The sequence below is a fragment of the Manacus candei genome, unplaced genomic scaffold, assembly GCF_025592945.1.
Source record: "Manacus candei isolate 608988 ecotype Guabito, Panama unplaced genomic scaffold, ASM2559294v1 h1tg000067l, whole genome shotgun sequence".
Taxonomy (NCBI): Eukaryota; Metazoa; Chordata; class Aves; order Passeriformes; family Pipridae; genus Manacus; species Manacus candei.
The window spans coordinates 10440546-10725594 of record NW_026138115.1 but is presented as its reverse complement, the minus strand read 5'-3'; the positions used below and the strand labels follow the sequence as shown (position 1 = coordinate 10725594).

The 285049-nt window shown below is 44.6% G+C and overlaps 6 protein-coding genes across 22 annotated transcripts; 5 read left to right on the top strand and 1 right to left on the bottom strand.

Annotated features, from left to right (window-relative positions):
* Positions 1–7114: 7114 nt before the first annotated feature.
* Positions 7115–9826, top strand: FOS (Fos proto-oncogene, AP-1 transcription factor subunit). Its single transcript, XM_051806410.1, has 4 exons — positions 7115–7422; positions 7846–8085; positions 8197–8304; positions 8434–9826. Exons 1-4 carry the CDS (start codon positions 7282–7284, stop codon positions 9040–9042), a joined length of 1098 nt encoding a protein of 365 aa, XP_051662370.1. The 5' UTR covers positions 7115–7281; the 3' UTR covers positions 9043–9826.
* Positions 9827–50640: 40814 nt separating this feature from the next.
* JDP2 (Jun dimerization protein 2) lies at positions 50641–70086 on the top strand. Its single transcript, XM_051806415.1, has 4 exons — positions 50641–50866; positions 61612–61835; positions 66446–66550; positions 67335–70086. Exons 2-4 carry the CDS (start codon positions 61635–61637, stop codon positions 67518–67520), a joined length of 492 nt encoding a protein of 163 aa, XP_051662375.1. The 5' UTR covers positions 50641–50866; positions 61612–61634; the 3' UTR covers positions 67521–70086.
* A 9182-nt stretch (positions 70087–79268) lies between these two features.
* On the top strand, positions 79269–89401 carry BATF (basic leucine zipper ATF-like transcription factor). Its single transcript, XM_051806418.1, has 4 exons — positions 79269–79365; positions 84040–84390; positions 86150–86254; positions 88715–89401. The coding sequence occupies exons 2-4, from the start codon at positions 84325–84327 to the stop codon at positions 88919–88921; spliced, it is 378 nt and encodes a 125-aa protein (XP_051662378.1). The 5' UTR covers positions 79269–79365; positions 84040–84324; the 3' UTR covers positions 88922–89401.
* Positions 89402–99773: 10372 nt separating this feature from the next.
* Positions 99774–138612, top strand: FLVCR2 (FLVCR heme transporter 2). Of its 5 annotated transcripts, none has more exons than XR_007907612.1 (11): positions 99774–100354; positions 111901–112042; positions 113248–113388; positions 119067–119134; positions 119917–120020; positions 126722–126832; positions 127263–127368; positions 127830–127941; positions 128361–128416; positions 129051–131434; positions 136930–136981. XR_007907612.1 is itself a non-coding variant. In XM_051806743.1 (11 exons), exons 1-10 carry the CDS (start codon positions 99839–99841, stop codon positions 131419–131421), a joined length of 1440 nt encoding a protein of 479 aa, XP_051662703.1. In that variant the 5' UTR covers positions 99774–99838; the 3' UTR covers positions 131422–131434; positions 136930–138612. The 5 variants fall into 5 exon arrangements, 3 of the variants coding, with proteins under 3 accessions (XP_051662703.1, XP_051662704.1, XP_051662705.1); XR_007907611.1 differs by having other exon boundaries at positions 129045–131434; XM_051806743.1 differs by having other exon boundaries at positions 131338–131434; positions 136930–138612.
* Positions 138613–138971: 359 nt separating this feature from the next.
* ERG28 (ergosterol biosynthesis 28 homolog) lies at positions 138972–141525 on the bottom strand. Of its 2 annotated transcripts, XM_051806746.1 has the most exons (4): positions 141298–141520; positions 141028–141118; positions 139665–139783; positions 138972–139495 (listed from the first exon to the last, which is right to left on the bottom strand). In XM_051806746.1, exons 1-4 carry the CDS (start codon positions 141428–141430, stop codon positions 139416–139418), a joined length of 423 nt encoding a protein of 140 aa, XP_051662706.1. In that variant the 5' UTR covers positions 141431–141520; the 3' UTR covers positions 138972–139415. The 2 variants fall into 2 exon arrangements, with proteins under 2 accessions (XP_051662706.1, XP_051662707.1); XM_051806747.1 differs by lacking the exon at positions 139665–139783 and having other exon boundaries at positions 141298–141525.
* A 19-nt stretch (positions 141526–141544) lies between these two features.
* TTLL5 (tubulin tyrosine ligase like 5) lies at positions 141545–278863 on the top strand. 12 transcript variants are annotated; one of them, XM_051806741.1, is made up of 36 exons: positions 141964–142095; positions 142311–142480; positions 146135–146244; positions 148075–148157; positions 148963–149069; positions 149612–149742; positions 150160–150242; positions 152231–152300; positions 152594–152678; positions 166727–166828; positions 166950–167041; positions 169071–169178; positions 178792–178873; positions 179720–179781; positions 180247–180338; positions 183235–183276; positions 186194–186307; positions 186651–186742; positions 187346–187408; positions 188341–188379; positions 189334–189479; positions 190442–190754; positions 194715–194835; positions 196462–196608; positions 198811–198911; positions 202743–202876; positions 203481–203594; positions 203992–204143; positions 204348–204402; positions 206213–206403; positions 224519–224673; positions 253652–253829; positions 261134–261354; positions 268378–268463; positions 278303–278336; positions 278419–278863. In XM_051806741.1, exons 2-36 carry the CDS (start codon positions 142398–142400, stop codon positions 278447–278449), a joined length of 3819 nt encoding a protein of 1272 aa, XP_051662701.1. In that variant the 5' UTR covers positions 141964–142095; positions 142311–142397; the 3' UTR covers positions 278450–278863. The 12 variants fall into 12 exon arrangements, 8 of the variants coding, with proteins under 8 accessions (XP_051662697.1, XP_051662695.1, XP_051662701.1 ...); XM_051806737.1 differs by lacking the exon at positions 141964–142095 and adding an exon at positions 141545–141650 and having other exon boundaries at positions 203992–204402; XM_051806735.1 differs by lacking the exon at positions 141964–142095 and adding an exon at positions 141674–141790 and having other exon boundaries at positions 203992–204402.
* Positions 278864–285049: the final 6186 nt, after the last annotated feature.

Genomic DNA, 285049 nt, shown 5'->3' with positions numbered 1-285049 from the left:
CCGTTACCACGGGAACCACGCGCCGACGTCACGGGTCTGTGTGTTGTCAACGTCCCGCCGTCTCCCGGGCAACGTCAGGCGCCCGGCGCGGCCCCGGCAACAGCGGCGCCATTGGCCGGGGCTGCGGGGGGCGGGGCCCGTGTCGGGACTGGCACCGCCCCCCCCCGCGGCCGCGCCGGGAGCGTGGGGCGCGGGACTGTGTCCCCGGTGGTCCCTTCTGCCTCCCGCCCCGGGCCTGAGAGGCCGAGCACGGCCAAGCACGGCCAAGCACGGCCAAGCACGACTGTCGGGGCTCAAGCCCAGCTGGAAATTCAACACCACGCACCCCTTTGCTCAACTCCCCTCTCTCCCCCTCTATCCGGTGGAATGGGTGGAGGTAAAACTTGGGGGGGGGTAAAATGGGAAGGTAGAACTTTTAGGTTGACATAAGAACAGTGTAATAATTGAAACCAAAGGAAAATACAATAATAATGGTAAGTAGTAATAATTATGATAATAAAAAGGGAAAGGAAAACCAAACAAGTGATGCACAGTACAATTGCTCACCACCCACTGGCCAATGCCAGACCCTAACACATTGCAGTGTTTTGTGTCTCTCTGGGGTTGCCAGGTCGACAGCACAGCTTTTTAAAATATTTTACTAGTTTTTCTGAATTCTGCACTTTTTTAGGGGTAAGGTATGTTGGAGCTGTCCACTGTCTTGGGTACTAGCCCATACAGTCCCGCACACCCTGCCACTCTGAACATGCAGGCCATCAGGGCAGGGAGAATGGAGGCCTGGCTGGGATGTTGGCATCAGCAAGTACCCCAAAACTCCAGCGGCCAGTGCAGGTGTGCCAGAGGGGCTTCCAGCAGCCTGGAGGGGTCCTGCACAGTCCTTCTGTGGGGCAGGAGGGAGGTGGTGGGCCCCGAGAGGGTGGTGTGTGTTGCAGTGACCAACACTTCTTTTCAGCTGCATGAGCCAAAACTCACAGCTCCATGCTCCACTTCCTCACCAGTGTTGTGCCATTCTTGCCAGGCTGCCTCCAGCTCTCTGGGAGATGCCAGGTTTGCCTGGGGAAGGCAGGAGGGAACCCCTGTTCCTGAGAGGAACCAGAGTCAGGCAGCCCTCCAGGTCACCCTACTGGGCTGTGTGTGCCTTTCTCTCCAGGCTGGTGCCTACCCACACCTGCACTGGCACAGGGAGGCCAGCACCGTCAAGTGCTATCTCACACGGATGAGAGGTGCCAGTTTTGCAGCAAACTGACCTCTGCTGAGATCCTAAAGCAAAAAGGGACAAAGCAAGTTAACCTGCCCCCACTGGCTTGGCAGTTCTGCCCCTGGCAGCCAGGCTCCCAGGAGGAGAGTACAGAGGACAAATCCTCCCTTTGCAATCACCAAGTCAAACAGTCCCAAAGTGGATTGCTGAATCTCTTCTGTGGGAGGTCTTTGAGTTTCCAGGCCTATATTCTCTGGCATGTCTATTGTCTTCATGTTTTCCATATGACCTCAATGAGGAATGAAGTGGGTGATGTACTGAGGTGCTGGTATGGGTCCGGATGATGGCAAGTGCTTTTCTCAACTTAGAACAACCTGTGAGCTGGTAGCAGTGAACAACAGAGACTCTCCTCTAGATGCTGTTCATTTTACAGAGACGGAGCAGAGCATCCAGATGATCTGTAAATGTCCTACTCCTCCCAGGTCTCTCTGCAGAAGCATATGCTTAGCACTGGTTGTGCAGATACTTAGGAACAGGTTAACACAAAAGATGTTTCCCCTCCCAGCAGCTACTCGTAGCCAAACCAAATTGCTTGACAGATCTGGACCCATGGGAAGGATCAAAGCCTCGAGGCTGGGCTGGCAGTGCTCTGCACTGTTTACATGTATGTATATTCATGGCACTGTTAACCCCAGATAATTTAATAATATTGAATTTCTTATTCGCTACATTTCTTAAATACCATTTAAGGAACCTCAGCTTCCTGGGGTATTCCCAATGTTTTTTTCTAGGGCAGAGAAGGCCAACTCACTGCGTAGCCATGCCTTATTATTTATTCTATTGCTTCGTTACTGGGGTCTCTATTCCTGCAGTGGCAGCATCTTTCCACAGAGCTGACAGCTTCCTTTGGCTCTGCCTCTGCCTCAAGTGCAGCCTGACTGTCCAGCCAGAGGTGCAGCTCAGGGAGTAAACATCTTGCTTTCAAATCTTGACATTTACTTTCAGCAGCACCAAATGAATGTGAGTCCCCTGGGGCCAGGGCAGGCTGAGTCTGTGAGTCCCTGCAACAGCCCCATCACTTCAAGAGTTGAAGACTCAAAAAGAGAGACCTCGCTTGTGTCCATGGCTGTCCTCTGGGGCAGTCTGCCCAGTGTGCTGGTCTCTGACACCAAATAGCACAGGAGGAAGGTGATCTGGGGACTACCTCCAGAGCTGTTTCTCCAGGCAGTGGCAAAGGCTCAGATTGTCCTTCTCCCTCCTAGGCTATCTTCAGCTTTGTGATCCTTTGTTTTTCCTAAGTCCACTTGAGCCTTGTCCCAGAGCACTCCCCAGTCAACAATTAGAAGGTTTCTGAGCTAAACAATCTTCAACATCCTGTCCCTTCTCTTCACTTCAGCTGCTTTGTTCTCCATCTGCAACAAAATCTCCTTAGCTAAGCACAGTGGCCTTTTCCTCCTTCTTCTCAGCACTTCCTTCTTTGCTACCCTTGGCCCATTTTCTTCAAGAGCCACTGCACCAATGGAGGAATAGGACCCTTTACCCAGACCCCAGTCAGTCCATGGAATAAGGATTGGTGCTGCTGCCCAGTCCCACAGGACTGGGCATGCTGCCCATGTAGCTTGTGCAACATGGCTGTCCAGCTGCCACCTTCAGAAAGCTCTTGGACATAACAGAAAGCCCAAGATTTCTCTCGATTGTGTGGGGTTTTATTGCAGGCATCTTGTGGGGTTCCATCAAGGAAATCACAGCTGTGCTTGCCTTGTTTGGATCTTGTTTGATTATCAGAAAAGTCCTGCATCAGCCTGTATGTCACTGGGTTTGAACGTGCTGCCTCTAACTCAGTACAAGCTTATTGCTTTTCATTTCAGGGATTTCACTTCTAAATATTGAGTGGTTCCAAAGTGTGTGGATCATTTTGTTACAGGTATTTCCTCTCCTCCTAGTTGGTCAGTGCCCTGGGATTATAACCGTGAGCATGCACAATGCCCTGGGATGGGCCTATGGCACTGGAGCTGGCGGGGAGATAAGAGATCACCTTGGCCACGGTGTTCCGGCTTTGTCGCACGAGCTGGCGGCAATGGCAGGAGTTTTGGAGTTTTGTCTGGAGAACTTTGTGCTTGAATTACTCTGAGTTATGAACTCTTGCTCGTGGGGCGATGGCTGCCAGCCTGGCCCTGGGGCAAAGGGGTGCGGAGGAAGTGCTGTGATGGGCAAAGCCATCTTTCAGACCTACTGGCTGTGAATGGTGCATGGGTCCATCGGTGTGCGGAACAAGGTCCAGCCGTGCCTGGTGAGCTAGCATCCACCATGGTGCAGGCAAAGCATAGTAAGAATGGGTGGAATGGCTCAGCTGCATCATCTGCAGTAATTGGTGGCCGGTGGCATGTGGCTGTGTGACCACGAGATGCCGGGATGTCTCTGCTCGCAGTGTTTATTCTTTAGGATGTCCCTGTCACACACCGAGCTGCTGTGAATATTAATTACTGTTTATACTTTGTGTTGGATATGTGCTGCATTTTTCAGACCTGCAGAGGTGGGAGCCCTGCCCTCCTAGAGGCTCCCAGGCTAGGTGGGAGGATGACAGCTTCAGTGTGTCTTGGGAGGAACTCAGGCCCCATGGATAACATACTAAGGGCCCTTCCTCCACCCTCTATCCCCCAGCCACATCAACAGAGGGGGCAGGCCCCCACTGCTGGTTTATCAGCCCCCTTTCCTGCTTTTCCATCTTGTTTTCTCCTGACACCTGCAGACCCTGCCTGGCTCCACAAGCTTCCCTGGAGCTGGGTGGATGGAGGGGGTCCCTGAGAGTGAATGCAGTGGGGGAAAGTGGGAACAGTGGGAGTGCAGGTGTGCCAGGGGAATTTCAATAATGTCCCTGGAGCCTGCCCTTAAAGTCTGTACCGCAACAGGTGCTCAGGTTGTTGCGCAGATACTCTAATAGTAAGGGCAGGTTGCTTGGCCAGGCAGCGATGGCTTTTCAGTGCAGAGGAGCTACTTCTTGGTGTCCACAGCAGTGTCCCTCTTGTGCCAGCCCTGCTGCTGGACTCTGATTCCCAGGTCTCCTTCCCATTCACCCCAGCAGCCTCTGGTCAGCTGGAGGCAGTGTCCATGACATTGTGTGCTTGGAGAGGGAACATAGAACCATGCTGCAATCAGCACTCCTGACAGAGAGTGGGTTGGGACTGTCATGTGGCTACCAAAGGGCCATGCCACTGGCATGAACTTCCCCTAGCGGGTGGCCAAATTTAGGCACAGCCATCTCCTGTGCCTAAAGTGGGTTTTGGCTGTGTGGGTTGCACTGGTCCACACACCTCAGGTGCTTTTCTGCCATGGTTTTCCTAGGCCAGGTTCAGTCATGAGCTCAGACGGAGGAGGGGTGTGAAAGCAGGGCCAGGTTCCAGTGCTGCACTCAGGGGCTGAGGAGCTCATTGTTCTGTTGTAAGACTCAGAGATGCAAGCTTTCCCATCTCCCTGTTTGGTGGGAGGAAAAGTGGAGGCCAGGCAGGTGGAGGGGTCCCACTGGTATGTAGGATAAGATCTTCATTGGATGGGTGCTGTCCTTCTGCCCTGACAGAACCATCATGGTCCATTCCTCAGATCACGCTAATTTGTGAGGGCCTAATGCCTCTGCTCATTCCTGGCTGGCAAGGGGGTCGAGGAGTCTGCTCTGCTGGCATGTTAGTGAGGGCAGCCCTGTCACCCAGACAGGAGGATTCACACTCTGTTTTGTCCCTGTGGTACCACCTGCTTCCTTTTTTTGTTCTCACACACACTGCGGTAAAATGTGCACACCCCGTGTTTGGAGCAAACGACAAACCCACGTCATGTGTTTTCGCTTTCTCTGTTTCGTTGCTTTCACGTGTTAGAAATGTGCGGCGTCCGTGCACTTTCCGTTTGGTACAAACAGATCACGCTTGGTCGCCAGCAGAGATGGCAACAGATGGTTTGCTTGGGCACCACAAAAATATTTTGGGCTTTGCTGAAGTGGGTTCCCCTCCCTGATTTCCAGGCACTTCTTCTGGGGAGGGCAGTTTGGCTAGAGAGGCCCTGGGGCAGTTTGCAGACAGCAGCAGGGCTAAAGAGGGATTTTCTGAAATGTGCCTGGCAAATATCTGGGACTTCGGACTGTGTTGGAGGTTCTTGCCCCTGCTGGGAACCAGTGCATCTACCTAGGCCCTGCTGGGGACGTAGCTGCAGACGTTTGGCCTGTTGCTCACTGCTGGCAGGGGTGGCAGGGTCCTGGCTTTGCTAATTTGCTGGCACATCCCTTCTCTGGGCCATACTGAGGGGGGACCTCCTCACTGCAGCCTAGGTCTACTGAAGAGACCATGCTCACCTCGCTACTTTGTCAGCCAGCATGGGGGGAATGCTGGTCAGGGTGAAGAACCCTTGGCAGCACAGGAACCTGGGTGGCTGATGCCTGCCCAGAGAGGGACTAGCCCACAGGCCAGTGCTGAGCTGGTGAGAGCAGCACTGGCCCCGGCGGGTCCTTTCCCAGGGAGCGGTGTGGGCCGTGAGCTGCGGCAGTCCTTGGCTGTCCCCTCTGCTCTGACGGGCAGCTCAGAAATAGCAGCTGGCCCAGTTCTCCCGCCCCCGTGGCCCAGATCTCTAAGAACGGAGGTTGCTCGCGCAGCAACAGCAACAGCAACAGCAGCAGCATCAGGCGCTGCATTTAGCCCATGAGCTCAAACAGAGGGAGAGGCTGCCAGCAGGATCCCAGCCTGGCTGGGTGACGCTCCTGCCTAGAGACTGCGCTGCAGGCTCTGTTTGTTGCTGTAAACACGCTCGCTGCTGCAGCTTCCCTGTTACTATCTATAGCCGCGATCTCTTGGCTCCCGTGCAAGGCGAGTCTGCGGTCTGGCTCCCACCTTAGCCTGACCTGAGCCAGGGCTGCCTGACATCCCCATCGTGGGTGGGTGTCTCCGGGCTTCGCTACAACGAGGATCAAAACAAAGCCCAAACTGGAGGAAAGGACGAGCCTCACCCCTCTCTCCTCGTCGGTGTTTTCCCGGTGGCCCCTTGCCCATGCCCTTGGCGGCTATCCCAGCGCCTAGGAGCGCTGCTCCCAAGCTCTCCCAACCTCCCCGGGGGGCTGCAGCCCCCCAGGCTTCCCTGGCAGGGCTTCCCGCCGCCCTGTGCCATTACCTTCACTCTCGACCATTACTCGCGTACATAATAAACAAGTCAAAAGTGACACATGAGCGTAACGCATTCCTCGCTGCAGCTAAAGGGGGTAGGTTGGGCTTTCCGTGCGTAGGGTCCGCCGAGTACCCGTGCCCAGCTACGGGCAGACCCTGCTCAGTGCTGGCGATAGGGCTTGCCTTGCAGCGCAAAGCGTACCCCTGCCCGGCCGGGCCCCTTCTTCGCCGCCTTCCTGGGGGCACCTTGCTCCGCGGCGGGGCTGTGCGGGGACTCGCCGAGGGGAAGGGGCCACCTGCGCGGGGACGGCGCCCCCGGGGGCAGTGTCAATGCCCCGTAACCCCCGCAGGGCCTCGCCAGGCGAGGGGGGGAGGGGCCGCCGCGTCCCGAACCCTCCCATCCCGTCCCGTCCCGCGCGCCGCCCGCCCGCCGCACTTGGCTGCAGCCTGGAGCGCTTCCCGTCAGTCACGCCCCCTCGCACAGGATGTATCCCATATAAGGATATCTGCGTCAGTGGGTTCCCGAGCCCGGCCCTACCACTCCGCGCGGGGGGGAAGCCCCGCCACCGCCCCCCCCCCGCGCTGTCCTGCGGCCTCCATGCCCCCGCGGCCGCCCCCCGTCCCCCGCTGCGGGTTTCTCCCGCGGGGGGCGGTGGCAGACGGCGCGCGGCGCGGCCCCGGGGAGGCGCGGGGCGGGCGCGGGGCAGGCGACCACCCCCGCGGCCGCGGGTGGCGTGGCCCTGGTGACGTCGGCGGGAGGGTATAAAAGGGAGGCGCGGCGCGGTACTCCAGCAGCCCAGGCAGCCCCGGCGGTGAAGCGGAGAGACGCGCGGCGCGGACCGGGCACAGGGACGCACGCAGCCGACTCCTCCTCGCTTCACCCCCAAGGACGCTTCACTACCGTCGCGTCACCTCTCGCCACCGGCTTGCACGCACCGTGCCGACATGATGTACCAGGGATTCGCCGGAGAGTACGAGGCAGCGTCCTCCCGCTGCAGTAGCGCTTCCCCGGCCGGGGACAGTCTCACCTATTACCCCTCCCCGGCAGACTCCTTCTCGAGCATGGGATCGCCCGTCAATCCACAGGTGAGGCTCCGAACGCGCCGGCTGCACCCTCGCCGCGGGGCAGGAGCACTCGGGAGGGGAGGGGATGGGACGGGACGGGACGGGACGGGAACGGGCGGCGCGGGGCTCGCGGTGTCCGCGGAGGAGGTCAGGCCGGGGACTGTGCGCGGGGAGCGGCCCCAGTGCCCAGGCGGGGCGGGCGGGGGGTGCCGTGGCTCGGGCCGCGCTCTGCGGCGGGTGTGTAAAGCGGCTTCATTGATGAAACGCGAGTTCATTGAGGAGACTCCGGAGCAGCGTCTGCGTCAGCGCAGACGTCAGAGATATTTATAACAGGCCGCTCTCGTGTGGAGCCGGCGCTGGCAGCGCGGCGCCGCGGCCCCGGGGACGGCGGGGAGCGGCCCGGGCGCCCCGCTGACGGCACCCCCCCTTTCCTCTGACCTACAGGACTTCTGCACCGACCTGGCCGCCTCCAGCGCCAGCTTCGTGCCCACGGTGACGGCCATCTCCACCAGCCCCGACCTGCAGTGGCTGGTGCAGCCCACTCTCATCTCTTCGGTGGCCCCCTCCCAGAGCCGCGGACACCCCTACGGCGTCTCGGCGCCCGCCACCTACTCCCGCCCCGCAGTGCTGAAGGCGCCGGGCGGCCGCGGGCAGAGCATCGGCCGCCGGGGCAAAGTCGAACAGGTGAGTGGGGACTGGAGTTCTTGGGGGAATGGGAGGTGCGCGGCTCATGGACTGTCCCGGCCGGGGACACTGGGCTAACAGCGGGACTGAGCGGCCTCTCTCTACCCGCAGCTGTCCCCGGAGGAGGAGGAGAAGAGAAGGATCCGCCGGGAAAGGAACAAGATGGCAGCGGCCAAGTGCCGCAACCGGCGGCGGGAGCTCACCGACACGCTGCAGGCGGTAAGTGCTGCCCGGGAGGCGGCGGGGGGGTGGGGAGAGGGGGTACCCGGGGGGCGGGGGTGGCAAAGACGAGGGGGACTCCAGCCGGGAGCGATGCCGGCCTTGGCTGACAGCCTGCTCTCTCTGCAGGAGACCGACCAGCTGGAGGAGGAGAAGTCTGCGCTGCAGGCAGAGATCGCTAACCTGCTGAAGGAGAAGGAGAAGCTGGAGTTTATCCTGGCGGCCCACCGGCCCGCCTGCAAGATGCCCGAGGAGTTGTGCTTCCACGAGGAGCTGGGGGCTGCCACCGCACTAGACCTGGGCACCCCCAGCCCCCCCATGACAGAGGAGGCTGCCTTTGCTCTGCCGCTGATGCCTGAAGCGCCACCGGCCGTGCCGCCCAAGGAGACCGGCAGCAGCGGGCTGGAGCTCAAGGCCGAGCCTTTCGACGAGCTGCTCTTCTCCACGGGGCCGCGGGAGGCCTCCCGCTCCGTGCCTGACATGGACCTGCCTGGAGCCTCCTCCTTCTACCCGTCGGACTGGGAGTCGCTGACTGCTGGGACCAGCGGTGAGCTGGAGCCCCTCTGCACCCCCGTGGTGACCTGCACCCCGTGTCCCAGCACCTACACCTCCACCTTCGTCTTCACCTACCCCGAGGCAGACGCCTTCCCCAGCTGTGCTGCCGCGCACCGGAAGGGCAGCAGCAGCAATGAGCCCTCGTCTGACTCCCTCAGCTCCCCCACCCTCCTTGCCTTGTGAGGGGCTCCAGCACTGACTGACCTGCTGGGCCCCATCCGCTGCCCATGTACCCCCACGGACTTGCAGCTGTGCCCCAAGGGGCTCCCCAGGCCTGGGGAGGGCCCTGCCACCACCACCCCCTGTCTGGCCTGGTGCCCCGGGGCCTGGCAGAGCGTCATGCACCGAGGTCTCGCACCTCTTCCAGAGATGTAGCAAATCGCATGGAGTTTGTCTTGTCCCCAGTGGCCCATCCATGAGAGCTGGTAGTCTGTAGCATGTCCCACATGGCTGGGTAGGTGACTCCCTCCCCTCCTTAGTATCACTAGCATTAACTAATTAATCTCTTGGTTTTAAATGATTGGAATTTAACCTGGTGCTGGGTATCTCCAACTCGTATCTAGTGCAGCTGATTAACAATAACTACTGTGTTCCTGGCAATATCGTGTTCTGATGACTTAGCAATGACCCATCTTACGTGGGGGGAAAGAGACTCTATTTTATTTTCTAGTAGGTAGATAAATAGCTATATCCATGTACTGTAGTTCTACATTGATGTTCATTGTAACTTTACTGATCATGCATTGTTGAGGTGGTCTGAATGTTCTGACATAAGTTTTCCATGAAAACGTTTTTATTGTGTTTTTAATTTATTTATTAAGACGGATTCTCAGATATTTATATTTTTATTTTATTTTTTTCTACCTTGAGGTCTTTTTTGACATGTGGAAAGTGAATTTGGATGAAACTTAAGCATTGTTTGCTTATTATTGTTCAGAAACATTGTCAATAAAAGCATTTAAGTTGACTGCTGGACCTGTCCTTGTGTTACCTTTTGCATTGCTTGCCTGTGACCTCAAAGGAGTTCCCCAGCCTCTAATTTGGGCTGGGCTTTGTAAACTGCAGACTGCTGCTAGCTGCCTGAGGCTTAGGATGCATCAGGGTGGGAATACCACTTAGGCCAGCCCTGCCCTTGTCCTAGTGTTAGTCAGGGCTGGCTGCGGTTACACCCTTCCCACCCATCCTGGTGGGCAGTAGGGTCACTCCTTATGGCCTTTCCCATCTGATCTGTCTGGCTCTGGTCCCCTCCTGTGCCTCTGTGTGTCACCTGCTGTGGCCTTTCAGCAACTAGCTGGAGGTCTTGCTGGAAAGGAGGTGAAAGTTCATGTCTCTGAATCAGGAAGGCCATGTCCAGGCTGGGGCCCCTATGATCATTTGCATGTGCCTACAAGCCTAACTTCCTCCTCCTCCCTTGGGAAGAGTGGGCATGCACCTTGGCTCTGGGTGCCCCTGGATGTGGTCTGGTTCTTTGGGACAGGAGAGGAGGAGAAATGCTTGTGCACTTGCTTCTCACTTTAGGCTAAATGGTATAAGGCAAACCACTGCCCTTGCCCTTCAGTTTCCATTAAAGCCAACCCAGTCCTTGAATGAAAGTTACAGCAAATGGCACAAACACACACTAGGAACATAATTCCTCCCTGGGATTTCTGCAATGCTGCCTCTCCTGTCTAAGTTAGTTTAGGGGGGATTGCTATTCTCCCTCATTCCTGCTGCTTGTGCAGTGAAACCTGTGCCCCTCTGGCAGACAGCAGCTGGGCCAGGTCCACCCTGCATGCAGAGCATGAGTCTGCTCCCTCCCTAATAGCTGCATGTGAAGAATCCCATGAGAGCAGCAAGGCTTTGCTGACACTCCCCAGCCCTGTCACTCCAGCTTCAGAACTCCTTTCTCAAGATGAAAGATGCCACCTGCACTGATATGTGTGTCCAGCTGAAGGCCACCTTGACACCATGCTCTCAGGAAATTTTGGCAGGCTGGTATTCAGGGCTGGGTTTCTATAACTCTGCATTTCCTGGTCACTGCAGCAGGCTCTGCTTTTTTCACCCCTTCCCTAATCAGAACACACACAGGATGTACCTCATCTCAATAGCGCATACTGCAGCTCCATGGCTTGCTCAACAAGGCCTGCCCTGTTCAAAAGCAAATATTACACTGCAGCTTCCTGTCTTTCAACAATAATCTGGAGGCAGAGCTGACAAGTGATGAAGAATAACCCCAGTCACTATTGAGGAGCTACTTTCACATTGCCACTTGACTTGATGTGGGCAACACCCAGGTGCAACAAATGCACAGTAGCACTGAGCCATGAAGCAATCATGTAGGTGTAGCTGCAAGATAGTCAGACTTATGTGACAAGTAACCTCGTGAAGTCAGTAAATCTGGAATCACAACGTGCTATCTTGCTGAAAGACCATCAGGTTCAGAGCTGGAGAATTCAGAGGTCTTCAAGAGCCCATGCATGCTGTTGAAATCATGACATCCAGCAGAGGCAGAAAGGAGCAGGGGTCCACACAGTCCCAAAATACCACACACTCCCCTCAAAGTGATCCTGGTCCCATCATCTCTCACAATCACCGGAAAGGTTAAAGCAAAATCTAGAGTTGAATTCGGAGAGACCGCAGTCCTGCCTCCTAACCAAGGCTTTTCTTTAACAGCAGTGACAGCAAGTGCCAAGTGTGTCAGCTTTTGCATTTGTTACGCAATGATGTCAAACTCGGGGTGGCACTACATGAGACATGTCTAACCCCAGGCTCCAGCCCTACTCCTTGCCTTCAGACATGAATGACCCAGAATTCAGGATGCGCTACATAAAATTTATGGTGTGTCAGGAATGTGATTTATCTGCTTCCTAGAATTTGAGAATTATGTAGTGAAATTGCAGTTAAACCAGTGGGAATCTTGCCACTAACTTCAACAGAGCAACAATCTCTGCCTGCAGTGGATTGCACGCATGTGCTTCAATTACTATCTGTATCTGATACATCACACAGATACTGACACAGAGCTTTGTGAAACAAAACAGTGAAACGAGATAAGGCAAGTAAGAAACGCTCGTGTTATTTCTGACAGCTCCTGTGCTCCTGATGCCTCTGAGGGTAGTAGGGTAATTAATTCTTAGAAATGTAATTGCAACATGAATAACAAAAGAACAGGATAACTGTTACCAGGAGTTACAAAAAGTAGAGCTGTAAACCAACATGAAGATCCTTAAACGCGTTTATGGCAGAATAAAGACGGGCTGCCCAGCTAAGCCACCCCGGGTACCGCAGGGTGCTGCAGATCCAGGGCTGCCTCGGTGCTGGCAGCAGCCGCAGCCCCGACACGGTCCTGCGAACCCCCACCTCCCGCCTGCGGCGCTCCTGCCCCCGGGCCGCGGCGGGGTGGCCGTTGCCGGTACCTGAGATCAGCGTGGCGGTTCCCGGCGTCGGGAAGGCCCCCTCGCAGCCCGCGGGACTCTCCCGGCGGGAGCTGCGGACACAGGGCGGGCACAGAGCGGGCCATGCCCACACCCCCGGCCCGCCCCGGGCCCTCTGCGCATGCGCGCCGCCGTGTTTACTGTTTGGTTGCCGAGGCGGCGCGCGCGGGCGCGCCAGGGACGTGACGTGACGTCCCGCGCCCCGCGGGGACGCCGCGAGCCAGCGCCATGACGCGCGCGCTTCCGGCCGTGCCCATATATGGCAAAGCGGCAGCGCGGCGCTTCCCGGGGCGGCGCGGGGCGCGTGAGGCGGGAACGGCGCGGGAGGGAGCGCGGGGGGACGGGGGGGCACCGGGACGGGCGGCCCCGCCCCAGGATGCCCACGGTGGGCTAACAAGGGAGCCTGGTCCCCGCTCCCCCCCGCCGGCACTCTCGTTCCCTTTGTGGGCTGAGGTGTCCGGAGAAGGAACGGGGGTTTTCCCACAGCTGGGGGCTGAGACCCAGGCGGGCTTACGCGTAACGGCTTGTAGCTCCTGCTGTCCCTAAGTTTCCCTGGCAGCACCCCTCCACCTGGAAATCTCCGTAGTCAGCTCTGAGCTGGAAGAATTGACCTGTGATGGTGGAAAATCAAAGGTGATGGAATTTGACTTAACATTAAAAATAAAAAGGCATAATGAACAATTGGCTTTTATCTCCATTAGGTGAGAGAAAATAATTACCTTTTTTTTTTTTTTACATACACATAGCACAAGAGCTATGACTGCAGTGTACCAGATGACCAGGCACCTGTATCCTTGAACACTTGCTCTGCCGGTTCTCATGTCATTTGTTTTGTTGTTGCTTTGCCAGTAAATCTGACTCTGCTGCTTTCGGTCAAAATGGAACGGGAAGCCTGACAAAAAAGTCGTGAGAGCCAGTCAAAAATAAATGGATTATTCAGAGGAAATAAAGTTCTGGAAAAAAATTAAATTAGTATTTTGATCTGTGCTCACTGTAGAGGTACTTAAGAAGATTCCTGTGCTTATACTTGATTTTGTGAAAGATTTATCAGAGGATACGTTTCAAGGTGAAGGGCTCGTAGAAAAGGTTATGTAACCAATGGCTAAAATAAAAAGCAACAAACAGTTGGACTTCATGATGTTCATCAAAGAGTTCTAAGAGAAGTCAAGACTTAAATAGCTGAACTGCTTACTAATAGCTTTGTATAACACTGTATTTAGAAGCACTTTTATAACAGAGAATGGGAAAATAGTTAATATGCCAATTAAAAAAAAAAAAGCATCCTGAAAAGTTCTGGAGAGCTGCTGAGCAATGAGCCTGTTATCTGTACCAGGCAAATTAATAAGAACTGTTTAAAAACGTGAGCTAGTGGGTGCAGGGAGAAAACAGTGTACTAGGAGAGCTGGCAGAGCTTTTCTAATGAGAAGTCCTGGCCTCGCACATTGGAGTCCTGTGAGGAGTCAGCAAAGCATGTGGACAAGAGAGATTCAGCTGATATTGTCTACTTGGGTTTCTAAAAAGCATTTAAAAAAATCTATCAGCAAAAGCTTCTGAAGAAACTGTCGAATAAGACGAGAAGTTTTCACACAGGTAGATGACTGCATTAAAGCCAGGTGTCAGCAAGACAGAGCAAAAATGTTTCTCAGTAGAAGGAGTCAATATGCAAAGTTCCAAAAGGATCTGAATTGGAGCTTGTGAACTGAAAGGAAAGGTAGTAAAATGTCACAATAAAAAATGAGTGGGTAATACAATTTGATGTACATACATGTAAAGTGTTTTAAATGGGAGATAAACAATCCTAACTTCAAACATACAGAAACAGCCTAGCAGCTGATTTGTCATTTGGGAACAAGATGTTGGCATAATAACAGTTCTGTGAAAACCTCAGCTCAAGGCTTGGTAAATGAGCAAATCAAGTGTTAAGAGATAAGGAATAAGAGGAAAGGAATAAAGCAGAGAGTGTCATTATGGCACAGGACAAATCCACAGTGTGCCAGTGCTTTGAATCCTGTGTACAGTTCTGATCTTCAGAAGGATGTAGAGCACTGTAAGAGGTGCAGAGAAGTAAATGAGTGCTATGAGGTGTGGGACAACTTCTGGGTCAGAAACAGGTAAATTAACTAGGACTCTTCAGCTTTACAGAGTTACAAATGAGGGGAGGTTTCTTTCAATGCAAGAATGATGTATAACAAATGAAGCTTAGGGAAGACTTGGGATAAAACCGAACTTGACAAGTTTGCTCATTCCACATTGTGGATACTCGTAGTAAACTTTATGGCATGATTTTGTGGATACTATGAGGGTTTTTTTGGGAATGAAAAGTCCAGAAAATGAACACAAGGAAAAGCTAGTGAGGACTATTAAATACAGAAATATCCCTTTGGCCGTGGAAGTCCTGATTTTGAAATTTTTGGGGCTTTAGGGAATACTGTGGGGAGGCAGCACTACACCCTGACTTTATCCTTACTACTTTCTTCAGGTGGTTGCTGCCAAGTAGTGTCAGAAGACTGTGGCTGGTAACAGAGAGGGGTAAAAGCTGTGCTTGATCTCATCAAAAATGACTATTTCTATGTAGGTGTTTAAGGATTTAGCCGAACTGTTGCTCTTTCCTGTGCTTCCTTATTGTAATGGTGTTTGAAATTTGTTTAAATTACCACAAGATGTGATGTCATATGTCCATGTGCCTTATCTGTTCAGATCTTTTGCAGATAAGGTTGTTCTCTGAGGGTGCTTCCGGCAGGCCTTCCAGGCATAGGTAGACTGGTGACCCAGTGAGGTGCTGAAGTGAAACCAACAACACTCATTCTTCTCATTTGGAAACAGCGGATGTCCACAAGGGACCTGGATATTATATCAACAGGATATCATGGGAAAACAAAAGAAGGTCGTAACTAGCATGTGGACAATATATCTTTGTTATTTCCAGTTAAGGAGCTCGTGTTTTGTCATGTGTCGTCCCATCCCCCCCTGCACCCCCAGAATCTTTAGTCTGCAGAACAACAGATTTACAGCTCCTCTACACTGATTATATTTGAACTCTGTTTCTATATAAATGTTTTTTAACTTGTTCTGTTGGCTAAAGATAACCAGCTGCAACATTAAGGGAGTAATTTTAATTCTGATTGCATTGCCTCTTTCACTTGGTGAGGATTTAGTGCTTTTTAAATAGCCCATCTTGAATCTTCTCATGCTAGGGAATAAGGGAAGTGAAACCAACTTATAGTATTTATCTGGTTTTGTTTGTGAAATTAAATATTTCTCCTGAATAGGTAAGGGTATTTTAAAGCCCATAAAATACAGTATCAGTGTTAGAGCATGTAATCTGAAAGGTACGTGGGATTCAGATATTGCAAGGTTATTTGGGTTTTTAAGTAAAACATTATTTTGACACTGCTCTGAAGTATTCAGCATGAGAATGATGCAATTCCTGCTATGAAGTGTTTGAACTCTAATTGTAGGAAAAATGACAGTTGCCAGGAGTGCACTCTAGAGAGAAGGACAAGATCTGTTACAGCACTTAGGCATGTGGTATGGCAGTTGGATTAAAATAGTAATGTAACCTAATGATGATGTGTCACTAACCTCGAGGACACCAGGGAAGATAAACCTAAGTAATTTGCTGTCATTACATAAGAACTGAGTGCAAAGCCAAGAATGGGTTTTCAGCACAGATAAGGATTTCACTCTAAGACTTGCAAAGAATTCAGCTCTTCAAAACTTTAACTATTCGTGGGAGTCTCAGATCCTCCCATCCTTCCCCTCCTTGTTTGTTTGTTTTCCTGCTATTTGTCAGCAAGTTCCAGGGTCCACGAGCTTGGGTTCCTCGGCTATGCCTGTACTGCTAAATCAAAGGGGATAGGAAGCAAACATGGGCATTTGACTGCTGATTTTCCACTCTGCTTTATTACACAGTAATAACTCTGGTCCTTGAAACAGTCTTGGCCTGTGTCAACTGGCAGTTTCCAAGATGAAACTTGGGTGTAGTTCAGAAGGTAGCATGTGGCCGACGAGCAGTGGGCAAGACTGTGTGAAAATGGGCCTCCTTCAGACTACTGGGTCATGCAGCAATATCCTAGCAGGTTTCACACTGTCTGCACTTTGGTATATAATATATGACAGGTCCTTTAGCTTCACGCTGTAAATCACCCCTCTGGGCTGCAGCACAGCCATCATTTATTCAGTTCTGAGTGTTTGAAGTAACACCCCTCAAATAATACTTATTTGACACCACATGTAGTTCAGAGGTGACACAGATCAAGTGCTGTGTAGTGTGGATGTGGTGAGTGCACTGCCTGTCCCTTCCGCCACAGAACAGTTCCTGGCACAGCTTCACTTGGCATTGTAGATGGTGCCTGTGTCAGGCTATAGACGAGCTCTGGCAGCTTAGAGGATTTAAGCTGGAAGGGTTGTGTAACACCTTCAGTGCTCCAAAAGGAGTCCTGATGATTTGGTAAACTATCTCCACATCATCCTAAATGTGGGGTGGGACTTAAGGAAAAGATGAACTGATGGTTTTCACTGAATGGTAGATATGTAGCTGTAATTGAAGACAAACACGGTGAAATAACACACAAGGAAACATATTACTCTACCTGGTTGTTTATCTTCAAGATCTTTGTTTTATCTGAGCTAAGCTAAGGGGCATGGCAAGCTGATGGGGTGGTTTCTACAGCTTTAAGAACCACTAAATGATAGTCACACAAACTACCTACCCCAGAAGGGATGATCCCAATTAGGAACATTTATTTGAGAAAAGTTTTATGCATACTCTAAACACCTTTAGGTTCCAAGGGACCCTATTGGGGGCAAATGCTTCATTGGGTCGTAGTCCCAACACATTTAGTCAAACTTTTAATTGCCTTCCTAATGAAACTCCTTTTGTTGTCACTTTAGTCTTTTTTGCAGAAAGGCACCTCAGGAGTGCAAGACTCTTGCTCATTACACCAGAGCAGTGTTAACACGGCTTCTCGATAAACCTGTCATATAGTGTAAACATAAGTCATCTTTGCCAAGAAAACTTTAGCACTTCAGAATTAAATATTTTTTTGTAATTTTTAGAACCTATAATTTGAGAAGGATTTTACTGTGCAAGTATTTTCAGGCCAAAAATAAACACAGCTTATTTGCTGATTCCTTATAGAGTAACTATAAATAAGATGGTTCTGGAATGGTGATACTTCTATGTTTGTAATAAAAGTGCCAACCAATTTCATTTGTTGGATGTATGGAATAGAGTATAACTCCATGCAGTCAAACCCCAGCAAAATCTCCTTTTTCCAAACCACTTTATCACCAAAGTCTGCAATATTTTTCTGCTCCGTGCCACTTTGTCACTTGCTGTTGTAACATCAGACATTGGCTGTGGCTGAAGGCCTGACCTGTTGCGCGCATGTGAGAATGATTATCATAGCTAATTTAAGGCACGTGTAATAGCACGGGGAATGACTTCACAGCCTCCAATCTTGTCATAAATATAGCTTAATTACTGGATATTGCATGACAGATTGTGCCCTGCAGGTGATCAGGCACAGAACGTGGTAAAGACCAGCTCTGACTCTTAACCAAAGGTTTGTATTTCCTTTTAAGATACATTATGCACTGAAATAATCATCTGTATTTATGAGAACAAAGTATTTATTATATAATGATTTCCACCTGAGGATCTTGGAGCTCCTTATGGGCGCTAATGATTGAAGTGTTCTGTTCTAGTTTGCAGCTTACCATGAACCATTCAAAGCAGCATCTGAGCACTTTCCTATTAACCTCAGAAGTGACTAATATGCAAATGTGTGGTTTGTTCTCCTTCCCCCCCCTCCCCCCCCCGTGGATTTTGTGTTGCAGTGTGTTTGCGTTACAGGTGAAAGCAGCATACTTTGCAGTGTGAACAGGCAGGTACTGAAGGATCCTTGATCCCTAGGGAGCTCATTCTCCAAATTTGGACAGAACACTGGAAAATGGTGTCTCTTGCCAAGGCCAATATTATGTTATTGCAGGGTCCTCTTGTGCCAGAGGGGCAGAGTTGTTGCATACTATCTATCTCGGTGTTTCAGGAGACTTCTTTTCTTTGCTGGTCCCAGGCCACTGGTGCCTGAAGGTGAGAACCCCTACTTTTTACTGACTCAATTATCTGTACCTCCGAACCATATGAAGCAGGTGAAGAATAGGCAGGTATATTGAGGCACTGAAACTACAGTTTCATGATAGCTTAATCAATCTACATGTGTGGTCCTGCTATCTTCTCTGTTCCCATATATGTGATTCTGTTTTATTCCTGCGTTCTACACAGTTACTTGTCTGACCTCTCAATGAAATGGTTCAGGAAGTTACACTGGCACAATGAATGTATTTATGTAGGAGGGTTAAGTTCCAGCTGGTTTGAGTTCCCGCCCAAAGTTACTGCAGTACCAGTCAAGTGCTAATACCAGAGCACTTGAAGAAGCAGATGCTGTAGCTAACAGAACTGTATAAACTCCCATGGAACAGCATATCGAGGGTATAAGTGGTTTGCCTAAATTCAATTTGGAGTGCTCACTCTTCAGAGCATGCATTAAAATCCTTATGTTTTACCTTGAAAGTAGTCAGACACTGGAGCAGGTTGCCTGGAGAGGTTGTAGAAACCTCCAGCTTAGGAGATCATCAAAACTTGACTGGCTGAGGCCCTGAGCTGCCTGCTCTAACTGGCCCTGCTTTGAGCAGGGGTGAGTTGGGTGGCATCCAGAGACCCCTTCCAATCTGTGTTGATGCACTGAGGGTGTGATCAGCAGGATCAGTTGGGTCAGGGAGAGCAGAGTAATGTGCTGGTGGTGTGTGTGAAAGCAGCTGAGTAGTAACAGGGTTTGTGGCAAGGACCTACTCCAGATGTATGAAATGGCTCTATGTATATGTATAAGCATCTCCAAGATCTGGATGACACGCTCTGACAGATTTAACTAGCAGTTTAAAATACCATCTTTGCCGTCTGTAGTGGGTTGCTAGCTCTCCTGGGTGATAGCCTGTGCTGTACCCTTGCCCATTCCCTGTGCTGTTAGCTAACCAACTGCCTGAGGAAAGGGTTTGTGCAGAGCTCCCTGATGCCTAGTAACAAAGGCTGACTTTCCAGTTCTTTTTGTCTCCCCTGGAACAGGTGTGTTAACCCAGGCCAGGAGACCAGGATAGAGAGACTTGCATGGGAATGCCTCAAACCACCCCATCAGAGTCACCCACTTCAGAGTCAGACCCCAGAGGCAGCATTTTTAGACCTGTAAACCCAAATCTTTGGAGTCCCAAGACATCCATTTGCTGGAGTTTCTTTCCCCCCGTGTCTGATTTTCCATGCTTGTCATTTGTGGATAAAATGCTACAACTTACACCAACATGCTATAGTTTATACTGGCACTGACAACAGTGTGCAAATGTCTTTGTGGCATTCCACGATGGATATGAGGATGATCCTGAGCTGTAGCAAAGCCATCCGGTAAAATGGCACGGGGCTGTCCGTGTCTCCTGAGCTTTGGCAGCCCTCTCCAGGTCCAGTGTCAGTCGAAGAGTCTTGTTGCTAATTGGGATTTCATCATCCCGGTGCCTGGAGTCTTGTGGTTATGTAAGAGTTTAAATTTTGTGTTTTGTTAAGCAGTGTTTAGATCTCTAGATCAAGGAGGAGACTTAGGCAATACGAACCCTGTAGCTCCAGATACTTGAAGCAACAAGCAACGTCCAACGCTGACAGCAGCAATATTGGGCGGATCTCAGGAGTTCTGGGGATCTGGCTCGTGGGATGGCACCCGTGGGTGGAGCCGGCTGGGCAGCCCCCTCCGCCCGACCTCCCAGCTGTAAAAAACGCCCCTGGCCTCTCCGTCCCTTGGCCAGGTCCCCGCTAGAGTCGCCACCCGCGCTCCCACTCGGCTGCTCGGTCCCTCGCGTCCCCGCGGCCGCTCCCCGCCGTGCCCCGTGCCCGGTGAGCGCATCCCGCAGTGCCCTCTCTTGGCCGATGGCTGGTCGGGGCCCTGCCCCGCTTCCCCGGGCTGGGCACTCAGAACTTCAGCCCTGGGCGGTCCCGCATGTGTCTGCAGCCTTGCAGGAATGCTGCTGGTCTGGTGGGTAAATCGTCATTTCTCGCCTTTCGCTGCTCCCTGCTGGTCTCCGGGAAGCTGAGCACTGGGGGAGAAAAGCAGAAGCGACTAGTCCTAGTTAAGGAGTATTGGATTAGAATGCTCTGACCCCAGAGGTCATTACTCCAGCCGCCCCGGGCTCAGTGCAGGTCCAACAAGAGTGTGTTGCTCACTGTGTTGTCCAGCTGGATTTTGAATGTCCCTGGGAATTAAGGTTCTACAATATTTCTGGGCAACTTGATCCAGTGTTTGATCTGCCTTAAAATAAACAATGAGGGTCCTGGGGACATAACTTCTGAGGAATTAGTATTTCCCTGCTGCGCTCCCAAATATTTCACAAATGCCAAACAATTTTTCAGCAAAGTGGCTCCTCAGCCAGGTGGCACTGAGTACTGTTGTGTGGAGCTGTTCCCTCCTACGTGGGGGACTTTGCATTTGATTATTTTTGAACTTCATGAAGTTCCTATCAGCCATTCATCCAGCCTATTTGGATTCCTCCAAGTGGTAGCACTGCTCTCTAAGCATGTCAGACACTACCACCGATTTGGTGTTGTGCATTAATTTGCTGTCTGTAAGCTTTGTCACATCATTCAGGATGTTAATAAAGGCATCAGAGAGTACCGGTCCCAGTATTGACCCTTAAGAGATGCTACTCAAGTCCACTGTTTGTCACTTGGACTTAGTAGTGCTGACTGGCTTTAAACATGATGATCTGTACAGTTTCCAACCCACCACATTATTCATTAGGTGATTATGTGACTATCTCACTAATTTGGCTCTAAGGTTATTAGGGTAGGTGGCATTGAGAGCTTCACTAAAGTCAACTACTGGCTCAATCAGAACCAAAGAGCTGATGCTCCATCCCCAGTGCAGCAGCCTGCTTTGCCAGCTGCCCCAGACAGACCCTCTAGTCCTCTCCACAAAACCTCTACCCCAGTCACTCACCTCATCCCATCTCCCATTTGCACTCACACCGCTCTAAGGCTGCCTCTTTCCTCTCACCAATCTGCTTTCCCACGATTGCCAAACCTCACAAGGGTGCTTCCTGGGGTGGGACCAAGTAGGCAGGTAAACTTTTCATGGAACAGACAGGTTGTTGATACATGGCCAGACTTGCTCTCAGGGTCCTTTGCTTTGCTGTGTATCTTCTGTGCAGTCTGATAATTTAAATACCTTTTGATGAAATCTTGTTCTTAATCCTCTCAAATATGTACATGTGCTGATATTGAGTCTAGTTTATCTAACGAAGCTTTGGACAGAGTGGTCTGTTCCTGTAAACCCCATACAGACCAGGGGCCTGGCAACCTCTTATCAGATTTTGCCCTAAGAAATAGTAAAAAGTCTGAGAGAGACTGTAGAATGGGATCTGGCAGAGACTGTGGGGCTGGGATCTGGCACTTGTAAGAAGTGCTGAAGACTAAAGCACAGCACAAAGGAACTTGGACTCCCACAGTCTATGCTAGTCAGGGGAAGAGCCTTGCTTTTCTTTATTTTACTGGATTTTGACTCTTTGAGCTGTGTTCTACAGAAAGGACTTAGGGAGATCATGGGTTAAGCCTGTCTTGGGCCAGTGAGAGAGCCCATTACTGAACAGTGGACAGAGGCTAGATCCTGGAAGGAGTGTCTTGCTGTAATTACTGTGCTGGATGTTCAGGTGGCACTGAGGCTGAAGGGCTCAGAGGAGGCTGTAGAGCTTCTTGGATTGAAACACTGTGAGTAATTTCTAAAGGAAGTAAAAATGTAGGAAAATACATCCCAGCTGGAAGGTACCTCAAAACTTCTGCACTGCTATTAAATTACTTATGTCCTTGTAAAATGGATAACAGGAAAGAAAGCCCGGCAACATACGGCTCATGACATTTATTTCTATCTTTTGAACCCAGGACAGAAATCCTTGTGTGGTGAGAAGGGAAACTGGGATTAAGACTTGAATAAGAGTTTGGGTAAAGTGTACAGTAGAGCAGCAGCACTGCAACCAGTTCTTAAAAGTTAGCTTGTCTTTCCTCCTTGACAGTGGAGGAGGAGAGGCAAGTTAGAAGACTTCTGAACTAGGCACCAACCTGTTGCTGTCTCTGATGGCCAGAACTTTTACATAATTGAAGAGTGGGCAGGGGACAGATCCTGAGGGCAATTTGGAAATGGCTGTGGACATCTGAGGAGGTGAGGCACCCTGAAGCATCAGTGTTACAGCCATGCCAGGTGCAGCACTGGAAGAGTAGCTTCCTGAGCCTGTAAAAGTCTGTCCAAACACAACTGACAACTGTGTGATAGCTACTACGGTGCTTTGTTGGGACTGCAATGTCTAAGACATTTCCAGAAACAGTCATTCTTCTAGTTGTATTTTTTTCCTTGCTCTCATCAAAGAAGCATCTATACGTTTAAGCTAATCTGATCTCTTGACTTCCCTTGTACCTGACAGCCTGCTATGTCCAGCTGCTCGCCATGCCAGGTCAGAGTGTAGTTTGAGATACAATCCCTTCATTGCACTTGCTTGGGTTAATTGGCTGTTTGTGTCCTGTTGCCAGAGAGGCACGTGGAGATCTCTCTTCAAAAACATGAGCAACTTCACTATTTTATCTTCTCACTGAGGACCACCTTTCTGCACCCCTATCCTCTGACATTCAGCATGTTGATGGCAGAGCAGTGGGAGCTCTGGTCATTGCAGTCCTGCAATAGAAATGGCCACTGTTGTGCTTGTAATGGTTGCTAATTACCTGGGTTTGAAAGGAAACAGTTTGTTAGCAGTTATGCAGCTACAGAGTCCTGCCTGTCTTATAAACTCTGCTCTGTTCTCAAGACCTTCAGAATAAAAATGGAGACAGTGAAATGTTCAGGCAGTAAAAAATGCTGCCTCTTATTTTGTTGATGCTGGGAGCAGGGGCGTTTTGCTGTACTGAGTTTCCTTGTGAGTGAGGGCATAAGTCCCAGGGAAATTGTCTTCCTCTCCTGAGGACTGTCAAGCACATTCCTACTCTTCCCTTTTGGAGCCCTGTCATTGGAGTTGCAGAGCTGTCCGTGCAGAATTACCTCAGCGACCCTGAAGGAGGGGGCTTTGCTGAGGAGATTTAATAGCTGCAGTACCTGAGGAGCCTCTGCTGTTTGCTGAGCCTGACAGCAAGGTCCTTCTGCTCCTGCTAATGGGCTCTGCCCACATCCCTCAGTACATGAGCCACCTTTTGTCAAAGCTGGAGAGGCTGGGTGAGTCCAGCTAGGTGTTTGGCTAATGCTTCACAAGGAGCAAGCTTTTCCTTTGCTTCCCTCTACCCTGCAAACCTTCTGCTGACAGGCAAGATGTTAAAATAAAGGCTGTGTGGCCCCTATTGATTCTAACCAAGGTTTTTCTTCCTTTTTTTTTTTTTCTTCTTGTGGAAGCCTGACACGCAAAGTCTTGCACTGTGCCTTTCAAATCAGGCTCTGGATCAAGTCTTGCAAAGATTGGGTGCAGCTGCAAGATTGCTGGAGGGGTTTTTATCCTCACATCAGATGGAGCTGGGGCAAAAAAAAAAAACAAAACAAAACAAGGGTAAATCACAGAGCCAGCAACTTTCTTGGCGTCTCTGGGATTGTGGCTCCTCCTGCCCCTCCGGCCTTCAGAAATGTATTCGGCAGAGCTGCCCGCATAGAAAAACAAATGCTTCCCAAACCAAAACAGAGTTGGGTGTTGGTAGTGAATGGGCCAACACTGCGTGCTGGCGTCATCTCTGCCCACTGCCAGCACGTTGTCATAGGAACAGCTGGATTATTTTACAATCCAGCTGTGGATCCAATTCTCCAAAGGAGTGGCCTGGAGGGAGGGGAGAGGGGCAGGCAGAAGGAAGCACTGCTGTATTTTCTGGTAACTGGAGGAAGAAGGAGTATTAATGGAGAGAGGGAGGGAAGGGTTACCAGTGAGTGCCATCTATCATAGCCTGAAATCGCAGCTAGTCATTTCCAGATAACTGGCTGCTGTTAACTGCATCTTGGAATTACAAGCTGCCCTGTGGGAGAAGGGTGGTGAGGAAAAAGGCAAATCTGTTTGTGTTGAGGCTGATAACGTGTGTCCCACAGCAGACTGTCCTGCAGAGACCATGGCTTGCCAGCTGTGGGGACTGCTGTGCACCTGTATAGGGTCTCACCACCACAGAAAGTTGGAGCTGATCAATTAATGGGTGTTAGCTCACCAGGAAAATGATTCATCACTGTTTCCCTTGCCCTCTTTTCAATGTTTGTTGCCTTATTTCCTTTATGGAAGCTCCTTGGATCCTGTTTTGAGGCTGCAGAAAACTGAGGGCAATGTAAGTGCCTAAGCAGAGGTTTAGTCTTTGTGCTGGTGAAGGCTGTCACACCAAAATGAACACACTTGGTCCGGTGGCAGGATGTTTGCTCTTCAAGTGAGCTCCAGGCATTGTGGTTTAGGAAGTGACACTATTTTGGGGCTTGATGAGTACCCGCAATGAAGATTTGGTGACAGAAGCCAGGAGCCTGCAGTGGCTGTAACCACAAAAGCAAAGCCTTTGCCCTGGTAGAGCTGGGGCTGCTGCTCTCCTGCAAGGGGAATCCAGGCACGTGGAATTCACCTGTGGAGCGCTCCCGGCCCAGGGAGAAGTGAGAGGAGGCAGAGAGGCTTGGCTGGAGGCGGTGGCGTTAGCAGCTCCCCGCTGTGCCCCGTCCAGAGCGTGGGTACGCTCGTGGCGCCTGAAATGAGGCGCCCCACATCCCGTTTTATCCCGTTCCAGCGCTGGAAGTGTCGTGGCGGGGTCCCAGGACGCGGTGGTGGCTGCGGGCGGTGACCGGCAGAGGGCGCAGGCGGCGGTCCCGGCCCCGCTCTCCCCGCGCCTCCCGCTCCCGGTGCCCATCCCGGTGCCCATCCCGGCCCACTCAGCCGGGCCGCGGCTCGGGAACGCCAGGGGTGACGGCGTGGCCTGGGCTTGTGTGAGCGGCCCAGCTGGAGCTGTTGGGCATGGCCGGGGCACGGGCTGTGGGCGCCGGGAGGGAAGGAGACAGTCGCCCCCGCCGCCGCACTGCCCCCACCGGGGGAGCACGGGGGGCAGCTGCCTCGCAACTCCGTCGGCGTGCTCTGCTGCCTGGCTTAGTCGACAGGAATTGTCCTTCCGTCAGTCACAGGCAGGGATGTCCACGCAACAGCTGAGTGTGGGTTGATTGCCAGGACAAGTGAATTAACCTTGCCTTCCCCTTGCCAAGTTATCTGCCTGCTCTGGTGAGCCTGGCTGGCTCTGAAGACCCTTTCCCTCAGTCAGTTCACAGCTGGGTGGGAATGTTGGTCTGCTGGAGGGTACTGAGGCTCTGCAGGGGCGTTGGGACAGGCTGGATTGATAGGCTAAGGCCAATTGTACAAGGTTCAACAAAGTCAAGTGTTGGGTCCTGCACTTGGATCACAACAGCCCCAGGCAGTGCTACAGGCTTGGGGAAGAGGGACCGGAAAGCTGCTTGGCAGAAAAGGACCTGGGGGTGCTGGTTGACAGCCACTGAATGTGAGCCAGCAGTGTGCCCAGGTGGCCAAGAAGGCCAATTGCATCCTGGCTCCTGTCAGAAATAATGTGACCAGCAGAACTTGGGCAGTGATCGTCCCTCTGTATTCAGCACTGTTAAGGCCACACCTCGAGTACTGTGTTCAGTTTTGGGCCTCTCACTACAAGAAAGACATTGAGGTGCTGGAGAATGTCCAGAGAAGGGCAACAGAGCTGGTGAAGGGTCTGGAGCACAAGTCTTAAGAGGAGCAGCTGAGGGAGCTGGGGCTTTTTAGCCCGGACAAAAGGAGGCTTGAGGGAGACCATTTTTGCTCTCTACAACTACCTGAAAGGAGGTTGTAGGGAGGTGGGAGTTGGTCTCTTCTCCCAAGTAACAAGTGATGGGATAAGAGGAAATGGATTCAAGTTGTGACAGAGGAGGTTTAGACTGGATATCAGGAAAAATTTCTTCACTGAAATGGTTGTCAGCACTGGAACGGGCTGCCCAGAGAAATGGTCACCATCCCTGAGCGCATTTATAAGACATGTAGATATGACACATAGGGACATGGTTTAGTGGTGGACTTGGCTGTACTAGGTTAATGGTTGGACTTGATGATCTTAAAGGTCTTTTCCAACCTAAACACTTCTATGATTCTCACATACAGTCTTTGCCAGAGCTGGAAGGACAGGTCCAGTTTTATTCCTCGATTTTGAAGTGATGAGTGTATGACAGATAAAAACCATAGAATGTCAGGGAGCTTAAAAGACTCTGACATAGTGATTTTGCCCTTTGTCAGAGTTCAGAAAAGATACTGAGCCATTTTCTTGGCATTTTAGGTACTGCAGTACCTTCTTCCACCCCTCCTGCTTTCTCCATTCTTCTGGCTCCTCCCAGTGGTCTCTGTTGACCCTGCCAGTGAAGACTTGCATCCCCCTTTAGCAGCACAGTTGGCAGGACTTTTAATACTTACATCCAGCCTAGCTTTCAGCATGTGGGCTTCTTTACCAGCACATCTCCAAACTTGTGAGAGAAGCTCCAGTGAGAACTGGCAGATTTAAATTATTTTCAGGATTTGGACTTACTGGTAAAGACACCTGTTTGAAGAAAATTACTTCTGGACTTTTTTAGCAGTGTAGTTCTGGATCTGGCCCCTGTTCTAGAGGAGATATTTGCAGATGAAAATAGCACAGGAGAAGAGGTCAAGGTTTGGCCCATAAAACATACAAAGAAAATGCTTTGCCCGGCATCTAAACTGCCACTCCAGTTAATTCCACATTTTCAAGGAGATAGAGAGATTCCTCTTTTCTCATTTTATTTTTGGTCTCTACTGTTTTGGGGATGTGTTTGAAGAGGCAAACTGCAGGCAGTGACTAATGAAGTGCCTCAGATGTCTTTCCATGATGAGACAGCCACCGGTGTGGAAAATACTGCACTTTTTCTAGGGGGAATTTTGTCTCTTGCTTTATGCTATAAGGAACCCACTTTCTTGTTCTTCTTTATTTTAGGCTTCAGCAGAGGAGGAATATTTTGGGGGTTTTAGGCAAGGACCTTTTTCTAGAGGTTCATCAGATTCTGTGATGTTCAGGTTAGACTTTGTTTCCAAGTTATCCCCAGTGTCAGCTGGTACATATTTACCTGGACTCATCTCCCCCTGCAGCTGGTCACCCCGATGCTGTACCATGAGTTGGTAAGACTTGCCAGCTGTACTGCTGCTGTGGGTAATCTGTTGAGCCCAGTGATTTGGCCAGAGCTGTGGCACAGGTCAATACAGTGAAGCAACAGCAGTGGCAGCCTCTAGCCTCTTGATATGCGGACAGGTGGCTGTTGCCAGCGCATGGATCAGCTCTCGTGTGTAATGACAGCTGCAGTTGCTGGGTCCCTGGATTTTGCATAGATGCAATGTAGGATCTCTTGTTGCTTGTGCTATAGCTGTATGGAGCTTTTACTCTCCAAAAGGTTGGTGTTGATGGGTAACAGGACTGTCCATCAGTAGAAATTACTGAAGACAAGACACGGAAGCTGTGGTAGAATGTGGGAAGGAAGCAGAGAGAAGAAAATAAAATTGGTACGGAGTAATTGCAGGACGTCAAGGGAGGTGTGGGTTTTATGGGGAGTTATTGGTGTGGGTCCAGGGAGAAGCATGCAGCTGAGAATTATCCTGTGGAATTAGATGATCCATGTTGGCAGTTTGAGGATGCCATGTGGTGCCAGCTCTGCTACAGGAGTTCCACTGCTATGACAGGTCCCTGGTAAGGTGAACTGAGACCCTGTAAAGTGATGCAGTGTTCAGCACCCAGGCTGCTGTGCCACTGCTCCTGACAGTAGTGCTTGTGATGTCAGTGTGGGAAACACATGCAGCAGTTAGAGCTTGCTGCTGCCCAGCTCCTTCTGCCTTTCAGGTTCTTTCTTTTCTTAAGTGGTCCTGTGTGACACACTCATGGCCAGTGATGGATCTGGACCTCCTGTGTTTGATGCTGCATAACCAGAAAATAAGCAATTCAACACTGAACTAGTGCTTAGCTGCACTCTCAGACAGAACTGCTTGTGAAAAAAGGAGCTTCAGAAACTCCAGTGCATTGTTTGTTTAGGGGTTCCCCAAACTCCTGTATTTGAGACTCTAGTAAGGAGTCCAAGTGCTTTTTTGAAAAGGATAATTAACAGGCAGGCCTGTAGAGCCCCTGAATGTGTTTTTTGTCTTGAACTGCAAATGTGGATAGGTGTGATGTTGCTGGGTCTTGGCATTTGGTGCCCTTCCAAGCTTCAAGTATACCACTGACCTTCGAGTAGTAAGGCATTGAAAATAATAATGTATCATGTCAGAGTTAATTCCTCTTCCTCTGACTGCAAGAGTTTTTCTGCTTGCAAGTTTTTCAGTCTCCCAGAAAAAATCAGGTGGTTTTTTTTGGTTGATTGGTTGTTGTTTTTTTGGGTTTTTTTGGTTTTTTTCTTAATTAAGGAAACATGATCAGATCGGCTTCAACCCTCTAGTGTAGTCTTTAGCTAGTAGCAAACTTATTGGAATCACTTGATAAAAAATAACTGATGAAAATCACTTGATCAAGCAAAGACTTTCTCAAAAAAACCCCAAATATGCCTTTGCTTATCATGCTTACAATCTTGGTATTGCAGTCATGAAATCCTGTAAAGGAGAAAAGCGTAAAAGTATGGACACATGTGAAACTAATTAGCTTGGTGTCATTGTCCAAGCTGAAGTGCTGAAAGAAAATAAACGTTCATACTGAAACACAGCATGGATCTAAACAAATTCTTTCAGCTTTAGTAATAATCTGTAGGGCTTCCTTACTAAATGAATGACTGGAGAATTTTTTATTCTAAAGCTGTGACTGTACTCTGACACCATCACCACTGAAGCTGCGTGGTTCAGCATGGATCTGGTTTTGCCACAGGTTAGGTCAGACTCTCTCTCTCCTGTCAAAGTGTTTCTCTTTGTGCAGGCAATCATGGTAGCTGCATGTGTCTACTAAGCATGCAGCTGCATGCATAGTTTTTGATTTGGACTCGTGCCTTTTAAAGATTAGGCCATGAGTGATTATGGGTTTTAAATTTGCTTTGGAACTAATACAATCCCTGAGAGTGCCTTCATTTCCAGAAGTAGCTGGTCAATGGATTTGTCTTTAGAAAAAAAAAAAAATTCTATACTCTGACCTGGGCGGAGTTTGTCAGCTGCAGGAAGGATTGCAGCTGCCATTATGTGTGCTGTGAAATTCCCAAGATTCCCATCACCACCCTCCTTTAAACATCCCCCAGTCCTGCAATAAACAAGTGAGAGACACTCCCCCCGCACCCCGGCTGGGAGCCAAGGATGCCCAGTGTGCTGGCTGGAGACAGAGGGAGAGCACAGAAAATAGTGTCAAGTCATGACTCATCTCAGTGAAGATCAGACAAAACCAGACAAACCTGGGGTCGCTGCCTAATAAGCAGTTTATTTCTCATTGAGGTTACAATGCACAGGTAAGATGGAAAGGCAGCAAAGCACCACTGGCAGGCAGCTGCCTGTGCTCTGTGCTCAAAGCGCACCTTCTTGCCATGTCCTCTTGCAGCAAGATACCTGTGGGGCTGTGGATGTAGTGTATGAGCCTCTTGGCTGTTTCTGGACAGTTTCCTAAGGTGACAAAGCCTATGTAATCATGCTGTTTACCATGGAGCCCTTCTAGCCACTTTGAACATGAGGGACAGCTTCAACCAAATCTGAGAGAAGAGTAGAAATTTCCAAGATTGTTACATTTCTACAGGTTTTGTGAGGCTTTACAGGTGCACAGAAGGATCAGTCCCAGTTCAGTGCTATGCCATGGGACAGGCATGGAGAGTGCAGATGGTTTGGACCCTGGTCTGGCAACTGTGACCTGTATACGCAGGGCGTGTGTGTTGGTATCACAGCCAGCACACACATACATCAGGACTAGCCAGAACAGGGAATGGGAGAGGTGCGAAGAGGAAGCCAGGATCAATGCAGTGTAGGAGAGGCATATGGAAAGGCAAAGGACATCAATATGGAAATAGGCTCACCAGCTGTTTTCTTCTGTACTAAGATTCTTATCTAGATCAGCTTGTGCTTTTTAATTCCAGAAAGAAATCCAGACAGTCTGTGCTCATGAGTGAAAGTTTAGATACACCTCTATAGCTTCATGCACTGAGTGTTAGACTCACTTGGTTGGCTGCATACTAAGATCCTCTTTAATTTGGCTTGAAGCTTGAAAGCAGGGCCTGCATCCTGAGAGACTTTGCAGGGATTTAGGTGCAACCCATCAATTCTTAGCAAGTTTCCAAGGCTTCTTTGCTTGGGAAGTCCTCACTGCCTTGTCTGTATATGCTGCCCCCTTGCACCAGATCTATGCGGCAACAAAAACTAAGAGCTGAAGTTTCCTGCAGGTGCTACCTATGCATAAACTTCGTGGATGCACAGCCTTATGTATGTTTGCCTTTTTTTTTATTATTTTTTTTTGCATAAACAACCTCATACCTAAGCAGGAACCACAGTTTTTGCCTTGTGGAGCACCTTTCCACAGTACCCTGGAAGGGCCGTAGCTCAGTTTTGCAAGGTGATATCCTGCTGTACAACTTCTGCCAGTGGATCCTTGTGATTATTTGCATGCTGTGGGAGTGCCTCCTTCATCTGTGCTACACTGCAGTGTATCTCATCTGAGTTTATTTGCTGGGTTGTCCGTGTGCTCTGTGACTCTAGGGTTACCTTCACTAGCCACCCTCCTCTCCAGCTAGATCAGGTTTCTTGTCTGTGACTCAAGTGTGCAGCCAGCCCCCTTTGGTCACCATGCCCCCTGCTTCTGCAAGGTTATACAAGGAAAGCTGAAATTTTCTTGCCAGAGGCATGGGAGCAAATTAAATCTCCGGCAGACTTGGAACAATGAACAGCTCGGAGAAAGTGTGCTTCCAGGACATGTGCCAGCACTGAACCAGCACCAGTGGCAGGTTTACAGAAATGCCACAGGCAAAACGAGAGCTCTGGCAATTCACAGACTCCCCAAGTTTGACAGGCAATCATCCAGCCTCACCTCTTGTATAAGACTGGCCCCTTCATTTCAAGTAGTTACCACACCCAATAATATGTGCTTGCCAGCAGTGCTTTTGGGAGGTTAACCAGCCTCAGTGCAGAATCAAATGGAGACAGGGAATCTACCATGTACACAGGCTGATCAGCCACACTCTACAAAACAGTGTTTTATTTCTAATCAGAGGTTGCCTGGCTATGGTATCTGGCTGTGGTTCCCGTTTTTCCTTTTTTCAGGAGATTAAAGACTTTTTGAGTGCCCCATGTTTACTCCCAGGGATTACAGTGGAATAAAGGCACTTTCTTCTGTTTGAGAGGCTAAACAGGCTGAGCTTAGTGTGGGGCAAATAGTGCAGCTCTCAGCCATTGGAATCTGTCTTCCTCCTCCATTCCCCAGCGGTCAACATCCCTTTTAAAGCAGGGAAGTAATGCTTTTGCCAGTGCTGTGCACTGGCATCAGTGTTTACCCGTACTCCCCATGTCCTTCTCTGAGTGTCTACTCCGAGGACTCAGGACGTATTTTAACCCATATTCCCAAGGGGAAGTGCTTGGAGCTATTTAATATGATGCAAGGTGCATGTTGAATCAGAGAGGGACAAAACCGGCAGTCAGAAAATCTTTTTTGAGTTGTAAGGGCCAAGAGGAATTAATCACAGCATGGAAATGGGCCCTCTCATCTACACAGAGGGTGGGAGAGAGAAAAAAGGAAGTGCTTTAGAATGGAGAAAGGAAAGAAAGGTCCTTGCAGTGTCCCTGTCAGTACTAAAATAAATCTCTAAAGAGAGAGAGGGGAAACAATAGCGGCAGAAAGCTGCCAGAGCAATGGAAGAGCAGAGCCTTAGGAGCAGATCTCTTCTTGATGAAAGGCTGCCAGCTCTAGACCTTTGTGGTTAGTTTGCTTTGGTGAACCCAGTAACTGTTGGCATGCACTTGTCTTTCTCATCTGTGGACTGCTTGCTAAATAGGCAGAGTGGTAATACCAAGGGCAATATCCTAGCAGGAATGCAGCTGAGCCATTGGATCAAATACTGGATTTGAAGCAAACCAGTCTTGTTTTGGAGCAACTAAACTGTCCTGTGGGCTGGAAAAAGCTCTAGGGAACCTTGACCAAGGTTGCTAGAGAGCAAAGTAGCAGAGTTTCCATCCAAAAAGGATCCAGGCAACATGTCCTTACAGTAAACAGAAGAAAGCCTTGCAATTCTGTGATCCTTAAGCATAAGGGGGAGTGGAAGAGGCTGCTGGAAGCAGGCTGACAGCCCTGGGAGGTTTTATACTGACAGAGTACATCTGTAGAGCAGAGCTGCCAGGCTGTCATACAAACCCACTAGGGGACCATCTCACACTTCAAGCACATGCTCTCTGCATCTCTGGGGCTCCTCACACCTTCCTGGACATGACTGCAGGCAGGGAAGCAGGTCAAATCATCGGCATTATTAACAGCAAATCTGACATCTGCACTGGCCAGTGGAACAGCCTAGGCATTTTATTTGTTTATTTTTCTTCTGCCTTTGGCACTTTTGCTCGCTACAGAAGGCGCCCTGAGTGTGTTGCTAACACACTGCTTGGGGTAAGCACTAAACGAAACTCCCACTATTTTGAGGAACCCAGCTCAGGCATTTTTTAAATGACTGCTGCTTTTTTGTGATTCTTGGACAAATTGAAACTAAAACATCTTCGCTGACACACTGTTTTTGTCTGTTGTGCTGGTAGGCTGCTATGTGGTTGCAAATCTCCAGCACACCCAGATTCTGCTCTCACTTGGCCTAACTTGACACTGGACTAATATCATTAATGTCAGTGGAGACATTTCCTCTTTATGCTGGCACAGAACTAGTTTGGACATGAGCTCCACCATACATAGAGAGCTGCAACTCTCCCCTGCTGCAGCTAGCAAGATCTGCGCAACAGAGATGAACTTGCTGAAGTGCAGAACATAAGCACATAACTGTTGGGGACTAGGGAGAGCTGCTCTCCTTCCTCCAGCTTGCAAGTGCCTTCACCAAGAGCAGGTTTTCAACTGTGAGCTGTTAATTTCCCCAGTACTTGCTCTATAGCACAAGAGAAATGGACCTTTGCATTGACCATGGCCTGTTTGGAGATACTCTTCGGAGGCACCTGCTCTCCTCCTTCCTCCTTTTACCTCCAAACCCACCTGTCAGCATCCTGATGCCTGGCACCGTGAGCCACTTGCCTTCTTGGGCTTAAAAATAATGGGACTCAGAATGTTAGACTCTTTGGAGCAATTAGAATCTATTTTTAGCTGAGCTGCTTTTGAAAGCTGTTGTGTAGGTGTAGGTACAATGCCTGGGGATGAGGTCTTGGAGGCTTGTGACTGCTGAAGTGCTGAGCAGAGGTTTGGTGAGTCTGGCAGCAGAGGGTTCACTGGTCCCTCTGAGGGTGTTGCAGGGAGGGGGCTGGAGTGGGTGTAGCTGGTGATATGGATAGGCAGCCAAAACCTGGTGGTGTAATGTCTGAGACGCTCTGAGTTTGGAAAAGGCCCCGATGATATCACCCTGCAGAACTGTTAATGGTAGAATGCAGGAAACATTCACAAGTCCTTTCCAGATCTCTACAAGAGAGGAATTAATACTCCTTCTTCCCATGCTCATCACTCTGCTTGGAAATGGCTTTCTCTCACCACCAGGCATCAAAAGGGATGGTTCTTTCTCTTTTTAATTCTCCTTGCTGCTGCAATTGCTCTACCACACGTAGCAGAGAATGCTGAGGGCAGAGAGTGTGAGAGCAGTGGGCTCTTCTGCATGAGCTCTCTGCGAGGACACTGAACTCTGCATACCATTCTTCAGTTTTGTTAATCCACTTCCAGAAGAGATAAACAAGCAATGGTGCTTTTAGTGCTGCCACAGAGCACGCAAAAAAGAGGTTTAGTTCTGCAGGAGCTCTCCCATGCTACTTCTCCTTTGTGGCTGCTCTGTTCCTGCAGCTCTCCATACCCCACAGCTGCCCTACATGACCACTAGCCCTTTTCAGAGCCCCTTCCAAGTCGTGCAATGAGGATCTGCTTGACTGTAAGACATTCCTTGTTCATCGTAGCTGTGGCCAGCGCAGTGCATCTTCCTGCTGCTTAAGAAAGCATCTCTTTTCTGGAGATGGGGAGTGATACCATGCAGAGATTGCTTAGGTGCTCTCAGCTCTGCTTTTTTATCGTGATCCACCCACTGTCACAGGATCCTTGGGAGAGCGGGAAGGAGAAGCCCAAAGGCGGAGCCAGTTGATGTGAATTAAGTAAGCAATACTCCACATGGCACAAGGAGCATGAAGAATGTTGTCAACCAGGGACTGCTTGAACTAGGCAACTATCTTTGTGATTTTTCTCAAACCAGAATGTAGAGAATGTGTGTGAAATATTTCCCTCTGGAGCTTCATGCAACAAGACCTACAACAAACTGACTGGGCTGCTGTGTCATGCTGAGAACAAGGGAAAATAGGGCCTGTTAATCTGCTTTGATGGGAGAGCTTTCTCCTGTAGCCAGCTGCTCATTGCCAATGCATAGTCTTGCTTCCCCCCTTCCCTAGTGCATGGGCAGGTCTTCCTCCTGCAATCTGTGATGGATGAGATCAGCTCCCACCCTCCTACTTGCAAAAGACATGAAGTTGTAGGCAATTCAAGGAAGGGGCGAAACAGGTAATAACTGTTCCCTGTGGCTTTCACAAAACTTCATGTCTTGGACTCACTGATTCCAGCATGGACACTTGCCTGCAGACTGGCTGAAAAAGGGCTGTGATAATTTGTTTATGCTTGTGAGCAGCAACTTGTAGCAAGCATGGTCCTATCTACATGGAAACAGAAAGATGAGAGATGGAATCGATTTTCTAATAACTTTCACTAATTTTTGGAGTGCAGCCTCAAAAGGCTCCCCAGTGGGGAGCAAGTCAGGCAGAGGAGCTGTGTTGCATTATGGTTGCGGGAAAGGCCAGTGTGATTTTCCTCTTGTGTAAGGGAGTGAGAATCTCTCTCGAACAGTTCACCAAATACTGTGATCTGAATTGGGGGTAATTGGAGGTGTTGACAGACAGGGGAGATAGATTGAGCATAATGCTAACCAGTTTAGCCAAAAGATGACATAGGTCGAGGAAGCATTGCTGTCTCCAAACATCTGTGAAGAGATGGGGATTACATTAGCAAAGGAGAAAAATTAGACTGAGCATCAGGAAAGAACTTCCTAGAAGTGAACTGTGTCTCCCCAGGGAGGGGGTGGGAGTCCCATATCTAGCAAGATGGAAACAGCAATAATGGATCTGATTACTTGCTATGTAACAATAACAAATAATGTAAAATGAGTTTTGATAAAGAGCTAGAGTTCTCTGATAGCAACCAAATACACAAGCCAGGGGATGAGCAGGGTGGGACTTGAGGGGTTTGTGACAGGGTGCACCTGGGAGTTCTGCTGACTTCCTTGAGCCACAAAGCCTGTATTCAGGCTTTTGTTTATTCAGTACTTCAGAGCAGAGGTAAGTTCAATTCCTAGCCCCTTCTCTGAGCTTTTTTATTTGAAGGAGAAGTCTGATACAGCAGTGATCAGTTTGTGCTTTGTTTGCTGGCAGTGGGATCCCAGAGACCTGCCCCCAACAGCTTGATTCACTCACATGCTGTTCGGAGTAGAAGGATGTCCCAGCAAAGACTGCAGAAAAGCAAATGTATGCTTTGGTTGGGGGCTGTTCTGTGATATGAGCCAAGGGCTGGAATGGGGTCTTAAATGGACAAGTCACATCCAAGACTATGTGAAAATCATCTCCTCTGAGATGTGGCCAAGACTATAAACACCCTGGCAAAGGGAGCCCTGCCTACAGAGCAAGCAGAGCTGTAAATGAGAAGAGCAACTAGGTCTATGGACCTGAGTGAGCCCCAGACACGCAGATTACAGGGCCAAGCCCACAGGTTTCTCTGCAGCTAGTTTCTTGGAAAGACACTAGCAACCATCTCCAATTTATACACCACTCAAAAAGATGGGGTTAAGGCCAATGTTTTGAGAGTTTTGGTTTTGGTGACTGATGAGCCCTTGATTTGGTTTGGTAACCCAGGAGCAAGATGGCAGCATTTTGTCTTCTTTCCAAACTTGAAGCCTTGGTTTTATTTAGCATGAATTGTAGTGCCAGCCCTGGGGCATTAAAATGTGAAAGGGAAACACCCTTCACTTGTGCTCTTACCTGCTTGGTCTGCTGATGATTATGCCCTAAACGGCAATCATAAGATAAGAGGAAGATTATGACAGAGGCTCTGGGAGAACTGTGCCAGTCCTGCGCATCACCTGCCCCACCAGTGGAAGAGGAAATGGGTGATTCGGGGCCTGGAAGCACAGCAGTGGCAGTTGCCTTACGGGGTCCTGGCTGAGAGTGGCTGAATGCCATCCATGTGGTGAGTCTCTGTCCCCAACAAGCTCTGTGAGGGCTGAAGGAGAGCACTTTCCAGCCCTGCCTTACAGCAGCCTTACCACACAAAAATGTCAGACCAGAGGCACCTGACTGTGCACATGTGAGACACGGGCAAACATGGGGAAGAAAGACAGGAAAAGGGGCTGGTGGTTGAAGACACTTTTTATCCTGAAGCACATTTGTCAGAGTACATCCACAGCTGTACAAGGAGTCCACTCACAATCTATAGGAAAGTAAGCACAAAGGAAAAATAAAGTATAAGAATCAGGCACTTCAACACCCAGATAAGCAAGGCTATTGTTCACAGTTATCCCAAAATAGGCTGCATCATTTCAGAGACACTTCCTCTTCTCTTAGTCCTGCTGTCTGCACCCATGAAACACCCCCTGTGTCCTCCTGCCAGGTACTTGTTAAACTCCCATGTGGAGCTTGTGGGAGCTGAATGCAGAGGGGAAAAGGCAAAGAGTGTGTGCTGACTTGGATATGGTGGCCAGTCTGGGCAGGAGAAGAATAGCATGCTTGCTTGGAGATCCACCTGGAAGCTCATGGAGGCTCTTTGCTTTCCTGGACTTGTAAGGGGTGGCTACAAACTGTGTATTGCTTCTAAGGGCTTCCAAGGATGCTTCCAACTTGCCCTGATATGTAAACTATATCCCCTCTTCCTCCATGGCCCTTCCTCAACTAAAGGCTCTTTTGCTCTTTTCTGTGGTGTGAAGGGTTCAGCTCCCTGTGCCCTTGAGGCTGAAATGATGGAAGTAGTACCCAATGCTCTCAGGTCTGTTTTCCATCATAAGAACCCATAGGGCTTACCCAGCACCAGCTCAGTGTGTGGAAATGGATCAAGAAGAGTGGCCCATCCTGGGACAGAGCCAGCTACAATGGCAGCATACCTCTGGTCAAAACTGGTCAGCTTTTCTCCCAGGTGCAACAGATAGGTGAATGGAGCCCCAGCTGGCAGCATGCACACCATATGCAGTATGAAAGGAACCTCAGAGTTGCATGAAATTCATTAGCAATGTCACCTGTCACTTTTGTCTGGCTTGTGGATGGCCTGGCTGAGAGCTGACCAGTTGTTCCACCAGCTCAGCTCTATTTTGTGACAGGGGTACCTAAACGAAGCAAGCCCTGAGCTCATCTGTACTGAAATGGCTCCCATATCTGGCTGCTGAGCTGGTGTGACACTGCTCAGGAATGTCTTGCAGTGGGAGGAGAAATTGATCTTGTCACAAGAAGAGGAACCACCACAGTCAGCCCAGCCCTATATGCCTTGACCCTTCCCACAGCACAAGCCAGCCTGACTTTGCAGACCACTGTTGGGGGCAAGCACTGAGGGGAATGGTTGTCTCTCCATCATCCCCCAACTCTGCTGCTAGAGCCTGACCTGATTTGAAGGCTGGATACTAAAATGTCTAGGGAATGAATGGGGAGTCCCATGAGGCCAATACTGGGAATGATCTGGAGTGCAAATTTCCCTCATTCCCTCCCTAAAGCAGACCTGCCCTGGGCGCCATGGGGGCCATGGAGAAGTTAACTCTGCAGCTGGGGAGACATCTGCGATTTGGCAAGGATGGGTTCTTTCCACAGAGGCTGCTAATTCTGCATGACCTAATCTGGGTTTGCTGCTCCTCTGTGCTGTGAGTCACAGTGCGCACGGTTCTTTGGTCACTGTGGCAGGCTGCAGGGCCTCACAGTGGCCTTTTGCTCTTCTTACAGAGAGGATGACTATCTTTGACTTGGCTGCCATGTGCTGTTCGATACTTTCCATTTATAAATAGTAAGATCACTGGGATCTGCAGCAACAGTAGGTTGTCATCCTAAGATCTTCTCAGCAGCAAGCAATACATTAGCTAGCCAGGAGTCAAACTGATTCAGAACAAAGCCTGTATGAAAATTCCCCCAAAGGAGCCATTGATAGCTCTTAGGAATAGAAGACCTTGGAGAGATACAGCCATTAGTGTGGGGCAGCCTGTCTTGTGAAGGTAAAGCTTTACAGAGCTGGGGGGAGGGGAAAAAACCCTTGGTATAAAAATAAAGCAGAAGCTGGTTATTCACTGCAAGGTGAGCACTGCCTTCCTCACCAGCCTGCCTAGCACCCATGGAAAAGCTGATGCCATTAATAAACCCAGTCCTTTGATCAGAGGACTCTCTACCCTACTCTGCACCTACTGGGACAGCTGAGCCCTGAGACTGTGCAGATTCCCAATCTGCAAGCACTGGGCCGTGGGTACCAGATTAGCTCTTTTTATTTCCTTTCATTTAGCAGGATCCTGCAGAGCTGGGTAGCTGCCAGTCAGTCTGTCAAGACGTGAACTATTTTGGGAATTTTTATGATGGAACAATATTTTTTTGGTAAACAAACGGAAAGCTGTTAAACAGGGACCTTCACCTCACAGCTCCCGGTTCAGCTCCCTCACTGCTGCGATGCCACAGTGACTGTACTGTCCACTCTGCAGAGCTCCCTTCATGGCTCCAGCAGGGGCAAAACAAATAGCATCTCTTTTTCTTTGCCTTTTCATGAACTCCTTAACAAAAAAAAAAAAAAAAAAAAAAGAAAAAAAAAAAAAGAAAAAGAGTAATTTTTGTTTAAGCAGCAGAAGCATTTTCTTGGTGGACTTAACCCCTCACACACCTGAGGGCAAGCTGTATATTATCTCTGTGTGCCATGTAATCTGTAGCATCTAGCCACATCCCAGGCTGGATTTCCTCAGGCCTGTTGGCACATGAATCCAACAAGCAGTGACACAGGGCTGACTGTGCACAAAAGGAAGACTTCCTTTTTCACAGTGTCTCTTAATAGGAAGCTGTGATGGAGTCACAGAGTGCACACAGGAAGGTGTTTGTATGGAAGAATTGAACAGGGAAAGGAAGGGCAGAAACGTTTCCCACTCTAAAATGGAGATAGTGTGTTGCTCAGGGGAAAAACCCATAAGGGGCCAGTGAATCCTTCTTGCTGCCATAGGCTAAAATTGGTTTCGTTATTCCTACGTATTGGTGGCAGTGCAGAATCCAGTCTCACATGGGATATATCTGTTCCAGCCTTTGGGGAAACTGATTGATGGCTATCAATTGTAATGAGCCAAGCCATTTTTCTACTCCACATGTTTTGACCATGTCATGAAGACGGTTTGTGGTTTTCCTTGGTTCCTGGAAAGTCCAGTCCAGCTTGTACAGTAGTGCTGGCTCACGCAGTCCCTACTGGCAGCCTGTTAACTCCAGAGCATGCAGATTGCTGAAGTGTCTCGAGGGACAGCATTCTTCTTCTCTCCTCTGCCCCTTGTTCCACTCTCAGACTCATCAAGGGGTTGTAGTTCACCACACTGAGAACTCGCACAATGGGATCTTTTGGTTGTGCCGTCCCAGTTCTGCCTTGGGATCTTTCCTGTAACCCATTAACTGTTCTTACTCTGAGACTCTGCTACTAATGATTTTTTCGAGGAGTCTTCAGTAAAGTTGCCTGTGAGCAAGTATGCCTTCTCGCTGGCTGTCTTCCCTTCTCTGTGGGTAGTTGCAACCCCTGCACTTCCCTCTCTCGTCTTCCAGTTTCTAGGGTTTCTTGTTGGCTTGTGGAACCTCAGCAGGTCAGCTGTGGCACCTCTGTCCCTTACCCTTCTCCATTTCATTCTGTCACTTCCTGGGATTCTTCCCATGTACATTCATACACATGAACCTCTTCTTACCTATAGCTTTTCAGCGCCCTAGCAGGGCAGCTTCTCCAACCCTCTGTTTCTGCTCCTCCTGCCCTCTGTTCAGAGTGACTTTCCTCAGCTCTGTGGTTTGCTCTCTGCTATGTAGGAGCAGAACTCACCTGGTCCCATCATGAGAGTGCCTGTGCTGTATGTGAGGATTGAGAATCCCAGGACTGCTGGGAGGACATGGGGTGAGCATCTCAGGAACTGCAGCAGTGATACAGTGGGAGAGATGCACACCAGCCATCAAGCTCCCTGCCATTTAAGGCACCCCCATTCTGCAGCTGCATGTACAGAGACCAACAGAGACTAGTCTTTTGGATCCTAAGTCTGCATTTTAAACAGACACCTAAGCTGTCAGAATCCCTGCAGCTCATATCTCCTGTGATTACAGCTTCTGCCATCTATTGTTGCAGTCTCACTGCTATTTCCTCCTCGTGGTTTGGCTTCTCTCTCTTCACCCACTAGCTTCCTCTCTCTTCATTGCACCCCACATTTAGCCCCGTGATTTGAACTTAAATGTGCTTACCTGGTCCATCTGCCCCACAGAGAACATACTTCATCCTCAGTAAATAGCTCAGCTCTCCTTTTGATCTCTTTTCTCCTGAACTGATTGTACTCTTCTGCAGGGCATTATCTCTCTAGCACTGAGTGCCTTACCTAAATCAGTGTCGCTTTTGCCTATCACTCCTGTTCCTCCTGCTCAGCCTCATTCCTCCCCTAAGGAAGGCTTCTCTTTCTGCTGCAGTTTTATTCCTCCAGCTTTTATCCATCTCAGTCTCCCCCAGGTCCAGACTGTTTACCAAATGGCAGAGAGGACAATCCTACAGCAAGTCATGCTAATATAATGTGTTCTGCTTATGTTTACCTTGTGCCTCTCTCTGGGCCTTAACCTAGAGTTGCCTCTTTGTGTCAGGCCATCAGAGCCAGCTTTATGATCCCCCTGCTTAGGTCTGAGCACTTGTCACATGAAGGTGCAGCAGAATACATGGGTTTTATCCCAGCAATGCCTCTGCTGTGCTTGGCCACAACTGCTTGTAGCTCTAGATGCTGGGCACCAAAAGGACCCTCTGCACCTATGGTTTTTATGGCTGTTCCTTCAGTCACGTTGTAGATAAATACACCCACAAGACTGGAAGGCAAGTTAGCCCCTCTGTGGCTGTGACAACATCCAGCTGTACTATGTGGTCAAGGTGGTGAGACCCTACCACAAGGGTGCCTTGTCCTTGGGAGGAGCAGGGAAGAGGTCTCAAATGGTGACATTGGCAAAACCAGCACCCTGTGCAAGAGCTGAGAGTCCTGCCTCATCTGTGCTTGGTCCACCTGTGCCTCCACAAATGATGTTCTTTCTCTCAGTTCCAACCTGCAGGATTCGCGCGGTCCTCTGTTGTTTATGATACTGCAATTTGTTGCCTTGGAAATAAGTGCTGGTTTATCCCAAACAGAGCCAACAGTTTCACAGCGCAATCAAGCGAGAGGAGCAGATGGTTACCCCATCTCTTCTGTTGTATTTCCCATTATCCTCATCCACAGTTGGATGACAGGAATCTATGATTCAGTGCAAGTATCTGTGGCCTGGGTGCATCTACCCATGTAAGTTGGAGAGCCATGTTTCTGCTGGGATGCGACATGCCTTTGGGTCTAACATCACTATTTTGGCTTCTTGAAAATGGAACTTGACCAAAAGCCCAAAATAAACAACTTCTTGCTGACTGCAGTGGTGTCTAGCAGTGGTGGACAAAAGGAAGGTTCAATACCTGCAGTTTCTGTTTCCCAGGGCTTTATAGTATATATCCTTAAGCTTTCAACCCTCTGTAACATAACTTTGCTGTTTTATATGTTGAACTTTGCAGAGTATATACCTTCTACTCTCAGTAGACACTGGAATTCTCCTTTCCTGCAGCTCTCTTGGGCTGAAGCTCAGCTGCAGTTTGGCAGCAGCTGTGCTAGGTAGGACTAGGGGAACTGGATGGGGGGTAGGTCTTCATGCAAATACCTTTGCTTGGAAGTAGTTTTCAAAAGAGCTGTTGGTCAGAGACACACTGGTGTCATGGCTCTAATCCACACTTGGGGAATGGAAGGCATGTGGGGACTATTTAGGGCTGAAGAGCCTTCAGGACCTGAAATGGCTGGGGGAATCAGCACTTCCAAGACTGAGATTAATTGCTTTGCAAACAGTTCTGCTTTCATTCCTCAGTGTTATTCTTTGTGATTCAATCGGATTTGTTTGAATTCTCTTCTGAGGCTTCTGTCCTACCCAGCACTTTGTTGCATGAATGCTGTCTTTCCTTGCCTGAGCAAATTTAGGGTGGAGATTAACAGAGTATTTCTTCTTTCAAAGCAGTAGGATCCTTGAACAGCTTTCTAGTGGGAACAGGGAGAGCAAAATTCCAATTGGTTTCAAGATCTAGCCTGGTTAGTTTATGAAGGGGACTGTATAAGTAATGCTGTTAGAGCTTGTGTCTGAATTTAGTGATCCAGTGTCTCTTCTACCTTTCTGGGAGCCAGCTATGTTTAAAATTCACTTGAAGAAGAGAAAATTATCCTCAAGGTTCAAATGGTCTGCATTACAAATGAAAAATGGAGCAAAGGAGACTGAAAACTGATTCTTGCCTAGTAGCAGGCAGCAAGAGAGAGGGGTGGGTTGTGGAAAGAAACAAAATTGCTCTAGTTTAGTGTGGAGATGTGGCATGGTGAGGGCAGTTGTGAGTGATGAGGCAAGGAAGGAGGACCAAATGCAGTCATGGGGTGGGGGGTGCAGGCTCATGAGGTATGGGAGGAGGAGAAAGGAAGAGAGTTGCTGTTCCTGCATGTGCTGTATCTGGCTCTTTTGCTTATCACTGAATTATCCTTTCTGCAATGAGTAACTCACTAAGGCTTCTTGTGCTGCTCCATTAATCTGTGGCTTTCCATTAACAGGCAGGTGCTTGTACCCAGGGGACCACCATGCTGACTGCCAGAGATTCCTGGCACTGGGTACTACGGAGTTAAGCAGCCAGGCTGGAGTGTGCAAACAAACAGTGAGACCTGTACTAACAGCCCTGCTTTGTGCTAGTGGGAAGCACAGGCTCCAACTTCTTCCGATTTCTCACCTGTCCAGACTGGTACAGAAAGAAAATACCTCTTGGAGTTTCAGAGAAAACCACACCTATTTACAGTGGATTCCCCGGGGCCCTCCTGTGGGGTATTAACCCTTCAGCCCCAGGTGCACAGTCTCCCTTTGGTAGGAAGAATTCCCCACTATTCCTGGGGAAGTCAGCCCTTCTTCCTCCACTACAGGGATTTCTCCTGCTTGTGGCTCAGGGCATTGGCCCATTCACTCCCTAGAGCAAGTCACTGCTTTCTCTTTCCTCCCATCTGTCCAGTTATCTCTGTCCTCTGGGCACTGGGGCTCTTTCTGTGTGAACTGGGATTCTTGACCCAGCTCCTTCTCCCAGAAAGCAGAACTTGCTCTGTTGTGTTTGGGTTGGACCTGTGATCATGCCTCTGTGTTTGTCTAAAACCCCACCAAGTTTCCCTGAGATACCAGCTCATCCCTCCCCCTTGAAATATCCATGCTTTCTTCAGCATTCGTCCTGGTCTCACTGTTTGCTTTCCCTCCTTTCCCTGGTTTCTGAGTTTTCTCGGAAGGAATCCCGTGTTCTGGCCTCCTCAGGCTGGAGTGTTGTGTTGTTGTTTTTCCTTTCGTCGCTATGGGCAGGGATTTTGAACACTGAGCCAAGGAGAGGGAGGGAAGAAGGGAGGCAGTGAAAGAAGGAGGGAGTACAAGGGGAGGGATGAAGAAAGCCAGAAAAGCGAGAAAGAAAAGTGTGCAGGGGAGCAGGGTAAGGAAGAGATGGTGGAGAAATGAAATGGGAAAGGAGGATAGAGGGCATTGTGGAGAGAAAGAGTTTTGGATAAATATCAAGGAGAGGTTTTTCAATGGTTCTTTTTTTAATAATACTATTGCAGCAAACGGCAATATCCAGAGTAAGACAAGGAATCCCCACCTCTCCCCGCCCCCAACCTGTCTAAGACACAAGGCATAAGAGGTTATTCCAGGCAAAGAGATCCTTCAGAAAATGAACATCCTTTAGCCTGGAGAAGAGGAGGCTCAGAGGAGACCTCATCGCTCCCTACAACTACCTGAAAGGAGGTTGTAGCCAGATGGGCGTCTGTCTCTTCTCCCAGGCAACCAGCAGTAGGACAAGAGGGCATGGTCTTAGTCTCTGCCAGGGGAGGTTTAGTTTGGATATGAGGAAGAAATTTTTTACAGAGAGAGTAATCAGACATTGGAATGGGCTGCTCAGGGAGGTGGTGGATTCACCGTCCCTGGAGGTTTTTAAGATGAGACTGGATGTGGCACTAAGTGCCATGGTCTAGTAACCATGGTGGTGTTGGATCAAGGGTTGGACCTGATGATCTTGGAGGTCTTTTCCAACCTGGTTTATTCTATGATTCTGTGATTCTAAGCCTAAAGCAGCTGGTAGGTGCACAGGCTACACCAGGGAAAATGTTAGATGGAAGTCTGGCAGGTAAGAAGAAAATGTGAAGCATAAAGACCCAGCAAAAATTATAAGACCTTCATTCAGCCTGTTGAATGTAGGAAGTTTGGGAGAGGGCTGGTGTGTTTTGGGAGCAGGGAAGAAAGTAGAGCAGCTAAGGCACTGCAGAGAAGCTGAGTAATTCGTATACCAGAAAGAAAAAAAAGGCAAATGCCCCTAATAGTGCAGCTCAGTTGCTACAGAGAAGGCACCCTCAGGCAGTGAGAACTTCTAAAAGCAAAGGCTGGTGTCTTAGAAAACAACAGTCCCCAGGACTGGGCACCAGCACCTGAGGAATAGAGTGCTAGAGAGCAACAGCTGTGTGCAGCAATAGGGGAGGGCAGAGAGAGGCAAGGAATTGCAGACATAGGAGTGCTCATTAAGGATCTGCAGGTCCCCTCCACACTCACCTGATTTGCTACATTGCAGCAATAAATTTGCAACTCACTTTCATCTGCAAAGGAAAATCATACTCCTGGAGCTGCTAGAAGTTATGGAGTGTTTCCTGCTGTAGGAAATAACAGCAGGACGTGGATGTTCAAAAAGCTGGGAGCAGTGTCTTTCACAGGAACTTCTTGATGAGGCTAAGTGGCCACAAGGTGACTCGTGCTGGCACTGGTGAAATACTGCAAAGATGTAGAAACCATAGTCCTTGAAGATTCAGAGCAGCCTGTCCCTGGGAACCATGCAAGGGTGGCCTTATAGCAGAATGGAAACTAATCCAGACAATAGTGAGTTTGGGATAGACCTTCTGCTGGAACACTCTTGTGTGCTTCTCATCATCCTTGCTGGGGAAAATAGGGAGATACAGGCAGATAGTTACTAAAAAGATGAAACTCCTTCCACATGAGCAGGGATTGCAAGGAACGCAACATGTCGGTTTACAGAGAAGATACATGGGGAAGGGATATGAATTAGACAGAACTATAACATTTTTAGGAAATACTACATATTCCAAAGTCTAATCCAATGCCTAACTGACAAAGATAAGAAGGAAATTCCTTTCCGGAGAGGTTATTCCACAACTGTCCAACATAAAGATTATTTAACTTAAGGATCTAGCACTGTCAGAGACAAGCTCTTGCACAGCATTTGTTAGCCCCAGTATCAAATCAGTCCCATTTCTTTAAACAGGAAGCCTGGGGATCAATTGGCCCATCAGCATACGTCCACTAGGGTGCTGTCTGACCGCTGTGGTGTTGACTGCTCAGGCCTCAGCACTGCCACCAGCTCAGACAGCTGCTTTATCCCAGTGACGTGGGGCAGTTTACCATCCTCTCACTTCTACTGCCTGTGTGATTTTTCTCTTCACTTTCCAGACCAATGACTGAAAGTAATGTTTTTTAAAGAGAAATCAGACTAGAAACCCTACCAGAAGTAGGGTTGCATGAAGAGAACAGTTAAGTCAGAACTAAACTGTGGCCACTGGGGACTGTGTGACATGGAGCCACAGGTGGCCGAAGGGCAGCTACATCTTTACTTGCATCACCACCATCCTCTCCTGCAGGGTGAAGCTCTTTCTTGCTGCAGATAGATATTGTACTTTGAGTTACGTGAGTTTGAATGTGCAAGTCCTAGGTCATGTCCTTAAGTGAATATTTCCAGAACAGGCCATCAGGATTGCATACTAATACTGAAGACAAATATGAGGAAGAAAAGAAGCAGATTCATGAAGATTTGTGTGATTTAAGTGGATGGGCAACAGATGAAAAGCACTATTTCCTGCAGCAAACGTTAGATGGCAAGTGTGGGAGCAAGGAACAGGTCTGAGGAATCCCACTTAAGCAGAGCCACAGCACAGCTTCCTGAGCCTCAGTGGGTGGGATGTGATCATTAACCTTGTCAGCCTGCACAGAGGGGAACTGCCAGAGAGAATTTTACATGTAGAACACCAGGTTGCTTTATGTTTCCCAGGCATCTCCCATGTGCACGTTGTTGTGCTAGTCAGCCCTCAAGAGGTTACGGAAAGAAGGTGAACTGGGGTGGCTAGCATCATGATTAGACTTAGAATATTACTTAATTTAAAGCATGTAAAACTGTGCTTGGACATGCAACAGAGATGTTTAGGTCTAGTGTATTATTGGCTTTGTTAGCTAAGAATGTCCCAGACAGGTTACCAGGAGCTCATCTCCACTACTGGTGGCATTAGGAAGGTGCAGAGAGCAAGCAAAGGACTACCATTTCTGGGGTCTTAAATGTGCTCTCAGTGCATTTGAACATGGCACATTAAATGTTGAGGACCCTCAGGAGCCTTGTCAGTGCTCTGGCTCTCATTGCCGTGCCATGGACAGTGCTTAACAGGAAGAGTGATGCTGAGAAACCTGGCAAGAGGGACCAGTACTGACTCTGCCTTCCCTGCCCACGTTCAGAAGACACAGGCCTGCTCCAGGCAGTATCCACTCCTGCTGTGAGAGGGCCACCAGCCAATCCAGAAGAGAGGGATGAGAAGAACAAGGATGGCTGTGGTGCCATCCTTTGGTGTCCTGGCTTATGCCTGAATCCAGCCGATGAGCTGCACAGTTCATCCACGTAGAGAAGGCAGAGGTGAAAAGCAATGACTGTTCCCAAGGACTGAGAGCAACTCCCTTACAGTCAAACTCCTGTGCTGGTGCAGCTGTGTTTTGCTCTATAGTTCGCTCTGTTCCTGATAACTTTCTGTCCCCATGTTGTATTGCAGGGGTTGTGTTTCCACATCCATGAGCCTTCACCTTCCACACACTTTATTTTAGACAAAAATATGCAAATCATCCCTTTCATCTGAAGAGAAAGCCATCTGCCAAGCAGCAAGGTATTGGCAGCCTTTTTATGTTCTGTGCAGTGGCACTTTTGCTTTCTTTCTCAACAGCTTCTGTCTCCATTGCAGATGCTGCCATTCTCATTTGGTTAATTTGTCTCTGTCAGCAAGCAGCAAAACTGACTGGCTCTGGTAGGACCAGACGTGTTTATCTGACCACTCTGCATCTTTCAGCAAGCAGCCTGTTGTTGGTGACTTTTCTGTTCACTTTTATCCACTGAAGCCAAAAATTCCTAATGAATTGTTATGCCTTTTGTAGCCAAAATGAAACTATCTGAAAAGTAAACATATTTGGTGTTTACATGAGGCAAAACCAGCTCGGGAAAAGAACAGTTCAAGCACAGGCGGCTGCAAGAACGAGGAAAATTCCCCTGTGAGATAAGAGTTCCCAAGTCAAGAAAAAATGATGCAAGCTTGTCCCTTTAAACATGTGCGTAAGTACTGTCGAAACAAGGATTGCTTCCCTGGAACTAGCTCTTCAACAGTTAAGTTAAACAAGTCCCAGTTAGGACTAACTTGGATTATTATAATAAGGGAAGCTCAGCTGCCCCCAGGACCTGCAGTGGCGAAGCAGGAAAGGAAAAATTGTAGGCTGAGGGGCTCTCCTCCTCAGTCCGCAACCTTCTTCGGCACAGTGTTGAAATCCGTGCACTGCAAACATGCTGTTGAGTGCTGGTCATATACAGACTGGTAGGTGTGGGGTCCCTGCTTCCGTCCTGTGAGGGCTGGCTGGGAGGGAAGGGACCAGTACTCAAGGCTGGGGCAATAGATGTCTATGTTGCAATGAGATCTCTCAGCTTCACCCACTAGAGAAAGGGAAATGAAAAAGAGAAAAACAGTGGAAGACAGAGCTCTCTTTCTTCCAGCCCCTGGCGGAGAAGGGGAAATAGCACTTTCCCACCTTCCCCAGGGCAGGGAAGGGCTGCAGGAGGAACTATATGCTGGACTGGACCTTGCTCGGCCAGGTCATCCACCTCTTATGAAATCCCCCCCAGTTTGCCCTCTCCCTTCCCTCAGGATGCAGCAGTTGTGAGGGAGCTGCCATGCCCTGAAGGCAACTTTTCTTATTTGCTAGAGAGAGATATTATTTGTCAACCACATTGGGATACCTGCAGCTTAAGGCACTAGAAAAATCTGTCCTATCTGATGTAGGAAGGTGAAGGAATGCATATGGAAAAAATATATCTCAGCTCATATTTCTCCCTTCCCCCCAAGATGAGGTGCCAAGATTAAATAAATACTGGGGTTGTATGCAAAGGTGTATAAAAAGTATTCTGTCTCTCTAAAAACAAAAATAATAAAAGAACAACAGCATGAGAAGAGTAAGAATGAGGATATGTGTGCCGTGTTCTGCCAAGCCAGGCTGTTACCTATTTCTGTAGGACAACTTGGGCAGATTATATCCTATATTGAATGCAGCATTTCTGGTCCCCTGTTCCTGCTCAGTCCCAGCTCTCCACAACTGAATTCTCTTTCTTTTGCTGAGATACAGATGAAGAGGACAAGGCTGGAAATAGTGATGCCGAGACCCTGTGGACGATGAATAGTGTGAATTTTCAGTTGTGAAAAAAAATGAAATTGGCAAATGCTGAAAAGAAACAATGACTGAAAAGCCAGGGGAAGGAAAACAGGCAAGGTAGATGGTGCCTCTCTGTGCAGCTGGGTGGGTCAGAGAGGTGGCACTATTGCTTAACTGGGTAGTGCTGCTCAGCCTGACTGGTTTGCTAACTTCTCTTAGGATTTTTTCATTCTAAAGAAAAATGAGCATTTTTATGCTGAAAGGGTTTAGAACAGCCCTGGAGCATCTAGTACCTATGGCAGGTCTAGCATGGTCCTGTGGCTGTGAAGAGCTTTGCGTCCCAGAACAGTCTTGTCAGATGCAGGTGGGAAGAGGCCGATGTCAGAAGGAGGAGGGAGAAATCAAATCCACACAAATCAGTTATCAGGAAGGCCCAGTATATCACTTGCTCCACCATCTCCATCTGACATCAAGGTGCTAGAGCACTGGGCACCATGAATGTGCCTGTGCCTCAGGCAATTTCCCTCCCAAATGTCCCAGTGATGATATGGGAAGAAAACAAAGCAGCTGGGCAGAGGAGCCTTAAACCCCTCTGCTTCCTCCTGGCGACTCTCCATGCCAGTCTGGTGGAGCTGGCGTTCAGTCGTTGACCCTTGTATGAGGGAGATGGCATTGGGTGGGGTGTGAGCAGGCCAGACTGGGCTAGGATGGCATGAGAAGTATCTTGCCTCCCACACAACAGGGTGATCCTGCAGCCCTCCCTGCCCCTGTGCCTTTGCTGCCCTGGGCGAGGTGGGCTTGCTGCTGGGGATGCTTGTTGCCCTGGATACTCTCTCTGGTCTTTGCCTCTTTTTTCCCAGGCGCAGGACTGAGAAGCGGGGGCTCCGCACAGAGCGGGCTGGCTCGGGCACGGCTGTGGCGGCACCGGGTCCTGGCGTGCGCAGGGGGCGGGTGAGGCGCGGGGCGGAAAGTGTGGAGGGGCGCGAATAGGAGCGGGGGCAAGGCGCGCACCCTGTCGGGAGGTGCGAGGTGCCGAGGCGCCGTGGTGCGGAGGGGTCCAGGGGTGCCGGAGCATGCTGGAGATACCGCCTGCAGGGGCACTGGGGTGCCAAGGAGTGGCGGGTGCAGAGTCCCAGGGTGCAGGATGCGGAGATGCCGGGCCGCGAGGTGCGGGACGCCGCGCCACGGGGTGCAGGGTGCGGGATGCCGAGGTACGGGATGTCGAGGTGTCCCGGCTGGTCCCACCCCTGCGCGGCGCTCCCCGCCCCGCGGCCCCGCTCCCCCGCCCTCCCTGACGTGTGGCGCTGGCAACCCGGCCGGTTCCGCATTCCCGACCCCTCCCCGCAGCCCAGGGGCCGCTATATAACCGGGGCTGATGCAACCCACCCCGCCGCCTGCCACAGCCTGCGGGAGGCGCGCACCGGGGCGGTGGGGGGCGGTGGCGGCGGGCCAAGGCGCCCCGGCGGCTGCCGGCACCGACATCGGCACCGGCACCCGGGGGTCGGGGCAGCGCCGCGCAGCCGGGCGGCGGAGGCGGCGGGGCTGAGACCGCAGCCCGCGCCCGGCCCCTGCGGCCGGGCCCCGCGGGCACCCCGGCAGCCCGGTCCCCCTGCACGGTGGGTGTGAGCGCGGGCGGGGGGCTCGCCGGGCGGGCCGGGATTGCGGCAGGGGGCGGGCGGCGACGCGGGGCTCCGCGGGGGTGGCGGACAGCGGCGACGGGGGCTGGGGCGGAGGGCACCCGCAGGAGCATCCCGGCATCTCGCGGCGGCGGGCAGGGTTCTGCCCTCCGGGCAGTCGGGTGCACCGCGGAGGTGCGCGGAGACCCTCCGCGGGGGTGCGCAGAGCCGCATGGGCGGCTCAGAGCAGCGCTGCTGCCCCCGCACTGATCAGCTGCGGGGCGGCCTCTCCCCGCTTTCGGGCGCCCGCCTCGCCTCCGCTTCACCTGCCGGCCGGGCGCGCAGGTGAGGGGCGCGGACTCCCCGCGGCCGGCGGTCCGTGCCGGGGAGGCGGGCTGTCGCTGAGCCGTGCCCCCAGCCCGCGGGGCCCCGGGAAGGAAAGGGGCCCTGGAGATGCCCCCACCGCGCGGTCCCAAGTCCGCTTTAGCAGTCAGGCATGGAGTTGAATGGAAGTTGCATTCTTTTGCACGGTCTGCTCCAGGAGGCGCTTTTCTTTTTCCATGGAAGGGAAATAGGTTTGAGAGCAAATTGGGGGAAAGGGAGAAATACCAAGGGAGCAAGAGCTACATTATGTTTCCATTTTCCTTTAATGAAGGCCCTGTGGAGGTGTATTTGAAAACACAGGGTCTCCTATGCCTTCAAGGAGGGTGAGAACACTCTGCTGGCTGGTTCCAGGGCCATATGCAGTGTATGGTGGCCAATGAAACGGGGCCTGGCTCGTTCTCTTGCTTGTCTTGGCAGCCTGCTCCATGGCTTGCATTACCAGCCCTGGAACACAACCACTGCCAAACTGTGAGTGTGTGTGTGTGTTTGGACTCCAAGAGCTCAGCAGAAACAAATGCTTCTGCAGCTCAGACCAGGATTTTTTAGCTAGTTTTGAGGAAAATTTGCATGAAAAACTCTATCTGGAGGCTCTTGCCAGAGTCTGTACTGGGAATTTGTTGGTGAATGCTTGTGTGGGGGCATCTGGGAATGCCAGTCTTGATTCTTAGTATGACTCCTAGTGATTTAAAAAAGCAAAAACCTACCCATCTGGGGGCTGAGTGTGTGGGTGCAGGAGCTGCTATCCATACTATCCCTGTGTCATGCAGCAATTGGTTGTTCCTGGGGTCTGGGGGATGAACAAAATCTGCCAAGTTAGTGTGCAGGTTGCTGCTTCTGTCTCCTCGGAGAGACACCTATGGATGCTTTTCCTGCATCTTCACAGTTTAGCATTTCCTTCCTTACAGAATGCAAAGGTCTTTGTGCTCTATTCCTTGCCAAGGAAGAGTAAATACTCCCTCACACCTCGTCTCCTCCTGCCCTCTCCTCCAACTAGGCTGCTCAAGCACAGGCAGCGCTGAGCGTCTGCTCTGTGGTCACCTTCCCTGTGCTAGTGTTTGCTACTTCAGCTGCATTGCCTGGGCCAGGTACTTGGCAGCATGCAGTGTCTTGAGTGTGAAGCTGTTAAGAGGCTCTTTTCACTGCAGTGGGCTTTTTGTGGTGGGCCTGGCCCCAACAGCAAAGGGGGCAGAGCCACGGTGAGCGGCATGGACTCCTTGCCAGCACACATGTGTCCTGCAGTACCAGTGCAGCATGGAGGGGGCACAGCAAACCTGATGCCATCTGTTTTTAGTTGCATTTCTCAGTTGCTTGGACTGTCCAAAGTATCACTCCAAACATCACAGGCTATTTTAACATGCAGCCAGGGAGCTGAAGGTCCATACTGGCCTCTCAGCTGAGCAGGGCTGTTGCAAACTAGCCAGAGCTGGTCTTTATATGGATTAGAGGTCTTTGTGAATGACCTTAGCATTCAGGGCATAATTCTGAAGAGTTTTTAGGGGGTGGCCTTTCATCTCTGATGCCATCCTTGTCCCCTGGGGCAGAGCTTTGTGCTAGAGTGGGGTTGTCTTCTTGAAGCAGATTCTAGCCCTGACCACATGTGGTTATGGGAGATCCTGAGGAATTTCAACAAGTCAATTGTTAACCTCAATGTCTGAGCTGCAGCCTTTCTCAGACCAGGATATTCCTTCCTCCTCGAAGCCCTTTGACCTGTTTCAAGTAGAAATAGGATAGCTTTTACCTTTCTGCTCCATACTGCCATCATATGGTGGTGCAACCCCAAAATAATTAATTGCAATCTCAATTGATTAAGATAATGTGATAATCAATGGCAATTTTTTTTCAGTTATTGCAATAGAGGAGCCTTGCTATGGTAGGTGCTGTACACAACCCTGCTGTCACAGGTTGCTTGCAAGTCAATTGCTGCATTGCAGTGGTTGGAGCAGCAAAACTAGAGCTTTTTACTACCCTGTGAAGATATGGAGGAAAATGCTCAGGGAGAAAGAAGGACTGTGAGTTGACTGCTTTGCTAGTGGCAAAAGAGGGTTATTCTAAAGTTGAGGACTGGAGAACCACCACCCCCCTTCCTCATAAAAAGAGTAAGAAGGTAAAGCATTAGACAGGCGGGTGTGGGGGCCTAATGGTGGTACTCAGTTGAATGGGGGACTGCAAAACAGCATTTCTGCCAAAGAGAGGCTGTCTGCTCTGGGCTGCCCCATGTGCACAGTGTAGGGAGCTGTGAGCTTTCCTAATGGAGGAGAGGAGGAAGGGCAGCAAGGCTCTCTGCATTCCTGTTTTTAGAAAGCTTTTCATAGCTTTCTGTCTGTGAATGACTTGGATGTTCCTCCTGCCAGCTAGATGTGCAGGACCGAGCCAGAATGTTCCCACTCATGAAATGGGTTTAGAATTCCAACTCCTAAGGTACAGTTCTTCACAGCTCCTTCCTCTCTTTAGCATTGTGGCCCCCCACTCCACTCTGTGAACTGGGAGGTGGGATGTTGCATAAGCAGGTGTTCACAAACACTGCAACTCTTCTCCCACCACATGAGGTTGCCTGTGGGAGGAAGGGAACAGCAAGGGTGGCAGCCAGAGGTGTCTATGGGAAGGGCAGAGATGCATCTTTGGTCCTGCAAATCCAGAACCTGGGTTGTAGGAGCTATCTCTCCCTCTTGGAATGGAAGTGGAGTGTGGAGATAGTGAGGTACCTACGGTGTCTGGCCTACTGAGGCGGTGTGCTCCACCTTGGTCCGCTTGGTAGGCTGTGCAATGATCGTGCCTTTAACTGGCCTTTAAATAAAGGGCAATTTCCCCGATGGCATTAAACAGTAATGTCAGATCCTTGGTAAAGAGAGAGCATGCACATTTTTATCCCAGCAGGTGTCACTACAGCTCTTCAGTATGCTACAGGTGGTGGGTTCCTTTGCATCAACTGGTTCAGCAAATGAATGAATGAATACACAGTGGCTGTTGGTAAAGTTCATGTTTACCAGCACTACTGCATGGGTATCTAAAAAGACTGGCTACCCCAAAGGGCTTGTCTGCTGCTGTGTTCTGATAGTTGGCAAATAACTGACATTGAGCAATATGCCCCTTGGCACTGGCCCTTCAGGTTACTGCTTTTAACAGTGCAGTCCAGAAGAAGCTAGACAGGAGAGAGATGACCTGTTGTAAAGTGCTGCTCAAAACTAGATGCATCTAAAGCAGATAGCAGTTGTGTGGGAATGGGAGAGTATCACATTTTAGACAACAGAGGAAAGCCATAATTGCATAGCAAGGTACTTGTGGCACTGTGAGTACGGAGTCTTTCTTCCTTCAACATGGTCATGCTTAACTTGGTGCTCACTGGGACCTAAACCTTGAGATGGAAGAAGGTCTGTAGGCTACAGTGATGCTCAACACCTTGCAGTCTCCTCAGACAGAAGAGTCCAGATGGAAAAAAGCAAGTGGCTCAGTGATTCAGAGAAGGAGTTGTAGCCAACTGCCCTGTCTTTGTTTAGGAAGTTACATTGTTGGGGCATGAGAAGTTGGGTATGTCAGGAAAGGGCTTTTGTATAAATCATCCTTCTGCTAACAGGAGGAACTAGAAAGATCAATGTATCACACACAGGTTGAGTTAATTTGATAGCCAAGAGCTAAAAAAAAGTTTAAAAATGGCAATAAAGCTGTAGTAGAATCTAAGGAACCAGAAGTTGCTTCTCGTGGATGGTAGCACTGCGTCTGATCTCCACTGCAGAATTGTTGTTGCCTATTGGTCAGGAGCATATGAAAGGCCAGTTGCTGTGGCTTAAATGCTCCAAGAAGGTACATACAAAAGGTGATAGTATGTTAGGTGCTAACACACTGATGAAGAGATCAAAGATTCCTTGTATGGTGACTTGCAGACTTTGGCAGTGCTCTGATGTGTGGCAGCTGAAAAGTAATAGTAGGCACCCAGGTCGAGCCTGGAGTGAGAGAATAGCAGGCAAGCATGGCCTTCGTTCTGCAGGCAGCACAGAGGAGGGCTAGTAGGACAGACTGTGCCTTAGAGCAGTGCTGAAGATGGGGAAAAGAGAAACATGCTGGTATATACAGAATGTCAGAATCTACTGGCTGGCAATATTAGGTGCTAGAATGGCTCTCTGAGCATCAGAAGGGTACTTGGATCAACCACTGCAGATGTCAGCTTATGTTGTAAGAAACTGCGATTATATTATAGACAGCAAAATTGAAAATAAATTTGCAAATAGCCCTCACTCTTGCCAAGGAAACTGACACCAGAGATAACTCAGTAATGGCAGTTTAAATTGAAATGTGGCTGTCAGAGCCTGCTATTGGATGTCATAGTCCTCCTTACAGGATGATGATGTTGATGCAACAGTAGCACCTGCATTGGATTTGTACAGAAACAAACAGCACCTCTGGATAAGTGAGGATGCATAGGATAGTCGTGGGAGAACAGTGGATACAAACTGAGGCAGTCTCTGCACAAGGAAATGAACGTAGGATTTCAACACAGGTAGGCACTCCTGTGCCAGTTTTAGTCTGTGGGTAAGAATAGCAGTGAGGAGGTGGCAGGAGGGGTGTGAATACAGACTAGCAACCAGAGTACAAGCCCCCAGGGATACTGGGTTACGTGAATTATGCCTACGCATGTTAGATTTATGCTGTAACTGCTGTGCAAACATCAGCTTCTTTAAAAAAAGAAAAACAAACCAAAAACCAAACGAAGAGTCCCCTGAAAAAGCAGCAACAAAATCAGTATGGGAAGAAAAAAAAAAAACAACACAAAAAAGCACCCAAGCATATGAAGATTAGAACTGCAGGAGAAAGAATAGGAGGGCATATGGGGACAGTGTCACTGAGGAAGCTGAGCAACTGTATGGGACAGTACCAACTTCATAAAGCTTCTTCCCTGTAAGTCGTGGGCTCCAGAAGATAAGACTCCAGCAATAGGAGAAAAACTAAGTAATGTGTGCTGCTTTTAAGAAATATTAAATCAGTCAGTGTCACAGACTGCTGACCATAAGGACAAAATTGGGGGACAAAGCACAGAAACAGTTGTCACTGGTAGGAAAGATGCAGCAAAACCAAGGTGAACAAAGGAAGCTGTATTGTTGTCAGCTCTTTGGGGATGAGACTGCTGATAAAATGACTGAGTTGACTGAGAACACAAGAAGAACAGTGCCAAAGCAAGGATGCAAAAGTTACTGCATTAGTTAGGAGGGTTTACAGACATTTCGGCAAGAGGTCAAGTCTTGCGTTACAGCATTTTAACCAGAACAAAGAGAGTGTGGAGTCCAAGCTGAGGATATACAAACTGAATTTTGACCCATGAACTCAAGTGTTGACCAGATTTTTGCTGCAAAGATAGTTGCTGAAGAGAGCATTGAATAAGATAAGATGCTCATCATTAAACTGAAGTTTTAAGAAAGGCTTCTCTGTCTCTTAATTCACTCTGGAGCATCTTGATGAATAGTATTGGAACAGAAGGCATAGCTACGGTGAATGTAAACTTAAGCAGCTGGTGTCATGCAGATCCCAGGGTCGTATGTAAGACTGCACATTCTCTTTCCCCTTGCTGTTTTGCTGTTGGCTTCATTATGTGAAAAAGCATAGCTGATACAATGCAAGAATTGTGTGGTTCAGCTGTAGGACAGCAGAAAACTAGGTTTTGCTGGAGACATGACACTTCCAAGCTCATGTAAGGAGACATTGAAAGACTGCCTGGCACTGAGGAAAAAAGGCTGTATTATGAGTCAGTTCTGAACAGAAAAAATCTAATAAGAATCCTATCTAAAGCACTGTGTTAGAAAGTGAAGGAATACAGAGGTGAGTTGGTTCATGTGCCTTAGAAATAACAAACACTGCAAGGGAATATCTAGAAAGGAATTATGAATTGGCAAGGCACCAGCCGTATTCACCCCATCCAGCAAGATGTGTTATTGAAAAACTGCAATTTAAAGGTTAAACTCAGATCTCGAACTTCAAAGTTTTTTCTGCCCTACCAGGTGAATGTGGTAGAAATATGCTAGAGCTATAGGTAGACATGTCTGCCAGGGTAACGGCCTCAGGAAGAAGACCGAAGTATTAAAGAGAATTCCATGCCCTGGGGTTCTTCTTACCTCTAGTACTAACCAGAAAAAAATGTGAAAGTATCTGGGACTTAGGATGGAAAAAAAAAGCTGTGCTTACATGAGAAAGAGGAGTGGAACAAGAGAGTCCCTCCAATCAGCAGGAAGTGACAATGCCTGGGGCTGAGGGCCATCAAGAACTGGGCAGGATGATGTTACTGCACCCCTGCTCTGCAGAGAGGGATGACATCTCTTTTCCTTGTCCGTGGTTATAGCCCTGCTGGGAATGGTGTTACATTTCTCTCCAAGCACTTGTCTCTTGGGAGTTCTCAATGTGCTTCTGAGCTTCTTGACCCCTGAGCAAGGTCTTGTTTGTAGAAGTCACTTTTTCCCCTTTCCACCTAGTTCTCAGCTCATCTTAATATGTTCTTCCAGGTGACTTCTGGCACTTTTGTTTGATCAGCTTTAGATTTAGTTTACACTGATGCAGGTATAATGTGGGCTTTAGCAGTGCAGTCCCTGGATCCAGGATACATTTTTAGAGCATACTGGATATTGGGCCAGCTCCTTCACTCTGACCTGTGCCATATGTTACACTGGTACAGAGGCTCTTTCAAGGCATATTAAGCTACCAGATCAAAGATGTAAAAGGAAAAGATGTGCCAGAGAAAACTGTTTCCTCAAATAGCCAGTTGTCCCCAGGGAGCTGCCCCAGGCTCAGGAGTGCAGGGGGGAGGATACTCAGTGGCCAGATTGTGCCACAGTCTGGAAAACAGATTTCTCCTTGCTCTTTTTTTCATAAATTGCAGTGACTCTGCATTCAGTCTGGCTGAGGACCTGTACTGTCCAGCCTGGGTGCTGTCAGCTGCATGTTGTGATGACAGTGAAGCACAGCATTGCCAGCCCATCAAAGGAGGTGATTGTCTTGCTCTACTCTGCACTGGTGCAGCTTCACCTTGAGTCCTGTGTGCAGTTTTGAGCCCTACAATATCAAAAAGACATAAAGCTATTAGAGAGCATCCAAAGGAGGGCCAAAAGGATGGTAAAGGGCCTTGAGGGTAAGCCTTATGAGGAGCAGCTGAGGTCAGTTGGTTTGTTCAGCCTGGAGAAGAGGAGACAGGGGAGATCCCATTGCAGTCTACAACTTCCTCACAAGGGGAAGCAGAGGGGCAGACGCTGATCTCTTTACTCTTGTGACCAGTGACAGGACTCTAGGAAATGGCATGAAGCTGAGGTTTAAGTTAGATATTAGGAAAAGGTTCTTCACTCAGAGGGTGGGTTGGTACTGGAACAGGCTTCCCAGGAAAGTGGTCACAGCACCAAGCCTGCCAGAGTTCAAGAAGTGTTTGGACAATGCTCTTGGGCACATGGTCTGACTCTTGGATTGTCCTGTGCAGGGCCAGGAGTTGGACTCTATGATCCTGATGGGTACCTTCCAACTCAGCGTATTCTGTGAATAAATTAAAACTAGATCCCCCAAGTCCAGAGTGGATTTCATTATCCAGTGCTGGGCTCAAGTCAATTCCAGCCTGAAGCCTGTGAAAGGGTGGGTCAAGGCCCCAAATCAGTTTGTTCCATGGCAGCTCACATGGTATTTGCAGGATAGAGACTTCAGATGGTTTTTTTAATTTAATTTTATTTTTTAAATTTTTGCTTAAACTCAAGGTGTTCAAACTGTGATGGACATCTGTGGGATTGCTGGTGAGGGTCGTGCAGCAGCTGGCCCAGGGTGTGTTGCTATTGGCAGGTGTCTTCCTCAGTGCCACAGCATATTGCCTTGGTGGCAGCATCTGAGAAATGGCTAGATCTGCAGTGTGTGCAGCTATCCCAAAATGGTAGACTTAATTTAATGCCACAACAGCTGTGTCCTGTGGCAATGTGTCCTGGGAAGAGCCTCTGGGGTCACTTCCCCTTTGCCATGCCACCTCAGTGACCTAGTGCTTTTCTGCTGGAGAGGGGCAGTCTCTGAGGAACACGGTAGGGATTCAGGTACAATAACTTGCATTTTTCCGTCTGGAGGGCAGCCTAAGGGTATGATGGTGCTGGTGTCTGGACAGATGAAGCATCTTAGTCATGTGTAGGCCTGAAAGGAAGGGGGAGGGAGGTAGCGTGCAGCTTCAGAGCCCTGCTGCATCGGCATCTCCAGACAGCGTACAAGGCAACTACTGCTGATGTGGAATTACAACTGGTTTAGAAATCACTATGGAAGGCAAATACTTTGGATCAGTTTAGGTCCTTACAATCTCAAGGAATTGACCTATAGTCTTTTCTGAGGTCAAGTATCATTACCAAATATTTTTCTCTTTCTTTTCTGTCACCAAATGGGCAGAGTCCATTTCATCAAGTAGAATCATTTCACTTCAGAAGTTACTTGTCTCTCTTTCCTGTCTTCTCCCTTTCATGCTTTAATGATCTTGTGCAGATCACAGTCCCTGGGCCCAGCTTCCTCTCCCCACAGCAGGGCTCCTGGCACTGCTGAATGCTGGCTTGCTCTCCCCTTTCTGGTCTCCTAAAGGGTGACTGGAGCAGAGGGCTTGATTCCTGCTTACCACTTCATAATCTCTATCTTGCTGCATTTGCTTTTCCATGCTCTTTCTCAAGTCCTGTTGGTCACAGCTGAGCAAATTCTGCCAGGGGATGTCTCGTGCTGACACCTGGACCTCTCTGGTGGCAGGTTAGACTGTATGACAGCTCACAGCTCGTTGAGGCTTGTGCACACTCTGCTGCAAATCCTCCTGTCTGTACAGGAGCTTGCATTAGCCTCTCTGCCCTTGACTAACATGTATGCTTCTTTCCCTTCTGCTGCTTATCTCCTGTTCCTTCACACTAACAAATATGTTATATAATCTCCGAGGTAAAGAGATGTGTCAGTGCCAAGAAATCCTTAACTTCTCTGTTTGTTATGATTAACCCTCTTCAGCCTGCTCCCACTGACCCCACTTGAGCAGGGGGGCTGGACCAGGTGATCTCCAGAAGTTGCACCCAACCTCAACTGTTCTGTGACTCTGTGACCCAGCAGTCCTGTGTCACACGCAGCTTTATTCAAGTTTTCATTCTGGTACTGACATAGATTTGTCACCCCAGGATGGCAAGTGCTGAGCAACTGTGGCAGCTGGCTTGGCAAAGTGTGTGTGTGTCTCTGCTTAGCACAACTATACTGCCTGGACCAAAAGTCTGTATCACCTCTAACCTAGTCTCTCAGCAGCTGAGAGTGGATGCTTCGGAAAGAGCAGGGCAAGTACATGCACCTCCTCATTCTGGCAGTTGGTGCTATGAGAGCTTCCATGAGTTTCCCCAGCTATTCCTTGAATCCTGCCTTGTGACTAGCTCTTGTGATTTCAGGAAGCTGCACAGTGGTTGGGTTTGCTCCTTTAGCCTGCTTATCTCTCCTGACATTGCTAGTCCTCATCCCAGCTGTGTCAGTGCCTCCTGCACTGGGGCAGGATGGGGTGGATGTCTGGAGGCTCCTGTAGTGTGCTGGGACTGGTCTGACTGGGCAGAGCAAGGAGAGCAGTGCACACACACTGGGACATGTTGAGTTGAGGAAGGGTGGGAAATGGTTGCTGTGCAGACAGAAGTTGACTCCTTGCGTTGTAAATAGGTGACTTGTAGGTATCCCAGGCCAGTTACACAGCAGGGATGTACTTGTGCTGCAGCCAATAACCATCTGCTCCCTTTGCTTTTGGACTGATGTAACAGCTCCAGCTCTGGGAGCTTCCCATTTTAGGTATAGTTTTATTTCTTTTTCTCTTTGCTACTTGTTCTTCATATTTCTTGATAACTTCCTTTCTTCTGCCCATAAGTGACTTGCCAAAGTTTGTCCTGATCCTATTCTCACTTACACTGCAACTTTTTGTTTTTCTTTTGTGACAGAAGAAGTCTTTTCACCTTGCTCCATTTCCCCTCCAGCCTTTGCTTCCTCACATCTGTGCTGGGAGATGTTTGTACAGTGGCAGATTTTTATCTTGCAGTTTTATCTGTGGTCTTTCTGTGCTGTGTCCCAGCCCTGACCAGATGTGCCAAAACCAGTAGTCCGTGGGATCATTACTGTCACTGCAGCCAGCTCCTGTTCTTCTGGTGCTTTGTCTCTTCCCTTCCTGATCTATATCCTAGTAGCCTATTCTTCCAAGCAGGATTAATATATTTTGGTTTCTGTCATGCAGGTTTTGCTTAGTCTCTGCCTTTGCCATCCCTGGGGAAGGATGTCTCCCTTCCCTGGTTCTCACTCCATTAGGTGATGGGACTGTAGAATGAATTTGTCTTGTGCTGTGTCATGAGGCTGGGTTGTAATGAGATGTCTCACTCTCCCTCCAGCCTACGAAGCTGTTTCCCCTGCTATGATGCCAGGGCAGATCCCCGACCCGTCCCTGACGGCTGGCGCGCTGCCTGGGCTCGGCCCTTTGACAGGACTGCCTGGCACAGCCCTGACTGCCGAGGAGCTGAAGTGCGCCGACATCCGCAACATCGGGGCCATGATCTCGCCGCTCCACTTCCTGGAGGTGAAGCTTGGGAAGAGACCCCAACCTGTGAAAAGTGAGGTGAGTCTTGGGGGGGGCTGCTGGCTGCCGGTCACCTTGCAGGGTCGTTGTCTGCACCTGACTGGGTTTCCCTCCTGCCTGTGCTTTTCTGTCCTGCCAGGTTGGCCAGCAGTGTGTTTTATAAGCATGTCACGCTGCCTGTTTGATGTGCATGCATGTTGGTAGCTGCTCTCATAGCTGCCTCTTCCAGCTGCCTGAATTTTTGTCCCTGCAGCACTGGCTGGCAGTGGTGGCCTCATTGTCCCAGACCTGACTAGTCCCCTGCAGCCATTGGCAGCTGGCTGAACTCAAACCCTGCCTGTGGAGTGGGGTCTGGTGCAGCCATCATGTCCCTAGGTTGGGGCATGCACCCAAAGGAGGAGTCTCACAAACTGTCACCTGTGCCAACCAAGGCCTTGGTGCTTCTGGCATTGCTGTTGCCTCTCCAGTGGGGATGACATGCACGGGCAAGTGGTGCAAAGTGGCAGCAGTGACTCAGCCTGTGCTGTGGGGGCTGTCCCTGCCCCCCCTGCTTGGGGTGGGCCCTTGCTTCACCTTGAGTCTCCTAGCATGGGGAAGGTGGGTGATGTCTGCTTGGTACCGCAGGCTGGCACATCAGAACTAGGCTGAAGGGACTAGGGAGACACTTGCACAGCGTTTTCCTTGCATGGTTGTCCTATGTATTGGTTCTCCAGTCTTTGACTCTGGCTGTACAGGTGGTGAGTGTTTGCACCTCCCACTGCCTGCAGATGGAGCTGGAAACCCACCAGTTCAGAGGTCCCACGTTGGTGAGGATGGTGGGTGTTCTCAGAAGGTCCGATAAACAGCCCTTCTGAACAGTGCATTTTGCTTGTATGTGAGGTTACTTTGGATGATGCCGTGTGAGGATGGGGTGATGTGTGTTCTCTGGAGACAGGAGCAAGGAAGTGCTAGATGATGTGAAAAGCTGCCTATGATGAGCTGTGAGCTGAAGGGGGTAAAACAGCAGTTCCAGGGAGCAACCCACTCTTCAGATGGTGCTGACACTTAATTTAGCCCAACTCTTTTGGCAGAAGAGCAGTAGCCAGGCCAACCTGTGGGGAGGGTCCCTGTTCTTCCCCCTTAGCCCCTTGATGTGGACTCCTGCAGGGAGGGCGGGTACGATGAAGTCCATCTGATCACCTTGCATAGGAGCTGTGTGCCCAAGGGAGTGTCCAGTCAGCTTGTGCAGCCTGGAGATCACCTGAGGAAGGACTGGGCAGCTCTGCAATGGAAGGAGCTGGGCTAGGGTGCCATGAGAGGACGTTGTAAGGGCTTGGGGGATGGTAGTGGCTTTGGTCCCTCCATGGACAAAGCAGTCATGGATTTGCAGCTGAAGCCAAATTCTCTTGCAAGCTCTTGGCCTGGGTATCCTACAGCAAATGGGCCTGTAATGCCCATCTTGCTTCATGGGTTGGGGAAGAAAGAAGCAGTCTGTGGCTATGCTGTTTTCCTGGGCCCAGCTCCTTTCCTGGGGCATCTCAGGCACCTCTGAGCTGGCCCTGCAACAGCTGCTTTTGCTTTTTGTGGGCATGGGTATGTGATCTCACTGGTATCTGCTTAACAGGGACAGGGCAGTTCTGCCCCACAGTAGGTACTGAAAGTGCTGAGTGTCCTCTGAGCCAGTTTCTTGAGACACCATGTGGAGGAAAGATAAGAGGAAATCCACTGACAGCCCCTGCATGACAGCCTTCCCTGCAGCTGGTTCCTCCCCTGCATGACCTGTGAATCTGAGGAGTTGAAGACAGCAAATGGAGCTGCCCTTGGCAAGGCTTTGCAGCAAAAGCCTGAGGGAGATGAAGCAGTAGCTGCTTATCCCATGAGTAGCCAAGAAGCTGCCCACACATAATTTTGCAATGCAGCAAAAAGTAGCCTGCAGCTACTTTCCTAATGCAGGGAGCCGGAGCCCATGAGCACTGGGTACAGGCATGCCATGCTTTGTGTGGTGCCTGGGAGGGTAGACTGCTCCCTGTGAGCTTGGGCACAGGCAGCTCTCTCTGCTCTGCTGGGGGCACCAGCATCTCCTGGCATTGGGGTGTTTGTGCCTCGGAGTGCACACAAAACCCACCTGGTGGGTATTGGGTGCTGGCTTCCCCACAGGGTGATGGACAGCCTCACTGGACAAGCTGCTCTCTTCTTGGGGTAGCTGTAGACAGCTGCTGCTGGGCTCTTCCACTACTGCAACCTGCCTAGGGTGCTCCCTCTGGGGCAGAGCCCTGCCTCTCAGGCGGATGATCACCTCGGTCTCTGAGGCTGCTGACTGAAGCAATTCAGGAGGCATCCCCACACCTCCCACAGGGATCCCCTGGAGATCAACTGCTGAGACATAACATTTGGTGATATACCATCACTGGCCCTTGTGCCTCTGAGTAAAGTCCTAACCCCCAGCACCAGGGCCATGTCACCTTTCTGAACTGAAATCAAGCAGAAGCAGACAGGAGGAAACCTGTTTTCTTGAAGAAGAGAGTTTCTCTGCCCTGAGAAGTTGTGAATTCCCCATCCCTGGAAGTGTTCAAGACCAGGCTGGGTGGGGCTTTCAGCAACCTGCTCTACTGGAAGGTGTCCCTGCCCATGGCAGGGGGGTTGGAATGAGGTGATATTTATGGTCCCTCCCAACCCAAACCTTCATGGTTCTATGAAGTTACAGGAGCTGTGGTCAAAAAGCAGAGCCAAGAGTTCAAGCAGCCGCTATCTGTGCTGAGCCAACTTCCTTGAGCATCTGCACTCCATCTTAAGGACACACCACTCACAGCTGGGCCCTCTGCAGGGTGGAGGGAAGCTGAAGGGGACAGGGACAGTCACTTATTCTGTGATTCTTGTTGAATGGAGCAATGAGGCATGGAAATATGTCAGGCAGTTCCCAGGGCTTGTGCAGTTGCTGTTTGGTCTTCCAGTTGCTGTTACAACCCAAGATGTACTTTTCAGCAAAGTCTGGGGGTGCTTCTTGAGCTTTGCAGCTGTGAGCACGTGTTCCTTCTCTGCACCCTCCCAATAATCCTTGAACTAAAAGGCCAAGAAGCTGTCTTAGGGGGAGATGAGTGGTTGTTAAATGTGCAGAGGGGGATCATGGCTACCCTGATATCCACCTCCTCTTAAACTCTGTGAGGAAGTTTTTTAAGAGCTGGCAGCAGAGCATGGAGTTAGAGCCCTTCTGATAATTTCTGCTGTCACCTGTCACATCTGTTATGTGGTTATAGTGTGAGCTATCCATTTCTGACTAGACTTGGGGTATCAGTGCAGTTCCCATCCTAGTTCTCCTAAGTGTGGTACATGGTGCCCTATGACACTGCCTTGGCAAAGGAATGGTGGCAGCCTGGCATTATGGAAGTCTGTGTATAGCTTGTGCTGACTTTGCTTAATATTTTAGCCCCAGCTAAAATAGCAACTTTGGTATAATGCTTGGGAAGTAAGGTAGAGAAGATACAAATCTATTTGTGCTATAAAACTTGGACATTGCCTTCTAAAGCATGCCACATGCTGTGTATCAGATATGCAGCTTACTTGAGGTACCCCTTCACCTTAACTTTGCTGAGTCCATGTTTCATTCAGTCCTTACACATCACACTGAGATGTTTTGCTTAGTGGGTTTTGGACTTGGTGAATGTTAGCACTGTGCGCAGTTTACTGTGGATGATGGAACCTGCAGTTTCATTACCAGCAGGAACTATTGGTGCACCTACATGTGGGTAGATCTGGCCATCAGGTATCAGTCAATAGGAGTGAGGTAGTTCAGTCTGACATCTCAAATTTGAGAGTCCCAGGCCAAATGTGGATGAAGGCACTGAGGACCTTTTGATCTCTATCCATGCTACGAAGTGTAACCTGGATGCTGACTTCACACAGCTTTCCAGCACTCAGATTTTTCTTGAAGAAGCTGGCTTGGGTTCTTGGATGTAAGCATGCCATAGGCTGCTTACACAGGCTTTGTAGCAAATATCCCTAAATACTTTGATTACAGGTTTCCAACCCATAGGGCTTATTGACCTGGTCTGTGTGGTTTGTGTCAGAGAGCACATAGCAAACAGTGCAGGCACTGCTGTGTCCTGCTTCTTTACAGGGGATGCAGGACCTGTTCCCACTTTACCATGGTTGCCCTGTGACTCAGCCAGCACCGAAGCTGCAGCAGACCAGTCCCAGGCATTGGAATGGGGGAAACAGTCAGGCCCAGCTGGCAGATCTTTCAGGTTTTTCTACCTCTTACCCTTGGCTGCTTGTGTGATGCTTTGAATGACTGTGCTCACAGAGCTGTGCCTATAGATGTCTGTGTGACAAACAGTGTTCATCTTTGTGGGAAGGGGCTCTGTTCTCCTTGTCTCTGCCCTTTCTCAGGCAGGGAGAAGCCCTGTGAAGGGTTATCTGTCCCCTGCCAGCCAGGCCCTCAGCTGTGGATGCCACACGGGTCTCCCTCTCTGTGTCCCCACAAAGTGGAGTTAGAGGCTGTAGCAGCAGCACACTTGGTTCCTGGTGAGGATTAGATCACGTCACTGGAGGCCAATGACATGGGTGGCTGCCATTTTGCCCTGCCACTGGTGGGGCTGCCAGATGCTTACCCCTACCTCCTGACCTAACCCACATCTGCTGGCTCTGACCTGGGCTTCTCTGTCTTGTTGCAGCTGGATGAGGAAGAGGAGAGGAGGAAAAGGCGCCGGGAGAAAAACAAAGTAGCAGCAGCACGATGTCGTAACAAGAAGAAGGAGAGGACGGAGTTCCTGCAGCGGGTGGGTGCCCCAGTCTGTCCCAGGGCACAGCAGGGACCTCCATAGGAAGGTGCTGCAGCTGTAGGCAACATTGCCTCCTGAACTGCCCCTCAGCCTCCCCTTGCTCCTGTGCCTCTTTCTGGGAAAATACAGGCCCCCACTTCTCATGAGGCTCTGAAGGTGGTGGCCATGTATATGCCAAGGCAGAGCTTACCTGTGGTGCCAGGGCTGGAGTAGGGCTCTGGGCTTGTGGTGGGGGAGGGATGATAGTGTTCCTGCCTCAGTGCTGGAGCAGGAGCACCTACATGAGCATGGCACAGGACGGGCTGGCACCGTGCTGGCCCCTTGCCTGAATTCCTGAAGATCTTCCTGTTCAGAGCCAGATGCCCACTCACCCCTGACTCCAAAGCAGAAAAATCGTCACAGCACCTTGCTGTTTTTCTGCAAAGAGTGGTGAAACATGGGCAAATGACACAGTGGGGGACAAGGAGTCATTTCACAAGGGCAGGTCCTTGCAGATGCGGGGGGTGAAAATTTAAACATAGGTTTGTTCCCAAGCACCCTTCCAGACCACAGAAAGCAGCCAGGCAGAGGTTTTGCTGTGGTGCAGCAGAGACCTGTTCCAGGCAGTGGCACTAGGTAGCACAAGGCAGCAGGGCTGGGGATGAACTGCCTGGAGCGACCTGGTGCCTTGGCAGGTCTTCAGTCCACTCCCATGCTGCAAGGGCTATTGGCCAAATTGTTTCTCCTCGTATCTCTTCCTGCTGGAGTAAAGTCACATGTGGTTGTGTTCCTGTCCTGCTAGGAGTCTGAGCGTCTAGAGCTCATGAATGCTGAACTGAAGGCCCAGATAGAAGAGCTGAAACAGGAGAGGCAGCAGCTGATCCTGATGCTAAACCGGCACCGTCCCACCTGCATCGTGCGGACAGACAGCATCAAGACTCCCGAGAGCGAAGCTAACCCGCTGCTGGAGCAGCTAGAGAAGAAGTGAAGGTGGCACTGGGCCAGGAGGAGGAGACAGTGGCACAGGGTGTTCCAGGGTCTCTAATGTATGTACTGTATGAAGAACTGTGCACCCAGACCTGGTGCGGACCCAGTGAGGACCCAGTGGGCTTCCTTGGGAACTATGGACCAAATATGGGGACAGAGAAGATCAGGAACCTGCCAACCATGTACTCTGAGGCTGAACCTGGGAGCAGGGCTAGTGGCACCAGTGAGGGCAACCTCCCTGTGATACCTCATCACAGCCCTCCAGCCTGCTCGCAGCCCTGGGGACCCACGATGCCACATGTCCTGCAAGGACCACACACCCCGTGGGTAGCAGGGGCGGCAGGCAGAGGAGTGGCAGCTGCACGGTGCCCACTAGCACCCTGCCCAGAGGCTGCTGCTGCTCCTGGAGCATGCTCCAGCAGGAAACCCAAACCCAAGAACCACAAACACTTGATGCAGCCCCGTCTGGTGGGCAGGCCTGTCGGGGCTTGGTGGCGCAGGCGCCCCTCACAAGCACACTCAGTATAATGTTTACAGCCCAGCTGTCCGTGTCGGCCGTGCTTTTGAATGCACATTTTTACACTTTTTTAAAGTATTTTTTACAAAGTTTTTATACAGCAATCTCTATAAGGATTTATATAATCACTAGACGTGATCCCATAGAAATGTATGTTATGATGGTCTGTTTGATACAAACACATATGCCGCAGTTATCTCCATTCTGTCACTTGTCTGGTAGCATCCAGCTCCTTTCCTGGCATGCTGGGAAGGGGGTCCAAGATGCCCTCTGCAGTGGTGTCGCTACCCTATCCATCCATGTATGTCCTTCATAATATTCAGTTCTGTATCTCTCAGTAAATGTTATGTTTGTGTATGCCGTCCTCCCGTACCTCTGTTTGGGTCAGGCCGCAGTGGGCTCTGGGAAGATCTCGGCACTGTGGCAGCATGTGCCAGGGCTGAACATACTGGGTGCATTCCTGGCTGAGTGGCATGGTAGAGCAGGTCCCAGAGGTGTTTCTTGTGATTGTTTTAGTACTTGTGGGCTGGGAGAATTCACCCTAGAGAAGCTGGGAGCCTTGGAGGCAGCTCTGACTGCTGTCAAGCAAGAAGTAGCTCAGTGCTGCACCAAAGAGGACAGGCAGGCATGGCTTGCCAGCTGGAAAGGCAGAGGGAGACCATCTCATCCTTACCTGGTCCTTCTTGTTTCAGTCCCAGTTACAGCAATTTGAACTCATTTCAGGGATGAGAAAGAGATGGGGGAGCTATCATGATGTCTTTGTGGTCGTGATCCCTTTGTGGATGGAGGTGTAGAATAGTTCCTTTGGGTCTCTGCCAGGTCCTAGCCTTGCCCCTAACTGACATGCTGGGAAAGCTCCTAAAATCTTGCCTTGGGCTTTGGCTGGTGCTGAACACAGGAGTGTGGAGGTTGAGAAGATAATCAGTCAGGTATGCTTCAGGTGCTAGAACTGAAAAATCAGCATCCCCATATGAATAACCAAGCCCTGACAGTATGGCTGTGTTCCTGACTCAAAGGTATGAAGGCAGTGGTCCGGACTGGGGCAGACCCCATCTTCACATATGTGCACCACTGAGGGCTCTCAGAGGAGCAATGGTGCACCCAGTCTTCTCCTAGTGTCCAACCCCTTTCCACTGTGGATGAGGCTACTTTGATGCAAACTGCAAGTGAAAAGAAACTTTCAGCATCTGATATAGATGCACACTCCAGCCAGGAGCACTGAAGCAGTTTGAGATGAGCTTGACCTAAAGGTGACAACAGCATGGGAGGAGGTCTTCCTTGAGCATGACTACTTCTCTAGTGAATGTTTCTCTCTCTGTAGCCTCCTCTTCTAATCCTTAACCTCTGGGGATATCTGACATTAGTCAGATTTTCTCTTCTTCATACTTCCTTCCTGGATTTCTCCTCCCATTCCATAACTTCTTCCTTTGAGACCTCACAAAATGCTGCCAGGTGCCTTATTTAGTGTGAAGCATGTTAGATCTGTTAGAGACAAGGTTTTTGCCCTAGGAGAACTTGTTGGCTGAGGTTCTCTAGAGGGATAAGCAAGGGCAGGACCTGAAACAAAGCTGGTGGAGAAAAACAGTGTCTGGCCTGGCTGCCACTGCCTACTGTGCAGCCCTTGAAGCTGGGCAGCTGTACATCTGCTGTTCCTTCTGCCCAGACCCTGGAGTAGGTGGCTCAGATGTGACCCATTCCTCAGCTGCTGTCAGGAGCCAATCTTCATACTTTGAAAAAATATGATACCTCTGTCTCTCATCAAGCTCTGCTGAAAGGACACAGAGCCCTTGCTGGGCCTGCATATCTCTTCAGGACTTTATTTCCCTCTGCAAAGTGTACATGGTAATGAATTTCCAGACTCCTGCAAGTATCACTTTCCTCTTTTGTGGTCAGCAGGTGCTCCCTGTGGAATATCAGATCCAGCTACAGGCATCTTGTACTTTTTGCTCACCTGGAGAGCTTGTCAGCTGTCACACACCTTCCAGAAGCAGTGGTAGTGCTGTGGAGACAGACAATGGCCCTTCTCTGGCAAATAGCCACACTGCAGTAAAAATTTCTGCTATGAAAACAGCTGGCTTGGATGAGAAATATAAGGTGCCCTTTGAAACCAAGCATGCTAGAAGCAGTGGCAAAGGCAGTAGCTGAAGAGGGATGGATCAGTTTAATGCTTAGCCAAGGCTTGGGCAGGAGCTATTTGAGTCCTGGCAATGCCCAGGGGTTAGAATGAGATGATCCTTAAGGTCCCTTCTAACCCAAACCACTCCATGATTCTGTCCTCCAAACAACCTTCTGCTGCATTCCATTCTACTGCAAACCAAGGGGTTTGCCACTCAAAGTTTAGGGCATTTCTTTTCAGGAGGTTTGGTTAGGATATAACTCATTCGAGTTAATGCAGAGAGTTTGGGCCTTTCCCTCTTTAAGCCACAGCCTGTGAGTATTGAATGGAAAAGGCTCCATCTCTTGTGTAGTCCTGAGGGCTGCAAATCCCTCCTGGTTGCTGTCGGAGACAGGCTACTTGATGTTCCTGAGTCTAGTAGCATGTGTCCTTTTGAAACCCAGCCCCCACCTTAGCAGTGTTACAAGTTTTGCCATGGGAGAGGTGGTCCCACTGAACACCTTTCAGGCTGGTGCATTTACCATGGCATCTTCTGGGCCTGGGGAGGAGCAGCAGGCACATGCCAGGCACATCCTGTGTTGCTGCATGCCAGAACGTGCTTCCAAACCAAAATAGCAATTATTGTACCTGTGGCAGTGTCCTCCCGCCTGGAAGGTACGGCGAGGACTGGTAATGTGGATTGGCTTGGAAAAGTCAACGGACACTTCTCAAAGGGCCGGAAGCACCTCCTGGCCATTCCATACCACCACATCCTGTGTTAGGTGCGCTGTGGGCCACTGCCGGGCGTAGCTGATGGGATCTCGTACGCCGACGGTGGTGCTGGAGCCGATAGCCTGATAGATGTGGGGCTGCTGCCAGCCCCACGTTCCCAGTCCAGCCTGTCGTCGGGCTGCACCCCTCATGCTGATGAGCGCACAGACACACGCGTGGATCCCTTCCGTGGGTGGCTGTAGTTGGCTGTAGGCAGAGCCGCAGTTGCTGGCCCTGGGTGCAGGAGCCCTGAGGACGGCAGCCGCTGCTGGCACACAGCTCTTGTCTCGCTCGCTGGCTGCTCCAGCCAGAGGTTCGCTCGTGCTCACGTAAATCCGCACACGAAGTGGCTGGAGACAGGCACGCAGGAGCCCGTCGGCGGGCGGGGTACTCCAGTGCCTGGGCACCGGGCAGCGGCTGCGCGGCCGGTTCTTCTCCCTCTCCCTGTGCCCCGTGCCGGCCGCTCTCGTGGCCTCGCCGTGTCCCGCTCGCGTGTGCTCCTTAGGCTGCCCCGGGCGCGGGCAGGGCTGTCCCTGCGCTCCGGCGGGGAGGGAGGAGGCGGCGGGAGCCGGGACCGCCGGCAGGAGGCGCCGCGCGGCCGCAGGAGCGGCGGGGCGGGCGGGGCCGGGCCGGGCCGGGCCGGGCCGGGCGGGCGGCCCCGGCACCGCTCCCGCTGGGACACGGCCGGGCGCGGGGGTCGGAGCGCCCGCCCTGCGTGCTGCGCGGCCTGGGAGAGCGCTGCGAGTGCTGACCGCTCTCGGCCCGGGGGGCAGCTGTCAGAACGGGTCCAGAGCAGCTCCGCGGGAATGGGCAGAGGGCTGGAGCACCTCTCCTTTGAGGAAAAACCGCGGAAGCTGGGGCTGTTCAGCCTGGAGGAGAGGAGGCTCTGGGGAGACCGTAGAGACCTTCCAGTACCTAAAAGGCCTATGAGAAAGCTGGAGGGGGACTTTTTACCACGGCCTCTTGTGATAGGACAAGGGGCAACAGTTTTACGTTGGAAAAGGGTTTGGATTGGATATGAGATCTTTTTAAAATGAGGGTGGTGAGGCACTGGAACAAGTTGCCCAGAGTTGTGGATGCCTCAGCCTGGAAGTGTTCATGGCCAGGCTGGATGGAGCTCTGAGCAACCTGGTCTAGAGGAAGGTGTCCCTGGCCATGGTGGGGGTTGGAACTAAATGACCTTTAAAGATCTCATCCAACCCGGACCTTTCTGTCATTCTGTGGTTCATGGTGCCACCCCATGGTGTCAGATGGTTCTTGTCAGACATAACCCCACTCAGCAACACTGGTGCTTCCCGGCCATTTCACCTGCAGGTCCCTCTGCTTCTGAGATACTTGAGGTGCCTCAACAACCAGGACCACCAGCAGGAACTCCTGATGTGCCAACAGCCTCATCTAGCACATGCCTATCTCCTGTTTTGTGAGATTTACGTTCAGGTCATAACCCTTGTGCTCCTTCCCATACTCCCTAGTTCAGAACAGAGCTCTCCCCAGGGTGATGTGGTACAATATTTTTCCTGAATCCCAAGCAGGTGAGCCCCATCACTTTTCTATTGCTTAGATGCTTGTCGCAGCTCCCTGGTGTCCTTCACATACTACCCCAGTTTCCTCTGCAAAGCCACTCTTACCTCTTCTCTCCCAAGGAAAGGTAGGTGCCACTTTACCTCAAAGCACCAGGCCTGAGGCACTGCAGGTATGTTGGGCTGAGGATCCAGCTACAGTAGGTTGGTGTGGGTGCTCCACACTGCACACCTGACTCCCTTCTTCTTGCTGGACCCCTGAGAAGTGGCAGGGCCCATGGGCAGCAGGAACTCAGTTTCCCTAGAAGGGTCCCTGGTCTTGCCAGCTCTTCACTCTCTCTCCTGCAATCATAAGCAGCGCATCATGCTCCCAAAGCTTTGTGTTAGCTCCCTTCCATTCCTCCTCCTCTCAGCCTCTCCCCACCTGCTGCCCCCATCCCCTTGTAGGTGAGAGTCCCTGTGTGCTGTCCTGGGAGCAAAGGCATCCAACATCTCCCTTGGCCTGCAGCTGGTCACAGGCAAGGGATGCTTGGAGGCCATTACTTTGCAGTTTTTCACAGTATTGTTCTCACTTTGTATTTGAAAAACTGCCTCCTCTGCCTTTCTCGTCAGGGGCCAAGGGCGACTCCGTGACACTGTGGTAAGTGATATTAACTAACCTTTGCCAGTGACCTGCCTCTCTTGTTTCATTTTGAGCCAAGGGCAACAGGTATTCATTTATCTTTGTCCTTATTGGTTCGTCTACTCAACTTGCTGTAAAATAAGCCCCAAAAATCCCCAGCTTTGATATTTACCAAGAGTCGTGAAAACTGCTTTGGTTACCGTGCATGCCAGACTACGGTGAGCAGTACTGGCACCAGCATGGCCCATGACTGAGTGCAGGACTGGAGCCAGGGAAAACTATGTTGCCAAGATATTTGCAGAGAAATGAGAAAAACTAACTAGTGCTTCCCTGAGCCTGGAAGTACCACTTGGTTCCCCATGCCTTTGTACACTTTTTGCTTATTTGTGATCACTGGTTGCTGGTGACTGAAGCATGGGCGTGAGACAGTGGGACACAGGTACAAGCCCTGGGCCTGCATGGAGGCACCATGCTCCTGCTGGGCTCCGGAAACTGCCCTGAGGGCAAAGCAGGCTGGGTTACCTGTCTCTGATTAAGGGCATGATTCTCCACACACCGTGCAGTTGGTGGGGTGGCCAGGGTCATCTCCTGTCTGAGTGATGGAGGCAGGCAGGGCAGGTGCTGTCAGAGGTATAGCTGGACCCACTGGCAGTGGACTTGCTGTCAGCATCTCTGCCACCAACACTTTCCATCTGAGGAAAAAATCCTTTCCTACAGCCAGGAGGTCTCCCTGGCTCTCACTGGGCAGGACCACCGGGAAGGGCTGGCACCTCGGACAGCATGGCTGGGATTTGCCTTTTCTCTGCATCTGGTGCTCAAGAAGTTATTCCCAATTAGCTAAAGTGATGGGCTGGTGGGGTGATGAAAAACCCTCCTCCAGATGCCCTGCTGCTGCGTTAAAATGGGTTTACTTTGGTTTGGTGTTTTGGAGTGACCAACTCAAGTGGACTCCAGGCCAGGGATGCATTTAGCAGAGTGGGCAGTGGGTATGATGGCCTGTGGTGATAAGCTCTTTGTGAGCAAAGCCTGCTCAGAGAGGAGGGAGTGAGCTGTCTTGTGTCAGGACTGCTCTAATTCTGATTAAGACCATCTGCCAAGGGGTTTACTGAACTTCAATCACTTCCAAATTTAATACAGCTTAGCTGTTCTGAATGTTTCTATGCAACTGACTCTTGGTTCTCCAGCCCTGTATCTTGCTGTCTATGCAGGGTGCCATGGGTTTTGGTGAAAGGTTAGCCCCCGTGGAGGAGAAAAAACTCCTGTCATTCAAGGCAGGATGTGGGTAGGACTGATAGCTCCACATCCCTGTCCAACCCAAGGGACTCTGCTGGACAAAAAGGCCCCGTTCCAACCCTGGCTCCCAGAATTGCAAACCTAGAGCTCCTAAGAAATACCAGCAAGAAGCTACTTCCAGAAGCTTGCACAGGTTTCAGCAAAAGCAGAGGTTGGGACTGTTTGACAACGAGGTTTCACTGCTGCCTGTCACGTCTCAGATGAAGCTTCAGGAACAGGATTGTTTGCCAGTAACCACCACCTTGTGCTGATGTTATCTAGTTTCTGCAGAATGAATTTGCTGAGTTGTCATCTGTAGCACTGTCAGGGGAAGTCCTGACTCCTGACACTGCAGTTCCTGCCTCTGCTTTGCCACAGCCCCAATTCCAGCAGCATTATCTGGGCTGGTTGGATTTGCTGGACAACTGCTTGTCCTGAAATCGCATGGAGTTGTCAGGAGGAAGTGGGCAGCAAGGCTGTGCTGCAGGCCTGTAGGCTCCCAAATCCAGTCAAGTCACTAGGCAGGCTAACAAATAGTTTCTGATTGAGGATAAAATGGCTACTGACAGCTCATTGCAAGGTGATGCTTAACACCTGGTGACCAGTTAGCAAGAGGGGGTTTGTGCTAGAGCTACCGTGTGGGTATCTGCAAGTGCCTCTCAGTACCCGGGCTACTGGCTTCTGTGACAGAGGCAAGCTCTCTGGGTGCCAGACAGAGGCACTGCTGCATTGCGGAGACATTTGCTGAGTGAGGCATCCCTGTTCTTCTGTGTAGACTTTCCCTACAAGCAAAGTGACCTGATTCACTCACCAGCTTCAGCCAGCAGATAATAGATGAGTAGCTGATAGGTGCTGGTGCATGCTGGCACTGCTGTGTGACCAGGCAGGATGGTGGCACCCCATGCTGCCAGTGTAACAGACTGGCAGAACCAAACTCACTGGTTCAAACAAAATCCCTTGGCTGCAGGTGCAAGGTGTTCTCTGTGTCTGTGCTGCAGAAGCAGACATCTGTTCTGCTGCCTATTGGACACCTCAGGTCACTCGATCACATGCACAAGTTTTAAAAGCAATGCAAACTGCCAGTGTACCCTACCTGGCCACTTGCACGTGAGATGGAACCTCATTCAGGCAGGACTTTGGGGCACATTTCTACATCTGATAGCAACCATCCACTGCAGCCACCAAGTCTGGCATTGCTCAGCAGCTGGATTCATATGCTGGGGTAGCAGCAGCTCAGCATTTCTCCCAGCCATGCTCTGGAGCATGCCTAAGTGCCAGCTGGCACATAGGTGGTTTAGATGAGAGTGCCAATGGGTACAAAGTTGTGCTCCAAATTCAGGATAGAACTACCTGATGGGTCCCTCTCACTGTGCAGCAGCAGGGAAAGGAGGAAGGCTGCACGATGAATGGGATGAAAATCCATCCTTTATAACTGTAATGCCACGGTACAAGGCAGGAAGCTTCCCTGGCATGCTGTGGTTGCTTTTGTCTGCCCCACTGTGGCAGACAGTTGGGAGACATCCAAAGATAGGTGCTGACCTGAATTAGGGCTGCAGGAAAATTTCCCCATGTGGGGACTAAAAGTCCCACTAGTTTAGAGTGGAAACTAGTGAAATGCCATGCGATAGAGATGTGCAGAGCAATGCCTGGCTCAGAGATAAGTCTGTTCCTTTGCTCACCCCCTCACAAGATGTTCAAAGAAATGGAAAGACAACTCATTTCAGACTGGTAAACTGACATACTTCTCACAGAGCCAGCAAAGTGGTTTGTGCAGGTGGACAAGATGCCCTTTTGGCCAACAGTTTCAGAGGGCTCACAAAGAACCAGGTATTAACATGAAAAACAAGGATACCCAAAACTGAAGTTTAAAAAGTTTGGCTTAAGACAGAAGATGGCATGATTCTTGGACATCAAGTTTGGAGTTTGGTAAAGAATGGCGGGAAGGAGTTTCCATCTTTTTTCTGTCCCCTCTTTGAAGCCGATGTTGGCAGTATTATTTATGTCAGGACTGACTCTTCAAGTCAGGGCCTTGCAGCAGCACCACTGGCATGGCTTAGAGTACAGCACTTCTCCCTCATCCCACCTCCAAAGCACTGTCAGGGATGAGGTGCAGGTCACCTGTGTCTGGGCACTGGTGTTAGCAGCCGCTGCCAAAGCTGTGGGCAAAGTAGCCATGCCCCAGGAGGCTGGTTATGGAGCTTGTCTCTCCTGCCAGGGTACTGAAGTGTGAGGATGGAAAGCACAGGATTGATGGTCATGTGAAACTATCCATCTCCCTCCGTCCCTCCCTCTGCTGCTCTAAGTCCCCTGAGGAAACCTGTGGGACTTTGTAAGCCCTCTGAAATAGCCAGCACTAAATGGATCCTCCCTTGTGTTTGGGTGTTGGACCATGAGCCTCCCTCCCTCCTTGTGTTTCTCTCAAAAAGGCATTGAAGAGCCCTGAGTTGGGCAGGGGCTCCAGGGGATGGACCAGGTGTGGGACAGGGGCTCAGCCCTGCTGCTGCCTCTCCTGGCAGCCTGCTGTGGGATGGCTTGTCTCCCAGAGAGCTGGCAGCATGAGAGAGCTGTGGGTACGCCAGTGTGCGCCAATGCAGAGCATCCGGGCTGATGGGGCTTGGACACATATTTGTGTTTTGATAACTCTGCCAGTGTGGTACTGCCAATCAGCACTACTTGCACATTGTACCTTTTGCACAGCTCCCTTGTCCTCTCCTTCACAGCTTGTCTACTCCATGCTCCCCCGTGCTGCCTCTGACATCCTGTGCTCCAGGACTGCTTGTACAAGCCTCACACATGCCCGGGCACAAGCTCACTGCATGTGCACCCATCAGTGCAGCTACTTGTGCTGAATACCTCCTCCAGCTACACTGCGTGAGCTGAATATTTCGGAAGCTCATTCCCACCAAATGGGGTGGGCAGAAGGGAGAACTAGTGTATACATCCATGTAATCCAAAATTGAAGCAGATCCCATTGGGGTAGGAACACAGTACTGGTATGAGTGTTGTTCACAGCCATCTTCTGCTGAGGTGGGTGTCTTGAGTCTAGCTGTAAGAACATGCCCTAAATAAGCTGTACTCAATCCTTGGGAGTCTTGGACATGTTTTATGGTGATGGGTGGTGTTGAAGAACATTTTCCTCTGAATAGCATCATGAAGCAGCAACGTAATACGCTCAAGAATCATGTATTAATTTAAGAGACAAGTAACACATTCACCATCCGCCCCCATGCCATGCATCATGGGTGCAACCAATACCCAGTAAACATCAAATCCTCCATCAGGCTGTGGTCATCCCCTGGGAGCACAATTTTTGCTGCTTGGTCACTTCAGTTGGATTCACTGCAGCACTAGCAGAGGCCCAGGGTTGGGTCCTGCTGCCACTGTGGAAGGGCTGGACAGCCACATGCGCCTCTCCTGCTCTTGTGGTAGCCTGGAAATGCACATGCTGGACAGCATGAAGGATGCTGGGGCTATAGCCACTTACCAACACCAGTAAGTCTACCCCTGGGTGGATCAGCACTTCTGGTTAAACGGGTCACTGCCCTTCCTCTTTGGGCCTTCCCCGTCATCACCGAACGAGACTGCCACCGAGATGAGTCAAACTGTCAGACAACATCTGCACCCTCCGCACGCCCCGTCCATGCGCTTGGATAGTTCAACTGCTGGGCTCGGCCCAGGCAGCGGAAGCAAAGGAACCCTGGTTGACTGGGGGGCGTCTGGCAGCTGAGCCTTTTCAGTGTCCCAAGTGTGGCTGGGTGATCTGGTCCGTTTCTGACAAGATCCCAGAAGCTAGACAGGGCCTGTGGAGGCAGTGAGAGAAAGTTTTGCCTTAAATAGACGTACTCTATTTGGGAGTGTGGGATCTGCTAACCTGGAGACTCCTGTTAAGTGCACATCTGAGTACTTGCTCATGAGCTGCAAAGTCCTTGCCAGGAGAAGATTAGAGGTTGCTCAACTAATTACCCAACCAGTTTATTTGTATAGGACAGGAGAATGTGGTTCACCTCTTCAAAATAGCCTGGGGTGAACTCTAGTAAGTCTGTGTCTTGACATAGAAACTCCAGTACATACTGGAAGTCTGACCCTGACAACCTCTTGCCAATCCTTCAGCTGAGAGCTCTAGCCAGGCTTGCTTTCCCCCTCCGGTGAGGTCAGATGTACCCCAGCTACCTGGAGCTTGTTGTCCATATCTGGAAAGCTAACATATTTGGCATTTCCTTTCTATAGCTTCCTTCTTTTAAAATATGAACCAAAGACAGCATTACTAACTACATTCAACCCCCTCCCCCCCTTAAAACTGGCAAAGCCAAGTACCACAGAGCTAGAAATTGCCAGAAATGGTTTGCCTGGGCAACCTAACTTCACCTGTCTTGTGTATATAATTACTTCCTGCATTTTGCCCTGGATTGCCACCTCTTCAGCACCCAGACTGGACCTTGGCTGGAGAAAGCAAAAAGCTGGTCAGCTAGGCTGCATCCTTTCTTAGCAGGTCTGGGAAACTCCTATGCAATCGGTGAAGCAAGGGATTGCAGAAAGAAAGGAGGGTCTCCTGGTAGACAGTTGATGCCTCCCTGGAGAGCTGGGTCTGTGTCTACCCCTGCCTCGAAGTTACTCTGTAAGTTGGTAAGCCACATAAGCAAGAGCTTTCACAGGAGCAGTCGCGTCTTCCTCATTTGCCAAAGCTGCTTTACAGAAGTGCTTCAAGTTTGCAGCTGCAGTCACAGACATGAGAATCTGGGGTTTGATTAAATTAAGTGTTATATAGGGCCAAAACCACTGAAAAATTTAGATCCTGGTTGTTTCAAAACATGTTCAAAACAAAATGAAGTACTTACAACCTGAATCTCTCTTTGTCTCTTCTTTTGCACCTGTTGAATAGGGATAACTCCACCCCCAACCCTGAACCTGAAAAGGTGGCTGAGAAGACAGATTAATTAATAACCCTGAAGAACTCACTCAGCACTGAAGCAATGAGCACTAGAAAGAATCCACGAAGAAATGGAAAAGCAGGATGTTGGAGCAGTCTCTGACTGCAAGACAGCAATGAAGGTAACACAGCCTTCCCAGGGAAGAAACCTTAGCGGGTCATGAAGTTACAGAGCACAGCATGTTGCTTGGCATGAGGGTGTAATTACAGTGTGTTTAAGGGAGTTAATTCTGGGATTTCCATACTTTTGAGTGCTTAATTTACAGTACTTGTAATTTATCAGACACTCAGATTGTAAAGTGCCTGTTTCCTGTACATTGGCAGGTTGCATCCAGTAAGGACTAAAAGCGTTGGTGTGATGGGTGTTTGCTCTCTGTTGGGTGGGATGAATTTGCTGGGACTATGCTTGAGCTCTCCTGACATGACCTCCCTCTCACACTCATTCAGCTCAGCCAGGATGAAATAGCTCTGGTGACTGTGGGGAAGCTGCCCATATCACAGACAGGACCAATACATGCTGACAGAGCAGGACATGGCAGAAGTATCTGGTAGAGAACAGGGACTTTGTTCAACACAGACGTTTGCTTGACATCTCTTATCAGCACTGATTTCTACACAAAGGTCTTCAAACTCATGTGGGGAATTATAAGGAAATTGCTGCAATTGTCCAAATATTGTAAGAAATTATTTGCATAAAATGCTACATGCGAAGCAGAAACAACCTCAGTGGTTTATAGGAGGCTGAAGTTGGTAGCTGCTCTAGCCTTGATTTTTAAATAGCACTATGCACTGAATGATTGTGCAAACAAGATGAGTGAGATGGATGGGGTGAGATGCAGTTTTGAATGTTACTGTCATAAGCCTGTAGCAAGCGAGAGGGCTTGAAAGGAAACTCCTGCACCCACCCGTGCTGAGGAAGCTAGTTACACAGGGGGACATGGACTTTGGAGGCAAAGGTGCTGGCTGCAGCTAAGGCTGAGAAATGGCCCACGTGCTCTCTGGGCTCTGAGGAGCCCTTTTTTTTTTTAAATTTCATTTTTTCCTTATTTAAACCCTGGAAACATAACATCCTACAGAGGCAGGATTTAACCTCTACCCTTTCCAATAGAGGTTTTTTCCCAGCCACTTCATATGGAAGGCTTGAATAACTTTCCTGAACTGCCCATCCCAAGGTCTTCCTATGCTCATCTTGCTTTGAACCTCAGATCTGCACCTTTCCTGCTGCAGTTGGAGCCTGTTGCTTCTTACCCTGCTCTGGCTGCACAGAAACCAGTTGACCACCCTTTCCATTACAACATATGAAAGACTGCTCCTTCCTCCCCACCCACTTCCCACCCCCAAGACTTCTCTTTTCTAGGCTAAATGGACCCAATTTCTTCACTCCTTTCTCTTAGTGCAATATTTCTATGTATTTATCCTTTGTATTGTTCTCTTCTGGACTATTCCAATTCTGGACCTGGGACTCTTAATGGGTACTGGCCCTGCACAGGCAGTACAGGGCAGTGATCTCCTCTGCCTTGTCCCAGTACCCTAGACCTGTACCCAGCTCCTTTGCGACACCTCTGTGCTGCTGGCAAAGCTTTGGCTTTCAATGCTCTGCAGCCCCTGGATTTTTCCCTGCTATTCTGCTGCCCTGGTCGGTTATACCCCAGATCTTATATCTACATCTTGCTTTGCTTTATATTTGCATTTGTTCTTGCTGAACTGCATCTTGCTGCTTTCAAACCATTTCTTCAGCAGTTGAGATCACATTAAGCCCAACCTCCAGAGTCCCTGCAGCCACTCTGTCCCAGAAGAACAGGACTCCCTTAAGCGTGCTGTTATTCAGAAGGGACAAATGCAGGACTGGATGGCCCCATACTTCCTTTAAAACTCTCTGGAACTAGCCCTTCTCCATCAAGCTGCTGGTCCAGCAGTAACCTAACACTTGCAAGTTCATCCAATGCCACTAACAGTGATTTCACTGCTACTGTGATCAAGATCAAGAAACCTAAATGATCCCAGAGAGAAACTCAGGGGATGTTATTCACTGTAAATTTAGTCACCTATGTCAAGCACCAAGATTAGGAGAGTGCCTCCTGAGGCTCCCCCTCATAGCAGGGGAGAGCCTGGGGAGGGGCAGCAGGAAACCAGCTCCCCAGCCTGCAGCAGGTGCCAAGGGCAGCTCCCACAGAGCTGTGAGCAGGTGCTGGTGGAGCCATGCTGGTCGTTTCCGCTGCTCTGGGTTGAGGGATTGCATCTCTGACCAGAGGAATGGCACAGGCCACTGCCTGTGAGGAGACAACATGGGTCCTGCCCAGCCCAGAGGAGCACTGTGAAGGCTCTGCCATCTTCCCACCAGGAGATACTGTCTCACAGCACACTTATTCACTCATAAGTGACAGGAATTCATTAGCACTGTAGCCAGCTTGAGGGCAAGGAGTGTGTTTGGGCAAGGCAGAAAAAGGGATGTTCTCTTAGTCCCACTCAGCAAGACCAAGCGTCCAAGCCCTCTCCCCTGCTGTCGCTCTCTCCTGAGGTGTCTCCATCAGTTGTTAATAAAAGCCCAGCTCTGGGCAAACCAAGGTGCAGCTCAAAACTTTCCTCCTGTGGATCAAAGAATAGCCTTTGCCATAGACACGTTCTGGACACTTTTGCACAGACTATCCTGCCAGGACACCCAGCTTCCCTGCACCACCTCCTGCCAACACACCCGCCACCTTCCCGATTGCCTCCCTTCAGATACTGGCTTTGCTAGATATAAAAGGAAGGAATTCAGTTTATTTGCCCAATAATGGAACAAGGATATTTTTCTCTGAGGAAGAAGCTCCCTCCATCCTGCCCTGAGTAACAGCAGCATGCAGAACAGGATGGGCTAGGCAGTCTCTGAGACCCACTCACCAGCAGAGGAGTGTGGTTTCCTCAGGAGAGTGGGAATCCAGCACTGTGCTACCTGGAAAGGAAGTGCCGCTCAGGGTTGCAGAGTTCAGAAGTGTAGCAATGGAGCAAGTGAATGGATCCTTCAACAGTTGTGCTGCTATCTGGTGCCTTGGGAAACCTGAACTCAATGCCCCTCATCTCACCAATGCCTTCGGCTACTTCATGCCTGGAGCCAGCCACACCAGAGGAGCCCTGCCTACTACAGGGGGGCTGTACTGCCAGGAGATCAGGTCCCTCAGGGTGGTTCATGCCAAGCAAGCAAACCCATGTTAGAAAGTGTGGTGGATCCTAACATTTCTCTACAGCACACCAGGAGAAAAAATACACTCCAGGCTGTGAAATGTTCGGATAGTAGAGCCAAGGGTAGGGCACCAGTGCCACAGGATGTTTCTAAAGAGGGAAATGGGTCAAAATGGAGCAGTTTTGCTACTGTAGCTAAGCCAGACAATTTCACCAAGCTGCTCAGCCTGCAGCCAGCCCCATGTGGTCCTTTTTCAGCCCCACATTTGCCCATGTGTTGGCTCTATGAGTAGTGGCAAGGATGGGAAGAAATGCCAGCAATGCCCATGCAAGTCCGCACTGCGTTCCAAGCACGTGCACTTTCTGTGCTGCAATATGGCTGCAAACCCAAAGCTGCCAATAATCTTGCTGTAGTGACCACTGCATCTTAAGTGCCCTTGCTGATGCCCTGCTGCTGAGACTTGCTAGCTGCTCCTTCTTTAGGCAGGAGAAACTCAAACAGAATACCAATATGCAACAAAAACCAGTAAGGAGGAACTGTGAATTGCTGCTTTCCACAGGAGAGGGTTACTGTGGATGGGTTCATGCCTGTTTCTATATCTGCTCCTTACAGAGCATGCAAGAACATAGTCACTCCAAAGATATGTGCTCCTGTCTGAGAGTAGAGAGTCTGCGTTGGTGTGTGCTCCTGGTTCATCCTGGTGGATCTGATAACATGAGCAGATGAGAAAATAAATGGTCCCTGCTTTGGCACTCCCTTCTCCTGCATTGTCACCTCCAGAGCCACTAGCACTGAAGCACTGCTGTCCCAAGGGCTGCTTGCATGTCTTCAGTCTTCCGAGGTTCATGCTAAGGATGGAAGTAGTCCCACAGAGCACAGCCCAGGGCACAAACAAGGGGATGTAAAGCAGCTTCTCCTTGCTGCTGTCTGCATGGGCTGATCCATAGATCGTTACATTTACAGCACTTTAATTTGTCTGACAGGGTTAATATTCCCCTCATGGGCCAGTGGTGACATACTGATGAATGTTCTAAAGTGCTAAATATCTTTACTTTATAGAAAATACTAGTCCTACCAAATCCAGTCCAAATATTCTATGATCCTGAGCCGCCTTCTTAGATAGGACTGGTGCTTCATCGTACCCATGCAAGCCATCTGCACAAACAGCATTTACATGGCACCTGCTGAGGGACCCGTCCCCTCCTCAGGACCCACGGCAATGGTGTCAGGGATGGCAGGAGGTGGTGGGTTGTGGGGAGATGTGTGGCTACCTGGGAATTTCCCCAGCTGGCTTGGGGTGACTGAGGCTGCCTGGGCCTGGACTGACCCCCTGCCTGCATGGGGCTGGGATGGCATGCAGTGCCCCTGGAATTTCTGGGGCTCCCAGCAGCACCTCCTCCGCACTGCCCTCCTTTGAGGGTCCAAGTTTCACAGCCAGAGCTGGGGCTTTTCTTCCTTTCCATCTCTGCTGTTTGTCTCAGAGAAAACCCATCTTATTGTTTTTCAACTGCCTGAAGGTGTTTTTCGGGGGTTTTTCAGGCTATTTTGAAGCTCATTTTTCCCAGATGTGCTTTTTTTTCTTCTTCTTTTTTATTAATTTTTTTTTCTTCTGCAACTTTTCTTCTTTGCCTTAAAGTTTCCGGCCACGTGACTTTCAGCTTACATCCCCGAGGTTCTGAGAAACCACAGGAGGCTGAGACCTAAAGGGAAGGTGCAGAGCCTCCGAGAGGAGAGGCAGCGAAAGTGTTGGAGTGTTGGGCAGGAGGACAGTGTGCTTCTGGGACGGGTGAGAGCAGGGAAGCCAAGGGCTGTCTCGGGGTGACAGAGGAGGGTGGGGAGAGGCAGAGAAGCAAGACAGAAGGCAGGCACACCAAGAGGACAAAGGAAGCTGAAGAGACCCTGGGAGCCAGAGCCAGGAGCCATGCCCCACAGCTCCGACAGCAGTGATTCCAGCAGCTTCAGCCAGTCTCCCCCTCCCAGCAAGCAGGTAAAGCAGGGACCTTCCCCAGCTCTCCCCAGATGGAGAGTCCTTTGGGGTGGGCCATGGATGGGTGGGAGGTAGGGTGGCACCCACTGTTGGTGTTTTCACAGCACAATATGGCAGAGCTTTCTAAGAACAGCTGTGGGGAGAGGGATCCAGGGCTCAGCCGAGGGCCCTGGCAGGAGCCCTAGCCACTGAGGTGGGTAAAGGAGGAGAGAGAAGACCTGGTTACCTGTGGCTATGCCGGGGCAACTGAGGGGCCAGGACTCCAGGCATGGTGGATCCTGCAACACATGCCAGGCAGGCAGGAAGCTTCATCATGAGAGTTGGTGCTCTGGCAAGGAGCCTGTGCAGGCACCTCCTGTCCATGAACTGGGGCAGCTCAGGGCCCTGACACTTTGGGTCTGCTTTCTCTTCTGTTCAGCCTCAGAGATTTTTCATCTCAGCAATGCTTGACAGAGGGATTTTGGTTTGTTGCATGGTGTACTTTAATGCAGGTCTTTTGCTGGCAGATACTGACACAAATCCAAGGTGTTCCCACTGCCTTTTCTGGCTAAGCTTTATTATATCTGTCATTTGCCATTTCTCTAAGGCTGGCAACAATGGCAAGTACCTGAGACTTTGCTCAGAAATCTTGGGGATGATCAGGGCAGATGACTTCTGGTTTGCAACCAAGGCTGAGGAGGCATCTTTGTAGAGAAAGGGATAAAGCACAGAGTTTGCCAAAGGATAGGGACTGGACTTCATGAAGAACCTGCAAGATGCTGTATCTGAGATATTTTCAGGGTCTTGAAAGGAAGGACAAAACGGTTAGGTTCAAAGAAAAAAAAATCTTGGGTGGGGGGAGGGGGGAGAGGATGTGGACAGATTGATGGGCTGGGAAGATAACTTTTGTGGCTGACTTTTGTAGTCTTGTGGAGAAGTGGTGGTGTGAATGTTAAAGAGTCCACAAAAGGGGCAGTGCAATATGAAAATAGAAGATGAAAGAGACTGTTTGACAGTTTCAACTGTCAGAAGGCAGCAGAAGGACCAGATCTCAGCAGAGAATGGCTGGTCTGTGAAGCTCATGACCTGGAGCCTGGAGATCTGTTCTTCCCTGCCAAAGGAAGTGTTGCAGTCAGCATTGCAGGCATTGCTACCAAGGGAATCCAGGAAAGAGCAAGCACAGAGATCAGAGAGCTGAAGCAAATGAGATCTGAGTTAAAAACAAAAGCTCAGAGTCTGTCTAGTCAAACAAAGCAAGGGCCACATTGCATTGGTAGGGTCCACAAGAAATAAAGCCTGAGGGAGAAGGGTGATGGAGAGAGGAGGGACCTACAGGGGTGAAAGGAGGAAAACACAGACTGTATCTTTGGAAAAAACAGTTTATCCAAGGATTTGAAATGTCCACATTGCCATTACCCTGCAGACAAACAGGGAAGGGAAAGGTTTTCTGTACGAGAATTCAAATTGTCTCTCTTCCAGAAGGAGGTCCTTACTCTGGTCCATCAATCCATATCCCAGGCCTGGGTGTTGGTGAAGGGAGAGTAGTCATTTCCCAGCAGTACTGGGATGCCTAAGGGTATCAGATGTGCCCCTCCTGGACAACGAGGGTGCCAAAACCATCACGTCCCTGGGCTATGGCTTTATCCTGGCATGGAGGGTGTGTATCCCATGTCCTGTGCTTCAATCATGTTATCTGCTGTGTTCCCTTCCCACTTACTGCTCTGCAGGAGAAGGGCGAGGGAGGGAATGCCCCAGTTATTTCTATGGCTTGTTTCCCTAGGACTCTTCTGATGACGTGAGAAAAGTCCAAAGGAGGGAGAAGAATCGTATCGCTGCCCAGAAGAGCCGCCTGAGGCAGACTCAGAAAGCAGACACACTGCACTTGGTGAGCACTCCCACTCTCCTTTGTCCTCAGTACTGAGGGCTCACATAGGACACAATGTGCTTTTCCCCTGGGACTTGGTGTGGAGATGCTCAGTGGAAGCAGGACAGGAGAACTGAGGCCAGGGCAGGATGTAGGAATTAGCACTCACAGCAAGAGCGCACAGCCCAGGATGACTGCCACTGAAGCATTTAGTTTTGCACCTAGTTTTGAATCCATCTTTATCTCTCAGTCTTTCATTACTGATTTCCTTTTCCAGTCTCTTCTGACTGAGTCACTCAGAACCTCTTTGAAAGCACAGTCTCACCCGGGCTGAATTTCCCTGGGTTTGTGATTCATGCCATCATTTATGCAGAGATGTAACAGCATACAGGGATGCTTTTCTGTGGCACTGTTGGCACCCTTGCAGCTCTTCTTGGTGTGAAGAATTAGATGTCTGCTTTTCAGAAGGGATTGTCACTTCTGGCTGTGTGTGTTTGGGCAGGAGTGTATGGTCAGTGTCAGAGCACAGGGGTTGAGATCCTTTGAATTTTGCACAGTGATAAGTGTAGTCCCATATGTTTTGGGCTACTGGCGGGCAGGATGAAGAACACACAACCTGCAGTGGTCAGAGACCATCTTTATCCCTGCACTGGCTTGGCTGTCATTTGAAAAGTGGTAGTTGAGCTCATGTTCAAAAAACCGTCCTTTGACTTAGCGATCTTCATATACCCCCATATCCCAATTTTGGGGAATAATTCTTGAGAATTCAGTCCTGAACCTTCCTCCTGACATAGTGGCCTCATCGCATGGTTGGAGTTGGGTTTAAGGCAGAGATTTCACTCTTTTCTCAGTAAGTGATGATCGTTCTAGAGCTGACATGGCTCTAGGCTGGTTGCATAATATCTGCCAGCAGCAGTGGCTCTGGGTGACTGTGCCTGAGAGGGGTAAAGAAATACCCTTTCTGTGGGGTCAGTACTCTCTCCAAGGTAATCCTAGAGGTAGATATGGGCTCTGTTCCTTCCCCGGGAAAATTCCACCTAGCTGTGCACCGAGAATTGGACTGTTTTTCTTAGAGCAGATAGCAAATCATATGAGATTACTACTGCTCAGCTGGCATTGATAGCACACAGTCCTTGCCTTGCCATGGGGATGGGAGCAGCAGAGCTAAGTCCTGGATCCTGACAGACAGATGTAAAAATGCAGAGAAGCAAGTAGAGGATGGATGGTGAGTTTCTGCTAGTTTTTTTTTCCATTTCCTGGTGGATAGTGAACGCCTGCTGCTCCTGGGTTTATTCCCTGAGTGTTCTTTGCCTTTGGTCGATTCTGAATCAGGGACTTTGGTTCCTTGAAGTGGTTCTGCCCGGAAGAGCATGGCTCAGCTTAAGCTATGGTGGTATGAAAGGAGCCAGCAGCTCCATCTGCCCCAGGGTTTTGTAGTTTGTGTTTTGAGAGGAATGAGTCATGGGGAGGTTGGAGCTCCCAGCCCCTGGGTGATTCCCATCAGTTCCTGAGTTCCATAGCAGTCATGATTTCCAAAGAATTTGGTCATGTCCTTGAGATGCTGTGTGACTCCTGCAGTGACAGCAGCTGTAACTGGTAGGTGTGTTTCACCTGTGCGCAGAGAGCAGGTGCCATCAGGAGTCAGCATGGCAGCGGAGGGGTGAGCAGGGGGATGACATGTTCACTTTGCCAAGGTGGTGGTGCAGCTTTCCAGGGCCTCAAAGTGCTGAGTCCTGCTTTAGCTGTCTCGGCTGAGATTGCAAAGCCTGCTGCTGCATCCTCCCTCCCTCCTCTGGTCCTGCCCAGGCTGCTGGCTCCATGGTCAGTTGGTGCCTGCGATGCTCCAACCTGGAGCTGGCTGAACTTCACAAGGTGAGGTAGCAAAGGCTTCGATGCTCTCAGTGTCGTTGAGATGAGGCCGAGCATCTTTATTAACTCCTTTGTTGTTATTCTCATTAATAACAGTATTGATTCAGTTCTTCTGAGGCCTCAGTTTCTCTTTTCTTCTGACTCAAGTGTCTTCCCCTCCTCCCCACCGTGCCACTGCTTTCCCCGGCTGCTAGCAGGAAGCAGTGAGTCTCTTCTTTCCAGGGCAATGACAGGTTTCCTGTGACAGGTGGTTTTCTGGTTAAAGACGGCGGTTATTCAGCTCGCTCTCCCCCGGGGGCTGGGCTGCCCGGGAAGCACCCGGAGATGTGCGTGTGCATGAGAGGGAGCGAGAAAGCCTGGGCGGGAGCAAGCCACAGTCACTTCTCGTAAGCCGGCACTGGGGAGCGTGTCTGGGGCCGCCAGCATCGCACTTGCACCCGGTCTGGCCAGCTGGGGGAGGAGGGTTTGCCCAGGCAGGGCTCTGTGACGAATTTACCAGAAATATGTCATTCTGGAAATTCTGTGGGGCAGAGAGGCGCAGGACCACAACCCCCCTGTCCCTAGCTCATCGGCTCCCACACTGAGGAAGTCCCTGTGGTTTTCTGTCCTCAGGAGAGCGAAGACTTGGAAAGGCAGAATGCTGCCCTGCGCCGGGAGATCAAGCAGCTGACAGAGGAGATGAAGCACTTCACCTCGATGCTGAGCTCCCATGAACCACTCTGCTCCATCCTGACATCCCCTCCACCGCCTCCAGAAGTGCTTTACGCCACACACTCCTTTCACCAGCCCCACATTAGCTCCCCACGCTTCCAGCACTGAGCTGGAAGTAGGACGACAGCCTGCCAGCTCCACTGATGTCAAGAAGTAACTTCATGGGGCTCACTTTTCCATCCAAGGGAAGGAATTGGACAAGTGGACGTTCCTTCTTAAAGTGTGTACTCTGAGTGACTTGCCTAAGACTTACTTCCTGTGCAGAAATGGCAGAGCCACCACAAAGCATCTTGGGACAGTTTCCAGCTTGGATCCTGAGAAGAGGAGGCAGTCACAAAAGGGCACCAACCCCCTTCTGTGGTGCTTGTTTGGGCACACTCACAAGAGCGTGCAGCACCGACAGCCTCCATAAGAGTGCCTGGATGTGACATGCAACAACCGGAGCTACAGGAAGAGGAATGGGAGCAGGGGTGGAGGAGGTTGGGGGCCACAGAGTATCAGGGAAAAACTGGTTTATTTTTGTAAAATAAAGATTGAAAATTCTTAACTCTTTGTTTCCAAAATAAGGTCTGAGTGAATCCTGGCATGATACAGTGAAGACACAGGTGGCAGGACAGGGAGAGCTAGGAGTCCAAGAAACAGCCCTGCATATGCAGAGGTCTAATCCAGGGCCAGCAACTGCAGCCTCACATTTAGAATGGGGGCCCATGTGCATAGGCTAGGCAGGCTGAGGAGCAATGGTTTGTGAAGTGATGGGGTCTCTGGGGAGGATGGGTCCCTCCTTGCTGCAGGGCTGGACTTGGCTAATGAATCTGATGTGCCATGTAACATCACAGGTCTCTTCCCTGCTGACCCTCTTGGCTCCCTGCTACTGATGGCTATACCTCCACATGTTCCCCTTGCACGTGTGGAGGTGCACTGCCATATCATGGTAGCTCACATGCAGCCCTTGGTGGGCTGGTGGAGCCTTCAGGCATGGAGGGAAGTGGTGATGCTGTGCTGGAGTGCATAGGAGAAGCAGGACTCTTGCTTCAAGGCGCCCTGCTAAGGTATGTAGCTGTAGCCTATGCTGTTTCCCCTTGCCCACCAGTCACAGCTCTACAAAAGACTACTGCACTACCTCATGCATTGAAACAGATGAAACCTGAAAGGTCAGAGAAGATTAGGTTGGTACTGCTGGGTGTGATCTACTGGAAACACAAACTGGTCCATACAGATGGTCTCTACACCTTATACCCCACCAGCCAGCAGTCACCTACCACCTCCACTCTATACACAAAGCTGAAGCCCACCTGTTGGTGCAGGTCCTGTTGCTAATGGTGGCTCAGGACTGCTGCCATCTTAAAGGAACATCAGCTGCAATTTTTTCAGCACAAGCAGTGCTGTTGACACAGGCTTTTAAATGAGAGAAATTCAATTCATAGATATCCTTCTTTCAGGCGCAGGGAAGCAGCATATTTCATGGGATTTGGCCCATCATCGTAGCCCACAAGAGAGGTTGGATAAGTCTGTAATGTGCTGTGCTGCACACATTTTCTCTCTGGTTTGCACTAGCAGGAGGATAACCAAATACTGCCATGCCTCAGCAAGCTGCCCTCAGGAGATGCACAGGTAGCACTGTGATTTCTCATTCCATGATCTATTCAGGTGCTTCTGCCTCCAGTTTCTGGGCCAGCATGGGAAGCACTGTAGTCAGAGACACTTCGTGTCAGCACGTGGGCATGGGTGTGGGCATCACCACCCTACAAAAGCAGTGCTGAGGCAATGGGCAATTGCACTGGCCCTCCCTGTCTGTGCAGGTCTGCCCCTTGCCCCAAGGGGGATGTGCACACATAGGGAAGGATGGTGGTTGTTCCAGCCAGGCAGCTGGGTTTCTGCACACAGGACATGCAGAATACATCTACAAGAACAATTTCATTGTGTCTTACACCAGCCCTCTGTGCTGGATCTCACACCAGTAGGCTTCACTCCATCCACTGATTCAACAAATAGAGCTGCTGATCCTTGCACAGGCCATGCTTTGAGTCACCCAGGCTACACAGGCTCTTCCCAAAGTGCTTTTCTCTGGGATTTGTCCTTTCAGGCCTGAGAGAGACAACTGTCCTCCAGCTCTAGAGGACTTTGTCTTTACAGGCTCTGCTTCTGCTCCTTCAGCTTCTGGCAGATTTTCTCCTGGATTCTTCACTTGGTGTTCCTCAGGGCTCTGATGGTTCCATGTTTTCTGGGTTACAGTCACAGAAAAAAGCTTTGGCTACCTTGCTTGGGGTTTGCTGTGCAGGGAACTGCAGGTTCATGCTCCTCACTGAAGGATGCAACAGAGCCCTAGCACAGCTTGCACTGACAACACAGTGTCACCTAGAACAAGAGATCTCCATCCTTGCTGTGCCCTTTGTGTTTTCTCATGCCTATAAAATGCTAAGCTTGGTTTTAACTGCAGGTGGAGGAGGTCCTACACTGATGTATATGTCAACTATGCCCACGCAGACATGAAGCCAATATTTTTGCTGCAGAGCTGTCGAGGTCTGAGATCCTTCATACTGGGTGGGGTTCACATAATGCCCACAGAATTGCTAGACTACTCACTGGTAACATCTCAGACCTATTACTGCGACTCAGAACGAAAATAAGCGGTAAGTGGTGAGACTGGAAGACAGGTTTGCAACAACATCCTCTCCAAAACTTAAACAATGTTCTTGGCACATTCAGTTAAGCTGTCTCTCCTCTGCATGGCTGGCTGTGAGCTGGAAGGCCTCCTAGCAGCAGCACTATGCTCAGCCGTTTTGGCCAAACACTGGGTGTTCCGCTGGTGCTAGGAGACATATCTTCCAATCTGACTCGTCTTTGCCCCAGTCTTGCCCTCAAAAACCTGATCACAGAAGATGATCTGCACAGTTCAACCCTGTTTTGACTTCTATTTGCTTATAGTGATTGTGAGGTGTCTCGGAGGCAGTCTCTCTTTGTTATGAAGAATGATTCTCCTGGGGGAATGTCCTTATCACCCAAGCAGCATTGGACAACAGATCCTTTCAGAGCCATTAGCCCTTTCAAACAGTGGTTGAGAAAAAGATCTTTTCCTGAGGCTATTTGCAGAGCTGTACAAGCTGTTTATTTAGGCTGTGTGAGGAGATTCTTTCACTTCTGTACCGGCGCTGTCTCTTGCTTCTTTTTCCTGGGCTCCGGGCCTCTACTCTCCAGTCTTCAAGCAACTTCTTTTAGATTTCGAAGTAGCCAAGTGCCTGTTTTTCGGTGTGGCCCTCGCTGTCCTGAAATGAACTGTAAATGAGCCTAAAAGAGGAGCAAAGGGCAGGGAGGTGGCCAGGGCAATTAACCCCGATTGCTTTCGATTGTCTGCTCCTACCAGCAGTGCAATTCCTTTCGACATTCATTTCCACGACGTCTGGCATTTCGCAAGTGCTCTGGTACCTGGCCATGCCCAGCCTGCAGGACCACTGTCGAGCTGGCTATTCCAAGGGAAGGGGATGCTTCTGGGAACACAACTGGATAAACCGGGTGATGGCTGGTCCTGTGGCAGCCTGTCCTTACCCAGCAGGACGTCAGTGCCTGTCTATTGCGCTACCCGTCCCTCACTGAAAACCTCTCTCCAAGCAGTACATAGATGGGGAGTCACAGGAGGCTGAGAGACTCTTTCCCAGCCGGGGAAGGCCAGTCGGGGAGAGAGACAGCTCTTCTGCGAGCACAGCCTGCCGAAACACTGCTTGCGTGCTGGCCTCTGCTGGGCGAAAGCTGAGCGCTCCCAGCCTGCACCTGCACTCTTCTTGGCAGAGCCGGTTTGAAGGTTGTTAGCCTGGCTATTGCCAGGCTAGAGGGAGGACTGAGCGGCTCAAGGCTAATGTGTGTGATGGCAAGTGTTGGGTAAGGCTGCCTGAAGGGGATGTCCATGTCCAAGTGGAAGAGCAAGTCTGTAGTCTCCCTTAGCCAAGGATCTTGTTCTTGGTCCAGGGACCTGTTCTGCTTTGTGGTCTCAGCATGTTTCCATTGTTGCATGAGGGTACAGGGAGCTTGGCTTGGTGTTCCCCACCTTCCCCAGCTCCCGAGGGGCTTGCAGAGGTGTTTGCAGGCATCGCTGGGCTGGATGTGGGGGCTGAACCTGAAAAGCATCACAGGTGGAGGGAGCTACTTGCTAAAATAAACAGATCTGACTGCAGCCCTGATTAACTATAATCACCTTCACCAGGACCTGAGATAAGAATGGTAGATTTCAGTGTTTTGATATCCAGAAAGGCTTTTGTAGAAGCACTTGGGCTGTATTTGTGCCCAGCAGCCATGTCCCTGGGGCTCTGCTGCATACTGGGCAAAGCCAGCCGGAACTGAGAGCAGGTGTAATGTGGCACTGTGAGGCAGCTACCGTGGGTGCTTTTCCAGCCTTAGTGACCATTGCCTCCACATTCACTTGCTGACTGGTGTCTTCTTTGCAGAGAAAACAGAGATGTGTGGCAAACATCTGTTGATACAAGCAGAGGATGGAGAAGGCAACTGGGGAACAAGAGAGTTACATTTTCCTTTATGGCCTTTACCGAAATTCAATACCTCCCATGGATCGAGGCATCCTGGCAACTGTGCAGAAGGATAGCAAGTCACAAAGCACAGGGGGTGTTGTAACTTTCTCTCTTTCCGTCCCCCTAAAATCACAGGCTCAGCACTTTACAAGCCATCCGTATCAGCGTTTCAGGCATGCTTTTATGGTAAGATAAATAAAGACAGGACATTCAGTGCTGACATAATCTTAACGTATCTCTCCCGATGCGAAGCCCAGGGCAATCTTTTATGTCTGGTATTCCCTTTCTGCTTCATACTCCTCAGCTCAGCTGCAGGCTCTCCGTGTGGCAGGTGCCAATGTGGGGAGACACAGAGCTAGCCAGTCCAGGGGAAGGTGCATTCATCCCACTGTATGGGGCTGTTTTATGAATTCAGGTGTCATCACTGTGATGCCCTTTCTCTAAATTGATTCACATGTGAATTTTAATTCTTGAGGGGTACAAAAAGGGTAATACCCAAGCACTGTTTGCATGGAGTCAGAAGAAAAGTAGAGGCACATCTTCCATTTGGCAAAGGACAGAATAAGCAGCTCTGTTGCCCATTTTGCTGTGGCTCCAAAGTATTTATGCACTTGTTTTACAAATCCCATCTCAGAATTCACTTCTGTTAGAGCTGCCAGCCTGCATCAGCAAGAGGATAATCTGCTGCATACTGGACCAAAGCAGCAGCCCACAAAAGAGACCCTCTCTCTGCTTCTTACAATGATCATAGTGTCCAAAGCAGCACTTGTCATACAAGAATTGCTGCCTGGATGCTAATATTTCAGCACACACAGATCAAAGAAGATCGGGAATCACTGCTAAGAGACAAAGCATTTTTATAAATCACAAGCTGTCAAGAAGAGAAAAAGCAAAGCATGGCATGAAATGGTGAGACTTTTCCTAGCAAACATCACTGTGCTCACTTTGTCTGGGTTCTGCCGTGGTTTTGCCACCTTATTGATTAGCGATCCGGAGGGGATTTGAGCAACATGGGTATAGATAAAGTTTTTTTAGGTTAATCAAAAAATCTACCCAACTAAATGGTAGGGAATGTATATTCATTGCTTGCCAGGGCAGAGTTACAAAATTACATGAGACTGTAATTTTTCTTGCAGCTGAGGTTGCAGACAGCAGCTCCTGGAAGTCCTACTGCTTCAGAGACATCCATGCAGAGAGAGCACACATTCCTCCCAACTTCTGCACCAACCAGCTCTGTGCTCTTTTCCTAAGATGCAATCAACTTTTCTGCCCTTACAACAGCGATGGTTTGGTGTCATGATCCTCAGGACTTTTCCCAAGTTTGTCTCTTTTGCTGCAGTGTGAGTGGGAGAAAGAAGAGGCACATGCCTGAGTTCAGCAGTGAGACTATGCACATTTCCACCACTCTTTTATTATCAATTGATGTCAACTGCAAGAAACAGAAGATGAAAACCTTTTTTTATGTCATTGGCATGAACTAATATGACTCACTGAAATGGAGGCTGGAGAATGCTGAGTAAGAAGGGCTTATAAACTTAGAGCTTTGGTATTTGGGGTTAATCTGTGACCCTGATCTGGACTGGGGATGAAAATCTAGACTGTGGCTAAGTTTTGAGTCTAACTAGATCTTTTTCACTTCTTTTATTCTGATTTTCATGTCTCATGTGTGTGCCTGGTACACAGCAGAGGAGTGAGGTGGGTTTGCTCCAATGACAGAGCTTATGCACAGCTTTCCACACAGCTGTCTATATCTCCACAGCTTTTCAAAAGCAAGAGTTGAGAGCTGGGCTGAGATGCTCAAGAAGCACAGCAGACTAACCACAGTTACACAGCTTTTGGATTAGAGCCGGTTCCCATCCGGCCAGACCAGAGATAGGGCAGAGCAAGTTGATATCTCTTTGCAGAAAGCCATGCAGAGGTAGCGTAACTGCCCTGAGTCTGGAGAGGTGTGCACTGACCAAAAACTGGCACTTCTGAGGTACCATGCATGCAGGTGCTCTTCCATGCTGCACACTCCTTTTTACACCTTTTTCTTGCTGCAAAAAGGCAGCAGTGAATTAGCACTTCAGTCATGCCTTCCCATGTACTCTTTGCAGTTCAGACCTGTATGATTTAGCCACACAAACATCACACCTGAACTAGACAGAGTTAAATTAAGGCCATTGCTGTGTTAAAGCCAGGCTTTGAACAGGGAGATTGGATTTGCAAAGAGGTGGTATTTCAGGCTGCTGTTGGGAAAGCCCTTGCAGCCCAGACTGGAAGGTATCAAACTGGAAAAACAGTCACGCCCCTGGCAGGACCACAGGCAAATCACCCAGGCAAATTACTGTAACTCCTTGTGCCCCTGTAAAATAGACATAGGTGACGCATCCCCAGTAAAGCTCTTAGAGAGCAAGAGCTACACATGAAATATGCTGAAGGGGAGCAAAACATTATTTCCCTTCCTTGAGTTATACTTTTGAAAGGCCTTAAACTTTGAACAGGATAGGTTTGGTGCTCAAAGTTAGCCCCTGCACAACTTTGGTGGTTCTGAGGTCCGCAGTCTTCTCTAGATGAGATTTTAGAGTGTGCAACCAAGCCATTGTGTTTTGTGTAGAGGAAGGTAATTTTTGCAAAATTTTGAGTGCTGAAGAGGTTGCATGCTGCATTGTAATGAGTGGAGTTGTTAATCACTGCCTATGTACCCAGATCTTTACACTAGAAACGTAACAGGAAAGATTCTTAAGGGTTTAGGGTGTATCTAATCTACAGTAATAAACTAACCCACGGCATTTATAATCTGTATACTGGGTCCTGCTTTCTGGTGGCACTTGGGATGCAGAAAGCTATAGGTGCCAGCAGAGGGCTCGCAGCCTTCCCTGCTCTGTAGGGGAACACTGCTGGCTTTGTCCAGCGCCGCAGCCCTGCCACGGACTGCACCGTGTGTCTCCAGCTGAGGACTGCATCCAAGTGTGACCCAGAAGTAAGTGGCTCTGACAGCTATTCGAGTCTTGCCATTTGGTCTTATGGTACAGCTACCTAATCTCTGAAGAATTCCACTAAAGCTGTTTGGGTGTTGAACCCAATATGAAACCTTCTCCCTCCACTAACCCTGTGATGTCTGTTGTGAAAGGTTGTATGGGATATCTGCTGACAGCTCCTCTAGACCTAAACGCTATCAGTCAAAATGCAATAGAGCTGCCCAAGAGCTGCACTAGTTAGGCTTTGTAAGTGCAATGATGAAATTTAGAGACAGAAATCACAAGGCTGCAAGTTTGAAAGCAAGGGACATCCTGTGATCCTTTGAGCTTAGATACTTCACATTTAAATGGAGCCTAAAGAACTGCATAAGTGGAAGATTCAGTAGATCCTCAAATACCTGCTTTTCCCTAGCAACTTTCATTTTTTGTCCACTTACTCCTTGGACCTCTGATCCAGTATGGGGTAGAAAAGACATCAAGGAATTATTCTTTTCACAATAATTTTCTACGATGCTTTCTGCACAACTTCCAAGCCAATTTCCACCACCCATTCATATTGTCTTGCTTGTCATTGAGCCCTGTTGCCATGCAGAAATCAGGAAGCTGGATTATCATTGCCATCATCATCCCCAGCATTTATATTTATTGGGTGGGCTTTGAGAATAACGAGCTTGTTGGAAGGCAAGTTCTTCAGTCCTTACAGAACGTAAAGGAATTTCATGTACTCATTGGTCATAAAGGCAGCATATATTCCAAGAGAGTCAGATGTTGGATTTCTTGACATCAGTAGGGAAGAAGATTACAGAGAGGTTAGGCTCTATCTGATGGCCTGTACCATTACATTTAATGTGGGTCTTTCTTCTGCCTCTGGTTTAATGCCTTCCAACCTTCACAGATACTTTTGGCTACAGGATTCTATAAGCTTTTTAGCACTTATGTTTATCTCCATGTAAAGGAGATTTCTCTCTTGCTTTAAAATCCACTTCAAGGGGTTGTCCTGAAATATAAATAATTTTTCATGGCTAAGAAATTTTTATATAAAGATGCTCTGATGAGGGAAATCCAAAAGCAGCTGCTCTGTTGCTTCAAGAAGGAAAAGAGGCTCATGTGAGTAGAAACAGATGTGGCAATGGAGAGAGGAAGAAATGCAAAGCACAGGGATTTTGTTTTAGTCCAGAAATTGGCAAATTTTGTAAAGGGGTGATTGAACAGTTCACAGAACCAGAAACAAAACAAATCAGCCTTGAAATCAGAGGACAGGAGTTCTGGGAAGTGTAGGCCTATAGGTATGAAAAATACTTGTCTGAATAGGCTTTGGGGAGCCAGGGTTGCTTCCCTGTCTGGCTCAAAATCAATTGACAGGCTGGGCACTTTCATGCATCTAGTTTCAGGTGTTATTTTCAGCAGGGTCTGTGTTTTAGTCATTCTTATTTACCATTTTACTTTTCTGATAGGATTAAGACATTGGAGCAAATGACTCCTTACTTGGCAGGCTCTGACTTGCTACAGACTATATTGGTAATGAATAAAAGGATTTTTGAGAGAAATTTAGGAGCTCAAGGTGGGGCTAAAACAAAACACAAGATGATAGACTGTTTCTGACCCCAGTCTGGAGTAGGGCTGGTGGGAGGCAAAGGATCAAACTTGTGTTTCTTAATTGTCTCCCATATAGCTAAAGATTTGTCTATGTGTGTGTTGTTTCTTTAGTCACGTGTAAAGAAATTTAACTGTTGTCAGTGTTTTCCTAATGTGTGTCAGTGTCTCCTCAACTCCTAATATTTTTTCTTTATACTCCTTCTGCTTGTTCTTTTTCTGTGACGTAAGTCTGAAAACTGCATTGGATATCTTCCTCTTTGCTGCCCAGAGACCTTTGATTAGAGCAGATGCCATACAGTACCTAACTCCATTATCCCGTGTTTATCTGAGTTTACAAATTAAAAATGCCGTGGACTGTGATAACACTTCCAGCTACAGATAGCTACAGCTACAGAACTAAATGCAACATGTAGGTGACATATTTAAGTTAGGCTTTAGTAATTCAATAATGTCTGCAAAATCAGCAAATTTTGTTCTTTGATCTGCTTAAGGAATTATTAATAAATGATAGTCTTCTGAGCAAACCCAGTTTGCCATCCTAAAAATTGCCTGTGTATTTCTTTTCTTATCTCTGCTTTTCAACTGCTCTTTAATCAATGATAGTTATTATCTCTTCGATTTCTGTGTAATATTGTTGAGAATTTTGTAAAGGCCTTTTCAAATCTGATGAACCTAAAAGTTAATTTTATGCATTATTTTACTGTTACAACCTCACAGTTCTCAGACTAAGCAGCTGTTGGACTATGATAGTCTTTTTCCAGCTCTCTTTTTTCACTTCTGCCCTCTCTGCACCAATATCACTGATTGTATTCCTGATAACATAAAATTACAAATTTATTAGAACAAATTACTCTGTTCTTTCAGTTGTCTCTGTGGAAAGCTTAGAGTAACTTTGGTTGCCTAACTTAATAATAAATTGGACTGAAAACCTCTTTTCTGACTTTGGCTTCTGAACGTGTCTTTCTCATTTATTATGTAAAAGGGCTACATTATGACTATGTTGTACCATTGTGAAGAGCATGCCACAAGTTCCACCAAGTATGTAAAAGGGCGACATTATAATGTAGCTACCAAGTAAATACAAGCCAGAGAAACTTCACTTTTTCATTCTCTGACCCAAGTCTTTCTTTCAGGAATACAACACCCTAAAGACATTGCTGCTATTTTTTCAAATTAGTTTTGATCTCTGTGTTAAATACTGTAAGAGAGCTGAACAACACTAATAATCTTGTGTCCTTGCACTGAGGAATGTTTATGCAATTCAGGTAACATGATGTTAATTAAATGAACTGTAGATCATAAATGATCTCCAGGCAGGCATCTGCCAGTGGCGTGTTGCTAAAGTAATGGGAAAACAAGGGATGACTCATTAACTGCGAGTTCCCCGTGAGGATGGAAATAAACATCACTTTTGGCTCTTTTGCTTCAGTTGGGTTGGGATGTTTTAATTTTCACTTCACTGGATGTTTTCACTCTCTAGTGTGCCACGTCACGAAAAAAACAACCAGAGGCCAACCCAAACGAAACCCAAACCGGTTCCTCCTCCAGGACTCCACCCTGGCATCTCTGGCAGGGTCGGGCACAGCCCACTCACAGCCTCCCCCAGGACACAGTTCTGCTCAGCCCGTTCATCGCTGCCGGCTGCAGCCTCTCGTGCCACAGGCCCTTGGAACGCCAGGGCGGCCGCTCGGCGGGGCTGGGCAGTGACGGCAGATCTGCCCGTGCCCTCCCGAGCGGCCCGGGCCCTTCCCGTCCCCGCGGCAGGGCGGGGCGGGGCGGGGCGGGGCGGGGGGCGGGAGGGGCCGGGCCGGGCCGGGCCGGGCGGGGGCACCGGCGCCTCCCAGTGCGGCGGCCGCCAGTGAGCCCGGCGGGGGCGGCCGGGCCAGGTAGTACCGGCCGGGACCTGAGCCGAGCCGAGCCGAGCCGAGCCCGGCCCGGCCCGCAGTGCCGGCATGGTGCTGCAGGAGCCCGCCGGGGCACGGAGTCAGTCGGCTGCGGGAGGAGGGGCTGCTGCTGCTGCCCCCGCCGAGGTGCAGCTGTCCCGGCGTCGCTGGGCCGTGCTGCTGCTCTTCAGCAGCTACTCCCTGTGCAACGCCTTCCAGTGGATCCAGTACGGCAGCATCAACAACGTCTTCGTGCGCTTCTACGACGTGAGCGCCTTCGCCATCGACTGGCTCTCCATGAGCTACATGCTCGTCTACATCCCCCTGCTCTTCCCTGTCGCTTGGCTGCTGGACAAGAGGGGGCTGCGCCTCGTCGCCCTGGCTGGCTCGGCCCTGAATGCTGTGGGCGCCTGGGTGAAGCTGGGCAGCATGAAGCCGCATCTCTTCCCCGTCACCGTCCTGGGACAGGTCATCTGTGCCCTGGCCCAGGTCTTCATCCTGGGCATGCCCTCACGCATCGCCTCTGTCTGGTTTGGCTCCCACGAAGTCTCCACCGCCTGCTCCATCGCGGTCTTTGGGAACCAGGTAATGGGCATCTGCTTCTCGGCTGGCCAGGCATGTGGGACCGGCTGTCACCCACCTGTCGGGAGACTGGGAGTGCTAAGGGGGAGAACCAGGGAGGGGGAAGAGATGCACAGGGCCAGGAGGGCAGCAGCAGCGATAAGAGGCACTTACCGGAAATTCCCGCTGGGAAATGCAGCTGGTACCTGGAAAAACGCCGCTGTGGGCTGATGCTGACGACAGAGGCAAGCGGGACCTAAGTCTACAAAGTTTGGGGCAGCATGGGGGTTGGATATTATTCTGGATTTGAGAGATGTTTGACTCAGGGTCTTCTCCAGTGCTCTCCTCTTCCCATGTTTGTGAATCTCCAGTCCAGGGTTGTGATTTAGTAAAACCATGGATGGGCTGGAGGGAAATGCACAGTGCTGAGAAACATGCTTTAGGCAGTGTCCTTCAAACCTAGAATCTGCAGTTGCCTTTGGACTTGACACTGCAATATCCTCTTCCTGCTGACAACTGGATGGGGCAAAGGAGATTATCTGTCTGCTGAAAACAGTATTGTCACTGAGGCCTGGAGGAAAAGGACTTTAGCACTTTGATACCTCTTAAAAGTAGATACAGAGTTCCGCTGCTTTTTCAAAGCAGTTGCTTTGAAAAAAAGAAAAGTTCCATCAGGCTAGTGTGAGGTCAGTTCCCCAAGCACTCTTGCATCAGCATGGGTCAGGGCGGCCCATGACCCACACTTGCTCAAGCTATGACTGTCTTTTCTTGTAGCCAGCTAGAGCTCAGAGGAGATACATTTTTACACAGCTTTGAAAGGATAAGGAAAATAGCTTCTTGACCCTTGCACTGAAAGGCAATCATACCAGTTGAACGAAGCGGATAGGCCAATACTGATGCAATGAGGCATAAGTAGAATGAATGTGGCTCTGCAGCCCTGACATGAAGAAGAGGGAAGCAGAACCTGGCATTAGCTGATACACTGGACCTGTTCCCCTTGCTTTGACACCTAGGTACTCCCCTACACGTGACTCTGTGCATCACCCTGGACCATTCAGCCTGTGAGTGGCTGCCATTCAGATTTGAATGGTTTGCAGTTCTGGTAGCTTCTAATGCAGGCTTCTTCCTGTGTTTCTGTATTTATTTAAATACTGCTGAGGGAAAAAGAGGTGAATGCTTGGGGATGGTATCTGAAGGACTGAAGATTGCAGAACACCACTAGGGAATTAAGGAGACCGCTTTACATTTTGAAAAGAGAAAACATATTTATCTTTCTCTGAGTGAATCTAAGCTTTCCTTTTTGCTCTTATCACCCATTCTAGCGGGCTGGGTTTTATGTGTTTTTAAATGAATCTTTAGAGTGGAAGGCATCTAACTTGGCATTAGCAAATAAGTAACTCAGAGTTTTGCTGTCAGACTTTTTAAAAATTATTCAGGTGGAATTACTCAACAGTGTGCATAAGAAATCTAAACAGTGAAGCTGTCAGCCTGTACTATATGCCTGTGTGGAATCCTCATCATCCTAAAAGAAGCAGTTTAGTATAATGGTTGTGAAAAGCAAATTTTGGCTACACTTTTGGTGCTCCACACTGCTCTGGCAGTTGAACTGATGTGACAGTGAGACTTCAGTTCAGTACATAGTCTTTTCTTTGTAAGCTCAGACTTTCCTCTTATGGAGCATACTCCATAGGAAAGACCTATTAATTCCCATAGTCAAGGGTCCTGAGATGCAGAATCACAGTGAATGAAAGTAGCTATTTTGTTTACTGATGATGTTGGGCAGTGGGAAGAAATAGAGGCATCCAGTTTTCCTGACTGCAGTTAAAGAGTGTGTGTTAGGGAGTGTTGGCAAAGAGTATAATAGACGTTGTTTGCTGAGTGATGGTAGTCTTTAGGTTCAAAGTTAGCCCTGAACAGTAAATCATTGAATCAATCAGACCAGGTGTTAAAAATCCTTTAAAAAACCAAACAATCCCTAGTAGGGTATTAGAATCACCTCACTTGTTTCTGGCCATGTGTTGGCTGTGATATCTGAAGTGCAAAGAAAGGTTAGATTAAGCACACTTGAATACATGCTGGAGAGCTTCTAGAACATTTGTGGAGGAGGTGATCACATTCACTTGTTTACCCACTGCTGATTTTCTTAGCATTTTACTTTTTTGCGTTCTAACAAGAAGATACACAGGTGTTTTTCTATTCCTTTTTCCTTTTTCCTTCAAGTTCATGTAAGGGTAAGTATAGAATGGAGTTTGCATGTTGGATGCTTTGGCATTATTGTAGTAGTGTTATTAAAACATTACTTCTCAGTGCTTGAAAGACTAGGAAAAATCTATATGGGGAGTCGTGTTCAGGCTTAAGTTCTGGGGTAAATATGCAGAAGTGTTACAGAAATGTCCTTCAGATTTGTTTGAATATTGGGAGGAATTTGTCTGACATGCTTCTGAAATACAGCCATCAGTAGTAGTGTGCCTGCTATGTCAGCAGTGTTACTTGTGGAAGAGCTGGATGTCTGCATGAAGCCCCACACACAAGAGGTGGGTAGGGGAGAGCCGTTTGCGTAAGGCCATGCTTCCATTTGGGTGTATTGATTAATCAGCTGGTTCCAGTTCCTGGTTCAGACCAGCCTGAGAGGTCTAAACAGACTTCTAACATCTACACTGGAGAGAGATTGTCCTCTCATTCTCTCTGGTGACATGACTGCAGTGGGAAAAAACGCTTTCCTGAGGTAATAGCATTTGGTTGTACGTGCTTGTTGGAACAGCAGATCTTGCTCCTTCCTTTAGCACACTTGCTCTTCTGTCTTTTGGTGCTGTGGCATGACAGAACTAACACAGTGGTGGGGATGTTTAAATAACGAGTTAAATTCTCATGGCTTTTTGAAATTTATAAGCTGGAGTCTGATGGCTGGGTACCAGCTCTCTTCTTCAGCTGCCATAGTGCGTGCTGGACTGCTGTGCCTACTGTTTTAGGCATATCTGTCTCTTAGTTCATCTCAATGTTGTCACTTGATGGGCAAGGGACATGGGCAGCATGCAGAGAAGTGTATAACTGTGCTGCACATGGACAAAGAAAGAACATTTATGGGTTTGACTTTATATTGCTTTGCCACCAGTGTTGGGGTTTTTTTCTATTGAGGGAGACCTTGTTCCTGGTTCTTGCTGTTTTGACAAAGAGAAACAAGCAGCTGGTGGGAGTAAAGATGTGGGGGTGTTAAATGATTTTTTTGCAGTGATTTTGCCTGTTTTGTTTTGTTTTGTTTTGTTTTTTTTTTTTTAGCAGGGTGATAGAAGGTGGTGATGTGGTTTTTGAGGAAAGAAAACTTCAGCCTCATATTAAGCTCTGCCTCTGGGGGCAAATGATGTAGCACCTTATTGATCTTTAGGTCTGTCCCTATTCTGATGGAGCTACTATGTGAGTTCAGAGGTTTAGGGCTTCCATAACAGAAACGACCTGAGGCAGAGATTTTAGGTGATATCTGCAGCCTGCTGGGAATGCCAGTCTAGCAGTGATTAGGTGGTGGCTTTTGAAGTGGACAAACTGGATGATAAGCTGTGAATGAAATTCAGGGAGATGCTCTCTCTTTCACTTCTGATGGGTCCTTTCCTTTTATTCTGAACTGGGGGAAAGAATCTGCCTGGGGTAAAGGGTAGGGTGGGTTTTCCTGTGTAATTGGTCTGCAACATGTGAATGGCCATTGCTTTTGTGCTGGTGAGCCTGCAGTGCTGTTTTTGCTGAGCGTGTGTTTGTTTGATGCCTCCCTGATAACTCTGTTCTGTACCTTTTGTCCTTCAGGGAAGGCAGTGTCCGAAAATCTAAGAAGCATTGTGGAAATGGAATTCCTGTCTTCCAGTCTCCAGTTGACTTCTAGATTTCTTTGGCTGTTCTTTATCTGCTGAAGGCTCCCCATCCCTACAGATGAGATTTGATCCCTGTTAGAAATACAGGCAGGTGGTGATCTGCCTCACTGTCCTCTGTAGCTTGGCCCTGTACCTCCCAGAGTTTTAACTATTAGAATAGAGAAGATTTTAGCAAGGAACAGAGAGGAGCTTGTAGTGGCAGTAGTTAATGGTTGACATTCTCCAGCCCTGTTTCCTTTCTCCCTCTGTAAAAAGGGCGCGGTTGATCAGAACACTTGGATCACAAGGAGTGCAACGTGGCCAACTCTCCAAGGTCCTGGATGTGGCTCATTGTGGGAGGGTGTGCTGACCAAATAGCAATGTGGCTTTCTATAAATGGACATGGGAGCCTGAAATGAACTTTATTCTACCCATTCCATCTGGTGCCCTCTTCCCAGCCATACACCAAAGGCAGCTCCCCCTTCTCCCTCATCAAAGCATTGGGTTTTGGGTGAAGTTCTGCATGCGAGTTTAAATGAATGCCTGCAGTGTTTCTGCTGGGAGGGCCTGCCCTATGGCACCCTCAGCACCTGCCCTGAGGGATCCCTGGGACTGGCTGTATTCTGTGACTGTAATAGGTCCTTGACCAAAGTATTATATTCTTGCTGAGGATTCCAGCAGTAGCTGAGGTAGTTGTCAGAGCTGAAACCCATCTCTACTTTGTTCTCTCTCTTGTCTACTGCTGCTTTTTTTCCTGTGTTTTGCTTATTTCCCTGCAAACTGGGGGAAGGTGCATTCAAGGCTGACAGGCCCTGAATGACTTGCATAGGTCACTGTGCAGTGTTGCATCATATTAACCTTTATGAGATGATGCCACAGAAGCAGAAGTGTGATGAGGAAGGGAGTTTGCTTTGCTTACAGAAGAGCTTTGGTTGTGCAATCTTTAGACAAGTTTGAAAAAAATTGTCTTCCACATCAATGGGAGAGTAAAAAGAGCCTAAGACCTATCTTATCTCATCACAAGACTAGATTACAATTTTTCCTTTCACAACTTGGGTCCTTTCTGCTTCTTAAAACACTGCAAGAAATTTGTCTAAACTGTGCAAATACAAGCTGTGCAAATATGTACGTTGACTTCCTGACTATCTGGATTTCGACAGTCTCTTTTAATTTTGCTCTCAGTGGTATGGAAGAAGCATATTCTGGGCAGCAATCCATACAAAAGTATACTGGTAGGAACTGGCATCTCCCGCTTTAAATAGCTCCTCAGTTGTGTGTTTTCAGTTCTACTGCAGCCTTTTGTATAGAAAGGCAGCTGAGACCTGTGCTCATAGCAAAGTATCGGAAAGTTGATGTGCAATTGGAATCACGGGCTGTGAGAAGCGGGTGGCTGGCTGCTCTCTGCCCGTTGCAATACATGAGTTGTAGGGTCCAAAAGTTTAGCTCTTCCTGTGAAATGTCATGGTTACAGCGTGGGAGGCACCCGTAGTTAGAAAAGGAGGGAGCACCATAAGGCAGAGCTTTGATACACAGACAAGAGTAGAGGAAGAGTCTGTGGAATAGGCTCTGGAGCTCTAGAATAGGCTTCTCCTCAAAGGGCTTCCCTGGGTGAATCCAGGGGTGATCTAAGTGTGATGTGGAGTGTATCCTCCTAACTCTCCAAAGTCTTGTCTTGGAAACTTGCTAAGACTGTGTTGAAATCATGGTGTCTGAAAAGCCTGTTGAATTGGTGTTTATCAGTGCATAATCTTAAGATCTTTTGATTGCTGCAGTTTCTGCCCAGTTGGCCAAACCAGCAGGCTGCTGGCCTTGGGCTTTCCTGGGACTCCTGCCTGTGCTAGGCCTCTTAAAAATTCACATCACTTTCCCTTCCTCCGTTCCTGATTTGAATATCTGGTAACAGAGTAGTTTGGTGTGTTTGTGTATGAGTGGTGTGGATTTTCTGTTGACTTGTTCTTTTGAACTCCTGAAATTAGTTGAAATAAATTGTTTAATATCTTCCACTCGTAATGCTTCTGACTTTTGCTATGTGAAGAGGTTCTGTTGATGTGGAAACCTCCAGTAATTATCATGTCATGAATGCTGGCCCAAGACCTCCTCTTTCTTGAATGTTCTCCTTCCCCAGTGATCATTTTTTGGCCCTACAGACCTTCTGTCATGTTTTCTGATTTTGTTGCGTTTGAAGAGTTTTGAGTTGGTTTGTAAAGTTGTTCTGCTGGCTTTTTTGGTTTAATTATGGTTTTACGTCAGACCAGTCCAGCTTGCTGCCATTTTTCTTTGCTTGAAGGAATAAGATTCAGTTTTTGATTTAGGTCATGTTCTTGGTTTTTTTGGTTTGCTTGTGGTTTTGTTTTTTTAATTTTTGTTTTTTACTTAACTGTAGTTCTTTTATTCTGTTCTAAAATATTTTGCTAATGTGCTTTAGGCTTACAATTAGCCTCTGATGCAGTGTCTTTGCACAGTCCAAATGCCACTTGCAAGCATTTAATTTTTAGGCTTTTTTTTTTTTAATTTCCTTTTAACACACTTCTTTCCTCTTAGGCAGCTTCCTCTTGTGAGTTATATATTGCCATAGTGCTTTGGAGGGTGGATTTTTTTGTCACTGCTCCAAGGAAGCTGAATTTGAGTGCAGCGCAGAACCATTCTGTAATATTGATTGTAGTCACACTGTGCTGCTCTAGGTCTAAATCACAAACTGTGCTGCCTCTTATAAGTTCTCCTCAGAAAAGAGTATTTATGGAATCCAAAAATTGCAGTCTCTGCATCATCCCTGTCATGACACTTATTTAGCTTGCAAGGGCATTGTCGAAATTTCTTACTGTTGTATATTTTTTGCTTTTGCAGCATCTCTCTCTTTCTATCTTTTAACATTTTAATTGACCTTCTGGGTTTGGTGGACTCCTCTGTCAACATCTGTACTTATGGAATTTCATAGGGCTTTTGTATTCCTGTTGCTGATTCTTAGTTTTTTTTGAGGTGGAGGTCCACCTCCTGCCCTCCACTCTTCCATCGATCATTCATTTACAGATTTTATGCTGTTATACCACTGATTATCTTCCTTCAGCAGACTTTGAGTATATAATCACCTAAACTTAAGAGATCTCATTTTTCATTTCAAGACTTTGGGTACATTTGTACCATCTTCTTAGCTACTTGGTCTTGGTTTTCTTGGCTATTCTTGTATACACTTGAATCTTGAATATGATGTTGTTGTGACTGGTCCTTGACAAAATTCAGGCAGGAAGTACATTCCTTCTGTCTTTAACCAGCCTTTAAATAAAACGTCGTCTGAACAGTGCACTCTGTTGTCATTGTTGATTCCCTGGTAGTCTGTTTAAAAGTTACCGCAAAGCCTTTTTAAAATAAAGTGCCAGCAGCCTGGTTCCTGAAGAGAGATCTTTGGAGATCAGGGCAGTCCTGGGGGTTTTGAGTGTGAGGATGTTGAGTGATGTGCCAAATTTTGGGAACTAGAGCCTATCTCTATAGGTCTTGGACTCCTTTTTGCCTATATAAAGGTTGGAAATGCTGGTAAGAGGGACTGCATTATGATCCCTTATGACTGATGGTCTTTGTAAGAAGAGTAGAACAGATTGTTGCTGAACCAACTTTAGTTTTACATTGCTTTATTTTCCCTCATGTGAAAGGTGTGGAGAAGGGAGAAAAGTTATTTTTCTCTTTCTAAGTTATCTTTTGAATGTTCTGGTTAATCGGTTACAGTGTTGTCTGTGGGCTGATGGTGATGCGGGTACTGATCTGCTGAGAACCAGGCTAAAAATCTCCTTGTGAAAGGTAAAATATGTGCAGTATAATATTCTTCATGTTGTTGAGAGCTTGTCTTCATTGGTAAAAATGGTATGACTAATCCAGGGTTTGTGAGTATCCTTCAGGAAGTCTTCAGTTTTGGTCAGGTCAGGGAGATTCATCTTCACAGAATTAATAGCATCAGTTGCTCTGAAATATAAAATATAGTTCCTATTACTATGATTTTTTTTGTTCATTCTACTACCAAAGGTATAATGAACTCTTAATGGATAAAAGTGGTTCCTTTCTTTTGGAAGGAGAAGGGAGAGGACAAAACATCCATTTATAGTTAGAAAAATTGTTCAGGTCTTCTGAAAAGGCAACAAGTAGCGTCCAAAAATGCCAAGTCTGTGTCCCATTGGGTAAATTATGACTGTAGGACCTCCCAGTAAAGGATTTCTGAACAGTTTGCACAACAGACACTCAATACCTTCTCTGCTAGGTATATCAGGTAGATCCTTTTTCAGGAAGGAACAGCTAGAGGGAGACCAGAAAGATTGCATCTCAGCTGTGGTCCTGGAGAAACTTATGTCAAAAGTCAGAATAAAGCATGATCTCCCCTCCTCTCCTGTTGTTGTTTAGCTGCTGTTCAGCAGCTCATGTGGCTAGCGTGTGATTGCAGAGAGAAATAGGCCAAGAAGCATTTAGCACAGGAATCCAGCCTAGTTCTTTCAAGACTTAAACTGTGGTAAGACAAAGGATCAATTTCCAGAAAGGTGTTTATAGACCTTATTTGTTAAAGGGTGTAGGGAACATGTGAGACCTGATATGTAAGAGGCAATAGGACTCTTCCCTTGAATGGAAAGGAGCTATGTTGAGAGTCTCTTCCTCTAAGGTTGAACCTTTGGGAATACTACAGAGATAGGAGTGAAGCCCAGGGTGGCTCTGTCCTGGGCTGACCACGCACACCAGAGCCACAGGCCTGCACTTGGCCACAAGCAGAGCAAAATAAATGCACTGCAGAGACAAGCAGGCTTTTGCCCTCTGTGAGCTTCTGTGTTTAATGCAGTTACTCTCTCTGTGCAGCTGCAGGCTTGTGCAGAGGAGGGGAGGCATGCAATCTGAGGAGGATCAGAGCTTGAAGCCTCTAAGCCAGCTGATAGTTGTGCTCACTGATAGTGGGCAGTGCAGAGGAGGAGAGCTGGCCTGACTCGCTGCGATGAGAGGCTGAGGATAGACCATGTCTGAACAAAGTTGAGCTCTGGCAAGTTTGGTCCTGTGTCAGGGGCTATCTATGCTGTGTGGGTGTTAGGAAGGTTTATCCTTCCTAATGGTTTAAGTTTCCTCCTGAGCTCTTTCAGTCCAAGCTTGACTTGATGGCACAACTTGTGTCTGTCTTCAGTCCATGTAACCAAGGCTCAAGTGTTCTCATTCCTGACAGTACCCTGAACTGATGGGGCACATCTGTAATCTCTTGGTGGCTATTCCCCCTGGCTCCCTGCAGTGTCCCAGCACCAAGAATGAATTTAGCACAGGTATCTGTTGCTGATCCTTACCCAGGCTATTCCAGATCCCAGTGGAGGGCATACTGTTTGATACAGGAGAAGTTTGGCCAGACATGGTTGAAAATTACTTGTTTGTAAGCTAAATAAGGTGTCTGAGGGTAGCAGATATCTCTGTTTGAAACATAAGTGTTCTTCCTGTCTCAAAAATCCACCAGCTGGATGAAGGAGTAGGAATGTTGTGGAGAGTTTTCTCGGGCTGGATGGCACAAGCTGACTTTTATCTCAGCTGTCAGATATGGCAACTGAAATGTATTTGGTCTGAGATTTTTATCCTGGCCAGTGAGTGGGCCTTCCAAAATGAGGCATTTGAGAAACATGGAGATATGATAGAGAAAGCATGCAGAAAACATGAGGAGGTTTTGCTAGAAGGCAACCTGGGCAACATGTCTGAGTTCATGCCTGGATTACAGGGCTCTTGGGACATCTGATCTGTGTAGCTTATGTGCTTTGTTGTGATTTATGGGCAGCATAGTACTCGCCTTTCTTAGTCCTTGCTTTCTATACCTGTAGAGTCATAGACCTTTTCCAGTGACTGTGAATACACTGAGCACTGCAGAATCCTTCTTTAGGGAAGCAGTTGGCTAGTGGGGCTGTCTTGTTGCTGTTCAGTTGGCTGTGAGGCATAAACAGTATCCTCTCCAGTCTGGAACAATGAGTCATGGTTGTGCTAATTGATTCCCATCAATCTAATATTTCCCATAAGGAAACACTAAATGCAGTGGACTTTTGACTATATCCTCATTTACTCATAGTGTGATGAGTTCAGTGGCTTTATAGAGGTTATATTGGTGTAGCATGAATAACCACTGTTTTTTTAAGCTGCTATTCAGTCTTGGTTCAGTTAGCACTATGCTGCTACTGTTAGTGCTTTCCTGCCTCCAGGCAAATTGCGTAGCCTGCAAAAGAGATTGGAAACCTCTGTTTCAAGCAAGAATGAGAATGGCTGCATGGCCACCTGGTATCTCTCTTTTTTGGATACCTTCTCAGTCCTTCCAATTACTGAATGCTCTTGTGTGTGCCTGGTCACTGTCCACAACAGCAAATATAGGCCTAAATCAGGCCTGTGTTGCTAAGTGAGGGTGTTGCTAAACAACAAAAAAATGTTTTTTTCCCAAATGTGGGTGAGTGTGCAGAGCCTTGAGAGCAAGTGGGAGTTGAGCTTTAGCATGCCTCTTTTTCAGGTGACCAAGATACCTGCAAATGCTTGGGAAGAGTGGGGGGGGGGGGGGGGGGGGGGGGGGGGGCGGGGAGGGGGATAGGTAAATACACAGTCCTTGGAAACCAAATGGTGATTGAAATACAGGCACAAACAGTGTAACTCAAGGAGTGGGGGAAAAATGGCTTTTGTAGGCTCCTCTGCAGTTTGGAGTACTCATGAATATGCTGAGTGCACTTTGGCTCCCACTTTATGGAAAGAAGAGTGTGCTCCTAAGCACTGAAGCAGTGATTTCTTCTCTCTTCCATTTGAGGGTGGCACTGAAGGTCTGTGCTACTGTCAGTCGCTCTCATTGCAAAATGTGTGGCAAAGCCTGTCGTGCTGCATTGCTTTGTTGCTGAACTGAAGAAATAGCTGTGGAGTTAAAAGGCCTAATGTCTTCACCAGGCTGCGTGCTGCCACTGCAGGAGCTTCTCAGCTGAACATATGAGGGGCTTTTGGCACAGTAGGGACTGTAGCTGTAGGGGTTTCTTCTTGTAGCCCTTCAGAGCATTTTACCAGGGTCAGTTACCAAGCCCCATCACAAAAGCAACCTCAGTGTGTAGGATACGTGCTGTCAGCACTTCTTTTGATTTCAACCTTGATGTTTTTCTGGGTTCTCCTGGTGGTCATAGGGTGAGTCTTGTCTTGGGAGGGTGCTCATTTGTAACAGCGTCATAAAGTGACGGAGCTAGATTAATATCTCACTTATTATGAGTGGGCTGTTTCTCTCTTGGCCCTTTCTCCTTGTGCTTGTCTGATTGGAAAATGAATTGTTTCAACTCATTAACCTAGTAAAAATTGTAGTGGTTTTTGATGGTCTTGTTTTCTGCCATTTTTAATGAGTAAAATTGGATTACTGGGTAATGTGGCCAGCGTCAGAGCAGGTGGGATGTGTGGGATGTGTGTGTGGACAGGAACATACATGCATGGGGGAGGTTGGGGAAGCAAGACCTCCATTTCAATGGAGGCAAGTATTCGTTCTGCTCAATTCTATTGTAAAACCTTGCCTTGAATATCCTGACAGTTTTAAGTGCAGTGGGGGAACCTCTCTTATGGCCTAATTGCAAAGGGTAGCTGGCTTTATCTCTTAATTTTTGGGTGGTAAGGAAGGTTTTCATCTTGGTTGTGAAATCGGATTAGGCTCAGTTGAGCCTTTACTGAGCTCTAGGGTGGTGGCAGTGTTGTGGTTTCATGTCATGCCTCTGTTTATCCCCTCTCTCTCTTGCTCAGCTTGGTATCGCTGTGGGCTTTCTAGTCCCTCCAGTTCTGATTCCTAATGTGGAGGATGTGGAGAAGCTGGCCTACCACATCAGCATCATGTTCTTCATGACTGCAGGTGTGGCATCAGCCCTATTCATCCTGGTCATCCTAGGTAAGGAGGTGGGAGCATGCACAGGAAACCAGGTGGGACTGAGAAGATCAGCCTGGGGATGGGGGGGGGGGGCGGGCTGTGTGCCAGGAAATGGGGGGGGAAGTTCATCTGGTGATGCAGCATGCAGCTAATAGGGTCATGCAATACCCCATCTTGCTGCTTCAAGTCCTTGATGAACTGCACATGTGAAGGGGAGTATAAGAGGTCGTGAATGAGCCTGCCAAATTGTTCATTTCATCCTTTGCCTGCTTAATAAAACCCTGGCATGAGTAAATCCTTTAAAAGCCAACAGAAGTCTTCCAAGTTTCACAGTCATCTTCCCTGCAAACAGAGTGCTGGGCCTTGGGTTGTGCCTTGGACCTGATGACCTCCTCAGGGTAGAGAAAAAGAGGCAGGTTATATGGCATCACAGGAACAAGCTGTTCCTAAGAGAAAAAAAGGTAACTAGTTATGAGTGGATAGAAGGAAGCACTGAGGGCAGTAGCAGGAGACCAGAGGTGCAATTCTCCTACTTCATGCTTAATCCATGAAGTAGAAGCCAAATCTTTAGCATGAAAGACTGACATGCTCATTGGAGAGCAGATGTTGTCTACTGAACTCCATGGAATTTTTTGGATAGGCTCCTCTTGCCAGTTTGTTCATGTTGACGGTGGCTGAATCAGATGTAGACTTCAAAGAATCTGGGGCAGGGAATAGACAAGGTACAAGAATGGCTGTCTAGCACCTGGCACAGCAGAATTGCCTGCGACTGGCAATTCTGGACACTAATGCTAGTAAGGGACAGCAGATGACTTGGCCAGCCTAAAAAGTTCCAGGCCTGAAATAAAACCTGGCATACATAGGTCATTGCTCACCAGGCACTGGACTCTTCAGAGGCCATCTTTGCTGTCTGACTTTTCCTAATCTGCTTTGGCATTTGTAAATCCACATAATATTTTAGCAGCTGGCTGATCATCCTTCTGAAGACAAAGGAATGAAATGCAAGGTGTTTTCCTAGTGGGAGGAGTTAGTGTTGGAGAGAGCCTGTTCTCTCCTGTTCCTGGATGAGTTCATGCATGGAGATCAAAGCTTAAGGACACTGGTGTGTTTTGTATGCTTGGTTTTACTAGTCTCTCTGCCATCCCTCAAATGGCTCTACCCACAGTGTGTGCTCAGGGCCCCTGATGACACCATTACAAACAGGTATACTTTGTGTCTGATTTCAGTCTTCAAGGAGAAGCCCCAGAACCCTCCAAGCCGAGCTCAGGCCTTGATCCAGTCAAGACCAACAGCAGAATATTCCTACGTGCAATCAATCCTCCGTCTGCTCCACAATGCCAACTTTTTGCTCCTTATGGTCACTTACGGTAAGGTCTGACCTTTCTCCTTGTGCAATTATCACTCCTCCCTCCCTCTCTGTGCTCTGCTGGAGCAGTAACTGGCCAGAGTTGTTTTAGGGGAGCATGAAGATAGCTGTCCTGCCACAAACTAGGAATCCTTATAGCCCAGTACTCTTAGCAGTAGTTACAAGCAAATGCCTAGGGAAGAATACAAGCAAGGCAAGTACACAGTGGACAATATACTCCCACTACTGTTCTCCCAAACTTTGGCTGTTTTTTGCTCAGGGGATTTCTTTATCCTGTTCTTTCTTCCTTATCCTGTTCTTTTTTCCTTAACCTGTTGTGCTGGTTTAAGAGTTAACCAACAGGGGGAATGAACTCAACTCAAAGGAGAGATTATAAGTCAGAATAACAATTTATTAAAATAATACAATAAGTACAATAATACAAACAAACAGTTGGTCTCAACCCACAAAAACTCAAATGTATAACCCAGTACCCTGGGGCCTGAACAAAGTGGTATTCCTTGGGCCCCGCTTGAGTCCAAAGTAAAGGGAGAGGGGAAGAACCTGCTGGTGGGAGAGCTGCTGCAGTCTGGCCAAAGTGGTGATCGCAGTCCAGTGGTGGTCTAAGTCTGGTTGGGAGCGATGAGATGCAGCCGTCCTCTGGATCCCACGAGTGGGTTGAAAAATGTTCCAAGACTCCAAGATTATATATCCTCCAGTTCAGGCAGGAATGCTTGGTGCTCCCCTCAGGGCGGGGAGTTCCACAAAGGGTGTGAGGACAGAAACATCCTCCTATCTCACAGGCCTCTTAACACCTAGTTTATAGCCTGAGGAGTCAGGCTCTATGGGCAGAGGGTGCGAATAGTCTATTGACAACAATAGTCTAGTTTCTGGGAAATGACATGGAAGGCTATAGAATACAGTTTTGGGTTACACCCACCATGATGAACTGATCTCAGCTGTCCTAACTAGGACACCTGTTCTTTTTTCCTAGTCACTTAGTTACTTGCAATGAGCCAATCTAAGTGCTTACCTAAGAAATATATTGGAGTGTCTAAGTGCATGTCACAGCACTCAGTAAAGGTCATTTCCCAAGGCAAGGGTATGACTGCTGGGCATCCCAGTAGAGGTCATGTGGACTATGCAGATGTGCAGACTTCGTCAGCTTCCTAGGCAGTCCCTATGAAACAAATAGAAGGAAAGGCTGGAGAACATCTTCTTATGCCATCTGTCCTGGCACTCTGAATTTGCTGCTTGCTTCTCTTTAGCAGTCTCAGTCTGTTTCTCTGAGGGCAATGTACTGTGTTGAATCTATTCCCTGATGCTGAATTGGCATATGGAACAGTGTTTTTCTCTTTAACAGAAAGGCCATTGTAGTCTCTGCCTGGCTGCATAATAAGTTATACTGTAGCCAGCTAGTCTGCAGGGAGCTGTGTCCTTACTCTTCCTACCGTCTTGCTATGGAAGCTCCTCAGGTAGAAAGTTAAATATTGCTGAAAGTTCTACCATTATGCCAGCAATTGTATCTGAAGGACCTGGCCGATGAGTAACCAGGTTGGAGAGAATGAGATAGTGGCTTTGTACCTTCTGAGGGTGCTAATGGTCTTGGGGGTTGTTGAATTCTATGCTTCTTTCCTTCTCAGTGCAATAGACTTCTAGAAATGCCCCTCTCAGATTGCTCTTAAACTCCACTGGTTTGCATTGCAGCTGCTTGTTTTGGCTTTTTTTTTCCCCCTCCATAGCACACAATGCCCTCTCAGAAAGTGAAGACAGAAAAAATTGTCAGGCAGACTGTGTCTAAAGTTGGATTGTGTCATCTGCACAGTACACAGTTATGCTTCAGGGAAAGGGAAGGTGAAAGCATTTATTTTGATAGGCAACAAGTCCTAGAGGAGAGAACATTTATTTTGATAGGCAACAAGTCCTAGAGGAGAGAGGAGGGGTCTCAGTACAGAAGAGCATGTTTAGAATCTGATCATCCTGGATAATTCCCTTCCGGCAGTCACAAACAATGTGGAAAAGCTGTTTCAGTGGCTCATAATTTATTTTTTCTTCCTGCTGGTCTGTGCATTTATTCTGTTCCTCTTTGTGTCAGCGTCATGTCAATCTACAGCTTGACTTGAGATGGTGACTGTTGCTCAGAGAGGGAATTATGCAGTGAAACTTTTTTTTAACTTCTCTGGCTTTAAAATGGGGACAGTTTTTCCTACTTAAGTCAAAAGTTATGTTGGCCAAGATTTAAGACATCTGCAGCCACATGAGTGCAACTGAATCATTCTGCCTAGCTAACACAAAGATACCTGCAGCCTCTCAGCTTTTGTGTTAACATAGCGTATACCAGAGGAGGGAGGGGGATACCTGCTGCTTTTTCATCTCCCCTGGCTGTAGAAAGAATGGGGACCCTTCCATGATGCCAGGTCAGAACAGGTCTGCAGACCTCTAAGGTGTTGATATTACTAGCAGCTGTCAATTCCTTTCCTGTGGTAAGACTTGCAGTGCTGGAAACATTGGTGCCACTGCCTCTGTGTCAGTACTAGTGAACTGTTTTTGAGGAAAGCCCTCAAATAGCCTTTTCCTAAGGCTGCTGACATTGCTTCCATGAAGCTGAGGCATAACATGGAATGGACATTTAGAAGTGTCCGAGTTTACTGAGTTGGGCTCTGCATCTGAGAGCATGTTGCTACTGGGAGGCAGTAGGCAGGAAAGGGTGGGAAAGGCTGGTAAAGTGGGAGTGGTGAGACAGTCTCAAAGCATCAAGGTTTGGAAGGGTGATGGGGCAGTGAGGAGGAGGCAGGGCAGCAAGATCTGCATAAGGAACCATTGTCCTGCAGGCTTACATGGGTGAAGACAAGAAAACCAGGAGTCTGGATGTAAGCAATAGGCTGCTTACCTACGGAAGACCTGGGTTCTAGTCTGAGGCTTAATAAGGGCTCCTTTTGGAGCCATAGGCAATAAAGTTCCCCATTCTGGCCTCTATAAAATAGAGGAGACACTGTGAGGTCTCAAAAATGCTATTCTACAGCACGTTACAAGCAAACCATGGTAACTAGCTAATGAATCAGGTGGGGCTGGACCTTCAGATGTCCTGCTCCCAGCTACTAGTTCTGATTTTCCTCATCTGCATGGGCAAATGGCCACTGCCCTGTTGGAAACAACCATTGCCTGTTTCATGGGCATTCAAACAGCTGTAATTCTCGGTGAAACTTCACGGAGCAGCTGTGACATATAAAGTGCCTACAGCTTTTGCCAACCCTCGCATATGCAAATTTGGCACACTGTCTTGATTCTTAGAATATTTTGCCTGACTGTGGTGCCAAGTGTTGCTGCCAACTCTGCATTACTTTCTGCCCAGCTTGGAAGCAGGGGCCCTTCTCAGTCTTGGAAATCATATGCATCACAGAGCTGCTGTGAAGCTTTTGTACTGACAGCATCAACTACCAGAGCAGCATCTGTCTATTTTCGCAAGGCTGCTGTCCTCTTGGCTGGGTGAGAAGTAGAGGTGCACGAATGACTGGTCTATGTTCATGCCCAGCTTTGAAGTGAAGTAGCGAAGGGACTGTGCTGATCTGCCATACTCCCACGTCCTGGCAGTGCAGTTTGTGATGTCTCCTAATGAGTGGGGTGATCCAGAGGTGGAGATAAGATGAAGCTGAATTACAGTCTCTAGAACTGTTTTGCTACGGCAAAGTGTTGCAAAGAGACAGCTTTCAAGGCTAGAGGGCGCCTCCTTGCTGTGAGATATCCAACTGTTCTCCCCCATCTCTGGCTGCTGGCTCTGCTAGAGTTTCCAGCCTTCTCAAGTAACTCTTGGAAAGCATTGGCTAGATTCCTCCTGCCTTAAGAGCATGTCACTCAACTTACTAGCCTCTCCCGTAACCTTCTGACACATGGTTTTGGAGCAGGAAGCATTGTCACAGGCACTTGGCTTATTTAGGATCACTTGAATGAGAGTTTTCATCTGTTGTGTGTGCCATAAAACTGGGGAGTGACCTTTGCTTAATCATAGGATGGTTTGGGTTGGAAGGGACCTTAACGATCATCTAGTTCTAACCCCCATGCCGTGAGCAGGGACACCTTCCACTAGACTGGATTGCTCAGAGCCCCGTCTAGTGTGGCCTTGAACACTTCCAGGGATGGGGCATCCACAGCTTCTTTGGGCAATCTGTTCCAGTCCCTCACCACCCTCACAATAAATTATAATGGTGTGTAAAGGAAGTGTGATGTCCCCTTCAGCTGCCAATCCCAGCTGCCAATCTTGTGGCTCCTCATAGTGCTCCATGAGCTGTGCAGTGCAACGGGTATTCAGTGTTTAGTGGAAGACTGGGCTAGGCGCAGAATGGCTGAGTAATTAAGGATCAGGGGAGCTAGAGGACTTCAGAGTTAGGGGAGCTCAGGGGTTTGTTCCCTGTGTTAATGCTCTGCCTGCGAGACTGCACTTCTGTATCATGTATTGTGAGTTTCTGCTTTTAGCTGAGGCTGAAAGAGGAAAAGTAGGAAGTGGGAACTTGACACATATCTGTTCTGTGAGGATTTCAGGCATCTATGCCAGACTTTTTAAAACCATGCCTCCTTATGGAGCCTGTAGATGTGTGAGCTGCAGTGGTGAAATCTGTGTCCCCCATCCCACCCCCCTACTTCAGGATCACTGAAGCCTTGAAGAGAAACTAACTGCAAATGTAAATGACTTTCTGAGAAGAAAGTTGTGCTGACTGTTACAGACCTCATCCACCTGGTGAAGGTTTCTCAGTATCACCCAAGGTGAGAGTGTAGCCATTGCAGTACTGCTGATTCAGTGCACGTACGTATGTTCTTGCCTACTCTTAGCAAAGCGCTTGGATTTTGTGCCCTTTTGAGAAGGCATTTAACCAAAGAGAGTTGCATGTAAGCTGAAGCAGTGTGTCTGAAAGGGGCTTGACCAGTATCACCCCAACAGTTTCATTCTCACCTTGGGTGATACTGAGAAACCTTCACCAGCTGGCCGATGCGTGTAACAGTTAATCTAACTTCCCTTTCAGAAATACAATTACTTTCATGATTGGTTTTTTTTCAGGCCTCAGTGATATCTTTTAAAATGCAAGATTTTCCCATGCAGACACACACATAGCAGGTGCTTGGGGGTAGTGCTGTCTGTGCTTCACTATCGGCTCTGCTTCTGCTTGCCTTCTGCTGTTTCTTTGCTTGGAGAGAATATTTTTTTACTGGCTGTCAGCAGGGAGAATGCTATCAGGCTCTTCTCTGGAAGGAAAATACTCAGGTCAATGACACTGTTGTTAATTGAATCCTGGGTCCTTGTTAAAGGTGTGATGCTGAGGCAGGTGCTTTTCTAGTATTCTGACTTGGCTGGGGGGGAAGGAGAAAACTCCAGTGCTAAAGATGGATCTGGATGTGAGGAAGGGTTGAGACCCCATGAGGGACTTGCAAGACCTTTCAGTACCAGAAATGTGCACAGCCCTTCCTCTAGCTGCTAAGGTAAGAACCATCCTGAAACTGCACGGTGCTTCCTCCTGCATGCTGAGGCCTGACTGTCTGCATTTCTTTCAGTATTCTATGTCTAGCCACTCTGGCTGAGTCTCCTGAGACTCTGCAGCCTTGTACTAGATTGATGCTCCCAAAGATTCCTCTCTCTGCTTTTCTACCCTTCCACAACCTAGCAGGAGAGTAGCAGGCTCTGAATGTGCTGCATTTTTATCCCCCTCTTAGGTCTGAATGTAGGTTGTTTCTACGCCCTGTCCACTCTGCTGAACCGCATGGTGATCCACCACTACCCAGTAAGTGTATCCAACCCTCGTGGCCCTCTGATGTTTGCTGTTGTCTAGCATTGGCTGCCAAAGGAGAGTCTGTGAGAAATGCAATGTCACAGCACTTCTGGCTGGCTCTGGCACACGTTGGCTGGCTGGAAAGAGAGCATTGGTTCCTTTTTCTCTTTACACCACACCATGCAAAAGCTAGTGAGCTCTAGCAAAGACAGCTCCTTTGCACCCTGAATGAAAGTGTTTACTTCTGAGAAAATCTTCCAGCAACTGACTCCCCCTGTTCCTGACTATGACTTCTGCTAGGACATCTGTTCCAGGAGGCTGCCCACACTGGTGCTCTGGTGGCAGAAGAGTGGAGTGCTTCAGTACCTGAGCTACTGTAGAGCTTACTGCTGGTGCTGTATGCCAGAGAGCTCCTTTCTGTGCTGCCTTATAGTAGGTCCTAATATTTCCTAGTCAATCTGGCCCAAATCCTAACACCAGAGAGCAAGCTTCATAGGGTTTATGCTGACTCCTCTAAAAGTATCTGTTCATGCTGGCCAGTGCACACCTTTTTCTCTGGGCTGGCTCAGAGAGAAGTGCCAAACCACTTTTCTTACTGGACTAGAATACACTGGCTCATAGTGGGCCCAAAAGTGTTCTTGCAAAGGGTACTTCTGGTTATTGTGTTACCAGCAGAAAACATGTAGGGAGGCTAACTTTGATGTCTCTTCTTCTCTGGGTTTTCTGCATTTTGCTTTTTGTTGGCTATGACTTAGCTCCTGCATTTGTGTGAGTGTGTGTGTGTCTCATCACAGGGGGAGGAGGTGAATGCTGGCAGGATTGGACTCACCATTATAGTGTCGGGGACAGTTGGGGCTCTGATCTCCGGCATCTGGTTGGACAGAACCAAAACCTACAAGTAAGTCCCTTGTTTGCCTCTGTGTCCCTGGTGACTGTGCTCTTCCCCCATACTGTGTGAGTCTGGGGGTACAATCTTTGGGAGGATTTGTAGGGAAAAATATGGTTCTTCAAAATCCAGTTAGTCTAAAGTGAAGTTTGGAGCTGTGTGTTAGTCTGTACTGGGCCCATACAGTGACCTTAGGGAAACATAGGGTGAGGTGGCCCAGTAGCTGCTTTGTTAGGGATGAGAGAGTTCTTGATGCAAGTAGAATCGAGACAGTACCAGACCATTTCTCAGCCCTTACAAATCAGCTTCTGTGAATCTTTGTCCAGCTTAATAAAAGGCACATTGAATCCAGTGCCCAGAGGCATTGTGTGAGGGTGTGTTGCTGTATTTAGGGCAGGCATAAGGGTTATTGGGGTTGCTGGTGGATTATTCTGAGTTTGCTGCCTGGCGGGTTGGGAAGGCAGGTCTGGCCAGCATACCCTGCCATATGCAAGGAGACGGTTAAGTCTTTGCTTGTCCTGCAGCTCCCAGTCCTCAGGCACTCAGATCTCATTGGCAGACCTCTGTAGGATATCCCAGGGGATGTAGAGAGTCTCTCATGTCTTACACTGCGGTCCATGTAATCAGCTTTTTGGTTTCTCTGCTGTCTTTGAGAACTGTGCTATAACCTGTTGTCTGAGCAGGTTGGTGAGACGGGGCTTTACTGGTGATGTGCTGGTGAAGGCAGTTGAAGGCAGTTTTGGAGTTCTTTTCTTTGCAGCAGCTTTTCATCTGGGTGAGTCCTACTGCCATTATCCTACCTGGTGTCTTGGTTCAGAAAAGCACATTCTCATTGTAGACAGCTTAGATTAATCTGGCTAGCTGTGGATTTGCAACTTCTGAAGTGGCTTCTGGCCCTAGCTGTAAACTACAGGGATCAAAAATAGATAGAAAATTGGCTTCTCTAATAAGAAAGAATGGTTGGTGAGAACTCCTGGGTCATAGGAAAGAGGACTAGATGACTAATACAAAGACCGGCAGGTTGATTGTTGCTGTTTCTAGATGGTTGTGTGGCACTGAGTTCTCATTTGTCAGTCCTGAGACATAGAAACACAACTGTTGGAACCATTAGAACTGCACTAGCTAACCATTCAGCGTAACTTGTGTCTCTTTCCAGCCCAGGGCTAGTGGTAAGGTAGCCTCAACTGGGACTGGATGATCTTCCTGATTCTCTGTAAGTGAAGGTAGGTTGCATCAAGAAGCCTGAAGAGCTTTGTCGCTCACCAGGCAGAGCTGGGACTTGAAATTTGGCAGAATGGGTGAGGGGAAAAATCCACAAATCCTGTATTTGTTCCATGTCCCCTGCTTCCATGGAGGGACCACGTAAGTAGGCTGAGCTGGCTGACAGTGTAGAAAAACAGGACTATACCACCCATGGAATTTATCCTACACACCCCAGGGACTATCTGGGGATAGATTTAGCCTTAGGTGAGGAAAAACACTACTAAGAATTTGTTCTCCACTGCAGCCCACAAAATGGAATTCTGTGAAACTAGCAAATTTTTTTTCAGAGTGCTACAGAGTCTTTATTTAGCCCCATTTAAAAGTCTATTTAAAAAAACTGTCAAGATGCCAGATGTTCTAGGCAGGTACCCTCCCCCTTCCCTCCGTTGCTGAGATAGTGTCAAGAATGAAGTGGTAAGCACATGAAAATCAGGAAGAAGAGATATCAAGTCCTTTTTTTAGTCAGCTTGGAGAGAGAGGGAAGCAAATGAATGGGATCCAGCTGTGATTGAGGGGAGCAGGGGAAGGTTAATAACAAAAGGAATTGCAGAGCTCTACATGTGTGTTTGATCTTTACTGTACCATCAGCAGTTCCTTGAAAGGGTGAAGCTGTGCTAAGTCAGGCTTTCCCCATCTGTCATGCTTGAGCACCAAATGGCCTTTCATTCTTGCTCTTATTTGGCAGGCAAATCCCTGCAGCAGCTCCTGCACCATTCTTGCTTTTGGAATTAGCAGGCACAAATTTGGTCAATAAAAATAAATACATTAGTTACGTAGTGATGAGTGAGCAGTGCCAGAACTAGGGTTGTTTCTGGTGGTATGGCTTGTTAAGAGCAGCCCACCTCTTCAAAAGAACACGTTTTAGAATCATTGAATAATTTAGGAAAAGATTTTTAAAGTTTTGACATAAAGTTAAATGAGGCTCCATGTGCATCCTTCAGGTTCCAGGCTCAGAGGAGGGATGGCGTTGTGACACCTGGGGACTGCTGGGTGTATTGCTATTTGTAGGGGAGTCTGACTTGAAATGAAGTATTTGGAGACTGAATTAATCATCACTTCTCTTTGGCCATGCTTTGGTTTTAAGTGCGGTGTTCCCATGGCCTCACATCCAGCTGGTTGCAGTCAGCACTCTCTGCTTTCATTGCTGCATCTCTATAAGGCAAGACATCAGAAATATCCATCTCTCTCCATTGACGAGGCAGAGGACCCCAAGTGGTGTTTTAAACTTAGATCTGTACAGGTCCAAAGTGCATTAAAATGTGGGGGAGGGAGGAAAGACTTAGCTAATGGAGAATGGGGCGCTTGGATCTCTTCCACTGAAAGGTGAATGATCTCTCTCAGCCCAGCCTGACCAGCAATTTGAGCCTTCTTGTTGTAGCCCTTTCCCAGGTTAGTCCTTATGTAGTGCTTATGTCTTCACCCTGTCCTGCCATATGTTTTATATAAACAATTTACCAAGGCTGTCTATTTTTGTGACCTTTATACAGGAAGAAAGTGGCATAAAACCAAGTGCTAAAGAATGAGGGGGTGGTGAAAATGAAACCAGCCTTCTCCAATTCGTCTCTTCTCCAGCATTTGACACCTCAGTGTCTTCAGCAATGAGATTCTTCTGGAAGCACAGGGACAAGGCCTTTGTTCAGGGTCTTGCGCAGCCTGGAATGTGCTGTCCTCATGGCAAAGCCTGTGGAGGCCATCTGTCATCCCAGTCTGTACAGCAGAGCATTCTGGAGCTGCACACAACATCCCAGTGAGCAGCTAAAACTGTTGCACGTGGCTGTGACCTCTACCCCCTCCCTCCCTGAGCTTGTTCATTTGTTGCTTCAGATGTTGCTTGACTTGTGTTTTCGCAGCTGCAGTCAGTCCCCTGTGAGTCTGGCCCTGTCACTTTGGCTTTCCTCATCCAAGTGACCCTCTGAGACAAGGCTGGGCTGGGCCATGCCCATTGCATATTCTGAGGCTTCCTCTGGAGTTGACTGAACAGCAGGAGTTGTGTTCTTCATTTCAGTCCTGTTCCCTGCTCACGCTGACCCTGTCTGGCTTTTTTCCCCCAAGGTCTCTCTTTTCTCACAATCCCTTGCGTGAGCTCTTTAATTTGCCTCTTCAGAAGGGTAGGGAATGTGACTGGGAGGGCAGATGAGTGTCAGGGCAGGTTAGGTTCATCTAAGTGACAAGCATGTTGGCTCCTTCACAGATCTCCCTCTGACTGCCACAGAGACTTGGCACCAGTGCCTTTGGAGCAATGCTTCCGCATGGGTGCGCGGGGCTTCATTCCCAAACCCCAGAGCACAGAGCTGGATTAACCCCAGCTTTCCTAAGGTGATGTAGCAGGATGCCTAACTTCCTAACTTGTACACACTGCACTAGGCAGCCTGGTAAGTAGGCTGCCAGTTTTCCAGACAAGAATAATGGTTCCCTATGAAGCCATCATGAGAACAGGTTGCTAAAAACACCAGAATGCAGTGCCAATGTCCTCTGTGAATCTGCTTCTCCTTTGTGCTTTTCTCTCTCCCATAAGATTTATGGCTATGATAAGAGGCTTATTAAGCTAAACTGGCATTCTTTCCATGTCCTAGTGCCCCCAGAGTCACAGAGCATTCTTGTCTTCTAGTGACAAAGGCCACTTCCTGAGAAACACCCTGCCTAGCTGTCTTTCCCGGTGGTTTCTTTGTTTCCCTCTTCACCAGTGTCTGCCAGTATTGCAGTTAAACCCTCTTAAAATTTTTGGGTCTCGCTTGGACTGTTGAGTAGTAAATCTCCTTTTTTGTCATCAGTGGTATGCTCAAGGGAGCAAGGTCTTGCTAAAGTCTGGTCCAGCAGAAGTCTGCTTGTGTGCTTAAGGCTGTTTTCTGCAGCGGGACTTGCATCCAGGGCTGTCTGTTCAGCTCCTGTGGACGGCTGTCCTGAGCAGGCAGCGCTCAGGCGAGTGGCCTCAGGGCACTTCCCGGTCTGTGATTCCCACACAGCACTCAAGCCTGTGGTCTTGTTTTTTCACAAGGGTCTGTTGATACATTTTATCCTTCTGCAGCCTAATGATTCAGGGAGGTCAGTGAGGAAAACTCTAGTCCCCTAGATCCAGCTAATGTGCGCTAGATGAGGTACCCATGGCAAGATCAGTTTGCTGTGTTGTGCCCCCAGTTTACTTCTGCAGTTTCAGTGAACACCTTCAAGAGCTGTCTGCTTCTGTGAGCCTGCCTGCTCTAGTTCTCAGTGGTGCACTGCATGTTCTGGGAACTTCTTTCTTGCACCTTGACTAATGACATAGCATTAATGTGAAACAAAGTCCCAACCACATCCGGTCATTATCTTGTTCATCACCTTTGCTTGGAGATGAGCGGCAAAGTGCAACTCTTGGCAACTGTCATGATACAGAATCAGATACAAATCACATGGAATACTTGAATCATAAGCTTGGGAAACTGAGTGAGATGTTGTGTGACTATACTAAGACCTGTGCACTGAGCCAAAAACAGGCTGTGGGGAGAAAAAAACAAAACAAAACAAAACCCCAGCTGAGTGTTGCTGCTGGCAGCAACTAAACTTCTTAGGGCCACAGCCACCTCTTGGAGGCCTGCACTGTATTTTAGCACTGCTGTGTATTTTACTACTGCTGTGTAGTTTGGAGACTCCTGTTTATGGAAGGAGCACCCAGTTCAAGCTTGGTCTGTGTAGCCCAAGCACAGAGCTCTAATTCTAGCTTTGAGGTCTTTTCCTAATCATCTCTTTTCTCCATGGCTGCTTGTTAAGGCTTGGGAGACATAAGAACTCACAGGAGATATCTGAGGAACCTGTATTGAGCAGAAAAAGGCTTTTACTTATATCTTTTGGACTTTCTGGGGCTGCTCTCTGATTGCTCAGTCAATCTTTTAGCTCTTCTTCTACAGCCTCCAGGCTGTGTGCCAGCCATGTAGCAGCTCTCTGCAGGGAATTAGAACAGAAGTAAGCCATCCCTTTATTCTGCCTTCACAGATGACTTTTTTCCTCTGAAAACATTGGAAAGAACGTATTCTGGAGGTTAAGGGATTTAACTACTCCTTTGATACACAACAACATTACTTGTCACAGCAAAATGTTTAGCCTTTCAATACATTAAATGTGTCTGGTGAACCTTTGTAAGTATGGATCAATAGCTGAAGCCTGAAATTAGCTTCTAAGGCCTGTATTTGGATAAGAATTGACATATGAGTATGACCCCACTTACTGCAGTCATTGCAGCAGTGAGGGAGGACAGAACCTTAGCTAGAACAGTCTGGATTTATCTGTAGTAATTCAGTGTACTGGAAACATTTTATTACCCATTATAATACTGGCTGCCCACTTGGGGTTGGATTTTTGGCAGTGATCATTTGCATTAAAAAGGAAAAGTGAAAATAGTTTGAATTTTAGTTTCTTCAGTAGAATTCTAGGAACTGGTATCAAACACATTCTTTGATGGATTAAGACTAAAATTTGGTTGAAAGTAAACAAGCAGCTCATGGTTATACCTTTAACTTCTTCCTAAAAGACAATGGTAAAAAGGTTTTATTAACTCTGATATCTGTTCGACTATCAAAATCCTGGTGGAATTTGAATCAGGTAAAGGATACTCCTTTCCCTCCTAAAAACTATGTACTATGAAAAGTTACTAGCTGCCTCTTGTATTAAAAAGAGCCTTAGTCTTTTTGATGTGGGAAGGCTTTTCTTGGTGTTTAGTCAGGGATGACAATTGCTAAACATTTTGGATCTTCTAAAGCTGGCCTGGACTGCTGCATGTGTCTCACAGTACTGAGTCCACTGATGATCCTCACGTGGCCTGGCTGCAGGTTTGGCTGTTCCCAGGATCTGCCTGGCATGCTTCCTGAGCACAAGGTCTCTTTGTCTCCTCTGCACAGAGACAAGAGCTTGTGGCTCAGCTGCGGTTGGCTGTGGAACTAGCACTATCCCGTGGCTTGAGGATGAGGCTGTGAGGGCAACCTGGCTTGCACATCACCTCTCCAAATACAGCAGGCAGTTTAAACAACAGAAGGGAGCAGCAATGAAGCTGTTTTGGACAGCACTGAAAAATATATGGCCATAAGACTATAGCAGTGTTGACATCTCTTTTGCTTTTCCTGCTTGAGAGGGCTCCATCTCCTTGGCTCCTGTGTGTTCAACTGGTTGTAGTACAAATGGTGCCCAAGAAAGATTAGTGATCGTTTTATTTGGCTTTTGTTCTCCCTGTCAAGTGGCATGTGCAGGACATGACAAGGCACCTGTCAGCCCATGGTAGGATTTTCCTTCTACTGCCCTGCTGTGTGCACAGGTCCTTTCATGCTCTCTGTCAGTCCAGTTCCTCTGTCTTTTGTAGGAGTGGCGAGAGAGCTGTACAACGTTTTTTTAATTTTTTTTTTAACCGTGTGCTACAAGCTATACCAAGATCTGTGGGCAAAAAGGAGGACTGGATTAAATGAAAACCTGACTGCTTTTTCTTGCAGACAAACAACACTAGTCGTCTATATCATGTCTCTAGTGGGAATGATAATCTACACCTTCACTCTGAGCCTAGGCCATCTCTGGGTGGTCTTTGTGACTGCTGGCACGCTGGGGTAAGTTCATGTGCAGGCTGCTTTCCTCGACATGCTAGGGGATGAGCAGGGAGGCTCATCCAGAGGATGGTGTGGGAGGGACTGGGGAGAGACATAGCATGTGCATGGCTCCTGCATGGTTTAAGGAAAAAATTATCTGCTCTTCCCATCTCTCACTTGTATGTGTTTCATTAGAGTCAGGGACGTTATTGTGACCCTGCTCAGCTGCATTTGCCTTAATTGTTCCAGGCAATCAAGTGGAAACATTTGGAAAGCCAGGGATACTGCAGCCCAATAGATGACCAATGGACAAGAATGAAAAGCATGTCTGCCTAAGTGGCTGTTTGACCGTGCTGGGGGTGATGCCCCTTAGAGCTATGGGCCATGGTCTGCCTCTTCAGTCTTCCTTCTGACAGTTGCTGAGTCTTCCTTTCTGTGTGCTTCTTTACAGTTTTTTCATGACAGGATACCTTCCCCTGGGCTTTGAGTTTGCTGCAGAGTTGACATACCCAGAATCAGAAGGAACATCATCAGGGCTCCTTAATGTCTCAGCACAGGTAAGTGCGCTGTTTTCACTTTGCTTGCCTCTTTTCAGGCAGAGATTAAATTGTAGTTCCAAGCCTTGACTTCTATTTCTTGTCCATTATTAGTGTAATGTACTGTAGAGCTAAGCACCCTGAGACCTGGCTTTTTGATTTGTGTTCCCCATAGCATTTCTCTAGTGACAAACAGAAACATTCTGTTTCTGTTTAAGAAAATCCATCAGGATGCCAGTCGCCCTTGCCTTTTCCAACATTGGCTCTTCTCCAGTGAGAGATGGGATTCCAGCCTTAAAGGTCATTTGTCATCCCATCAGCTGCAAGGAGGTGCCTCTGGATGTGTTTATAACCAAACTTTAGCCTCACTAGGGCAACTGTTTGGCTGGCCTGGATGCTCTGATACTTTGGTAAAGCTGGGAAGCTGTTTGGGCTGCTTTATAATAGGAGTACAGCTGGACACTGGCTTTGTTTGTTTGTAGATTTTTGGTATTGTTTTCACCATTGGCCAAGGGCAAATCATGGATCGCTTTGGAACGAAGGCAGGAAACCTCTTTCTTTGTTCCTTCCTGTTCCTGGGGACCGTTATGACAGGTAATTAAAATTTTCAGTGTTCTTCTGCTCTGACTTTTCCCCCTTTAGCTTGGCATATGGTTGAAGGGCTTTTGTGTGCTGTGGTGTCTGCAGGAAAGGCCAGAACCCACACAGCAGTCTTGTAGCAATGCTGTTGTTCTTCTTTAAGCATCTGATCTGTGTTAAAAAGAAGATCCAAGGCTTCTTGCTCTGGCTGCTGGTTGAGTTTCAAGGTTGCACCTCCTGCATGCTGCAGTAAGGAATCTGTATCCTGCTTGTTTCAGAAGTGCTCTGAGCCTCATCCAGGACAATGGTTTCCCTTGCTCACCATAACATAACGGAAGAGGCTTCTGCTACTCCTTTGAATCCTGGGGAAATTGATTTGGTCTCTGCATGGTGACTTAACTGCCTTCACATCTCTCTTCCTCCCTCTGTTCCAGCATTCATTAAGGCTGATCTTCGAAGACAACAGGCCAATTTGGAAAATGAACACACAGTGAGTAAACCCCCCTTCAACCCCTGCTGTGTCCCTGTTACTAGCTCAGGACAACACGCAACCTCTCTCCTTTCTAGCAAAGGGTCTGGCTTGTGGGGAAGCTCCTTGTTGGCATTTTCAGACAGGTGGATGTAATTCCAGCACATCCAGCTGCTGAGGCCTGTGTTTGCTCACTGTTAATTTCACGCAGAATCTATAGGCTCTGGTCCTCTGGGAGTCTGCAGGGCTTCACACATTTTTGTATTGGCTAGAACCAGAAGTGCTGTGCTCACTTCTCTCCACTGAAAATGTGTTCAGCCCTTCAGTGCTTTGCCCTTTTTTAGAGCTGATTAACTATTATTCTAGGCCCCTAGGGTTATTCTTCTTATTCTGCCATCAGCTGCCAAGTGGGGTTCAGTATATGTGACTGGAGGAAGCTGGGTTACAAAGCCCAAATGAGGGCTTGAGCAGCCTGGCTCCTTACACTTTGCAGAGTGCTGAGGACAAGGCTACTAGTTCATATCTCCTCACCAGAACTTGGGGTATGATGTCCCTGTGACATGCTGTGCAATAAATGCAGCTGTTTGCATGTGGGAGGGGGCCTCTAGTGAACTAATTGCACACATACTTTTAGAAGCTCTTTCTGCAGGGAAAGGGAGAGGACTGGTTGTTAGAGGCTATTTTCCTTAATCCTCCGGGCTCCTCTTCTACGACGTTATCAGAGATATCCACTCAATGTTCAGGAAGCCATCAGTGACCATGACTAGCAAAGTGTGTAAATCTCAGTTCTCTGCCAGCTGGAGTCAGCTCTATTCAGAAGACAGTGCTGCCCTCGTCCAGAGAATCTAACCAGTCCAGTCTGGAGAAAGACCAGAAGGTCCAAGAAGCAGGTCTTCTCTGACCAGCTGCTCAGGAAGGTGGATTTTCAATTACAAAATACATGCTTTTTGATTTTTATTTTGGTTTTATTTTTACTGAACTATCTGAGCACAAATGCAGAGGGTAGGGTGTATTAGGGAGGGTCCGAGATATACAGACACGTGATAAACCAGACACCATAAGAACTCAATAAAGCAAGTATTTATTACCAAGAGGTGGCCAACAAAATGAACAAAGCCAAAAGGGAGGAAGGAGGAGAGAAATAAGCCCCCAGCACGACTTTCTCAGTTACCCAGCTGTTGCCTATAAAGTTATCTTACCGACCTAGCATGCCTATAATGACCCATAGCAGAAGCTGCATCCTTGGGGAGTCAGTAAGTTCACAAAACTGGCAGGCGTCCCCGCCAAAGGCAACGTTGTCCTTGGTGTGAAGTTAGCTCCCATAAAGAAAGCGCTATCTGCTTTTTATACAGTTAATTGAGTGGCCACAACCTCCTAGGTGTGGCCAGCACCGCCCAGCCAGAGGCCTTCAGTCCCACCTCCCAGTTATGTAAGTGCATCTCTTCTGCGCACGCGTGAGAACTTCGGAAATCCCCTGACGCACGCGCAGTATGTTTTGGGGGTCTTTCTTAATTGAGTCTGGGGGGGGGACCTGCCTCATCTTCTTCCCCACTTTCTCCTCCAAGTGCCCTTGGAGGACAACTAGCCAATCACAGAATGCCAATTAAAACAGTTTATACAAGAAGCTCTCTTCAAGGACAACTTTCCCGTTTATCAGTGCTTGTTTTCCCATAACTTGGCAGGGAAAGAGCAAAGCTTTCACAGGTGGCAGGGTCAAACACAGACCAAAAGTATCAGCATAAATTCACCCTGGTACAGTAGGGTAAGGGAGTTGATGCTACCTTGAGTAGTTCTTGTACCTATAATTCTAGACTAGTTGGATGAAAAAAGGCTATACAACTTATCCAATTTGGATATAGGAGTCCCCTCCCCCCCATTGCAATAACTTAAACATTATTTCTTCTTTTTTTTTCTGCTCTGAGGCTTACAACTTTGGTTGATTTTAGCAGTGGTGAGCATCATGGTCTACAGGACCAAGCTGGAAGACAACTGCTCTCCCAGTGAATGCAGCTAACTGGAACACACTTAGCTAAGTTGAGCGAGAGTAAAGACCAGTCTGTTTTGATACACACCCAATTGCTTGTATCCTTCCATTAACTGTTCTGAAGTCAAAGGCAGAAGATGAATTGTAAGGCCAAACCATCCTCTGCAAGCCCTAAGGCAGCAGGGCTGTAATGAGAGGTGCTGGTGGCATAGTGAATTAATTCATAACATGTATGTGGAAGGCCCAGGAAAGGACCCAAGGTCATTTGGCAGTGAAGGTGATGCCTACTAGTATTAAGTAGGCATTATTTCTATTTGTCAGACATTTCTCTCACCAGACAAATTGTACATTTTTGCTTAAGCCATTTTTAGTATAAATCTTTTCAGTCTAAATACTATTGTAAGAGCTTGCTGCTGGAGGGGGGAGAGCATTGAAACCAGAGCAAAGGTGGCACAGGTGTCATTTTTATAATCCTAAAAGCCTCCAGAACTGAGAGTAGAGAGAACCAGAGGGATGTGTGTGAGGTAACAGGTCTCAGTCAGTCAAGACTCCTTCCCCCGAGAGTCATGCTTTGAGGAAGTCATGATGGACACCCTCCACAGTCCCAAATGTGGCCTCCACATGGCTGAGCACACCTGGCTACTTCTCAAGCTTAACAACCAACCACAAGTGCTCAACCAACTGAAGGTAGGCTGAATCTGGTGTTTGGCACTTAAATGGATGGCTCAGCCAGGGATCAGCCAGCTGGGCTTTGGTATTGTGTGCTGCTTTTGTGGAGAGTTCTGATGGAGTAAGGTATTGGAGCTTTTCTATGTGGCACAGCTGCCTTACACATGCTTGGGTGATTTTACTGGTTTTTTCCTTTACCTGTTTCTCTTTCTTATTTTGGCCCACTTTCATTTCCTTCCCTACTTCCCTCCATATTTTCAGGGATGGTGACTTGTGACTGTTGTTACAGAGACTCCAAGGCAGCAATCAGATCATGGATTATGGGACTGTAGCTTGTAACTGTAACCCATCAATTCCCACTCCTGCTCACTAGCTTATACACCAAGGTAGGAGAATTGCACTAATCTACTTCTCTGAACACTCACGGGGTGGCACAGGCACCAAGCCAATGGCACTTCTGGGGTGACAGCAATGGCCATAGAGTATCAAGAATCTTTCTGGCCTTCTCAGGTACTCATCTGAGAGGAAAGACAAGACAGCATCCAAGGACATAGTGCAGATCCCACCAGACTCATGTCAGATAGAGTCATAGAGATTCAAATAGGTGCAGCGAGGCAAAGCCTGGTGCTGGATTAAATGGAGAACTGAATTATCAGTCAGTTCTTGGGGAGAGGAGGTGCAGACATTGGCAGACTCTTCTTTGACATTACTTTTACAGTCCAGTTTCTTGGCTGGAGGTGATATAAGGAACCCTGTAGAGAGTGGGCTTTGATCACAGCCAAGGTGCATGGCCAACTTCAAGAAGGAAGTTTAAAAACATCTAGCAATAAGAGAGTCATTGGGTTCATGCCATTTGGTATAAGAATTCCTGAAAATTTTAAAGCTCTGTGCTTGCTGGTCTGTGAATCTCAGTGGCACTTGTCATTTGCTCAGCTCTTGCTTGGTGTGGTATGCTTTATTACTCACTGTCCCCTGCTTCACATGGCTGGCTGGTCTGCCAAGTTAACCTTGCTACCCTTTGCTTTTCAAGGTGTTTGTAGAGTGTGTTTCCCTTAGTGCCACAGCCAACAGGACTAACAGGCAAAACCAGAGTGAATCCATTGGGAAATCCAGACTTAATCCTGCTAAGACTAAGGGATGTGCTACAGGGACCATGAAGCTGCTATGCTTTGATGGAAGTGTGAGTAAGAGTCCCATGGGCAGGGAAAGACTTTTCTCCAAGCTGAGTGCTTCTGAAGTTGTCTCCATGCTGCAGTCTGGCAGTTTTAGCAGGGTGCATGTGTGGTATTGATTTGGGACCAAGTAGTTGAGGAGCTGTAGCTGCATGAGCTGGGCAAACCCACTTGGGGTATACTGGAACTTTTTCGATGGCTGAAGTTTATGTCATCGCCTTTGTCAGCAGACCTAGCTTGGTGCAGTTACCAGTGTTACCACTGACATCTCAGCTGCAAAACAGACACTGCAAGCAAAGCTCAAGTATTAGGCTCAGGTATTGATGCCCTGTGTCAAAACTGCTTCCATAAAGACTGGTCATCTTCATAGGAGACTCCCTTCTGAACAGAACAGAAGGCCCAGTATGCAGATTGGACCTACTTCTTAGGGAAGTCTGCTGCTTTCCTGGGGCCAGGGTTAAAGATGTGAAGAGAAAGCTTCCTCCCCTGGTACAACCCTCAGATTATTATCCATTATTGATTTTTCAATAATGCTGTGCAGCAATGAGGTCCCAACAAGTCCCAAGGAAAGGCAGATCCTGCTTGACTAACCTGATCTCCTTCTATGACAGGGCGACCCACTTAGTGGATGAGGGAAAGGCTGTGGATGTAGTCTACCCGGATTTAGTAAAGGCTTTGACACAGCATTTTCCTGGAGAAACTAGCTGCTCATGGCTTGGGTTGGTACAATGTTTTCTGGGTAGAAATCTGACCAGATGGCCGAGCCCAAAGAGTGGTGGTGAATGGAATTGCATTCAGCTGGCACCCAGTCACTAGTGGTGTTCCCCAAGGCTCAGTACTGGGACCAGCCCTTTTTAATATCTCTATCAATGAACTGGACAAGGAGATCAAGTGCACCCTCAGTTTGCAGACAACACCAAGCTGGGCAGGAGCATTGATCTTCTGGAAGGTAGGAAGGCTCTGCGGAGGGATCTGGACAGGCTGGATCCACGTGCTGAGGTCAACTGTATGAGATTCAACAAGATAAAGTGCAGAATCCTGCACTTGGGTCACAACCTTATGCAGTGCTACAGGCTTGGAGAAGAGTGGCTGGAAAGTTGCCTGTTGGAAAAGGACCTGGGGCTGTTGGTTGACCGCTGCTGAACATGAGCCAGCAGTGTACCCAGGTGGCCAAGAAAGCCAGCGGCATTCAGGCTTGTGTCAGAAATAGTGTGGCCAGCAGGACTAGGGAAGGGATCATCCCCCTGTACTCAGTGAAGCTGCACCTCTTGTACTGTGTTCAGACAAGACAGACTGAGGTGCTGGAGCATGTCCAGAGAAGGGCAATGAAGCTGGTGAAGGGTCAGGAGTACAAGTCTTATGAGGAGCAGCTCAGGGAGCTGCGGGTGTTTAGCCTGGAGAAAAGGAGGCTCAAGGGAGACCTTTTTGCACTCTACAATTACATGAAAGGAGGTTGTAGCAAGGTGGGGGTTGGTCTCTTCTCCCAACTAACAGGTGACAGAACAAGAGGAAACATCAATTTGCTCCATGGGAAGTTTAGATTGGATATTAGGAAAAATTTCTGCACTGAAAAAGTTGTCAAGCACTGGAACAGGCTGCCCAGGGAAGAGGTTGCATCACCATCCCTGGGGGTATTCATGAGACATGTAGATTTGGCACTTAGGGGGCATGGTTTAGTGGTGGATTTGGCAGTGCTGGGTTAATAGTTGAACTGGGTCATCTTAAGGTCTTTTCCAACCTAAACAATTCTGTGAATCTGTGGTTGTTGCAAGGAGAAGAGTGACATTTAAGAGTCAGTTGTGAGCTTGCAGATCATGCAGAGCCGTAGAGTTGTGCAGTCCTCACACTTCCCACTGAAGCACTGTACCATTGGCTGTGTAGCAGTTTGTCTTCTATCAGTGCCCTCACCTGCTAATGGTTATACTTGAACAGATGTTGCAGTTAGTAGATTAAATTAGCCTAATGGCATTGTGTACTCCTTGTCCTCTATTAATAAAACTGTAGTATGGTCCCAACAATCCTCTCACTTTTGTCTACCTCAGTTCCCAGAGCTCCATCTGGGTTAGCTTTTCAATCTCAGGACACTTGGATCAAGTGCCTATTTTACATGATAATTAGACTCTCTGTGTTCTACCTTTGTTGTAAGTGCATCTGAAGCGATTCCAACATTGTGCCTTAAGGTTTTGTAGTAGTGTCAGTTGATTCAGCACACACATTATACTCATTAACATACTGTGTACTGGCTGGGCTCATTTTCTCCTGGTTTCCAGCATCCATGCAAACGTTCTGTCATTGTTTCTTTGCGTTTTGAAAGAGCACTTTTGCTGATCTGCCACAGTTTGTTTTGATTTAGGATTGAATTATTCAAGTCTCAGGCTATGTTTGCTTGGAAATACTTTTTGGTTTCTTTTGATTTAGGATTGAATTGTTCAAGAAAAGTCTTAGGCTATGTTTGTTTGGAAATACTTTTAAGTTTTGAGGGCTTTTAGGAAAGCAGCTATCATTTAGAGTGCAGGATTCTAGAATGGCAGGACTGTCTTTTTGTTCAGACTGGGCTTTGCTAGGCCTCTTTGAACCTTGCAAATTTGATTAATGTGTGTTCAGGGCACTTGAGACTCCTGTCTGCCCATCTAATAGAGTAGTAGATAAATTGATTTTTGTGTGTGTGAGAAACATATTCTTGATAACAGAGGATAAGTCAGGACTCGATCAGTGCCAAATACCTTTTTTGCTGGTTGTATGTTTGCCTGGATGCAAAGATGCATCTGTTGGATTGCAGTGGAATACCCAAAAGCATGTTGCTTTTCCTTCCAAAGCCAGCGTGATTTAGAGGCTGGCTTAGGCCATTAGGACAAGCATCCACCCTCAGTAGCTTACTGGTTTCCTTCGGAAGCTGTACCATGCTCAGTCTCTAGTGAAATACTGCCAATAAAATCATGCTGGAATTTTGTGTAGCAGGCACAAACAATGTACCCATCCTCTGCTTTCCAAATTTCCCTCCTCCCTTTCATGTTTACTGTGTGGCAAATAGCCTTCTCCAACTGTCCCAAAGCCGTAGGCAGGCCATCTCTGTGCCCTTTTCCACTACTGTGACTGCCAGCTATGAGAGCAGCCTTCCTTTCCTAAGGTGATGGAGCCTTGCAAACTGGCTGATCTCCTAAAAGTCTGCTCCTGTAGCTCCACAGCAGATGAGTGGTGCTCAGACACCAGAGGTTCTTGGGAAGCCTGTTCAGAGTTGCTAAAGTGCTTCCATAGTGCATTCTAGTGGAGTTTCCCAAGTCTAAATGCAGTTTTTGCCTTATTCCTAAGTGTAGCATTACAGCATGCATTCCCCTACCCCTCCTGCTTGTAGAAGTTACCTCTTTGCACTTCCTGGCTTTTGCTTCCCAGCTTTTGCTCCCAGACATGTCTTTGAAGCTTTCCTGATCTCACTCCTCTGCTTTGGGATATTGCTGCTGATCTCTATAAAACCTTTTCACCTGCAGTTTGTGTAAGAGCCTACTCAAAATGAAACTGTTTCATATCTCTTGCTTCCATGCTGCCTAGACTTCTCTTGAACTGCACTGGCAATGTGATCCTCTTTCTCATGTACCTCTGACTTCTGCCTCAGATGTCAGTCTTACCCCACAGTGAGTCAATTCAGAGCCCAGGCTGCAGGAAGCTCCACATTCACCCTTACAAGTCTGCATGCCGTCTTCTGAATTGGTGACAGCTGGGCAGAATCAGAACTCGGAGAGGTATCAGAAATCCCCTGAGAGAAGTCTCGGGTTTAATCCTAACATACCCTAGAAAGGCTCAGAAGAAGAGCTCATCAAGCTCCAGCCAGGAAGGCTGAACTGGAATTGTGAAAGTGGTGGGAATTGGGCAGCAGTCTTTGTTTTCCTTGCTTTTCCTCTGGGAAATAACTACAGTTCCCTCCATCTTAAGGTTTCGAGTAATCAGGCTAGTTCTTCTACAGGATTTATGAAGAAAAAGAACTTGTGTATCTTTGCTCTCTAAGATATGAGTAAGGAACTTAGAAGGCATAACTCTGTGGAATTATCCCAGCCATAAATCCAAGCTGGGGATAGGGAAGAAGCAGGACCGAGGGTGCCAGCCCTGAATGGGCAATGTGAGTGGGGACAAAAAGACTTGAGGATGAGCAAACCAGCAATGTGTCTGGGAGTTGAGGCCTCGCACATGCCAGAGGAAGGACACAGAGTAGCTATTTGTTGTGCTGAGCCTCCTGAGGATGCACAGGATGCGGGTTCTCTCTGGTGTTTGCACAGACACTGTGCTGCCTCATGGCATGAAGGAGTTCCCAGTGCCTTCCCTTGCCCAGGGAATTGGCCCTACAAATCACTGCTTTGAGGCTGAGCTTGTGTCACAGTAAAGTGTTGTTGATGAGCTGGCTGTGAGGCTGGTACCACTGGAGGTACCAGCCCCACAGTGTATTAGCAGTGCTTTGAGGACTGCAGCAAGTAGCTTAACGGAAGTGGGACCCTTGCACTGCCCTGCTGCCCCAGGGACCTTTGTTTGGGCAGTCAAAGTGTCTGGAAAAGGAAGAGGGAACCAGTTGCACTCTCTGAGGATGGTGATTCTTCTTTGGGGATTTCTGCACACTAGCAGGGAGTTAAAAATTAGGTAGACTCTGGCCAGCTGATGTCTCTGAAGCCTGAGTCTGGCCACCCAGGATCCTAACCATATTATTTTTTCTGTCTGACTTGCAGAAAGTGTTGCCAGAAGCTTACACTAATCCCATAGTTCTTGAGGAATCAAGGTTGTGAAATGGAGGGGTGGCAGAGCTGGGAGATGCAGCCCTCCTCATTCCCATCTTTGCTACCTGCACCACCCTCCTGTGACATGTGCCCCATGGTCTGGAGGAAGCATCAGGACAGGAGCCCAGTGAGCTGCTTCTGGAGAATGTGAAAGAGCAAAACAAGAAGGGCGTTGCTCTCTTCAGTTATACCTTTGCATCTTGCTATTTTAGAGACTTTGCTGCTTGGTAGAAAAAGTTGGGAAAACCCACTGTGTCCCACCCTATCCCACCATGTATGCTTGGAAAAAGCACATGTGCTGAGAAAAGCCACAGTACCGGGCTGAGCACATGAGGGTGGCACGTTGCTTGTGGCTGTGCCTCCTCTCACAGGCAAACTGGGACATGAAATGCAGAAGCTGGACCACACTTTGTGAGTAGACCTGGAAGAGCTTTCAGCTAGCTCTCGGGAAGAGGGATTGCTCTGCCTCGGTGCCTGTGATCCTCTGTGTTGCACAGGTGATGGTGGAGGCCTCAGTACATCACCAGCAAGTGAAAAGCAGTGCATCAGCCACTGCCAGCTCTGTTTTTATTATTTGGCTTTCCCAGATGAAGCACTCTTAGTCTGGATAAACCTCTGCTCAGAATTCACTGGGGTTGGCCTGATGTCCCTATACATTAGGAGTAATTTAGAGATACCAATATGCCTCCTTCTACCTGGAGGCAAGACTAGTTCTGCAACCTAAGCCTAGCTCATCACTACATTAGTAATAGAAGTGAGTCAAACCACAAGTTTGACTGTCTTCCATCTTAATAAAAAAGTGCCTTTTGCATGTTTCAACAGTACATAGAAACTTTTGTGAAGTGTTATATTAAGAAAACCAGCCAAGGCTGTGTTGCTTTTCACAGCCATAGAGAGGGGTATGATGGGAATCCAGATTTGCTCCAGTGTAGAAGCTGCCCTCTTACCAGCATTTGTGTCTTATAGACACTACCCATCTGTATGCTGCTTATCTTCTAAACATAAATGCAGATCCTTACATCACTTCTCCTTCATTTGCAGCGTCCCACCCCTGGTGGAGACATCAAGTGTCCTTAAATCACAGTTATTCATTTATCATTTGAAGGAGGGGACAAAAACTGCACTGAGGTGGAACAGTTAAAAATACTGCTCTCTGACATACCATTTTTGACAAAATATTTTTTGGGTGAAATTATAGCAGTCTTTGATACATTGCATTTTGATACAGCCTGCCTGAGTTCAAGAAGTGTTTGGACAATGCTATCAGGTGTATGGTGTGATTCTTGGGGTGTCCTGCCCAAGGCCAGGTATTGGACTTGATGATTCTGATAGGTCCCTTCCAATTCAGCATATTCTATGATTAAAGTCCTATCTTTGGTAGTTTGGGATTGAGGATGGGGGTTTAGAATGATTTTAAATAGAAGTTTTAATGTAAAAACATTGGAAGTGTACAATGAAACCTGACAGATTCATATTAAATATTTGAAACAATCTACATGTAGCTCTTTTAACAGGCTGAAATGTTTTGCAGAATGGAAAAATCATTTTTCTGTCCAGTGCTACTGCTGTGCTCTTTTCTTCCGTGTTTTTCCTCTCTTTCTTCTGCATGTGAATTGTCTTCCCAGCTAGGAGTTCCTGCTGGTTTCCTACTTTCTGTGTGCAGCCCACTGTTTTGGGCATTATTTTGTCTAGGTCTAAGCAACCTGTTCATGTTTTCTTCATCTTCTACAGTTATAGTTTACTACACAGGTAGTTCAGTCCTTGCTCACAGATGCATACAGTTCAAATTTGCTATCACCAGCATGCTGCGGAAGGGAGAGCTGCAGCAACCCTCTTCACGTGTGTGATGTGAGCAGTCAGACCTGGAACTTTGTGGGAAGGAGTCAGGCAAAGGTAGGTTTGCTGTAAAGAGAGATGATGTATCCTGCAACATACAGTACAAGGCTCTGATCCTCTACCCACTTCTGTGTAGCAGAAAGACAAACATAGCATGCTGCAGTTTTCTGTCATTTATTAGAAATGGCCCCTGATGAACACATACATGCAAGTTACACGGCAGTGCCAGGGGTAGCACCTATTCTCTCTTTCTGGTCCAAAGTGTTCAGTGAATCCTGGATAGCCCTGCACCTTCTCCCTACAGTTACACTGGGAGAGAAGTCCTTAGTGCACTGGGCATGCCTGAGACTTTGCCTGCTATCCGGGGAGTCAGTCATCAAATGCCCCCCACAAGCTTGACACAAACTCCTCTGGGTCTTTGACATCAGTCAGTTAAAATGTTGCCTGGACAAGAAAAAAAGACTTGGTAATGAACAGTGATTGACAGAGTCCAGCACTGATCCACCACTGGGACTGGTGTCCTGGAGAAGTTCAGCTGAGCTTTAGTGGAAGTCTGGCAGTGAAGACCGGGGATGACGCTGACCTATACAGAGCCCTCATCTTCAGTTTTTCTTCTTGTTTTGTGATAGTGCTTCTACCTCCAGGTACTGCAGCCCAATCAGCATCCCCATAATAGAGAAACCTGTGATGGAGATACAGGATGAGTTGTGTAGAAAATGCTGGACAAGAGATGAAGCATTCTCTCCCACCATCCCATCCCTGCCTGTAGCCTGTAGCTGAATGGGGAGTTTTTCTGGGGGGTCATAGCTCCAAGGGGAGTTTGTGGGGGGAGGATACAGAGCAATACTCACTTGCTACCATGAGAGGTGCCATAACTCCAATTGTCAAGGCTGCAGTGTGGTAAATGAAGACTTCGGAGAGGAAGTGAGCAAGGGCCAAAAAGAAGGTAAAGAGCGTGATGTGATAAAGGCTGTTGGAGAGCAGAAGAAAGCAGGTTATCATATCATACTATGGGCATGAGTATGGCTGAGTGGAAAAGAGGCAAACCTGCATGCTGTCCCCTCTGCCCTCACTGTCAGCACAGAGGGCACTTGGTCCCTTGCCTAGTGAGGTGCAAAAACTCCCTGGGCAACAGCAGAGGGGAGAATGGGGCCGAGTGTTCAGTGGTACATTGAAAGTCACAGGCATTATCTGGCCTGAAGGCAGGTGAAGAGAGGAGAGCACGAATAGGGCACTAGTGAAGTGAGAAGTATGTGCAACTTCTCACAAAAAGCACAAAAAGAGGGTGAGAACAGGGTGAGCAGAGAACTGGGGTGACAGGACTTGGCTGACTCCAGGCTGCATCACCCAACATGTCTTCCCACCTGTGCTCTGCTATGCCCTAGGGCCCACAGCTGATGAAAGGGAGCAGGTCCAAGAGATCCAAGATCAAATCCCTCAAAGGAACAACCGACTTAATGGGATTTGGTGTTGCCACCACACCCTAAAAACATATAATTGAATCCCTGCACCTCCCTACCTCAGACAAGCCTAGGCAGTCCAAGGATGTGCTGCCAGGTAAACAGTGACTTCTGCTGTGGAGCTTAGGGAAGCAGTGACAAAAGAGTGTGTTCTAGCAACCTCCAATAAAGGCTTTGCCTAGCACAGACCCTGAGTCAGCCTGCTTGGAAATCCCTCTCAGAAACATTTCTGTTAGCACAGGGAGAAATGGCCTGCCTCCCACCTCAGCACCAGGCTGCACCTCAGGCCTTGTCCTCCGCCCCAGGTAAGAGTGTAGGGAAGAAGGCAGTGGGTTAAGGCCACTGCAAGGGGGCGCCTCAACCTGCCACAGTCTTCAGCTGAGCTGTCATAGTACAAAAAGTATTGAGCATCAGCATTAGCAATTGCTTCATCAACAGAACACAAACACCATCAGAAAACGCTTTCAAGCTGGAGCTCAGAAACTTGTGAGAGTAAGAAGCTCTCAGATCTACCGATTTCTGCCTGAGCTAAGAACAGAAATCAAATGCACAGGCTGTCCCCACAGAGGCAGAAGGGAGCAGCTGCTATCACGCAAATCCTGCACTGGTGTTTGAGGTTTTTCAGGGGAAGGCTGTCAACGCTACAGGACGTTTAGGAATAGCTTTTGATTTCCCACCTCTTCCGCGCTGCCCTCTAAGCTAGCTGCTGAGGCTATGACTAGTAAGCAAACCAATCGGGCGTTTCTTTACTTACGTCCTGTTGCGGATGTCAATGGCGCAAAGGCAGCGGATCACTGACGACAGCAGAGTCCAGACGCCGAAGGTCCGAGCCTGGAGCTCGTTCACTGCGCAAAGGAAGGAAGGAGCACATGGAGACCACGCATGGCCCCACCTGTCGCCCCCAGTCCTGCCGGCGCGGCGCAGTAGGCGGGTCCCGGGCCCCACAGGTGGGACCAGAGGAGAGCCCAAAGCCCATGGCTGGAAGGAGAGCTCCAGGCGCCGGGGCGGCCGGCGCGACCCTTACCGAGGCCGGGGCTGGCGGTGTACAGCTTCTCCGAGAGGAAGCCGTGATCGCGGAAGCTCTGCAGGGTGTTCCCGGCGGCGATGACGGACACCATGACGAGCCAGCTGCGCAGCACGTTCAGGAACCGGCTCATCCTCCCGCTGCTCGGACTCGGCCCGTTACCGACGGCGCTCCCGCAGCGCCCCGCGCGCGACACCGCCCGGTGTTGCGATTGGCCGCTGCGCTCCGCTCCACGCGCGCGCCACGTGACGTAAGGGCCACCCCCGCCAATCGGATCCCTCTCAGCGAGGGAGGCGGCCCCACCTCTACCCCGGGCCCGGCCGCGGCCCCTTCGCGGACGGAGGCGGGGGGCGGTGAGCGCGCCTGAGCAGTGCGGCGGCGGGGGGCGCCTGCGCGCCGGGGCGGGGCCGCCGCCCGTCGGTTGTTGTAGTAACGGGGAAGCGGCGGGAGGGGCCGGGTCGTTGGGTGTGCCCGGTTCGGCTGCGCGGGGCAGGTACAGCGAGCACAGCGACTTGTTGCCGGGCGGGTCCCCGCCGTTCTTGCTGCTTCTGGGGTCGCCGGATGTCGCCGTGCTCGGCCTGGGGCGGGGTAGGCCGGGCCGCAGCCGCCCCTGGGACCGGAGGGCCGCTCCTGGGCCGGTGGAGGCGTTACGGTGTCCGGCTGGCCCCGGGCGAAGGGGTGGTCTCGGCGGGCGTTTCCCGTTGGGCCGGGCCGGCCTGGCGCGGGTCTGCGGCCAGAGGCAGGGCAGGGCAAGGCAGGGACGGGACAGGACGGGTCAGGACGGGACGTGCTTCAGCGGTAGGCGCTCTAGGCGCCCTCATGGGCAGGTGGGGAGTAATCTCTTAGACGGTGATGGTTCTTCATTTATTCTCCTGGCTAGGAGGTGATTTACAGCCTGTAATACGCTGGCTGATTGTCCTGCGAGAAGTATGTACTGGTAGGAGGTGGGAGTTATCTCGCTTCTCTTGCTGCCCTGCTCAGCTGTGCATTCGTGCTTTTAATCTTTTTTGCAGGTGACCACTCTTGCAAGAGCCCTTGAACCTCCAGGAAGGAGTTTTGGAGGTTACCGAGACTGGGCTGTATGAAAACTCCCGGAGGAAATGCCAGTTGGGATGGCTAAAGATCTGGAGGAAACTGGCTCATCCTCAGAGGAGGAGGAGGAAGATGCTATAGATGGACTGGAGTAAGTAGGGAAAAACCCTTTGAACTGTTTTATGTGTCTGTGCTTCCTGCAGGATTTGTACTAATCTGAAAAGACAGATGCATTTCTTACCCTCCTACCTATAAAGTGGGAGATGGTTGGTTTGGGCCTCAAGCCTGTGGGCAGGCTGCCTACATTGGTAGCCTAAAAGACCACCATATTCACCAGGGTTGGATGTGCAGTTTTTCCTTGGCTGCTCTGAAGTCTGCAGTTTCATTGATTTCTTTCTGTCATGTTCCTAAGCTGGGAACTTTTTTGATTATGTCCTTTTTTGTTTGGTTTGGTTTGGTTTAGCTTTACTGCTGCAGAGAATAGAAATCTGTACAGTAGAATAATATACAATGTTCTATGTCCTTTCAAAAAACTGTCTTGTGAGAACTCAACTGCTAGAGTTCATGTTACTTACTAGTATAAGTAATTATGTTTGTTCCAGCTTTGTTTAGTAACCTGTTTTATCTTTGCTTATGAAGAAGTTACTCCCTTATTCTTTGCCAGAGTGGCATCCCTTTTCTTTTCAGCTGTAACATGTCCTGTTAGTTTTCTTTTGGGTGCATGTTGTGCCTAAGTGCCCAGTTGCAAACTGCAGCAACTGAAGGCATTTAGAGGAATTTTAGTTCATACCAAGTGGTTGACTTGGACTTGCTAGATCATCATGGATGGAAAGGTCCAGAACTGACTTCACCTAGAAGGTAACTTTAAAAGTGTGTCTGCATCAAGTGGCCAAGGGTTATGCTAGAAATGAATGACCGTCAGTGGGAGGATTGAGCCTTGCTGCAAATCCTCAGGACAGGCTTAATATAAACTCCTGTCCTTTTACCTCAGCTCATTTCCCACTTACATAAGGCTCTGGCTTGTAGTGTAAAATCTGGAAGCTTCTTGGGTCCCTTCCAGTCTTAACAGCTAATTACACCCTAGTAGTAGGTTTTGGGGTTTTTTAAACTATATTTTAGAGGTAGTGGAAGCACATGGGAGTGCTATGAAGTTCATTTGTCTGGGTGATAATGGTAATAACTTGGTTAAGAGACCAAGGCTACATTTAAGAGCCCTTGTTCTAGCTCTAGGAAGAGGTGGGATGGAGATGCACCACCACCAGAATACTGCCCTTTTATCTCTGTTCATGTGTTTTAAGTGTTGGAAGTGTTTTGTCTTCTCTGGTTTCTCCAAACCTTTGGCAGACAATGGTCTTGCACATTCTTTAGACAAATGCTTCTGTGTATTTCTGCCAGTCTTTGTATTTCTTCTTGTTAGTGTAGATAAAGATGTCTCTCCAACTCCTCAGTCTCTGTTTTTTGTTAACTTTTTCTTAATCTCCTTGCGCAGTGAGTAATAAGCAACCTGTTTTTGCTTATGGAGGTTGCCAGGTTTCCTTTGGGTGATCTTAGAATTTCATGTGACAGGTCTTAAATTTCTTTGATGTGTTCTTAATTCCTCTGAGGAGACGATAGTTCCCAATGCTGTCTTATTTGTTTTGCACAGAACTGATGACCATATCCCAGAGCCTGTGGCTTGAGTGGCGGACTGGGGACATTGTTCTTGAATTCTGGACTTGCGTTCCACTGTATCTGACAGGAATTAAAAAGGAAGAACACACAAGTTTATCCATTGTGTTGAGCCAAGCTTGTTCTAGTCTCTCAAACTCTGCATTAGTGCCTTTCTGTGCACTTCAGAGTCCAGGATTACAACCAGGCAGACCGCACTGATTTGCAGTTCTGAAATTGGAGGCTGAAACCTGCATTGCAAGGGCTGATTGTGTGGATACCAGCAGTTGTGGTTTATCCTGAATTATAGATGCTGTTTTCAGGCTATACATTCAGAGAACTGTAGCTGTGAAAGCTCATGAGATTTTTCCCAAATTGTACTCAGTAAAATAAATAAGAATTAAACAGAACTCAGGCTGGCAAGAACAACCCAAAAAGAGGGTGATCTGGAAGATTCCCTTTATAGCTGAGTACCAAGGATGCTGTATTGAGTTTACGTGGCCAGGTTAGCAGGGGAGCTACAGGGTGGCTTCTGTGGGAAGCTGCCGGAAGCTTCTCCCATGTCTGACAGAGCCAATGCCAGCCAGCTCCAAGATGGATCTGGTGCTGGCCAAGGCTGAGCCCATCAGTGATGGTAATAGTGCCTCTGTGATAACAGAGAAAAAGTTATTGTGCAGAGGTAATTGTGCTCAGAGAAGAGTGAGAATATGTGAGAGGAATGGCTCTGCAGACACCAAAGTCAGTGAAGAAAGAGGGGAACAGGTGCTTCAGACACTGGAGCAGAGATTTCCCTGCCTGTGGTGAAGACCACAGTGTGGCGGGCTGTCCTTGGAGGAGACCCAGCCAGAGCAGGTGGATGCCCAAAAGAAAGTTGTGACCCTGTGGAAGGCCTGTGCTGGAATAGGCTCCTGGGAGGGACTTGTGGACTCATGGAGAGAGGAGCCTATGCTGGAGCAGGTTTACTGGCAGGACTTGTGACCCCATGCAACCCTGTGCTGGAGCAGCCTGTTTTTGAAGGACTGCACCTTGTGGAAAGGGATCTATGCTGGAGCAGTTCATGAAGAACTGTAGCCTATGGGAAGGACTCACACTGCAGAAGTTTGTGGAGGACTACCTCCCGTGGGAGGGACCCCATGTTGGAGCAGGGTATGGACTCCTCTCCCTGAGCAGCGGCAGAAACAACGTGTGATGAACTGACCGTAATCCCCATTCACTGTCTCCCTTTGCTGCTGTGGGGAAGGAAGTAGAGAACTGTGAATGAAGTTTAGCCTGGGAAGGGAGGAGGGTGGTGAGGAAGGTGTTTTTAAGATTTGTTTTACTTCTCATTATCCTGCTCTGATTTTGATTGGTAGTAAGTTCAGCTAATTTCCTCAGATTGAGTCTGTTTTGCCTATGATGGTAATTGGTGAGTGATCTCTCCCTGCCCTTCTCTCTACTCATGAGCCTGTCATATTTTTTCCTCACCTGCCCAGTTGCAGAGGGGAGTGATAGAGTGGCTTTGGTGGGTACCTGGTATCCAGCTAGGGTGGGACCTGGAACCACCACAGATGCCTAGTGTGTGTGTGTGTATGCAAGTCAGCACAGGCAGGGCTTGGGAGCAACCATGAAATCATAGCCAAAATGCAGAGAGTAAATTTATTTTCGTTACCTTGCTAACTGTGGGATCCCCAAAGCAGCACCTGGGCAGAGGCACGCGAGCAGGGATACAGGCACTGTGGAGCTTGGTCCTTGCTAGAGAGTCACTTGAAGCTGCTGTTCACACCTATTTTTCAGGGATTCTTGCAGATGTAGCTTACCACTATGCTTTGACCTTTCCCACAACAGGACAGGAATTTCAGGCATGTTCAGTAGGGTGCCTCAGAGTCTATTAGATCCTGTGTTATCTGACCACAGATGTCCTACTTGTCAAACACACGAGGATAGACAACAATTAGAATGTTACATGTATTTTTCCACATCCAAGCTGCAAGTCACTTAGCTGTGTTTACAATCCTCCTCACCATCCTTCTGTTGCCATGGTGTGTTTGCTTGTGTCCTGCCCAAAGGCTAGGTAGGCAAACATGGGCAAGTACCGAGAATTGCTGTGTCCTCATTGTAAGTAGCTGTTTGCGTGTATGAGGCTCAGCAGTTGCTTATACTGACTGTCTTGTCATTTCAGGGATCATCCGTGTATCAAGTGGACCGGTGGTGGCTGCAGGCGGATCCCTGTCTTGGTATTTCATGCTGAAGCCATTCTGACCAAGGACAGCTACCTCCGCCTCATTGGAGGTGGGTGTTACTTTGTGGCAGGTTTTGGCCTGAAGGCATGAGGTGAAAGTCTCTTCTCTTTGTGGTGTGGAAGAGGACAGAGGACGTGGTAGGAAGGAAATTGCAATCCTCTCTTGTCTCTGAGGACTGAGATGTTCAGAAATGCTTGATTCACTGGTGAATGTGTATGATGTTTTTGGATTGTGACAAGTGTCTGTGTTTGTCCCTCCATTGGTTCTTGATGTGTTGTGAGTTGGAACTGTCTGCTTTCAAATTGAACGTGGAGGCTATGCTGGAATTTAGAACCAGAATATAAATTCACTATAGCTAAGAACTTTAAAATCAGTCATTGCAGTGAGTTTTGAGGGGGTTTCACTGGGAAATAAAGCAGCCAGCCCCACAGTTGTATGAACAGTAATAAGCTGTAGTAACAGATCTGTGCATCTACAGCCTCACAAGTGAGAGAAGGCCATAAGCAAAATGATTGCTGGCAGCACTTGAACTGGGAGACCAAACCTGTCTTGTGTCAAATAAGGGAGAGCCTCTAAATAAGAGGCTAGCTTGTTAAAAACAATCACTTTGGATTGAGAGAGTTAGTACTTTTGGGTGTGTACAGCTGGGTGCGTATTCTGGATGTGCTGAGTTGGAGAAAACCTTAAAATCTTCTTTCTGTGAAGGTGCTGACACTTCTTTCCTCTCTTGCTTCTTCCTTTCTTAGGTAATTGATGCCTTCATTTCTAATATGCTATCCAAGCAGAAATGCTTCTGGCTCACTGGGGTAAGGGGTGGAGAAGGTGATTTATATGTGGAAACTCCTGATCCTTTTCATGTGAGTTAGAAACATACGTGGATGGTGGCAGAAGCCGATGGTAATTGTAACTTGTATTCTAACTGGAGTGTGGAGTCTCTTCTGCTTTTTCTCAAGTGATTTAACAAGTCTACTGCTGAATAGTGCAACTCATTAAGTTTCCTTCTGCTTTGTCTGGTCCCAGATTATGATACTTCTTACTCTTTTGACTTATTTTTGTGGATAGAACATATTTCCTGAGGTTTAATCTAATCTCCACCTTTTTATTCTGAGTTTGAACCAATTTTTAAAGTGTCTTTTTGAGTCATTCTAGCATTGCCATTTCTGTCTCTTCTCTCTTGGAACTTTTATGGATTGCCACATTGTTTTATATGACAACTGGCTTCTAGTCTTGCTACTTGCTTTCAGTTTACCTTATACCTCCAGTAGAGTTTACTGCTTTTGTTTTTATGACTTTCTACTTGGGTATTGATTTTATCTTTTTATCTCCTTGTCCTATTTACTTTATATCCTGATACATTTTGCAGTTATTTGTTGGAAGATCAATACAGGTGAATGAGGTGTAAACAAAAATTCAGTCTTTTATTTTGGGTTGTTGTGATCTAAAAGGTGATCATATAAGCTAGCCGTGTCAGTAAGAGGCATAAGGTTACTTTTAGCTAGAAATACTGATCTTGAATAGAGAAGAAACAGCTAAAATCATGTTTGGAGTGTTATAAAGCAGTCTATATACAGGGATGTTTTAAAAAATACTTTGTGTATTTGTTAGGATGTCCTGTGCTTTATTTTGATACAGTAGGGTTCAGTGGTGCAACTATTTTATAACTAAGGATAAGTTAGTTCAATGACATCATTGGAGTTAATGCTCCAAGAGATGGATAGGCATTTCCTATCACCCTTTCCCTGTTATGTGTTGTTACTCTCTGTGAATTAAATGCAGTTGTACTATGCTGAGTCCTTTTCTCTTCTTTGATAACATGAGTAACTTTGGTTTATTATTCTAGGTGTAGACTCTAATATCATGTCTTGTTGCCTCTTAACAGAGCGCTACCACATGTCCTACAAGATAGTGCGAACAGACAGCCGGCTGGTTCGAAGCATTCTGACTGCCCATGGGTTCCATGAGGTGAGTACCATGGACTTCTCATCTGGTTATGTGCTGGGCTGGGAGGTGATGATGACGATGATGTTATTCTAGGTTTTTTTTGTGTTTTGTTGTTTGTGGGTTGGCTTTTTTTTTTTACTCTGCAGGGTTAGAACCAGGAAGCTGCTGTGGACCCCCTCGAGAATTTTTTTTTTCTTTTTAAAGTACTCTGACGGTCAGACTGAAAATATGTCATGATTCTGCACTCTCAAAGGAGTACCCTTTAGTCTTAAGCCTGCAAAATTAGGGGAAAAATGGATGATGAAGTTTGGTAATGTGTTTTTAATCTTTTTGCTTTTAAAGCCTCATTTCATACCCTTGGAAAGATCTGAAGGAATTAATCTCTCAGCCTTTACAAGGTCACAGAAGTATTGGTGTAGAGTTTCACATTTCTCTTCCATCACCTATCTTTCTCTAAAAAGTCTCCTGTATGCCCCTAATGACAGTTTGAGACGTGTGTTTAGGGTGGATTTTTTTCTGAATAACACCAGATTAAGGAATTGGTCTCACAAGTTTCCTGAAGAGATAAAAAACGCTTTAAAAATTGGATTTAAATAGTTTACAAAAAGAACCAACTCACAAGTTTGTTTAGAAAAATATGACACGGTTATTTCCCAGGATGGAAATAGCTTAGGGCAGGAGTTTGGCTGGAGTTACTCTTATGTTGGAGATGCGTAGAGGAGATGGTCTTAAACTAGAACTACTTTGGTCTCATAGACCTAAGGACCAGTGCTGTTGCTTTTCATTAGTTCTGTGGTTTTGTATGTGTGTTTATGTTGCTTTTTAGGTTCACCCTAATAGCACTGATTATAATCTCATGTGGACAGGATCACACTTGAAGCCCTACTTGCTGCGTTCCCTTACAGATATTCAGAAAGTCAATCATTTCCCTAGGTAAGGCCTTGATATCATGTTTTGCTGAATATCTCTGTGATGATTTGCAAAACTTTGAATATAGATACCTTAAAAAATAGAGTATACATGATAACGTCCCAACATACTGGGCCTGTGCCACATGCTGTCTTCATTCTAAATGGTCTTTGGGGTTTTGGGGAGATAGTGTTTGAGTTGAAGTGCTTGTCTGTAGCCCAAATATTGGATTTATTGGATTTTTAATTTTATTTTCTTTATTTGATGGTGTAAGTAAAGTATTTGGGACTTTGGGTTTTCAGTTACAAATAGTCATATGTCCCATTTTAAGGTTTGCAACCAGCATTCCAACAGTTTACTGTGTTTCAGTCTGTCTTGGGAATTTCAAGAAGTGCTACAAATGATATTAATACAGCGATAGGACAGTAAAACTAATGAGTATTGCAGGTTAGGGTTTAGACAACTTATAGGGCTTTAATATCTAAGATACTTTAATATCTAGGATAAAGAGTTGCTGTAACGTTGGGGAAAAAAAATAGATACAGTCTCTTTTTTTGGGACTTCAGGTCATATGAACTGACACGAAAGGACAGACTGTACAGGAATGTCACTCGTATGCAGCTGGCCCATGGATTCAAGACATTCCATATCTTACCTCAGACCTTTATCCTCCCAACAGAGTACCAGGACTTCTGCAGTAAGTGAATGGCTAGTGATGCCCAGACCTAAAGCAAAATAACTGGGTGGGGGAAAGGGAATTACTTTTAATATCCTAGCCTTTTGATTATACCAGCGTTTAAGGTGACAAAATTAAAGAAAAGTGGAAATACAATGGAAAAAGCCCACATGATTTCTTTCTGCTGCTTGCTCTGTGCCTGTGTAAGTCCTCAAGAAGCTGATGTGGGCCAAAGGCTCCAAAATCGAGCTTTATGTGCAAAGGGTTGTTGATGATCAGCTTCACAATATCCTTGACTAACATCTGGGAGAACTGAAGAGAGAAGTGCCAAAAGGAGTCTTAGGGCTTAGGAATATAGGCAACATTCCTGATTTTTGTTTCTCTGCAAATAAGCAAAATGGAAGATATTTCAGACTTGTGCTGTTTTCCTTTAACCAGATACCTATTCTAAGGACAGAGGACCATGGATAGTGAAGCCTGTGGCCTCTTCCAGGGGTCGAGGTGTCTACCTGATAAACAATGTAAGTGTTCAGCAAAAGGAATGCTCTTCGGTAACGCTGTGTTCAAAACTATGTTGGCTTCCAGGCCAACATAACCACTGTCCCTACTCTGAATTTCAAGCATATGTTGATAAGCAGTTCAACAGCCCTGAGCAGCTGGCAAAGCCTACCTGGACCTGTGCTGTGTAACCAAAAACAGTCTATTTCTTTGTATGCTATGCTTATCTTGCAATCTACCTTCAAGTCTTAGCTCATTACGAGTAAGTTTATACTCCCTGAGAGAGTTTGGGAAGCTGTGCTGCTTCATGCTCTCCTTGTGGCTGACAGTAGGCTGGCCTTGGGAAGATTTCTAGAACTCTCCTTAGTTGTTTCCCTGTGTGACCTGAACAGTCCTCAAACAGACCCCTTGTCTCCCTCTTTCCCATGAAAAAGACTAGTTAAAAGGAAACCTTATACAGTAGGAAGTATGTCAATCTTAAAGCTGTTATCTAAAGGCCAGTGTGCCCTTCCTGAGGTGTAATGAGGGTAGTCCTTTGAACTAATATGCTGGTTATATTGTCTTCTGCTCTTATTGGGCTTTGCAGGGAGTTAGGTTGTCATAGGTAACAAACACATCTGAAAAGGAGCCAAATACACGAGGGGATTCCAATAAATATTCTCAGCAGTGAAACTGACTGTTGAGTCTTTTTTTTTTTCCCCACTCATTCAAAGCCCCTTAGCATTCCCTGCACTGAAGGGGTCATGCTGCCTCATCTGTTCTCTACTTGGATCATTTCCCATAAAATAAGGGAGCAATTCGCCAAGTGTATGAGGTAAGTATTTCCAGAGCTGCACTCAGTTTTCTTTGCTTGAAAGGGAGGAATGAGCTCAGGCTCAATGGCAGTTCACCATGACCTGGGGAAAAGACCCTTCTGGGACAATATCCCTTTGTGTATTATCTCTGTTCCAGAAAAACTTCAGCTAGTTTAACCCACAAGCCAGTTTCCTTCAGTGTGATGCCATTAAAGGAATGTCTTCTAGAATCTCATCCTGAAAGTTTTTAAAAGAGGCCCTCCTCCACTAACAAAATAACAAACCTTTGCATTTCTCTGATCCATAATAGAACAGGATGTCACTTTTGTGTAATGTGCTGAGGGAAGTTTAGCTTGTTCTCTCACACTGTATAAATGCACTTTTTATGCTTAGGTTTCCTGCTCGTGATGCCGGTGTTGTGGCTGAACACATGCAAAATTGGATAAAGGCAGAATCATGTGGTTATCTTGGCTCTTTTGCAAACTGAAGACAAGAAAATGTACAAGAAATTGTTTGTACGACTAGTTAAAACTGGTCCCAAGAAAGGCTTGCATACAGCAAAAAGTAAAAGCCTTTTCAACAGATCCCATGACATTACAATGTATATTTGTCATAGTTAGAGCTTTCTGTTCTGAGCCTAAAGGGTAGCTTCTTCCTGGCACAGGAGCCCTGAACTGAGCCTCTGTAGACAGTATTTATTCATGTAGGCAAGAAGGTTGGATACCAGCCCAGGATTTGTTATAAAGGAGGAATCATTTTCTTCACTTGTGACTTCCTTACCAACTGTAGCTACATGCTCCTTCCAGTGTCTTCTAAACCCCTCCTTTATGTGTTTGGTTAACCCTTGAGGAGCAAACAGAATAACAGTCACTTCTTAGATATGTCTTTTTTCCTGCTTATTTTACATCATTGCCACCTGGCTGTTAAATCTGTATTCTACTCTAAGGAACATTACACTGGAAGATTCAATGGGTGGGTTTTTTTGGCAACGTAATCGTTCCCAGACTTCTGATTATGATCTAATTACCTTAAATATGTTGTGTCTGACTGTTAAGTTTTTTCATTTTGTTTTTATTTCTTCCCTCCCCAGATGTAGTGATTGGTACAGGGTGGCTTTAGGAGGGCAAGACTGGAAAAAATTATGAGTTTGGTCTAGTTGTCATCTTATTCCTTAAGCCTGCTGTTTTTTCACTTTTGAATTCTCTGTTCCTCTGCAGCCAAACCAGATTGTTGTGGAAGACAACATCCTGGTTTCTCGTTACATCAACAATCCCCTGCTCATAGATGGTGAGTGTGCTTAGGAATTGCTTTTCTCTCTTCCCCCAACTTGCATCTGAGGATCTCTTTAACGTTTACAGTAATTTAGTTGAATAACTGAGTGGTCTAGCTTTGACTAGTACCAGAAAAATGTAACTAGAGAATTCCTTAAAACCTGAAAGCCTTTCAACTGGGAAAGCTTCAGGCACCTATGTCAGCAGCAGATAATGGTTTATTCCTCTCAGGGTCTGTTGAAATTCCTCAACTGGATATGATGTCTGAAAGATATTTGCAGTCACTGACTCTTGACAACTGTATTTCAGATTTCAAATTCGATGTGCGCCTCTATGTTCTGGTTACATCCTACGATCCACTTGTCATCTATCTCTATGAGGAAGGATTGGCCAGGTAGGGGGCGACTGTTCTATTTCAGTGTACCTGCACTTGATGATCCAGACATGTCTTGGATCTGTACCCCTGAAACAATAGTAAATGAGGGAAGTGCCAGTTAGGGAATTCTGCAGAGTTTATATATATATGATACTTCATCATGCCATTTCCCATCAGTTTTCTTTATATAGATTATTAGATCTTGAGTGAGGAATTTTATTACATATGTAATAAATAAAGCAAGTTTTCAACTCTTAAGGGTTGAATGGCCAAACACATCATCATTGGCATGTTCATTCTCAAGGTTGGATTCTTCTTGAAACTTCTTTGGATTGTTGGTGCCTTCGTGCCCCTTCTTCATTCTCCAAGGTGAAGGGAATCCAGACTTTCTCAAATTTATCTTAAAAAAGAAGTCAGAGAACTGTTGATGGCTGTATTGGTGATTGTTTTAATACTTTAAACTACTCTTCTAAATACTAAGTCAGTATTTGTATTTTCTGCAGTATCCAGTAAGTGAGTTTAGACTACTTCAGTGGTTTCACTCTGCAAGATACTAATTTTCATGAAAGATACCAAAAATTCCCCAGGAAGAGTACTTATCTACCAAAAGGACCTGTTTCTCTTCATCACAGAAGTTTAGCTAAATATTTATAGAATCATAGAATATGCTGATTTGGAAGGTACCCATTGGGACCATCAAGCCTGACTCCTGGCCCTGCGCAGGACACCCCGAGAACCGCACCATATGCCTGAGAGCATTGTACAAATGTGTCTTGAGCTCAGACAGGCTTGGTGCTGTAAGTAATAAATTTGAAGCAATCACCCCTCTGAATTTCCAACAGATTAGAATTTTAACTATAGTTATGTTAGAGAAAAGAGCACCTTAGGACTGTCTTCTGCACAGTTTTAAGTAATGCTGTATCTGTCTTATAAGCGCATATGATGTATTCAGAATGAATATCTCTAGGGTTCGTGCCTGCCGTGGTTCTGACTTGGGTAGATACTCAATCCAAATTATCTTTATCCAAAGCAGATAATGAATCCCAAAGAATACATTAATAATGATCCCACAAGAAATATCACCCTTTAAACAGATGAATACCCTTCAGGTGTGTTGTGATGTGCCTCTGCCTTCAATGATAATGTGAAGAGATTGTTTCCCTAAGGGGATGCAGAACAGAGAAGCTCATCTTCATCAGTGGAAAGCTTGACAACTATATTCACTCTAGAAAGGGAGCCTTAAGCATATGTGGCATGCAAGACTTTTCTCTTGAGAATTGGCAATTAAATTGTTAATTGCTAATATTGCATGTTTTTGGAAAGTGGAGAGGGGAAAAAGGAGTTTTTGGTAGGATGTTCTCAGAATGGGCAGTGCATAGCAGGCCTTCAAAATAGGACTTGCACCATCGTTAATGTCTTAAAGGTGGTTCTGCTGATCTTGTTGTAGGAGTTTACTTCTGGAAAAATCCATCTGTATAAACACAAGTGTTCTACTCTGAGGATAAGTGTGCATTTTTATCTCTGACAGTAGAGTAACATGTTTTCCTTGTGGTGGGGAAGGAGGAAGTGTAAATGGGACCATGTATGGTTTGGGATGTGGGGTTTTTTGTTTGTTTGTTTTTGTTTTAACAATTCCAGTCCAATATTAGAGGTCTGGGGAAGTAAATGAGGAAGGACATAAGTATATTCTTCTTGCTGAAATACACTGATTAGACAGTTCTGGTGAATCCCTTAAGACACAATCATCAAATTATTTAGGTGGAAAGGGAAGTCTGGAGTTTTTTAGTCCAACCTCCTTCTTCAGACCTTCAAAGTTTGGGTACATGCTCTGCAGCCTTATACCATAAAGTTTTTAGTATCTTCCAAGAATGGAATTTCTGTAGTTTTCCTGACAACCTGTTTCAACATTTGATCATTGTCACTGTGTCTGCGTTTTTTATATCTAACCAGAATTTCCCTTGTTGCAGTTTGACTGTTACCTCTTGTCCTGCTATGCACCTTTGAGAAAAGTCTGGCTCTATTTTTATACCCATGCATTAAGGAGTTGAACACGACAGTTAGATCTGTTCTTAGGGGAGGTTTAGGTTGGGTATTAAGAAAAGGTTCTTCACCCAGAGGGTGGTTTGGCACTGGAACAGGCTTCCCAGGGAAGTGGTCACAGCACCAAGCCTGCCAGAGTTCAAGAAGCATTTGGACGACACTTTCAGGTACATGATGTGAGTCTTTGGGCTGTCCTGTGTGGGACCAGGCATTGGGTTTTGATGATCCTTGTGAGCCTCTTCCAACTCAGGATATTCTATGATTCTGTGATAATTTGTGAGCCAGAGTCTGTGCTTGATAACCTGGAGGCTGTCTGGCTGAATTCCTTTGTTCTTTTGACAATCAGAGTATTCAATTCTAGAGCTTGAAACAGTGTTGTAGTCAACCCTGAGCAATTAACTTAAACTTTCTTTCTGGATATCCATCCAGAAGCATCAGTCTCAACAATTTTGGACTCTCTATCTTGCTAAGATCCCGTGTGGCAGTAATACTTGCAAATCACTTTTCAGCATTCTGAAATCCTGAACAGTTTTATGTGTGTTTAGATTCCATTTGTTTAAATGATAATCAAATTTGAAGCACATGGTGTTGACATACAAGGGAAGTGGAACAGGACACCACAGTATTACTAATGGTAGTTATCCTTTCCTTCAAATTGCATCCCATCTTCCAGCTCTCTGTGAGAGGTAGATAGTATATGGAGAATAAATGGGATATTAGGTGTCTTAATATATTCTGTGGTATAAGTCAGCTCTACCAGTACAACTGAGAAACTGGTATAGAGGAAATAATGAGATGTTATCTCTCTTCCAAGGTCCTGACTCTGGAGAGTAGTTCTAGTTCTGTTACTAAGCTTCAACTGCCCACTGAGCAATTTCTGCTGAAGTGTCAGCTACAGTCAGCCTTGTAGTTGACTGGTTTCACATGATAGGTATAAGCTTATTGCAACCAGTATCTTTAATTACTCTTAAGCTTTTCCCACCTTCTGTGACTGTAGAGTTGATGTGTTCGTGCAGCAAGTGCTGTCCAAGCTCTCTTGGGAGGACAACATTCAAGGTGAGCAGGGATTGACAAAACATCAGGTGGGCTGTTCTGTATGGCCTCCAGATGGCACTAGTGATCTTTAGCTTTAGCCATTCAGATTTTCCCCGTGCTCTAGATTTGCAGATTCAGTTGATGAGAGTTAAGGAACCTGGAGCTACTGGATTATGGCTTCCTATTTAGCCTTTTTGTGTTCCATTTGACTGCAAGTTAAGTGCTCGGAGAGACCCTTTTATTGCTCACATGTAATGCTTTGGTTTAAAACTGGGACAAAACTTTAGTTGTGCATGGAGAGGGAAATGTTTTAACCTTGGGGTGGAAGCTGTTCTTAATTCTTTGTTTAAGAAAAAAACTTACACTGCTTAAGAGTAGAAGTAATTTTTAGCAGAGAATTGGGAGGTAATATCAGGATCTAGAATCAAAGGTGATATTGAAGCAATCTAAGGTGAAAATCACCAGCAGAACAAAGGAATCTGGTTTTGCAACCTCTGCTAGTGCTTTTGGTGCACTATGGTGAATTCCATGCTTTGAGTTTGCTTTCTGAAGACAGGTAGTCTCTGAACTGTAGTAAGGGTGACCTTCTGGGTTGTTCTCTTAATTTTTTTTTCTTTTTTTTAGTCTGTCTGAAAGGTTATGTTTCCTTCCAGTGTTATGCTTTGCATACTCCAAGAGGAACCTGACTGTTTCAGTAAAGTTGGTGACCTTATCAGAAAAGGAGTGCTATCAGAAAATAGTAAGATGTAGTCATCTTTAAAAGGAACAGACTTGGTATAACACACAGTCGTGATGTTTGACTAGATACTTCTTTAGACCTAGTTTCTTTTGGCACAGCTAGATGTGTCATGACATGATCTAGAGTGGAATTTGAGGCTTCAGAGCTGAGGAGAAGTAAGGGATTATGGATCCAACATTTGTACCTTGTATTTCATTTTCCATGTGGAAGAGTGAGAAAAGTTTCCTCTGAAGGAGATGGGAAGAATATGTACCCAGATGTGTATAACAATTCAGCTTCAGATTTTCTTGTGGCATTGGGTGACTTAAGATCCTCCTGTTGGATTGAAAAACGTGTTGAACACTTTTCTAGTACATAAAAAAAAAAGTAGACAGAATGTGCTGCTGTTCAATTGGCAGATATTTAGTAACTTTCCACTGGAAAGGACAAATATAATCTAGATTGGTCGTCTGTGATTCACAGCCTGGAGAAATGTACCTGGGACCTTTGCATCGAAAGTGTAGGTTTGGAAAATGAAATGATCGTGGCAAGCTTGGTCCAGATTTGCCTGAAGGTGTAATTCAGTCATCTGGTCATCTAGGTAGTTTTATTTATTTGAGACTTCCAAAACAGGTGATTTCAATAAATATATTGCATGCCTTTTGTATCCTATTTTGAATAAGAGGTACATTGTTAATAAACTGCAGACTTAATTATAAACTTTGACATGCTTTTGAAGGTGACTCACCAAGCCCAGTTACGGGGAGTCCCAAGGCAGCTCTTAGAGCCAGCTGCTGAATTGGTGGATTATGCTGGTTTTTGGAGGGGTGTTCATGCAAGTAGGGAATAACAAGCCTGACTTGTGCCTGAAGTACAGCTGAAGAGAACATAGGGCCAGGAATAGCTTGTGCTGTTTGTAACTCTTCCCTGTTTTGTCAACTCTCTCTCCTGTCTAACTTCCCTTCCTTCTGTGTACTTCCTTATGGGACAGAAAAGAGCTTGGTGGACCTGTCTTGCTTGGTACCTGCAGGCATAATGAAGGCTTGACACTTAGTGTGGGGAATTCATAGTGAAATGGCTCTTTGTTTGGAGGGGACTTCTCTATAGTCTACTTTTTTTGCTAAACTACCTTGTTTAGGCAGCCCTATTTCTGAGCTTGAATAGCTGTAAGGGTCCTAGCCCAGCAGGAACTTCTCATTCAGATTTACACTGAATCTGAAAAATAGATTAAAGGGGGGAAAAAAAAGCAAAACTGAGCTGAAAACCAAATGTTCTTGCAAAGGGCCCAAGGAGCAGCAGACCGGGGAGATTTTCCAGAGGAACACGAGAGTTCACTCTGGGGTTAGACAGCAGCTGCAACCAGCTGCCATGCTGCCACCTGAGCTCACACCACTCAGCCTTGTGGCACTCCCTCCTTCGGTAGCCTGGCTTCCTAATTAACACTGGCCTCTCTGGGCTATTTGCCTTTTTTGTGCTGGATTCTTGTGGTTTCCAAAGAATTCAGGTGTTCACTTTGAGCCAAGGAATTCACATTGCCTCACAGGCTGCACTTAGGCCAGAGCTGGCCAAGCTGGCTGCAGTAGCCCCATCCCCCTTGCAGTAACCCTTGCCCAACAGGCCTCTGCTTCTTAGGGAGTGTAACTCATTTCTGCATGGACACCTGGGTTTGGCTACAACCACTTCAGTAGACATTGCCTTGCACAGAAGCTGTGGAGCAGTGTTACTTGCTAGATGTACTTGCTGGACTTTGGGCCAGTGGATAGTGCGTCAAACCAGGATGTTACTTCCTTAGTTTTTAATTAAGATCTATCTATCTGTATATGTCTCTTAATAGAAATTTACTGCTTTCACAGACACCTGTTACCTGATACATGTTTTTTACCTTGAATTTTCTTCTCTAAAATGGGGTAGTTGTGCCTCAGTCCGCTACTGTTTGAGAGTTGCAACTAAGCTTACTATATATATTTTTATATATATGGGCAATATAAGTATTTTAATTTTTTTTTAAATTATATTTAAGTCATGACCTTGTTAAATCTGATTCCCATGGTAGATAACTAGGCACTTGTCTGTGGCATAGGATGTGATTCTTGTACAAGAATTTCATTTTGAACAAGGTACTCTTGTTGAGCGTGATCAAAACTGCTTTTCTGGTTGAAAGAGTTGTTTAGAAAAAAAGTGGAAAAATGGCTCCTTGAGCCATATTTGTGTATCTTGTAAAGATATAATTATAGTACTGACCTAGCATATCCAGTAAAAAGATGTGTGCCTTGTCAGCTCCAGCAACCTGTCTTCTTGATGTCATGTTTTAGGAAATTCTGAAGGAAAGGTCGCTAAACACTAACTAGTAAATTATTTTTTTATCTCTTCCATAGACCCCGCCTCATCTTTCATTCCTCACATTATTCCTTCTCTCCCACTATTCTCTGAGTCTTTGAGTAGTGGACTGGTTTACCCAGGCATAACTGGGTGTATATTATATGTGTGTATATGTATAACTACATGACCCTACTGTCGTGCTTAACAGACAGGGTACTAAAAATCATAAAGGCTGGTCAACTCTTGGTGACAGTCTGAACTAGAGAACGTTTAACACCGAATCACAGAGTGGCTGAGGTTGGAAGGGATCTGATCCAACCCCTTGCTCAATCAGGGCCACCTAGGTCTGGTTGCTCAGAACCAATGTGCAGATGGCTTTTTAATATCTCCAAGGAGGGAGACACCACAACCTCTCTATGGCAATGCATAAGTTGGAAACATGCAAATTTGTTGTGAAAAGATAAACAGGGAAAAAAAAAGTCTTTTCTTTTCCTGTATCTGTAGACATCTGGTAAAACTGCTCTTGGATCTTGCTCTTTAACATAGAACTGTTTGAATAATTTTATTCAGCTTTGGTTAGAGAAACTCTGCCACTCTTTGGTGTCACCAAAACTTCTTTTTATGTTTAGTAATTCCCTTACAAGCTTTAGTTTCTGTTCATACTCAGTTGCTAGCTGATGTATCAGATGGATACTGTGAAAGATAATAATGTAGGAGATTTGGAGATAAGGGGATTGTGATGGTCTTTAGACTTCCTTTTTCCATCCTGTACAGTAAGGGAATTGGGTTCCCTAAACAAAGTGGCAGCTAATAGACTAACAGGGAAGCTAAAGTCTAATGTGTGTGTGGGACACGAGGGACTGGGAAAGTGACTCCAAGCATAAAATTTGTGGAACATGCTTGTAGAAACACTACACTGACTCTTTCCAGGGCATTTATGCAGGAACTCTGTGTACAGTCATGGAAAAGTTTATAATTATTGTAGCACTTGTTTGAGAGAAAAGGGATTAACTATTCTTTCCTTCTTCCCACTCTGAGGTCTTTTATCTTCTCCTCCTCCTTTCCCAGGCCCTGACTAGATGCCTCAACTAAGCATTACATAGCTACCAAGCTTCATGTAAAACCATGTAACATCTTCAGTAAATATTTAATGACCCAGTTTACATGTTTTCAAAATTACATGCAAAACTTAGTCTTGTGGTCAAATAATTTCCTGAACTAATGCTGGAGATAAGGCAAAGAGTGGTGTACAATCCCTCAGGTAATGTCCTGCCTGAAACTGTGACAGTAAAAGGGTAGGTTCTTTGGGTTAAGTCAGTGTGTGGTGTGGATTAGGGCCAAAGTTTTGTGGGGTGGATTTGGGGATTTTCCGATGTGAGCTTTGAAGTGTTTTGTAGTTTGCTAGGTGAGCAGGGAAAAAGCTTGCATGTCACTTGTGGAGTAGATGGTTTATTGAAGGTGGAGCTTAAGCTTGTTTATTAGGCTTATAATGAACTCTTACAAGAAGGGGAAGGAGAGCAGTAACCTGTCAGTATCTGAATACCAAAGGTCACACTGAAGCATGACAGGGAGGCAGGGAGTGGGGATATCTCTAGGTAGTATACTGTTAGTCTGGAGATTGAGAGTAGTTCTGGAGTCTGAAAGAATAAGGATTTCTCCCTTGATTTACTTTTTGTGCTGCCCTGGCTGCCTGCTGCTATTACTGCCACCCTTCTGATTGCTCTGTCTCCCTCTCCAAGAGAAAGTACAACCAGAGGGAAGGCAAATGTGCTATTGTTGAAGGTGAGCTCTGTAGCAGTGTGTAGTTCCTGATATAGAGAATTGGTTGTTGTCTTCATCCAAGCTGACGTATGCCAGTGTGACTTGGCTGTGACCAGCTGAGACATGGGGAGGTGTATCAGAACAATGGAAAGTACGAGTGTCACTTCTCTATTCTAAGTTTTGAATTCAGAAATGAAGGGCATCTCTTCTGTCCTGCTGGGGAGCGAAGATGCAGTGAAAGGGAGAGAGACTGCCAGGACTATTCACACAATATGATTGCTGCTACTTCTGCCTGGGAGACTGTATTACTGTATTACAAACTGGCAGCAGTCAACCTCAGTTTAACCTTTCCTATTTCCAGCTGTAGTTTTGGGGTAGAAGCTCTCCTACACTATTTTTGCTTAGAGGCTTTCGGAATCTAATCTCTTGTATGTCATGTTAATACGTGTCCTTTAATTTTCTTAACTTATCCATTTCCTCATATTTTAAAAGGATAAGATTCATTACAAGGGGAGGGTCTTTGAGCAGTAAGGCCAGGTAAACAAGTTAATGAAAATGAATATCATGTCATTCAGTTCAGACAGTGAATACAAGCAGTACATAACAACAGGACATGGGAAGGTGCTTCCTGTGTTCTTGCTGCTGTAAGCTGTATTATCTCTGAGTAATACATATCATAGAGATGAACCAGGTTGATATCGTGATAGGGGCCATTCCTCTTGCATCCTGTTTCTTCTGCACATTCTTTAAGTACATTGGCAGGTTAAAGAAAGTTCAGTGATTCAACTTTGAAAACTGGTGGTTAGAATTTGCATTATGGAGAAAGCAAATCTGAATTCAGGCCAAAACAGAGTTGATACCCTTCTGATGGTGGATATAGAACAGACATTCATTCCTTTCTTGGCTACCTACATAACATTTCATGTTGTTAACAGTAAGATTTTCTGGTTTAGGTGAAGTGGGGTCAGAAGAATGCAGTGAAGTGGCAGAAGACCTTCCTGTCTAATAGTGGAAAACTTCTCCTTTTCCTAATTTTTTTTCACTTGACAAGTCCTACAGGAAAATTCTTTGTAAGAATTAAAAGCAATATGAATCCAGTTGTTGAACCATTCAGCCCACACACATTATCAACAGTGCCTGTTAAGTCTGTTTGGGTCTGTGCATTGCAAGGCCTATGGAGTAGTCCATAACTTGGACAGGAACAGATCACAGTGGGGGGAAAATGACAGTTGCTTGAAGCAGAGCAAGAAGAGATGGTATTAGTAAGCAGAAGATAGTGTTTAAAAGAGTTTCACTTGATAAAATAGACTCTTTTGGCTGAAGATGTACCTCCACGTGTGGACAATCCAGCCTCTGGTTTAAGAGTACTCTTGGATTCCTGTCTAATTGCAGGCTCCCACATAGCAGCATCCACGAGTAATGCTTTGGCTCAAAACAGTCCTATCCTGGCAGATGATGATCTGGACTCACTTACTTGTGCCTTCATCACTTTGGCTGGATTAAAGCAATATGAGACACCTGGGCATGAAGCCTTTAGTGTTTATGAAAATAGCTCATGCAGAAATTGCAGCATATGCTTGTGGTAAATTTTGTTACTGGGAAAACATCAAGCTTACCCTTGATTTTCTGTGCCTAGTTAGCACATAGTTTCTGAATTGCTTTTAGGATCTTAACCCTTATCTTTTAAGTGACACGTATTCTATTCTTAGTAGTGGCCCAGAATAAAATTGGAAAAGAGTAGAGGCCCAGAATGAAATTGGAAAAGAGCAAAACCCTGAAATAGAATCATCTTCTAAAAGATTGCAAGATTTCTCAAGAGTTTATTCTAATCTCAGGTTAACACCTTGAAGATTTTACAAGCACTGGTGTTTTCCTACCTTTCACTCTTACTATACGGCCTTTTTCTATGACTTTGGTTTCTCCAAAAATAGCGTGTAAATTTCTGTTGATGCAAGACATTCTATAGCATGCAAATTCCTTTTCTTTCCTGGAGAGAACAAGTGTGGTGGATGAGTAGCCTAGTTACTACAGTGGAAGAAAGGTACAGTAAAGTATAATATGAAAAGCTGTAGAGCTATAGAGTACTGACAGTAATTGTAACTGGTATTTCAGAGGTAGTAACAGTCTTCCATCCAAAGCAAGTGCAAAACACAAGTATAAGGAGTGTGGACTATTGCCAGCGTTGTACTTGTGATCTGTTACCATTCTGACATCCAGAGACTATTGATAGAAGCTCTAGAAATAACTTGTATTTTCTATTTGCAGACTTGCACTTAGCATGAGGCTAGTCAGATTAGCTCTGGGTGAATGTATTAAAACTGGCATTGAATTCTGTTGTATAAAACTTGGGGGTTTTTTGATAGTAGATTTGAGTCATTAAATGTTTTGTTTTGGGTTTTTTTGATGCATTGCTGAGGTGGCCCATGATGTCCCTTAAGATGGTAGCATCCTAATAAAAGAGAAAGTTTTTGTACTGAGAACTGTGGAACACAATGAAATACCTTCTGAATAGTCAGTCCCCATGGAAATGTGAATTCTGTGGGCATGGAGCTCAGATCACCTAATAATTAAGGATGGGCTCTGTAGAAGGAAGCTAATGCAAACATTTGCAAGGTACAGAAATACTGTTCTCTAAAGTATTGTCTGTGTCTGCCAGGGTTCATATTCTTATATTTCTGAGTATGAACAATTAAAAACATAAGCCAAAAAGCATGGTAAACCTAAATGTCCTCTGCTTTGAAGTACTGAGGGAGCCATGACTTCCTGTAATGGCTTGCTATTTGTGCTCAGTATCTTCCAGGATCTGGCTGAAAGTATATAATCAACAAATGCTTTCCGTATGCTTTCAATAAATTACTGTTAAGATGGAGATAATGAAATCATAATAAAGAACAAAATACATGGTAGGACTGTTGTCACTGTTTTCAAAACAGAAGTGCTAAATCCTGGAAACTTTCAGTTAAACTGAGAAGAAATTCAAATACTTTAAGCTGTGGAAATATGTGGAAAGGGGATCCAAACTTCCAAACTCTTTTCTGTTGCCAGATGCTCTGATTTCAAATGTAGTTAAAGTTGGGAAAAATACGGTGCAAAATATTTTTCACTCTTAACTTTGCCACTTACATCATGGAGGGTTCCTCCCCCTCGCTTCCGTGTTTGTATTTAAGGATAAGTTTAATCTGATGAGCATCTTCGTTGATTTGCTGCTATAGTTCTTGTGGAAAGTTATTTCTCAAAATGGCTACTAAGTAAGGGAAGTAGTGACTTCATTTTCATCGAGAAATAAAGTCTTTGGCTTTTTGACAGTTCTTTCTAAAGGAAGGATTATTTTTTTTTTCGGGTGTAACTTGTTAGATGTCTTTTTATAGTTCAGATTCTTCTGAACTATGGAAAATAATAGGGGAAGGATGAAGAGAGATGACTATTAATAAAGCAAATTGGAGATGCATTCTTTTCTGGACATTAACTTCATTGCATAACTAGGTGATCCAAATTTCCCTCCCTCTCTTCCTCTTCCATTCTTCTTGAACACTCCTTTTTCCTGCACTGAGACTTCACCCATATCTACTCCTCTTTTATTGCAGCTAATCCTGCCCTCTGTGGTACATACTTTTCCTCTTGCTGGGGCTTCTTTGGATAGCATGTGTTTGACTTTACCCTTTCTTACTCCCCTTTTTCTCTTTTGAGACATTGGCACTTTAAGCTGTTGTGGGACAGAAGGATTGTCAGAGTGAAGGTGTTTTTCCTCTCATTAATTTGTTTTGTTTTTTGGTTGTTAGTGGTTGGTTGGGGTTGGTTGTTTTTTTTTTTTGAACTGGAACATGCTTGCTGTTAGATCTCTGGTGATTATCAGTGTCTTATACTAGTCATTATTCCAACCAGATGCCCTGGTTTCTGCTCTCAATTTTTTGTTTTATTTATTTTTCTCCAAAGTCTGAGGTCTAAAATATGTATTGAATCAGGATTACATGCAGCATAAGCAAATGAGTACTGTTGAGCTGAATGATCATTGCAGGTCCTTTCCAACTGCATCTATTCTATTACATTATATTCACATTCTATTCCATTACATTTAACTTGATAACATGTCCTTGTCTAGATGTAAGATTTTGCAAATGTCACCACAAATAGTATTATCATCTGCTTAATGTTTGATTTTTTTTTTTTAAAGTTGTTTGGTGACCTGACCCTAAATGGAGGCACTCCCCACTTTCTGTTCTGACTCTGTATCCTAACACTGCTATGTTTGAAAGAGGATGTACCTGCATCTGATTGAAAGTTAATTGGTATCTTTCTGTAATGTGCTCAAGTGGTTGTTCAGTCAGATCTGTGAAGTGATCTGACTTGCCTGTGGCTACCTGATTTGTGAAGCAGATGAAGTACAGTGTCTGGAGTGTGCACCTCAGCAGGTGATGAGCTTTCAGCTGCAGTACATCTGTAGGCTGACAAAGGCTGATCATGCAACTACAGATTTAGAAAGCAACTTTTGCACAAGATGTAATTTTAAACATTTTAAATTGGCATGGCTATGAAGAGAAACAGTCCTTCCTGAGGACTCTTCATGAGAGAAAACTCTTCCAGACCGCTGTTCTCATTCTCATTTTGACCCTTTCCTTTTCTGACACAGGTGTATGATCGGTTCTCCTTTGACTGCAAATGGCAGTGGAGGGGTAGCATGAGCAACTAGCAGTTGGTTGCAGGAAGCTCCTTCTCCTCCCCCAGAAGCTTATATTGTTTCAACATTCATTCAACCTCTTCTTAAAGAGATGTCCTGTTGATAAGATTACTAAATTGTTTCAGTGCAATTTTGTGCTCTATTCCTGTGCTCTTTTAGAGGCTTGTGGTGTCCACTGTGTTGTGTCACCACAAGAGTTTCTGTACCCATGCAGTGACCTGATCCGGTTTAATACATATTTCAGTAAAAAAGACTGGCTTTAGATGGCTTGCTGTGCAGCACAGATGCTCTTGTACAGGTAAAATGAAAGTGGATAGCTGAGGAAAGAGTTTGGAGTTTGGATAGTTCCAGTGGCCACTGGAAAAATAGGAAAAAAATGCTTATAAAGTTTTAACTTTGTAGCCAGATCGGGGAGCATGATCTAGCTTTGTCCCTTGGCATCCTTCTCTCTTTTACATTCTATTCCCTCTGCCTTGCACCTCAACTCAAAAAAAAAAACCACAAACCCAAAACAATCCCCAAAACCTTACAAAACAAAATCCTGGGCTATTTTTCAGTTGAATCAATTATTTGATTCATTTCAACACAAACATCGGTGATGGTAGGGCATGGCTAAGGGAGTGGTGGTGGGGTACTTGGTTACACTGTAAGGTAATACCTTTCAATCAGGAGGTTGCCACTGTTTCTACAGTAAACAGGCTGATTTCACTGTGTAATTGTTGGCTGTAGCAGGGTTCATATGGAGCCCAGATAAGCTTGTAGCAATGTCTTACTCCTCATTGTGATCTTCCCTGTACTCATCTAGGTGACATATTTGAGATATGAAGGGCTGCATAGTCCCTAAGAACGACAGCATCTTGGAGCAGATGCTGCCTTATTGGACCAATTGGTCTGGCATTTAGGTTGTACTTGGTTTTGTGGATGCCTCTTGAGAAAATGGATTGGCAGTTGTAGGCTGTGTAGTTGTCGGTGGTAGAAATCTGTTTCCACTCTTTCCTAAGATGTCCATATTGAGTTCACAAAATACATGCCTGTATGAGGCTTCAGGAAATACTGGCTGTGGTATGCATATGTAGTGTGAGTGCTCTGAATGTGTGTGTTTCCCAGGACCAGTGGATCTTAAGTATTCATGGTAGGTCCTATTGTGGCACTTACTGTCTAAAGCAAAGTGGCCTATGTGGCCAGAAAGTCCAGGGACTGCAAGTTAAGGAAATCTAAAAAAATGTCTAGCATGATGTGTAGACTGTTAAACTGTGAAAGCTCCTAGGAGAAAGAACTTCTTTCTCTAAGACACTGGAAAACAAACTAAATGCACCTGGATGTGTCCCTTGAGGATGAACTGTATTTTTTATGTGGAGAGGTTTCATTTAATGAAGTCTCATTGCATGCATTCTGTCCCTAGCTGTTGCTGTTGAGTGGTCTGTTTAGTGTTCTGTGGTCTGTAGTGACATGCTTGCTGTACCTAGCAAGCATGCCACTTTTTTAAGAAAGACTCTTAATCTTTATCCCTCTTTACAGGTTTGCAACAGTGAGGTATGACCAGGCATCCAAGAACATTAAAAACCAGTTCATGCATCTGACCAACTACAGTGTCAACAAGAAGAGTGGAGATTATGTCAGGTACTTGGCTGGAAAATGGAACTTGATCTCTAGAGGTTGGGTCAGTTTACCTAAGTTGGTTTAATGCTGATCCATAGAGGTAGACCAGTGGTGTTAATCTGCTTCTTTCTTTTATTTTTAGCTGTGACGATCCTGAAGTAGAGGATTATGGAAACAAGTGGAGCATGAGTGCAATGCTGAGGTACTTAAAACAAGAGGGGAGAGACACTGCAGGTCAGTACAGATCTTGTTCTTTTATTCCTTTGTTGGATCTTAATCATCTCACTAGTGTGAATCCTAAAAAGTCAAGGATGAGCCCCAGTGAGTCCCAATTAGCACCAGAGAAGGGTGGAGGGAAGCATTGTTCCTTATTCTAGCATTAGAGCTGTGCATTTATTCCCTATCCCCAGAGATGAGGCATAACCCCTTCCTTTTTGCAAATAGTATTCTGAGACTTCCTCAGAGTGTGTTTCTTAATGTTTTACCTACATTTCCCGTTTCTTAAGGTCATTCCATTCCTTCTAAAAGCTTCCCTCCCTCTACTGCTCCCATGGCCTGTTCAGTCTGATGAGTGACCAACCTCTGGAGAACTGTGCCAGTCTGAATGACTCTTGGATGTGGTGTCATCTTTCCATGGCTCAGGTTTTTGCTGAGTGTTTTCATTTCAGTCTGTGTTTCATATAAAACAGCTCCCTCTTCCACACCTTTGCCAGGTCTGCTGGGAGTAAATGCATCTGCAGAGCAGAATCCGGGTATATCCTTTAAGGGATAAATTGCCTGTGATACTAAGGCATCAGTTAAACTACTGATAGCAGCTATGGCCCATATTGCAAATGTTGCCAGGGAACACTTAGATGTTGGATAAAGGGGTTTGAATCTGGCTTTCAGATGGCAGTAGGCTTTTTCCTCCATCATGTGTGTGCATGGCTGTCCAATCACTTGCATGATTTGTATGCAGCAAGCCGTGAGCGCATAGTTATTTATATTGATACATTTCCACACCTCACCCCAACCTGAAGTATAAAATGTACCCTCCTAATTATTAAGTGAACTGCTGAGCAATGCAAACAGGTTTCTTTAACTATACATTAAAAGGCTTCTTGCACCTTTCTCTGATGCATCTGATTCTAGTCATAGGGAGGTAGAATGCTGGCTGGAAAATGCTGGCCTTTTCTGGGCTGGCAAGATTTTTGTGCTTTAGAATGTTTATGTGCACTGGGATGTTTCTATGCTGTGTTGGCTTCACTTAGTTGTCTTCTAGTACAGAAATTCACATCTAAATTTGCTTGTATACTCCTTCTGTAATTGTTCAGATCCCTGCATGTCATCATCTGAGCATGAGAAATAGCACTTCTAGGCCTAAAGCAAACTCTCTAGTCAAGTGATTTGTAGTAGATTCTCTTTGAAGTAGGGATTACCTCTGTCTGTGTGGATTTGCTTGTGCTCCTTTGAGGGGTGGGGAAGGCTGTCCTTTCATCCCTACTAACTTTTGAGAGCAGGACTCTAGTATTTGTTCATTCCTTTCTCCTCTCACTTCTCTATTGCTTGTCCTTGAAAACAGAACCTAAGTGTAGTGTTCTTTCTATCGCATGACTCATCCCAAGCCCAGTGTAGAATCCAGGTCTGCATCTAATATCCATCTTTTCTTGTCTTTTCCTCCCTCTGTCTGCTTAGACTCCTGTTCCGGAGCTCTGTTCATAGGCTCATGCGGGAGCTGCAAATGCTTTCTTATTGCAGGTTATCTGTAGGTCAGCAGGACTGGAAGCTGTCACCAGCATATAATTTTGAAAAGATTTATGAACAGCTGCTTTAGAGGAAGGTGCAACATCACAGAACAGTTATTTCATGAAAGTCCACAAGAAAAATTTTTATATCTTGGAGACTATGGTTTATTTAAGCGTTTGTCTCACTAACCCACTCTGGTTTAATCTTTCCTAATCCTCTGAGTGGGCAGTGGTCATACTCCAGCTGACTTGTGCTGATGTATTTGCCATATGTTTCTGCTTACCTGCACTGTACCTATACTCACATTTATCATTCTCATTTGTGAGTATTTTTGCACTAGCATACTTTTGCATGTATCTATATACTTATGCTTGAATGGATTTCTAAACATCATTGCTTTGTCATCCATAGGCTCTTATGTGCTTTGATTCACAAAGGTATCTATCCATATGCGTATTCTCATGCCTTTCTAGATATTATGTTTTACTTCACAATCTGCTTTTTCCTTTTTTTTTCTCCCCTCCTCCCCTCCTTGCAGCACTGATGGCCAACGTGGAGGACCTGATTATCAAGACTGTAGTTTCTGCTGAGCTGTCCATTGCCTCAGCTTGTAAAAGTTTTCTTTCACATCGTGGCAGCTGCTTTGGTAAGGCATTGGGGACATCTTTGTTCATTGCCTCTTGACTACTGTTTGAAACCTCCAGCTTTGTGATGCTAGAGAAATATGCAATTTGTAATTCTAGAAAGCTGGAAACTGTTTTGGTTGTTTTGTTTTGATTTTATTTCTCCTCATTATAGGCCTCTGTGAGGGCAGGGGATGCTAGATCTTAGTTGACCCTGTACCAGTGTCAGTCATCAAAATCTCGTGATAGAAAATGAAGATGGGGTGATGAAAAGGGACTTGAAAGGGAACTGGGGAAGCACTGGGAAGTTGAAGTTACTGACCCACTAGTGCCCTCGCAAAGGGTTGCTGTGGATGATTAAACACACTTTTAGAGCATTTGATGTTTTCAGTTGAGCCACCTGAAACAATGTAGTTCTGCATTTTCCTACGTGCGTCTGAGGATTAGGGAGAGAGGTGAAGCGCGGTGCCTGGAATGATGGTGGTGGTGAATGGTTTGTGCTTGTGCGAGAAGGCCACAGGGTGGCGTCAGAGCCCATTCCTGGCAGGCGCTGGAAGCACAACTATGTGCTGGCAAAGGGATTTGAGAGCTCGCTGGCAGCAGCTGCTGGGACGAGGTCCAGAAAGCAGCGGCTGGTACCACAGTGTGCCTTCTCCCACTTTCCAGTGGCTGCTTCCCAGCCTTCCCTAAAGAGGCCTCCTTCTGCTCATAGCCATCCTTTGCTCATGTGGATACATGCACAAAGATGGAGTCCCAATCAATGCTTAAGCCAAAGACCAAGCTTGGCTTAAGCTATCCGGTGTTTAGGTATCACATAAACTAGATGGGACAGGTAAAGTAAATCCATTTATGTGGTCCTTGCACTGCACTTTAGATATTGACACTTCTGTAGCTTTCAACACTCCTGTATAAATGCTGTTATCTTTGGATATTTGGGGGTGATGAGACAGATCCCAATGTCTTTGTTCCAAGCTGAAGGACCTTGTCATGCATGGAGATTTATGAGTTAAATAATAGTTTCAGTGAAATAGCACTTTATTGGTTACTCCTGAACTATCAACAACTGGATTTAAAAAAAAAAAGCACACCAAAGAAACTTCAACTGCCTCTTTTTTGTCTTCTCCCTTTTCCTCCCTCAGTTGTCTCTCAATTCCTCTGAACTGTGTATATGGAAACTAATGTTCCTCGTGTACTTTCTGCTGGGCCTGGCTCTGAGGTTATCCCACTTCCTGCTGCCTCCCCAGGGCTGCACTAACCACCCTCTTAGATGCTCCCCCACAAATAAACTGTTTTGTTCCATCTATTTCAGTGTAAACATAAATTAAGAGCTTCCCAGGAAAGAGAGCTTAAGTAGGAGCCATACTGCTTCCCTAGGGAGCCTTAGGCATTTCCAGAGCTCAGTACTTTTTGCCACCTTCCCCCACAGTTAAGTGAGGGTCCTTGTCCCAAGGATTTGAACTGTCGTCATGCTGCATGGCTCATTTGTCACCAGTGTTTCTTGTTCTGACACTCTTTGGTTGTGCCACTTTTAACCCTGTTATAAAAAGACACTTTTTCTGGCTGGAGATGTTCAGAATGGCTCAGTGCATAGCTGTTAATGTGAAGGAGAGAACTGGGAATGAAGATTTCAAGGCCAGCATGCAGAGTCTCACAACTCTTTTAGTTTTTCTTTTTTCATTCTGGGTGTGAACAATGAACTGCATGTGTCCCCTGAGAAGGGCCCATCGTTTGAAAAGTATCTCAGACTTCAGAAACCTTTATCTGAGATTCAAATGCAGAGGTGGACCTTGTTTGGAAAACTTCTAAAAAATATAACTGTGTATTCTACTCTAGTTTTTGTAAAGCTGTTTTAGGGAATAAGATTCCTGTACAATTGCCACCTTCTTGCTAAAAATTAAATTATAACTATTATTTGTCTAGATGGGGTTGACCACTTCTCCAACAAGTTAGTGGTTCTTCAGTCCTTTTCCAAGTAGATGTTTTTATGTGTAATGTACTTGTTTTCTAGATTTAAAGGAAAAGAAGTCATTCATGCCTTCTGCATTTTCTAAAATAAGACCAGGGAGATAGTGCGATTTCAGCTACCAATGCTTGCCTAGAAAGTGAGAGTGGTAGGTCAGGATGATTCTTTTTTAATGTCAAAGTGGAGTGCTGCTGACAGTTTGAAAGACTGTAGTGAGTTCCAATTTGGCTATGTAACGTGAGCTGTTTACTGCATTCCAGTAATAACCAGTTTTCAGAAGACTTGGGATGCTCAGTTTTGGTCTTCTGAAGTGCATCACAGGAAGCAGTGCAAGTACTACATGATTTTGTTGCCCTGTTCATGCACTGTTATTAACAAAGTGATCTCAAACCTCTATTTTGTTCTTTGTAATTAGCTAATAATACCTCATGTAAAATTAAGCTCCTAGTAAAGCCTGTCTTAATGAGTAAGTAGCTCCAGAGGAGGGCATCCTGCAGGTCTCCAAACCACTGCATTGTCCTGAAGTTCGTAACCAGTTGAGTTGTTGGTTGCCTCTGGAGCCTTCTTTAAGAGGAAGCTAGATTTTGCACTGACATTGAGGGATGTGATGTCTCAGTGTGAGATCAGGAGGTACAATAGCAATGTGTATACCCAAGCCAATTAAAGACTGCATTGTTCTCCCTCCTGAAGTAAGCACTTCTGGATAGGCTAGAAAAGGCAGTGAGGCCTGCTTTCAGACAGTCTGAAAAATCCCCCTGTAGGATGGTTTAGCAGGGCATGAAATGAAGGCATTTGGGTGCAGCACATATTTTTGCCAGCATCCAGTGTAGTACTGGATTTTCTGCCCTCACTGAAATATGAGCCTGAAGAAGCAATAGATTGAAGTCCCCTGATTTATTCACAGTTCTAGTCAAGCCAGCTGTGACACTGTTGAGCTCTTCTGCAATCAAGAAGGCAGGGTAGGGTAATGGGCATATTGATCCCACCAGAGCAATGAGTTTCTAATTTAGCTGCTTCTGTGTCCTAAGGCCAAATTGGTCAGGCTTATGCTTGTAATCACACCTACGTTAAGATGGTATAGAACAAACAATAAGCTACTGTACTACTTTAGTGGTGCTGACCTGGAGCTAAATGCTTAAAAAAAGTCTTCATTTATATCTAATCACCAGTTTCTCAAGCACCAATTCTGTTGCTGTTCTTTATGAACATTTTATTTTCTTAATAGTAGCAGTTGACCTATTTGGGGGAAGTCTTTTGTAGGATTGAACAATGCTGACCTGTTCCGTAACGACTTTTGCAGGGCACTAAAAATTTGATATTCTTAAGGAATTTCTGTATACACTTGCTTGACATGAGGTAAGTCTCTGTCTAGTGACTTGGGTCAGCCATACATATACTGTGCATATTCCCTATGTTTTTCTGGTTTCTTAGATGACATGTCACAGGAAAGCTGAATAGGGATTCCCTTCCCTTACCTTTTTTTGCAAAGCTTAATTCATTCTATTTTTATAGCCTTACCATCAGTCTTCGCTTTAAAGCTGGTATGTAAAGATGCCATTTGGAATCTGAAAAAGGTTGTCCTTAGAGTCCTCTGGCTATGATCAGATTCAGGAGGCCTGTACCTTTCAAGACAGGTATTGTGATTATCTAATGAGCAAAGTAGGTTTTGTCATGTAACTATATCTTCAAATTTAACAAAACTGTCAGCTGACCTGGAGAGGTAAAATGACTTCAAAGGATAGGTCTTTTAGTCATAGGTACTATAGGAATAGGGGGTCTATCCCTGCACTGATCTTTCTACTCATCACTTCATGGCTCTAAATGGTACCTAACTGATTGTTGGTGATTTAGCACCCAGAGCTCAGCTGAAAGATTCAAGATCCCTGTTGCTGCAGAAGCTTTCTGATTTCTTTAGGAAGCTGTCCTCAGCTTGGTAGCACCAGTTTTCTCTCTCAGGATGCTGGGGCAGACCTAGAAAGAGTTAAATCTTCCAAAAACAGTCATAAAGAAATGACTAGCATTGCCAATTTATCATCAGTGGACTGATGTGTTACCAAAGTCTGAATCAGTCCTGGCTTCTCATTCCATCTTTTACTGCCACTGGTTCTTGTAGTGACATTAAGGTCTTTGGCAGATAGACAAGAACATGAAAATAAGGAACACCAGATTATTCTTGTCTCCTGGTTTTCTTGCAGCTAAACTTCTTGGAGTTTGGGAGCTTAAAATCAGAAGAACTTGGGCTAATAAGGTCAGGAAATATGCTCTCTTTCTCCTTCACCTCATGTACCCATCTCTCTATGGAATCAGCTGACTTTTATTGTGATCTACCCGCTACTACATTTTGTTAATTTAGGCACCTAAGTTTGTGGAGGACCAAGCAGCTGCACATCTACTCTTATATTCCTCTGTGTCATAAGGACATCATAAGATGTCCAGAAATGGTTTCTGGGATATTAACTTCTTTGCTCACTATGATATCACATACTGAGTTGAAAATGTTTCTCTTTCATGGGTGATAATTTATTTACCCAGTAAGATTAGGATTATAAAGGCAGCCCAATTTGCACCAAGACTCCTGTTCTTTGATGTTAGCCTTGAAGGTGGCTTTATTAGCTTTTCTGATTTCAGGGTTGAAGGATGATTCTGAGTCTGATTTTGGTATAGGTGATGGAGCTCAGCTCAACTGTAATCTTCTCTTCACCAAAGAAAGTAGTGGTTTATGTAGAAGGAGAACAAACAAGATGGTGAAAGGTCTTGTTATCGTTTACTTTGGCTGAACACCCTGTGTCCACCGAGACTCTGCCCAACCCCCCCCCCCCGAGGGAGAAGAAGGAGGGAAGGGGGAAAGGAAAAAAAAACTTCCAAAACCGAGGCTGCTGAGAAAGGTGGTTTTATATTTACACAGAGAAGAAAAAGAAGAACTATAAGCACTATACACACAGGGAAAACTAACAATAAAGACTACTTCCCCAGGAGGGGTGTTTTCCTCCTCTGAAAACAGCCGTCTATCCCACGCAACCATCCCAGAAGAGAAGAAGGAAGTTGTTTCCTTCTCGTCTCTTTATATCTGAGCTGACATAACATGGTATGGAATAGCTTATTGGTAAAATATACATCAGGTGACCTATCCTAGTTCCGTTTCCCTCCCAGAGAGGGTTACAAACCCACTACAGGTCCTGAGGACAAGACTGACAAGGAGTGGCTGAGGTCATTTGGCTTGTTGGTCTTGGGAAAGTCTGAGGGATGACCTCAGTGCAGTCTACAGCTTTCTTAAGGAGGGCAGTGGAGGGGGAGGTGTTGATCTGCCCTCTGGTGACCAGTGATAGGACATAAGAAAATGAAATGAAGCTGTGTCAGGGGAAGTTCACATGGGACGTTAGGAAAAGGCTCTTCACTGAGAGGGTGGTCAGTCGCTGGAACAGGCTCCTCAGGGAAGTGATCACAGCACAAACCCTGTCAAAGTTCAAGGAGTGTCTGGATGATGCTCCTAGTCATATGGTTTAGTCTAAGGTAATCCTGCGAGGAGCAGGGAGTTGGACTCAGTGATCCTTATGGGTTCCTTCCAACTTGAATTATTCTGTCTCTATGTATGTACTATGAAGTTAATCCACTTCTGAAGACTTTTATTTGGAATGTGACTAAGTGTCCTTCAGGCTTCAGTAGAAGGAAAGAAAGTTGAAAAGTCATCTTATGAGTGATGGGCTTTCTCTGGTTACCTATAGTGCAGAAAAGTAAGGCAATCACACATTTGGCCAAACTAGTATGACAAACTCTGGCAGACACAGACCGCATCTCATGGTGCAGACAAGAACACCAACATGTGGAATAATTTTGTTCCCTCTTGCTGGGTCCTTTCCTATTATAATAACACTGAGAGATAAAACCTTTATCTGTTAAAGTAAAGCTCTGTAAAAAAAGGGAATTAAGCTGTATTAGTTAGAGAGCAAGGCAAATTCCTGCGCAAGACTACAGCACCAGTACTTTCCCCAAAGCCTTTGGTGTACAGAGTAGAGTCTTCTATTTTATTACTTGATATGACAGTGTGGCCTTTTGCTTATCAAAGCATAAATTATTATGCTGGTCTTCTGTAAGAGTAACAGGAATGATTTGGGACCTGACTGTGATAGCCCCCAACATGTAGATTTGTTCGTGTCCCTGTAACTGAGTTGAAACAGGTACTGTACCATCACTAGGTAAAGGGATGAAGTTCATTTACAAAATACTGTGTAGTCTCTGTAGCGTTAAGTTTGGCAGCATGTTCAGCAAAGCACTATGGCCATCGCTATACTCTTGGAAGTCTTTCTCCCTGACACTGACTGGTTGCTGCTTTGGATGAAATTGTAGCGCAGTTAACTTTTTTAACAACTTCTTTTTTTTTTCTAACACCTTTATTCATGTTGTCTGTAAGCACAGTTTGCAGGATACCTTTATATAAGGACAGAAAAGTAGGAAGGAATAAGGGAAGACTTGAATTTCAGTGGCAAAGGTGTAATTCCTTGCATTAGTAATGTCTGTAAATATACTCCTGCATAAAATCAGATGATCAGGTTTTTATTATAAAACCAGAGTAGTTGCATACTCCGCAAATTTTTTTCACTCTGTTTGTGTCCTTTCATAACTTCAGGTTGTCTCCATTCAGTTGCCAAATATGTACTTTGCAGTAACGCTGCTTTTTTCCCTAGGGAAGAAGCTGCAAACAAAAACCAGAATTACGGTGACCCCCTAGGAATTGAGTTTATTCATTCTATGCGAAATCGTGAAAAACTTGTTTGTGCTACCATGCTATCACTTGTGACTTACTTTCTAGACTTACAGAGAATAACAAATTCTTTGGGGATATTTTGTGAAAGGGAGTACCAGTGTAGTCTTGGACAGGATTATAAACTAAACTTGGAATACATGGAAGTTTATCATAACCAAAAAGCTTGAGACTGTATCTCTAGCCTTCCTCTTAGTCTTAAATTATGTCATTTGCAAAAAAATCTCTGGCTGAACTGTTGCTGTTAGACTTTAGTCTGAAGATAGGCCTTCTTTTGGGAGGATGGGAAGCTCAGTCAGCAATGCCTTCTCTGTGGGGATTAGAGGGGAGAGGCAGGCTGTTCCTGCTGTGTCTTGGCAACAACTGGTACCTCCTGATATAATTCCAGTCTCTTTACCAAACTGCAGCGGTGAAACACATTTTGTGGATTGTAGTAGCGAGAGGAGGGGAGCAAGGGAAGGCACTATGGAAACTTGGTATCTTAGTTTCTTTTGTTCTTCTCTTACAAACAACAGTGGCACTTGGTGGGTAGGTGGGATGTCATGAATGTACTGTTGCCACAGAATGAAGTGTGTTTTTCAGTTATTCTGTTTTCTTTACTCTCTCTGCAGAGGGAAGTGGCAGTCCTGCTTAAGTTGGTAATTGCAGAGGATATACTTTCGATCTTGCTATGCTTCTTGTTCTACCTATGTATTTATTTTTACAAATGATAGTGGAGTTTCACAGTGGAAAGGATACTACTACTTACTTCTGTGTTTAATCTAGGTAGTGTCTTTTCTAAATGTGGAAGAGGGCCAAGGACAAATTTCTGGGTAAACTTCTGACTGTTGAGCACATCTTTGTGCTAAGTCCTATGTGGAACCTGTGAGGCTTGATTCTGTTGCCAGAACATGGATATTGCATACCTCCTGATGCCATGAGGTATCAGAGACATCTGTCTAGGGGTTGTAGATTTGATCTAGAATACGTAAAACTTGGGGCATTATGAAGCGTCAGTGGAGTCTTCTTAGGAGACCGTGAGGCATTGCAGATGACATTAGATGTCTGATGAATTGAGTCAACAGGGATACCCGGAAGAGCTTACTGTCCTACTAAACAAGGCAGACACAAGGGAAAGGAATGTAAAGCTCCAGCAGCGTGGTTAGGGCTAGCTGAGGTCAAGAGGTTTCCCATGTGTATTTGTAAAAGTGGACAGAGTGAGTAACTGGGTGGGAAAGATGGAAGTTTAAAGAGCAAGTGATTGCAAGAGAATTGTGTGGGAGAGGAGGACCAGGTCAGAGGAGCCAAAATGTAGCAAAGGTCCTTTGAGGGGCAAAGGGAGGGAATGGCCAGCAGCAAAAGAAGCAACAGCTAGTCAAAACAAAATGTGCTGCTTCCTGACTGGGGCTGGGAGGTTGTGGATCAGCAGCTGCTAGAGGCCCACTCATTGGCTTCTCTGCCTTGGCCATGAGCTGCCTCTCCACTGGAGTTTTCTATGCCATTAAGAGTCATGGGTCTTCATCAAATCTGAGATTATACTTTGAAATAATGTATTAAAGTCATCAGAAGCCTCCCCTGGTCAAAGTGCTTTGCTAATGTTTACACTTACAGTCCCCACCTCCTCCTTTCCCCTCTACTGCAGCCTTTCCTGTCTGCGGAGCGAGAGAGCCAAATGTAGATTCAGCCTCATTTCTTTGGAGTGAACCAGCTCTTTAACTCTCTGCTGTTTTGCTTCCCACTCAGTGTCTGGCTACAGAGTCTAGAAAAGTGAGCACGCAATGCTCACTCTGCTGCCATTTCTCCCCCTTCCAAGTCCCCCCCACAGCTCATTAACTTCCCGTTATAAGATACATGAGCTTTTGCACAGCTGTCTGCATATGAAGATCTTGTCAAGCAGTCCAACTCCCCAGAGCCAGAATCAATGTCAGGCAGGCAACTAAAGGCCAAGGCCAGAATTCAAGGAAAGCAGTATGGCAAAGAAACTTCCTGCTTTTACTCCAATCACTAGGCAACTGGTGATGGAAATCCTCCTATTCTGCCAGTACCCTTTTCTGTGGTGTTTTGAAAAAAAAAAATTGTCTGAATTGCCCTGGTGATAATTAACTGTGTTTCTTAATGCCGGAAGGGGGAATTGCATAAATGGCAACTTCTGATTTATAGTCATTTTTACATAGCATCCTTCTTGTGACTCTTTCCAAACTAGAGAGAAAGTGTGTATAGAGTGAAATAGTAAAATCAGTCTTGGAATGGGAAGCTGGCTTCAGTCTGACCCGTGTAGAGCAGAACACATCTAGCAGATATAATATGTTGTAGAATCTTTTAGAAACTAAAGAAAAAATATTTCTACCATGGTTTGCTGCAAAGTGGCAAGCTGTCAATAAGCTAACGGGTTGTCCGTGGGAGGTTGTCCATGTAGATGGACCTGCCTAAAAGTCTGTAATCCCATGAGGATATTGCAGAAAATATACAGGAATAATTGAAAAGAAGCTGATGCTTGAAAGAAGCAAATTTTCTCTAGCTGACTGGAACAATGAATATAGGGATTAAAAAGTGAAGAGGAGAATGAAGTTCTGTTGTTTCCAGGATCCAGTAGATTGAACCTGCTGTGTGTGTCAATTCTATGTGAAAACAAGTAGTAGAGTTTTGCATTAACTACAGTTTGTGGGCAGCAAATAGTTTATTTTCCTATATAATACTTCCCTAAGACTCCTTTTTTGTTCCCTTCTCTCCCCCACAGACAAAATATATTTAATCTTGATTCTGAGGAAGTGAAGATTCCCCCTTGTGGAATGTTATTTGTTCAGCTCTAGAGAGTTCACTGGATTTAACATAAATGACTTAGATAGGAATGACTTGATAGAGACTAGTGTTGGACCTTACCTGAATGCTTAAAGATGTAGTAAGATGAACTTAAGAGTGTCTGCTGTGTTTTCAGAGCTGTATGGTTTTGATGTCCTTATTGATGACACACTCAAACCCTGGCTGTTGGAAGTGAACCTGTCCCCATCATTGGCCTGGTAAGTGATTTCCAGTTTCATATGAGGACTGTTGCTGGAGAGGATTGTCCTTGAAACTAGGAGGGCATGATTTCATGATACCTACAGGTTATTTGTTCCACTGCTGATTAGCAGAGAGGATAATCCTTTGCTTTTTCCTTTGCATAAACAAACTTGTTGCAACAATAGGTTTTGAAAGAGCCCAGTTGGGATTCCATTTTCTTTTTAATTATTTCCTTTTCACAGTCCATCATCATAATCTCCCATCGTAGATGAATTTTGAAACTTTGCAGACTGTTGTGTGGGATTTCAAGGTTTAAGATTATGGAGTCCAAGCAGATTCAGTCATTATGATGAGTATGTAGATGAATGGTTGGGCTCAAATGTTTGGCCTAGTACTCTCTTTAGCTAAAATCTAAAGAGTGAGTGTTGTCTTGACTCTTATGCCGACCTCCATGCTCTAATGAAAATTGGGGATTTATTTTTGTAGGTTTCTCAATTATGATTTTTTTGTGAAAGAGGTGTAGTTAATTGTGTTTTTTAAGAATTCTATGACAGTAACTTTTATCTACTTCATGAAATGTAACATAGAAAATGTCTTTAGCTAAGCAGAGCTAAAACAAAGCTGTACATGTCTGCATTAGGACACTAAAAGCTGTGGAAAAAGGATAAACAGATTAATCTGTTGCTGTTTGATCTTTACCTATACATGTGAAAATTGCCTAGTTTTCTTCCAATGTTGTTTTCACCTCTGTTAAGAATCAGTACAAAGAAACTGTATTGGGAGATACACTGGATGCTGATGCATTCTTCTCATTTAATGCCAGACAAATAATTTCTCTTGTCCTCTATTGCATGTGGGGACAGTGATGCTCCTTTGGACCTGAAGATCAAAGCTAGCATGCTCTCAGATATGTTCACTCTTGTAGGTAAGTGTAGCAAAAAGCTCCTTCGATCCTTCCCTTATTTAAGACCAATAAAAGCTAGGTTTAGGAGCTGCATGTTATTAGATGAGTATAATGGGGGCAAACTCCAGTTAAGGAAAGCAGTTGTATTTAGCACTAGGAAGTCGTGTGTGTACACTTCAGCTTCAGGATAATCTGTCTGATTGTTATGCTTAGATGGTATTAAGAGTCCCCAGTTTCATATTTGAAGACACTACTCTTTTTAAGTACTTGGTTTTGAAGCAAGCTACAGTTTTTATTAAAAAAATGTAATGGAAGGTACAGTTTGGGATTAAACAAAGCAAGGTATGAAAATGGAAAGCGTCCTTATTGGTTCTTGGGCAGGGACAAGAAGGTTGTGTACAGACTGAGACTGTGAACAGGAATGCTAGGTTTATATGTCAGGGTTTGCCTGTCTTAAAGTTCTCATGTGGCTCCTGATGCCCCTAGGCTTTGTGTGCCAGGATCCAGGCCAGCGGTCAAGCCGGGCCATTTATCATTCAGCCGAATCTGTCAGGAGAAATCCATACCAGAAGATGCAGGTAAGTGATTTTAACAAGCCAGAGCTGAGAAGGATAGCAAAAAGTCATTCTCACTGAAGTTGACTCACTGGTGAGAGAGGCAGTGAGCGAGATGATCTGGATTTCTAGCATAACTACAGAAGAAGAAATTTTTAACTGTGTGAGTGGTGAGGCACTGGAACATGTCCAGAGAGTTTGTGGAATCATCATCCCTGGAGGTGTTCAAGACAAGGCTGGATGGGACTCTGAGCACCCTGGTCTAGTGGAAGGTTCCCTGCCCATGGCAGGGGTGTTGGAACTAGATGATCTTTAAGGTGCCTTCCAATCGAAACCATTCTATGATTCTAAGAGACTCAGGGGATACACCTGAGTTATGCACCCGAGTTATTCAGCCACTTTCATTTTGTTGTGGGTAACAAGCTTCCAGAACCCTAGAGCTTTATGAATGTCTCCAAGACCTCCTTCTAGGCAGAAAAAGCTTCTTGCATTTGAAATTTAAGACTTTTTTCCGATTCTGTCTTGGAGTCTCTTACTTCCTCTCCCATGGATCATTGGACTGAGGCCTCATGTGGCTTGCTGTGACTGCCCATTGCCTTTTCTGCTGAGATAGTGCTTTCTTAACACTGTAATGTTGAATGGCAGTTGTTTTCTATCTGTTTTTGGCTATGAAATGGACTCCATAAATATCTGTGGAAATGGAGCATTCACAAAAGGCAGGGAGATCTGGTACGTCACTTGGACTTTAAACACATTTCTCCTCAGGCAAATAGGCAAATGGTGCACCCTAACAGCTGCTGTGAGGGACATGAACATGGCTGAGTAGCTCAAGTTCAGTTAGGAAATGATAGGTCATTTTTGTTCAGTGACAGTGTACCAATACACTGTCCATTTTGGTATAGGGAAAACTCACAGAAGTTGCAATATTTTTTTCTTGTAAAACTCAGTCTTTAGCCACTGGGAGAGAGATGAATAGCTGGTAAGATGGGATTTGAGTATCTATAGGATGTGTGTCTGAGTCCAAAACTTCTAAGGCCAATTTAATAGATAGTGTTTTAAATACAGATCCCTCTGACCATAAAGGTGCTCTTTGTAGCAGACTAAACATACATCAGATAAATTAGGAACCATTCCAGAAAAAGTACCCTTCTCTCTAAGAGTAATGTGATCAGATCCTGATGATTTGACATCTTTTATCTGAAAAGAATTGTACAAGACAGTCTCAGAAAATTATGCTGCTGGGAAGCATTGAATTTTAAGGAGGATTTAAACTTTATTTTACTTTAAAAAAAAAAACACAAAAAGATGTAAAACCTGGCCAGTTGAAATGTGCAAAGATTCATATGAGAGAACAACGGTTATGAAGTGGGATTAATTTATCTTTTGGGACAGGTGTCCGCATTACCTATGTTTAATAGGAACAGGCTTATAATCCAGTGATAAAGTTTTATAGCATGTTTTTCTTATGTACCTAAATGGAAATTCCATGGCTAAAGAGATGTTTAGATCTTCCCATTGTTCAGAAATGTTTTGTCTTCTTCATCTCAGATTGTTGGATCTTTGATACCTTCTCCTATTCTCAGTTGCAAAGGGTACACTGAACCTCTTTTGTTTTTCTTTCCTCCTTCATGAAGTCTTGAGTTTTGATTGTTCACACAGACCATCTTTAATCATTGTAAAATTGCTGCTTGGGAAAGAAATGTTGATACCAGTGCTCTTGAGAGACTCTCTTGAATAACTATCCCGAGATAGTTATTCTGTTTTCTGGGTTTCACCAGACTGAACTGCAAGTTTCTTGTGCAATTCCTTTGGTTTGACTCTCTGAGCATTTCTCCCTCTAGGGAAATGAACAATTTAGCTTCTTCCTTTGTAATCTTGTTGATTTGGGTTGGAGCTCTTTCAGTTAATTGTAAGCAATAAAGGGGCCTTGACCTGTTTTGTATAGACCAGCTGTAGAGAAGAACTTGTCAGTAGTACAGTTAGGTCTCTTGAGAAGCCTTTCTTACACCAGTTGCACCTCTTGGGCATTGGAGAAGAGGAGACAGCCTGAATACCACTGAAGACAAGAAAAATCTAAGCTCTTATGATAATCGTTTCCTTTTGAACCTGCCTCTGTCATTAAACTGGTCTTGCTTGTGGACCTGATGCCAGATCAGTAGTACAGGGTATTTTCTGATATTCTGATGATGTTTCTGCACCTGTTTCAGAATGTTAAATAGTATTTTGTTTCTCCACAAGAACTGGAATATTGTTGAGCTATTTAAATGAAATTTCTTGTGGAATTTCAGGATTATTACTTTTTTTTAATCCTCTTTGTTTTATGAACAATTCTACTAGACAGCATCTGTTTCTGCTTAATAGATAGCTATTAAATATTTTTATCTAAGTGACTCTCGTCTTACAAAAATATCAGTTTTGGTCATCGTAGCGTAGTTCAGAGCTCTTTTCTGTATGCTTTTGAAAATTGCATGTCCAGATGCATTCTGCACAGCTGAGCACATCTGAGGTTAGGATTAATGCTGTGTTTGAAATGGGGATAGGATATGTTTGTGCAGGATATGAGGAAGATCTGAACTGAGATGGTAGAAGTGGTTAGCTATATCTCTGGACTTCAGTTATCATAGAATCGAAGAATGGTTTGGGTTGGAAGGGACCTTAAAGATCATCAAGTTCCAACCCTTATGCTGTGGACAGGGACACCTACTAGACTAGGTTGCTCCAAGACCCATCCAACCTGGCCGTGAACACTTCAAGGGATGGGTCATCCACAAGTTCTCTGGGCAACCTGTTCCAGTACCTCACCACCCTTTGCTTATATAGTGTTTTGCTTAGGGTACTGGCCACTCCTCTGCTACTCAGGCAAGGATGAGAGTGTCTTCGAGAACACGAGGTTTTTATTCTTTTTGTGTGTCTCTTGCAGCGTCCTGCATCTGCACAGTCACAAACAGCAAACACCAGATTGGTGAGTACCCTTCAGCTCCCAGCACCAATATGAGGGACACAATTTCAAACATTACCTTGTACAATGCTTTGGCGCAGTTAGGCCCTAACTATATTTTACAACTAGAATAGCCTGGTGCGGGGTGGAGGAAAGTCAACAAGAGAAGATGGACTGACATACGTTTCCATGTGGCAAAAGCAAATGTTGGAAAAATATTTAAAACACTAATAACGGCTTAAAAAAAAAAAGTAGGTGAGTTATGCTGAGAGACTACAAGTATTTCTGAACTGCATTTTAAAGAAATTGTTAGAGATGTTTAAAGATAAAGCTGTCACTCTGATCATCAAATGATGAAAACACTGGCAGCACAGTAGGTAGGCCATTGAAAAGGAAAGTGCAAAAACCAATGAGAAACTGGTAAAACCAGCAGCAAATAGGAGTGTCACACCAAAAGGGAGGAGTAGGAATTTTTGTCTTTGTACTGTAGGGGATGGAATAAAGAAAGCACAGGTGAATCTGCACAGACAAAATTCAGGTGGCCCTATGAAAGAAGTAATAATTTTCTGTGAGACAGTCATCTGAAGGACACTGTAAAAATTTGAGAGTGAACTGGCTTAAAATAAGGATAAGAAGGATTTCTTAAAGTTAATGGAAAAATATGGACTGTTGTTAGCATAAGTCAGACTGATCTACCTTTCTAAATGTCATATTTGGCACCCTTCATGCAAGCCATATGGACAAATCAATGATAGTTTACAATTCTAAGCACCTGGCTGTGTGGGGACATGGTAGGTATTATTTTGCTGCTGGGCTTCCTGCATGAATGTAATAGGAATTATTTTAATTTGTTTTTTTATAAGGTTTCCCAGCAGGAAGGGAAGGTAGGACAGATGGAATCATCTTGAGAACCTAATTCGTTCTATGCACTGCTATTTATGTCATTCTGTGTAAGTTTAGCTGAGGCTTAGTGGAAAGAGTCTTATTGAATAATGAGGTTTTGTAGAGAATAGGAAAGATCTTTGTGCCAAGTGCTGTCAGTGCTTAGTAAAATTAGAATCATGATATGGGAACTAGGGATACTTGCAGAATTTGGAGATATACCAGAGCGGTTGGATTTATCTGTACTTCTAAAGATAAGCTGGGTCAAAGAGGAAACAAGTTCTTTGTGAAGCTGGAGACATTTCTGTGCTACAGCCAGAGGGTATTCTGTAGTGAAACACTGAAAAAAAATATTTGTGCAGGAAGCCCAGTAAAGTTAGAGTTTTTCTCTAGCCTTTTGATAGCAGTGTTCTCAGATAGGAACCAGAGCTGCCAGTACATAGGCATATATTTTCTGTTTGTAATCAGTGAAATCATCTCTGTTGTATTCAAGTGTTCCTTTAGTAAAGTAGCTCATCTAATAGGATGAAAAATTTCTGTAATATTCTCTTTGAGCAGCAGTTCTCACATGATGATGATTGTTATGTTAGTGCCAGGAAATGGTTTTTAAGAGAAGGTTACCTATCAGGAGATTCTAGAGGAAGCGAAGTTGTTGAGCTGTGGATTTGAAATGGAGGAAAGCTTAGGAAGAAAGACTAAAACCTTTCAACTTAGTATCATCTACAGCATCAGGCAAACCTGTTTGATTACTGGTATTTTTATTTCTTCTGCAAATGCTTGTGTCTCTTACCTTGTCTTCCAGATTGTGTAATTTTCTCTTATTTTTTTAAATCAGTTTTAATTAGACTTAACAATGTTTCAGCTGGCACCGTCTATGTCTGTTTTATCTTTGGATCTTTCTGTACCAGTCACTGCAGTGTAACCTATTCTAGTGCAATGCCTGTTGCTTTTGCTGTTGCTTCATCTACAGATTGCATAGCTACTTGCAATATCTAATGAAACAGAGAGGATGAAATTCAATTCCAATAGTCCTTACAAATAAAGATGCAACCTGATCTTGCTATGGATTTTATTTGTACCTGAGTAGTATGGAATATTCCCCTGGAGTTATCCAGCTTAAGGTTTCTGTCTTTTTTTTTTTCTTTCTAGATTAAAAATGCCCTCTGTGCATTCTTTGCTCAGTACAGAGCTAAAAGAAAATTTTAATTTGGTATAAATGCCTGAGACCTTCTCAGCTAGAGTCTTGAAATGCTATTTTTAATGAACTGAGCCTAAGGCTAGTACTTGAGAACAAGTTCAAAGATTTCAGTCTTGCTCAGATTTGAAGATTTTATAATCCTGATAATTTGAAGACATTTTGAATTCCTGTCCTTTTGTTAGAATTGGTCACAACTGCACGTCAGGTTAAGAATAAGCTTAGTGAGACTGTCTGCAAAGTATTGATTTTCTAATTTAAAAAAATTTGCATAATTATGCAAATTTGCATGATGTGTCTATGTACATATCAGGATCTGTCTCTTAAGTGCAAGAAGTAGTAAGCTGACATCCTAGCAGTACAGTAACAAAAGAATAACAGGTGGTGAACTTTTCCCTGCAACATTTATCTCATCAGTGAATTACAGTTCTGTTGTTCTACTGTAGCTACACAATTAGAACAGAGAATCAGGCTTCTGGTACCATTGATGTGTGAATCTAAGTGTATTTGGAGCCTGTGGATGCTGGCTCTAGTGCCCCATGGGTGAGAATTTTTCTGTATGACATCCTGACTTTGCTGCTTTTGGGTATGTCTCATGTTTTCCTGGAAGGGGCCAGGGGTGTAAATATTGGCACCAATGCATGAATTGCTGTGCTAAAATCCAATAATGTGAATGCTCACACTTAGTGCTGTCTGGGGTGTGGACTCTTCAACAGCTGGAGTGTGGAATTGTGAATTCTGGCTGTGATGCTCTGGAGTGTAGATCCTGTTGGGAATGGAGTCCTGGAATTTGAATGTAATGGTTTTTAATAAGAAAATAGAGAGAGGAAAAGAGAAAAATCTGGATTCACACTGTCTCTACAGCGTACCCGTCCTCTGTCTGCCAGTGATGCTGAAGTTAAAAGCTCGATGCCCTTAGGCAGGGAAAAAGCAACAGGAAAGCATAGCAGCTCTGTGGTAGGCCTGTCTATGGAGGAGGTAAGTAGACTATTATATTGCTTTTATTTACCTTGGCTTTCATTCAGTATGTGGGGTTATTTGCTCAACAAAGAGCAAGTGCGCGTATATGAAAAACACGAGAGAAGATGTATAATTTTAAAAACAGAATTGCTTGCTTTTACTGCTGGTACTGTCCTTGCCCTCAATTATGCCAGGTATGCTTGAAGCAGTGATAGGCTCCTTTGGAATTTAAACACAAGACAAAATTGCTTAAGGATGTCATATGTGCCCAACCCCTTGGCTGAAACTCAGAGATTTTTGTAAGGTTCATTTTTGATTTTATCTGTTTTGCTGGCTATTTTCTTTCTTTTTTTTTTTCCAGATAAAAGTTCTTAGGCGAGTGAAAGAGGAAAATGAACGGAGAGGAGGCTTCATCCGGATATTCCCTACCCCATTAACATGGGACCTTTATGGGTAAAAATAACAATCCAGTAAGATAGCACTAATGCTCTGTGTTGAGGGATATTCTGTGTTGGGTATATGTAGATCAGCCATCCTGGTAATCAAAAAGACATATTGAAAGTTTTGGTAGAGCTTATTTTAGTGTTGAGGAAGCTTATTTCTGATCCCTTGTTTTTATCAGCTGCTGCTTTGCCTAACTGCATCTCATGGAAAGCTGTCAAAAATTGCTTCTGGTGTTGCTTTTCTGTTAGAATAAAACTGTCTTCCCTTCAGATAATCCATTGTGGCTATCTACTTTTACGTCCTAGAGCTGCATACTATGTACTTTTGTCATTAGGCCCTAAATGCCATATAGGACTCACTCACTCTGAAAGTGATACTATGTTAGACTTTTCTGATTTTATTTTTGCAATCTGTAATGTTTTCTGTCTCTTGCATCACCAGGAACTTTAGCTGAAAAACGATAGCTCTGCTCTTTTCCTCTTTTCTGTTATGGTACAGCATGTTGTCTGAATCCAGTTCTGAGATGTTTTTTATAGGTCACTTATTTCTGTGTTATGCTGCCTTTCACTGTGTTGAGCTCTGTCTTGATAATCCTGAATTTTGTTTTTCTAGATCCTTTTTAGAGCACAAGACATCAATGAACTACATGCTGGCTACACGTTTGTTTAAGGACAGGTAGAAAGTTTTTCTGTTTGGGAGCGAGGTAAAGGGCATGAACATCATGAAAAGGATTGATTCATCACTTATCCAGTGTTATAAACATCAGTCTGTGATTTACAGGGGTGGTGATAGTTGCTCATCTTTTCTGTGCGTGTGAGGTGACTGTGGAGGTTTCTCATATTTACGTGTTGTATTTCTGAATCCAGGGGCACAAAGGACAATGCACAAGTCATGGGAATCATTGGAGTACAAAGATTACTATAGACATGAGAAAATTTTAAGCGCATAGGTTTCACTATGAAGGGATTATAGGTCTTTGCTTACCTTTTGTGTCAAATTTCAAATTACATTAGAGCTTGTCCTCATGTAATTAAGCACTGAAATTGACTCCTCCAATGGTTTAGTATCCCTGTGTCTTGATCTATGCAAGCATGATTTGATACCTCTTTCTCTGGACTGTGCTTGGGTGGAAAAGACAGTTCATGCCACTAGCTGAACTTCCATTGAGAGTTGTACTCAGTATCTTTCACTCTGTTTAATGCCCTTCCTTCTCAATAGTTCTTCTTACCCAAATTTGAGATCCACTATAAAGTAATTACCAGGTAAGGATAAGGAGGCTGAAAAAGGACACAATATTTACAGAAGCTCTTCCTGCATGAGCAGTGTACAATTTTTTTTTCTCTGTGTACATTCAGGGATGTGTCTAAAGAATAGTTCCAAATGACACCTTCTCCAACTTAAGCCTGAAAAATGTAAGCATCAGTTCTAGTACAGCTGCTCAGATATCCTCTTTTGGAGCTCTTTTTTTTTTTTTCTCCTTTAACAGAGAACTCACAGGTGATTCTGTAAATTTGGTCCTTTCTTTGTACATATGAAAGACTATGTAGGCTTTTTAATCCAGGCTGATACAGAATGGAAGGTAATTTTTGATCTTTTTCCCTTTATAGGGGCAAGATGAAAAGAGACTTCATCACTGGAAGATCCCGGTAAATGGTGACTTAATTAAATAACTTGTACTTTGTAGGACTTGTTCTAAATTTAGATTTGCATAACTTCATCCTTCAACCTGTGTGTCAACAACTTTTCTACCTGAAATCCATGAAAATAATTTTAGAAACATAAATACAGTGAGAAAAGAATACACCCATATGTGGTGAGCTCATGTTGGATTGGACCTTAAAATTGCTCTTCTTCCCACTTTGGTATTCCTGCCATATTTATAAGCCTCATCATTGAGTTCTCTCAAAAGATCCTGTAGTGCATGAGGGTTTTGGGCTTCGTATACCCATACTTTGTTAGATCTAAAAGATAAATGAAGTAACAAGAATTTTCTGTTGATGTTTACACTTAAATCATAGAGAGCACTTTTCTGGAACTTTGTGCGCTGGCAGAAAGTTGTTACTCTTGTGTGTTTTCCTTAAGAAATCTGGCAGAGCTCCTTGTCCCTTGGTTTAGGCAGAACTTGTAGAAAGTTTGACATTTTCCGCTTAGATTATATTAAAATTCTTATTTCTGACCAAACAGTGAAGAACAAGCTATCTACATAAATGGTTCAGATGATTGGACTGAGGTCCATGTGCTCTCTTTCCATCCCCCTCCATTATTTTGTACTCTTGCAATTCAGTTTTCCCTATTAATTGTGCCTTGTAGTTGCTGCTGATTTCCAGCTGCTGACGGACAGATACTATTCAATCATGAAAGCATGACACTAGATAAGTGCATCCTGGGGCTTTGAGAGATGATGTTCTGTAAAGTACTTGCAAGACTCTGCAAACATTTTTAGGCTTAAATAGAGCAGAGTTTAGACTGATGATAAATATTTCTTCCCTGTATCAGGAAAGAAAGTTTCTTGAAGAAATTTGATCTACTAGGTCTCTTGTATCATCAGGAAGAGAAGTACAAAGAGAGATTGAGGGATGTCTCTGTACTATGCTTCCCAGAGCAGGTCTTAATGGAAGGCTGGATATGAGGATGGAAACTGTGGGCTCTCACGCTCTGTTTTATGAGAGAAAGCTTGTTTCGTTGGAGTTACGGAAGCGTCGGCGATGTCATGGCAAGGCTAGAGCAGCACAGATGAGATCATCAGGTATGCATGGCTAGAGTTTTAGATGAGCAGCTAGTCAAAGGAAAGCAAGTAAGAGACTTACTCATTTGAAATGTGTGTGAATGGAGTTGTTCTGGTTTCAAGTGTTAATAGTTTTCACTTCATTCCTCTTCTGAGCTTCTTGTTTTATACTGCCTAAAATTTCATTCCTACCTTTCCACATCATGTGTATATGATTAAAGGGAATCAGTACTTGCTTGGAGCTGAACTTGTGGTTACATTTTGGGTAAAAAATTCAACTGTATATGTGCCTCTGTAGTTCTCCAGCTTTTCAGAGAAAGATGAGACCTTGCAGATTGGTTCTCCTACATAACAGTGACTCTAAGCTGTTGGAAAGAGAAATCCTTCTTATCCAAGCAGATGTTAAAAAAACTTTAAAGGGTACAGAGGTGAATGATCCTCACAGGTGAATGTTTCTGAAGCCAGTATCTGAACTCTTTCTAGTAGCTGTGTGATACTGGCTACAATGGGAGAGATTGTACATTAGAAAATTATTTTTACTGCTATGTTGAGGTATATGATCTTTACTGACACGTGGAAATTTAGATTTGTAGCTTTGGTTTATTTGATACAGAGAATACAAAAAATGAGTGTGTATATATATGTTAAGTATGGGTCAGTACATGCCAGTAAACATGTAAGAACCAGGATAAAATATAGGAAAATGCCTTTGTCTCTTTGATTTTGTGGTTTTGGTTTTTTTTCCATTTGTAAAGTTAAAACAAGAATCTTGGTCTGTCTTCTCTGATATTGGGAAAACGGGCTTCTCAACTGTTCAGTGCACAAGCAGAAAGACAGAAAGGATAATATAGGGCAGTGATACTTAAGATTATGTTCTATAATGATGGTGTTCTGTCGTAGCAGAAAAGAGTGTAGGGGTAAACCAAAGGAAAGTCCTTTCCACTTTTTTTTTTTTTTTTTTTTTTTTTTTTTAACTAGCATAGGTGATTTCTCCTCTACTACAGGCACATCAGAATCAACAAAGCTGTCCCTCAAGTCAGACACAGAAGGTGAGGAGGAAGAGGAGGTGGATGCAGATGAAGATGAAGAGCTAGATAGAACTGTTTGCTCTGTTTTGGACACCCAGGTGAAAAACAAGCCAAAGCTCTCTGACTCGGTGAAAACTGCTTGTAAAGAGAGGTTGCCAAAAAAACTTGACAAGAAAACTGGAGATGGAGAAGAACTGTTTCTGCAAAAACTAGACTCACAATCTCGGTTTAACTTGCTTCAGATTCTTCAAAAGCATGGAAACCTGAGGTGAGAGATAGCTGCATTTTGCCTTTAGCTTTGACTTGCAGCTGATACTGTTTAAAATACAGAGTATGTACCTTTAGTGCCACATTTTAACTGTGAAGAGATAAGGCGTTAGAAAAGGGGCCTGGATTTTTGTCTTGCTGTGGGCTGCCTTAACAACTCCTTGGCACAGAAGGGAGATTGTTGCCAAGTCTGACAGTTTACCTAAATGCCTGACCTGCTGGATCAGTAGAAAGCATAACTCATAGTTTCCATTGCTATTCTTTAATCTGGTGATGTAACCTGGGTTTTTTTGTCAATTCAGACTTCTGAAATGCCTCTGTCTTAATGCAGGATGCCTGCTACTGAATTCTAAACTTTGTCTTCTCATTCTTTGCATTTACCATGAAGTGGATATAGATATATGTTAAATTTTCCAAGAACACTTGGGTAAGAATATGTCAGTACTGATCTCAGTACTTTCTCTCCATAAAATTAGTTTTCTCATTTTTGTTTTTGATAGAATTTTTACCTCTGATAATAATTTCTGCTCCAGGTCATTGCCTGCTTGAGAGCAAGATTAGGAGGTCATTTGAGAGTGACTAATGACTGAAACATCTCGTTGCATGTTGTTGAATATGACGTGGAACAGAGTATATTCTGATGCCTGGCTCTGTTGCTTGGAAAAAAGAGAGGTACTGGAGGAGATTTTGTGGAGTAACACCAACCAGGGCCCTGCTAGATGTTTTGAAGTTTGATCTGCCACTTGAATGTGGATAGAAGAACTGTCTAATTGCAGATGGACAGAAAGGCTAACAAGACCTGATCATGTATATCTGTGTAAGAGGATGTAAGACAAGAAGCAGTATTATGTTTTCTGTGAAAAATATCCAAAAGTAGAGAAAATAAATGCATCTTGTTGTTGCTTTCTCAGTTTAGTTTCTGAGAGAAATTATGGATTATTCAGTGGATTTGGGGGTTATTCTGATGTCTTACTGTGGCAAGGGCATTTGTTCTTCTGACAGGGAAAACTCTGAAACCTGTTTTGAGGATGAACATAGCAATGCTGTGTCTATATCTACATATATATAGAACTGATTCCTACCAAGAATGTAAGTTCTGTCTGATGTTCCTGGCAGAATCTTGCTCAGCACCCAACACTGCTGGGATTCCCCACAGAAATGTGTAAGGCTTGTGGTTGACCTCATGTTCCAAGATTGCGCTGGGCTTGGCCCCATCTGATCTGTCATTGATGAAAGCTCTGCTTGTGGGTTCAACAGAGGAGCTGAAGTAATGAAGTTTTCATTCAAGAGAAACCAGGCCTGTTTTGGTCAGTTTTTGTAAGTGGTAGGACTTCCTTCTCCTTTAGTCAGCCTGATGAGGAAATTTCTCCATCTTCCACACATGGGGTGTTACTGATAAAGAGGTGATGGTCAAATGAAACTTGTTCCCCCAACTGTGCCATTTCCAAGGAAATAAAATGAAAAGGGATTTATGTATTTCTGCATTTAAGACCTCAGGTTTCAATATCCTACACATGATAGGAGATGCACTGTTATACAAGGACCTTCTTTGGTTTTTAGTCATAGAAGTATCAGGTGCAGGCAAAGAACTGTATCATTGTGCTGATGCTGATAACAGAGTATCGCCAATTTCTAGTTGAACTCCTGATCATGAGTTGTTTGAGTTGCACCTAAAACAAATCTGACAGCCCTACAAACCTCTGAGAAGAAGAGCCTTTTCTGATATAGTGTGGCCTGATGTAGACAGTGTTGGTTCTTAGCTAGGATTCAGTGTGTTCTCCTCATGTTCCACACATGGGGAAAAAGAAGGTATGTGTGGTGACTAGCAGCATATGGAGTTCAGAGGTGTTACAAGGCCTACTGTGCATTCTGGAGTTGTCTGAAGTTCCTGGAAGACAGGAATCGTAACCAGGTATTTTCATCAGGTTTTAGTTGATAGTACAGGTACAGCTATCCACAGAGGATGTTAGTTTGAGACTCTTGTGAACTTATCATTTGCTTAACCTCTCTTTGGCCTGGTATGGTCTTCCAGAAGCATCAAAAGTTGGTGATTAAGCAGATGTATGGATACTTCCGACGTCCTTTATTTTAACTTCAATTCTTACCAAAATTGATGCATTGATTGCTCTAAGTGCTACTATGTTGTATGATTTCTGTGGAACACTGTAAACCAGAAAGGCTAAATTGCTGCACGGAGTTTTTAGTGCTATTTGAGAGACTCAGGTACATGGAGTTATTAGGATCATGTAAGTATCTGTGAATATTCCTAAGAAGCAGAGAACAAGTAGAGAAAATATGGTGAGGTTCCTCAGGAATCAGTCTGAGCCTGATTTTAATAATCAAGACAAGAATGACACAAAATGTAGAAATGTGCTAATGAAATTTGATGATGGAAAAGATTTGGGAGTTATTACCATGAGAGAAAAGTAATGGAATAAATGTGAGAAAAACTGGATGGCCTTGAGGATAGGAATAATATAACTAGGATGAAATTCAGTAGCACCAAGTTGCAAGGGCATGCTTTTAAGAATTAATAATTTGCAGCAGAAATTCTGTCGGCTGGATGTTCATCAACTGGAAATTAATTATAAGGAAAAATATCTCAGATGCTGGTTGATCACAGCTCACACATAAAAACACCAAATGTGATTTAGGCTTTATCACTTGACATACTTCTGAGACTTCCTGTGGAGTATTGTATACAGGCACTATCACTCATATTCCTGGAAGGTAAATTGTGACTGGAGCAGGCAGGGGTGAGCTGTTAATCTCATCGTGCCACCAGTGTGGGTGCTTTGTTAGAAGACACTGAAAGGTGTGGATAGTTCACCCTAATAAAATGAAAACTATGAAGGGGTGTAATTGCTGTGCATAAATACATTCAAAGTGGAGAAAGAAAATGCAAATATAAACTGCTCATGAATGAAGCTGGGCTGGGTAGTAAAAGAAGGTTCCTAATTACAAAACTAGTAAGTTCTGGAGTAATATTCCAGGAAAGTAATGGATTCAAAAGTCTAGTTTATTTTGAGATGAAACTTGATAATTTATTAGAAAATATTAGGACATTGCCGATGATAGAGGAATGAATCTGTCTGTGACACTAAAGCTGCTACATCCTTATGAAAAGCTTCTAGCAACTATGGGGAAAACTATGAGGAAGAGCAGAGACTGCAAGAGTAGAATGCTTGAGGATAGGGTTTAGACCATGATGACAATGAACAGAATTAGGTAAAGCTTTCAGCAGTTTCTCTCACAACAAATCCATATGCTAAAATGACTGCCATTGTGAGGGAATGAGAAGTGATGTGTCACTCCCAGTTCTTTCCTCAGTTCATGCTCACAGCTTCCCAACATGTTCAGCCAGCTGCACAGCACATTTTGCTGATGTTCTTTCATTCTTCAGTGGTGCCTTGCTCAATGAAATTTGGCTTGTGTCCGTAGGCCAGCAGGGGAGGAGCTCACTTTCACAGATTTAATTCTTTCATTTCTAATGGGAATTACAGGGCCTTTGTTATAACTCTGGCACCAGTACCAAACCCTTTGTTTATTTTATGGTCTCTTGTTGTGGTGTTCAAAATGTTTGTGAAGACAGAGGCCCAGCAGAGCCTTGAATTTGATTTAAAAATACAGTTTTGCTGATGTTCATGTTACTGCCTTTTGGAGAAGAGGAACTAAGGCTGTAAAAGGCAGGAAGAGCATTCCATTTTTAGAAATGATCTTAGAACTTAAGAGTATCTGCTGTCTTTTATATCTCCTGCAATACCTATCCCATCTTAGTGAACTGAAAGTCTGCTTGAAAATGCTGGTGGGGGTGAAGGGGTCCCCCTTTGTTTGAGCATCAGCATTAATGCACCTTAGGAGGTCCTTGCTGACTGCACTTTGGACCATAAGCTGTGCCTGACTGCTGTAATTCTTCCCATTCCTACTCTGAACATAGCTGATTGATCCTTTTGGCCCACAGCAAAGTGCAAGCCCGTACGGCTTTCTCTGCCTATCTACAGCATGTTCAGTTCCGACTGATGAAGGAGGCTGGTGACCAGATCCAGAATCCTGCCTGGGCTGCCAAAGAGGATGAGCAAATGGTAAGAAGCTTTATGTTGGCCAAATTGAAAAACCAAGCTGAAATCTGCCTTGAGAATTTTGAGGTCTGTTCCCATCGTTGCAAGAATAGAAATCCAACTGAGATGGTGGTTGTCTATCTTTGTCCAGCTGCCAGTGCTGTATTTTTAATATACAGATAAGGAAGGACTGCGGACTGACCTCAGAGCAATGATAGAGTACACAGCTCTTAGTGACTGGAGTGTGATTGGCGTTCACACTGCTCAGATCTTTTGCTGGTTCTCCTCCATTGATTTCTGAGCTTACCTACTCTTGAATTCTTCTTTTAAAGATTCTTTAAGATGACTTGTCAGGATCTGGTTTCTGCTGCAATAAACAAAATATACATCTACTCAAATGGAACAGGACCCAGTTAAGCTTTTTCTCCTATGCAAGGTTTTACTGTATCCAGACATCTTCACTTAGGAATCTTCCTTGCATTCTAGGTAGGGGAAATTAAAGTAAAAGCCACTGAGAAGAGAAAATAAAAGTGATTAATTTTTCTAGGCAGTGTTTTAAGGCCCTGTATTTGATGTATATGCATTTTAAAGACTACTGCAAGCCCAGATACCCTTACAAACCTTCCTAAAAGAGCTTTGTACAATAGGCTCTTGAGCTTTCTGCATATTCAAATGTATTTTCACTGAGTGCGTGTTGCAGGGAAACAGCCAATGCAGTTCAGAGATAAAATTGCATGTCAAGAATAATCAGTCAACTCAGTGGAAAATGTTACCTCTGCTCTTTCCAAGTGGAAATTAAAACTGGATTTTGAGAGTCTCTTTGTCTGCTGTACTGTGAAAAATAATGTTTAAAATAACAGATCAAACCAGCCTGGAGTAATGGCAGTGAGAGGCGAGCTGTGAAATCCAATAGTTTGGCTGAGAGGCTGCTCATTTATGCATTAATAGAGCTCCTAAGCAAAAGCAAATCCAGAGGGAAGACAGAAAGGGTTCAAAACACCCACAAGATGCATCTTGACTTAGGATCTGCCTTGCCATATGTTTTCCCCACCAGAGGTCAAATAGACATGGTGAGGGATTGGAATTACACAGCTGTAAATGTAGTCATATATTACTGTGGAGAGAATGTGGCAATAGTATATATATAAAAAGTGATGAAATGAGGCTGCCCCAGTGGAGTGATACCTGTGGAGATGTGTGGGGATTTCTGACAAAGATCTCCTTCCCTGTGGTAGTGCTGAGAGGGTTTTATGTCAGTACACTTTATCACAGGCCTCCTTTAACACATTGCAAGTTCTTTTATGGAAATGTTCTCCTAAGGTATTTACAGGTTGTTCTGTGTTGTTGTTGCTGCTTTTTGCTGCTTGGTTATTTTTTTTTCCTTTATCATGCTTTTCAAACGAGCACTTCTCAAGTGTTCGAAATTCTGACCCACCTCAGGCAAGGCACACCGTTTTCCTCTCCCAACTTGGTTTTGTAGAGCTGTACTAAAAACATGTATTGCAGAATGCTTTTGTCTGCCAGTTTCATCTTGTTTTCTCAGGAGATATCTTCCGTTCTTGCCACTCATTAGCTGCTGTAGTACCTCTATTCTCTTCTCCCCACATCTTGCAGATGGTCCATTGTTAACTCCATCTCTCTTGCTTACAGGAGCTGGTGATCCGCTTTCTGAAGCGAGCTGCCAGCAATCTCCGTCAGTCCTTGAGGTTGCTGCTCCCCAGCCGTCGTTTAGGACTAAATGATCGTCGTCGTATCCTGGCTCGCCAGCTGGGCGAGTTCATAATCTGTTATAACAAGGTGACTAATTTTTTTCTTAATTTTTCTTTTGGTAGCTCTTTTGGTTTCTGTTCTCTTTTTCTAAAGTGTCTCCTGAAGGCTGTATCAAAGGCAATGTTCTGACATTTATGCGGCCTGCTTGCAGCTGTGCATCCAGTAATGGTACTTTGCTGTTCAAATTGTCAGATAGACAACAGTATTAGTACATTATATATGTAGTCCAGTAATCATATGCATAAAAAGAGGTGCAGAAATGAAGGCGAATTTAATTGGCCGTTTGCTCTTTCTTTGCCTTGTCTTCGATTCTAGTGCTTTGTAATGGCTCTTCCCACTTCTTATTTGTGTGGTGCTTCTTTAGAGATAATTTTTTTGTACAGAACATTATGAAATATGTATTTTACTATTTGTTTGGTATATGGAGGGACTGCTACCTATCTGTAGTGAGGGACTGCTACCTATCAGTAGTAAGGGACTCTGTGTGCTCAGTGTTAAGGACACGTAGGTCATAATTTAAATAATTTGCCCATCTTTAGACATAGAAGATGCTGTTCTTAGCATAGTGGTCTCATGTTACTCCTTGCTTTGCAAGGGCAGCTTCCCCTTTCCTTTACCCCCTAGCATTTCTTTAGTGTTAGAACAAGTGTAATTGAAATTTTGCTTTGAGGCCTCCAAGCTTCTACTCATTAGGAGAGAGGATATTCACTTACATTAGCTAGTCAGAATTGACATCTGGTAACTTGATCTGTCTAAGCAAGGTTGGTATGGAACCAAATCTGTTCCAGGGAGTGCCTTGTATGCCTAATGCTCGCTGAATTACTGTGTTAGGAGTAACCACAAAACACTTGGGTGGCTCTGTGGTCAGTGAAGAATGCAGCTGCTTTGAATATAATTTCCACTCAAATTGCATTCAAACATTAGGATTTTCTGCTAACTCTTGAGTAAATTCACAAAATAAAGCTGTGCAACTGGTAATAAATCAGTGCATAAACATTTTCTCAGAACAAGTGAGAACATATCACTTGATGTTTTGGGGCATACATGTTTAAGCCACTGAGAGACTGTTAGGCTGTGAGGTTTTTTGATGTCTGATTCCAGCATACAGACTTCTTTCATTGACTTGTAATTTCAGATTTAGTAGGGACTCCAACTAGCCACTATGTATCTTCTGTAATGACACTGAAGAAAAAAATGCTAACTGAGTAAAAAGTATCACATATTGTCCAGAGAGTTACTTAAGTAGTGAAGAGTAGAGGCATGTTCCATATTGATTTTTTCTTCCCTGTCTTGAGTTATCTTTCGAAAGATGTATCTGACTGTTTTGTTCTGGGAATGCTCAGGGTACCAGCAGGCAGAAATGAAGTGGAGATCTGGTCAGAGATAGCTTTTAAACTGGTATTGGTAATTCAGACAGGCCTGAAGCTTTTTTTTAATGAATAAAAATATTTGTGTTAGTACAACCAGTAGTGTCAGCCAGTTCTACTGGTGTAAAATAGATCATTTGTATCTGAGAGCTTGCTCTCATTTTCACGTGCAAAGGCTTACCACTTACTCCAGTATATTTTAGTGTATAAGTGCATGTTTGCCACAGGCTGTACTGTTTTACTTTCTTAGTTTTTGCTAAAGCAGTGTGGTTTTGGTATGCATATAAGCCTTCAGCAATTGGCTGCATGACAAAAGAGATTAACTCAAGAGAAATACAGTTTACAGTGGAAAATGTGGATGTCATCAATAGACATCCTTGATTCGGTTTCTTTATTATAATTTTATATTTTTTCCCTCCTTCCTGAATATCTGTCTACTTTTGGGACAAATGCTCAAATAAAAGCTGTTTTGAGGAACTCTATTTGTGACATAAACAACAAAAGTAGAGAGGGGACCTAATATCTGTAAATAATGATTTTAATTTTTTTTCTCCTCCATACTTCCTTATGTCTCAGCGAAGCGTGTATTTGAAGGAACAGCATATATTTATGAAGGCTTGATCTTTTCTCAGCAAATAAGTTATGTCAGGTGGAAGAATTAAGAGTTTAGTGTATGCTTAGGATGCTGTCACTGGGGCTCTCTTTATTTATTCATGCTCTTGCGCATAGTGAAATACTTATAATTTGGCTCTTTGGAGTTGACGTTCTTTTTTCTTAGATCCCATGGAACTGTTTTTTGTATTCTTGGAGCTGTAGATATGCCATGGAACATAGAGACACTTACTGATACTGCTTTTAACAGGAAACGGAACAGATGGTTCAGAAAAGATCAAAAAAGAAACAGGAAGAGGAGGAGGAGGGAGTGAATCCTGAAGGTTTTCAGAACTTTATTACCAAAGCAAGGTAAGAATAGATTTTATTTGCTTTGATAAAGGATCTCCAAGCCCTGAAGGTGATGAGTTTATTCTAAAGATGATTTGATGGATCTAAAGGCCTTTAGATACCTTTACTGACTGTAGGACCTCTTCCTGCTGGGGAGTAGAGAACTTGTCTTTTCTCTTGTCTTCCTTCCAGCAACCTAACCTTACTTGTAACATCAGCGTCTGGTGCATAGAGAAGGACATACAGTAGATGTTTTGACCATTAAGTAGCTTCCCAAAGGACAGCAGTGGTTGCCCTGGCCTGTGTAAATTTCAGACGGATGCTGGTGAACTAATGATTTCCTTTTCTGTGACACTGAAGTAAATACGGCAATACTTTGGAAGGAGAATGAAACTGGAATTGCTGCTCAGATAATCTTGAGCTGCTGAGGCCAAACAGTAGTTATGGCTCTGATGCTTAAGTTTCTTCTCTTATGCTTGCTCCCTCTCTTCAGGAAGTCTCCAGGTCTGGACTTTGAGATGAGCAAGGATGGGAGTTAGGCCTCTTATTTGGCCTGCTAAGGCAGTTCAGTGCAAACAGTTACTTTCACAATGAAAAAGCAGCATTTTCTGTCTCTGAGCTTTGTCTGCCTTAAAAGAGTCTAGTAGGAAGCACATTTTGAAAATAGTTAAGTATTGGAGAAGAGACTGAGGGGACACTTTGTTGCATTGTACAACTTTCTCATGATGGGAAGAGGAGGGGCAGGCACTGATCTCTTCTCTGTGGTGACCAGTGACAGAATCCAAGGGAATGGCCTGAAGTTCTGTCAGGGGAGGTTTAGGTTGGGTATTAGAGAGGGTTTCTTCACCAAGAGGATGGTTGAGTGCTGGAACAGACTCCCCAGGGAAGTGGTCACAGCACCAAGCCTACCAGAGTTCAAGAAGTGTTTGGATGATACTCTCAGGCACGTGGTGTGACTCTTAGGGATGGTCCTGTGCAGGGCTGAGAGTTGGAGGCAATGATCCTTTTGAGTCCCTCTTAAATCAACATAATCTGTGATTCTGTGAAGTATTCCTTAAGGCCTGTAGCATTGCATGAAAACCAAGTGTTATTACAGCCATCTGACTATGGAGAGGTCTGAAATTGTTCAGTGAACTGGAATTACTTTTTCTAACTCTCTGATTCTTGAGCACTAAAAGTAATTCCTCTTGACTCCATTATTTAACCCATGTATTACATACTTATATGGGCAATGTACTGGTTTAAAGGTAAACCAGCAGGGGAAAATGAACTCAACCCAAAAGAGAGATTATAAGTCAGAATAACAATTTAATAAAATAATACAATAAGTACGATCATACAGACAAACAATTGGTTTTAACCCACAAAACCCAAATGTATAACCCAGCACCCTGGGGCATGAACAGAGTGGTGTTCTTTGGGCCCCCTGAGTCCAAAGTAAAGAGAGAGGGGAAAAACCTGCTGGTGAGAGTGCTAGTGCAGTCTGGTCAAAAGTGGTGATTGCAGTCCGGTCAAGGGTGGTGGTCTGCAGTCTTCCTCTGGATCCCACGGGTGGTTAAAAAAGTCCCAAGACTCCAAGATTATATATTCTCCAGTTCAGGCAGGAATGCTCAGTACTTCCCTCAGGGCGGGGGGTTCCTCAATGGGCGTGAGGACAAAAACACCCTTCTGTCTGGCAGGCCTCTTAGCACCTAGTTTGTAGCCTGAGGAGTCAGACTGCTCTGGGCAGAGGGTGCGAATAGTCTATTGACAGCAGTTTCTGGGAAATGGCATGGAAGACTATGGAATACACAGTTTTGGGTTACACCCATCCAGTGATGAACTGGTCTCAGCTGTCCTAACTAGGACACCCCTGTCAATATCTGGACAGGTAGAGTTTACCTGCGTTTTTATGCTCATCTGTTTTCTCTTGGAAGATTGATGGTCAGTGCTGCTTTTTCATGACCAGTTATGAAACCATTCTTTCTTTTTCTATGTTCAGATAGCACTCTTGGTGAATGATTAGAAGTGGGTGATATCTGAGATGTCTTAACTAAGTTCAGGAGATTTCACAGTCTCTCTTGATGATACATTCTCATGAAAACAAATAATTTTACCTTTTGCTAATATAATTGATGGAGTCATTACTCTAACAGATTTATAGGCTCCCAGAAAAATCTTGTTGCTTTTCAGATAAAGATGTCTGACTACCATACACCACAGGATCTACTCCTCTAGCTAGAATGCATATTACATAGGCCTATGGCATGCTCTTGCTCCTCTGACCTTTCTGGCCACTAAAATGTCTGTTGTGTCCTAGTGCAGGTCATTTTCCTTTTTGTCAGAAAAGCTAAGAGGTGGCTGTATGGGACAGAACTGCATTCTCTTCTGTTTCCATGTTATTGGCTATCATGCCATTGTGACCTGATGCACAATCTAGGCTGAGGATGGAGATTTTTGCTAGATCATTTGCCTGAATGATAAAGAATGCTTTGCCAATGATCAGACAATTTCTGGTGATGATCTTTCTGTTTCTTATTAAGTATCAGGTATGTTTGAAAACTCTGGTATCTGACACTACTTGACACTGTGCTTGAAGCTTAAATCAGTGAGCTAGTCATTTGGAGCAAAGCAGAGGGGATAGATTTCCACTTTGAGTGTTTGTTCTGCAGTACAGTGGAGAAAATGGGTGAAAAATGTTGCTTCTTAATTGAGATTGTCTCATTGACTCTCTAACTTTGATACCACATGGATGGCATTGTGTTTAGTTACACATATGTTACGACCATTGATTCTAAATGTCCTTAGTGCATTGTAAAAGCATATACTTATACTGCTAACTTCACTTTAAAAGCTTACAGCACCTTTTCACCAACAACTTCTCATTCTTACATTTCCTTTTCACCTCTATTCTCGTTGGTTTGGGAGAAAAGGTGAACTTTGCAGCATGCCCTGAAGGTCCAAACTGCAATGTATCAGCTTTAGACATTGCTTTCACCAAAGCTCAGGCTAGCTAAGACTAGTTATACATGTGATATGCAGAGGATATTTCGAAGGATTCTAACTGTTACTATTCTAATTTATATTCCTATTTTATGTTTTCTTGTAGTGTTATTGGCACTGTACTTTGTGCTTTAGGTGTTTGCTCTGCCATATAGCCATTCAGTAGTGTTGAGGCAACACTATAAAGCAAAAAGAAAGCAAATCAAAACGATTAGAATTACAACTTGCATAAGCTCTAATAAGAATGGCCAAGTAAATGATACTGGTTTGGGACCAATAGGTGTTTAGGATACTGGGGCAGTTGCACTTTCTTCTTGTAAAGAAAATGAGAAACATAGGCAAGTTTTCTAAGTTTCACAAAAATATTGCCTGCTCTGTTTGTCCTGCAGTTTTGGCTTATTAACAAGCTTTTTCCTTCTCTTTCCTCTTCTCCCCCCACTGCTGAGTAGAAACTACTAATGATGAGTATAAAACAGAGGCTGAGCTGAGTTCTCTTGTGAAAAGATAGCTGCTTGTTCTAAAGAGCACCTGGGGAAGATTCACAAATTTAGCCATGAATGGAATCTCTCGTGTTGACCTGATCTCCCCAAATGTGTTTGGAGTGTTCACTTGCTCTTTATTTATCCTGGGAAGGCTTGAATTTTCTACTGCATAAGAAGATGGCATTTCAGTGGGATTCTCAGGTTTAGCCAAGGCATGTTGCTTTCCTTCTGCTCTTACCCTACAGAACTGAGCAAGGCATTAGCTTGTCTGGTCTCACCTTTTGTTTCCACTCACCTCTTGAGTCTCGTTATCACTTCTTGTCTTTTACATGAATGCAAAAAAGCATAGCATCCTCACTCTACATCCATTCTTCTCTCTTTATTGTAGTGAAAGTGACCTGGAGGAAGTACTGACATTTTACACACACAAAAACAAATCAGCAAGTATCTTCCTAGGAGCAAAATCCACAAGCACAAAACACAGGAACAGCAGTCACCAGGCAGAGAAGCAGCTCCGAGGTGGTAAGTTTTGCAGGCAGTTCTGAGATGATGTTGCAAAGACAAATCCAATTTAACTTCAGTCTGAAAAAAGAACAACCCCTCCATAATGTTATTCAGTTTTGAGGTTGCATATCTTTTTCTTTTTAACTCACTGTTATGTGAAGACTAGGGTAACTGCACTCCTACCTTTGTTGCCTGAAGTGAAATGGAATGAATCTGGACTGGCAGTTATAAGGAACTAAATATGGTGGGTCATGGCTGAAATGAAAATGTGCAAACTGAAACCCATAAGAATTAAAATGAACAGAGAATCTTGAAATCAAAGTAAGGGATGAAAGAAATCATGGCCTGAATTGTGCTGCCTACAGTGAGCATACTGACTGGAGGGTTGAAACTGTATATTTGAGCCTGATTAGGCATTTCATGGAAGCAGGAACAGTGCCAGACATATATCCAGTAGTCCACACTACTATACTTGACAGCTCAATTGTCATCAGTAAAGCTGCGTGGTCTACAGGAAATATTAGCAAGAAAGTCTATTATGGCAAGGTTAATTCTGTAGTCTTCTGATGATGATACCACAGTTTGCAATGTTCTGCATCCTAACTCCTTGATTTTGTTATAGAGCATCCTGAGGTGGTGGAAAAAATAAAAGGTGATCATCCCAAAAGTTCAGTTGCAGATCTGCCTGCAGAAGGAGCGCTAAAAGGCTATAAACCCAAAGAAGTTAAATCAACCTGTAAGTGAACTGGCTTAAATCATCATCAAGAAAAAAAATCAAAGGCATATAGTGTTTTTAATACAGTTTTAGACAAAGGTTGGAACCTTTGGGTTCAAACTGAGAGATTCAAATGCCCAATTTTGGGGAAGATTCTTCAGGTTTTACTTTTAAATGCAGTAGAAGATACTGTAAAGTGGGCACTAGGTAAGAGTTAGCTGCCCCTCTGTTCGGGGAAGATCTAGATGTGGCAGGCCTTGAAAGAGAATATTTATCATGTAGAACCTTTTCTTGTCTGCTGGTAGATAAGGTTATTTTGGCTTCAGTGTGTCTGAATAGAGGCATATGTGTGTTGATATTATCGAAGGATTTAAAAAGCAGCTTTTTCTCATATAGTGCATTCATTATCTTTCTGTAGTTCCAGAAGGACCCATCTTCTCTTTAAATGCTGAAGTGAAGTTACCTCGATGCAGCCGTTCTAGTGCTTCTTCCTCTGTTTCTGGTGCAACATTCCAGAGAAGTACCAGTTCCTGGGTACCGTCTCAGCCTGCAGCCTCTGAAAATTCACAGGTGGATGGTCACCATTCATTGCCGGCTCCTCCAGTTGCTCCCAAGCTGATTCAGTCCCCACCCCCACTACCCTCCTTGCAGAGCACAGCTCCTGACAGCTCTTCTGTCTTCACTAACCCAGTGTCCAGTGAGACTTGTAACCTTGCAGGGTTACATCGTTGTCGTCCTGGTAGTTACACCATTGGCCCATTCTCGTCTTTTCAGAGAGCTGCTCAGATCTACAGCCAAAGATTGACCCGACCATCTTCTGCAAAAGTCGGTGAGTGTTCTGGGATGCATAATAACCTGCTAGTTGAGTACAGAGATGTTCTGGAGTAGGTAAAAAATTTTGTTTCCAGGATTGAATTTTGTTGAATGGTGCTAAATTTCTCACAGGAAGTAGGATTGCAGGATGCAGCTCTTGTTTTGCCAGAGATACCCTTTTATTGACCAGATGAACAGGCAATCATAGAATCATTTAGGTTGGAAGAGACCTTTAAGATCATTAAGTCCAACAATTCCTTCATCAAGTCCTACCAAGTCCCCCACTAAACCATGTCCCTAAAAGCCTCATCTACGTGTCTTAAATACCTCCCTGGATGGTGACTCAGCCGCTTCCCTGTGCAGCTTGTTCCAGTACTTGACAACCCTTTTGGTGAAGAAATTTTTCCTAATATCCAATCTAAACCTTGCCCAGTGCAACTTGAGGCCATTTCCTCTTGTCGTGTCGCTTGTCATTTGGGAGAAGAGGCCAACCCCTACCTCACTACAACCTCCTTTCAGGTAGTTGTAGAGAGTGATAAGGTCTCCCCTCAGTCTTGTGCTTTGAACTCAGCCTTTGAACTTGTTCAGAAAGAGCTGAGAAATTAAATATTGTATATTTTCTTTATTATATTACTGAAATAATTTCACTTCAGTGATTTTAAATGATTTTAGTGATTTCAATATTGTTTTTATTAGCAGAAACCCTGTCCTCTCTATGTGCTGTTCTTAGTTCTTTGACTGTCTATCAAGCATAGAAAACTTGTAATGAAACCTTGGAGGTGTTGAATACTTAAAGGCATGTCAAGACCTCCAAAAAAGAAAGATCTGAATGACTCGTTACTGAAACTCATTCTCTAAGATGTTTCAGCACTGCCATATCCAAGAGTATCCTAAAACCACGATTTAGAGACTTCTCATCTATCATGCTGGGGTAGAACACAGCTGAGCAATGCAAATTTAGAGTGTAAGGAATGTGAAGGGTAGAAGAAACTGTAGGAATTTGGATGCAGACTATAATCTATTTGGAAAGTTTTGGGAAGCACATATAGGCTAAGAGCTTGGTCCTGGTAATACCTAATTTTTTGTATTTTGAATGATGGTATGTAATTGTTTTAGGTTGTGTGTCAGGGTCAGCACATGTTCACTAGTGTTGCTATATATAATAACAACAGAATCACAGAATATGTAGAGTTGGGAGGGACCCACAAGGATCATCGAGTCCAACTCCTGGTCCTGTACAGGACTAACCCTGAGAGTCACACCACGTGCCTGAGAGTATCATCCAAACACTTCTTGAACTCTGGCAGGCTTGGTGCTGTGACCACTTCCCTGGGGAACCTGTTCCAGCACCCAACGACCCTCTTGGTGAAGAACCTTTTTCTAATATCCAACCTAAACCTCCCCTGACACAACTTCAGACCATTCCCTTGGGTTCTGTCACTGGTCATCACAGAGAAGAGATCAGTGCCTGCCTCTCCTCTTCCCCTCAGGAGGAAGTTGAAGACTGTGAGCTTTCTGGCATTAAAATAAATCTTACTTCCCAGCTGAACAACTTACTTGAAGAGATCCATTTGCCTTTAGGAAAAACATCATAGATTTAACTTAGGTAACACCAGCCAGTGTTCTCTGGAATTGGGTGCCACTAGATATATTATAATAAAGGGAATACAGGTCTGGAGTCGATAATTGCTTATAGAGGCAATACCCATGAAGAATAGAGGTATTCTGTATTCTTCCTAGTGGCATATCTGCTTTTATGTCTCTGTGATCAGCAGGCTGAGTCTGACATACTGCTGGGTAAGCATACCAAAATGTTTGTTTGATAGGTTTGTGCCATCGCAGTTCAAGTGGGCAGCGTGTGGGCTCAGCCAGGATGCAAAAAGAAACCGAATATACTTCTTCCCAGAGCAAATGTCATGGCCCCAGTATGGCAGCAGCAGAACTGCAGCAGCTACCAGAAAAGCAAGCAGCCTGTCAGTATTCCCCACCAAGCCACGTCAGTCTCCTTACACAGCAGGTATGTAAGCACTAAAGCTGGAGTCCTGGTGCAAGAGAGAAGTTTGTTGCAGGCTTCTGTGTCAGCACTGGGCTGGGATGAGACATGCTGTAAGGAGTAAATCTCATGAAAATTGATTTCTCTCATCTTGTTGTTTTGAAGTGTTTACAGTAACCAAAATTTTAATTTTCTGTGAGATTACAAGAATGTTGCTGAAGTCCTTTTATAGGAGAAAGTGAGACTGAGCAGAGAATTAGAAAATATGTTATAAAAATGAAATCCATGCCTTGTCTTGTTAAACAATAAAACCAAGTCTTTTCAGATTTGGGCTTCCATGCAGCTTGCTTCCTCATTGCTCCAGTGTGTCATCACAGTGCTGGGAATGAAAGTCTGCGGAATGGGTTCTGATGTAAATTCTATATTCCAATAACATTATAAAGACATAATGAAGTACTTACTAACATGGGAAATGATAATCCTTTTGTTAAAGGTGGTGATATATATCAAACTTACATTGAGTTCTGGTAGAATTCCACTTAGTTTCATATTTCTTTTTGAGTTATGTCCTAAATGGCTACACACATAGACCTTTTTTTCTTCGTAATATACTGTAGTTGTGCTCGTCATAGGTGTTCAAGTTGGACATTTCTTAGTTAATTAAGCTACCAACTGGAGATTCTCCAGAATAGGCATTTTGCCTTGGAAAATAATTTTTTTTTCTCTTTATCTGCTAGAGACAAACAATTTAAATGTCTTTGTTCTAATTCTTTGGTTTTGAAGTATTGTTTTAAATTTATGTTTTGCTAAGTTTTCTGAGGCATGTTTAATAGTTGTAACAGCTGCTGCTATTTGCTTCTTTTTGCTTCTTTCAATTTTATTGATATATGTTTGGATTTTTAATATCTGGTTAAATGATTGGCAGTATGTTTATTTCAAAATGTGGGATGCATTTATAACTCTAGGAAGCTGAATGATTTTTCTTTGCAGATAGGTCTTCACCTTTTAACGGATAAGTCACAAAAGCACAGCCCCTTCATGTTGATGGACTCAGCAGAGAATGTGAGCACTGAATATACTAGTGATGCTGAGGACTGATCTTGTACCAGGCCAGATCCTATTTAGGCAAATTGTTCTTGTTCGCTTGTCCAGTAATACTCAGAGCTGTCAGTCTGGTTCTCAGCTGGTTTTAAGTTAAACTTTGTTGATAAAACTATTCAAAGAAACTTGGTAGTGAGACATTTTCATTCAGGAAATGCTGACTTGTTGAAAGCTAGATAAATGATGGAAACTGCCTCCACAGATAAAAGTTAGTATCTAAACAAATATTTGGGAAAAAATTTGAAATTTGTCTGTTTCGTTTCAGTCTTTTCAGAAAGGAACTTTTAAAAATAAATTCATGGACTTTTTCCCTAAAACCATTCATTACCCGTTCTGCTCTTACTGCTTTGGTTTCTTAGGTCTATCTGGAGAAACCAAGGTGTCTTCTTGCAGCCATTTTTGTAGCTATTAAATGATTTTTAAACTTCTCTATTCCTACTATGGCTAATTATTGCTAGTTAAATTAGAAAGAATAGAAAGGGGAATTCAGAGAGGAATTCACAAAGCTCTGCATGGGAAGGGCAATGTAGCTTCCTGGGCACAGCTGTTTTGAGTGACAAGGGAGCATATTCCAGTGGCAACTGAAACCTGTTTAGCCGTCAGTCAGTCAATCAGTGTAGGTGTACTGTCGGCAGAGGGGATGGAGACAGATTGTGCTAAGACCAATATGATCAACAAAATATCCGTTTATTACAAGAAGGATACTCATATACTGCTTCTACATCCCGACACATGATCACCTCTTCTACAGTATTGGGTACATAAGAAAAACATACTTTGTTGTCCAGTGCTAACTGGACTACAACAGGTGTCCATATGATCTTGAGGGCCCACGTTTACCCTCTTGAAACTCCACCTTCACCTTGGCACTGATCCTCCTTTGTTCTAACTTCAAGGGCTGAAACCATGTTAGCTACGCAGTTTCTTTTACTGTTTGTGCTTTAGCTATGCCAAGGCAAGGCCTACAGAAATGCAGAGGAAATTGTTCACACTGTTTGTTCTCCCAACAGTATACTCAAGTCTGAAACAGGCTATGAAGTACAGGGATAGCTCTGGAGGTATGTTGGTTATAGTAAATGTGTCTGCATTGCTTTTTGCTTCTAAGTTCTTCCAAGATATTAACCACAGAAGAAGTGGGAAATGTGTAGTAGGAGAATGGAGGTGCTAATTCCCTTCTTTGTGACAAGCAAACAATAGACACCTCAGCTCCTACTAGACGTTGTAGGTTTTCTGACATATATTTTGTGTTTGACTATGCAGTGTTTTTACAGGCTTTGGTTCAGTAGTGAAATATAGAAACATGGCTTGGGTTGCATTTGTCATCTTCTGTCATCATGAAAAAGATCCATGTAGAAAGGAATTTATGAGTCAATGAAAAGTTTAGAGCTGGAGTTCTATCTGACAATGAGTTTCCTTCCTGAGCCTGTGTCCTTTCATTTCTAGACTTCTGCTCTCTACTGTGGTTCTCCTGGCCCTGTTTTTTAAATGGTTCCTTTGGAGAAATGAAATCTGAAGCTTGTTTAGTATGAAAATTCAGATTTAGTTGAGGACAGTTTTTAAGGCAATCTACCTCTTCAGTACAGAATTTATGGCACATAGTAATTCTAAGCTGAGACCATTATTTTAGTCACACTTGAAAAAGCAGTGTTTTAGACAGTTCAGATGTAGCTGCAAAACCTGATGGACATAACTAACAAGTTACTACTTGTGCTTTTTTTTTTTAACCTAGATGCATTCTACTCTTCTGTCATCAAAGAGTCATTCTGATTACTTTTTTCATCCAGCCTGACCTTTAAAGCCTGTTTTGCAACAAGGACCAAGGGGTTTTGTGAGAAGACAGGGCTGCCATGACACTGAAGGGCAATAAGAGGTATCGGCGTACAATAAAAGCATAATAGTATGACAGCAGGTACCTCTACAGGAAAAACTGGAGGAGCCAAGCAAGGCTTGGGCTTATTGTTGAGGGACCTGGAACCAGGACACCTGTTTTTGAGCTGCTAGGCATGGGTGTGGATTTGAAGCAGAGAGATTGAATAAATAGAAATGCAGGCATTGCAGAGTAGGCTGGCAGTTTGGAAGGTGATTTGCAGAATGATAGATATCATGGATTTGGGCAGACCAGGATTTGGTCTGAACCAGGAAGGGGAAAATGGAGGCAGAAAAGACAGAAACATGTGATAGAGGATTTAGTAAACAGCTAGAGGGAATGGGGAAGTCAAAAGACTGTTGGTCTGGGCTGAAAGGGGGAAAGGCTTGAAATGGGAGTTTTTGGGGATTCTGGGTTATGAAACACTGGTGGCTTTGGGACAAGACAATTAAGGGATTGAAAACTGAGAGAAGGTGAGAGATAGGTCTCGTAACCAGGTGACTTAAACAGGGCACTACTCTCCTATGCATTTCTAGACAGGAGATTCTGAATTGTTGTTTTCCCCCTTTTCAGTCCTCTGTTTACACCACTTGAAATATAATAGTATTTTTATAAAAGCATTCTAAAATAAATTGGTGTGAAGATGATCCCTGGAAGAGAACATTATTTACCTAAATAATAAAAATAGTACAATTGTTTAAAACCATTCCAGAAACTTGGAGTTAGTTTGCTTTGTTTGTAAGTGCCTGTATGAAAGGGACTTGATATTTCAATTTAATTATGTTTCATGATAAGATTAGGATAATTTATTTGAAGGGGTATATGACTTGAAAATACTGCTGTTGCTGTAGGGTGTGTTTCTTTTCAAAGGGCAAGAACTATGTAAGAGTTGAATGTCTTTGTCTGTGCCTTGGTTCCCTTTGTTGTGCCCGGATTTTGGGGGCTGGAGTGCTCTGAATGCATACCTTCTTCCAAGAGCAGCTGGGAAGCTTGTTTTCCATTCCCATTTTTGTGAGAATTGCTTCTGGTATCCATGCACTAGTGTGGGTCTCTGGGGTTCCCAGGAATGTAACTTCAGCAGTTGTGCTTGGAATGATGTTGTCATTCTGGCTGTGACTCCACCTCTGTCCCTCTCCAATCTCTGCTGTTCTTCACTGTTCCCTTCCCATGTCCAAAGCACCTGTTTTATATTTCCTCTCTTACACTCTTGTTTTCTAGCCTCTATATTAAATTAGTTTATTATTTATTTATTTTTATTGATAGATTTTTATTAGTTATTGATATTATTTTATTATTGACTGCCAAAATGTTGATGTTCAAAGGCAAAATTTTAAGTGTAAGTGTCTGATGGACTTTGAATAAGATGTTTAAAATCTGTCCTCTTAAGAAAACAAGATTTTTGTGATTACATCAGCTTTCTGTCTTGACAGCCTTCTCCATTCACTTCTGAAACACCAGATGGGAACTTCACACTGATACTCAGAATGTGCAATTCTTAGTATATGGGAGATGGAGATGGTAGGAAGCTAAAGCTTTCCTGATGTGTGGTTTTGTTCCATTGTACTCAGTTTTCAGTCCTCACAAAGCATATGAGAACATTTTGCCTTTAATTTGTGTTTTTAAAAAATATTTTCCATTACATTGTATGAAATGTCATTAGTGCATCCTTATTCTTGCAACCTGGAGAAAACAAGAGTGCCTTCACAGTGATATACAGTAGAAAAATTGATCTAGAGTCCTTAAGAATCATTATTTAATTTCTTTGCATCACTGTACAATGCCTTACTGCCCAGTTGCAGGAATGAATGAGAGATGAATAGAGAGAAAAGTGGAGCAGTATTATTCTATCTTAGACTAGAAAAGGAGAAGTTGTTTGGGTAACTTCTGTAGCTGTCTTTAATGGTAAGAGCAGAAAAGATGTTGCCTTAAGGACACATTTGAGTATGACAATCTTCAGTTATGTTATGAAGGATATGGTCTGTATCAGGACAAGTGCTATTCAGTGTCTTCATCAGTGACACAGTGGCATCAGGTGCACCCTCAGCAGGATGGCCATCCAGAGGGACCTGGACAAGCTTGAGGAGTGGGCATATGGGAATCTTGTGAGACTTAACAAGACTAAGTACAAAGTGGTGCACCTGGATCAGGGCAACCCCTGGTATCAATACAGACTGGAGGATGAACAGATAGAGAGTGACCCTGCCGAGAAGGACTTGGGAGTGCTGGTGGGGTGAGAGGCTGGACATGACCTGGCAATGTGCACTTGCTGCCCAGAAAGCTGATTGTGTCCTGGGCTGCATCAAAAAAAGTGTGGGCAGCAGGTCCAGGGAGGTCATTCTGCCCCTCTACTCTGCTCTGTGAAACCCCACCTGGAGTAGTGTGTCCAGCTCTGGGGCACAGGAAGGGCATCAGTCTGTTGGAATGAGTCCAGAGGAAGGCCACCAAGATGATCAGAGGGCTGAAGCACCTCCTGTGAAGACAGGCTGAGAGAGTTGGGATTGTTCAACCTGGAGAAGAGAAGGCTCTGAGGTGACTTTATTGTGGCCTTCAGTACCTAAAAGGTGTCTACAGGACAGCTGGAGAGAGACTTTTTACAAGGACACGTAGTGATAGGACAAGGGGGAATGGCTTCGAACTTGACGCTTGATATTAGAAATTCTTTACTGTAAGGGTGTTGAGACACTGGAAGAGATTGCCCAGAGAAATTGTGGATTCTCCATCCCTGTAAGAGTTCGAGGACAGGTTGGATAGGGCCCTCTGAGCAATCTGCTCTAGTGGAAGGTATCCCTGCCCATGCTGGTAGAGGCTTGGAACTAAATGATCTTTATGGTCCCTTCCAACCCAAATGATACTATGATATTATGATAAATATTCAGCATTAAAAATTAATGTGTACACTGTAGTGTCTAGGGAGAGAATTTATTGTTAAATATAGCTGTTAACAATGAATGTTAGCTTTTACTTCTGAGGAATTTTATTCAATTCCATTTATTTAAAACCACAGGTTTATGATGTTTCTGTGATTACATAAAATCTATAGTAAATCTAATTCTGAGATTACGACAACAGTGGGAGTTATGTACCTCTATCCATAACATATCTTTCAAACACTGCCTAATTTTTGCCTAAATTATGCACCAGCTAACTATGGTACTCCACAGCATCCAGAAATAGAAAGGTGTGCCTCTAGTTAACTGCCCGGTATGTCTGGGAGCAAGCAACACAGAGATCTCTACTGAAAATGTGCCTTTGAGGATCCAGCATTAACCTGGTAAGTCCGTGGCTGAGTAGGATGATAAGGATCTCAAAAAGTCATAAGAAAATGAGTAAGAAAGAGAAAACCCCTGTTGAAATTCCTTGTTTCGACTACATTAGCCTTAATTATAGTATGTTCTTGGCTGTTTTGTGAAAGATGTTAAGTGCATAGAAGTGCAAGATCTATAAGAGTCTTTCAGTTGAGGGCTAAAATCAAGTGGAGTTCAACATATCTGCTCTGAGCTGCTGCTTAGCCAGTCAGAATGTGTATATTAATTAGCAGTGAACAGGAGTCTAATTTGGAACTAGCTGCAATGTGTACTGCTTCTTGCTTGTAAGTTAGGAGGATGTGGGGAGGAAAGATCTTGAAGATATCATAGGCAGCAGACTTGTGAATGATGTGGTTATTTGGCAGGGAGACATGTGGCAGTGCCACAGGAAATCAGATTTTTTTAAATATGCCATTGATAGATTAATTTATTATTGCAGTGAGAATACAGTCTAGATCTATAGAAAAATAAATTTGGAGGATGGGGGCATTAGAGGTACTAAATAATTTCTTTTGCATTATTTTTCACTATAGTAGGTAAAGAGGAGATACATTTTCTTGCCAGGTAATGAAATTAAGCTCCTAGTAAAAAAAAAAAAAGAAAAAATGCTTTATGAGACTTCTATGGCTGTATGGTATACATTCAGGAGTTCAGAAACACAACAGTGAAGTGGCAAAGTTTCTGCTGAAAGGTGCAATCAGTCATAAAACTGGTATATAGGACAGAAAGGCCACATGCCTTTCTGTAATAAGGATCCTAAAGTTTCCTATAAATTAAAGTAATGAGTCTTGCTCCACTAGGAGATATATATTAAATAGAAATAGAATTTTAATTCACAGAGATAAACGTAAGTTGGGGAAAAAATCCCAAACAAAACAAACAAAAAACCCTAACCCAAAACACCCAACCTATGTCTTATCTATTAGAATTCTTTGAACTGAGAAAAATAACATCCAGTGGAACTATTGCAACTTTTAAAAAAGTTTTTTACAATTTTAGCAAGGACTGTTAAGCCAGCAAGGTGTCTGGAAAGTTTTATTACAGATCAAAAAAAACCCCAGAAAGCAAACAAAAGATTAACTAATCAGTTTGCTACACTGCAAGTGGCTAACTGAAGATAGAGAATACAGAATGTACATGGAGTGTAAAATTAAATGTTTGATAGGAGGAGGTTCACAAGGACTGACATTTTATTACCTAAAGAATGAAAATAAAAACAAGTTGTTGCAAGGTAATATGGAGTGTGAATTTACAGTAGATTAACTACTCTATGGTGTTCATCCATGTGAACACATGCTTGTGCAGCTCATGTTTGCTACATGAGATAGCTTGTTGTCCTTCATTATAACGTGGGCTGCAAGAGGCCTGTGTTCAATGACTGAGAAGTTAGGGGTGTGCTGTAAACTCAGACTTGAGCCTACCTCCTGGTAATTTGTCAGTACATCTGTGTTCTTTTGTTGATTATTATTAGTAAAACTAAGAGAACTTTAATAGCTTCATTAATTGGACAAGACACTGGCAGATGAAGTTCAATGTTTACAAATAGTATGACAATCAATAATTTTAACCACTTAAATGACTAATCTAAAGCTTATTTCTGTAGGAAAGAAAAAATGAATTTTATTTTGGAAAGCTCAGTGGAGGTACCTGTTCTAAGTCAAGCAGTAAAGGCAGCAAACAAAAGTTTTTAATTGTTTAAGGAACAGGATAAGAAATAGTATGTAATTATGTAAGCATGAATTACATAACCTCCCTTTAAAAACTGTTTTCAATTCTGGTTGCCATTCCTTAAGTGAATTTGGGGAAAAATAACTGGGATTCACAGATGAATGACTGCAACAATCAACTGCAAAATGAAATTTTAATGAGGAAGTGAAAATATTAAGTTTGTTTAGGGAGGAGATGGGCATGAAGGACTTATACCGAGCAGTGGAAGACAAGGTAAATAAAGTTGATTTTATTCATGTTTCTTATAATAAGAAGGGGATATTCAGTTTAATAGGAAGATACTGGAATAAAAAATGATAATAAAAGTGAATAGTTATTGTCACAGAATATACTTACCTTCTGAAACTCCCTGCAACAGGATACCATTAAGGCTGAAAACTTAACAGGCTGTAGTTACCTCAAACAGAATAATGAGCATTTTGCAAATGACAGATCCCTAGGTTTTAACATACAGAAATAACAAATTCATTTTCCTTATCAATAAAATGTTTCGGTTAGATGCATGGAAGCTTAAATTTCTTCCATCTTCTTAGATATGTCAGATGGGATAGCAAGTTTACTGGGCTGTTGCTAATTATTTTTGCAGAGTGCTGATGTGTTTGTCAGTATGTGTAGTGATTCACCCACAGTGTTGTCAGCATGTTAACAATACAGTTTTTCAATTGTCCTGAAATTTTGTTGCTCAGTTTGCCCGTTACCCTGCATGAGCCTAAGATGGCAACAGTACAGGTGGAGAATCAAGGCAGGTACATTGGTGTTGAGCTGGGGAATGAGACCTGAAGATACAGTTTTGTAAGCCCCTTTCATTGGATAGGGACTTAATTGCCTTTCTTGCCTTGATTTGTGATCTAGGGATCTTACTGGCTAACTATGTGACTTCTGGACAGCTGAACTACGAGGGTGTTTTTTTGCTTGTACTTACTGTTAGCTGCTGGCCTTTCATGACGGATAGATGGATGAAGACTGTGACCGAAATAATCCAGGCTACTTTTCTCTCTGCTGTGTTTCTTACCAAGCCTTGATTCTAATGTCTAAATTTTAAATTTCATGTATGTTTAGCATAAAATATTTCCATGTGCTTGCACTGCAGGACTTTCTACAGAGAGGACATTAAAATGCACAGCATGTGTGTAGATCTAGAGCCAGGTGGCTGGATCCTGGATACGTATGGGTTTTTTCTTTGTGAATAGCATGCTACTTCTCTCTGAAGTATGCTGTAAGGTAAAAAGAAGGTTTTCTTCTGCAATGCTATATCTGTGTGAGGTCTGTATCACTTCCTGATGGGGAGGGCTACAGTTGATATCTACCAGGCTATAGTACTTTGTAGTTATTAATGCTAGTGAACTGAAGAATGTGTTGAATTGGCCAGCTTCACCAGGATAAGGAGGAAGAGAAGGAGGGGAAACGTGGTAGGAATTCTGACCCTCTCTGTGAGGGGGAGTGTGAGATTTCAAGTCCCAGCTATCATCAGGAATAGCTCCAGTTCTTGCAGTTGAGGAGTTTAATCACAGGGATAACATCAGACCACCCAGGCAAAGGCTATACAGAGCTGCCTCCATCTCTGCTATGCAAACAGTCAGTACCCAAGATCCAGCAGCCAGGATTTCTGCAAACATACTGACAGATCCATAGGAGGATGGGGCGCTTTTCTTACTGTATGGTTTTTATTTGGACAGAAGGTTGAAATTAGCAAGAAGCAGATGAGTTTACTAAACCTTAGGACCAGGGAGAGGGAGTGAGGAAGAATTGAAAGGAACACTTTATGGTGTCCTGTGGAAATGTGCCACAGGAATCCCAAAATATCAAGCTTCATCATGTTAAACATCAGCTATGACAATATTGGAAGCCACACCACTCCTCATTTACCTGTCTTTGCACAGTGTGGTACCCTGGCCTGCCTTATCCTCAACAGAAGAAAAGTGCCACAAAGCAAACTGCCAGTCTGCCAAAACACACTGTACAGGACCCAGTGGATATCAGCTCTTTCATGTCTAGAGCTGAACAGCACAACATGGTGACTGCAACAAGAGCAGTAAACTCAGGGTGCAGCAAATACAAGAATTTGGTGGGGATGCTTTCCCACTGAGGTGCTGTGTTTTGTTTTTTTTTCAGTGATAAGCCCTTGCTTTGACTCAACCCACTTTACCTGCTTCTTAATCAGATTATTTTCCTTATATAACCATTTCATTGGTTTTTACTCTTCCACTGATGGAGAGGAAGGGAAGTGTAAAGAAAAAAGGCATCTTACTGTAGGAAGAGGAGCAAGAGGCAGGAGATCAAGTCTGAGGGGCATTCTTCTCCTCTTGTTCACATACCTCTGTACTGGTGTAGGGCCCCATCCCCTTCTCACCCCAGCTGTTCACACAGAAGCTGGAATTACTTTTAGTACTACTAATTTGTAGCATCAGCAGTAATGTAACCATCTCAGCAGAGGCTGTAGGAAGTGAAAATATTAATGTAGTTTCTGCAGTGCTCAAATTGAACCCCTTTTGCTCTGAGGCTCCAAAGGGAATAGGAGGAGAGAGTTTTGTTATTATGCAGCAACATCTGTAGATAGTCACCAAACAGGCCAGGCTGAGCAGCTAGAACTCATGTTGGGAAAGATTACACCCTGATCATCAAACTTCTGGCAGGATTGTGCCTTATAAAAATCACTTCCACTGGGAAGTTCTGAGACAGAGAGTGTCTAAATGAAAGCCTGACTTTCAGGAGAAGGAAGAGGGGAGTTCAGCCATCCACAGCAGCAGCGCTAACTTGGGTTTTCTTTTTTCATTGTTAAATGGATGCATATGCTGGAGACACTACAAAGGAATTTGCAAGTTTGTCAGGTTTCCCAGGAATGTCTCTGGCAGGTCTGGAACATTTTCTGGAGACTGGAACACTTGTGCTCTGTATGCATATGTATATCCTGTAAGCTGGTAGGCTCAGAGAGCAGAGAAGGAATGTCACAGGCCTTTGGCCAGATCAGCCTTGGTAAACACACAGATTTCACACTTCCTAGCCTGCTAGCCCCAGTTCTTCTCTTCTGGCTGGTTCCTCCTGCAAATTTAAGTCTGTATGTAAAATGAGGGTGTTTTAGTAAGGGGTATGGTCAGCAAGATGGCCTGGGTAACAAAAAGGTAGTTCTAGAAAGATCTGTATTGCGTGGTTTCTTCACAGAATTTGTACTGGGATATTTTGTGCCACTATTCAGACAGTGATTGTGTGTGTGTTTTATTTATGGTTTGGGGTTTCCTTTGCCTCTTAAGAGAGAGTGGTGTTTATTTCCCATACTGGGATGGCCTTCAGTATCTTGTTGCATTAAGGAAGGCAAGGCAACTGGACTGTTTCCAGTAGTACTGGCAGACCTGTGTGCTGTGTTAGACCAAGCCATGCTAGCCTGCGCTAGATCACAGATGTACATAGGAGCTCTGTGGTAAAGCCAAAAAAATACAACATACAGTGGGGAGAGAAGAGATTAACAGTGAGTATTTATACTGTTATAGCATCTAGTCATAGTCATCTCTGAAGGCAGAAAAATATAACTGAAAGAATAAAGCAAAATTCTCTTTCTTTCCTTTTTTTCTTTTTTACAAATGGCAAGTTCTTAGCTCTTCCTCTTTGTTCAAAATTTTACTGATCTTGAAAGCCTTAGATGTATCTGTCTGAGGAAGGCTTGACTACAGTGATAAGGAAGTGAGATAAGGAAGCCAGGTAATGAAAGAAAAAACACATTTCATTTACAAGCTATTGGATAAAGATGGCATTGCTGGATGAACAATAAGTAATAAAATGGAGAATTAGGGATTGACTGAAGGGTTCTTGAGGGAGTCAGACTGGGTAAACATATGGATACATGTACAGAGAGAGCACATGGGTAGAAATAGATCAAAGGGCTAAGGAAAACATATTACAAATGTTGAGACATTTTTGCACATTTTCAGTTTTCAGGTGGAATGGTTCCCTCTTTGAGCTTATGATGCAGTGTCATCTTGTCCTGTCTGACACATCAAAACTTTAAGATTCTGGTCTGGTCATAAGGTAGAGTAGCAGTGATCTTATGTGCATCTTACCATGATCCTTGTCCAATCTTTCTTTAAACAAAAAAGTTTCTTAATAAACTGTTCATTTATATATACCTTTGAAACTTGTTGAGAGGTTACATTGTGCTGAAAACTTTGTCTTCTCCCATTTCTGACTGTGAACTTTTTATCATTTTGAAGGTTTTTTTGGAAGAGACAAAGTAGGCCTATGATTACTGTATTCTTTTGGCATACCTCTTAGCCTTGATGTTTGAGATATGGCTTGAACTCTGGAAATCTTTTCCTCCTCACTAGTCAGAAAGATCCAAATGGAAATGTGAGATGTGTGAACTGGAGGGGATGCAAGTGTGTCTCCAAGTATGAGAAATGATCTTAGACTTTGTAGATTTTTTTAGATCTCCAATCCCCAGCACTTTATAGGCATATGACTGGCTTCTGCCAGAAAAATGCTAAAACTGCCAACTGGGGAGGGTCAAGTAGGCAATTTTTGTAGTGTACTGCTTGCTCAGTGTTGTAACACATAGTCCAGTGAAACTCAGGATCTGCTGTTCAGGATGTTGGTAATGAAAATTTAAGTAACTTTTTCACTGCCTGCTAGTAGGGGCAGAGTAACAACTTCTAGTGATGATGTGTCAACCTATTCATCCTGGTTGACTCCTGTAAACTAGCAAGAGAAACACTTAGGCTTTCAGGAGGCTTATCCTGAATCTGTAGAGGCTGATCTGTAGCACTGGTTATTGGTTGTGGGGTTTTTCTGGTCATTGTTATAATTCACTGATTTAGCTTCTTTGAACCATTAGAGAAGATAAAAAAGAAAATGCTAACTTTATTATAGAAACAAGATTATTGAATATGATCATGGAAACTCTGGAAGGACTAGAATAATGTAGATCAGAAAAGGTAAAGATATTAAGCTCTTCTTCTGACTCTTCCTTGTGATTGCAGTCATTAACTTACCTTGTAACACTTAAAAATAAATGTAGAAAGGTGTCTTGGTTTGAAACAGTTTGGAGAGGCAGAGACCTCAAACAGAAGTCTCCTCTCTCAGATTCAATACCTCTGGTTTCTCCAGTACAGAGAGAGAGATACCAAATATGCCCAGGTGTAAGTGAAAAAAAACCTCTGTACCAAGATGAATGCTAATAACAATACTGATAAAACTGAGTTAAACCAACTGATGAGGAGGAACTTCCCGAGCCCCACCCACCAGACCAAATCAAGATGGCAGCTGGTCTCCTCCACCTGGAAGAAAACCACAGCCACAGGACAGAGACAAGATGGCTGCCCTTCCATGTGGTTTGCCTCCCCATGCCTGGGAATCCTGTCAGGAAAGTTGGAGAGTCAGTGCTGGCAGGAAATGGCAGATAGTGGGATTTGACACTGGCAGACGCTTGTGTGGCACTGTAGTGAGGCTGCAGTGCTGGTACAGGCAGTTGGGGCAGGACTGCAGACCCCCCAGGTGACTGGAAGGACCAGCAAGACACCCGTTGGATCCACAACAAGACTTGGTAGTTACATTTTGATGTTTATTGGTTGAAGTGGTGGTTGCAGTCTGGATCGGTCAAGGTGATGGTAGAAGCCTCAAAACTCAGTTATACACACTCAGGTTCAGGTGGGAATGCCTCCAATACCTCCCCTGGAGCAGGGAGTTTTGCACTGGATGATGTAATACTGTGAGTGGGATACTAGGGAGTCTTTGACACTTTCTAAGATTTTGCAGCTGAGTCCATTATGGCTTGTCAACAAGAGATGAATACCTTCAGGCTTGGTGTGAATATTTGGGGGAGTTATCACAGCTGAGTAATCTGTGTAAGGAAAAAGAAACACTACCCCACCTCTTAGGGTTTGCTTCTTTCCTTATCTTGTTTAACACCCAGTTTGTAGGCTGAGGTGTTGGATGTGCATGTCTTCAGCCCCTGGCCTGGTTGGCCACTCTGGACGTTGTTAGCAAAGCACACTGCTGATTGAGCCATGAGCACCAATAGTCCAGTCTCTTACAGCACCTGGGCAGTCACTGCAGGTGGTCCAATGCTTGAGTGAGTGAATCACTAGCAGTTCAGTCTCTTTAAAGAAGGCAAAACACCGAAAAGGCACATTAGGAAAAAGAAAAAGTGGATACCAGAATTTTTGTGTAGTTCAGGACAAAAAGTATTTTAGCATTATGCAATAATTTGTCTTTTGGCTTATTAGCATTCTACTGAACTAAGTATAACATTGCATATATGTGCTGTTTCTAACACAGGGCTCTATTTATCGATATGGCTGTGACAACCCACATGTTCTTCCCTCCCCTGTTTCTTTGTGTTATATGTTAAATAGAAGTACATTAAGTGGGCTTTTCTCCTTCTGTGAGAGCTCTTTGGTATTTCTATCCCATGATGTTCTTTTGTCAGCATGTTCCTTTCAGCTTCTGATGGTTTTGCTGTCCCAGACAGTTTAAAAATTGTGGCAAAACTTTATGAATCTTTCTGTCTTGAGAGGTGTTAGCTGTGTATTGTCTTGCCTTTTATAGACTCCATGAAGAATGCATTCATGTGAGGAGAGATGTTTGAAAATAGGGGTGCTTGAAGTGTGCATTGCAGCATGCACAGGTCTCCTGTCATACTGTCAGTGTCAGGAAAAATACTCTAAACTCCATTGCTGCTAATGAGGAACAGAAGTCTTAGCAAGCAGGAGAGTTTGAACCCATCTTGTTGCAACTCAGTGTGAAAAATAACTTTATTCTTGTAGATCCACACTAATAACCACCTTCTCTGTTGAGCTCGCTAGCCTGACTTTCTAGGGTTTAGGGGTATTTTTTTAATTCGTTTGTTTTTTGCTCCATTGTTACAAGCTCTTCTTTATGGCTCTTTTGGTCCAGGTGCTATACATTACCTTCTATTACACCAAAATACCAACTAATTTGTTGCTAAGTATTTGCCTCTGTGAAGGGAATAGTGCAGTTCCATCAAGTGCACAGGAAGACTAGAAAATGAAGCCCCTGCTGACCACGGATGTGTTGGGGGTGTCTCAGCAATACTTCAATGCAACATCCTGGCAAGCTAATTATAGCAGCTGAAATGTTTCAGTGCATGGCATAGTAACAAGCAGTAACACCCGTCTGGCTGGACTGGTTGCACTGGCTGCAGCTAAGCCTTGCTGGTATTCGCTCTCTCATTCTGAATCCCTTGCCTGTGTTTAATCTGCTGTACTTTAAACACCTGTCTATCTGGAATGTGTGAAATGGCCCTACTACCCATGCGAAGCTATTTGCTCACCTGCTTTGCTTAGAGAGACAGCTTTCAAATAAACAGTGATACAATGTTAGAGAGAAAAGCATGTAAGCATGTCACAATAATAGAGCAGGATTGAGGCTGTAATTCATCAGACTAAATGCATTAGTATCAAGATGATGAGAAGAGAAAATGTGTTAGCAAAGTTGTGATCATTGTTGCTGACAAGCTAAGAATTGTACATAACCTGTTTCATTTACCATGTTGCCCTCTGTGTTTGCATCATTACCATTCTTGCTTCTTTTCAGACAATAAACTCTTTGTAGCCAGCAATTGTCATTGTTAGGTATTTGTATAGTGCCTGGCACAATCAGAACTAAACCTAAATTGAAGCTTTCTGTCATTGCAATGAAGAAACTTAAAATTTTAATTAAAGTCTACAGAACACAACAACATTTAAGGGTGAGGTATGGGCACCAAAATGACACCTAATGCTGTTTTCCATATAAGGTGGATAGCACTGCCATTACTAAACTTGCCTGATATGTCCCACTGTAAGATCTTGTCTTAAATTAATTGTAGTGTTCTGAAACATCATCTATTTGGATTCATATTTTCTGTGTTTATTGTTCAGTGTTCAGAACACTTCAGGCAAGATGAAGTATTCCAGACAAAACCAAGGCTGGATTAAAAAAAATATTTTGTGCATTTTAATATCTGCAGAACTTTTAGTTTAAATCTCTGGATCTCCCATGCTTTGAAATAGCAATTTGGAATTTAAAATTTTGTCCGAGCTTGATTGCACAGTAGTTGTTTGAAAAGCTTCAAGTGAAATATACTCAGCAATACCTGCTAGACCTTCTTAACTTCCTGAAGGTTCCCTCCCCACTGAGCATGCTAAACTGAATTTCTCTGTATTTGTATCCCTAGTGTACTCCTTTTCTCCTGTGTTCTCAGTGACCTGGTCCTTGATGGTTTGGGGACTTGTCTGACTTCAGTACAGAAGGAGTGGGAATTCTGCCACGGTGTGGAGAACAGCTAGGACAAGGAGGCTGTGAAATTTGTGCCTGAACATAATTTGGGAGAAGACACTGAGAACCATTCAGATGAAAGAACAGTTAGCAAAAGGAGTGGACTAGGGAGGGGAATAGAACTAGAACCACTTGGATAATAGGATATGTGAGGAATTAAGAATGGAAGTGTGGAAAAACAGATCAAGTAACTACTCCTGTGGAAAGTTTCAGGCCTGAAATGGTGTGTCTCATAGGCCAGAACTAGTAGGGAGGACAGTGCTGCAAATCTGTTAGAACAAAACTGTACTGAGAAAAACAAGGAGAATGACACCTGACATGCAGAAGCTGGAACTGACTAGGTGAGAATAGTGACACACAGGTGAGAAGAAAGAATGAGAAAAGACTAGAGCTGAGAAGAGATGAGATGAAAGTGGATGGCTGCTTTTGGAGAAGTGGGCAAAAGCCAAGTGTGTTACTGCTAGAATTTAATTCTGTCCAGAACTTGATGTAGGAATTAAGGATTTCTGAACTTACAAAATGCTTAGGTGCTTGTACTACTAAACCACAAAAGGAGTGACAGCCTACTTCAGTTGCAATGTTGGTTCACGTTCTGGAGTTCAGTGAGAGGATATGAGGTCTGTAATCCTGAACAAGTCCATTTTAAGTATGAGTGTAGTTATTTAATGAAGCTGGTTTGTACTCGTTCAAGTACAAATTCTAGTAGAAGAGCATTGTTGAGCTATGCTGAAGTTACACCTTTAAGTGACTTAATAACAATCACCTCTGAGATCTGGAGCAGGTGCAGGGCTAGTTGTTAGACTCTTCTGTCTGTGTCCGATGTTTCATTGGCTATATGCCTTTCAGTTGCCACCAAAGTGAGGAGGGCCAACATAGGTAAGTTTTGTTTGCTGTTTGATCCTAGTCTTGGTGCAGAACTGGGTGTTTTCACTGCTAAAAAGTAACACGTGATCATGTAATTAAAGGGAGTCATAAACTTAATTCTGGCAGGGCTTGACTGGGAGGCCTTTACAAAGTTAGCTTTTCAATGTTTGTAGTGTTTTGTGACCTTCATTTTTTTTTTTCCCAAGTGTAAACCATTACACTGCTGTAGTAGATCCATTGTGTTGTGTATTTAGGCTTTCTTCAATATATTAACAGATAGCATCTGCCTGCAGTTTGGTCTTTCAAGAAGATAAGCAACTCAAGAAGAATGCTCAGAGAAAGAAACAGATACATATTATACGCTTAAAAACTCACAGATAACTTCTTTAGAGCTTGATCTAGCAAACATACACCTAATATGATTTCAGTATGTTTACTTGTGTGAACAGTTTGCAGGTGGTTGTGTGGGAAGCTTCTTTTGTGTGGTTTTGAATTTTATATCCAAGGTACATATGCTTTTGTGTTGTGCCTGTATGTATGTATGTATAGGGAGGGGTAGGGAGAGGACAGGTGCATGTTGTTGGCTTAGTTACACAGCTCATGATGACTGGAGAATTAGTCTGGTCTCTGCTCAATGTAGTATGAGCTTCTAGCTTTTGATTAGTGCACGTGGATTTAATTTTTTCACATGGCAGGAACATGATGTTGCTTTCTTACTTTGGGATTTTTCTCCCCTCTTTGTTCTTCTGTGAATGGAAGGGTTGAATTTTCATGCTAGCATTTGAATTCATTTCAAGCACAGTGTCTGTTGGTGTCATCTCTTCCACTGCTTTATGCAACTAGCACAGGTTTTTTGCGTCTGAAAATTTCCCTTTTCTAGCAGTTTCACTTTTTTAGTAAATGCTCTATCCCATTTACATAGTGATGCCTTTTGCTCTTTTCTTGGCTTTTAATTGTTTCTGATAGTTTGTTTGGGTTTGTTTTTGTTTTGTTTTTTTTGCCTCTTTAGTTAACAAACCTGAACTTGGCAAGTGGAGCTATAAGCAAGGGGAATGCAGCTGCCCCACAGAGCTACCGGTCACCACTCAACAAAAGAGGGTCACTGTGGGCTGTTCAGTCAGACACTCATAGAGCTGACAAAAGATCTGTCTCTTCAGCAGTCAGGTAAGTTAAAATTGCTGCTCTAGCTTTTGGAAGAAGAATGCAATGCACTCAGGAGCTCATTTGTAATTTGTGTTTGGCTTCTTGCTTAGATGCTGCAGTGTGTCCAGAGAAGAACAGTGGAGCTGGTGAAGGGTCTAGAGTACAAGTTTGAGGAGTGGCTGAGGGAGATGGGGTTGTTTAGCCTGGAGAAAAGGAGTCTTGGGGGCAACACAATATTGCTCTGTACAGCTGCCTGCAAGGAGGTTGTAGCAAGGTCTCTTCTCCCAAATAACAAACAATAGGACAAGAAGAATGGCTTCAAGTTTCACCAGGAGAAGTTTGGATTAGATACTAGAAAAAATTTCTTCACCAAAAAGGTTGTCAAACATTGGAATGGGCTGCCCAGGAGATGGTGGAACCACTTGGAAGTGTTTAAAAAATGTGTAGATGTGGCACTTAGGGACATGGTTTAGTGGTGGACTTGGTAGTGTTACGGTTAACAGTTGGATTTGAGGATCTTAAAGGTATTTTCCAGCATAAACAGTTCCATGACTCTATCTAAGAGCTTAGTAATCGTTCTTCTCAGATCTGGAAACTAGGCCTATGATAATAGTTATGTTCCCAAAGCTGTCAGGTGAAATAAGGACCTGGATGAACATGTAGGCTGAGAGGGAAATGTCTATCTTTGACTTCTCTGCATCTGTAAGTTCAAGTTTGCTAGTGTTGAGACATATATGCAGAATGCTGCAAAAATCTCCACTATGTCCTCATCTTCATGCTTTTTCTGTGAATATCAAGTTTAGATTGCTCAAAGATAGAACAGCATAGATAGAGCAGTGTTTATTAGATTTTCTTTTCCAGATGGCTTCTTTATGCTCCATATGAATTTTGGACGTTGGAATTTATATTTATAGCTAGTATGCTCATGGGAATCAGGGCAGAGGACTGTGGTTCTGCTGTAAAACCATTCGTCCTGGGATTGAAAGAGTAGCAAGATTGACTCACAGGAGTCTAGATCTTGTAGACTAGGAGCAAGTCAAGCTTGCTGTGATAACTAGGCTGAATACAAGCCCGGAACTGCTGGAGATTTGAGTTCTTCCTTTACCACTCCAGTAAATATTATTTATTCCTTTACCTAAGCTTTCATTTTTGTCTTTTAAAACAGAATAATGAAGCAGAGCTTCTCCAGCACATGAGTTTAGGACTGGAAAGCACCGTACACATGAAAACACTGGTTCTTGTCATTGGCATCTGAATGCTGCTGAAAAATGGAGGGAGGTGAGAGAGGGAGACACACAGTGCAGCAGGCATGTGACCAGAGTGGTCATCCTTTCCCACAAGGGTCTTTCAGTAGGAGAATTGTAATGGGATTTGGAAAGCTCAAGTAAAATTGTTCTTATTCCATCAGTCACTGCTTTTCACCCTGCCTAAAGAAGAAGAATGTGAGAAATGAATTCCTGGCCTGTTTCTGTTCCAGGACAATGTTTGCCTCTGGGATTTAAAGTTATTGAGAGAGGTGGTAGTGATTCTGCTCTTGGAGCCCAGCCAGGCAAGCTATTACCTAATCCAAATAAAGAACTTATCCAATAGGTGTAAACTGCGTTTTCTTCTTACACGGCTTGGGAGAGCAGCAGCATGCAGGCTGTCCTAGAGCTTCCGTTCTTTTTCTTGACTCTGCTTGCACCTTTTCATGGACTCACAGATATAACTGCAAACTCCACCATTTAATGCCCAGAACTCTGCTCTGAATGACTTTCAGGGCTGTGCCTCATCTAGCATTGTGTGCATAGTTTAATGCTTGTAGTTAAAATTTCTGTTTTATTTTCTACAACAATCTGAAAATGCTTCAGAATTTTCCTGTCACAACAGATAAAAGATTCCATCTTCAAACCTTTTATGAATCATTTAGTCTTTCAGTATTTCAGTTGCTCTGGTTTTTGTCCTCAGAGAAAGTGACAGAAAGATGTCTTAGGACTCTTTATTGAGTTATTTTATCTTTATGGATGCTTTTATTGAATGGCCAGAATACTGGGAGTTTTTTGTAAATCTGGAAATGAAAAAAAAAAAAGGGATTCTTGAGGCAGTGCTGGATTACTTGGTCTGTGAACTTTTATTTTATGAGAGAATTCCAAAAAGAATATCAAGGTCGTGAAATATGGAGATTGCTATCTTGTATTGTAAATGCCTTTTTTGCTACTTGATTAGTTACATTGGAGCAAGCAGTTCATGGAGGGTCATCTGATGGGTGTCAGCCTGTGCTCAGTGCTGGATAACTGAAGAAAAGCTTTCTGTTTTGTTCCATTAAGGTTCTGGTCTATCACTTGCAGAATTCAGCAAGGATGAAAATGTTTTGTAAATGGTTCTCTTATCTGGCTTGCAGTTGGCTCCAGTTCAAATATCTGCCTCTGAAATGCAGTCCCTACAGTTTTTGTATGACTCTGTGGTAAATCTAAGCCATTTTAGTGCTGCTGAGGTTTGTTTGAAAATTTTGGTCTGATGTTTGCAATCTATAGGAGTTGGACTATTCTTGTTGACAAATCTTTCTCGCCTTTAATACCCACTCTCTGAGTACTGACTTACTAAGTGTTTCTCAGAAGGACTCCTTCTTTTGTTGAATTCTTTTGGCTGTATGAGGTGAGGTGCCAAATTAGTAGTCCTATTGCCAAAAGGCAAAGGACATCTTGGGTTTGTAATATGGAGACACAGAACAGTTCTGAATATGTTAAAATGTTATTTTATAAATCTACACTGCTGTGCATTTTGAGATTTTTTTGTCACTTTCTATAAGCATTGGTGCTATTCCCACTCAAATGATGGCTTAGTCTTTTGCTGCACCTCAAACAAAGAAGCCTGCAGAGCTCTACAACAGGTGAGATGTTCCAAGTTGTATGTGGGCTTACTTTTGACTACTGTAACATGGCTGTCAGCATCTGCCACATTTACTGCAGACCTGCCTTTGTTGCCCTCTGTACCTCATTGAATTTATGTCAAATCTGTTTTCTCCCACTCTAATCATAGTCCTGTCTCAGTGCCCTATTTCAGTTCTGTCTCGATTGAGTTCTCACTCAATTATTTGGGTAGGGTTGTCACCCCCTCACATTGTGCTGTAAAGGCACTAAACGTGATTACATGTTTTGCAGTAGAATTATTTAAGGTTGCCATATATTATTTTTATCACAATTTTAATAATGTAATCTAAGGACCACAAATATGGAAGTAATTCCTCATTATCCAGTGAAACTACCAGTCACTGAAGCCAAGACTGTACTAGAACTGCTCTTGATAAAACATTATCTTGAATGCATAATAAAGGTAAAAAATCAACTGTTTAAAGAGTGAAGCTTGTTGATTCAGAACATAAACTAAAGTACCTGTTGGCAAAGTGCTGCATAACCCCTAGTAATGGGGACAGAGGTTACTTGAAGCTTCTGGCACTGGAATTTGCAGCTGCTATGCCACTTGTTTTTTGAAAAAGACAGTGGATTTCTCCTCCAAGAATTACTTCATTTACTGCTATGGGTACATGTACGACACGTTCTAGGTTTCAGATGTTCTGTTCTGATCATACTAAATATATATCCTTTGGACTTGTGAGGAAGAGTCCCAGATGTCTTTTGAGAGTTTTTTCTGCAATGGTGTATTTGGCTTCTCTAGTTTCATTGAATCTTTGAGTTTTGCCTGAAAGACCCCAGACAGCAATCACAGGCTAATTGTGTTATATATGTGTTGCCTTGTAGTTCTGGGTTGATAATGACTTTTATTCTCTTCCAAATCATTTGTTTTGAGCTCCCTGCAGTTTCTTGCAAAGTCGAGGCTGCCTGACTGTTGTCCTGTGCTGCATTTGCCAAGTGTTCACAGCCTGTTTGTTTGCACAGCATCTAGGTGTAAGGTAACTTGGAGGCTGTGCTGCAGGGATGCCTCTGGAGGAAATGAAGGGGGAAAGCAGCAAGCACTGAGGAATACACAGTAAGCCCTCAGTTCAGTTTGAGCGAACTGCGTTGACTGTAACACCTCCCTGGCTAAGCAGTACAGAAGTGCCAGAGCAGCAGCAGCCCAACAGCACTGAGTCCAGCCCTCTGCTAGCATAGCCACGTGTCTGTTCCTGTCTCCCCATAGTGCTTGTTCTCTTCCCTTTTTGCTTACCTTAATACCTAAAGTAATTCAATTTCTTTATTTGCGGCAGAGGAGTATTTGAGGGTGGGTACAGTGATTTTTCTGTGACCTCTGTCTGCATCACCTCTGCAGCTCTGTCATGATGACACTGCCTGCGGTCCTTGAGAGGCAGCACTTCTGAGAGCTCTGAATTTGGAGTTTTCTGTTATTACCTTCTGCTCAAAGGAGGTTTGAGGAGGGCAGGCAAAAAATAGAATTACTGCCTGTATGTTCTTGCAACTCATCCTGTTTCTAGTTTGTGCATGTTCTTCCTCTACTCATGCAACCACGAATATTTGTGCCTGTAACAGCCTTCTCCTTCCGCAACAACCTCTTATCTTTTTTTTTTTATTTTATTTCCACACACATATTCCAGGGTCACCAGTGACAACTTGTTAACTGTGGAAGTGAATTGACTGACTTAAACTTTAGAAATACATGACTTGCCTTGTATTTTTTTTTCTATATATATTTTGGTCACACTAAGGAAACTTGTGATGTCAGGGCCAATTGCTCTCCATCCTGCTTGGAAATCGCCCTGAGCCTCAGCACCACGGATTGGCACAGTCCTGCAGGATCCCTGCTTCCCACAGCTAGGCCTTGGCTCTGACTGTCTGGAGCCTCCAGGAGAGGAAAGGCAGAAAGCTCGTGACTTGCCCAGACAGTCTGAGGCCTGGCCCTGCAGCCTCAGCTCCCCAGACACGTTGAGTCGGACTTGGCTGGCAGCCGCTGCACTGTTACTTTTCCGAAGTAATAAGTGAGATTAATCACAGGACCCTTTCCAGCAGCAAAAGGGGGTTTGTGCTGCCTGGAGGGAGACTATAGGAGCCAGTGCTGGGGCTGTGAGCCGGAGGCGAGAACTGGGGCCTCGCAGCAGGGCAGAACAGGGCACCAGTGGAGTTGTGTGAGTGTGGACTCTGCTCAGCTGCTTCTGGGAGGCTTTGCTGGAGCTGTAGCCTGGTGCCTCCCTTGGATGGGCTGTGGCTGAGCACAGAGGCCACAGTGTCTGCATTACCTGTATCTGCTGGCCTCGGACAATTACGATTTTTGCAAATAAAAATTTGAGGGGGGACAGGTTTCTTTTTGACTACATGACTTCCTTTCAGAGAAGAGATGAGGATCTTTCCTACTGTTCCAAGCAAACAGCCCATATTGACAGGTGGATGGGAGTGATGGGGGTCTTGTGCCTTCCCCCAAGCCAGTACTGCATAATGTTTTTGGGTTTTCTCATTACAACTGCCTCCACAAATTGACCTTATTCTAATGTAAACATAGGATTTGCCATCCTGGACTAGGCTACTAGTCCCTCTAGTTCTCATATCCTGTGCTTCAGAGCAACTATCACCAGCATCTTCAGTAGAAGTTCAGAGAGCGTTCTGATGGGCAGCAGGGAAATTCCCTGTCTGGAGGAAAACTTGATTTTGCCCTCCAACGGCTAGCAGCTGGCTTGTAGTTCTCACAATACTTTGTTCTATGTAGTCTGGTGTGGATATTGTTGTTAATCATATATTTTTACTTTCTGCAAAAAATATAGTCCTGTTAAGCTGTAGCAGTGAGTTCCACAGGTGAATTTCATATTATACAAAAGTTTCCATTTTTAATTTTTCTCCAAAATTTGCTGAAAGTCTCTGTACCTATAATAAGATTACATGAAGGCAAACAGAAATGCTTGATTTATTTTCTGCACTATTTATCCTGTATCTTTCTATCATCTCCCTTCTTGTTTGTCTCTCCTAAACTAAACAGTCCCATTCTTTTCAAATTCTAAATGGAAATTTTCCCGACTCTCTAGTAATTGTCTACCTATCTTTATAGAGATGACAAGAAACGAAAATAGTACATCAAGTAGGAGTAAAACATTAATTTCATGTAAGTAACACTAGTGTATCTTTATTTTCTAACTCAACTTACATATACCAATATCTTGTTGGCTTCTGCCCATGCTAAACACTGAAATTTTTATTAATATGCACTTGTTTCTCTTTGATTATTGCAGTAAATGTCAAACTGAGCAACAGGTATAGGCAGTTCATTTTTGCAGTTGTTTTTTTTCTTTTTCTTTTTTTCCATTTCTTCAGTAGTGAACTCTCCTTTTCCTGCTTCCAGCTGCCACGGGTGGATTTTGTTGACTGTGATGAGTTACTTGCAGTTTTCTGTTCTATTAAATACCTAATTCAATATAGAACAAGTTGAAATTTTTTAGTGTCTTGCACTACTTGACTCATAATCTCCTCCTGTTATCCCTGATTTCGAATGTCTCTGAAATATGCTGTGTAGGTTCTAGGTATTTCATGTTGCAAAGTGACCAGCAGATCTGCTTTTCCTCTGCATTTATTTAAACCTCCAATTCACCATTAAAATAGTTGTTTTCCAGAGTGGTATTCAGAGGGTTAATGTGCCTGTAGCTCTTGTGGGGGAGATCTACTCCGCTGCTTATGGCCTTCTAGGAATGAGGGGACCCTGTAGTCTGGTGCTCTGTGGGAGTGGCTCTGGCTTCAGCAGCCTCCCTCTCTAGAGGAGTTCTGAAAGGGTTACAAGGGAGCCTTGGCTGTTTCTTTGAGCTATTTGGAAAGGACGGGCCTCAGACAGCTTGGCAGGAACCTGGGGCCCTGTTTTTTCCAGCCCAGCCCTTCCTTCTGCACAGAGCAGGGAATCCCACGAATGTCTGGTTTTTCCCCCTTTTTAAAATCTTTTTCTAATAATATTTTTATCCATCTGTGACTCTTCCCCACACAAGGATCTCAAGCTTTATCCATTGATTGGCCTTACAGGTAGTGAGGTGTAAATGAAAGCTGTGCTACCATGCCATAGCTGTTGGAATTAGTTCACATTGTGCAGCTGAGAAGGGCATTGGGAAGGTTCCCAGAAGAGTGTCCTTTCTGGCATTGATCTTAGGGCAGGTCCATCTGGCCTAAGAACAGAGGGATGGAATGGGCCCATCTTTGAACTGTGCTATTCCCATGGGTCACACTTTGAAATCTCAGAGCTGCATGTTCCGTATCCTCCCTACCAGACATACAGAATGCTGCTTTGTAAAAATGGAAGTTCCCTTTGTAAGCCAGGCTTATGAAAGGCAAGATGGGGTTAGCAACTCTTCCTTCATTTGCCTCATGCTCTCCAGCACTGTACTGAAGTTGAACTTATTGTGAATATTTTGAAGGTTTGCAGGTCTGCCCTGTACCTTTTCACCTCAAGAAAATGGAGGTGTCTATAGGCTAGTGTTAAAGGGAAGTTTGATTACTAGTGAGAGCAAAGGTCTTAAACAGCTATGTTGAAGACATCAGTATTGTGCAGCCGAGAAAGAGAAAGTAGATCAGGATTATGTTGCTATCTCAGTAAGCCTGTCAGATGCTGTAAGTAGGGTGTGATCTGAGATCCATGTAGAAAGCCTGCCCAGAAGGCAGCCCTCATGTGGGGCAGTTCCTGGACAACCCTCTGAAGTCAGCAGCCAAAGGGCCTGGAATCAAGCTCAGCTGAGTTAAGAGTTTCAGTGACCAAGTACAAATGCCACAGCAGGAGGTAGCAAAAAGGGCCAAAGGGGTTTCCTTCCTGCTAGGATTTGTTTTGGAGCTACCTTCCACTGTACAATGGAGTTTCCACCACCAATGCACATTCGTATTTTCCATCCAGGCCGAGGTCATGCTTTAGCTTGACTTGCTCAGGATGAGCATGGCATTCTTTCTGGTGTTTTATACTGTGATATAAATGGGAATTCCCTGCAAAAGCACAAAAAAACCCCTTTCCTATCCCTGAAAGTATTAGTGGGCCTTTCCTGCGAAGATCCTGCTTTTACCTAATTTTCCCCAGCTTTCAGGCTGGTGAAGTTTTGTAGCTGACACCAGTTTCTGAATTGCATTCTGTTGGCTCCATGTCAGTCTGTTATTCTCCAGGGTTTCTCTGGGCTGCAGGTATCAAGCAGCAACTGTTTGTGAACCATGCAGGGATCCACTGTTTAACAAAAACCTCTTTTGAAAAAAGGGGAGGGGAAAATGTAAAAAAGTCGGGATTATTGCAGTTTCCCTATGTATTTGGTGACAGCTCTGCTTGGTGATCCTTTTTACTGTCTCATAGATGTATGTATATTGTGTAATCTGAAGATGGGTCAACCAGAACTCCACTGTGGAACACCAACTTTTTGTTTAGGGAATAGCGTGACTTATAATAATGAGTACTGTTTGTGGTTAGTAGTACTTTCTGAGTCTTTACCCAACACTGGATACTGTCAGCCATTGAGTAATTTGAGCAAAATGCTCTGAATAAGAGAACTTTGGTTGGTAATGAGCAAGAAAGCATTTTAGTCACTTAGAAAAGCTTGTTATTGGATTGTCCAGAACCAGTACCAATTACAAAGATTTTGAAGTGCACTGTTAAAGCTAGGCTATGCAATGTCAGGATGGAATACCAAGAATCTTTTATCAAAAGCAGGAAAGTTATTTCTAGGATTTCATTCTGTAATAGTAGGTGAAAGATATCTTCTTTAAAAAAAAAAAGGGAGGGGAGAAGGAGCAAAAAAAAAGTAGATAGTGCTTAATGATGCCAGTTTCCAGACATGCTCCTATTGCACACATTGCATTTTTATTAACATTTCTTATCCAAGTACTGTTCACAGCAAACCAGGTGGGGGGCTACCAAACCAGCCTGGCTAATCCAAATCTACTTAAAACTGGCACTGAGACAACAACCTTTAGTAGAAGGAGTTTCAAAGTAAGAGAACGTTATCAAAGACATTTTTTGTGTTCCAGCTGCTGGGTGGTTGGGCACTGGAACAGGCTCCCCAGGGAAGTGGTCACAGCACCAAGCCTGCCAGAGTTCAAGAAGCGTTTGGACAACACTCTCAGGCACATGGTGTGACTCTTGGGACCGTCCTGTGCAGGGCCAGGAGTTGGTCTCGATGACCGTTCTGGGTCCCTTTCAACTCAGGACGTTATATGATTCTATATTGCTTGACTTCTTTGCTTGAATTTCTGACTGCATCTGGTTCAGTAAGTGTCTTTTACTACCCTTTCTGTCTTTCTGCAATCTGGCTTGTCGGATTTAACTGAAAAGTTAGTCAAAGAAGATCTGGCAGTGCTGTACATGCTATTGGCAGCTGTCTGTCAGAGGTGCTTAGCCTGGGCAAGAGTCATCCTTTGGAGCTAAAGGGCTATGACTTATGTGGTCCAAATCTTTTGTATGCGTAAAGAATTCTTTATTTGCTTATTGTTGGAAAAAAAAATTAGAATCTTCTCTGTGAAGAGTGTAGCCAAGCTGGGCCATGAATGTCTTCAGTGTTGAAAATATGAGATTTCTTCAAAATTCAGCTCAGAAAACTTTCATGTTTGGTAGAGCATGTGAAAAAGAGGAGGAAACCTCAAGTCTTGGACCATCTATTTCTTTTTCGATATCGGGATAAAGGTGCTGATGAGTAAAATGAAGATAAGCTGACACCTCTTAGCATTTTGAAAAGTTGGAGATGCTGAGACTTGAAAATGAGTAAGTTTAGGAATTTTGTTTCTTGCTACTGGTACTTAGATCAGAAAAACTTTTCAGTCATATTCTGAATTTGAAATGAGAATTTTTCGTTACTCATTAAAGACAACATACTCCTTAGTGTAGCGACTTCTACCTCCCATGACTGTTTCTTAAAAAATCCCAAACTGTGGTGTTAGAAAAAGCTTGAAATAACTTGTTAGAAAGTGTTCTGTTCAATAAATTTCTCATCTTGGCTCCACTAGACTCTTGGGTGTAAGATTCTTTGACAGTCTCCTGATGCTAAAGATTTATTTCTCTGTAAATATCTCCTGGTGGATGATAATTTGAACAACAATGAAAGGCTTTCCAATTCAGGCAGTCAACATGGCAGAGAACACAGTCTCATCTTTTGTGAAGAAATCAACAAAGAAAACAATGTTTGTGGAACGTCTAAGCACAGGCTCTTGAAATTCTCAGCCCCAGAAGTGATTCTTCATGGACTTCTCTGCTTTTAAAATGTGATGCCTTGATAAACACATCTCTTTCCAATAAAGAACTTCATATGATATATCCAGAATATTTTCCAAGAGAATGAGATTTTGTTTTCTACTGACAGTGATCCCACTAGCCTTCTGTTTTCAAAATTCCTTACTGAAAAATTAAGGAAGCTTAGAGTTATCCCTTATGAACAGTTCCAAAAAAGGATTTCTATAAAGATTTTTTGGAAAAGCTACCTTTCATAGAGTTTGGTTTTGAATATTGACAAGTTGCTTATCGTTCTTCAAAGTTGAAAAGCCTCAAGAAGGAGCTGTGTTTAATGTAGAATTAGTTTCATTAAAAACCCACAGAAATAATAACTTCATCTGTTATCCAAGTTCACAAATATTTTATTTTTTATTTTTATTTATATAAATATACACATATAATACATTTTAAAGTATTAAATAAAATAATAAGTACTAGTAAAATAATTTTGAAAACCCAGTTTTACTAATTGGATTATTCTGGTATATTTCAAGAAACTTGGATCCAATACATTTTTACCCATTTAAATATTTTGTTTTTCTGTTCAGGACATTGTTTGCGTAACTGATTTTGTTTTTTTCAAAGGTCAGAGTCATGTTTTCATTTGTTTCTGAAATTTCACTTTCCTGCTGCTGGTAGTAACCCGAATGATTTAAATATGAAAGTATCCTATACTATCTGTGTAAAAAGAACAAAATTTATGCACCAATTTCTAGGTTGTTTTGAGGTGCAAGAGACAGAATGTGATTTATGTAGTGCAATGGTTTTCTTTATTGATATTTTCTAAATAGGAAAGGAAAAGTTAACATATTAGGATTTCTAAAGCATTGCAGAACCTGAATATGAGTGCAGCAAACATTGTGTTGCTGAGAAGCATTTCTGTGAAAGGGAAAAGAAACGTGGTGCTGGATATTTTGCTGTTTGCATGTCTCCCTCTGAAATTATCTAAATTCTTGATATCATGTAACTTCAGTTGTGAATTGTCCTGATTGTTGCTACAAAATGCACAGTTGTCTGGGTATTGTTTGTCAAAATCTCACTCTGGTCTTTATGGTGTGTATTGTCAGGTAGCAAAACTAGGTAACAACTACTCTTGTCATTTAGTTTCAGGTTTTTTCTAACACTATTACTTTTATGTGAGAACTTGCTTACTGTCTTATACTCCAGCTAGTCTCAAGAGCCTTAAATACAGTACACAACATAAAGGTTAACCTCTTAGCAAATGTTACTTGAGCCTTCTGGAGGTCATGTTTGGATCCTATTTTCTGTACTACAGATCAATTTTTCTGTGAAATGTACCAGTTGTGGCCTTTGAGAAAAGTCTACTCTATTTAGAACATTTGCTAAAACATGAAAGGCATCAAGTATAAAGAAACAGTGTATAATGTAGATTTCTCGGTGGACACTGTTGTTATTGTCCTCTCTTGATGTGCCTTATCTATGCTAGGAGGGGAGTCTTGAAAGTACATTATTCCACAAGTGGCTGGAACATTTTAGTCTGTCCTTTTAAGGGTTTAGCATCTGCATCTTTGATGTGCTCAGGCTCAGAATTACATGCAATCACTTGATGAAATTCCTGAGGTAGTGATTCCATGGTTCCCATCTGTGTTCCTGAGTCTGGGAGTTTCTGACTATTTATACAATTTTCTCTGTACTCATAGGAAACAATTCCATTTTGGCTTCAGAAAAAGGGATTGGGTTGGACTGGAATATAGGATTGCGTAACTTTTTTTCATGTTTAACCACAAATTCCTGTGAAAGCTATTGCACTTCCTCTGAAGATACCTACTCTTGGCTTTTGGTTTCTGGAGTCAGTAGAAATATTCAACACCCATATACAGTCCAAAAGACCTAGCAATTGAAAGGCTTATCCAAAATCAGTCATTAATGAATCCAGCAAAGTTGAATCCCTAAGGAAACAGCACCATCCCTGCATTCATATTCTTCTCAAACCTCAAGGAGAAAAGATGGATATCGTATGCAGTTGGGATGACCATCCAGGCTGGCACAACTGCATCATAGACTCTTCTGTCCATACTGGAGGAGGAAATGTGACAGATATGGGTGCCTGTTCAAATGGAGAGAATCTAAAAGCTTTTTCTAGGTGCTGCAAATAAAACTAGTGCTTATAGTCTCTACCTCCTAGCCTGCAGTTGTAGGCAGATAGAAATGTCATGTAAAAGACTTCAGGCACTGGGTGATCCAAGTAAGTTTTGTGCAACTTGAACATCTTCTGCAGACAAGGTCTGACAGAGAGGGATCTTTTAACAAATACTAGACAAGTCTGGGAACTGCCTTTTAGAGTGTGCTATCTCATCTCTTGATACTATAAAATATAATTATGGGAACATCCTTTTACTCATCTTCCTCTAATGACAGACTTTGTCTGTCATCAGATTTATCAGTTTCCTGAAGAAAGATTTTATTGACTCAGTTTACTGCGGTCACACAAACTTTGTGTTCTCTGTGTTTAATTGTGTTCTGTCAGCTGGTCTGCTTGGTCAGCACGTGTGTTTCTGCCCGCTGGGGAAAGAGGAGAGAACTGAGTGATTTGGGACTCTCCCATGATTTTCCACTGCACCACCTGCCTCGGAAGTGCCTGCAGAACTGCCAAACATGCTGAAGTGGTTAAGTGTACCAGCTCCTAAAGAAGCTGAAGGGGAGGAGTGATTCTTGCCTGATGGGTGTTCAAAGGGAGCTGAGACTTTGATGTTCTGTTTTAGCAGCTGCCAGGTATTGCTGCCTTCAGCCCTGTGCAGCACTTGTGCCCCCAGCCTTCATGCAGTGTATTCTTCTTTACACTGCCAGAATGGAGAGAAGGAAATAAAATAAATTTAATTAAGCCAAGAACTTGGGCATTAGCAATAGTGTTGTTTTGTTATATTTTACACTTTGAGTTGTAGTGCCTTGTGCCACGTGTCAGTGAAGCACCTTGCACTTGCTTGGGCCTATTAGAATAATGAATTTATTTCACTTCAGTTTTCTTTGCCTTTCTCATTGCTGCTTTCTTACCTCTTCTACTTTGTCTGCTTCCCAAATAATCATAGTAATTTTGATCTTTTGTTCTGTAATGCCCACATAAAATGGGCAGAGATTCACATCTGTGGTGTCCCAGAACTCCTTGCTGAGTCTAGAGGGACTAGATCATCTTTCCAATGGGGATTGAGAGAGACAGAGAAATGTGGCTAAACTAAGGCTTCATATAAAGTCTCTGTTAAAGCAGGGACAGACCCCACTCTGCTATATCTCATGGAGGCAGAAAGCTGGGAACTTCCCCTTTATTCCCTTAACTCTTCTCTGCCAGAAATAAGATGGTGTAACTCAGTTTATTCCACTAATATTGAATTTCTTTATGATAATATGAACTCCTCTGTGATTTTTCTTGTTGAAACATTGGATTACAGGAAATGCTGGAAAGTGAGCTTTGTTTTCAGGTGCAGAGGTAGTTAGATCCCCATAGTAGGAGTGCAACAGGGACTATATCTGTATAGCTTAAAACAAAAGACCAGCCAAAATCATTGTAATCTGGAATGGTCTTTTCTGGCAAGGCAGTATGCTTCTATGGTATTAATCCTTGGAGGACAAAGTGTCAAAAAATGGGGAGATTCTTGCTCTGCAGTACTAGCTTTTCCAGGTAAGGCTTTATAAAAATAGAAGTCTTTGCACTCTTTTCTTGTAGTTCTTTATAATCGAAATCTGGTATGTCACACCCATTTCTGGAAGCAATAGAGGCAGACAGATACATAGGAAGTCTTGGGAAGGAGTTGGCACCATTTATTTTCCTTTTTTGTAGCAGTGCTGACTATAGAATTTCTAAAATATTTTGTCTTTTCATATTAAAAATCTATAACATCTAAATCAAAATTAAACCTGCCATTCAGCTCTGAAGTTAATTTTTAGGCTAGATTTTAGCTATCATCAAAATACAGCATACTTGTTCTTTTCTGAAGAGTAGTTTTCTGCAAGTAGGGGATCTGTGGAAGATTCTTAGAAGGAACATTACAGACCTGAAAAACTTCTGACAGTTTTAGCTTGAGAAATGCATTGCTAGTAATTCATGCTACCTTGGTCAAAATAATGAGCACTTCCATAAAGTATCTGTTACCTCTAAGGAAGTTGGATGGAGTGAAAAATAGCACTTATCTTTTACAATACAAATACAAAGCTTTGTGACCATCAGTGAGGCTTGCAGGGATTTTAAGAAAATCAGCTAGCACCACAACCCTGGTATTGCTTTGGTGTCAGAGTGCCATGCTGCTCTTAGGATGGCTGAAAGTCTGTATATCATGTTTTTTCTGTAGTGTCTATCTGCGGTCTCTGTATAAGTAGCCTTTTTTTTTTTTTTTATTTCCTGCCATATATATGAGATAGGATGGTCTTGCCTATGTAGCATATACAGTTACTGGGTCAGCTTCTTCAATAGGTAACAACTCGTGCTATTATTGTCCTCTCTCAGTGTAGCTGAGCATATTCCATCAACACCCCCCAATTATACTTTATGTAATCGTTTTGTTATAGACTTTAGAAAGTGTGTGCTGACATAGACGCAGTCACTTCTTCCTCTTCTTTCTCTAACTCATTGTTAAATGTTCAGGGAGCCACAGCAGGTGAGTGGATCTTTTTACAGGAGGAGGAAGTAAAGGAATTTTTTTCTTAACTCCAGCATAACAGAACTGTAAAAGGAAACTGAGGAGGAAAAAATGCCAGTTTAAAAGGTAGATCACGCTCATTTACAGTCTATTTCATGTTATACATTGTTACCTTATAAATCCACTTGAGGCACAAGGAAAGCAGAAACTACCCATACATACAGAATTGAGTTTATAAAATGGGTAAGATAAGAATGCTAGAGGCACCTCCTTAGTCAGCATATAAGTGCTGTTGGGTCCAAGGGATTGTGTAAGTCTTATCTTTTTATCAGGAAACTAGTTTAGCTTCATTACATTGGAGCTAGGTTTATAAATTTCAGTTGTGTAAGGGAAGAGGTCTCTTGAAGACCTTTACTTTGCCCTTTTGTCAGTGCTTGGGGAATTATTCAAAAACAAGAGACTGTTAACCACAAGCATACAGCCTCACAGCTAGGACCCAAAGAAGTGACCTTCAGTTCTTGTTTTGTATTTTTGTCTTGTTTAACATCTAGTCTAGATTTTATACAGCTTTAATTGTGTTATTGAATGGTAATGCAGCAGATGCATCTTATTGGTGTCATGCTGCTACTCTACCTCCTTTACCTGGAACATTTATCTTAATATGACTCTCAGATGACTCTTTCCACAATCTGTGATTAAGTCAATTTGTAGATGCTTTCTCTGGAAGTGCTGAACAGATTCTAGCCTTTCCTTTATATATTATAAATGTAGAGCTGTTGCTTCCTTTATGAAGTTCTGTTATCTGGGGCTTGAAATGTACAGACAAGGTGTCAGGGAACTGTATATTCAGCATGCATTGTTCCTGCAGACAGACCATCTAAGCTGCCAGATTTATCAAGTCTTCTCTGAGGCTCTCATAAGAGGGTCTTCATCTACCACATACAAAGGTGATAGGTCTACTGAATGTCAAGCAAAGTTGGTTGCTTTCTTGAATTTCAGTGCAAATTTTTTGTAATCTAGAGGCTTGACACGTTCTTTAGAGGTTTCTCTGCGTACTCATATTTAATGTTTAGACAACGAACACCCAGAGTTAGGTGCATGAAATGTCTCTACTGTGTGGTCATATGGAACTAAAAAATTCATTTGGGCCTCCAGTGGAGACCTGGACAGCACAACCCTGTGGGTGTCCTTAAGGCCCTGTGGTGTCTTTTGGGAGGCTGATGGTGGCAGGGATATCTAGCTCTGGGCAGGGGCAGTGCTTTAAGTACTATCTCCCATCTCATGAATCCTAACCCTGCAAAACTCAACAGCCTGTTTTTTGTTTGTTTGTTTATTCTTCTCAAGTGCTCTAGATTTCACCAGTTTAGCCCAATTGTAACTTTCCACTTGCCTCTCGGGACTTGGAGAAGGAGCCTGAGTTGCTTTCTTTATTCCCCATTTTCTTATTCATTGGGATCTTGCAGCTGCTGCTTGAGCACAGATAGCAAGGAGCACCACACTCTGGGAAAGCCTGTGCTGGAGGAAACTTAATGGAAAATATGAAAGAGAAAAAATGTGTTTGATGGACTTTTAATATAAAAAGGGTGAAAAAAAAGAAAAGGAGGAGGGGGAGATTTATTCACTGTAATAGGAACCAAATGTTGTCTGGGACAGCAGCTATGCTCTCACTCTTTCCCTGTAAACTTTGTGAGTGGCTTTTCAAAGGAGTCATTACAGGGTGCGGGGCTAATTTAGTGGTCCTGAATTAACCCCTGCCTCTCTAGGCAGAGGTAAGGAATATGGGTTTGCAGGAGAGATTAATGATTTTAATTACGGACCTGATCATGAGCATATTCTAGACAGATAGCAGTGACCATTTACTGTTTTTATCCTCATGTGCTACTGCTGCTATCCACCCATAAAAAGCAAAGTCTGCTTGCATAAAGCACTAAAAAAGGTATTAAGTCTAGAAATAAATAAGCACATAAGTCTGTTCCAGTTTGGTTTTTAATATACTTGTCTACAGTGAAAAAGTAGGAGAACATAATTACAAATCATGTTCATCAAGTTGATCTGCTTGATCCGTGTTAAAGTTTTACAGTGGAACCTCTTTAGTGAGGAATACCTTTCCCATCGCTAAGTGGTGCAATACTGCATCTAAGTTTCTGGTACTTTGAATTCTGTGGCGTGTGTATATTCACCCCAGAAGGTCTGCCTGGGCTAGGACAAGTGATCAAATTTAAGATGGCACTTAACACATGTTCTAAGTTGAATGACTTACCGTAGTCAAAAAGGATCTAGACAATCATCATATCATGGCTAGGCTTCATGAATGAAGATTTGGGAAAGGCTCTATCCACATTTGTTACAAGCACATTGGTGGCTGAAAAGGCCAATACGAGATAGACATGTCCGATTGCAAAAGGCACAGCAGAAAGACTCCTTAGGTGGTATATTCTGCAAGGCACGATTCTTTCTGTGTTGTCTTGTCTCCTCGAGAGTGATCCTGTGTGTGTTCTCAAGAGCATCAGCAGCGTTATAGATGGTGTGTCTCCAGGCCTCCTGATTTGAGGCCAGAGTAGACCAGTTATGGTGATCAATATGGCCAAGGCTGAGATGTTGTTTCAGGGAGTCCTTGTATCTCCTCTTCGGGGCTCCTCTCTTGCGGCAGCCAGTGGCAAGTTCACCATAAAGCAGGATCTTAGGGAGGTGGTGGTCCTTCATCCTGGAGACGTGCCCTGCCCAGCACAGCTGCGTTCTCAGCAACATGGCCTCAATACTTGTGACTACTGCTTGTTCTAGAACAGGTGTGTTGGTCATATAATCTGACCAGTGGATGTTTAGGATTGTACGGAGGCAGTGCTGATGGAAGCGTTCTAGGAGACGCAGGTGGTGGTGGTAGATGACCCATGATTTGGAACCATATAAAAAAGTAGACAGCACAATGGCTCTGTAAACACTGATCTTGGTACTTTTCTTCAAGTGTTTATTACGCCAAACTCTTTTATGGAGTTTTCCGAAGGCACTATATGCCTTTGCTAACCTGTTGTCTATCTCCCTGTTGATCTTACCATCCAAGGAGATGAGGCTACCAAGGTAATTAAACTGCTGGACTGATTTGAGCTCTGATTGGCCAATGGTGTTATGGGGATGATGGAAGACTTCTTGACGTGCAGGTTGATAGAGAACTTCTGTCTTCTTTAGGCTGACTTCCAGCCCAAAGAGCTCAGCAGCATCTGCAAAGCAGGATGTTAAACACTGCAGAGCTGCTTCTGTGTGGGCCACAAGGGCAGCGTCATCAGCATAAAGCAGCTCCCGGATAAGATGATTTACAGTGAGGTAAATTCATTGAGTCCACCTGCTTTGTCTGAACTTAATTAATTAATTAATACTTTAAGATTGGGAGTGGAGTGGTGTGTGCATGTCCGAGTTAAACAGGTAATCTTCCCCAAAACTTCCTTATGAGAGCAAAATGATACCAGATCTCTGTTTTAGTCTTGCTGTTAAAATATTTTGGCAGGCTCTGACTGTATTTGCAGGTGTGGAAATACATGCACCACAAGGAGATGAGTTGGATGCTTTTGCTCACATCTTTGTTTCTGAATAAAATGAAGTCAAAACCACCTTCTACTCAGTAAAGCTCACCCCTGTGTTTGCACTAATTGAAGGTAGAAAGGGTATGTGATTTTGTTTAGATCACTTGGCAGAGATATGCTCAGTTGCCTTCATTGCTTCTCCACTGACCTGATGAGCCACAGTAGGACGAAGACACTGAAGTTTGCAGCCAGCTGGCTGTTGTTTATCTTCTTGATTTAGCCTTTCTGCTAGTGAATTTCAAAGCTGCCATGTGTAAAGAGAAGAAAAAAAAATAAAATGTTTACCTGCCAAGTATTGCTCAAATTACAGAGACTGACAGTATTTTGTAACTGGCATGGTGCCAAGGATGGTGGGCCTGACAAAAATTGGCTCCAGTAAAGTGTAAATATTTCATTTAATTTGCTGAGACTGGCAAATTTAGTGCTTCTGAAAGTAAGAGGTTGATAATGCCAGCTAAATCCAGGAATGGTAGAGATAGGTTAGGTCTTGCCTGCAGAGGTTTTTCAGTGCTCTATAATTTCTCACCCTGCCCTTCCCCTGCTAGACTGTCACAAGGCTGTTTTGATGCACCTCATTTCTAACCTAGCACGTTAGACATGAACATTCATGACCTTGTCTGTATATGGAGACCTAAGATGTAAAATGCACTAAATTCCTGATCTGCATTGCCTTGGTTATAAGAAAATACTTCTGTTCCAAAACCCAGGGTTTTCAATGGCAGGAAAGCAGCAAGTAATTTTCAGAAGCCAGGGAGCAGGAAATAAATTATACAGCAACATATACCAGAAAGAAGGAAGCCCATGAACTTTGATAGTACTCGTAGAATAAAGTGAAGGAGCAAGAAGGCAGTGGGCTTTCCTTGTATAGCCATAGTGCATGCACATCTGGAATAATAAAGTGGAAAAACTTCACAGAAAAGCAATATGCAATCAAGACCAGAAGGGACTGAGCTGAGGAAAGAGAAAGGAGTTAAATGTGCCAAGGCTGACTGAGCTCAAAGGAGGCATAGCTCTGGTAGTGAAGGTTTAGTCCTGAAATAAGAGGAAGGTCACACAATGAAACAGAGAAAATAAAAGTTTTATTGGGAATCTCAGGGAAAATTCTTGACACTGAATGTGTACCTGCCTATGGAGTTGTGCAGCTGAGTGTGACACACGGACTCCTGCAGCCACTGAAATATATGCTAATCCTGCACCACAAGGAGATGAGTTGGATGCTTTTGCTCACATCTTTGTTTCTGAATAAAATTCTTGTAACAATATCAATTCTCAGAGCTGAAAGGGGGAATTGTAGAATAGCAGAGGGGGACTCCTGACATTTGCTAGATATTATGCATATTAAAATGTGCTAGGACGCTTGAATTGTGCCTCTGGTAGCTATTACAGTTAAACTGTGAATGGATCTGGAAATTACAGTTAAATCCACAAAACTTCTCATGTTCTTTGCCTAAACCAACTCAGTCCCAAAGCTTTTTACATGGACCTTGTACATCTTCTGTTGTCTCATGGCACAAAGATACTGATGGTAAGAGCCCGTGGTGTAGGTAGAAATAACTTGAGCTACTGGGAAAGTGGGGAGCTGAAAAACTAAGGCTGAAACTGTTTCAAGATGCCTTATCACTAGGAAGGGAAAGTTTAATTGATGGTCTGAGACAGAAACTCTCCTACATCTCTGCAACTCTTCTGCCGTGGGAGACTGTACTTGTCACTTTGAACTGGATTTGAACCCAGAATGCAGTTCCACAAGTTTATAGTGCCAATGCAGCCTTAAAAGGCTGCTCATTAACTTTAAAAACTTTTCCTTGGCTTCTCTTGCAGAGCACAAAAGCAGATTGTGGGTCAGATGCTGGCATCCTCATTTTATACAGGCCAGCTGCCTCCTGCCCCTTCCCTGTTTCTAAGGACCTGCACCATGGCAAGTTCTGGACAGCTCCCTCCCTGTGCCTCAGATCTCCAAAGTCCCAGGCTGAGCTCTTTTAGGAATATTCAAAATGCTTTGTTTGCCCCTGTTGTTTTGGGAAGCTATTTTCTTTACCTTTGTTACATAGCTCCTGCTATGTTACAGACTCCTGCTGACTAAACTGCACCAAAGTCACTCTTCCATAGACACTCCTGATAACAGTAGAGGCCAGGAGCAAACCATTCTCAAAGACTTGTTGCACTGTTTTTCAATTTTTAATTTATTGCTTTGGAAGCTGAGGGGAGGGAAAGAGGGAGAAAGACAAAGAAAGGCCTGGAGGCAAGTGGCCCTGTGAGAGGCCTAACAGTCCTGCATCCCAGCCAGGCCCCCAGCATCCTGGGCTTTATCCCACTCTGTTTATCATTGCTCCATAGCCAAGCCCCAATCTAGGGCCTATTGTTAGGGATGGAAGAAGCATGTGGTGTGCCAAAGAAAATGTTCTGTGTTTTTCTGAGTGCCTGAGCATAAGTCAGCAGGATCCTGGGAGCTACCACACTAGACAGAATCATTAGTTACTATGCCAACTACTTTCTAGCAGCTGGTGCTCACAGAGGATTTGTACTGAAAGCTTTCTAGACTGGCGGTGCCACCTGAATGCCCTGTGGGAAAGAAACTGCTGCCCCAGATTGTCTGACATTCCATGGCAAGGTGGGAGCAGTGATTTATAAATGCACTGGGTTCCCTTATTGTCAGCAATGGCCCTTGTTCATCCTAAGCTCCAGCCTTTACAGGAAAAGATGCAGAATACTTTCATTGTCAGCTTGTTTCCTTGTTTAAAAGGAAGATAATTCTTTTCTGAGTTTGCTAGACCTGCAGCTATACTGATTCCTGCTGTGATCCTATCAGTTCACAGAAACTAAGCAGGTTTAAGCATAGAGGAATATTCTTCAAGAATGCTGAAGCTTCATTTACACAAGTAATTTAAAGCCTAGTTTGCACTGCCTTTCAATGGAGTATAGGCACTTTTCAAATACTTTAAAAGTGCCTGCTTAGTGAGTGCTATATGGGGAACACCAGTGTACTTCACTAATTGGTATTTTTGCCTGCCACACAGGAGCTGGTATCAAACAAGTGCCCAGCTGTGCCATTGGAAGAAGGCTTCAGTCGAAATATAAATGGAAGGCCAATTTGTAGTATTTATGAGACTTAAAAATCCTTAATTTTTGAGGGGACCATTGGAAGCTTTAAACCCAACTTGTATGTAAATTGTGCATTAAAAGTTATATTCTAAATCCTTCTATTCTTGCACTGCTGTCCCCTCTCCTGATTATTTTCTCATAGTTTCACATATTTTTCTTTGTGCTGTTCTCTACTGTTGTCTTTTAATATCTGGTATTACTCATCCCAGCAGTGCTTGTGTTATAGTAAACCCTGCTTTGTCAGATGTTTGAATAAGTTCCTTAGCAGTGATGGGTGCTGGAAGTATGGGTTATCATTGCTAGTTACCAGTGTCATTCTTTGAGTACAGACTTGCTGTATGTCCTATAGTTCTTTGCAACTATGAGATTTTCAGTAGCTGGTGTTCTGGGCTTTAGTCTTGTCTACAACTTCAGTCCTTGGAATTCCCTTCAAATCTTTTTGAATTGGAAACAGAAGCTAGCTCTCTCCTTTCTTGTAAGAGCTGATAACCACATCCCTTCTGTATGGAGACTGGATTTCATAGAGTTTTTTTCTGTAGTCAATGAATAAATCTATTAGTATTTTGTTAGTATATAGTATTTTAGTGCACTGGCATTAGTTCCTAGTATGGGTGTAGGTAGTTGATTGCATAAGGGTTGCTTGCATTAGAATAGAACTAATGAATTGGAAAAGGGAACTAGAACAGAAAGGTAATTTGGAACCAGAAAATCTAGAAATGAATGTATGGCATTCTAACACTTGTAGACTGGGTTCCAGTCATAACTGCATGGAGATGTGTTGACATATTCACGAAAATGGTTTCAGAAGCAAACCTGTATCTTTTGTGATGCAGAAAACTGCAGCAGGGAGGTTTTGCTGTCAGTGAAAAGGAAGAGGGAATGCTGGCCCAGCCTTTCTGAAAACTACTGTTGAAAGAAAGGAACACAGTGGGTTTCTTGCCAAAAACACTGAGTAGCCTGAAGAGCTGCTAGAAGGACAGAATCTTGCTTACAAAGGATGGGCCATAATGCCAAAAGCTGTGATTTCCTGTACACGGTGAAGGCCTGAATCCTGGCCAGGTCTCTAAACTAAGCAACTCAAAAATAATCCTGAGCAAGCTGTCAGAAGATTGCTCACAACCAGCCTGGCTGACAGAATGAAACCAAATCTTTTCTGGTGCCACAGGCAGGAATTTCTATTTCCCATTTGCGTGTGTGTGTGCGTCTCTGTCTAGCTCTGTTGTCTGTACATGTGAAGAACTGAATAATCAGTCAATCATTAGTTCAAGCAATAATCCTGAATTATTGACTCTACAATCCTTATTTCCACTGGGAGCGTGGAGAGGTTTTTTGGCTATTTTTGGCTTTACCTAAAACAGTGTGAATTGTGAAAAAGCTTATAATTCAGTTTGAGGTATTTATATACTCTCCCTAACATGTGCACTCTTTAGTATCTATTAAAATGTGAGGTCCTCTACAGCTTTTTTCCAGCCTTCATTATGGTGCTGAGCCAACTGGCAGAAGAGCCAACTTCTCCTTAGGGGTGCAAAGGTGTCATGCTTCCATAAATCATCCGACAGGCAGAGACAGAGAATAGGAGATGCTCCATGGTGTGTTCCTGTGAACATGGGAGATAGATTGAGAGCTGGAGTGTTTCTCTGGCAGCAGTGTATTGAGTCTCAGATCCTAAGCCCCACTCACTGCCAGGGCAAACATTTGACTTAGATGTAATATCAGCATTTGATAACGTGTTATGTGAGGACTTCCTAAAACTGCAGATGAAACATTTCTTTACAAAAGTGACCTTAAGACTGGCAAATGCACCGGCCTTCTATTGTCAAGTATTGAATGTTTATATTATAGAAGGTTGAAGTTATGTTTTGCAACATAATGCATAAATGCAACATAATGTGTTTATGTCAATTTCTGTCTATAAAGAAGCGAAACCCCTAGAAGCCAACAGAAGCATATTTAATCCAGAAGGATTCTACTGGCCGTGAGGGTAAAATCTATTTAGGCAAGCAACAGCATTTTCAATATGGTATCTAGAAAAAAAGTAAGTTCTCTTGTGTTTCATCATGTGGAGAGAAGGTATTGGAACTGCAGGGAGTTGTGTACAAGACTGTGCTGCAAGAATATGTTAGCCAAAGTTATTGCAGTTTTATTTGGTCTTTTTAAAGGTAGTTCTTTGTGAAGATTTAATAACATAGTTTCAATGGTGCTTTCCTGGATAATTTAAGCTAAGCTTATCTGGGCAATATTATGTCTTAAAGAATTTATTTTGGGCTATGTAGATCATATATTGGTTAAAACAGAAAAAGTGGGTTAAAACAGGTTAGAAACCAAATGAAAACATTGAGATTCATTGAACAAAGGACAAAGGTTGGAGAAAGGCAGGAATGTTGGTGCATTTTTAAAAATCAGTCTTCAGGTTTTTGTAATTGCATAACAGTTCATCCTTTGCCAGATATCTCAAAACAAAAGAATTGAGGATCAGAGAAATGTTAATAAAGTTTTGCCATTTAAGTAGTGGCCCTCACATTGCAATCACTGTATGTCGTACATGTGGCACAAAGCCAGTTTGGCTATCAGCAGGTCTGAGTCTGATTTTAGTGGAGTTTCATTTACATCAGTTTTGCCTCCTTTATTTTGTCTTGACTTTTACATTTCAGAGATAATCACTCAGTCTTTAGCTTCCCAAGTATTCTTTTGGATCAGAGGATGAATTTTATGTATTGCAAGTTCTGAGCTGGAGGTAGATATGAGAGCAGTTGGAATAGACATTACCTTCTAGAATTAATCATTTAATTTGAATGAATACCTTAAAGTGTGCTTGACTGAATTCTCTAACTTCTTTCTTAGACCTGAAACAGATTTAGTTTCAGAACCCTGATGCATAAACAACACTGGCTGCATTTTTGCAGAGCAGATGACTACCTGGTTCAATGTCCTGCTCAGACAGGCCCATGGAAGATTCTGTGGGAAGAGCACTGGGTGATGCTACAGAATGGTCATACTTCCCCAGTATTCTCTGGGACTTGATAATCAGTGATTTTCTAGCCAGGAGATGATATCTTTGTATATAAATAGTGTTAGTGGCTCTTGCTTCTGTGAGTTGTCTAATCATTTTTGAAACCCTTTAAATTTTTGGCATCCTTAACTTCCCGTAGTAAGAAGGCATCCATAGTTTAATTATGTGTTATGAGAAAAACTACCTCCTTTTGTTTGTTTTAACCTGCCCACCTGATGACTTCATTCAGTTTTTCCTATGTTTTGTAGTATGAGAGGTGAGTGATTGTTCCCTCTTCTCCTTCTCCCTGAAGCTTGTGATTTCATAGATGTATTTCCTATTTTTTTCAGTTGTCATTTTTCCAAGCTGAAGAATCCCTATTTATTTAGTCATTCCTCAATATATAAGTTGTTCCTTACCTTTGATCATCTCTATAGCATTTCTGTGTACTTTTTCCAGTTCTACTGTGTGCTTTTTGAGAAGGGAGGAGGGACAGGAGTTAGAACCATCTTCAATGTGCAAGAGATGTATGCAATTTTGGTTTATATGGTAGCATAGTAGTGTTAGTGTTTTTGTTCTCTATGCCTTTCCTTGTAAATCCTTACACTGAATTTGCTTTTTAAGAGGATTTAAGTGATGTTTTCGTAGGAAAAAATCTATTAGAGCTATAGTTATAAGGTTTCCTTTCTGAATAAAATAAGTAGTTGTAGTGGGTTGACCCTGGCTGGATGCCAGGTACCCACCAAAGCCACTCTTTCACTTCCCTCTGCAACTTGACAGGGAAGAGAAAACATACCGAAGGTTTCATGAGTTAAGAAACAGGAGAGATCACTCACTGATTACTGTCATGGGCAAAACAGACTTGAAGTGGGGGTATTAATTAAATTTATTACTCACAGAATCAGAGCAGGATAGTGAGAAGTAAAAGAAATCTTAAAAACACCTTCCCCCCACCCCTCTCTCCTTCCAAGTTCTACCTCCCCTCCTCCAGCAGTGCAGGGAAACAGGGAATGAGGGTTATGGGCAGTTGTTGTTTCTGCCACTGCTCAGAGAGAGGAGTCCTTCCCCTGCTCCTGTGGGGTCCCTCCCAGGGAGACAGTCCTTCACGAACTTCTCCAATATGAGTCCATCCCACAGGCAACAGTTCTTCAGAAACCGCTGCAACGTGGGTCACTTTTCCATGGGGTGCAGTCCTTCAGGCACAGGCTGCTCCAGTGTGGATTCCCCCACAGGGCCCCAAGTTGCACCAGGAAAACCTCCTCAAACGTGGGCTCCTTTCTCCATGGGTCAGCAGGTCCCTGCCAGGCCCCTGTTCTGGCATGGGTCTTCTCCATGGGCTGCAGGGCAATCTCTGCACCTCCATGATCCTCCATGGGCTGCAGGGGCACATCTGCTTCACCATGGTCTGCACCACAGGCTGCAGGGGAACCTCAGCTCTGGTGCCTGGAGCACCTCCTCCCCCTCCTTCTCCACTGACCTTGGTGTCTGCATTGTTGTTCACATGTTCTCACTCCACTCTTCTCTGGCTGCAATTTTCATCTGCACAATAACTTTTTTCTCCTTCTTAAATATGTTACTATCATTCCTGACTGGCTCAGCCTTAGCCAGCAGTGGGTCCATCCTGGAGCTGACTGGCATTAGCTCTGCAGGACATGGGGGAAGCTTCCAGCAGCTTCTCACAGAAGTCTCCCATCTAGCCCCCCCGCTACCAAAACCTGGCCACAGAAACCCAATATACTAGTTCAAAGTCTGTCACTGTGTAAAACTAGGATTGTGTTTCCCTGGGTACATGACTTCGTAGTTACTAAAATGAATGCCATCTACCTATTTAATCTGATTATTCAGTAACGTGATGGTTTTTTCACGCTTCTCGGTGGCTTTCAGTTTTTTACCAGCAGATTTTTTTTTAATTATTTCACTCTTTTTTCCCCCAGATCACTTAGAAATCTTTGAAAAGTAGAGATCATTGCACAGGTTCTTGTTGGAACCTCCGTGGTAATTGTGGAAACTGTCCATTTATTCTAGCTCTGGTTTAATGTGTTTTAACTAGTTACAAAATCCAGAAGAGTTATCCCTTAATCCTGTGTTGGCTTACTTTACTTAGGAGTGTTGTAACTGAATTTAACCTAATTTTCTCAACTGAGAAAAGCTGGTGTGAAAAAGTTATTCTAGGCAAATAGACAAATACAGTTGTTGTTTAGTCCAAAACAGAGGTATTGAAGATCATAATCTCTCATAAGTTCTGATGAGGAATTAATCAGGTCATTTACTGAGCACTAACATGACTTCGATGGGGCTCCTGAATGCTCTTCAGCTTTGTATCTGGTGTAATGTTTGTTTCAAAGACTGATCTGCAGTAATCCCCAGCCATCTCCCAAAGACTGCATCCCAGTCTGAGCACAGTCCTTTGTGCGTTTCACCTGTCAGCGTGACCTGGCTTTACTGGAAGGATAACAGAGTGTCCAGCTGCTTCACATAAGGGTAAAGTCCAATGAGCTTTAACATCAGGGTGGATGGTGGAGTCTGTATCTATGCAGTTGAAGGAGCAGATATGACCCTTGGGATGAGTCCAGGTGACAGCAACCTGCTGATAACCCAGCAGGTGAGCTTGTGGGATTGGGGAGGAGAGAGCTGGGGATCATTTCAAAGATTCTTTGTTCCTTGTCCTGTCCTCCTTTAAAGTTGTGCATTTTGTGGCATCCTGTGCCTAGTAGGCAACAGTGTTGGGGCGCCAGCACCACACACACATCCCATGGATCCAGAGCTGAGCAACTGCAGGTAGAATCACAGTAGGAGAGAGAGGATCATGACTTCGTTACTGGGGCAGAAGAGAGGGAGGCGGGTTCAGAAGAGGGAAGCAGCTCTTCCAAGGTTAACCACAAAGCCAGCTTCAGACCTTGGGTTTCAAGTCCTTGGTACTGTCAGCAACATTACAGTTGTCAGTTTTCCAAGTACTGGTGAAAGGAAAAGAACTGAAAGACTGAGAATCTTCTAGCAAAAGGTAGCAGGGAGCAAGAGTCACTTATCCAGTGCTGCACTGGGGTACAGTGCAAGCAAAGGAATGAAGAAACATAGGTGGGATCCCTTGAACAGGTAAGTCTAGAGAAAGCTACCTACAGCTCATGGCCCGTAAGAGCAAAAGTAGTAGTGGTGCTCTAAGCAGGGGGGAGGTCCAGAAGGTGGAAGGGGAAGATGCTGCTGAACTCCTTTTCTCCTGAATTATCATACTCTTCTGTTGCTGAGGAGCTGAGTATGGAGAGTGACCCTTTAGTGTTTGGAGTCCTTGTCCTCAGTTTACTTTGAAAGGTTATTTTTGAGGAAGAGTAAATAGGGCTGGCAGTTGTCTCTGGTCTTGTTTGAAACATTCTTCTGAATATTTTAAGGGTTTGCAGTGATGAAAAAATTTGTGGAAGAAGGAGCAACAGATTCAAGGGAAACTGTGACATGTTCACAGAATGTAGGTTGTAAGTTTTAATAGGATCCTGAAGCAAAGAGATTGCAGTTAACTTCCTTGCCAAAACCATGACCTACACTCCAAATTGTGGCATAAAAGACACCAATTATCTTTTACATCCTAGTTATTTATGATGAGGATAGGAAATATAAGTGAAGTCTGCCCTGAGAATCCAAAGGAAATACTTGGAAGGAGTGGCTGAGAGATGAATGACAGAGATAACAGAAATTTGGGAAGCTCAGGCATTGAGGATTGAGGGTTTTATTAGCCAGAGTGTCAGGATTCAGTAGGTCATATGGCATCCTGTCTTGTGAGCACAGAATGTGTGAGTTGCTGGGCCATTGTAGCCTCTACAGGACACCTTGTGGTCCTGTCAGTCGGCCACCTGCTCTCTGCAAAGCCCCTCGGCCTTGTGTGTTGCTGCTGCCTTCTCACCAAGGCTTACAAACTTCAAAGCAAGCCAGTGAGCTCCTTTTGGTATTTATCATGTTGCAGGCCACAGCTGAACTCCCACTGTGTAAGCCTGGGTTGTAAGAGCTCCTGTCTCTTTGCAGGAGACCTTTTGTCCTCCAGGAAAGGCTTGCATTAGTCTGATGATGAAAGAAATGAACCTATCTTAACTCATCCCACGTCTTTTGAATTGTAACTGTATGGAGTCAGTATGTGTCCTAGTTGCAACCTCACTCAGCCAGTCATTTATCCTCTGTGGATATTGTACTGTGTGTCTTTCTTCTATTCCACTCTCACTGCAGCATGTGTGTGCTTAGTGTAAGCCTTGTGTTAGTATATTAAAATATCTACAAATCCAAATAAATAATGGTCTCATTAGTGATGGGAATCCTTAGCTCTTTTCCTGCTGCAACTCTGCCTCTCATCAATGCTAATCAGCCACAGAAATGCTCCAGTTTAGAGTTCTTACTCTCTTTTTCTTGGTTCTCTTCAAGAGAATGTCCTGTAAAATAGTCCCAGACTGGAATTCATTAAAGTGTTTAGCAAGACTGCACTTGGCACATGGCACCTCTAGCAGGTGTTATGCTTGCTAAAGCCACTTACTGCAAATTCATAGCTGGCTAAGTATTAAGGGATTTTTTGAAGCAGCAGTGCCTTATAGGCGGGAGTCCTTATATGGAGAGTGGTGAAAACATGATGGCTCTTCTTTTCTCAGGGCTCCAGAGAACCATCATTTTGCCTGTGATGGAGAGATGGAGAACAGTGTCTACAACAGGGTGACAGAGAGTCCACTGGCACATCCCAACTATCAGCTTCATTTTGCTGTGCAGCAACTTCAGCAGCAGAAACTTCAATCACGACAATTGTTAGAGCAAAACCAAGCACGGCAACAGGTAACTAAGAAAAAATCCTGCCTGGGATGTAGCAGTGCTGACTGAGTCTTAGATATGCAGAACAAACCCAGAGACAGTACATGTGGCACAACTTTCGTGAAGAAAGTAGTTTTTAAAGTGTGTTTCAAAGAAATTAATATTACCTGCAGTGATTTTAATAGCATTTTGATGCTGTAGTTCCCAATAGCTTCTTCAATTGCATTAACATCTTAAGAGCTTGTATTAATGATGTTCTGGATGACACCTAGATGCCAGAGGTGGACCACTGTGTTTTGAACAGCATTTCCATCCTTCCTGTGGAATCTTCCAAGGTTACAGTGACTTCATTGATACACTTGTTACCTTACTTTGTTATTATGGAGAGAGAGATATATTCTCAGTGATGTCCAAAAGGCTTCCCTGCTAAAGTGAAGGAAGTCTTTGGGTGAACAAACCTTCACTCAAAAGAGTTTGGTCTCCCTTAGTAAGGAGCTGGTTTCTGGGCCGTCTGGTATGACTGGACTCCTGTGAACAGAGTTAACACATGGAGGTCCAAACACCCACCCTCCCTCCTGTGAAGCTGGTGAGTCATTAGTCATGGTCTTTGAGAAAGGTTATAGGCAAATTGCCCTCATCCTTTTCTGGGAGCATCTTGAAGGACAGGCCCTTCTGCTTTTGCCCCTTGCACTCCTTCTTTTAAGGCCCTTACTTAGCCATGCAGTTTCCACCTCAGCTTTCCTCACCTACAATCTTCTTGTTCCTCCTTCAAGCAGGAGGTCTTCCTTTCATCTTAATCCATGGGTGGGCACTTGTGGCTCCTCATGAGCTCAGGAAAGGGCTGTAAAATGACTTGTGCCTGTGAAGAGGCTGGAGCTGGCCATGGGACCTGGCTGAGCCCTCTTCTAATTGCTGACATTGAGCTGATGTTATTCTTGGCCAGGGCAGAACCATTACTCAGGAGTTTCTGTTAAAGTAATTCTTTGTTAAACCTCCTCTTACACCCACAACGTCCCCCTCCTTTCTCCCTCCCCTCTCCTTCAGAGCCAAGCAGTTTGGAGAGGCCATTGCCATGCTCAAGGGCTCAGGCTGCACTGAATTTGCCATTAATGAAAAAAGGTATTTGCTGAACTTGGGGGCTTTCAGACTTTCTGTCAGGAAAACCACATCTTGATAAAATGATTGTCTCTTGGACGCTTCCTCTCCCAGTTGACATTGTATGGAGCCAGCCAGCCAGCCCTCCTCTTCCAGTCACAGTTGCATTGATCCTCTGATGCCCCTTCCAGTCACGGCACTATCCTCATCTTCATCTGTCACCTGCACCCTCTCTATCTTCCTATCACTGACCTTTTACTTTGTTGACTTAAGTTCTCAGATTTCAGTCCTTTGACTTGGCTTTTCTAAGAACTGCCTTCTCTTTTCTGTTGCTTATGTGTTCCCTACCCTACATCTTCCCACTCAGACTGCTTTGACTTCTGCCCCACCATTCATGCTGGCCCTCATTTGTCCTCTCTTTTTAGCCACAGTTGATGTAGCTTATCCTAGGCTGCATGGCTTTACACATTTCCTAGTCAGTGTCACCTGAGCTACCTACCTCCCATTGTCTGCTGTTTCCTTTCTGTTCCTTCCCATGTATTGAGATCTACTTCATTCTTGTTGTCTTGCCTGCTGTATTCAAGTTCATCAGCCTCCTCTCAACAGAAGAAATATATCCCCCAAGCTGGAAAGGCCTGTCACTTGAAAGAGTGTCATGATCTCTGCTTTGGGAAATGCATCCAAGGTATCTCCGAGCCTGTTTCATCTGATTGTTGAAGTTCTTGTTATGGTTAGAAGGCAAGATAGCCATTTGTCAGTCGCTGAAGTACATCTATTAATTAATGTATCTCGAGGCACACCCTGAGTGTGACATGACCATGCAACATGACTAGATGCCATTCTTTCCTTCTGTCTGTGACAAAGGGACTAGTCATATGTATGACTGTATATATATATATATATATATATATATATATATATATATATATGAACAAATAACAGAAGCACCATGATTAATAATACAGGCAAATGCTTCCTCTTGTACATTAACCAATTCAATATGCTGGAGGTGAGATGGATGCATTGGAAAGCACAGGCTTTTCTAGTCAAGTATTTGTGTAACACAAATAGCCCCATCTACCATACAGTGGATGTATCTTATCATGAAGGCTTGTTGTGTACTTCTTTGTTCCAGCACCCACTCTTGGTTGACCACTTTCCAGACACTTAAGAATGATGATGATTTCTCCAGGCATTTAACAATTTGCAGAGTAGCAGATACTGTGTAGGTGGAAGAAGAGGAATAACAACCAACAGTTTTCACTCATTGTATGGGGAAGTTAGTTCATACAGTGTAGTACGGTTGAAATAGACCTTTGATGACAGAATAGGTACTTCATTCACTGGACAAAAAGAAAAACACCAAACTGACCAGATGAGAATCTGACAAATAGGTAGAGTGACATGGACCAGGAACAGAGACAGTAGACATCTGAGAAAAGAGAAGAAAATAGAAAGGGGAAGAGTGAACGTGAAGACAAGAAGCTTAAATTGGATATCAATAAAATCAAGAAAAAAGAATTACAAAATCAAACCAAAAGACAAGAAAAACAGGCTTATAGCAGTATTTTTAATGTTTAAAGGAGACTTCATGTGACATGTTATGACCTAGATGTTAGTATCACCACTGCAGTTGGCAAGACAGTTAATACACCCTCATTGTTTACTCTCTAATTGTTTCCTGTACTGGAAGGATGCCATTAGCTGTGAGGGAGTTTCCTTTTTCTGTGTGGCTATGTTCTGTCTGCTTAGCCTAGCATCTACTGGGTTTAGAATTTTATGCCAAACATTTCACATGGGAAAAAAGCTAAATTAAAACAAGAAAAGTACAATCATATGGTGGAATGATCCCCATCAGTCCTTCTTACATCAAAAAGGCTTATGCTAAACAAGACATGAATCATGTTAGTCAGTTGTGTGGGCAGTTATGTGACTACATTTTCAATGAGAAGTTTAAGTAGATTTTATGCTGTAGAACATTGGGCTAAGTTAATCTTAAATAATTCTACTCTGTCATTTAAAAATAGTATGTTCTCTGAAATATTCCTCGTTTTGTGGAGTTCAGCAAATTTTTTTCTTTCGATGTTTGTGACTCTCTTCTGAAATCCTTAGAGTTTATTTAGATCTGACTGGGAATGTTGAGTACTCAGAGTAATATTCCTAGTATTCCTAGAACTACATTATTCCTATTTGAAGACACAGGGCTTCTTTGAATGCTGCCTTAAACATCATGAAAGGGTTTTCTAAGCTGTTATATATTGAACTGCTGTCAGATTTGCAGTATCTCTTTCCCTAATTTCATGTTCATTCTTGTTTTGCAGCTTTCTCCCTCAGATTGTTTTCCCACTAAATGTGCTAACTGCCATTTTTCCTGTTTGAGTCTTGTGATGCTGATGAGTCAAAGTCTCAGTCTAAGTAAAACAGAACAACCATCCTAAAAGCAGTAGTCTGTGCTGATTTATACTAGCTGAAATTTTGTCTCCATGTTTCTGATCCTGTCACTATTATTAGAATTATGGTAATGCCCAGATGTATTAACTGTCTTTCCAATACAATGATATAGGCCAATCCTTGCCCCAGAGAGCTATCAGTACCGAGAGAGAGAAAGGAGAAGGCACCAAGTCAATTGATTTTAGTGTATTTTATCCTTGCTCTGAAGAATTTACTAAGGAGGACATGCATCAGGACAGTCTATGCATACCTTGAGTTTGCTCTTCTTTAAATTTCCTAATGACCCCAAGATGCTCCTCTTACTGCAGTTTAGCAGAATGGTAGTTAATAGTACATTTCAAGTCTGTTCTTTATTGTCACTCTGTGAATTTTCAATTCCACTGATTGTTCCATTCAAACTGATTTAACTGAATGCATTAATATGTATTCAAAAGAATTTTCACTAAACCATTTGTATGACTGGAAAGGTCTTCAAGCCTATTAATTCTCTGTATTTTTGCAATGTTATCTGAAACACAATTGCTTTTCTAAAAGTGGTGGGGTTTATTTTGTTGGGTTTACTTTACTTTTCTTTTTTTAACTTAAATCCTTGTTATTGTTTATTGCTTATAAACATCTCAGTTTCCAGCACCAGTGATTTGGAACTAGCTGCATGTATCTTTATGCAGTACGTGTGTGTTAGCATCTGTCTGTCAGTTCTCATACACTGCTGAGTCTTGTCTTTTTCAGACTTGCTGATCCAATTGAAAGTGAATGACTATGGGATAGAAATCTCAAAGCTATGTTTCATACAAATTTCATTAAAATAAAGAACTGTATATCTGGGAAGGGGATTAAACTACTGTTCCCATTAAGGCAAAGGCTGCAGCATGAGACCATTCCTAATTAGACAGCACAAAATCAACACAAGAATGGCCCAGACCCATGAAGGGAGGCATAATTTGGGGTATGCTTTGTATTAGATACTGTAAGAAGATTCTCAGGAAATGGGCTTCATTACCTCCTCTGGTCACACAATGAACATGTTTTTGCTTGCAACATTTGCTCCATTATTGCACTAGGGATGGGTGTTAGATACAGGAATAGTAAGTGCCAGGAACATTCTTTCTGTTTTTGAAGATCATTAATATATCTGCTTTTCTTCAAAGTACTACAGTACCTTTCTGCTTTTAATCACTAACAGCCCAAGCTTAGCTGTTGCTGGCTAATACTCCTAGATGTGCATCTTCCTTACTGACAAGCTCTACATGTTGAGATTTTCTAATTAGAAACTACTCTTTTTTGTACAGCTAACACTTTGTGTATGGTATCCATGTGTAGATGTGGAAGCAAGGAGAGGTGTGGTCTAATGAGGCAAATATGGTATTGGAAGTTAAAATCTTTTCACAGCTTTTCAAACATTTCAACCTAGCTTTTCATATTACTCAGTCTGTGGGTTAGGGAAAAGCACTTTCTCTGTCAGTGCTAACATTCTTCATGGGCAAGACAGGGTTAATGCTGTCCTACCTCCCCGATGAATTCTGCAAGAGAATTAACTTACTAATGCTTTAGAGGATTTTTAGCTAAAAAGTCTCATAGCTTTCTTACTATTTTTCAGATTTGCAGCCTTAAGAACTTGTTAGGGTAGTGAATGTGTCCGTGACATCAAGTTAAATCTGCCAGCTTGCAACGTGTGATTGAAAGATTTTACTTGCAGCAGCAATAGCTGTAGAGTGCTGCCTGCTTCAGGACTGCGTCTGTCAGGGCTAGGCTAGGCTAGGCTTCTGCTCTCCCTAGACCCTTAGCCTTCAGAATCCTGAGTAATGAGGTTTGTCTCCTATTTTTTGGATGTGCTGAATTCTCTTCCCAACCCTTCCTTTATGTGGCCAGGCTCTGCTCTCCCCAGCTGCCCTCTTTATTTGCACAGTAGCTTCTCCTGATTTCCTGTCCTGTCCCCATGGAGTTCACAGCAGGGCAGTATACTTTGTAGCTGAATCCAGAAGCCATGGTCCATGTCAGCTTCCAGTCTCCCTATCCTTGTCTGGAAGACAGCCAGAATCTCGGGACAGTGTAGAGACAAAGGCCTTTTTGGAAGTCTGTTACCCCGTGAAAAACATCCATGACCTTTCTTAAGGCAGATTTGAGCCCAGCTTTTGCTGATCAGACTTTGTTAGAGCATCCATGCTTGCTACTTCTTCAGAGTCATGGATCTCCTTACCACTGCATATTAATGCAGGGAAGGGGTTATGACTGTATACTTTGTTGACTCCAGGATCTTAGTGATTTTAATAATGTTAAAGAAAAAGAACTTACAGGGAAGATGCATAATACCAAACAGCACAGTGAGATGTCACCCCTGAGGAAGAAGTGGGAGCAGTGACTTGAGGGTTTCCATCCCAACCTCATGATGTGTCAGGCTCTGAGATGCAAGAGTAAACCAAGTTCCATTTTAGTTTATTTTGCTGGGGGGAAGTGGGGTGTGACTGCTATTTTCCAGACTTCTGCACTTGTACTAGCTACTTAATTCGAAATCTGAAAGCTGCAGTCAAGGTAGAGCTTCAGGGAAGGGAGAGGTTAAGGAAGGTTGAGCCCAAGGGCATCTTGTCAGTGAGCTCTAGTTAGGAAACAGGCCTGTTTTGGCTTCTGCACTTCCTTTTCTCCCTAGAGCTCTGCCTGTCAGAAACGCCTTCCCACACTCCACTGCCCTGCCATTTGCCAGAGAATTGCGGGGGAGAGGGGCTTTTCCTGTCTGTGTGCTGAGACTCAGCCAACTCTCAGACTGTGGTTTTCGCTGGAGCCTGGAGCCCACTCGCTGTGGCTTTGTGTATTTTCCACCAGAGAAGAAACTGAGCACAAACTCAGTGAAGGGCACTGCTCCCAGGGTCACACTGAGGTAACTGGCCAGGGCTCAGCTATTCCCCTCATCTCCTATCGCTGACCTCTAGCTGCCAAACTACAAGGTTATGGTATTGCCTCTGTGCTGGGAATCTGACTGACTTCGAGGAAAGACAAGGCAGAACTCCCAGCAGGTTGCTCCTTTCTGAAGAGAGTTTAGCAGTCTGCAGAGATGCCGTAGGGAAACATTCTCCACTCCCTGCTTTGCCAGTCCACAGCTCAGTTCTCCAGTGTGTCATAACATACAAGTTCTTTTGTTCCCTGTGTCAAATCTCCAACATTACTCTCCCATGTGCTATAGAATAGAAATATTTTTTGTCCCCTGATATTACTGGAGATTTCTTTTTTTGTCAGAAGTGGACCTAAAGTCCCTTTTTCAGAAGAAAGTACTCTAGAGCCTTTCTGTTGTTCGAAGTATAGGGTTAGACCAAATAACTGACATTGTAACATCTACCCTATAACCTTTTTCTTTCCTAGAATTGTATCTCAGTCCCACATAAAGAGTAAGTTAGCAAGATAAATGCAGAAAGTCAGTCAACACAATGAAAGCTCTACTTCTTTGTGGGTGGAAGCCCACTGCAAGGTTAGATTGAGGATTGGACCTCATGTTTTTTAATCCAGAATAATATAATTCTGTGGCAGTAATGAGGTTGTCTGCCTTCCTAGAAGGTAGTCCCAGCTTCTAAAAGCGTAAAATTCAGCTCTAAAAACTACTTTACTGATTTGACCACTTAACTCTTCTTTTTAGGCATGGGACTCTCACTGGAGCCCTGGGAGAGTCCCATGCCTTCACCAGACAGATGTTATCCCCCACAAAAACGTCACCCACCTCCATCAGCATTCTCAGCAATGTTCACAGAGGTAATCACCAATTACTATGTTTTGTTTTGTTTTGTTTTTTTACCCAGGCTCTCTTTGCCAACTACTCACAATCCAGCACCAGCCATATGTCTATGCCAGCTGGCTCTGATGCCCACAAGACATCAAGTGCCACTTGTAGTATCCAAAAGGCAGCCAGTTTGCACAAAGTGATGCCATCCCAGAGTACACCTCCTCAGCTGGTTCCAAAGCCTCCAACAAACCACAGACAGGCAGTGATCAGAAAGGCTGCAGCCCAGAGGATTTCCAAGTAAGTTTTATCTCTTCCATCCACAATAGGGAGTTGGCACTGGTTTCCCAAAAATAAATATCGGAGAAGAACCTGTCTCCATCTGACTTTGATGTCTGCTGTGCTGTCCGAGATAGATCTCTCTTGAGGTGTGTGTACTGAAATCCTTGTGCATTATGTTGCAGTTTTGTATTTCACAATGGTAAGGAAGGTAAAACTGTAATACAAACGTAAGAACATAGGAACTTCCAGACTGATTCCAGGGTAGGACTCAGTAACCTAAATACAGGTTGCTAGTGACATTCTAGATGCCTGGGGCTATTCCAGCTGACCTCCAGCTGCTGTTCCAGAAGAGTACAGGTCTTCTGTAGATCTTGTGTTGGCTCTGCCAGTCTCATGCAGATGTCTCAAATAGCTTTAGAGTATGAAGTGTGGTACTAGACATCTGTGTTTAGGCACTTGAGTTGCTCCATGTTTAATCTTTGATGGGGGCTAGAATCTGGTGTATCAGAAGAGGGTACCAAAAAAACCTGCAAAACAAAATAACAAAGCAGTCCAATATCTTTAACAAGCTAATCTACCCTTGAACCAAGTTTTCCCATAAATGTAACATACAATGTTTGACTTAGGTCTTCAAGCACAAGTGTTTATTTCATTTAAAGTGTTTATATTGTGCCTGATGTAATGATAGCTTTCCTCATTATCTGTAGAAATCCTTCTTTTAACTTTTAGTAAGCTTTTAGTTATATAGTGCTTGCTATTCTAAGTTAGATGGATGGATTTGGCATGTGTTATCTTTAAAAACAAACAAAAATATTCCCCATGAAATGTTGCTAATTGACTGTAAGTTTTCTTCCTTTCCATTTCTTTGTGTGTCTTCTCTTTTGTGCATTATGAGAAAATGTGAGCAAGACTTCTGGGTTTTCAGCTTCCTCGATTCTTTGTTTATCTCCCCTTAAAGGACAGAATTGCTTTAGACTAAGTCCTTCATTAGATTCTTCCTCATCTATCCTCAGACTTATTTCATTCTAAAAAATTGCATTCATAACTTCCTCCCTTGTACTTACTCTACAGCCAGCAGAGTTGTAAAGCTTTCAGAGCAAGTTCCTGTGAGGTTTCCTGAATCTCAGTTCCCTTCCTGTTTAAAGAGAGAAGTTTTACTTAGTAAAAAATTACTAATGAAAGACACCTTATGAAGATGCTAGGGCACAGTCAGTGTGTGTGGATCAAATTTGAAATGGCAAAGCATATTTAAGGAACTTGAACAGAACTGCTTTGAGGAAGTTCTTGTATTTCCTGCCTGTACTCTTGCCATCTTAGGAGATAGCACACTGAATTAATCCCCCAAATCTATTTAAAAGGAAAACAAGGCGTTAATGAACTTTGTCAACTCAGCAAATGATGTGATCATCAGGTCTGGCAGGTATATGCTGGTAGGTTTGCTATCTGATTTCTTTTATGTTGGGTAGCTCATGTTAGTACAGGTGACAGACTATGTCAGTGGGTTTCTCTGCTGGGCAGCTGGGATGTGTATTTGAAGATGCCGGTGTGCTGTGCTCACTTCTTGGCAGAGGAAATGTTTATCCTTGTGAGATGGAATTGCAGCTCCTTGGACAGACTTTACTTTGCTGCATTTTTGTGGTTTCTGCTCTGTGACAGGCAGGAGTGTGGGAAAACCGGAAAAAGTTCAGCACCAAAAATGCACAGAAGGGAGAAAAAAAGCAAAAGATTCCTTCAGAATTTCAGAAAACTAATCCAAGTATCGAAGGCTGCAAGGAGCCACTCCGGAAATACTTTCCAAGTTGCCTTTCAGTCTCCAACACAAGGCTCCAAACCCATTCTTGCCATTCATGGGATCTTGCAGTAACATTTTTTCACTTACATGGAATACAGCAGCGCCCAGCTATATTTCCAGCATATATTTCCAGCTGATCGTTTAAAAGCTGCTATGTCTCAGGCTAGTTTAATCCATTCATTGTTGTCAGGAAAAGACCAGATATGCATTGGGGGGGGTGAATGGAGAGAAACCTCTGTGTCAAAGGACTATAGATTAGAGAAGAAAAAGATGTCTTGCGTGCTCCAGCCTGTTTTCTGCAGTCCCTGATTATTTTGTACAAAGTATTCTTGGACACCATGTGTAGTCTACTTTCAAAAAAGTCCAGTGGTAGAAACTCCACTGTGTGCTATAACAGCCTATTTAAGAATCTAGACAAGCTTATTATCAGCTAGTTTCTCCTGATGTACTCTCTGAATTTTTCCTTTGTTTCATCCTGTTGTACCTTGTTCCTCCTTCCTGAACCACCCTGAACACTTTCCCTTATGAATACTCTCCATCTTTTGAATATCCTTCTACTTCTTGGAGTAACCTAATGTTGCTTAGATTTGTTGAGGTTTTGTTCACCTCAGATAGTAGTTCTACCTGCCAAGTCCTTAGTTGTCTTAAATGTACTGTATTTTCTTCAGTTTATCAGAGTGCTTGCATTGTGGCACTCAGAATTGTACTTTTCCAGTGTGGGACTGCCATATCCTTAGGTTATGACATAGCAAATATCCCTCTCCGTAACATCTTTTTGGCTGCTTCATTTGTCTGTCTGGTCACTTTTCATTTGCTGCCCTCTCTCACCCCCTGATAATTCTTGGCTATTTTCCTGATCTCTTTCCTGAAAGAGGATCTTAGTGCTATGTATTATTTCCACAAGACTCACTGAAACTAATCCCATTCTATTGTTAAAGCTCTCGCATCTCTTTTTTTCCCCCCATATATTTCAGTAAGTTAGACCTTATTTGTGTCTGCTCTCGCATTGCCTGGCTTTTGTTTAACATCTTAATAAAGATCATCTTTTTAAAGTTGTTTGTAGAATTTCTCCAGAGGCTGGACTGTGAAGACACACTAAAATCAACTTTGTCTCTTTGACCTATCTCCTCCTTGCATGCGTTATCAATTCTCTCCCAGCCAGCACACATGGCTTCCAGAAGAGGAAGAAATAAGAAGACGCAACTATAAACAGAAGGAGATGCTAAAGATGAACATTACTGACTAATTCAAAAACTATCTAGTAACTTGGACACTTCCCTGGTTGAAACATAAAGGAAAAAAGTAATGGAACAGCCAGACAATTCCATCTTGTCTTTTCAGTTCCTGGCCTCTCTTGTTTTCTTAGTCTCTCAACTTGTAAAAGGTGGTAGGTGGACTTTATAATGGATTGTGTCCAAAGCAGACTCCTTGCTTAAACTAACAGAGTGGAAAACTGGGGCCCATATTAAGGTGCAGAAAAAGGACTAACTGGGAGAAATGGTTTAAATATGCAGCTCTATGCTGAAATGCAGTCCCATAAAATGGTCTCATGGGGCTCCATAGTTTTGATTAAATGTCCTCATATCACAAGTAGAAAGACAGTTTTTGGACAGCTAGCACAACAAGCTCTTCTTTCTTTCCAAGAGCCAGGCTGTGACCTTTCCCCACTGCTCAAGTTGCCACTACTATTGGCAGGTCTGTGAACTGTGAAGAGATTGCTGATAGCTGAGAGCAACATTTTGGGACAGATCATAGATACAGTATTCATAAGCCATGGAATGAAGCAGATGTTCCTGGAAGCAGCATCTGATGTATGGAATCTTCATATTACTAATGACAGCATGCAAAATAGAAAAATATATTAGCTCAACTGTCAAAACCAAGAGTGAACTGGTACAGATGGTAGACAAAAAATCCTTCTGCTTTTAGAATGACTAAGTCATAGTAAATACAGATTTCTGCACTAGTAACTTCTCAGAAACCTGCTCTCTAACTGTGACAGCATCAGGTAGAGTGAGGCTTTGAAGAACCTGTGAACAGAACTATTAGTCAAAGACAAGATGTCATAAAAATTCATCTGTCAATTTTATACCACTGTATATAAAAAGAGGAAATGCTAGGTAGAGAAAAGGAGCATATAGTTCAAGATATTATCAGGGAAAGAGAGACCAAGAAGGTCACCAAGTTTATCAGCAGTAGGCTGAAACATCACGAACTGTTGGGGATATTGATCAGCGTGGCATAATTTCTTGTGCTGAACATCGCTCTAAATGTCATTCATAACTCTATTCAGGAAGCCTTTTGAAACAAATATTCCCTTCAAGTCCCAACACCACAGCACAAAAATCTTTCTGCCTTGTTCTCCCTTGTATAATTGTTTTCCACTGTGCCAGCAGTAGAAGAGCCAAAGTTCTCCTATATTGTAACTAGTACAGAAATAGGGTAGAGGAGATGCATTTCTCCAGGGTTCAGGAAGTCCATCCCAGGGCAGGGAAGAGTCCTGATTGCAACTGGACACAGCAGTAGCCAGCTTTTCTAGGACAGGCTGGCCAAGCCTAGCAAATGTGCCAAAAGTAGATGATGGTCACAGAGTAAGCCCTGTAAAATACTATGGTTCTGGTTTATATCCTGTCTTGCCCATGCGTGCTCATTCACAGGCATGCGTGAAGTGTCTTAAGTGAGCCAGGTACATCACATATGTAAAATGAGTGCCACTGAAAAGAGGACAGGCAGCGGGAGAACAAGCATGTAACTGTTACTGGAACCTTTTTACCTTTTGCTACTGCTGTACTGCGGCACGCTTGTTTTTTCAGCTCCTGAGTAGCTGGGTTAATCAGGCTGCCTGACCCTTAGACATTTTTGGCAGCAAAAGCAGTGCATCTGAGAGACATGCCTTGATTTAACACCCTGACACAGCTGGGCTTACTAGACCTGTAGCTCATAGCCCTTGGCTAGCCTCAGATCATACACACAGATACACATGCAGGGATACCTTGTCCAAGAACAACAAAGAGGAACAAGACTCCCTTGCCCTGGGACTTTACATCTGTTGCTATCCTCTTGTTAAACCTGGGCTTTTTGTGATATGAATATGTTAGTGTCAATTCTGTCTGGTTCTACTGGATCTTTAAATGTGTTCAGAACATCCCAGGAATAGTTTGTTAAAACAAACGTCTTCAAAATTTAGTCAAAAAAGTATTTCTCTGTCACTTGTGGAACAAATTTGCAGTCCAAGGCTGAGCAGCTTAGGGCTGGTCTAGTGCCTAAATGAAGGAACTTTTTTAGTATCAAGGAGGTGTTAGCTGTATAAGAGACAGAAAAGGGCAGTGACCGATATTTAAATGGAGAGGACAGTGGGGAGAGTGCTTTTGTTAGTATTGAAGAAGGAGAAATGGAGAATATAACAATTGGAGAACTGGAAGCAAAAACAACACAGACATTAAAAAGCAGGAAACTGAGAAAGGCAGTTGAATTTCAGCCAACCCGAGGAGGAAGAAAGTGGAAAGGGATTAAGTCAGTTTAAGTGGTGAATATGTTCTGCCACTGAAGCTTCCATCAGGACACAACAGAGAATGTGAGGGATGAGATCCCAGGAGCAATGCTGAGAATGAGCTGTCTGGAGGTGGCAGTTGAAACTGCAAGAATCAAGGTACATTGTGAGTAGGCAGAGAAGAAGGGCAAGTCTGTAGAGAGAACATAAACCACACTTTAAGGTAGAAGTGTGACTGTTCTCTGTTTTGCTTTTTTGTTGTTATACTTGCTGGCATTCTTGATGACATTTTCAACCACTAGTCTTGCATTCTACCTACAGAAGGGTGAGCTGAATTTGACTGTCAGTTGTGCTGTGTTAACGAAGTGGACTAGCTAATTATATGCATGGAATCTCTATGTAAGAAGGATAAAGATCCATCTGGATTCTTAGCTCCTACAAGGACTATGCAGTATCAGCACAAAAGACATGATAAATACAGATCCAAACTTCTCTCCAGGAGACAATAAACATAGAAACAGGCCCTTCATTTGACAATAGCATTTGCAATTAAGGCTGACTGAAGTAAGGGGTTGTGTTGCACAAATGTATCTGCATCCTACCCCTTCCTGTATGGACTCCAACTTGTTTCACTGAAATCCTGCTGTGATAAAATATAGGAGTCCCTCACAGGCCTTTTAGCTGTCAGGAACACCTGGATTACTTGCTGACCTTGAAATCTGAAAACAAAAGGTTTCAGATAAAACCATAGAAACTGCACAAGTGTGTCTGGGTCTGTTAGTTGTCAGGGCATCACATGGGGATTGGAGATTACAGTGCTTTTTTGGGGAAGAGCTGACAGTAACCATAACACTGCAGAGCTGAAGGAGTGAAGGAGAAGGACTCTGGTAGAGATGAGTGTACACGCAGAAGTCTGCAGTGATCAGAATTGAGTTGGGCAGGAAGAAAGAAAGGCAAGGAGGAATAAGGGAGGAGAGGACAAACCAGGAATAGGTGAATAATTGTATAGATTATAAGGACGGAATAGATCCTTGCAGCTGTATAGCTTGCCCTTCCTTTTTGAGTAGACCCAATTTTATGTAGGAAGACGTGGTCTCAGTTTGGTAACAAATCTTTGTAAGTTAAAGGAAGTGCAGTTGTAGCCCACAGGATATACTTTTGCTGTAAGTCAGATGCTAAAATCAATGCAGGAGGATTTGCATTGAGGAATGCTTGAGGAATGGCATTGGACTACTGGAAATTGTATGGATCCCAGGGGTCCCAGTTTCCAAGATAAGTAAGAAACCTTGCCTAGATGAGTTCTCTCTGCTGAGGCAAGATGCAAGGACTTAACTTTGAATTTAGCATGTTTTTGACAGCATATGCATTTCTGCTTGAAGGTTGGTTAATCACTTTAGTTCAAATCACTGGAATAAGATGACCACAGCATTACTTGTTGTAATTACAAGTAGTACCTTGGTGGTACCTTTTACTATGTTCTTTATTCTCCAGAATCAGCTTCCAAGGCACATGAGACAATTAAGTGTTTTAATCACATGGAAGTCTTGCTAGTGGCTTGAGTGTTCATCTGTCTTGCTCTATCTTTTTGGATTCAGTTGCTGTCTCTGCCTTTTTCATACTGTGTTCAGACACAGCTTCATAGTTACAATCCCAGTGAGATGATGTAAACTGGGAGAATTCTCAATTTTTTGTTTGAGTTTCATTCCTCCTTGATATATCACTTCTTATCACTGTCTAATTTGATGCTTTTACCTCTTAGGGTGACCTCCACTGAAAAGAAACTGAATGGATTCCAGAACAGCCTTCACAGTGCTGCATCCCGTGAGCCAGGGACAAATTCCACAGGTGAGTGCCAGTGCCAAAGACCAGGAAAGTGGGGGTGGGCATGCTAGGATGCTTTAATCTTTTTCAAGAACTGGTGGGGAAAAAACTTTCCCAGCAAGAAACAGCTGCCTCCTCTGCATGTAGTGGTTCCTAGGTAACAATCTGGGTTCAGCTGTGCAGGGAATTTATTCTTTCTGGGTTTAAAAAAGGCTAAACAGAAGGGAGCAAAGGCTGAGTTTCATAGAGTTGGAAGAGGAAGATTCCTTAAAATGTGGCTGGGGGGAAAAAAGCACCCTGGCTAAAATGGCTCCTCTTTGCTCTAGGCTTTGGCTCAAGATACTCTGTTGTTTAAGCTTGGCCTGTAATATAGGGCTGGAACATTCTTTACATTTTTCTTCACTGTTGCAGAAAAACCCCTGAGTTCAGAAAGACATAGCTGAGACTTGTGAGTCAGCTGCATAGTGAAGTCAATCAGTAGAGGTGAAAGTTCCCAAAGGAAAATCAGAGACTTACAGAATCAAATCTTCATTGTTCCCTAATGGCTACTTAGTTCAAACAGGTTTATATGCTGTTAAGTTCTCAGCAAATGAGGACCCAAATCCATTTTTCATGGATGCAGACCTGTTGGCAGATCGAGTGTAGTCTTGAGGAACCCATATTATCCACGGCCCACAGTAATTTGTGATAGTGCTCTAATGGAATATATGGACAAATTATGTTCTAGAATGCTTTGGAAAATTGTATTTCTGACCTTTTGTTTTGCTGTGAAACCCTGAAAATATGACTTGAGTATCACTAAGGCAGTGATCTGTGTGTTTTCATAGGCTGAAAGAAAAGGTTGCATAGGGGTGAACTACCCAGTTCATCTCTTCGATATTTATCTCTGAAATTTAAAGATGACATTTTCATTATTAATGTTGGTGATTTTATTGCTGATCCTTTAGCTAATGCACTTAATGTACAGTTCCAAACTGCCTCCCACACTTTACCACCTGCCAAAAATTCCTACCAGAAATTGTATAGGGTGAATAGCCTTAGTCAGTAAAAAAGACCCTACAGCACATTGGAACGTGACAATGTATTCTGGCATATGATGGGATTATCAAAATAAATGAAATTATGTCAACCCTTTAGTATATGTGTAGCTGAGGCAGAAGTTCTGGTCTACTATATAGTTCAAGTTAAGTTTTTAGTACAGATATTAAGTAAGGTTACAGACAAACTTGCAAGTAAATGTAAAAATGGAGTTCTCAATATATTGAAGAAACTTGTTTGTTTAGTGGACTTAGAGAAAGGTGTTTGTGTGCTGAATTCTGCCTTCTTTTTCACACTTCGAAGGGCACTGTCACAGTTGTCCTGCTGTAATTTTAACTTTTGCAAGAGAATCTTTACATCTTCTCTGGGTACTGTTGTTGTTATGTGTGTCCATGATAACTATAGGTAGCATTTTGCTGTCCTTTCCCATTTCTGTGAGTATTTATTCAGTGCATGCATGAGGATTGTTGATTGTATTAATGCTGGAAGGCAACAGTCAGAGCTGGAGAAAGAATATGGGCTAGATAACAACTACAAAGTTCAGGGTAGTCACCTTCTCTGTGAATACTTGTAATCCAGTGAGAACTGAGAACTTCAACTCATGTTTCCTCCTGTAGGACTAGACTGGCTGCACTGTACTAAACTTATCTTCTCTGAAGCTCAAACAAAGGGTTTAGCCTGCCATGTAGCTAAGAGTGTCAGGGCTTACATAAAGCCCTAGTTTGGCTAGGGGTAGGCCAGCAGCACCATAGTGAATGGGTCACTCAAAGCCTCCTTGTTGCTGGAAGAGGTATATAGCTCCACGAACAGTGCTAAGCGTTTCGATGATTAAACTAACTAGAGCAGAATGTTTGTTCTTGGAAACTGGGGAATGATATTTTCTTCAGCTTTGCACCATGCCACTGGTATGCATCAGAGGCTTTGGTGCCCAGTTTGTGTGTCTCAGAAACTACTCTGGTCCTTGCTGTAGGAACATCTAGTTTTCTTCTTCACTCTCTCCATTGACTGCTTACTCTAGAGCCCCAATTTCCCCTCAGCAACAGCTTATTTGGGGTTATGTTTCACATATATTTAGTATCCTAAATACCAACTAGAGAGGTTGGACACACAAATCATAAACTGCAAGCATTTAAAGATAGAAGGCTCTGACAAGTTGCAGAGATAAAAGAGGAACCAGACAGAACCTCTGTATAAACACACACACAAATACTCAAAAATGTCTGAGAAGCTTGGATAGGCCTTCTTCTCTAACAGCCTTTCTGAGAATAGTTATGGGCCTCTGTGGAGAAGCAGCATAAAGGTGTCATAAGTCATCTAACCAGAAGTCAGGATGATGCTCAATGGAAGAGAGAGTCAGGCAGTATGGAAACTTTTAACCAGATTATCCAAAAAAGAGTTCACTGGTGGTTAGTGCTGCCAACTGCAGAATAGCAGTTGTAGACACTTGTGCAGTGGGCTCAGTCTCTTGAGGACAGATCCTTTGACATAAAAGGGAGAGTAAAAGTCAACGTTTCTGCAAAGCAGCTCAGGATTCTGAAAGAAGCCACCGCTAGAAGACAATGTGGCAGCCTCTGATTCCTAGGGCCTCATCTACATTTAATGAGGAGGCAGAGATTGTGTGAGCTATGTGCCATTGATGTAATGATAGAGAAGGCAGAGATCCTCATGACTATCTACAGACAGGAAGCTAAATCTGCAAGATATCATTGGGGCGTTATTTGTAGTGTCTGAACAGACAGTTTCTTATCAAAATTCCTGAAAGTTTAACAGGACTTATTCTATTAAAGAAATACCAAGAATCACTAGCTCTAGGGAGCATTCAAAATGCATCTAACATGATTTTTCACTGAAGTTGAAAATTCAGCCACTGGTGGGTTGTCAGTCTTTCTGAAAACACAGCCATAATCGCATTGCTTTTTTTATTCTGTGTTAATTTGAGGGTCCCTCAGCATTACACTGAATGTTTCCTGCTTCACAGAATTTAGCAATTCAATTAGTATTATTGAAATAGGGTGATTGTGAAGTAAGAAATCAGTTCTCTTCTCCAAGTCTTCTTCAGAATATAACTTGCTGAGTAACAGCTAAGCTAAGTGCTGTGGTGGGTTGTTCAGTTCCAGGTTGTCTTTAGGAGGCTGTGCTTGATATGATGAGTTCAGATGATGGTCAGACTTGTCATTTTTTGTTTATATATTAAAAATGTAAGGTGTATGGAGACTTTTTTTGTGTTTTGCTGCTTTATTTTCTGTTTCTCTCTAGTGCCATTAGGTGAATAGTGTGTGAATTCATTTTCTCAAAATAGTGAAGGTCTAGGTGAAAAAGATAAAATTTTTCCATTAGAATTTAGCTTTTGAACAATTGGAAAGTAATGCCAAGGAATGTGTGGCTATATGTTGGACCTCACAGTTAGGAATTAATTATATTTATTATTTTTCCTTTTTGAAAATGCTAACACAAAGCAGGTTTTAGGGAAAATAGAGCATGAAGAGCACTTCATGAAAATATAACCGCAGCTTCTCTGTTCCTGAGCTGTACTCTTCTCTGCAAGAGCCTGGAGACAGGAACAATCTGGAAGTATGGATAACCCCTCCGTGTAGTTGTGGAGTAGATGCACAAGTTGATTTTATTTTGTTTGAGGGTTTGATCTTTGTATGGGCCATTCACTTGATGATCCATGTGGGTCCCTTCCAACTCAAAATGTGATTCTCATTCTCATTTGCAAAGGTAACAGCAAAAGTTGAGTTGCTGTATGAGTGAAATCTATGTTTTGTCTTTAGGCTTTTCCCCTTCATTTCCTGACAGCTTCTTGAGAGTTTGTGAAATTTTTATTTTAAAACTTCAGAACACAGAATGCTTCTGGGGTTCTGTTTTGATATGGTAAAACCATAATCCACTAATACCCTATATAATAACAAACAAATATGAATCATGATTAAAACTAGGCAAGACTGATGCCTGACTCCAAACTTGATAGGACTTTTACCTTGTTATACTCAGACTGATTAACAGTGATGCAGTTTTATTGTGCTAATGCTTACCTTACTAGTGACCACATGACTTTTCCACTGTTTGTGCTGGGAGGAGAGAAAAAACATTAGAACTACTGATTAGGGGAGGTAAAAATTGGTAATATGCATTTTGAGTTTGACAGCCGTGAAGATCAATAATTCATGCAAAGTCTTGGATCTCTGCGTAGTCTGGTTTAAAACATGAGTCCAAAACTAATTTATTTATGTTTTAGTTCCCTTGAGAATACGTCATACAAGTGAATGTCAAAACTCAGTCTGAAACTAGAGAGGAAACTTCTTGAGCTAGTTGGTATAGACTTGATTTTATTCCCTGTGATTCCTAGGTCTGTGTCTCAGCTTAGTTGCAGGGTGATGCACAGTTGTCTGTTTATTTTGGACATTCACCTGGCCTCCAAATCTGCATGAATGCCAAGTCCTGAAAATATGCAACTCTTTGAAATAAAGTGTATCATCATCTATAAGGACTTAAAACTGGATCCTGGACTCCCAAGAGACTAGTTGAAGAATATGGGGATTAATAAGCTGGTTTGGATCTCCTCCATGCAGAAAGCAGGCTGCTGTTCTTTGTTTTCTAGTAATTTTCTTCTGTAGGCTAAGGTGGAGAGCAATGTCTGAATGCCATCCAAATATGAAGAATGTACAAGTGGTGTGGTCCAGTTTAGAGCAATGAATGGAGCCTGCTTGCAAACTAGTGACAGTAAGGAGCACTTTTGTACTTCCTCTTCTCACCATCTAGCGTGCTCCAGATTTTTTTCATTTTACAGAAAATCTACAGGTAGACCGTGTATTTCTAAAATTTTTTATATTCAAGATTACTGTATGGTCCTTCAAAAGAAGGTCATGTTATTGTATGTCTAGCTCTGAAATTGGAGTTAACTCTGGTTGTGCTAAGCCTTGACTGGCTGTTGTCTACCCACTGCTTGAATTAACATCATGCCTTAAATGCAGCCTCTTTTATGTGAGCCTAAGGAAAAATAGAGATTGGTTTAGCAGGTATGCAAAAGTGCAAGCTTTAAAATTGTTCTGAACCAGAAAAAAAAAGACAAGTAAACACAGCAGGCATTTAAACAAGACATATATAATCACTTCATATTGTTTGCCAGATCTAAACAGAAAAAAAAATGCCTGGAATTTGGAGATTCTTTTATCAGCCAATGTCTCTCAACTCTCTTGGATGACAAAGGGTAGGAATGGGATGGAATATGTACTGTTACCACTGTGCATGGCCTGTTTCAGACTCACAGCCATTTGTTGCACTGGAGTGGAATTCCCAGCTGCCCAGCCTTGTCCAGGCTTCCTCAGCTTCTGCCAGGTTTCCTGCAGTCTCGGAAGGCAGTAGATTGTTGAACACCAGTGTATTTATTTTTACGTTGTTACCACATTCCCAAGAGGAACCTTGGCTATGATTTCAGCTGGTCTCACCACACTGTCCAAATCCTTCATCAGGAGCAGCTGGGAAAAGAAATCACTCAGGTTTCTGCACAGCACATTGCTGGTACGCCTCCTCCCTCTCACTAATCCTGTTAATTCCAGTCTTCATTTGCCACCCTCCTGGTTCTCTCTGTTGTTGCTGTGACTGACTGCACAAGTGGTCTTCACTTTAAAAGGTGACCTTCAAATGGGCACCTCAAGTAACCTCCTCGACCTCAGACTACTTGGGCATCTCCAGCACAAGATATTTTATGACACAGAAGAACAACTTTTGATATCACCTCATTACTTACCCTAATCCAGGAATGGAGTAATGATGAGCTCTTCCACATAAATCCTCCCAGACACACCTATCTGGCTGAGAAGCTCTAGGTGGGTCACTGAAGAGGGAACTCCAGTGTCATATCCAGCACTTTGCATTGTATTTTTCCAGTGCGACCTCTCGCCCTGCAGCCTTTTGTTAACAGTTAACATTCTGTCAGCATCTCTCTGTAGTGCTGTCTCCATGCAGAGAAAGGATTATTGAGAAACAGAATTGGTCCATTTTACCATATTTTGGAAAGCAGTGGAGCTTGAGTTGAATCCTACTGTTGTGCCTCCCTTTATGGGAGGGCAAAGAATCAGTCACAATGAAAGGATATTTAGTTTCACATTTGTTCTAATAATTATCTTCCTAAATCCATTGTTCTTTCATGCATTACCAAAACATCCTGGATTGTCTCTCTCTTACCCATACTGACTTCCACAGTTTTATAAAGGGGGCAAAGAGGAAGGGGAAGAAATAGTTCCTCTCCCTGCTTTAGTTGTTGCATCAGTCCCAGGTCAGATAATGACACACAAGCCTGTAGTACCAGATGGACCAGAGGGGAAAGGATGAGGGTTAAAAAAGACCTTCTTCTTACCCCATTTCTTAATACTCTTTGAAGGGGCAGGGAACATTACCTTATGACTAGCAATGAGCAAATATTGATATTTCTAATCAGTACCTTTAAAATAGATACAAGTCATCAACAGGACATGACTATGTTTGAATTTATCCAGTTATGAAAAAACTGTATGTAAGTCTCATTAAATCTCAGCAGAGTGTAAAGTGCTGCCAGAAGCAGCATTCCAGGCCCTTCTCAGATGATGTTAAGAAGAAAATGTCCAACTCAGCCATGGCCTCTCAGGTAGATCTGAGGGTCAGTGTTCACTTCTAATGATCAGAAATTACATTTATTCCTTAACCTGTGAGAGCAGCCTGCCTCTCACACCTTTACTCACCCTTTTGGCTTTCTTTTATGAAAGGAAGGAGCTTTTTCCTGTTGCTACTGATCTCATGCCACTGAAAGGACATTCCAAGTGTCAGGACTTCTGGGAAAGCAGGAGAAAAAGGAAAGAACAGTCTCTAGAAATTTGCTTTCCTGTTTAAGAACTAGAACCCAGCTTGAATTTTAGGAGCCTTCACTTCTGACAGACTCAAAGAAAACTCTGAAGCAGGATAAGTAATGACTTCAGGCAGTTGGCATTTTTGCCTGACTGGCAGCTGATCATTGCTTGTTCTCAGTAGTGAGGTGGTGACAAACTGCCTGTATTTTCTTGCTGTGTTGGAAATGTCATTCAAGATCAGGTGTGCAAAGACTGGGGAGAGGTTATATAATATCTTGGCTACTTCTGTCTCACATCTGGCCCTTTGGCATTAAGCTACCTATAGAGAGGTTGATTTCGCCCATCCAAATTGGATTTTGTTTTAATCTGGCATTATTATATTGAGAACTAAAAATAGAAGCCAAAATGGGTGTGAATAGGGTAAAAGGAGTGTGAAGTTATGAAATGAAACATGGGGAAGAGCCAGAGAAGAGAGAGCCACAAAAAACTGGGGAGTAAGGAGGTGAATGAGAGATATTAGAATGAAGGCTGTCAAGTACAGAAGGGCATTAGCAGTCAGGGGGTGTATGTGTTAAAGACACAGTCTCTTTAAAATGGGAAGCAGGAAGGCTCACACTGATTTCCACTGCTATTTCTCTCTTGTGAATGAGTCTGCTTGCTGCTCTTTTTGTGCAGGAAGACTTCACTGGAATACAGTTGTTTATACTGTTTGTGACAGTTGCATGTACTGTGTCACACACATACATCACACTCCCCACACACACACACACCCTCCCCCCTCCCCACCTCCCACGCCCCCAAGAAAATTTTCATGACTTGGACTTGGTGCTTTCTCTGGCCTGCCTGGTCCAGCAAGGCAGGTTGAAATTGTGCCCAAAATATGGGGGAGGGAGGGCTGTCTTTCTGTTTTCAGCTGTCCTTGCTTGCTAGTGTCAGTCAGCCGTGGATATAAATAAACCCCATTTATTTATTGCCTTTCTTAGTTGCACTGTATATTATCAAGAGAATGCTGAGCATCACTTGGATTAGAAATTCCCTCTGCTCTGGGATAAAAAAAATCTGAACTTCTAGGATAATCCTAGCTTTTCAGGGAGAAAGAAAGTTCCTGCTTTCAACACTAGATTCATGAGACTTCAACATGCTTCTCAGTTCTCCCGTAAACTTTCTGCAGATATGATGAAACAGCCCAAACTAGCTCTAAAAAATATTAGCATGGGTCCCTGACCCAGTACTGTCATCTAGCCTAGTGCTCTCTGCTCTGTCTCATTCCTGCATCTTGGAAGCACAGTAGATTAGGTGCTGATGTGTGACCAAGGCTGTGTACATCTCTGCTGGGAAAGTCTATATGGCACTGAATTTTAGTGTGCAGGCATCTCTTAAATGACTTTACAGAACTCCTGTGATTTCCTTGTAACTCAGAATCATATCCATAAAATGGAGGTAATCCTTTTCTTCCCACTGTGTGACTGTTCTGAGTTTTTGAGGTGCACTCATGTATGACATAATGGTGTGTAAACATGTGGACAGACATATGGGCAGATATTTTAACACCTCCTGGCAGGCAGAGAATAAAGGAAATTCATTCTGTTTTATGTGGTGATTCACTGCAGTGACTCTTATCACTGGAGAGAATCAACCCTTAATATTGGCTCCTGTCAGGAATGAGGTTTTTTTTCTGTTCCACTTACTCGACCAGAAGAGGAGATGAAATGCTCACCAGTACCTTTGAAATTATAAAACTTCATAGAATTATATACATTAATATTTATGAAATTATTGTATTGGCCATGAGCTGCGCTCATGTTAGGAACCTATATATTTGCTTGTAGACATAGGAATGCTCCTCTCTGTGCTCAGTCCTCAAGGTAGCCATGCAAGAGCTCGAGCAAAGTGATTTTAATTCAGTTTGTGAGAAAAGACAAACTGTGCTGTGCATTTCTGTAGGAATAGGAAAGCTCAAAGGTCTCTTCAAAAGAGGGAAATGAGGTTGAAATTGGCTGCCTCTCATGTGCCTTTGTTTCCTTTATTTCAGCATATTGCTAAGGGATAAGTTTCTGGACTGGTATCCTATCTTAATACACATGGTTGACAGTTTGATTTTTAATTCAGTTTCCAAACTTTCTGTGCAGTGACATAGCTGGCAATCCTGCTTTCGAAACATATTTCCAGGTTCTCTGTGCTCTGTGATGTTTGGCTCTGTGCTGGACTTTCAAGGAGAGTGTATTTTTTAAGATACAGCAATATTTTTAATAAACAGCTCTCAACAAATGTCACTCATGTTTAGGAGCAAGCCAATGTGTCAATACACAGGACAAGCTTTACCTACTAGATTAGCTGCAAAATGCAAACTGTCCAAAATAAACTTCGTACATTTCTAAGTGTTTTGGATTTTTCTTTTTAAAGGATTGTATAAGGATGTTTAAGTAAAAGAAGTGAAGATGATATTGACTTTTCCCCATAACATGCCTAAATAGGAGAATGTTGCAGTATGTAGAAGTTAAAAATATATCTTTATAATAACAGGAAGAAAATTTTTTTTTCCTTATCCCCATTTGGTTTCTTTTAAAGATCAACCTTCTCATACCCCCATCTCTCCTAGACCAAGGTCCTCAACATGTCTTGGAGTAGGGAAGTAGACTCCCATACAAGGAAATGAGTAAAAAACCTAAAGAAAAAAGACAAAGCATACTGATATGGAAGAAGGATTTAGAGGAAGATGCATGTGAATAGATGAGTCATGTGAGTCAGAAGCAAAGAGTGAAGAAGGTATTCTGGTGCTCAAGAGGAATACCAAGACTACTTTCTCACACAGTAGTTTATGAATTTAAGTTTTGTTATATTGATTTGTGATCTCCTCTACTAGGGCAGAGAGAAGTTGTGTGATAGGGAGACCCAGATTTCTGGCTGAGATGTGCAGAGCAGTACAGCAGTTTTTCCACACATAACAGTCCTCCATGATTACTTAAAATCTTTGAGTAAAAAAACTTTGTTTTTTTCCAGCCTCTGCTCGCAGAGAAGGATTAACACACACCAGGTGAGGAATCCGGAGCATTGCTTCAAGTATGGGGTAAAGGAAAAAGCAGCAGTGACTTCATGCCACCACACTCCCCTAACAGCCAGAAAAGAGAGAAGAGGAGGCCTTGGTGAGAGGAAAATCCACTGACGAGAGTACCTGAACATCTGTGGAAGCAGATTGTGGTGATACGCCTGCAAGCTGAGGTGAATGATTGCCTCTGAGAGCTTCTGCTGCTGAGTCTTTGGGTCCCTTCCTTCCACCTATTCGTGATCGCTAACTGTGAGATCTTTCTGTAAGACAGATCTTTCCTCCAGCTGTTCTTCCTAAGGTCCAGGTTTGAACATAAAATCTCATTTGCTCAGCCATTTCAGTCTGTCCTAGTCTGGTAACAGCCACAGTTCTGTGCTTTCATCACATGGCAACCATCAGCAGAGAAAAATATTAGAACATATGACTGGAGAGATCTGTGTTTGTTACCATCTTGAATTTTGGCACAGAGCCATGGAAATGATCCATTTGAATAAAGTAATTTCATTTGTTTGTTTTGGTTGCAATTTCAGTTATTAATTCACACCCCCAAAATATTTGCTGTCATTTTACTGAACAGGATTTTAAATCTGTCTTTATGTTTCACTGTTGGATGCTTATATTCTGTGTGGCTTATTTTGTGTTTTGATTTCTGTTTGTTTAGGCTTTATAAACTTTTTTAATTGGCTGATATTTTCAGACCCAAGCTTGAATCCTAAGGCCCAGGTGGCTCTTATCAGTTGCAGTAGTGGCTTGGTGAAGCACTCCAGCCACTAAATTAAAATTTGCCTAACATTATGAAAGTTAGTTTGCTTGTGTAAGAAAACAACATCAGCAGCTGGAAAATGTATTGGAGAGAAGATCCATCCATCCTTAAAATGAACAGGAAGCAGCTTCAGCTCTGGCTCTTTGTTGGTGCCCGGATAAAGGAAAACTCATTATTTTGCAACTTCTGCCTTGTCCAACACCCAGGAGTATGATTTCAATTCTCAAAGGGTACAGAATCTCCCTTTGCTTGTATCAGAGTCCTCTGAGATTGGATTCAACATCCTGTTTGACCTCTTTTCTTATTCCATAGCTGCCCTATCATTTATAGCCTGTATAGTCAGTGTTAGAGATCATTCTAATCTGTTGGCAAGTAGATAATGATCAACTCAAAGGGCTGACAGAAGAAACCATGTCAGAAGGGGAAAGTGTTTTCTCTTGAAACGATTGTGTTCCTGTCCACTCTTGAATTCTGCATATTTTCTGTCACTCAAGACCAGATAAATTGAGAGAAGATTAAATAATTATGTTCATACCATCACTTGCTTAAAGCATGAATTTTTCTGTTTCACTCACACATATGAAACACATTGAATACTTCACTTGTCCAAAATACAGCTCTCTGATATAGCTGTTTCCTTCATTGGCTTATCTTTCATTTCTATTAGACAGTCATGATCCTGTTGGGATTTCTTTGCATTTTTTCAGCTGTGTTCTTCATGCATCTCTACAGCATTTTTCTGCTGCCTGTGCTGCCATCACATATCATCAGTGACCAAGAGATTTGTAAAATCTTGTGAAGTTATGTTCAGACCATGTCCTTTCTGTCTGTAATCATTGAATTCCACCCATAGGTCTTGAAGATAGATGTTTCTACTGGTGCATCAGATTGTTGGCTCATGATTAGTGAAAGTTTGGTTGCAGAGTTTGTTACTTCAGACTTCTGCACATCCTCAGCAGCTGTGGACTTCAAGACCTTGGGTTTGTCTTCTCACAGCCTACTCTGCTATGTGTGGTATTGGCTGTAGCTTCCAGCTCCATTCTGGAAATTTTGGAGGGGCTACTTCCCTATAAGATTTAGCTTCAGTAAATAACAATTCTGTTCCTTTTTTCCTCCTGAAGGATCTGAGTTATCCTTATTCCACTGGGTTTCATGTGCAGGATTGAGTAGCTATAGGATATACATCCTTGTGGAACTCTCATGTCTGTTTTTGTTCTCTAGTTTGTTTTTTTAGGTTATCACAGTCACCACTGAAAACTATAGAGATGTTTGAAGGACAGAGATTTAAATACAGTTAGCCCAGGAAAGGTGATTGTCTTATGAGAATTATTGGCAGAAGCAGCATTGTTACATCTTTGTCAAGAAAATTACCAGTTAATGCTGACTTTAATTAATTGTTTTGCAGCTTTGCCAATCCCCCACCCACTCATTTTGGGATAATAATTTGTACTCAGTTATAGCCATGTTTTCTGAACTTCTTTGCATTGCATGTTAGATGTAGCCCACCTCACACCTGTAACTGTGATGACTTAGTAGCAGTATGTCAAACATCCTGTCTCTAAGATTTTTTAACTATTCAGAAAAATGCACAGTGCAGTCTATGACCATCATTTTGAAGGTATGAATTTTGTCAGCATCAGGAGAGTGAAGCCTTGCATCCTTTGCCCCTGGAAAATTTTTCTTGTTTTCAACAAATACAAAAAACCCCTAGGGGTATCAAGACTGGTCGTTTACCTGAAGCCAAACACCTAGACCTTAAACTGCTGTTCATTCTCAGGCTATGTTAGGGCAGCCAGAGCATCAAAGGACATAGCAGTATTCCTTTGCCTTGGGAATCTGCTGATCCCAGCTCTGAGCACAAACGCTGTTACATTGAGATCATGTGCAATAGAGAATCAGGAACAAATCTTGTGATTCCAGTCTCTTATTTTTTCCATCTCCCCGTATTCCTCAGCCTGGAGTCCATATATGTCTTTGTGCATGGTGGGTGCTGCTACTGAAAGATAACATATGCATTTTGTCTCTTCACAGCTCTGCTACCTCCATGTCTGTCCCTTTTCAAAAACCTCTCAGAGCGTGCTTCAGTTAAGAGGTTCAGTGGGAAGGCATAGAACTGTTTCCCACACAACTTGGGAGAGCAGGCATTTTATAGGAAGTGTCTTCTAGTACAAGGGAGGAAAGTAGAATAGCAAAGCATTTTGGATTTATAATAGTTGCACAAGGGGAGTAGAATTATATATGTGTTCCTCAAGTGCAGATTATTTTTTCTCTACTTTTTTGACATTAACTTCCCTGTATTCTTCAACGAGTTTCATCAAAAGTGCCTTTTTTTACTGTGAGAAAAGAAAATTACAAGTAGAATGCCCCAACAGTCATTTAGAATCTGGTTCAGTGGTGACACTGAATAATGTAATTGAGGGATTCTCCTCTTCTGTGATGTTTGCATCACTTCTAAATTATGCACCCTGTTCTAATGACAGAGAATCAGATTTGTTAGTCTTGAAAGGAGTAATGTGTACATCAGAGTCCTGGAGGCTGAGGTAATGCAGAGCTCACGCAGCATTTTGTGCTGTGTTTAGCTGATGAGCATACTACAACATAAAAATTAAGGGAGAGGTGTTAGATTCTCCTCTCCAGAAGAGCTGACTTGTACTCACTACATGAAGTATTAAGTTCCCTTTTACGTGTTTTATCTTGGCCTTTAAAACATCCTCACAAGTCATGTGAGTGCCATCAGTGGGAGAGCACGTGACACTAGATAGAGCACTTAGTCTTGGATGCCAGCAAGACATCCTGAAATTATCTAGTCTTGAGAACAGAATGTTTTTGGGCAATCATGGTTTGTTGGAAATGCTCCTCATTATGATGCTTGAAAGGTTGACATACATATCTCCGATACTGGTTCCACACTGTGAAAGGAGGTTTTGGTATCAAGACCTTTGTTTACGAGTAGGAATTTCAGTGCTGTGCCTCTTCCTCATATCAAAATATGGAGTTTCAATATGCATGGAGTTGAATGGCTGGCAGTGCTAGACCATTCTTCTTCTTTACCTGTGAAGGAGATCATTGACTTACAGATGACTTTACAGAACAGACTTGGATTCTCAGCCCTCATTCTTTCAGGCCTGTACCTTGTACTAATACAACAGTTCCAGTAATTTTGGATTATTTGCTAGAAACAAAAGTAGTCTGGCTCCTGACTTAATTTTTTTAAGGTTTACTTGATAAAACTGCCAAGGACTTTTTTCCTCAGTCAGTCCTACATTTGCTGCTCATAATAATCTTGGACTCACTGTTTAAATCTGGATAGGTTATTTGCTGCTGTTTAAATAGTTGGATTTTTGATTGCAGTAAATGGCTGATTAATCCTCTTCATACTGTTTCCTTTCTGAATGCATTATTCCTGTGGATCTGTCATAACTTTCTTCCAAAAGAAGCTTCTGAGGCTTTATTTAAATATGGGACTTGAATTCCTTTTCTTCTTTCTAGAACCTTATGTTTCTAAAGCTGAAACATCTTAATGAACCTGGTAACTGGTTTCTTCCCACTTTAGAACATGCTGTCTTTTCCACAGAATGAAGTTTCCCTGCTGACTTAGAGATGAGCAGTTAGGAAACACAGACTGATCTCAAAATTGTTGGATTCTGAGTCTCTCTGTATAGTTGTAATGCAGGAGGACAAACTCCACTGAACTAAAGGTGAAAAGACACCAAGTCTGCCCTGAAAAGTCTGCTCTGTCTATTACCTTACCAAAAAAATGTTTTACTGGCCCTCATTGAAACAGAGTTTTCACTGCTGTTTCCAATTTAAAGGAGAGAATCACTGATCAGTATGGAGACCCTGGTGTGAAGCTTTTGCCAGTGGTATTCAGTGAATCATAGGGGTTCCCTAGGGAGAAGAGTATACTTAACAGGGCCTCTTCTCTACAAGTTCATGCCTACAGCACACACAATGAGCTTGAGAAATCTTATATTCTTTGAAAAGAAGTGGCTTGTTTATCTAACCTATCAGACAAACAAATCAAATTGGCCTTAAAAAAGCCAAATTTGATGCAATCGTTAAGAATTTAGGGGCTGTTAAAAATGCATCTTTTATTAACAAAATTTTTATAATTTGTTTGAGGCAGCTGAAAGAGGCGCTGTTATCTCTAAAAACAATTTCAGCATTGTGCTTAGCCTTTTGCCTGCTCCTGTTCTGGGATGTGCAATGGAAGACAACTCCAGAACATTAGTTCAATTTGGTGCCCCTGCAAGAGTATTTTAAAAAATCTTATTTCACCACAGTTATAGCAGGGGTAAAGTGTAGTCTCCTTCCTGCACACTAAGAGGAGACAAGTTACTGTACTTAGTGTAGTTATGTTGAAAAGTCATAAAATCTCCCCAAAATATGTTTTGAGGTGATTGAATAAATCCCTGTGTCTTGACTACTATCATGTCAAAAGTCAGGAGGGAATCTTTGAAAAGTTCCTGTACTGCCAAGTCCAAACTGTCACTCTCTCATTTTCCTATAAAATTGTTTTTTTTCTGAGATTGAGGAAGAAAAATGACAAGGGATTTTTCCACATTGTTTCCAGTAATTACTGCATAAGGTTCACCTCATGGATTTCAAATGGTTTTGCCTTATTTATATTATTTTCTGAAAATGTCATGTATACATTTTGTCCATGATACCAGCTAGGAATATTTTTTTCTTATCCACAGACCTACAAAACTCGGGTCTCCATATGTTTACTAAAAATTTCTTTTGAAAAATATCTAAGAATAAAAATTGTTGACTGTTCCTGCCAAATTGTGGCCCAGCAAGTTTCTTGGGTCTTTTGAATGATGACTTGGCTGAAGGCAGGTGAAATGGATAAAAATTAGGACAATTTAAAATGTGTTAGCACATTGTAACTGTTGCCACACCATCCTTCCCTGAGATTTTATTGCCATCTCCTTTGTTTTGTTTCTCTTTGTTGTTCTGTTCATTTGTTTCTAGTTCTTCAGATGAGCATGATAGAGCACTTAGCATGGTAGTGTCCAAATGAGATCTTCAGATCCTGAACCATACTTCGGAAATTTCTGGAGCAAGTCTCCAGATGTCAAATTGTGTCATGCAAGGCAGCTTGTTGCAAGCTGGGTGTCTTCCAAAGACTCTTGTGAGTCAGACTGTCTGCTACTGCTTTCCTCCACAAGTGGAGTTTCTTACAAATCCTTGAAAACAATGGATATCTCCCAAGCATCTAGCCTACCTGCAAGAGGGTTTCGGCACTTCAAAAGACCAATCTTTTGTTTCAAGAAAGGACCAGAACATGGTTACCAAGACATTCCCCAGTCATTACACCATGTGCATTGCACAAATCCTGTAAGATTTGCCCCCGGCTGCACAGCAAATCTTTGTTTTGACTGCTTCCTGAAGAGGAGAAAAAAGAAATCCTTCCTGAAAAATGTCAGGAAATCTCTGGTTTGATATCACCCAGCTGGCTTCTTTCATCAAATGATGTACATGCACCGGCCATGATATATTATTATAATGCCTCATGCTGATTTCTGTATCTGATGAATGAGTTTCTAAACAGGTAGTGAGAAATGGCTGACTGTTGGCAGACCAGATGAAGGAAGTCACCTTTGCTTTCTGCAGCATGCCTAATGCCTACTTGTTAATTATTTCTTGCACTGGCCTCTGTGGACAGCAATGAGGTATCATCTTCCTTTTCTTCCCTCACACATGAAGGATGGGATGCCATCCAGAGGGACCTGGGCAAGCTCAAGATGTGGGCTCATGGGAACCTCATGAGGTTTGACAAGACACAAGTATAAGGTGCTGCACCTGGCTCAGGGCAACCCTTAGTATCAGTACAGGCTGGGGGAGGAACAGATCGAGAGTGGCCCTGCTGAGAAGGACTTGGGAGTGCTGGTGGATGAGAGGCTGGACATGACCTGGCAGTGTGCACTTGCAG

Coding starts and splice junctions, on each gene's coding strand:
- JDP2 (XM_051806415.1), top strand. CDS start 61,635: ATGATGCCAGGGCAGATCCCCGACCCGTCCCTGACGGCTGGCGCGCTG. Junction 61,836..66,445: donor CCCAACCTGTGAAAAGTGAG/GTGAGTCTTGGG, acceptor GTCTTGTTGCAG/CTGGATGAGGAAGAGGAGAG. Junction 66,551..67,334: donor GGACGGAGTTCCTGCAGCGG/GTGGGTGCCCCA, acceptor CTGTCCTGCTAG/GAGTCTGAGCGTCTAGAGCT.
- FOS (XM_051806410.1), top strand. CDS start 7,282: ATGATGTACCAGGGATTCGCCGGAGAGTACGAGGCAGCGTCCTCCCGC. Junction 7,423..7,845: donor GATCGCCCGTCAATCCACAG/GTGAGGCTCCGA, acceptor TCTGACCTACAG/GACTTCTGCACCGACCTGGC. Junction 8,305..8,433: donor TCACCGACACGCTGCAGGCG/GTAAGTGCTGCC, acceptor CTCTCTCTGCAG/GAGACCGACCAGCTGGAGGA.
- BATF (XM_051806418.1), top strand. CDS start 84,325: ATGCCCCACAGCTCCGACAGCAGTGATTCCAGCAGCTTCAGCCAGTCT. Junction 84,391..86,149: donor CTCCCCCTCCCAGCAAGCAG/GTAAAGCAGGGA, acceptor TTGTTTCCCTAG/GACTCTTCTGATGACGTGAG. Junction 86,255..88,714: donor AAGCAGACACACTGCACTTG/GTGAGCACTCCC, acceptor TTCTGTCCTCAG/GAGAGCGAAGACTTGGAAAG.
- ERG28 (XM_051806746.1), bottom strand. CDS start 141,430: ATGAGCCGGTTCCTGAACGTGCTGCGCAGCTGGCTCGTCATGGTGTCC. Junction 141,119..141,297: donor CACCGCCAGCCCCGGCCTCG/GTAAGGGTCGCG, acceptor TCCTTTGCGCAG/TGAACGAGCTCCAGGCTCGG. Junction 139,784..141,027: donor ATTGACATCCGCAACAGGAC/GTAAGTAAAGAA, acceptor GCTCTCCAACAG/CCTTTATCACATCACGCTCT.
- FLVCR2 (XM_051806743.1), top strand. CDS start 99,839: ATGGTGCTGCAGGAGCCCGCCGGGGCACGGAGTCAGTCGGCTGCGGGA. Junction 113,389..119,066: donor GCTCCTTATGGTCACTTACG/GTAAGGTCTGAC, acceptor TCCCCCTCTTAG/GTCTGAATGTAGGTTGTTTC. Junction 120,021..126,721: donor GACAGAACCAAAACCTACAA/GTAAGTCCCTTG, acceptor TTTTTCTTGCAG/ACAAACAACACTAGTCGTCT.
- TTLL5 (XM_051806737.1), top strand. CDS start 142,398: ATGCCAGTTGGGATGGCTAAAGATCTGGAGGAAACTGGCTCATCCTCA. Junction 150,243..152,230: donor GTGTCTACCTGATAAACAAT/GTAAGTGTTCAG, acceptor GTTCCTCTGCAG/CCAAACCAGATTGTTGTGGA. Junction 178,874..179,719: donor CTGTCCCCATCATTGGCCTG/GTAAGTGATTTC, acceptor ATGTGGGGACAG/TGATGCTCCTTTGGACCTGA.